The sequence below is a fragment of the Grampus griseus genome (genome assembly GCF_964374135.1).
Source record: "Grampus griseus genome assembly, chromosome: 7".
In the NCBI taxonomy this organism is placed as follows: domain Eukaryota; kingdom Metazoa; phylum Chordata; class Mammalia; order Artiodactyla; family Delphinidae; genus Grampus; species Grampus griseus.
The window spans coordinates 54,542,040-54,824,257 of NC_139001.1; the positions used below are offsets into that span (position 1 = coordinate 54,542,040).

At 39.3% G+C, this 282,218-nt stretch overlaps 3 protein-coding genes across 7 annotated transcripts in view; 1 reads left to right on the forward strand and 2 right to left on the reverse strand.

The window, feature by feature from the left end:
- Window positions 1-569: 569 nt before the first annotated feature.
- Window positions 570-172,173, reverse strand: OSBPL6 (oxysterol binding protein like 6). 3 transcript variants are annotated; one of them, XM_082658191.1, is made up of 25 exons: window positions 172,108-172,173; window positions 88,797-89,054; window positions 64,477-64,563; window positions 57,949-58,071; window positions 55,368-55,421; window positions 54,201-54,314; window positions 53,914-54,084; window positions 51,221-51,353; window positions 44,695-44,798; window positions 44,039-44,131; window positions 39,556-39,630; window positions 33,977-34,142; window positions 30,115-30,248; window positions 21,930-22,037; window positions 20,116-20,253; window positions 13,963-14,050; window positions 12,901-13,154; window positions 12,006-12,143; window positions 11,599-11,662; window positions 10,002-10,080; window positions 8,137-8,281; window positions 6,021-6,165; window positions 3,840-3,966; window positions 2,104-2,226; window positions 570-721 (listed from the first exon to the last, which is right to left on the reverse strand). In XM_082658191.1, the coding sequence occupies exons 2-25, from the start codon at window positions 88,896-88,898 to the stop codon at window positions 613-615; spliced, it is 2,874 nt and encodes a 957-aa protein (XP_082514317.1). In that variant the 5' UTR covers window positions 88,899-89,054; window positions 172,108-172,173; the 3' UTR covers window positions 570-612. The 3 variants fall into 3 exon arrangements, with proteins under 3 accessions (XP_082514317.1, XP_082514315.1, XP_082514316.1); XM_082658189.1 differs by lacking the exon at window positions 44,039-44,131; XM_082658190.1 differs by lacking the exons at window positions 21,930-22,037; window positions 44,039-44,131.
- Window positions 172,174-251,352: 79,179 nt separating this feature from the next.
- RBM45 (RNA binding motif protein 45) lies at window positions 251,353-270,201 on the reverse strand. 3 transcript variants are annotated; one of them, XR_014296953.1, is made up of 12 exons: window positions 269,784-270,201; window positions 265,828-265,950; window positions 263,837-263,963; window positions 261,558-261,680; window positions 260,571-260,750; window positions 257,435-257,564; window positions 257,180-257,264; window positions 256,818-256,981; window positions 255,059-255,259; window positions 252,503-252,581; window positions 251,766-251,797; window positions 251,353-251,600 (listed from the first exon to the last, which is right to left on the reverse strand). XR_014296953.1 is itself a non-coding variant. In XM_082657656.1 (11 exons), the coding sequence occupies exons 1-9, from the start codon at window positions 270,081-270,083 to the stop codon at window positions 255,067-255,069; spliced, it is 1,425 nt and encodes a 474-aa protein (XP_082513782.1). In that variant the 5' UTR covers window positions 270,084-270,201; the 3' UTR covers window positions 251,353-251,600; window positions 251,766-251,797; window positions 255,059-255,066. The 3 variants fall into 3 exon arrangements, 2 of the variants coding, with proteins under 2 accessions (XP_082513782.1, XP_082513781.1); XM_082657656.1 differs by lacking the exon at window positions 252,503-252,581; XM_082657655.1 differs by lacking the exons at window positions 251,766-251,797; window positions 252,503-252,581.
- Window positions 270,202-276,241: 6,040 nt separating this feature from the next.
- LOC309825315 (cytochrome c 2) overlaps window positions 276,242-282,218 on the forward strand; it is a gene marked incomplete at both ends in the record, with an annotated part of 22,362 nt that continues 16,385 nt past the window's right edge. The window contains one exon of the mRNA XM_082658859.1: window positions 276,242-276,410. Within this exon, the coding sequence (XP_082514985.1) occupies window positions 276,242-276,410 (169 nt within the window). The remainder of the gene's footprint in view (window positions 276,411-282,218) is intronic.

Here is a 282,218-nt window from a genome sequence, read left to right on the forward strand (position 1 = left end):
CCGTCACATAAACCTAGGGGCACACATTTAAAAAATGACTTATTGTACATCTTTGCATTTCTTAAGGCATGAACAATGGCGTACAGATGGAACAGGTTCTGAGAAGCATCACGATGTCAAAAAAGCATCGTCTTTTTTGACAAGGCCAGCACAAGTACACCACATCAAACAGACACACTCGACATCTGAGCTGACTGCTGTGGCCCAGGAGCTCCTGCAATGAGGGGATGGCGCTTCCAGAAAAGGACCGAATGCGTGGTTCATATGTCATGTTGCTTTAAACTCTCTGGATCAGCTTTAAGCACCAGTTACAGTTTGTTTTTCTTTATAGACTCTTCAGACCTCGGATTTTATATTCTGCTCCTTTTATGCTTTTCGAGGAGGGTGTGGATGTTTTTTAAGGAATATGGTTGCAGCAAAACAGAAAGGATCTGAAAGTGGTTAGGGGCCTTGTCTAATGCACTTCTGAAAGTCTATTATAAAGATGAATAGAAAAGCAAATGGTCAGTTTTCAGTTGACCCAGAAACCACGCGGAGCTCTAAGAAACATAATTGTGCATAGTTATTCATTCATTCAGAGCGTGTTATGTTGGCTAGCTCTATATTCCCAGTTTACCAAAGAACAGGGCTGTCTACTTTGCTAAACCCAGGGTCCTTTCGCAGCTCCCAGTAGGTGTCGTTAGAAACCCAGGCTTCTCTTTGATTGGCATCAATCACTTTTCTGTGAAAGTATAAAAATCAACATTAGACACAAATCTCATTCAGGTGACCTGATAATTGGACCCTCTCCTGTAGATAAGACGTGTACATATAAGCAGTACTTGGTAAGCCAGTGAGCATCCTATCTGCTGATTGATGATCTGACTATTTTGACTAGAAATAAACCCACTTTTGTTGTGAAATGTTTGAAATGGAAGTGGGTAGGGTCATGAGGAGAGGGGCTAAGAGCGGGAATAAATCACCTCAAGGCAGGACTAGAAAGTGAAGTGGCCCAAACAGGGACTTCCCTGGTGGTCCAGTGATTAAGACTCCATGTTTCCAATGCAGAGGGTGCAGGTTCAATCTCTGGTTGGGGAAACAAAGATCCTACATGCTGTGCAGCATGGCCAAAAAAAAAAAATAAAATAAAAATAAAAAAGTGAAGTGGCCCAGACAAAGCATGTACAAACCTTGTAACTAGAACTTCAGACCCCAGACCCACAAGAATTTTCTCTGCTTCACTTGTGGGGAAAGTATGCAACCTCATTAGCTGTAAGAGCCTCCTCAGGGTCCACGCGAGGGCACTTTCAACATCTAAAGGGCAAGACTGCATTTCTGCTCCAGCGCAGCCAGGAGATGGCAACTAGAAAGGGTATGAGGTTATTCTGAGCTGATCTGTCCTGGCTCTGAAGGGCAACAGATGGATCTGGAAACTACAGCTTAGTCTGTGTGATGTATCCTGCAAATAATCCTGTAATAATCACCCACGATCACACCACAGAAGGATCAAATCTGAACGGATATAAGCTCCATGTGATAGAAATAAAATTAAATACTAAGGAAGCCAGGATGACCTTGTGGGCAGTGGGGTCCCACCTTATCTCTGGGTGAGGGAGTGGGAACAAGTTTCTACCATTCGAAAGGGGGTAGTTGGAGGACAAAGAACCTCTGGGCAAGACCCTCACTCTCTATTGCTGTCCATGAAAGGAAAAGAGATGTCGAGGAAAATTTATTTTTATGGTTACAAACTTTTTTTTTTTTTTCTGCAGTACGCGGGCCTCTCACTGTTGTGGCCTCTCCCATTGCTAAGCACAGGCTCCGGACGCACAGGCTCACGGGCCTAGCTGCTCCGCGGCATGTGGGATCTTCCCGGACCAGGGCACAAACCCATGTCCCCTGCATCTGCAGGCGGACTCTCAACCACTGCGTCACCAGGGAAGCCCTACAAACTTTTCACAAGACCAAAATCTGATTCAGTATTTTCACTGGCAAAACCAGTGATGAAAATCAGTTTAATTTTCCACCTTGAAGTTTCCTGGACATAAAACTATCCCTCATTTTCTTTTTACCTAGAGTTTTTCATTGCTTGTGGCAACCATTTGCAAAACATGAAAACTGACTTACTTAAAAAATTTTGGTATATGTTCAAGGTTGTTTTCTTCCATGTATCGTCTTCGAGATCTCTGGAGTTCCTCTACTCTTTGCTTCTCTGCTGCTGCAGCTTCTAAATTTCCTTCTTCCAAAAATCTAAGGAGAAAGCAGTTTATCTTTTAATACGTTACCTTCTTCTCTGAGAACAAAATAATCTCATTTGCATAAACTTAAATTCTGGTTGCTGTGAACATAACACAGTGAACAGTAATGCTCTGATTATGTCCCTTCGCCCCTTCCCCGGGCCACACTCTCTCTGTCTGCCACCAGCTAACATACTTTCTGTGTATGTGAACTGAATTATTGAATTCAGCAATAAAATGGGAGGAGTGAAAAGTAAGTGGTTGGCTTTGAAGACTTTTCTGTGCTGTCTAGGGTTCCACAACTTGAGATTTTCAGGTTGACTAGAGAGTCTGGGGTTAGGACATCATGAAGTCCCCGGCTGTGCTCCTTTTCCACGTTATCACAAAGCACTTGTTAAAGGCCACAGCATGGAGGATGGTACCTGAGTGTTCTTCAGCTACTTTTAGAACAGATTGAGAGGGAAGGAGTTTTCCTGTTTTATTGGAGAGAGTAAAACTGATGAAAAAGGATAAAGTAACAGTTGGGGGAAATTACAAAAGGCTACGGAAAGGAAATGAACAGTAAATGAAATTCAGAAAGGGAATACCAAAATAGAATTGAGAAGAAAAAAGCAGACCCAATGGTGATTTGCAAATATTTAAATTCTAAAATGAGAGCAAAGAACAGGTATACAGTATGATACACACTGTACAGGAAGCTTACTGATAAGTTTGAATGTCAAATAGTGAGACTGCATGTTCTAGAGAAAGAGGGGGGAATATGAGGGAACTAAATAGTAGAACATTCAATACTGGGAACATTTTGGTGGAAGACAGATAAAGCCACAAAGACACTAGGAACAGAAAATGACCTTGGATACAATTTGTATGACATGTAGAATTCTCGTAAGAAGTAAAACTAATTCTGTAGGAATGGACATGAGTACAGAACAATGTAAGAATAATTTAAAAAAAAAAGAATCAGAAGGTATTAAAGGTACTGCATTTTGAGTATATCTCACACCCCAGGGGATCAAAAACATGTTGGGAAAACTCCACACTTTGACTCAAAGTATTTCTAGGTACCCCTGTATCTTATCCTCTTATTCTTCACTGAAATGGTTAAAGGGGATCAACTGTATGGTGATGGAGAGAAACAAAATTTTTGGTATACACAGGTATACAGAAGTAGAAATAATGTTGCATACATGAAAATTATATAATGTTACTATATATGTAATGTTACAATTATATAATGTAACACCAATGTTACTTCAATAAAAATTTTTTAAAAAAAGATAGTCCACGTTATAGAGTAATAGAACTATAGAAATACAAACACTGAGGTGAGGAGTGATTGTGTGAAGAGTTCAATAATTTGCAGACCTTTGGTAAATTGGTGGGGGGGGCACTTTTTGTTAAAAAACGTCTGTGTTACCTTCTGCGGGGAACTTTTGTTGAGCTAATTTCTATTATGATCATCCTCTGAATGCTCTTTACCTAGGTAGAAGACTCAGCTATTACTGAGTGAATAAGGGAATGAATGATTCAATGAATAAATAAATGATGGTGGCGAAAGTCTTGATGACTTCTGTAAGCACCATGCCATGACCTAGTGTTCATTTTAAATACCACTGCCCTGCTCACCTCTGATCTGGCCGGAATCGGGCATCTGTTGGTGGAAGGAGATCTTTTAGTACAGGATCTAACTCATTAAGCTCAATAGCGAACCTTGTGAAGCCATAGTAGAGCTCATAGTTGGTCGGCATGGAACCTGGAATGAGGCCAAGGAACCACTGTGAGAGGCAAAGAGGCTTACAGAACATGCAGGAGCTGACTTAACTCGGGTGCTTAATTAATACTCACATTAACATCAAATTTATAGTCATAAACATTAGATTGCAATTTTTTTAAAAGGATTAATGATTATTTGCACACTTAATTTAAGACACTGGGTAGGTAATCAGTATCTTCACCCTCCTCTCAAATAACTTGAAGATCACCACTTTCTAATGTAAGTGCTATTCTTATTCCCTGACGAGTTAGGTATTACTGTTAATTTTGCAGTCATTGTTTGTTTAGATATACCCACATACACACAGTATGGTTGCTCACTGTTCCTTCTTGTATCTCTGACCTTTTATGTGGGATGATAAAGGTGCATCTTTTGGAAATTCATTTAGTGAGGATCTGTTCGTGGTAAATATTGTTTTCTTTCTCTATAAATGTTGATATTTAATCATAGTTTTGAAAGAGGCCTCTTATTTCTTGAAATATCAAGTGCTCTTATTTTCAGAGTGTGGTAAGTCTTACTCTGCCTGGGTTCTTTTTGTGTTTTGTGATTTTTGACTGTGAGCTCTTGTTTCTTGGATCTTCATCTGTGGGAATTCTTAAGGCCTGGGATCAAGTTGTTTGTTTGTTTGTTTGTTTGTTTTTGGCCATGCTGCGTGCCATGCAGGATCTTAGTTCCCCAACCAGGGATCGAACCTGCTCCCCCTGCACTGAAAGTGTAGAGTCTTAACCACTGGACCTCCAGGGAAGTCCCTACAAATTTTTTAAGTGAACTAAATTGGTTTTATTTTGCTAAATGGGAAACTTTATGTTGATTATCAGAACTGATAGATTCATATATTTAATAAAATCCAGCTTTTAAAATAAAACTTTGTACATACAGTAGTCTTCACTGGTTAATTTTTCTCTCAAATACCCAACTGGGTAACTAAATGCTTGGGTGACTAACTATAAGCATTAAGATTTCACCAAAAAACACTTACAATTTACTTCCATTTAGAAAAGAAAAAGATTCAGATCTAAATTAACGTTTACTGGCACTTTCAAACTAAATTCGACAGCAGGATCTTTGTAGGCTCTGCTCATTAATGTGCTCCAAGCTCCTAGAACAAAGCCTGATGCTCAGTCAGTACTCAATACATAATTGCCAAGTGAATGAACAAACCACTCTACTAGCAGGGAATTTAAATACTCATTGAGGAAACCAACAACTAATATTAAAGTTAGGGATTAACTGACAAAATTCCAATGAAAATAAATGTCATGTGGAGCCTTGTTCCATTTGTACTTGATAGTCAATTATATGCTAGTGTATTACCAGAACTCTCTTGATGTCTTTTATTAAATGTCAGCATATTGCAGCTCTTTGATGCTCAAGTAAAAAGATCACTTATTCTGGTTAAATTATTGAATTTGTGGATTATGGATGTTTGCAGGCTTTCCTTTGTTTTACTAAAACAGAGAATAAATAACACGAGTAGGGATTTGAGTTTGTATATTTCAATTATTCAAATGGTTTAATAAGTATACCTAGTTTTTGAAATGCAGTTATTACATTTAGAGAGATTTTACATGAAGCCCAATCTCTGACCACACGTCAGATTTGGTCTCAATTCTACAACTCCTTACTATCAAATATTGGAATTTATTTAACTTGTGGATTGAGTATAGATGTAAATATTATTGTCTTAAGCATCTATGTTTTTAATCTATTAAAAGAAAACATAAGGGGCTTCCCTGGTGGCACAGTGGTTGAGAGTCTGCCTGACGATGCAGGGGACACGGATTCGTGCCCCGGTCCAGGAAGATCCCACATGCCGCGGAGCGGCTGGGCCCGTGAGCCATGGCCGCTGAGCCTGCACGTCCAGAGCCTGTGCTCTGCAACAGGAGAGGCCACAACAGTGAGAGGCCCGCATACCGCAAAAAAAATAAAAAGAAAAAGAAAACATAAGGTGTACCGCATGGGATGATCTGACCTTCCCTGCCTTCTGCCACTCATGGCGCCCCCCTGAGGCAGGACACTCATGCCGGTCTCACCTGGTCTCCAGATGCACTTGGCGGAAGGGGCCACACCGCAGTACAGCCCTTCATGCCACTTCCCAAACAGCCGGTGCACCACCTTCCCTTCCTGATCCATCACAACCCCCTGGACTTCATTCACATTAGAATTCCAATAATTCACCTGGAGAAACCAAACTCCAGTTAAAACACTCAATCTCTTTAATAACACCAATCCCTGTAACTTCCACATGGAAAATTTTCTTAACCTTGAAGTTTCTCACGCAAACCATTTCCAGGCATTTATCTCAAAATGTTTTGCATGGAAGGGTGGCTATCTAAGTGTTAGCTGACTTAACTTTTAAGAAAGGGATGACCCCATTCCATGTTAGAGCATGAGACCACAGCCCAGAGAAGGCTCAGTTTCTATCTTAACTGAATATTAATTTACAGGTTAAGCAACTTCTTCCTCCCATTGTCCTGTCTTGAACTACCCTTGGCTCATGGATTTTAATGATTTTCAATTGGCAACAGGAGAAATAGTTTGTAAAATCATTTTCATAGTAGCTGTAAATGACTAAATTTAATCAGGAACACCTTGTTCTAGCTCTCTTCCAGCCATGCTCCTCCCCAAGGGGTCAGAAGTCGGCAGGAATTTACCCATCTGGATCCCTTGGCCCCTATTCTAGATCAGGCCCCAAGTACGCAAGACCCTAGAATTCCTTGTCCAAATGGCTCTAAGCGGGACTTCCCTGGTGGCGCAGTGGTTAAGAATCCACCTGCCAATGCAGGGGACATGGGTTTGAGCCCTGGTCTGGGAAGATCCCACATGCCATGGAGCAACTAAGTCTGTGTGCCATAACTACTGAGCCAGCGTTCTAGAGCCCGTGAGCCACAACTACTGAGCCCACGTGCCACAACTATTGAAGCCCACGCGCCTAGAGCCTGTGATCTGCAACAAGAGAAGCCACCGCAATGAGTAGCCCATGCACCGCAACGAAGAGTAGCCCCCTCTTGCCACAACTAGAGGAAGCCCGCATGCAGCAACGAAGACCGAACACAGCCAAAACCAAAAAACCCACAAATGGTTCTAAGCTTATTCCACAGCCTGCACAGGCCTTTCCTTGGATTTATCGTTAGGCCTGAGGGGTGGCCAAGGGTGGCTGTTTGTGGGGGTGTGGACTGGACTGCCTACACACGTGTTTGCGGCCCCTTGCAGCGCAGGGCAGAGCTGGGGGTGGGAAGCAAGTGGGGAAGGCCGTGGGCCAGACTGGTTCTCCTGCGCTGCCAGGTTTCCAGCTCGGTGTTCCCAAGTGTCCAACCTGGACTTGCAGGTTTTGTCAAAAAAGGTACTTTTGTCAGCGTGAAAGGATAGAACATATTTTATTTGACAGCTTGTGGGCTTGATTTACATACTTTAAATATTTACACATACGGTATGGGGACTGCCATTTGTACTCTTGCCCTGAGCTCTGCAAATATTAGGGGCAGGCCTAAATCTAAGTTTCCCCTAGCCTAAAAAACTAAGTGCGCACAGTTACTGTCACGCACGACCCAGTCAGCGCAAATGGTGATCCTGGCTCCTCAGTTCTGAACCACTTAATCAGTCTATTAAGAAAAAAAGGAAAAAAGAAAAATATCTAACATCTTCTCTTGTTAATAAAGGTACTGCTTTTTGTTGAACTTATTTAAGATTATATATAATAATGGCAGAGTTGGATAAGCTTATAGGGACTGGAAGCTATCATCTCTATGCATCTTCAGAAAATGACAAGTGCGATATATTTAGTTCCCTAAAATAAGATCACTTGAATATGTTGTAATCAAGCAGGAATATAAATGGAATATAAACCAGGAGACTTGTTATAGGCAAGAAGTACTCTCTGGAATTTTACTTAATGAACTGGCTGCTTAAAAAGAAAATTCTTTAACAAGAATTTTTTTTTTCTCTTTCAAGATGGTGCCTTTGTTGACCTCTACACCGTCAGACGTCTGCATGCCCGGAGCAACTCCACCAGCTGGTCCTGCTTTTTTATCTAAAATGTCCATAAGGATCAATGATACAGAACTAACTCACTTGCTGCGGCTTAAGGTAATTGTTTTATTTCTTCCCTAGGAAGCATTTTATGTCCTTTGCTATTGTAAGATTATTTACCTTGACAAATGTGAGTTTGCAAATGCAAACACTGCTTTTGGTATTTCTAATGGTTACTTCTCCATAATGCTCTATCCACCTCCTCCCACTCAGGATGTTGTGTATGCACGTGGTGACCTTATTCCACACATAGCAATCTCCATACCTAGTGAAGAATACAGCACTGATTAAAAACAGTGAAGGTAACAAATAAATATTACTGTTTCTACCAATGAGAATATTTTTTAGCCATAGCTTCCTTTCCCCTCATCTTTCTCTTATTTCTTTCTTGGAAGTTTCTATGTGGTCAAGGCCATTTATGACATGATTCATTCATTTAAGGAACATTTCAGTGCTTTCTATGGGCCAGGTGCTGAAGCTACCAAGTTGAATAGGGTCTGTTTCCTGCTCTCCTGGAGCCAATAGTACGGTAGGGATAGATGGACGCTTATAAGAGCACAGAGGAGTGTCCTTAGATCTGCCCGGAACGTGGGGCGAGTGGCAAGGAAGATTTTCTAGAAGAGGCTGCGTCTGGTCTAAGCTTGGAGGGTGGAGAGGAAGGTACTACAGGCTGGGAAAGGCAGAGACAAAGCCACAGAGGCCAGAAGGGCACAATGCATCCGGGGACCTGTGTGTGGCATGCTTCAGGTGAGTGGGTGTGACGGGAGGTAAGGCTGGAAAGGTGGGACAGGGCAGAGCAGACAAAGCCCTCAATGACCCACCAGTGAGTCTGGACTTACCCTATAGGCAATGGGCCATCACAGTAGGGTCCCAGGGAGGAGAGAGTAGGGTGTACATTCAAGAAAGGCTACTCTGAGGACATTGTTTCATGCTGTGAGTTAAGGCCAAATATGTGAATAATTCTTTGGGAAAAGACTGATGAGCATAGATGGCATGAATCTAATACAAATTCTGGAGAGTAAGGTTACCGAGTTTCTGCCAAGGAAGGCGATGACAGTTCCTACTCACCTTTAAATTTGCGCATTACATATATGTTCAAATAAAACACTGTTTCAAAATGAAATGCTTCTGGGTTTCTAAAAAATTTATGAATTGGTATGATGTAGGCACTATGGAAAACTCTCTTCCTCATGAGTTTGTAAATATTGAAAGTTTATTTTGTGGCCGTGGGAATTCCTCCCTCTCCCCACCGTCCTCTATATTGAATCTACCAGCAAATTCTGTCATTCAAATAGACAATAACAAAACAGAACAAAAATCAACCAAATGAAGAAAGAAAGAAAAACAATCAAGCCTTTGGCCTCAATGAAAACTTCAATTAATTTTAAGATGTATAGGCTATATCCTCTAGAAAACAACCATAAAAGGATTCTATCACTTCCTTAATTAACTATACATTAAAAATAGTGCTACGGTAGGGAGGGTGGGAGGGAGGGAGACGCAAGAGGGAAGAGATACGGGAACATATGTATATGTATAACTGATTCACTTTGTTATAAAGCAGAAACTAACACACCATTGTAAAGCAATTATACCCCAATAAAGATGTTAAAAAAAAAAAATAGTGCCTGGATCTAAGATGAACTCAAAAGTGAAAGTATAGATTATATAAAAAAGAAATGGCTAAAAAGAGCCATTTTAGTTTGCATTTTATTTTCATATAAAATGCAAACTAATGTGGTGACTGGGACAGGTAGGCTCTGACTGATGAATGCAGGGTGTGAAGAGATAAAAAGGAAGCTTCGACACACTTGCTAAAGTTCTCATTTGCTTTTGTCGGGGCCCAGTCTCAAAACTTCGGTGAAGTTAACAGAAACATTGGCCATACAGGAAAATGGCCCCTTGGTACCTTCTAGAGTTTCAAATACCCATTTATGATTTAAAAAAGCAGATAAGAGACCAAAAGGAAGATGAGCGCAACCTACTTTGGAAGCATGGCGTTCAGGGTTCCCACAGGCAGGATTTCCATCGACTTCCCCCAGAACTTGTTTTTCCATCTGATATCTAAACGACATAAGGCAGAGGACAAGAATATACACTCCATATCTAATCATTTGCTCTAGAAAAATGAACTTTTGTATTACACTTTATATTTTACAAAGGAAACTTTTGTAATCCCAACTGATTCTATAGTGTTGCTTTAATAAGACAAGTGCCTGAGGATGGCCCAAGGTGAGAAGATTAATTGTGAACCCCCCCCGCAAATATCTATGTATATTTTTCCATAATATATGCTCTATATGTGTTTTCAACAAATAAAACTGGTAAAGTCTTGGAATAACCTGTGTGTGTGTGTGTGCATAGTCACATACACACATACATAGACTCTACTCTGCCTTAATGTCTCCATAAATGTTGTTTCAAGTTTTAACTAAATGGTGGAAATATTATATATATATGTATATATATGTGTATGTGTATATGTGTGTGTGTATGATGTATAGAAAAAGTAATTGCAGATTGTGGTATTGCAGTACGACTGATTTATATACATATTTAAAGAGTACATGACTTGGGAGAACAGTAAAAAAATAATGCCTCTAAACACAGATAGGTAAGATTTATGAGAAAGTGGGATTAACTTAATGAACATGTTCCTGTGCTGGCTGTTAAGATACTACCCAGGGCCCAGCACTTCATCTCACATGATGGCTTTATGTTTTACCTGTGGTCACTCAGGTGTATCTGTGTATTTGTAATAACTGCCCGGTCTCATTCTGATGAAATAAGGGAGCTTAGTGCTATCTCCACAAAATTTCTGACTCTCTTGTTCTGATGAACAAGAAATGATTTACTTTCTTAATCTGAAATAAAGTACAGTCACAGTGCTGCTCTATCATTTTATATCCTTTTTAGGTTGAGGAAGTACATGTAAGAAGAGTCATACTGCGATCAGTGAAGTACCCTTTGGACCTCCCCTGAATGTGAGGGAACTATTCACACTTAGTGGTAAATTTATATATATATATTTTTCTTTCTAGAGGGGTTTTGAAACTTTTTATTCTAGGCGAGTTTGCAATATTCTAATCGAACAATGGGTATTGATTTAGTAGAGACTTCATTCCAAACCCCCAAGCCTCAGTGAGTTAAAAGACCAGAAATCACTGCAATGTATATATACCTAAATAGACTGTGACCACATACAACGTGTTCTAGAGCCTTCTTTGAGGATTAAGATCTCTTTGCACACCCTCAAGAAGCAAGAAGCCAGCAGATACAACCTCCGTGCTAAAGATGCAGACAATGAGTTGAATGAGGTAAGGAAATAGCCCTGAGCTGGCATAGTCAGCATAGAGCTCTGCTGTCCCATAGGGCTTTGCTTCCTAAATAAATAATCCCATCTCCTAGATGACATGGTTCCATCTTTACATCAAGAAATCTAATTTCTCAAACTGAACTCCACACCAACTACCAATATTCTCTGAGTTCTAAAAGCAGAAATCTAAACTGAGTACTTTGGAAACTAGAAACTTTCTCATAGGCTCATCAATTGGATTTTGAAGTGATAATTGAAATACAAACCTTGCCAAAACACAAAATTCTTGGATTCACAGTGACAGGCAGAAATGGGTGGATGATGGCTAACCTGGGAATTAAAAACAAAAAATGACATCAGTGTTAAAACTTCCATAAATGATAATTTTTTACAACGTATATTGGCTACCCCCAAATAAAAACTACTCAACTCATCCATCTCTATTAGTGAATTATTCTCAAAATGTATAAGTAAATTACTGAATCTTTAACTTTTACAACTTCATGCTTAAACACACTTAGAAGTTGTAGTTATATAGATAGGCTAAGTGAATTTTCTGTTAATTAGTATTATAACCCATCTCAATCAGATGTTTATCAAAAAGCTATTTTCATCATCAAACAGCACTCCTACAGTTTCTATACAGAAACTCACTGAGTCCAGTGGGACTTACCTGTTCTGAGAAAAAACGGAATCCTTTGTCCTCTCTAATGCATTCATAAGTCTCCCCAAGGACAGGGTTGAATGGCTTACTTCCTGCTCTGAAATAGGTGGAGCAATATCCTGAAACTGCAAATGCAGCAATAAGAACCTGTTAAAACATTTAAGAAAGGAAAATAATATAGGAGAGACTACTTCCAGGTCTGCTTGTCTCTTATTCCTCTAGATTTTATACATCCCCATCAGTGGGTGCTCATTTGACGGCATCTGCATTTTCTATTTTTTGCACACACTCTTCATATACTCATAGGGAAAAAAAGATAATTGAAAATGAGGTTAAACTCTCTTCATGGGAACCAGCAGACAACTGAAGCCAAATATTCTTCATTTATCTGTCTGTCCAACTTCCTGAGTATCACAGAGTTCAAAGGTTCTGAAAGCCAGTGTATAGGTTATGCCATTTGCACAATCTTAGCAGGAGGGTTGTGGCTGGTGGTGCTTTTCAGAGGGCAGGTCAAGTTTTCCACAATCACATGGAGTAGAGGCCAGGGCAAAGAACAAACAGGAGGTTACTTTCTCAGACCTAAGTTCCTGAACAAATGGGCTCCCCTGGCATTCAGGAAAAGCTGATAAAGCAAGGCTAGGCATGTCTTAAACCTGTGAGGAGGGTGATACCTTTACATTCTAACTTTAGAACCACCCAGAACCAAGAATAAGTCACAAGGTGTGTATCTTTCAGTAGAGGTATCTGGATCTTTTTGGCCCTGCCTGGTTTATGCAATGGATTCCTCTTACCTATGTGGTGAGAGTATTAGGCAACAACCAAATATGCTATCATAATGAATTCTGCCTTAGCCCAGGTCTAGGGTTGGCAAATCTCCAAAGGGTGCTGCTCTGTTATTTATTACCATGCGCTCATAGGGACTGTCCGTTTCCGAAGCCTTGTCCAGAAGCTCACTATACTCCATTTCCTCGCAGAGATGCTGCAGAGTGTTGAGTGGCTCGTTTAGCTCCACAGGCATGGAGACTTTAGACAGGTCTTTACCAATGTTGTTCCTCAAGATATTCCATAGGTTAATGTTACTGGTGTCGGGACAGGGAGCTGGCAGGCGTGCTCGACGTCCGTTTCGGAAGGCTCCTCCTGTAAGCTCCCCGTTCAAGACTGGAAGAGGGAGAAAGAGGAGAATCACAGTGCAAGAGATCTTGCTTTTCTTATTTCCCAGAACCTGGGAGGGTAGGAACCCTTTCAAATAATTCTGATTGTGATACATTTCTTAAGGCTTCATTATACTCTCTCAAGAGGGAAGAGAATTATTTCAATACAAGGTTGCTGATAAATGCACAAAACATCAACGTACAGTTTTTTAAACAAAGTGTTAAATATACTTAAGTATTACACAATAAAAGACAAGTCAAACTTCTAAAAATTAAATATATTTAATACGAAGGACATAAAATTTTGGTTTGCCCAAGAACTAAACTTTTTCTTTTTTTCTGTATGTCTTTTATTATTATTATTATTTAATTTTTGAATTTTATTTTATTTATATTTTTATACAGCAGGTTCTTATTAGTCATCCATTTTATACACATTAGTGTATACATGTCAATCCCAACCTCCCAATTCATCACACCCCCACCCCGACCCCCCCGCCGCTTTCCCCCCTTGGTGTCCATACGTTTGTTCTCTACATCTGTGTCTCAACTTCTGCCCTGCAAACCGGTTCATCTGTACCATTTTTCTAGGTTCCATATATATGCGTTAATATACGATATTTAAACTTTTTCTTTTAACCATCTACCTAACAAAATTTTCAACCATTTACCTCACCAGATTATATGAGTAACAATTTATTGATCAGCTGCAAAAGGAAAAATTAGCTATGGGGTCAAAATGATTGTTCATTGACTCATCAGCATTGTAACTTGGCATGTAGATAGAACCACCTGGAAGCTCAAAGGATGCATACTTTGCCGAGAAATGTTGTCTGCAACACTGGTGTTGTCTTCAGATATATTATCACTCACATCACTGATGTAAGACTCATCATCTGAAGCCTAAGGAAGGGAAGAAAGTAGAAAGGATCAGAACTCTCATTCAGTCTTGAAAGTTCAGAAAAATCAAACAATGAAAAACAACAGGATATTGCCCAAATGAGAAGCAGAGGTCACAGTGCGAACTGTATGTGGCATATGTGCAATGAACACCTGAGGGTCCCCCGTGAGCCAGAATGTAGGATTGCCAGAAAGCAGCCCTGTCTTTAAGTAGCTTTCTGTCTTAGTTGGGCTGAGACGCTGGGGGAGGCCAGCGCATAACCAGAAATGTTTCAATTCAACACAGTAAGAATGTGCAAAAAAAGGAGGCCCTATGGATCCCCCTAGAGGAGTCAGGACAGGCTGCCCGGAGGAAGTAGTATTTGAACTGGGTGTTGGAGGATGCAGGAGTTGCCCAGTTGTTAGAAGGGGGAGAAGCACAAGAAGAAGGGATAGTGTGCAACAGCAAGGACCATGAGAGAAACATTTATTCTAGGAGTGCTAAGAAGTCGAGTGGCTGTAACAGAGGACAGGGTGAACGAGATGAGGTCCGACTGTGAAGGGTTTTTCATGTCAACATAAAGGGTTCACAATATAATCATATGAGTTATTAAATGCAAGGAAATGACAGAGTCATATTTAATTCTCAGGAAGATACTCAGCAGCTTTCCCTAGGGAGGCCAGACAATAGGATCCTACATAGATCTGGGTAAGAAATACTGACCAGTAACACTAAGATGGCCACAGTAAGGATCAAGTAGTAAAACTGCATTTGGGAACCACATCTGAAGTATACGGACAAAATCTGGCAGATTATCTGGGGGCAGGGGAGAAAGATTTAGGGACAGGGAGAAATCGAGAATTAAGCCATTCTCTACGTGAGAGAAACATGGAACTAAAATGAAACCAAAATTCACATAAGAATAAAATTAAGGGGCAGGGACTTCCTTGGTGGTCCAGTGGTTAAGACTCCGTGCTCCCAGTGCAGGCGGCCTGGGTCTGATCTCTGGTCAGGGAACTAAGATCCCACATACTGTAACTAAGCACGCGCACTGCAACTACCGAGCCCATGTGCTCTAGAGACCGCGTGCTGCCACTAGAGAAGCCCGCACACCACAACGAAGGCCCAGCACAGGCAAAAAAAAAAAAAAAAAAAAGAATAAAATTAAGGGGCAACATATGTACTAAGGGGATTTAGAGACAGAGCAGATAAGAAAACAGAGAAGTACTGTAGAGCCATTCAGAGGAATGGGAAAACCAATGTTTCTACTATAGGCAAGAAAGCTGTTGATACTTATTTACTAGCTTCAAAATGGAAATATGCTGTTAATTTTTCTGAACATAAAAACAAAACATTCTTATCGTAAAAAGTTAGAAATTACATGAAGCTAAACAGATGATATGAAAATCATCCATTCTATGACCTAAAAGAAATCACTTTCAACATTTCATAGGTACTACCCCCAATTTCAAAATGCCTATGTAAACACACTGATACGTTTATCTTTAGATACTGAAAAAGGGGATTGTTTTACATACTATTTTATAGTGTTCTGAATATACTTCCATTCTTATAAATATAGCTCTTCATCCTTACTTGGAATGGCAACGTATTTCATTAGACAGTTATATAACACAAGGAACTTAACCAGCATTCACGTGGCTTCCAATTTTTTATTACTTACAGACAATACTTGGATGAACATCCTTGTAAACATATTTCTGTGAATCTGTCTGGCAATTTCATTAAGATTTATTCCCAGAAGCGAAATTGCTGGGTCAAATGAGTCTCTTTTAGGCTTTAGCTGTATGTTGCCAAATTGCTCTCCTAGAAGACTGTACTGTATTACATCGTTCTCATCATCAGTATATGAGAGCATCCATCTCTCACACCCACTTAAACACTATACATTATCAATCTATATTAGTATGTATCTACCTAACACACATAAAAGATCTCTAGTTTGAATTTCATCTTTAGTGAAACTGCTGTCTTATCTTTCACACATTTTTCAGCTTGTCATATACACTGCATTTTTTTCTAGTTTGCAATTTATTTTTTAATTTGTTTATGCCACTCTTTTTGGCCATGTAAAAGTTTTAAATTTGTATGTAATAAAAACCATCAGCCTTTGCCTTTAAGGTTTCTGGATTTATTGCTGATGTTTTTAATAGAGTTGGGGAGAATTCATATATTTAGGGAGATAGAGTTATACTCAGAATGATTTTGCGTAAATGAATAATGATAGTTTTGCTTTTGCGCCCTGAGCAATGCTATAAAGATAGCAAATTGAGAATAAAGTCTTTTTCTCATTTGTATTTTCCCACTGCAGCTGGCTTCCAGTTCTCATTGACTGCAACTAAATGGAAGGCTAAGCCTTTAGGCCCATGAAAGCCACATTCTAAACCTTGATAGAAATAAAAGGTAAATCAAACTCTTCCATGTGATTTCTCTGAAAAAAGCTAATCACATCCAATTATGTTAAGAGAAGACAAAGGCCTGCCTGAACCTAATTCATGTTGCATGCATGTTTATTACATGAACATTTAGAAGCTATAAACAGTCTAGTCCTCCTCAATTTCTAATTTCACCCAAACTAATATATGATAGAAATAGTCCAATATCCATGCCCATGTAGAAAGTTCCGTGTAGAATATAAAAGAGCTCTACAACGACAGTGGGCCCTGAATAAGATCTATATTATCGTATGTGTGAGCAGTAGCTAAGGCCGGGCAGTCTGGCTATGGTCCACTCACGTTGTCCTGTATTTACAGTTAAGGCTCTGCCATATTATAATGAAACAGTTAATATATATTAGTTTTCTCTCCCATGCTCAAGAAGTCTTGGAGCCAAATATTTCTCTTTAAGAGGTTTGGGATTCAAGAGAGTTCAGGAAATATTTTTTTCTAACTGCGACCAGGCATGCAGCATTGCAGAAACAAGTTTAAAAGGCAAGGAAGTAGATCATTCTGGAAGTGAGAAGAACATTTTTTTTAAAGAGGTTGCGCATTCATTAAGTGAAGCACATAAAGATTTTTCTCTCAGTTATGGAAAATGTTAATGTAAGACAGCTAAGGCCCAGATGGTTCTCCGATTAATCATATGTAATGAGCTATAAGCATACTTTCCTTCATTCAGTTAGCAAATATTTACTGAGTTCCTGGTTCACCAGAATGTTCTAGTGCTGGGGACAGAGTGGTGAAATCTCTGCCCTCGCTCTAGTGGGGGGAGACACACAATAAACATACGAAATATATATTTTGTTGGATAGTGATGAGCATTATGGAAAAAAAATCAGAAGGGAAGAGGCATGTGAAAGGTCAGGGGTGAGGAGGAAATGGTAGCTCTACATTGTAGGTAGGGCATCCAGGGTAGGCTTCTCAGAAGGTGACTTTTGAGTAGACTGAAGTGAGTGAGCGATTTGACCGCGTGGCGCTGGAAGTGTTCAGCCAGGGTGGGCGGCAATGCAGAGGCCCAAGAGCCTTTGGCAGCTGTCATGCAGAATATGCAGTTGAGCCCATCCTGCAGCGGCTACTAGGATTCTCACATGTACAGTAAACCAACCAGGTGGGCTTGCCAAGTCTGTTGTCCAGAGACTCAAGGAGCCTTCTGGGGGCATCTCATCACAAGGGAACTTGGAAACTTGGGCAGATGAGGTTGCCTCAGGAACAAAGTCTTAGCCTAAGGGGAAGAGCAACCTTGAGAACATGGAGGTGCCTGTCACTTGGGTTTATCTCCTGGTCTAGCTTCTTCAAATACTTAAGACTGAGTGTTGTGATAAAGGGGAAAGATTTAAGTAAAACACAGACATTTTATGAAAACCTGTAAGATCCAGTCACAAAGAATAGATGTATAGCTTAGTTCTTTCCAGTGTGGGTTGTAGGAGAGAGTCACTTTTCTTGTTTCAGCAACAGACAAGGGGTGTCTGGAGCAAACTGACAACTGCAGGAAGCACTCCATTGGCCTCTGGAAGGCACCAGAAGAGAGGCTGCAAGAAGCTGCAGCTGAGAGCAGAGACCAGATTATGAGTCTTTGTACGATAGCTAAGGAGTTTATGTTGGACACTGGGGAATAGGGACATCATCAGATTTGCATTTTGGAAAGATTAGCCAGGCTGCCCAGTGGAAAATGGATTCGAGGAGGCAATAAAGTAGGCAGGAAAACTAGTTATGGAGACTGACAGGGTAATTTAGGTGGGGAGCTGATGAAGGATTGAATTGCAGTAGCAGCAGTGAAGCTTTAGGAAATTATATGTATCTGAGAGTATTTAGGTGACAGAAGTTACAGAACCCGATGAGTAAATCAACATGGGTGATGGGTGGTAGTGAAGGGAAATACTGAGGCAACTCAGGTATTTGATGTGAACAACTGGGGAGAAAAGCACTTAGAAAAGCAATATGAGAAGTATGGGTTAAGTTTGAGTTTTTCCCCTTGGGGTGTGTGTGTGTGCATGTGTGTAAGGGGGCTGCTGATTAATTCACTTGGACATGCTGAATTAGACAGTCTGTGGAGCACCCAGGTGGCAATGTCTCACAGGCAGGTGGTTGGGTGGATCCTGAGCTGACTCTTGCTCTCTCTTTAGACCTGCTTTCTCCCTGAGCTGTAGACCTGAATATCCAACAGGTTGCCAGATAACTCCACTGGGAGGTCTGATAAACTCACAATGCCTTAAAGTGAGTATATCAACTCCACACGCCTCTGTCATCTACTACCTTGCCCCTCTATCGGCCACTTGGTCCACTCTTTCACGGGGGTAGCACCACCCTCTTGCTTGGACTCATGCATGTAACCTGCTTCACATCCTCTTCATTTCAGCATTGCCAGTGGCTGGTGCAAGTGGCAACTGGGTGCCCAGTTGAATGTGACCCCAAGAACTAGAAACAGGGAAATTAGGTTGCTCTCATAGGGCTATGCTATAAACTTATCAGATGATGGGTCAAAGCCCAGATAATGTATAGTTAAGTTTGTCTGCTTGAATAAGGACAAAGAACTGGGTCAGCAATGGAAGCCCAGAAAAGGGAGAGTCAGAGAAAAAAATGCTGGTAGCATGTAGAACTAGCATTAAACTAGTTCTCTGTCTTGTGAATGGGAGTTTCTGTGAATCTTTTAATGTATGACTTGGAATCTGAGAGGCAAGTGCCTAGCTTGATGTGGTAACAAATTCAGTACCTGATACAAGAATTCTGTTTTAGCTTTTCTCCATTAGAAAAGTGATGTGTTCACTCCTTCTTTCTATTTTCCACTTATTTTTGTTTCTAAAATCACTCATACTTCCAAACATCCAAAAAGAACTACTACTAATTGTCAGGATTTTTCCTTTCAATCTATTTTCCATGCATATGGAAATAACACTGAGCAACTATTTCATCTCCTTTTTGTAAAAATGCAGTACAGATTTGCAATCTCAAATAGCAAAATTCTTAAACAACTGTGTGGGAAACAGTTTTGGCTGCTTCTCCCATGCCAAAAAAGAAAAAAAAAAAATTCTAAGTGTACTTGACTAAATTTCAGTAAAAGAATTTCTGCAACCTGACCAAGGAAGAGATTTCTTGTTTCCAAGACCTTGTCAAGATTCACGGGCATGACAAGCAATCCAATAACGCTTTTATGGTAGCCAGTGGTAACCTCCAAAAATGATAATTAGCCAACTAGATATCTGCTAGACATTATCCTTCTAAGTTCAAATTCTTGTCTCTGGTAAAGATGTGTATGGATGTGTGTGTGTGTCTGTACAAACATGAATGGTAATTTTCTTATTTTCTCACGCTTAATGTATTTATTAGCTAGTCTCCTTCTATAAAGGAGTCTGTTATCAACTATTTGTTTACCCTGAAATATGAACTGTACAGGTAAGTCAGAATAAATCTTGATTCTTTCTTTTCATTCATCAAATTTGTGACTATTGAGTTGGTGCCCAGTGTTAAGGGCTCAGTAAATGGAAACCATATAGTTTGCATGCTTTTGGCTTTGCTACTATTTGGACATCTTACTATAATATTTTTTTTTAAAAAAAGTTCCACAGTCTTACTTTCTTTAACCGAAACTCATGGCCAGAAGCAGTTAGGGTTGATGCATCAAGGAACCTTACCTCATTCTCTGATGAGCTTGCAGAGAGGAGCACTTCTTGGGCATCGAAGAACTCAGAGACAGACTCCGACATGGAGAGGCGGCTCTCATTGGCTACTTGCTGTGACAGGGGGAGACTGACATGGATTTGCTCACCAGCCTACAGAAGAGAAAAGCAGATGGTGTAATCCTTTTCTTCCCTGTAAGAATGGCTATTTGTTCAAATGAGACCATGACGTACTAGCCAGATTTCTAGAAAAATTCATACTATATGTTAAAAAAGTGGTGATCACAGCTAATTTTCACTTGCAACTGAGTAATGACCACTGCATAAGTTTCCTTCCGATATGCCTAAAGAATCCAAAAGGTGCACCTGAAAGGTGAGTTGATTTTAAATCTATGCTCAATTAATATTAAGTGGAATGTAACAGGTTGAGCCCCTATCAATACTCTGAATTGACTGTGGAGACAAGTTCCTTGTCACATGCTTAGGCTTGTCATTAACTAGCCATATTCTAACCAGTATACTACACCTCAAGCAGTATCTGTAGAAACCACTAGAGATATGCTAAGAAAACAGTCTAGAAGACTAATTTTTGAGACGGAATATATAAAAGTCATTTTCCAGTTTGATCATGAATTTTATCCAATGAAACATATGATTAGAGTATTGAATCTTATTTCAAATTGCATTTTTATTCAGTAAGAAATAAATATTGTTTTCAAGGATACAATTTAAGTTTCAATCAGAAAAATATGTAAGAGAACTAAAATATATATATTCTAGTACACATTTCAAGTTGCAAAGAAGATTCAAACTGAGATGGTTGACTAATTTTTGAATGACAAAATTTTAGAAATACCTCTAGATTCTGGGCAGTTGAGTAGGCATAAGTGTCATCAGAGATCACAGGACCCATGGAGGTGGATGGACGCGGGGTGGGTAACTTACATCAAAGAGAAGCTGTCTGGGGATGGTATTTCCTAAGCAGTTAGATGGCAGAACACTTGCACCCACAGATTTCTAGAAAAATGTACATTTTTGGTGCAAATATGGCCTCAGTATTAGTTAAAACTCTCACCTTGTTACATGTATTACTGTTGAAAAGTATAAATTCTCATGGCTAAAAATAATAATTTTATAAAGGGTTATAAACAGAATTATACACTCAAGTTTAGCCCAAATACTGAATGTTCTCCTATCCTCTAACCATTTCTTCAAAAATTCTTCTGAAAAATGGAGTAATAGCACCTACCTCAGAGAGTTGTTGGGGGTGTGAAATGAGATAACATGTATAAACTGGGTTAGCACAATGCCAAGCACATAGTAAGCATTCACTTGACACGCGTTAACCATTAATTATTAGCATCATCATCAGTAGGAACTGTAGCAGCACTAACAGTAGTATCTTAGCAAGGTCAGGTGACTTCTCTTCTTAGATAGGACTTTTAAAACAAACCTTAAGCAAACTTTTATTTAGCACCTTCTCAGCTGAAAGAGTTTGTTTTCAACATTTCATGGGCCACTGATGATAAGAAATATTTCAAATGAAGAGTGAGAGAAAATTCACAAGCTGGAGTATATACAAACTAAATATTCAGTAGCATGAGATGAACACAGGAATAAATAAAAACAGACAACGGATCACCAATAATCAATGATGTCAAGCTCATGTACATCCTTCACTCCAAAGAACACTGAACTGAAAGCAACACAATATTTATGCAGGGAATCATATCAGCAGTGAAAGAACTGTATAAAAAATAAATAAAAATAGGCAGTAGATTTAGGTGCTATAAAATAAGTATTCTACATCTATTAAAAATGAGTCTTACCTCATCAGGGCTAGGAATAATATTTACACTGACAACCTGATCACAAATAATAGATTCTGAATGTATTCTGTTCAACCGACTCCTTAGTTCAGCGTTCTGGTTGAGTGCCTTAAAATAACAAAAACCGCATATGTAATTTCAAGTTGTGACGCAAGCATAAAGCAGAACAAGCACACAGGTACACTTCAGACGACAAAGTCTTATGATGTTCTTAGCTGAAACTTTTGGAGCCACCATAGGCCAGATCCCCCTGGTAAGAAGGAAATAAATGGCTCAGAATTGAGGCACTCATTTTTTTGCAACATAAGACCACTACTTAGTAGGTTAGTGGGTTGAAAGAGTTCATGGATTTCATAAAAATGATTCATGGGATTTTCTCTCCCTTACAGTCAGGTCCATTACACCCAAGCCCAGTCTACCACCACATATATATCACATTTTACACCCTAGGATAAAAATTATTGATTCTTTCCTTTTTTTTTTTTTTTTGGTTTTAGTTTCTAAAATTTGGGAGTTGTTTCAAAACCAGATATCTTAAAAATTATTTGGAAATGTAGTGAACAATGAACTGGCTTTATTTTATATCTAGAGCTATATTTTAGAGCTATATTTTAGTCTGGTGAAAGAAAATAGTTGTCTTTCCACTTTCTAGGAGCACATAATTAATACCTATGACAGTACCGCAGAACTAACTCAAGCGTAGACCAAAGATGCCTTCCTTGAACAGTGTAAACATCGACAAGTATAATAAAGAACATATCACAAAAAGGAAACTAACTCCAAGCTACCTGCATCTCATGACTTTTAACACATCCTAAGTCAGCATCAGTGAAACACCATCTGCTACAACCCAGTTTAGAGGGTGGGGCAGAAAGAGAACAGCTTTACATAAGCATGGGCTCCCTAACAGGGGCCCTGTGGACAGAGGCACATGGAGCACATTAGTGCATGGGAACCTGTTCCATATACAGAAGACACATGTAGCTGACTGGATTACACCAAGTCTCAAGTAAAAGACCTTTGTGAGGACAAAGCCCAGTGAAAAGCTGGACAGCTCCTTTCCTTTCCATTAAAACCAGCAATTAGAAGATGGAAGTGAATGTTTCAGAGCGAAAGATAAATGTCAGGACTTACTGAAGAGCACATCTGCCCCAGGGAGTGAGGATTCTGCTTTTCTTTGTAAAGAGTCGATGACTACGGGAAACCAATACATAGACAAATATAACAGCATAACTATAACTCTGTACCTATTAAATCACCCAGGATAAATTACACAGTGGCTAAACTTCACACTTGCATTGAGTGGTGCAGAATCCTTGGGCATGGAGCACAGAACAGCTCCTCTCCCTTCATCCCAGCTTTTGCTTTTTAAGAAGAAAACTGTTCACTCACAGCTTTTGGCTTTTGTTTAAAGTCTTTAGAACCAGTTCATAAAATATGTGTAAAATAGAACACACTTGGTCTTGTGGGCTGTCAAGTATTGATGGATTAAAGGTGGACACAGATCCTACAGTCATATTGCAGACAGGAGGAAATATGTGTCCAGTTATCTGAGAAAACAGGGATGTGTTAGTGAGAAAAAAGGTGATTACTTTTTTAGTAAATAAACCATGTGCTTCCTAATACCTTCATATTCTGCAAAAGTGCTCAGGATCATTTTTCTTGGAGCAAAATCTCGAACACTTGAAATTTGAAAAAAAAATACTGTATCATTCATATTCTTTGTGACTACATATGCTTATTTGTTCTTTCATTATTTTTCTGTCCACAAGTGTACTGAAAGCTGTCTTAGTTATTGAAATAATTAGAACCAGATATATTTTGTTGTCTTGGAAGTAGGAGGCCTTGTTGTAGGTTGTTTGATGGTTTTAATTGCAGAATCACATTCACGGCTTCAGGGTTTCACACAAACCTCAACTAAGGGTTCCTCCAGAGTAACTGCACCTTCTGTTGCCCCTGGAACAGAGTTAACAAAACAAACCCCACAAAAACTCAAGGGCAAGGATAAGTAATGTTTTTTTCAGAGGGTGGGAGTTTTACACACAAGTTTCCCATTTATAAGGAAACTTGGAGAATTGTTTGCTCTGGATGTCTAAGAACGTTAAATTCCCATTTAAGCGCTCATCTCATCCAGTATTCATTAAATGTAATCTTGCCTACAGGTGTGTGTGAAGGCACACAAGGTGGCCTCTAGCTGATAATATCAATAGGAAATGAGATGAAAATTAAAGGAATATTGTATTAATAATATATATGCAGTGGTAGAAAAACGTTACGTGGCACAAAAAAGCGTGGAAATAAATAACTATTCCAACTCTGGCAACCCCAAGGGCAGAGGGTGTAAGCAGATGCGGAGCATGCAACAGCCCATTTCTGTGTGTCTTGCCAGGACGGCTCCTCCTTTTGCCTCAATCACACAGACTGTTTTGAAGTTGGCTACAACCAAGCGCCATGAGCGCTCTTAGGGAGTGCTCAGGACCACATTTGTTACCTCCCTCCCTGAAGCTCACCTATTTTCTCTACAACGATATTATGGAAACATCCTTGGGAACATCGAGGTATACAGATATTTTCAGTGAAATGACACTATTAGTGATAATTAACATAGAAGAGCCCAGTTGATGGCAGAAACAATATACAGAATGCACCCGAGGAGTCTGTACCGTGGTGAAGCGAGGGAAAAGGAGGCACGTCGCCAGCCACTTGCACCAGCTCATGAGCAAGAAAAGCCATGGGAACTTGTGAGTAATAACATTGCTCCAGGAGTGGCAGGCGGGGCCAAGGCCTAGCAGGCAGGAAGCAGCCTCGGGCTCAGGAACTGTGCCTAGATTCTTTAGGAAGTCTCACTACTTGCTTCCATAAGTGAGTTCAGACCGCACTACAAACTCGGCAAAGTATACTCATTTTCCCACACCTCATGTCCCTCATACACACTCAAGCGTAATATATCCAAGAAACACATAATTCCCGACCCATCTATAAAAGAAGTTACCATCTTGAAGTTCTGAGCCAGAGTTAATTGCCCAAATCCTCACCTCCTTGGCTATTAACTACCATTCACCCTCCTAGGCAGACAATGGGTGAGAATTTACCCTAGACTGGGTGAGACTCTGGCATAGCATATGCATTTTACTGAATGGAACTGTGGGTTCTGGGAAGGACACATAGAAGCCTGAAGGCTGGAGAAGGATATGAAACAGGGCAATATGGGATCACCAGAAGACTTACACCCCTCAGATAAAAGCAAAACTGGTTGAAAAGGAGTGAGAATATGAGTATGGAAACTGTCAAAGCTAGAGCTATCAAGAACCTGGGTATCTCTTAAAAATCACCTTGTTTTTTATTAAAAAAAATACTATTATAGTGTATTTGGAAAACACAAAAAAGTAGAAAAATATTTTTAAAAATTCATACCTTACTACCCAATCAACCAATTTCTGGTAGCTTGGTATATTTCTTTCTTTCTTTCTTTTTTTAAATTTATTTATTTAATTAATTTATTTTTGGCTGCATTGGGACTTCGTTGCTGCACGTGGGCTTTCTCTCTAGTTGCAGTGAGCGGAGGCTACTCTTCGTTGCGGTGTGTGCACTTCTCATTGTGGTGGCTTCTCTTGTTGGGAAGCACGAGCTCTAGGCGTGCAGACTTCAGTAGTTGTGGCATGTGTGTTCAGTAGTTGTGGCTCGTGGGCTCTAGAGCACAGGTTCAGTAGTTGTGGCACACGGGCTTAGTTGCTCCGCGGCATGTGGGATCTTCCCGGACCAGGGCTTGAACCAGTGTCCCCTGCATTGGCAGGCGGATTCTTAACCACTGCGCCACCAGGGAAGCCTGGTAGCTTGGTATAGTTCTTTCTAGCTTTTTTTCTTATGCATTTTCCACATTATTTAATGGGAACATACTCTACATCCTGTGTCTGCCACTTATTCTTTGTACACAGATATTTATTTTATGTTTCAAACTCTTCACAAATGTGGTTTTAATAACTGCAGAACAAGTGATTATTTTCTACTCTTGGGCACTTACGTTGTTACTGATTGTTATTAGGATAAATAATGCTGCCATGAACGTTTATGTGCATATAGGTTTTCTACATTCAGCATTAACCCCTTAGGTTATACATATCAGCCATGGACCAAAGGGTCAAAGGGTAAAATATTTTTAAGGCTTTTAATAAATATTGCCAAATTATGTCCAAAATGACATCAATTTAAAGTTACTGGATAGCTAAAAAAAAGATGTAAAGGATTCTATGAAGAATATCTTCATATACAACAAATTTGGCCAAGTCTCAGGGAACTCTGAAATTCAGGAACAAATCCACTTAAAACATTTATCCCAACACAGAATACTTATTTTGGATGTATAAAATGTTGTAGACAGGAAGGATGGTAAACACTATGACTGGGATCTTAATTATGCTGCTATGTGCCTTAAGCCAATGCTTTTGCTTACATTCCCAAACATACCACGTTTCACCGATTCTAATACGCACAATTCCTCAAACATTAACACCTCTGAAGCACTGGTCAGTTTAACTGACAGTTTTTTCCTTCTTAGTAATGCACAGAATGATAGCACATCTAACGGTGGACGCCGTACTGATTTAATGAAATTCAGTTACTCTAGACTGAGTACTGGGTCATATTCTGCTGCTCACATTTGTATGGACCCAATACCCAATGCATTTAGCAAAAGCTGTGTACAAACTCCGGGGCCAGAAATCAAACTGGTAATAGTGACGGAGTGTAATGTATTGAGGACAGACTCAAGGCAAGTTGAATCTTTCCTTATAGTAATCTAGGGTGCTGAGTTTACCATAGGCTTACTATATACTATTTGATTTTGGTGTTCAGTACTTAAAATTATAGCTGCTGTGAAATAAGGTCATTTACAAAGGGATACATGCCACACAAAATACCTTGTCCTACAGGTGTAAATCCAACATCTATGCTGCCTTTCAGGTGTAAAAGTTTACTTTTAAAGTTTCATGGGGTAAAATAACAGAATTATGTACATTTTTGTATATGTATAGATCAGGGATGAAATACTACTTTAGAAGAGAAATTCATTATACTGTTCAGCCTTGCAAATTATTACATGCCCAAGGCAGGTAAAAATTTATGCTGAGCATGTAGTGAAGAATGCTAATTTTACTTATCTTCTTATGCTATGTACCTTCTAAAAGGATGATGGAATTTGCCAAGTTGATATATTTAGAAGCTTTATTGAAAAGCTGCATTTTAATCATCAGACCTATATCAAATCAGACTTATGTCAAATAAAAAATAAGCTTTAAAAACGTAAGACTAATCTAAGAAGTTATTTAAACAGTCTCTCTCTCTCCTTCCCTTTCTGGGGGGAGACTTGGATTGGTAACTGTTCATTAAAAAAATATCTGGGTTTTAACTGATGATACCTGAATAAGGATCAAAGATGTCTTTAGGCTACCTAAAATCACACTATAATGTGAAGTTATATTAACATAGAAACATACGTAGAACAGCTGTCTCAATGTACTCAAGCTATTTCATATCTTGTTCAATCCTTAGGGCTATATTTAAAGAGGCACAATGAAAACAATAGAATTGGCCAATCAGGATGGCTACTTCAGTTAATTGTTTCCCATCTTCAATGTCTCCTTATCTGCTAGTTCCTTCCCTTCATGACACAAACAAACTTAGATGACTGCCAAATTCAAGGTTGACTTTCAGCCCATATATCATTTGCTGCTAAGTCAGACCCTGTTAACCTTTTCGTTCTTGAAATTATCAAAACTGTTTACCCTTGATCTCAATGATCATAGCTATCTAAATTTGTCAGCTGTTTACCCTGGGTTTCCATCAAAGGATCCTCGTTTTTTCAGCTTGTCCTTTAAATTCTAATGTTCTCTATGGCAGCTCCATTGGCCTCTTTTATTCTGACTGAAAACACAATTTATCAACATCTATAAATTCACCGATATACGGGGGTATCCACATCTTCCTGCCAGGGCCTCTCTCCTGAGCCCTAGAGCTCAGGAGGAAACGACCCACCCAATGGGAAGGTATGTACAGAACACAAGGATGTGAACACAGCCAAGATGCTGTGATAACACAGAACTGGAAGCACTGAATTCGCTAGTGGACAGGGTATAACTATCTTTATAGTCCCAAATTATTTTCAAATTTTTTGAGTTCAAGAAAATGAAGTAAATATAACACGCCCTGCCCCTTGCAAATAATCCAACAAAAATCTATTGAGGTTCTAAGTCTAGATGCAAATAAATGTTTAGACAAGAGAAGGAAACATTTAACCCAAAGCACGCAGTCGATGTAATTTCATTTTATTTTACTTTTATTAGGTTGGTAACAGCTGCTGCTGTCTCCTGAGGTCCATCAAGGACCAATTCTTCCACGAACCTGATCTCTGGGTCTGCTCACAGCTCAGGCATCTCTCATTTCTCTGAACACGCAGAGGCCTGGAAATCTGCACTGCTCATGTGCCACTGGGAATGGACTACAGCATGGTCCATTTAACTGTTTCCTGAGTAAATACTGCTCATCTCAGTAGTCAGATCATGAACTTCCTGGGAACATGGCCAGGGCTACTTTTAACTTGGTGTCCTATACCTTGCACTGTACCTGAGGTACAGTAGTTGAATGAAACACAATGAATGAATGAACAAATGAATGACTGCTTTAAAATTTCTCTTCATCACCATTTCTAATCTCACCTGACCTCCCAAACTTAGATGTGTTTACTATTCTCTGTCTTACCAACAAGCAAATAAAAGCAAGCAGGCGGGAAACAAGCATATTTTCTTATTTTTCTTAGTACAAGCTTATCTCATACCACTAAGACTTCAATCCTTAATACATCTGAAGAAAAACACTGCAACATGTAGGGGGACAACAGTGTATTTGACACATTTACAAGATGACATACAAGATGTTTACTGATCTTTTTTCTGATCTTTCTGATTCATGATCCTTTCAGGATCACGATTCAGAAGATCGATTAACATGGACTAGGTGTTCAACAGATACATGACATGAGATCAGTACAGGGAAACCGTTCAAGTGTGCATGTGAAGGAAGCCCTCTGAAGACTGGAACACAGTTGCCGCTTTGAATGCTCAGGCTCTCGAGTTCCCTAGTTTTGCACTGGAAGCAGCATATGCACCTCAACTGACAGTGTTTGATGGCAAACAGCAGAACGTGTGGCCCAGAAAACAGCATTCAATAACGTGAAACTTAACGCTGAAAAGAAGCTGACAGGTCAGGTACATAAAACATGGTGAGACCAGTTTAAGTCTAATTTTCAGGAACTGAGGCAAACTCTTCAAGCAGGAGCTGATCCACATGGAAAACCACTTACCCAGGATTTGCTTGCTCCTTCGCTCTGATCCAAGGCACCAGGAAGTGAACAATATTTTATATAAACACTGAGTTCTCACACAAAATCAATAACAACATTGAAGTCTCAAAGGAAGTTTTAAAGGTTAATTTATAGACTAAATGAAAATATTTCAGAGGAAGTGCTCAGTGTAAGAAAGCATAAGGGCAGTTTTAAAGGATTTTTAACAGAGATTTCAACCTTGAAATACACAGGGACTTGATTAGTATTAATAAGATCAATATAATATATATTGAGTAATATTTATTATAGTGTAAAATATATACTGAAATATATATAAGAGTCTAGCCTCAGGGAGCATAACTTAGGAAGAAAATCCTAAGAGTGCAAATCAGAATAGAAAAAATAGGTAATAGTTATCAGTAATTTTCAACAGATTAAAATGTAAGTGGGAAAAAATAGTAAGTGTGGAAGATCTGGTAGATTTTGTCTATTTGACATTGGATCAAACATATTCTGGAACATAACTGTTTAAATGTGTATGTAAATCATGTATAAATGCACGATTTTTTTTTTTTTTAAACCAGGAACTGCCTTATAATGACTACAGAGAGGCATTAAAAGTATTCAATCAACCAAAATAGCAATTATGTTTGCAAGCAAGTTTGGTTGATTTTCACTCTTACCTTGATATTGTTTGGAAGAAAAGTAATAAAACATGATATTGACACTGCAATGTCTTGGGAGAATTTCAGATGATGTGCCATCCCCATGATGGATTGCCTCCACCCCCATCTTTGGCTTATAGGGTTAGGAATGTATTATGAGAGTGAAACAAACACTCTCATTTACCTGAGACAGTGACTGTCGGAGCCGTGCCATCTGCGTGCTGTGGCCTGTATTGTGATCCTGCTCAGAAACCATCTGCTTAAGCTTCTCCTTCTCTATAGCTATGCTATTAAACGCTGACTTCAAAAGAGAATGCACTGCGTGGGGAGAAAAGTAAGAAACAAAGATCAAATGGATCCAGAAAGAATATACAAAATTATAAACTTCTCAGTACTTTAACTCATGCACAGATATTTTCTGGAAAGTTTATGTTACAGTCTAATTGAAAGTCAGCCATAAAATGGAATCTACCAGAATATCTATACACAAAACAAATATAGGAATGGTAATTAATCAGGATGAAAGTTTTAGCATTTCAAACCAGATAAACCAACAAAGACCTGGAAGCAGCATAAAAAATTATCAATTTTTAAATTTCAATATTTAGAAACTAAACTATAATTCCTAGAAAGAAAAGGGAACAAGTTTTACTCTGCTATATTTGAAGGCAATATTTGAGCAGTTCTGTGTACAATGAAGCCTCATGCAAATCATTTAGAACTATCAAAAGTTATTTCCCCAAAGTGTGCACCCAAACAAGAGCATTTTATGAGTCCTGCCAATATAAATAAGACAGCTGTTTTAGAAGTTCTAACTAGTTCTCTTTCGGGTAGGAAATGATTTGGTCTTAAGAACAGCACTTGCATTACTTTCTCAGCCAAGAACATCATGATATCAGAAGTGTTTTTAAAGAGTACAAATTTCCAGTTATAAGATGAATAAGTTCTCGGGATCTAATGTATAGTGTTATAGTTAATAGTACTGTATTATTTACATGACAGTTGCTAAGAGAGTAGATCTTAAATGTTCTCACCACAAAAAAGAAATGGTGGGACTTCCCTGGTGGCGCAGTGGTGAAGACTCTGCACTCCCAATGCAGGGGGCCCGAGTTCAATCCCTAGTCAGGGAACTAGATCCCACATGCATGCCGCAACTTAGGAGCCCACCTGCTGCAACTAAGGAGCCAGCAAGCCATAACTAAGGAGCCCACGTGCTGCAACTAAGCAGCCAGTGAGTCACAACTAAGGAGCCTGCGGGCTGCAACTAAGGAACCCGCCTGCTGCAACAAAGACCCAGCACAACCAAAGAAATATTTAAAAAAAAAAGAAATGGTATGGTGTTAGCTATCACAATTATTTTCAGTATATAAGTGTATCAAATCAACATGTATACCTTGAACTTATACAATATTACATGTCAATTATATCTCAATAGAGCTGGAAATAAAATAAAACAAAATAAAAGCAACAATAAAAACAACCTCCACCACCATTTCTGCATACCTAACAACATACATTGGTAAAAATTCAAGGCAGTCTTTAATTCTGAAACACAAAAAGGTTGAATTTCCAACTCCTATCTTTACAATAACAGTTTCTATAAAATGCAAAGTCTTCTAAAATAGGGATTTCCTTATAAGAGAAAGGATTTTTTTAAAGAAGTGGAAAAATTTAGCATAAAACAGTGGCCTGAATTAAAGGGGATAAATGGTGAGATCATAAGGGATTCACAATCTATTGATTTATGTGCTACATTCTAGTTATCAATTTTAAGGTAATAACTTGATAGCTGAAATATGTTAACCCAACTGGCAGCTCTAAAAGTGGACTCTCACTCATTTCAAAATCCATAATTCTTCCTAAAGAGTTCATTCAATAGTCATAGAAAAGCACCCCCCTTTTTTTTCTAGCACAACTGAAAAGAAAACATGTTGTTTCAACAAAGGCTTTAAAATTCTGTTGAAACTTGGATTTCCTGAAAGCCTCTGGATTGCAACCAAATACACAAAGCTTTCCCAGGGCTACCTTCAAATTTACCCATCTTCCTTTAGAAGCTGTGCTATAGTTAATTCACACATTTGCTGTCTCATTTTACCTGCTGCTATAACCTCACATTAGAAGTAAAAGCTACTGGTTTCCTGGCCATAAATCTATGCTGTTACATAAACAAAATAACATTGCTCTAGTCTAATGACATGATCAGCATCCAGCTAAGACATGCAATAAAAATGTGAAAGGAGTAAAACAGGAGGTGAAAGAGAGGTGGCCTTACAGAATCTCAACTGAAAAATCTATAGAAAAAAAAGGTGGGGGAGATGAGATAGTTTAATTGCTTCAGGATTGTGGAATTAAAGAAATCTCTGCTAGCATATCTTTGCTGATGGTTTAAGACTATAGGGCTTCCCTGGTGGCACAGTGGTTGGGAGTCCGCCTGCCAATGCAGGGGACACGGGTTCGTGCCCTGGTCCGGGAAGATCCTGCATGCCGCAGAGCGGCTGGGCCCGTGAGCCATGGCCGCTGAGCCTGCACGTCCAGAGCCTGTACTCTGCAATGGGAGAGGCCACAACAGTGAGAGGTACCCCCCCCCCCAAAAAAAAAAGGAGACTATACATTTTTGCTGACTTCAGCATTCCCAGAGATGTCCTCAGTGTGTGCCCCTTCTTTCCTGAGTCACTAGGCTCTTGAGTATTACGGGGGTTACTTGAGATGTTCCATTTAACACACATTTTCAAGAATATTTTATAACCTATTACCAGCGGGCCCAGAGGAAATAAATGTGATTGATTCATAATAAGATGTTAGTGACAGAAAACAACATAATGTGTATCTTTCTCCAAGAGACTGGGAAGGTACTATCATAAGGCACACGCGCGCACACACACACACACACACACACACACACACACACAAACTTTCAGTGGCTGAAATTTAAATACTACAGCAATAAGGGGAGGGAGTTAATTTGGGAGCTGAGGCTCTTCTTGGTAAACACAGACAAGACTGCCCAATCCACCTACACTCCACTCTCCTGCTTCTTATTTATTATACTCTTACTCTCTGTGCCTGATGACAGCAATTGAACTTCTGCAACATGCCTATTGAAAACTTAACATCAAAAAGGAGACTCCAAGGTGGGGTGGACTTCTGCTCCCCTCAAATCTGGACTGGCCTGGGAAGCTCTGACCAGTAGAGTGCAGTGAAGGGACAGTGCTTCAGGTCCAGAGCTGGCTGCTTCCATTCCAATCCACTCCATTCTTTTGGAGCCCTGAGCTGCCATGGAGAGGGAGAAGGAGAGGGACAGAGTTGTGTGCAGCCTCCCAGCGGTCCAACCAAAGTGCTAGTGAAGACACCTTGAACAATTCAGCCCAGCTTCCAGCTGAATACTGTTGAGGGAGCCCAACCAATGCCACGTGGCACAGAAGAACTGCTTAGCTGAGCCTTCCTGAATTCCTTACCCACAAACTGTAAAGTAAAACTTATTATGTCATTTAATAAAAAAAGAGTTTCAAACAGAATGTTTTTCTTTTTTTCCCTTACTAAGGCTAACTCACAAGTATGTATTAAGTGATGAAAAACAGATGTTGAGTAGTAGCGTCTGCTGACCTGCCTAGGATAATGCCTTGTTTTCCCCCTAAGTGTTTGATTCCGCAAATTTCAGAGAATAAATAGATAATCCCATTATCCTAATATTCTCTGAGTGAAGCAAATCAAATTTTAATTTATGATGACCTACAATCCTAGTGCCAGGCCTGAAGGCAATAGGAAGAAGTCATCAAAGGTTAACACCCTTTTTGTCTTTCTGCCTTTCTGCCTTTTCTCACCCTCAATGCTACTTTCTTTACTCAGTCAAAACTGTAACCCTATGATGTGTGTTCTCCCAGGAGGCGGGCATCATATCCCACTGCATTTTGTTTATAGAACTGCAATAAATACATAAACCATTTGACCTTTCTACCATGACTACCTAAACAAGGATAAGAGAATAAATGGCAACTTCCCATCAAGAAAGAGAGCTTCTCTCAAGGGCACATTATATTTATTGTTACCTTTCTGTGCAATTAGACAAAATTCTTCTTGAAGCTTTGTATAATCCATTGAACTTTCCAGAGGGTCTGTGAGGTGGCTAGGGGGAGTCTGAAATTCAATATCTGCACAAAGGTTGGGGTTGGAGGAATGCAAGCGAACCGGGGACATGGTAGCACTGAAAGGAACCTGAAAGGGGAGGACACAAATTATTAGAGAGCAACAGCACATTGTTCCACCCTCTCTTACATAGAAAAGATCTCTTCCAGTCTCCAGAATAATAGATTCCTCTCTGAGGACACACTCGGAGACAGTACTCATTTATTTTGCAGGTGGCTGGGTAGGGAGTCTCATTTCCCATAGTTGATTTAGTACTGCCACTGACTCACTGGCTTTTCACTGTCACAGGGAGAGATGATTACACAATGACAGGAAGAACAGGCACAATCCCAGATAAACTTCAGCTCTGAACCCACAGAAACAGTGCTGGCAGAAAGCAGTCTGAACTGTGACGTAGCTGACCTTCTCTCACAAAGTCTGGATACTCAAATCAGAGCACTTTTTATGCCTACTTCTTTCTGAGCCTGGAGCAGGAATTTACTGAACAGGTGAAAATTCAAGAGGTGCGTATACAGAAAGATTCACTTGCTCCATTGCCATTAGATAAAACATAAGTAAGTTTAATACTAAATATAATAATGGCTTAAAGGGACTCACAATTAAATTTGAAATTGATTTATCAAGATGTATTTGTAAATGAAATGTAAGTTACTGTAGTTTACCTTTGTATGTTACATAAACATGGCTTATGAACTGGCCAATATTGAAAAGCATTAAGTAAAAAAAGTCATATTCCTATAGATTTTCCCAAATGGCTAGAGGTACTTTCTTGCCCAGGCTGGATCTGGGCTAGGCTTCTGATGGGTGGAGGCAAAGCACCTTTCCCTCTCCTTCTAGAAGGTTCTACCTAACCATTACAAATGCTGTCAGCCAAACACTCTTGGAAAATGAGAATACCAATTCCTCTTATAAATCAGATTACCAGTAACCTCCCCTAATTCTTACCACACAGATATGCATTCAATTATCTTCAAGAATCAGACTCTCAGACTCCTCCACAAGCTGAATTTTGTATGAATTAAAAGATAATTCACACCCTCTACCTAAGAGAAAATATGCTGTAGAGGAAGGAACCAATATCTTGTCTGATGTACATGTATGTCAGAACCACTTCCTTTTTTCATTGTTTTATTTAGCTTTAAACCTCATGATAGAAAAAGAGGGGAGGGAGGGACCCTGCAAGCATGTGCCTGTGCACGGAGGATACAGGGATGGAGGAGATGGAGAGACCCCAAAAATCTAGCCTGAGCTGCAGTTGGTGGGTCTGGGTGAGGGCAGTTGAGACTGGAGAGGGTCCTTAGGATGTAGCTTTGTCTTGGCAAGGAGTTATTTATCTCAAAAGATATCCAAGGCTTACTGGGAAAGAAAGTGGGCATGAAGCTTTCTCCCCAGTTCTGCTAAGCTAAGCATGTTAATATATGATCTGTGAAGAATCTGGTATCTGGAGTCATCAAAGTAACTCTTCCTCATCCCCCATGGGGACCTTGGCTACACTGGGCTGGGAGGTGTCAACAGCTTGTTTATCTCATCAGGATCTGAATTCCTGGCTATTCCAGAGAAGAGACACAAAAGTGGCAGATAAGCCATTTGAGAAAATGGAGTCCTTGGGTTCAGTAGTTTGCTGGAATCCTATCCAGGCAACTTTGTGACAGTAATGACTGAGGTTTTTTAGGATATCCATAAGGGAATGGGGTTTATGTGAAAGAATATTTAAAGACAGATAAAGAAAATTTCTGTCCTTGCCTGTGGTGATGCTAAATCTAGAAAGGGCAGTCAGCCCAAGGCCCTCTAGGAGGGACAGAGAGAATCCATGGAAAGGTTGGTGATGAGAAGGTCATGGGCAGAGACTGTGACTTGAGGAAATGGATAGACCAAGGAGTTTGCAGATTTAAGGATATGGTTTCAGGATGCAATGAACTAGAAGAGCACTTGAGAAAAAGGAATGTGCATGTTCGGTGGTGGGGAATGAAATGTGTTGAGGATCAACAAAAGGGTTTTATCTGCACTCAGGTGCCCTCAACGCTCCGAGGAGGGGCATGGCGTAGGAGAGGGGTCTCCTCCCTTGAGTGGATAGGGAGGCTGGGGGAGCAGTAGTGATGGGAGGCCAGGGTGTAGTGGAGGCCCAGAGAGTCCAGTGAGGACCCAGACTTGTTCCTGAGATAATGGGCTCTTTATTAAAAGTTGGAATCAGACACTGAGAAGAAAAACATGTTACAAATTTATATTTTGAACATAATGGAAGTTTAAATTGGCAATTAAAATGGTAAAAATGATTTTGCATATAACCCACAGGGAAAGGGACTTGGAATGCTCTATTCAAACTGCAGTCAAACAGTTCCCTGGGACACTGAAAACTAATATTTATATACTTCTGACTGAAAATGTTTACATTGATTTTTTTTTTTTTTTTGGTTAAAATAAGTATGTGGAATGGATCATTTTAATTGAAAAATTCATGAAATGAAATTGAAAATACAAATTGAGATGTATTAATCTAACTCTAACTGAATATCTCTTCAGCCTGGGGGCTTATTTACTCAGTTTTTTATTCATCAATGTGAGTATTATGGGATTTGAAAATTTAAACGGTAACTAGGTTCTCTGTCAGTGATGACTGGAGTGGGGCTGTCTACAGCTCTCAATGTTTGTATGTGAGAAACCTCAATGCTGGAAATGCAACTTCACATCCTCCTTAGGAAAGAAATCCAAGGCTTCCTTGAAATCCTGTGACAGGGAGGAAGCCTGATCCTGGAATATTCTGGTACCAGTAACTGCAGTTTGGAAGGGGGCTGTTAGGAGACGCTTTTATCACCTGTCTATAAAGAAGCCAAAAGAGAAACAGAACAGTGGACTGGCACTGAAATTTAGCAGCGGTAAACATGAACAAAAAAGAGAACACACAACAGCAAGTCTAAGGAAGATATTGAGCATACACAACTCACGGAGCCAATATGAAAAGTCACCTGCTACTGGTACTCTGCATCACACGTACAGGGATGCTAGTGTGGGGTACTGATTGCACTGGGACTCTTGGGGTCTTTCCATGGGGAGGGGCCAGCGTTTCTCCTTTCCAACCCCCTATTCTGTTGGGCCTGCCTGATGGTGCAAGTGGACCATTATGGATGCTAGTGCTAAGAATCAACAAGACTAAATCTCTGGAACATCCTGGGTGTACTTGTGTTTGGGAGCAATCTCAGCTGCCCTACACACCTAAGTGGGCAAGGAGAACAAGTAGCTGGAGTCATTTGGAAGAATTCCAGACAAAAGGCAACTAGCAGGACAGGACAGACTCCAAATGTGTGGGCTAACTTTACTGTTGGCAAGAGGAAAGGCAGGGAATTAAGGGGAACCACTGCACTAAAAGAAACAGGAGGGCTGAGTCACCAGCAACAGGTCACTGCGATGTGGGCAAGGGGGCTGAGGGAGCCAGCGGAAGGTCCTGCTAGATGTTGTCCTGCTCTGGTATGGAGTTAAAAGCTATAGATCCTAGAGGGTTTAGGGTAACCACTCCCTCTAGTTATTCCCGAATACATGACTAAATGCTGCCAGCTTCATTCATTAGATGCTCTAAGTTATTCTTAACCTCTGTGGTCACAGCTACCCTGGAGGAGGTGAGCATTAATACCTCCATCTTTCAAAAGCTTTTTCTCTTGTACTCCCAACTAAAAAAAAAAAAAAATCAACCTATTCAAATAGGTTCTAATCTCAGTTTTATTATATTCACTATATTTATCTGCAATCAAAAAATGAACACAGTAGAAACACAATCACTTCCCTGCATGCCATCTTAGAAGTACATTATTTAAGGAAACATTTGTATTTTCATAAAATGACTGACCCTCCCTTTCCAGACTGAGATATTGTTCTCTCTCTAATAATCATTTGGATTTCTGAATTTTGTAAATGAAAGGTTACATTTAAGAATTTAAAAATTGACTTTACATGAATTTATTGTCAGAATCTGTTACCATGTCAGTATGAGACACTTTTTTCATCTGTATTTGAATACATGCATAAGATAGACATTAACCATGAAATCAATTTCAAAAATTCGTTTGTTCAAGTGTTCACAAAACTGTGAGTTTAAGAGTCAGTCCCTGGGGCTTCCCTGGTGGCGCAGTGGTTAAGAGTCCGCCTGCCAATGCAGGGGACGCGGGTTCATGCCCAAGTCCGGGAAGATCCCACATGCCACGGAGCAGCTGGGCCCGTGAGCCATGGCCGCTGAGCCTGCGTGTCCGGAGCCTGTGCTCCGCAACGGGAGAGGCCACAACAGTGAGAGGTCTGCGTACCGCAAAAAAAAAAGTCAGTCCGTAATAAATTCCATGTCACTTGTTCATTTCATAATCAAAATTATTTCTGTCTCTCAAACAAACCAGCTGAGTACCCAGATATAAATCAAGAGTCAGTCATGAGTTATAAAGTAGAAAACCAACAATCCATACACCAGTATCCATTCTCCTACAATGCAACCAAAATCTTTTCATATTTTTCAGCAATTCTAGTCTTAAAATACATTCCACCAGCAGCAAGAGCAACACTATGATAATTCAGGAAATCTTACGTAATAGCCAAAAAATTAATGTTTGCCATGAACTCAGTATTCTGTATATAAAAAGTTGATAGGATGTCATGATTAAACAAATATTATGATTTATTTTTATCCAGCATAAGGTTCTTGGTTTACATATTCTATTTTATATTCCGCGTGGCAGTTCACTATTCTAAGCACCTTCTTTTCAATTTTAAGTTATTTGCCTTATATATCTCAATATTCCCTCTATCCTCCTAACATCCACCCTATCTTCTCTTTAAAAAAAAAAAAGCCAAACCAACATCTAGATGTGAATTAAACACCATTTAACTCTGTGGTTCTCTCCTTTCCACACTATATTTTCTGATTTCCAGTTGAATATTCTTTCCAGAAAACAACTTTCCTTTGCTAAGTGTAAGTTTGGGTAGCTGCTGAGAGATGATATCAAAATTCACCTTTTCTCACCCTCTCATTTCATTATTCTCACATCCTTTTCAAACAGTCACACTGCTACCAAAAAAGCACAATTTACATCTGTAGTAACATGGCTTTTCTTAGAAAAACAGAAATCAGTTAGCAACGGTTCCAATATCAGTATGGCAAAAAAAACAAATAAAAAACCAAAAAGAAAAACCCCCAAACCCACACCGTTTCAGGAAATCGCCCACACACTCCGTTTTGCATCCTTGAATTTAAACTGTTTCTCACACCGAGAGTAGAAGTAGAGATCTGGATCCCATGATAGTTTTCCATTGCAAACCCAAACACCTGTGTGCGAGGCCGGCAGTGCAAAGACAGCCAGAGAACATGCGAGGACCCCGCCAACACAGGAGAGGGCTGTGCTTGATGCCATCCCACACGAGTGACACCATTAGAACGCGGGGCAGGGTGACACTAGTACACAGTTTCTCATTCTCATTAAACATCCACTTGAGATTGAAATCCACTCACTGTTGTAGCCACTGCTGCTGCTAGCCTCTGCCGGCGCCGAGTTGTGCTGAACTGGCCCTTCGAAGATGGCCCTTCCTGACAGTGAATGAGAGAAGAGGAGGGAGGAGAAAACATGGGATGGGGGAGGGAGAAGACAGGATATGGGAGGATGAAAGATAATCAGACAAGGGAGAGGGAGAATTTTTAACTGAAAGTTGACTTTTGCTAAATCTTAGCATTGAAAATAGCTTGGAGGGGCATTCATACTGTGAGAAAAGTTTATTGTTCTCATGGTAGAACACCCAAACACTTAAATCTATTTGCTGAATATAACCCCTACCCCAAAAGGAGATGGAAAGTTATGAAGTGATGAAGAGCTTACGATTTCAAGGTAAAATAAATGTACGTCGTTTTATTCATGCAATGTCATGTTCTACGAAGCCAAAAGGCATTCAGTAGATTGAAGCAAAAAAAAAAAAAAAAAATGAGTTCAGGGAAAAGTGACTAAATAAATAATGTGCAAAGGCTAAAGCAAACAGGTTGTAATGAGAGCCTCCTGTTGGTCAGGAAGAATTTTTTGTTTCTTGCTGGGAGGAAAAAGTAAGGGGAAGGATACCAGGAATCCTCAACTCCCTATGTTTTCTCCTACTATAAAGGTCTCTGGGATTCAATATTAAGAATTATATTGATTTTTGGGTTGAAAAATTTTCCAAGGAGGAAGCCAGTCCCCATAATATAGGAAAGTAATCTCAATGTCCTCAGTGTGCTGGGATAACACCTATAAAAATCGGCTATGAAAATCGGAAAGTATAGGCTTCATTTAGTGATGTGCAACTATGCATAAACCAGTAGAAGAATCTTAGAGCTTGCTTTCTTTCCTTCTTTCTTTTCTTTCTTCTCTTTTTGGTGGACACGATAAAGGGTAATAACACTGCCTTCTAATCAACTCAGCTTTGCTGCATTTGACAGACCCTGACTCTTCAAGGTTGTGAGCAATAAATTCAGTTCTAAGTAGCTGAAATGTTCTCAGAGTCACCTAACAGTCAGACTGAGAAAAAAACCAGCATGGCTGTGTTAGTCTTTTTGGAATAACAGAAAAATATTTTAAATTCTTATATCTCCAATTCTCTTTAATTTTGCAAATTATATTCACATTTCTCTCAATCGTCATAAATTTTCTGTGTACGTATATGTATGTTTATTAAACACAAACACACACACATAATCTGCTCTAGACAAAACATTTCCTATACAAAATTCCTTTATGCCTACTGTAATAAAAAAAAAAGGAGAAAGAATATATTTTTACTCTTCAGTGTAATTTGAGCATCTGTGAGATCTAGGATAGCTGCACATGAATGACATAAGATCATTTATCTGCTACCTCATACCTCCTACTATTCCTGATTCTCTGCAATATCTACGGATCTAGTATTTAATGCATGCTATTAGCAACACAGGAAATGTAACAGCAATCTCTTCTACAGCAACCCTTATAAAATCATTCTCTTCTTGCCCTCCTCCACCTCATTTAAAACACAACCAAACTGTTTTACTGCATGATGATGATACTGAGATTTTTATGAGAATGAGAAATTTGAGCTTTGGGACACAGGAAGTATTTTTTCTAAAAAGGTAATTCCACAGAGACGTCTAGGACAACTATTGCCTCCAATGAATTACACAATGGATTCTTGAGCTAGCTTCCCAGTGGCTTCAAGGAGAAATATGGTCCAAATTTTAACATTCACATTCGCATCGACAGTACAATCTAACTTACCTAAGAATAAGCAATCAAACATCCAGTTTAACATGTTCTTCATTTTTACTTTCCTAAGGTCAATTTTTTAAATGACCTATTTTATAATTATTTCAAAAATTACAACTACTACAGAACGCTGCATACAAACTTCAGTAAAACAAGATCCATGACAACAATAGCAGGAACAATAACCACCACCACCACCAGGCAGTCTAGGTTCCTGCATAAATGTCTGGTGGACTAGAAGTTGATGATAGAGGGGATGAAAAATGAGCCACTCACTACAAAAAATCTCTCAAGTTGGCCACAACAATGAAGAAAGTGGTTCAAGTAGTGAGATGATTAAGGGCTCAAAACAACTACCTGGTATCATGAGATGGGATTCTGATGGTCAAGAAACATTTAAAACAGGAGGGAAAAACCTGTGTATTAGGGTGGGAGAAAGTGGTGGGTATGTTTAATCCACTACAGTAAAAATAAATGCTATGACTTTCTGTAGGTAAAATACTGATGAGTAATGACAGTCATATTAGTCATAGTCATCCCTGGCTGATTTTAAGATTCCCCAGTCAGGTGTGCATGGTGAAGAAACTTCCAAGTAACTTCTCAGTGATAGAGAATGAGCATCCTGAGGGATCCTGGAAGGCCCGTTGGTTTGGGTGAGCAGAAAATGTCTAGGGATGGTACCAAATTCTGCAGCATTCACCCTACGATCCTTTGTTTTACCAGATCAAGTGGAAGTGAGGTTTCTCTTGGAAGGATTGATAGCTTACCGCCACCTCTCAGTCTATTTATTTCCACTGGAGTTGGAGCTAAATCTACTTTCGAAAGTTTAACTTTGAGTATGGGATGAGATGGTTTCAATTTCCCCCCAAAATAATTAAACTAGAATCACAAGGGCCATTTTGTTACTCTTTGGCAAAACAGAAACAAGGCAAAAGAGCATAAATGAAAATTTAAGAACAAACCACCCCAAAATGTGACAGGAATATGAAATGGAGAATATTCTCCTGCTTTTTGAACAACTTCTTTTGATGACTCAGAAAAAAATCTCCATAAACTCTCCACACATTGAAAAGCACAGCCTGTGAATAGGAGGGCTATACAGAATTACACTCTGTTTCCTCCAGAAAACACTGAGTGATATGGGGACCATGGTGGGCCTCGTAACCACAGTAGGACAGCCAGTGGCATTGCACTCATACACATTGAGAACCAACCTATTGCAGACCACAACTGTGAATGGGAATTTGTTCAGTGCGATACCTCATAAAAACAAGATTGAAATGCTATCTATCCACAAATATATATGTTCTTATGATGCTGGCCTTCTTCAATTATTTTATTTATAATTAAGGTTCTTTTTTCCTGGCTATGATAACCATAGATACCATGTTTAAAAAACAACAACAACAACAAAAAACGACCACCACAAAACTAGACAATCATATGCTCAAAAGCAATTTTAGGCAATTTTCTTGTGAAGTCATTTGGCACATTTGTCTCTATAGTATTAATTTTCTGAAAAGAAGGGAAAACGCACAGAAACATACTGAACAAAAGACCACAGAAAATTGTGTTCATAGAATATGGACATTCTAACAAAAAAACACACCGATCATTAGTGCTTGTGAAAATTTATTTTCAAATATATCAGATTAGCAAGCAAAGCAACAAAGAGTTTGTTATTCATACATTCAGAATTAAAACACAAAGAATGTTATCAATAAAACTAGAATTAAGGAAGAATTATTGTACTTATTTAAAAGACTGAAGAATTCTAAAAGGCAGTCCCTTTTACCTCTGTGTTAGAATATAGATTGATTTTAGTGCAATAAAAAGAAAAACAAAATCATAAGTCTAATTTTGATTGTGCAGGGCAAGAGTCCTTTATAATATATAGCTAGAATTGGAGTAGCAGAAATTCAAGCTTAAAGCTCTGAAAGTAACATGAATTTTGACGTAAGAGATTTTAGGCATTTGTCATATTTTGTATCACTGCCATGCAATGACATAAAAGGATCTTACTTTAAAAATTTTAAACTATTCATTTCAACTAAATAACTTATTTACAATGAATTTCAAGTAAATTTATCACAAGCCATGAAGACTTTAGTTCAAATTTTAAAAGTGAATGTTGATGGCCAATAATATTTTTGTAGAATCATAGCATTTTAGAGTTGAAAAGGAATTCAGAGATCATCAAGTAAACTCGATCACTTTACCCAGGAGTTAATGGAAGCCCCGAAACTTTAACAGAAATGCATGAGATTATGCTGCCAGGAAATCACAGTGATTAGATTAGAACCCAGGTTTGTTACTTTCTAACCTATTGCAGTCCTCATCTCATTTATTGATAGATACAAGTTTGGACAGGGTTAACACATAAAAGCCTCTTTTAAGATCTAGTATATATAAGTGAATTTTCATTACAACCCATTTGATTTTCAGTCTAGATTTTTAAGGTGACTTTTTGTTAAAATATGTTTTAATGGTTCCAAGGCCATAATTGAGGATGAAAATGCCACTTTACAGCCATATTACATAATTTTAGCCTTAAATTCTTTTTACTTATGCCAGAATAAGAATAGATTTCTCACTACTTTAGATAATATAACTCAGTCTGAAAAGCACTAGCTTTAAAGCAGCTTTAAACTTTTCAACTTCTATGAATTGATATATACAGACTAATATTTTAAAATATATATATAAGTATAAATGAAGGAAAAGTAAAGTCTGTACCTGCAGTTGTATTTTTGTATCTTTGCTGACACTTTTTGTTCTCCATCGTCTTGTGACCCGCTTGTCTTTCTTTGAAATATCTACACAGTTAGCCTACATTACACAAATAGTTAAAAGCAACAAAGCATTATTAAGTTAACACAGATGATACAGGTATAGACAAAGAGAGCACAGCAAGTTAGTACAGAATCATTGTTAGACACCTAAAGCAAACCAGCCAGGAGATAAAGGTATATCTGATGCACAGTGGGCATTAAAAGCAGAGATAAAAACTTAACCATAAAACATATTTTTCTGCTACACCAAATGAAAACAGGATTAGCGTTTTTGCTACATGAAAAGACAGTAATAATTCTGAGAGTATCTAAGTTATGTCTTCATAACTATCATTTCTAATGCAACACAAAAATGAAAGAATGATTCAGATATTTACTTCTTCCAGTTAGTTTGTATTTAAATGTAAAACATTTCAAAACATATATCTTAACACAATGACACCAAGATTCAAAAGTATTAAGAATAAATCCAGAATATAAACCAATCCTTATTGTAGTTATTTCCCTTTAAATGTTATCTTGTATATTCATAGAACAATCCAGTAAAAATTCTGAGTGAATATCTTAAGGTCCTTTGACCAACAGCAGTAAAATGTTTACCTGCATGTCAGTAAAGTTAGGCGCTGACTGAGTTCTCTGAAGTATTTCCAAATTCTGCAGGAGTTTGCTAAGTTCCACAAGGTTTGACTGGCAGTGTGCAAGGTCTAATACAAATCAGAAATTAAAATATGTTACAACTGGGCAGGGAGTGGTGGTGATGATAATAAAAGGCACTCTATCCAAATTATGGCAAATATGATGAGGCAGATCTATGTTTATAGAATGATGATACTGGCAAATGAAAGAAAACAGAACTGGTCTCTGGTTTAGAACCATACAACCGCTGATTATTTATTGGATGACCTCAAAACCCACTCTTACAAATGCACAGTTATTAGTGTAGAAAGCCATTAAAATCCCAGTGAAATTGGGTGTGCTCATTTTCTTGCTGAGGTGGGCTTCGTCACATCAGAAGCACACTCAAGGGAACTTCAGCAGTTGTACAGTTCTGTTGTTAGGAATGTGTCTACCTGCTCTGAAGGTCTTCATATAGGACTCAGAATCTCTGCACACTCTACAGAGAGCAGGGCAGCAGCAATACATCGGGGGCCAGGTCCCACCCAGGTCCCATCTCTCAGCAGCATCTGCCCTAGGGTGGAGCCCTAGGTGAGCTGTTCAAGTGCTGTTGTGGTTCTTCCAGGGAACTCTTGGCCATCAGTGGCCTTTAAATTCCTCAAGAAAGGAAATCACCCAACGCAGGTGACGGAAGAGAGTACTGAGGGGGCTAGGACCCTTCCACCACCCCCTCCCCATTTCAGGGGAGGCAGCACCATTGTACTCCTCCCACGCGCCCCACGAAGAAAATAAAGTGAGTGACTTGGAAGGGTAGGAAATACCGAAGATAAACGGGAAGGAATGAGGGAGAAAATTAGTACAAAGAAAGAAGGCAGGGGTTAGAAGGAAGAGGAGAAAGGAGTTGGCTAGAAGAGATCTATTTTTTTTTTTTTTTTGGTACACAGGCCTCTAACTGTTGTGGCCTCTCCCATTGCGGAGCACAGGCTCTGGACACGCAGGCTCAGCGGCCATAGCTCACGGGCCCAGCCGCACCACGGCATGTGGGATCTTCCCGGAACAGGGCACGAACCTGTGTCCCCTGCATCAGCAAGCGGACTCTCAACCACTGTGCCACCAGGGAAGCCCAAGAGACCTACATTTTAACTTGCCTTTTAAAGAACAAAACGACATCACAAGCACCATGCTGGTACGGACATTATCTAACACTACCTATCCATTAAAGCTTCTATCCAGTAAATATTACATTAATTCTCCTAAATAACTGTGATTATTCTACACAAATGGTGTACGTAAGTAGCGTAGAGATATAGAAATGAGGCTTAAAATCCTTTCTAACAGAATGGAAAGAGAACTTGGTGAATGAATTCGATTCAAGGCAAAAGGATCCAAAACTAAGGGTCGGGAGACACTGATTTACTTTACACTTCTCAGCTGCAGTTTTCTTACCTGTCAAGTGGTGACGGTACTATTTACTCTCTTACCTTCCTAATGAAAGTAGCAACTGAGATGGGAGGTGAGAAAATTCTATGAAAACCAGAAATGGTCTTTATGGAGCATTAACTGCACTATGTTTAATCATTCTTCTAGGGCCTTAACTTGGAACAAGCACACCATTCCTTGACACTTCTATCATGGAAGAAATGAAACCCCTGGCAGAATTTTGCTCCTTGCTTAAGTGTCTGGTTGTATGTAAGGATTATAAGGACTTGCCCAAGACAATAAAAATACCTTTAAAAAGAAATCTCTAGAATTACATTAAATTAGATCTAATTTTAGAATCTGGGAAAAAGGAAATATTATGCCAAGAAAGGACTGTTGAGACAGTTTATAACAGTAAAAAATTTAAAACTTAAATATCTAGCAGTTTACTTACTTTCTCATCTTCCCTACCTTGTTCTAAAAAGAACTCTACTCAATATTCTGTAATAACCTACATGAGAAAAGAATCTGAAAAAAGAATAGATATATGTATATGTATAACTGAATCATTTTACTGTACGCCTGAAACTGACACAGCATTGTAAATCAACTATATTCCAAAATAAAATTTAAAATTAAATAAAATAAAAAGAAACATCCAATTGCAGAATAGTTAAATAAATTAAGGTATATCCAAAGTTATCCATTTACTATTTCATTTAGGAATCACTGACTTGGAAGACACTATGCACCCAGCACAGTTCTAAGCACAGGGAATATAGCAATAAAATAAGATTCATGGAATTTACATTCTGGTTTAAAGAAAATGTACACAATAAATAATCTGTACGTTGAACTATTACATACCATTTTAGTGATGGCATATACTGGTACATAAGGATGGCATATAAAATACTAATTTATGGGGCTTCCCTGGTGGTGCAGTGGTTGAGAATCTGCCTGCCGATGCAGGGGACCCGGGTTCGTGCCCCGGTTTGGGAGGATCCCACATGCCGCGGAGCGGCTGGGCCTGTGAGCCATGGTCCCTGAGCCTGCGCGACTGGAGCCTGTGCTCTGCAGCGGGAGAGGCCACAGCGGTGAGAAGCCCGCGTACCGCAAAAAAAAAAACAAAAAAACAGAAAAACTAATTTAATATTTTGTTTCTATGGGAAAAAATGCTCTCCAAGCACCAAGAAATTCCCTTACATACTTGAGATCTGGACTGACGGAAGTCCAGACCTATGAATAGCTAACCTCTTTAAGTACTGGAACTATAAATGTGCTATGTTATGGGTTCAAGAAGATGTTACTTGATGAACTTCTGAAATGCAACCAACCTCAATATTGCGATGCTATGAAATGATCAAAATAGACCACCCCCCCAAAAAAAAGTGCTGTGGTAGTTCAGGAAAGGGACAGTTACTGTGGTTTGAGGTCGTCAGAGTAGACTTATAAGAGCCAGTAAAACCTTTTGTGGGTCTGGAGGATTGATAAAAAGGCTTCAGCAAAACAGGAAGGTGGAGGAGGGCAGAGAGGGCACTGCAGGTTGGGAAGACAGCCTGTGCAAAGGCATGGAGGCAGGAACATGCAAGCACGTTTAGGAAATAGCAAATAAGTTTAATTAGGCCTATGGAAGGCAAGGTTGAAAGGGTAGGCAGGGCCAGAAAGCTGAAAGCTGGATGTTAAACCCTGGGCTAAGTAGTTTGGACTAAAGCCCAAGAGCTCACGGAGAACCACCTGAAGAGATTTTTGCAAAAAGTTATTTTATGAAATAGTGGTCTTGAGGGACTATTATATGTAGTGAACAAAGAATGGCTTTGGGATTAGTCAAATGTGGGTTGGCTGGAGTCCCAGCCTCTCTATCGGCGCAGCTGTGTAATCTTGGGCAGGCTCCTTAACCTCCGTGCATTTCACTTTCCTCATCTGTGAAGCGGGGACAGTAGCAATACCTACGTCTCATAGCTGAGGGCAACGGGATAACGGCTGCTAAGTGCCGGCACTGGATGCAAACATGTCCAAACACAGTAATTTCCCAGGAGCCTCTGAGAGCGACGGACCCACAGAGCAAGAGACTGAGGGTGCGGGTACCAGTCAGAGACTGGGCAAAGGGTGAGCCTGAGTTAGGACAGCAGAAATGGAATTCCAGAGGAAGGGTAGATGAGGGGGAGGGGAGATGGGAGAAGTTTGCAAAGAAATAACAGAACTCAGTTTCAGCTGGATGAACAGGGTGGGTGAGTCAGAGATGACAGAGGTTTCAGGAGTGGTTATGAGAGCAGCACTGACAAAAACAGGGGAGCCCAGGAACTGGGACCATTTCCACAGAGGAGACAGAGAATTTGGTTTTAGACAGGCTGAGGAGAAGGCGTGACCGAGTGTACAGGCAGAGAGAGTCCACAGCAAGGGAGGGGGTGGGAATGTAGCACGGGCTGGATACAGAGGTCTGAAATTTAAAGAGAGTTTTCAGCCCTTTTGAGAGAAATATGGTGCAGTGATTAAGAGCACATGCTCTGGAGTCAGACTGCCTGAGTTTGAATCCCAGCTCCACCATTACTAGCTGTGTGAACTGGGTCCAAGTGAGTTAACTTCTCTGTACCTAAGTTTTCTCATCTAGTGGAGTAAAGTGGAGTTGAGAGGATTAAATGAGCTGACGCACTTAGAACACCTAGAACAGTGCCTGTGGCACCCCATACCTATCAGCTGCCGCCACTACCACTACCATCATCAAAACAGAGACTGCAAGGCTCCCCTGGTGGTGCAGTGGTTGGGAGCCCACCTGCCAATGCAGGGGACGCGGGTTCGTGCCCCAGTCCGGGAAGATCCCACGTGCTGCGGAGTGGCTGGGCCCGTGAGCCATGGCCACTGAGCCTGCGCGTCCGGAGCCCGTGCTCTGCAACAGGAGAGGCCACAACAGTGAGAGGCCCGCGTACAGCAAAAAAAACCCCCAAAAAAACAAAAACAAAAAAAGCCCAGAGACTGCAGTTGAAACTAGAAGCATGCCTGTCATCTCCAAAGCACAGAGCACAGTCGTTAGGATCAAGTTGGCCTGGGTTAGCCCTTCAGCTCTGTCAAGTACTTGCTGTGTAACTTGGACAAATTACTTCATCTCTCTGAGCTGTAGTTTCTCTACCTATAAAAATATGGTTCAAAATTCCTGCTTGGTACTATTGTGAAAATCTATAAAATACCACATATGTAAAGTGCTTAGTTCAGTGCCTGGCCCATAGGAGCACTCAACAAGCTATAGTTACTATTATTGAAGCTAAAAGCAGAATACTTTATCTTGATCATCCCTGCAACCAAGGTTGGCCAGAGGAGAATCCCAATGAAACAGAGAAGAAGCAGCTGGAAAAAAAGGAAAACTTCACGGGGCCTAAAAGAGGAGGCTCATTAAAGAAGGTCTTGCAGGGCGGGCCAGAGGATGAGGCTTGAGAACAAAGCAGAAAGCAGATGGTGTCCTGCTGCCAAGAATGCTTCTTCTATAGAGCAAAAAGGGCAAAGTCAAATTATGGGAGAGAAGCTGAAGTCTATGGGTAGGAATGACTGAAGTGGGAAAGGCTGAGGCTGTTCTCAAGACAGGAGATCATTACTACACTAAATCCTGAAAGAGAACAGAATGGCAGGATGAGGACACAGGTAGAGAGATCAGGATGGGGGGAAGCAGGGTCACCCCCGAGACTGGAGAGAGGGCACAGGGATGGGCCACAGAGTATCTGAAGCATACAGGGAGACAAAGACATCCCCCCACCAGCCAGGGGCTTCTTGGCATCAAGGTCAATGTCAATTTATTTTGGTCACATGAATGGACTTTGTCCCAGTAGACAGTCTCAATCTTTTCAGCAATGTCGGTGGCCAGGTTAAACTCCAAAAGCGTGTGCAAAGTGGCAGAAATTAGAGGAGAGGCTGACTGTCTAGAACCGCCGCAGAGGCAAGCCTGCAGTGTCTAGGACAGTGAGGTCAGCTTCTTCCCCAACCTGAAGTTCATAAAGGCAAAGTAATGTCTGTGTGTTTTGTGAATATACTCAAGTAAAACCCTTTTAATGGAATGTTAGCTGGACACACTTTATGAATATAACATCCCCCTTAAAGCCATATTTTCACATAAAGATTAAGTTTGGAATGTGGAGAGGGCTAATAAAAATGCTGCAGACTTTGAGTTCACACATGTGTAAAGCAAAAAAAAAAAAAAAAAAAAAAGAATTGGTTGGGGCATGAACACAGGTTGCCAAATCTCAATTTTTCTAAGTGAGGACATAAAATAATGTAACATCTCCTTTCACCATAACTTCATAAAAGAAAAAAATTTAATATCAAAAAACTTAGGCCCAACATCATCTCAAGATAATTAAATCAATTTAGATATATTAAATACTTGTTATGTTGTTTTTGTGTTGTTTTGTTTTGTTCATTTTTGAAGGTCAAATGAAAGCTGTCTCACAGACTGGAAATGGTCTGTGGATCCAGTTTGGACCAACGTGCTAAGGCTCATTTCAAGGAAGGAGAAAGTTTCTGCAGATTAAGAGGCTGAGAGATGGTACAGTGAAGAATCATGTATTAGCTCGGAGTATTTAATAACTGATCCATAGTGGAACACCACTACCAGGTAACTGTGGATCTAAGATCAGTATAATTTTGCTGTTTATTGTTGGTTGTTGGGAAACATACACTGTTCCGTGGGCCAGATGGAGCAGCAGAGAAGGCAGCTGTGTAAGTGACCTAGTAGACTGTCAGCAGCGAGGCTGGAGGGTGCTCCCAAGGCAGCACTCAGCTGGGTGATCGCCCCCAGGGTCCGGGGTGTGGGAGGCTAATGAAGCCAGAGGGAACTGCTAACGCAATGAAGTGAGAGGGTTGAAGTGGGTGGGAGTACGGGTAAGGGAAAAACCAGATTCAGGAGCTGTGAGGGCGCAGGAGAACGGACAGGTAAGAAGCCCGAGACATGGCAAAGAGGAGATCTGGGATATAAAAATAAGAAAAAAAAAAAAAGCTGGAGGCATTAAGGGGGGTTGGGGGGTGAAAGGTACAGCACCCACAATTTGCCCCTTTTGCGTCTGTTTCTTTGGCTCATCCTGAGAGCCCACAATGGGCAAGAACTAACCTTCTGCACACCTGTCCATTTCTTCCGAGTCTTGTAGCCAGGCTGCCACTTTGCTCTGCCCGGTCGTGCAGGTTGCAGGGAGGCTGCTACCGCAGGGTAAAGGGGACTGCCATGGAAAGCTGTTTGGCTGCGCCTACGATGAATAAAAAAACGCGTATGGTTAGGCAGAAATAGTACATTTAGGTTACTAAAAAGAACACAAGTATACTCAAAGCGACATTAGAAAAAAGAGGAACAAAAGGCACGCTCAAAATATGGAAGAAGCCTCTTGGCTAAATGTGGTATGAGCTCAGTACAGCCAAAATTTCTAAGCAATAACGACACGACACTTGTTAAGCTGCCATCTCCACCAAAAAACAAAGGGGACAACGTTCAAGTATGTTATATCTCATACTCGCAAGGACACGCCAACTCAAATTTTCAATAGTTTTGCATTACTCAGTAAGTTACAGCTGATACAGTGTCCTTGTTGCAGTACTCAACTCATGAGCGAAGGCCTTTCCTTTCCAAAAGCTCTCTGTACCCTTATGATCAACTCATGGTCTCATCAGCTACCTGTGATTCTTAAATACATTACCCACCAGCAAGCAACCTTGTCATGCTGTGAATGCATATTGAAAACTGTAACATCTAAAATGGCAGTCTTGCCAAGTTATTAGTATCTATAGCTGATAGACTTTCCATTAAAGGGATTTTATGTGAAATAAAAGTTGTATGAAGTATGTAGATACTAAAGTGAGTACAGTAAACGCTGTGAAAAAAGCAGAAACTTATTTCCCCCAAAGCTGAAACAACTTTAAAACTCCATATTTGACTTTAATATTCAGTTACAACTGACTGTGTCTCTTCTAAATCATTATGAAGAGAAGGATGCACATACTTAGCAAACCCAGACTTATTTACTACCCTCACAGGGCCACAAACCAATTAACATTTGAGAGTCTCATAATTTGATGCTTAGAATTCAAGCAAAGTGATAAAAAGCTCTTTTCACTCTTTACTGCATTTTGATAAATGTAACAGAAATCTTTCACTGAGTTAGATCTCAGAGGTATGTCATTTGTAGCTAGAGCAACAGATCTATGAAAACCAGAGTTGAAGAGCTTTCTTATTCCAAGGCAAACAGGGGGGAGGATCTGGTTTCAGTTCTCCATTCTCGGATGTCACCCAAGTTATTTAACAAATAACACAAGGGATGAAAATAATATGTCTTTTATCAACACTCTGTGCCGAAGACACAGGCAGAAGCTGGAAGAACCAAAGGATCAAACATTTATATTTTTTAAATATCCATCGGGGATACATTTCTTGTTTAATTTGGACTAACTCTGGGATTCCTTCTATTCTGTGATGAGAACACAGGAGGCCCAGAGAAACTTGGGGACTATCTTGCACATCTTGTGTTGGGTCATTCACTAAGTGCCCTACTTCCTAATAACCCCGACCTGCTGGTTCATTTCCTTTGATTTCAGAAGCAGTTAGTACTAGGGTTAACCCAATACCCTGTTCCTAGGAGAGAGATATTCCATAATGAAATAAGGTTTGAGAGCCTTGTGAAATACAATTTACGGGATTTAACAAAAATTAGGTAAGTAATTTCCATCAAAATAGCAAAAACTAAATACAGCTGTGTTTCATTTAATCTGATTTGATGAGTCTTGCAGTTGCTCCATGAGGTTTTTCAATGCTTTGCAGAGGAAACTTGGATATGTTATTCCATATATCCCTATGTAGGAAAACAGAGAAAAGCAGAATCTTCGCTGAAACACATTTGAACTCCACTCCTTGTGGCAGCTAGTTATTCACAGATGTCTCTATTCTCAATCTCAGGTGCCAAGTGAGAAACCGAAAGACCCCTGGGCGGTGCAATGTGGCTATGGTTCAGAAAACTTAATTATTGAGGCAAAGGCAGAAATAGCTGTCTCCCTGTCTATTGTCTTAACCTTGGTTTTTAACAGGCAACACCTCTAGCTTTTCAGCAACACAGAAAAAGAACTCTTAATACGGCCGAAAGAATAGCTTCAGCCTCCCTTAATCTGGTACCTGGTATAATGAAAAAGGCACTGATTTTGGAAACAAAGATGAAGATTCTGACCTTGGCTTAGCTGTTTAATGTCTATTTAACTTCTGGAAAAATTCTTTACTGTCTCTGAGCTTTGGGTATATTTAAGACTAGAGATGAATGAATGTCCAATGCTTAAACACAGTGCCTAGTCATTCAAATATATTATATTCAAATATATTATATTACTGTCACAATCTCTAGCCCACTTGCATTAACCTCATGGGGAAATTCACTGGTCTCTCTCACGGTCATGTATATATTACAGCTCAAGGCAAAAAAACAAGCTTCACTTTAAAAGCTTTGTGGTCTTCCTATTACCACCCAGGAAGACATCAATTTCTAGGTGCTGATTAACCAAATGTTCACTCTACTTCTTAATATTCCCACAAAGCCACATATAATTTAGATGTACTCCATTCACAGAAAGGAAAACTTAATTCTCTTGGTCCACATTTCCACCTAATCTATACTTGTAATTAACTTTGATGGTAAATATCACTATTGTCTTCTGAGGGTTAGTTTACAAAGCACACCTTCTCTTTCTGGTTTGTAAAATGAGACACAGTTAACATGTCTGCATAATTTTCCAAGCAATTTCTGGGCTGACTTTCATATAACAATGTCATACCTTTCCATCCCCAACAGAAACATTAGCAGCTGGTGAGGATTCAGCTGTGGAGGTTGAAGGAAATATGTGAAAACTAGCATCTCGTGGTGATCTCACAATTTCATTCTGCCGATACAATCGATGATGGCGCAGTTTGGAGACCCATGCATCAAACCAGTCCTGGGATTTCACCTAAAAGAATAAACAAGAGGAGTAGGTAATGGTGAAACCAATCTCCTGTTTACCACTGATATAGGCAAGTGATTTCCCCAGATATTGGCAGAGAAACTGTTGAAAGGCAATTTTACCTTCAAATGATAGATGTGTTCTTCTGTGTCAAGGTCTATTCTCCGAGCTTTCTTTTTAATTGACATGACAGAGAGTCCGACATCGATGCTTCCGTGGACCTTCCCTTTTTGAATCTGAAATCAAAAGACTGGTAAAAAGGCTGGAAGGACATGTGATTTGACATGCTTTTGTACGGAAGTGAGCTTAATGTAATCTTTAACTTATCTATAGGAGATGGAACATCACACCACCTCTACAAAGAGGAAATGGCTAAGGTTCTGAAGTTAAGGTCCTGAATCTGAGGACAGCTGAAGTTGCAGTGACTTCATACCAATTTCAATAAGTAAGACTATTCATCTCATTCCTGTTTTTGGCATAACTTCATAATTCTAGATTGCACAGTTTATATCCTAAAAAAGATACCTTTACTGGTTCCTAAAATAACTATGGTCAATCTCTGACCTACAACCCAGAAGACCCCCAAGTAATCAGCTAGAAGACTGCTGCTGGGGCAAAACTGGGCAGCTAGTACAGAGTGCACGGAGCAGCCAGCTCTTCCTTCTGGCTGCCCTCATCTGGTCAAGGACACACAGCTGATTCAATGAAGGAGCTGGGGACAGAACTGAAATCTGAGCCCTCTGTTACTTACCCTATATACAATGATAAGAAGGAGAGCATTTCCCAGTTTTGCATGCAAACAATGACTTTTTATATTAAAGAAAAATAATTTCGAATAATTTTAGAGTTGGGATGGCCAAGATAAAAGAATGTATGAAACAGAAATGAAGTTCATAAGATAGGTCTTAAAAAGACTTCAGTAAGAACAAATGTTGCTTTAAACCTCAAAAAAAGCACATATAGCATAGTTTATTGAGAGATGCAGGAAAAAAGCCTACTTGGGTTTTCTCTCTAAGACAGAAAGGGTGATTTTTATTAGTTGGTGACTTTTAGGTTTAAGCTTCTGTTTTTAACAACACACATCACAATAGTTAAGTCAAATCTTCATGCACCAGTTTGAGATTTTATGCTAGCTTGAGCATAAGCGTAAAACACACCTTCCACGCAACATTTGTTAAATCTTACAGGCACAGCAATGCACAGAGCTGGTAACTATGGCACAACACTTGTACACTGTGGTGGTTACTCACTTCAAGCAGAATTCTAAACCAATCTTTGTGTCTACTTACATCAAGTGGTGCCTTTGAATACTTTAACATTCCATTATCCAGGACAAAAAAACGCTGCAAGAACCAAACAATCCCCAGTTATTGTCAGTATTTTGAATTATATAAAACATTCACAAGTGTGGGTCTAACATTGCTTGGTATTTTGTAATCAGTATGTTTGATCATTTTCATGTATTTGAATTCAGTGCACCTGGCCACGGTCAGTCACATGAAATGGTAAGGAAATCTTAGCTGAGTTCCATACTATTTACCTAGTAGGGTCCTTTTATACATAATCCAATGGGGATGAAATCTCTCACCACAGTTTTTCTTTTCTTTTCTTTTCTGTTTTTCTTTCTTTCTTTTCTTTCTTGGCTGTACCGCACAGCTTGTGGAATCTGTTTCCTGACCAGGGATTGAACCCAGGCCACGGCAGTGAAAGCCCTGAATCCTAACCACTAGACCACCAGGGAACTCCCCCATCACCACGGTTTTTCTTAATGGGGGTGTCAGGGGTTGGGGGGGAAGGGAGGAATCCAGTGGACTGGAGCTATGAATAATGAATTATCTTCAAAGTTTAAAAAGTAGCCTTATCAATATGCTTGCATCTCCACTTAGCAAAATACTTGCAGTTCACTCTTAGTAAAAGAGATTAAAAATTATTTCTGAACTATATTAAGGGGAAAATATATATATTTGGGGCAGTTTTTGTCTCTTTCAAGACACTCATGGTCCAGTCCAAATGAATCTAGCCATTTTTGCTCCACAAACCTCAGGAACTCTCTGCTGTTGACTTCCTTTCCATGGACAATTGACTAGAGAAAAAATTGCATTCAAGGACCCAATCAAACAATGGGTCCAGTGTCCTCCTCTAGTCTCTACAGATGCAGGGAGTCTTTCTGTGGCTGGTAAATTACTCTGCCGGGAAGTTTTTATGTGACTCAGGAACTCTTAGCTGCTGAGGTGACAGGCAGTCAGGCCTGGAGACACCCTACACAGAACTCACAGAAGGTCACTGTAACCCCTTTGTTATAGGTTCTGGGGTTGCGGGGGGCGGGGGGAGAAGTAAGCACTGGAAGAAGGAATCTCTATAGCTGAAAAACACTTGACTGCCTATGACTTGGGCAATCAAATGGGCTGATGCTTGAATAAATATCTGATGGTATTAGAGACCAAGAGAAAAGGCAATGCAAGGGAGAACCTCCTATTGCTTATGTAGCAAAATGTCTAAGGGAAGGTCCAGAAAGAGTTGCTGTTGAACCACAGCCAGTTTTGCTGAAACATGGACTGAGAGTGTTTAATTAAAGTTAGCCATTTATATAAAATGTGTTTCTTTGACCCCTTTCTTCTGTTTGTCCATTCCTATCTATCAAAGAATTCTAGCAGGGATAACCTATAGGATGGTCACAGGGAAAGAGATTAGCAAGGCCACTGATTTGAGGAATTGCAAAGTGGTAAGGTCAGGATGAAAGGCAAAGGTGATTCCAGGAAGGAGTGTGGCCAGTTGGCCAAAATCCAAGAAAGAACAAGGGTGGGGAGAGATTCCTGGCACTGGTATAACATTATGGGTGCAGGGGCGACTGCCAAGGTTTCTGACAAGTGAGAGGGAAGAAGACTCTTTGACCGGTTTTTATTCCACCCTCAGAGATAGGGGATTGGGGCAACATTTCCCAACTGTTAATTTTTAAATCATTCTCTTAAATTGCAAAAAATATATTTCCTCAAGGATGTTATAATCCATAACTTCCCCTTTTGGGTCAGTGGGCAGCCACCAGCCTGCCATTTGTGCCCACAAATCTATCTGCCTTGAGATGAAATCCATCAGCAGATGTGGCAGGTAATGAACCTGTTTTTTCAGTGATTTCAGACAAGATACTGGTGGTCTACCAAAAGGCTTATATTGAAAATAGAGGACAACTTTCTTCTCCTAAGCATCCAGAATTCCTGCTACTCACGTAACTGCAACAATACAGTGTAAAATATTTTCTCCATAATTAAAACTGTAAGATGGAAAAAGAATGTGGAGTTGGGTAGAGAGGAATAAACCATATACGTTAAAGGGCAGTAAACAAACTTCCAAGATCAGTGACATTCCATCTTTAGTTTGCACTGGTAACAATAATTCTAGGAATCTACCCCGAGGACTTAAATGGAAATTCATGTATAAGAATGTTCATCACAACTTCATACAATAAAAAATTAGACATATGCTACATATTCAGCAATAGGGAACTGGTTCAATAATGGAATTAGTATAAATCCATCCAATGGAAGCCATGCCTGCATTTTATAAAATCTCATATTTAGAAGAGTATTTAATAAGAACATATTTATACTAATTTAAGTTAAAAAAAAAGCAGAGTAAACAAAAATATGTCCAAACTGGATTTTAAATATCGTGTAAAATATTTTTTCCCTGCATACAGACATTACAGATCTCAGACTTAAATAGGTATGATAGGTTGCAGCCTGTACAGTTAAAACAAGGCCTTGAAGACTAGCTTTACACATACAACTGTACTCTTGGTTTCCCACCTAATGACACCAAATAAGAGCCTCTATTTACGAAGATGATCTGAAGATAATATGATGAAAATGTTACCTTGTGCCAGCCCTTTAAAGGCCATTTTCTCTTCTTTAGCATAAAGCCTTCATGTTTGTCTGGTCTCTGGACATTGGTTTGGCCTATTTTCAGCCCTTCTACAATCTCCCAGCTGTCAGCTTCCTGAGAGAAAAGAAGAAAAACAAATCACATGTTTCTCAGTGTTTGATGACACACTTAAAGCAGATTCTTAAGTAGAAATTGCTTTTAAAGCGATACTCAACCCACCAGAAGTCTGAACAACATTCTGGAGCAAATTCTAGCCTCAGACCCAGCTATGCACTTATAATTGAAGTGAGAACGAGTTTCCGGGTACCCCTGGAGGTATGAGGGTCCATCAGAGATGAGCTGGATGGAGGCGGAGTCTGGGGTAGAATGGACTTCTGATTGCCTGCATTCACAAGGTTTAAAATGCATTTTTCCAGACAGTTCATCTCTGGGCACAGAGGCACTTTAAAGTTTTAAAATAAGATCATTTTGGTGAAACATGTTCAATGCGTGTGTGGGCCTGGTTTTCTGTAGAAATGAAAAGGCTGCAGCAGCTTAAGTGGCTCATGACTTCTCATGCTGAAGAGCAGCGCTGTGGGCATCTGTTTCCTCTCAGTGAGGCTGCGTGCATTTCAGAGTGAGCATAAAATGCCCCGCTTGCCAAACACCCACCAAGAAGTCCGTGCTTGGAAGACATACATCGTGAGATACACATACCCTTAGGAGCCCATGAAAGAGCCAGAAATCTGGGATTCTAGAGTCCATATCACCCTCCTCTGTTAAAAACAGACTAAATCATGGTTTCCTCTTCCATGAGACGTGTTTTGTTCGTCTATGGTGTTAAAAAAAAGTTTTAAAAATGAATTGTCAACATTTTAAACATCAGAGGATTGCAGGCTTTAAAAATCCAAATTTCTAGTGTTTTGTGAAAGCCTAAGATCTGGCAACGCTGGGCCTGCCCTGAAGGACGGCTGCCCGTCTTCAGTTTACCACAGTCCCCCTTGGGTCTGCTTCCATGTTAGATACCAGCCCCTTAGCGACATCCTGGGTTTTAAAATCCCTGGACCAGGTGATTTCTAAGGGCTCACGCAGCTCTAACGTAACCGCTGATCTGGCAAACACTCCTATTCTAGATCTCAGGCTTGGGGCACAATCCAGCAAAGTAGAGGCAGAAACAACGAGGTCACATCCCATGCACGACCGCTGCAATCCTGCCCACAGTGCAAGGAAGCAAACTCCCTCAGCATAACCTGCTTGGCTGCCTCAGCTCTGGAAAGACGGATGCAGCTCTACGGATCAGGGCAGGCCCCTCTGCAGAACGCCCCAACCCAAACTGACTCAGGAAGCTGCCTTCTGACATGTTCTATCAGAAATCATCTTTAGACCACAGCACAAAGACTTCAACGGGAATGGCAGTGGGTTCCATTTCAGGGCCGCTGGACTTGCTGGCCCAATGTCTGGGTGGTGGCTGCCCAGAACCTGCTGCAGGACTGTGACGCTATGACAGGACCCAGGGGTGAAGGGGCCGTAATCGGTTACCGATGTCGGCCACAGGAGCAGGGGGGGAGAGGGCTGAGTATTTGCCATCCACGCCTCTTTCCCCTGTCTTCTCCTTTCATCTCAGAAGCTGCTTGCCCTATGGCCGAGTCAAATCTAAGCCCAAATATGTGTAAATAGAGGGGGATTTTCACCAAAAATTGTTTCCAGGAGATGTGGCTGAACATTGCTTCATGCAAAACATCATGAAGGCTAGGAGATACTCCTGGCTTCTGAAGAGCCCTCTAAAGCCAGCGTCGTGCTTCTACCCCATCTAAGCCCAACCCTACAACCACCACTGCCCTGAGAACTAATGTGAGATCAGTGCTATTTCTCCATCTGCTTGGTCATCCCTGAGGGGTGCCTAGTGAAGGAACTACAGCCCTTACAGAAACGCACCTACCAGTGTTCATTTGGCAACATTAAGAACCCTTTGAAGGAGCTGTAAATTTCCCCTTAACATAAGAAAACAACCCCCAAACTGATTTTCTACTTGAATACTGTCAGAAACTGTGATTGGTGTGAACTGTTAATTAGATACAGTAATTTTAAAATGTACATTTCTCTATGGAATGTGTATCTCTCTAAATAAATCCACTTCTTACCTAAAAAAAAAAATATATACATATATATATTTCTGATGAGACAGTTTAAGGCTCTAAACCATGTTTTTTGGACAATAAAAGGGATTATCATCAGGAGTACAAAGCAGAGCGTTTTGGAATTTTCAGTTTTTAATAATGAATTGCAATTGAATTCAGGTGAGCATTGCTTATAAATAATGTTAGAATAATAGAAGAAAATAGTAGGTTCTCATAAAAAGTCCAGTATCTTTGGCTTTCTACTCTCATCAGCAAAGTAGATAAAAATGATGGATTTTTATTCATAAAAGTGATGGATTTCTATAGATTTCTTTTAGAAAGCCTTGGTATAATCAAGAAATTAAAAGAATAACTCTCTATACATGTGTACATATATTCATTAGTGCTCTCTCTGTTCTTAGAGACATATCAGCTGTATTTAATGATATTTCTATTTTTAGTAGCCCCATCCATAGATACCATCTCCAGAAGAATAGCATTTTTATTTTTGGCTAGATCTTATCTTATCTGAAGGCTAGTGTTCATCTTTGATTTATTGTGTGTGTGTATGTGTATTTATTGTGTGTGTGTACTAATGAAAATGGAAACATTTAATAATAAGTACAAATGCTTTTTGAATTTTTTTCTAATTAAAATCAGAAGGTAGTAGTAGCTTGTCCCTGTGGAGCTATGACTACTGATCTCTATCACAGCAGTTTTTTTCTTCTTTGGGAATTTAACCACAGAGGGAAAAAAAATGGGGGTGGGGTATAGATAAGTAAGATAGGAAAAGCAAGAAGTTAAAATGTATTTTTTAAACATAAATGCAGCAGCTCTGATGCAGAATTACTAAACCCAGCAAAAGAAATTAGGAAGAATCCTAACATAGTTCTTAGAGTTAAGCAAACTGTCAAACAGACAAAAAGGCAAAAGATAAAGCCAGAACAAACAACTCTCTCTACTTCAATTATAAATACTGGGGACTTCCCTGGTGGCGCAATGCTTAAGAATCCACCTCCCAATGCAGGAGACATGGGTTCGAGCCCTGGTCCAGGAAGATCCCACATGCTGCAGAGCAACTAAGCCCATGCGCCACAACTACTGAGCCCGCGTGCCACAACTACTGAAGCCCGCACCTAGAGCCTGTGCTCTGCAACAATAGAAGCCACTGCAATAAGCCTGTGCACCGCAATGAGGAGGAGCCCCTGCTCGCTGCAACTAGAGGAAGCCCGCGCACAGCAACAAAGACCCAATGCAGCCAAAAATAATAAATAAATAAATAAATACTGATGATAATGTTACAGATAAGGTGTGTAAGAAATGAAATATCCCATCCCAGGACTTAGTACAATCCATCTCTATACTTAGTAGACCAGGTCTATCTTGAGAAAGCTAAAATTACTTTCTGAATATTGAATAATTTTTTCATAATTTCAATTGATATTAATTTTCTGCTTAAAAGCCACCAACTTTCATAGGTTTACTTAGAAACAGAGTCAAAAGCCCTAATGTGATCACATCAGTACTTGAATCAGATTATACAAACATTTTTGTTCTTACAGAGGCTTTAAAAAGACCTTTGATGTAATAACAATACCTAAAAACAGAAAGTAACCTAATTATAGCCCCAGTCTGCTCATTTGAAAAAGCCAGAGACACTTCCTTTCTCAAGGGTATATTCTCTGTGCATGTGTGAGTGGGCAGGGGATATATGGAATGCTTTAGGAGGTGAAAGCACCAAACAAAGAAACTGGAAAAATCCTGAGACAGGAGTATGTGTACTTCAAACAATGTTCTTCCACCACCAACCAGTGCCCAGGAAGCCCATCTTCTCTCAAAGGGGCTGAGAGATGGTGAGATGCTATGGTGTCTGGATTGGATGGGATTCTCTGATTTCATCAGGTCCCAAGAGATGTGTTATCTATTAACAGAAAAACACAAGAGTATTAGTTGTACAGCAAGGTCCAAGCGGGCAGCTGCACGGAGGAGTAATGGGAAGTGGATACTGTTGGTGCCCTACCCAGATCCCTGTTATCAGGCCAGTGGACCCATGTCCCAGCTGCTGTGAGCACTGTGAACTGCTAAGGCTAACAGCTTCCTTCTTCTACCAGGAATTGCTGTTTGGCCAAGCTGGGGCCTTCACCTGGGAAATTATGCTGTAGCATGACCCTCCCCCACGGCTCTCAAGGACTGAAGGACACAAGGGTACAAACATCTGAGGGAATGAAAAGTCCTTCTTGCCTCAGGGTGAGTCCAACTCTGTGAGGTAAACTTATGCTCCAGAGCTCACCATGGGATCAGGCTGAGGGTGGACTCCAGCTGGAACCCCCTATTGCTTAGCATCGACACCTGTCCTAACCTCTTCGCTCACCCATTTCCTCCTAAGGGTTCTTCCTCCATAAATCACAGGCACCTTAAGCTCAGTCTCAGGTTGTCCTAGGGAATCTGACATAAAGGAAGAATGTGAAATAAAGTAATGAGTGTGGTAGGTACAGAGACGGGCTACATAAGACAGCCTGGGGCTGAGGGAGTCAATGACCAGCACTTGAGAAAGGGTTTCTGTGGGCCTAATTTAAAAGAAGTTGGAGTTTATTTCAGTGAAGAAAGGGGAAGGGAGCAGGACAGCATTCCTGCAGGCCTGGTGGAAGAAACAGATGCCCAACAGTGGAAGAGAGAGAGGCATGGCCGGAGGGAACTGCATGCAGGTGGCTGCAGCTGGAGTATGAAGTGAAATGCCCAAGAAGCTGGAGATGTAGCTGGTGGGCCAGGAGTGGCCAGAGCAAGTCATGTGTATGTGTCGCTCCCTACTTGTTGTTTTAATACCAGCACCTCTCCTTTCCATTTCTGTGTCTCATTCTACAAGTCTTCCTTTCTCTGTTTCCACTGCTCTAAATGTCACATACTTCACAGCTATCTGGCTCTGGACAACTTACTTATACATACCCCAGGTCTCAGTTTCCTTATCACCAAAATGAGAATGGTATCGGTACTCACTTCATCGAGTTGGGGACTGACTGAGAGGATGTATGTATTAATCCAGTGCCTGGCTCAAAGTGGGTGCTCAGTCAATGTTAGCTGCCTTCTCCATCACCCCTAAATCAATATTTATTCTCTCTGTCCTTTAGCTGTGTATAAGAGAGGACTGAGGTTTCAAAGAGATTAGTCGTCACATTTACCAAGTAGACATTCTCTGTTTGCCATTCAAATAGAAATAAGATCATTTTTCATTTCTAAGTTTTTTAAAAATAGTTTAATAACTCCCCCTTTTTTAGTTTAGCAGTCTACTCCTGTCTGATGGAATAAACTTTATAGTTTGTAATGCCTTCAAAGTGTAAAGAGGTACAAATGTCTGTATTCTACAATATAGTAGTGTGGTAGAGCATTCTTTTCCTAAAGGATTCTGTTTAATATAGGAAAAGCAATGTGGATGGATCACTTATACATACTTAGAAGTTAATCTTTCCGGGAGATTAAAGTGCTGTTTTTATATTTGGATTCAAAATCCCCATGCGTTCTATTTTCTGAGTTTCTCAGTAGGAGAGCCAACCCACCGAAAATCTCAGGGAATCGAGCAAGGGGTGGGGGTGAGTAGGATGGTGTCTCCTTGACTTTTCTTTGTGATTTTTGCATTTTAGACAGAAATGAGTTTAGATATTCTCCTAGTCCGAGGAAGAGAAAGTTGAAGGGGAGGGGACACTGGCTTCCATGAAACAGAAAAGGTCTTCATTAGTAGTCCGCAGGGTTCTCCTCAGAGCTCACTGCTAGGAAGGCCAGATGTGAGAAGGGGACTGGAACTCTGAATGTACAACAGCCCCTCTGGCTAGGGACTGTTTTACTCTGCAGGTGGGGTAGAGCTTAAACAAGTCTGAGTTTGAATTCCTGCTCTGCTACTTAGCAGCTTTTTTGACTTTGGGCAAGTTACTAACTCTCGGTTTCCATACTTGTAAAATGTAATAAAAACCTACACTGCATGGAACTGCTCATAAGGATTATAGTAAATGGGATCATGTATCTAAGCACTTAGTATAGCACCTGGTGTGCAGTGCATGGGCAACAATTGTACCTGTTGTTGTGTTGTTACTGCTGGACCCAGTGATTTTTTTCTATAACCTCGATATAGAAATATTAGCTCATCTTACCAACAGGGAATGACAAAGAGTTTCTCTTGCCCTTTTCCCTTAAAATAAAGAGAATTCTGGACGTTTCTATGTAACCCTGCACATCCCAGCAAATACACTTTCATCTCTTTCCTCCTTACGCAGGGCAAAGAAACCCTACATACTGGAGATGGAAAGAAGTGAAAGAGCAGCTCTACAATGGGTGTCACAGCTACCTTAGGGGAGTCAGGTGTAAGAGGTATTGTTCAACTGGCCACAGGCCAGGCATCCTACCATGTGAGAAAGCAACACATTCTGTCACTGACCTTGGAGAGGGGGACCGGTTCCAGCAGTTGCCGACTTACAGAAGGTTCAGTGCTAGAGGAAGAAGTCCTCTCCAGTATGTGGATACTCTGAAAATACATGGAAATACAGCCTAGGGTTAGAGGACCCATTTCTCATGTTGATGGACATGGGGATGAGATCACACAGATCACAGTAAGAACAGTGAGCTATATTAAAAACCGCAAGTTCCTGAGGGGACCAAAGGTAGCAACAACTGTAAGAAAAATGCGAGGATAAGGATTTTGTTTTCTCCCCTTATGGACTTGCTGGTGAATTTCTGCTGCAACGCTGGTTTCAGTCTTAGAGAAAGAGTCAGAGAACACATACATTAAAAAAAAAACAACATGGATTATGTCTCAACATTTTTATAACTGAGAGAATGGTGGCACACCTACTACTTCGACAATTAGCCTTACATAGAAATATTTGCTCATCTCTCCAATGGCAGGAGACAAAGAGAAAGGTCGACATCAAAAAGCCCAGAGCCTTAATACCATTCAGTCTCTAGAGTTTCTTATAATCCTTATAGGATAATTATATATTATAATTATTATAATTATAATAATATGACAATTCTTAAATGCACAGAGAAGAAAACAATACATCACATATAATAAGCAGTAGATGTCTTTCAAAGACTATAAAGAGCATTCACAGATCAGTGAGATGACATTCCAACAGGAAAAGAGGCAAAGCACATGAACAGGCAACTTGTGCAGAACATTTGAAAAGATGTTCAACTTCAACCACAAAGATTTTCAAAGAAGTGAAAACCAAAATAATAATGATTTTTTAAAAACCCATTACATTCAAGAATAGATCAGCGTTGGGGGAAAGGGACTATAAACTGGGTACAGTCTTTCTAAAGAGGAATTTTGCAATTGTATTAAAAAGTCTTTGGGAAAAAAAGTACCTGCCGCAATGACCCAGCAATCCCACAGCTAAGTCTTTACCCTAAGGAAATGATCAGACTGGTATGGAAAGATATAGGAACAGACGTGCTTACTAAAGCATTATTTTATTATAGTAAAAAAAAAATCTAGGGCTTCCCTGGTGGCGCAGTGGTTAAGAATCTGCCTGCCAAGGCAGGGGACAAGGGTTCCAGCCCTGGTCCAGAAGATCCCACAGGCCACGGAGCAACTAAGCCCGTGCGCCACAACTACTGAGCCTGCACTCTAGAGCCCGTGAGCCACAACTAGTGAGCCTGCGTGCCACAACTACTGAAGCCCGTGCGCCTAGAGCCCATGCTCTGCAACAAAAGAAGTCACCGCAGTGAGAAGCCCATGCACCGCAACGAAGAGTAGCCCCCGCTCGCCGCAACTAGAGAAAGCCCGCATGCAGCAACGAAGACCCAACGCAGCCAAAAATAAATAAATAAAAATTTTAAAAAAATCTAATACATATGAGAATAGTACAGACTTATAAGGATATAACATGCAGTGAATCAAAGTGACAACATGAATTTCTGTTTATTGGTATGGAAAAAATAGCCATGATGTTCTGTCAACTAAAAAATCAGGCTATAAGGAGTATGTAGAATATGATGATGTTAAACATATAATCAAAATATATTTCAAAATGTTAACAGTAGCTGTATAGAGGTGGTGGGATTATAGATGATTTTTAATTTTTTCTTAATTTTTTTTCTAATTTTTTAGTGCAAAAAATATACATTACTTTATATTTGGAAAAAATTAAGCACTTTATATGAAGGGATAAATCTGAAAGACGTTAAAGGAATAATTCAATGGAGTTAATATTTAGATATAGGCTGAAAATGTAACATTTTTCCTCTAGTTATAACATTTCATTGTTTCAATAGACAAAGTTGGATTTTATTACTTATTAAGGTCTCTTTTTAGTATCTCACTGGAAAACTATCAGATTAATGTTTGCTTTTTTCATAAAGAAAATTACACTTTGACCTGAGCCAAATTATTCTAATTTCTTTAGGTTTTCAAGCTTTTGGTTATTTCTGTTACCTTGAAAACAAGAAGTCTGATCATAAATTTTTAAAATCCTACCTGAATGCTTTTTTAAGTCATTTATTAGAAAGAGGATAACTGAAGTGAAAGATTTAGGAATTGCTCCTATTTCTCCAACTTGTGAGGAAGCAGAAGAAATAAGAACAGATATTTTGGGGCCAAATACAAAGTTGGGCAGGGAAAGCGAGAATTCCTAATCTGACAGCTGAAGTGTCCAAGGACGATTTAAGCATTAAATGGGCCTCTGCTCTTTCCATTCCCAGGTTCACTTGAATTAACAGGGAAAAATGATACAAGGGACTGAGCATCGACATACTCAGCGCCAGCGCCTTTTGTGGGAGAGTCAGAAGCAAAGGCATACTACAGAGAGAAAAACAGGGAGTGTGTGTTCAGATCTTTAACAGACAACGGGACCCCTATCATTTGAATGTTGGTGCATTTAATGTTGTCTCAGAGGTCTCTGAGACTGTCCTCAATTCTTTTCTTTTTAAAAATATTTATTTTATGTATTTATTTAGCTCTGCTGGGTCCTAGTTGAGGCACACGGGAACTTTGTTGCGGCATGTGGGATCCTTCATTGTGGCTCTGGGCTCAGCAGTTGTGGCGCACAGGCTTAGCTGCCCCGTGGCATGTGGGATCTTAGTTCCCTGACCAGGGACTGAACCCTAGTCCCCTGCACTGGAAGGTGGATTCTTAACCACTGGACCACCAGGGAAGTCCCCTGTCCTCAACTCTTTTCATTCTTTTTTCTTTATTCTGCTCTGCGGCAGTTATTTCCACCATTCTATCTTCCAGATCACTTATCCGTTCTTCTGCCTCAGTTATTCTGCTACTGATTCCTTCTAGTGTATTTTTAATTTCAGTTATTGTGTTGTTCATCACTGTTTGTTCTTTAGTTCTTCTAGGTTCTTGTTAAATGTTTCTTGTATTTTCTCCATTCTGAGATTTTGGATCATCTTTACTATTATTACTCTGAATGATGTGGTACATATATACAATGGAATATTACTCAGCCATAAAAAGGAACAAAATTGGGTCATTTGTAGAAATGGGGATGGACCTCGAGACTGTCATACAGAGTGAAGTAAGTCAGAAAGAGAAAAACAAATATCATATATTAACACATCTATGTGGAATCTAAAAAAATTGGTATAGATGATCTTATTTACAAAGCAGAAACAGAGACACAGACATAGAGAACAAACGTATGGATACCAAGGGGGAAAGGAGGGGGTGGGATGAATTGGGAGATTGGGATTGACATATATACACTATCGATACTATGTATAAAATAGATAACTAATAAGAATCTACTGTATAGCACAGGGAACTCTACTCAGTGCTCTGTGGTGACCTAAATGGGAAGGAAATCCAAAAAAGACGGGATATATGTATACGTATAGCTGATTCACTTTGCTGTACAGTAGAACCTAACACAACATTGTAAAGCAATTATACTCCAATAAAAAAAAAAAAGACAATGGGAACAAATGACCTGGGACTTGCATTATTTACTTGTTCATGTTAATATTCTGTATGGGATCCTATTTAAAACATAGCAGCTGAATATGAAATTTAGATTTATTCTGAGATCATATAATTAGGAACTAAAATGAGAATTGTTGTTGAAGCAAAAATTGTATTACTTTCTAGGATGTAATCATCTCCCCTCACACCCCTTCACTTTCTTTTTTGTGTTTAAAAATGACAAAAGTAATATATGCTCATTATAAAAAATTCAAGTACAGCATAGAAATATATAAAAGAAGTTAAAGTTCCCACCCCACTGTTACTCTCCCCACCCCTCTAGCTTCTGCAGCAGTGCTTCTCAAAAGGTTGTCCATGAACCCTGGAGGTCCCCAGGGCCCTTTCAGGGCATGTGCAAGGTGAAAATTGTTTTTATAACAATACCAAGATGTTATCTGCCTTTTTTACTCTCATTCTCTCACTAATGTATAGTGGAGTTTTTCAGAGGGTACATAACATAAGTATCCTTCTCTATCTTCACACTTGCAGATGGCTAGGCAATAAAATACACATAACATTGCCTCCGGCTTCCCCCTCCCCCCAACAAATAAACATGGTAAGAAATGCAAAACTTGGAAAGAAACTTGACCTTAGCAACTATGCAGGCAAGAAATAAAGGATTAACTCAGGAACTTAGCCAGGTGAAAGAAAGTAAATCGCCTAATTTACAAATCAAGCCACAGAAACAGAAATCAATTTAGGGTATTTAAAGTGTGATAAAAAATGAGTTTTGTCTCTATATAGAGACCTGGGGATACTTAAAATGTTGCTGGGATTTTGTGGGTCAGAAGGGTTAGTGACCAAACAAACCAGGACAGCATCTGTAAAATACCTACTGCAGTACCTGTCACAAGAAACACAACATTAGTCTTTTCTCCACCCGATTTTACAAAAGTTCATATTAGGGAAGAAAAGTAAGAGGTTCATTCATTTCAAACATTTATAATATAGTACACACGTAAACTGAATGAACAATCCAAACCCCAAATTTTGTTGATTTTCCAAGGAACAGAGAATTATAAAAATGTTTCCTAAGATACAGTAAGTACATGAATATTTTTATTACCACAAATATATATATATATATATTACTGAAAAAGTAAAGCATGATTTATAAAACTACCAGCTGATACCTATTATTATAAATGTAACTAGCTTCAAAAAATAAGCTATTTCATTTAATTTTCATAATGATAAGAAGCCAAAAGCTCTTACACAAACTTGTGCAGTATATTGTATATTTGTATATTATTCGAACGTATCATCTAGCCAATAATAAAAAATTAATCCACTACCTTAAGAATTGGCTTCAAACTCATGGTTTTTAAATAAGAGCCAAAAGTATATCCCTGAAGTTTTGTAATTACATACACAACCACTCATTATTTTTAATGAAATATACAAGTACTTGAATGCTACTTTTTAAAATTGCAGATATGAAGAAGACAGTTTCCAAATCTGTCATACTCAGTCTTGGATTCTAGTTCAACTGGATGCTCCATGAAAGTAAGAACCAGCCCATCTTCACCTTGGTATCCCACTCCCTTTACCTCTAGCACAAGGCCCTGCATACCATAGCCAGTCAATTTCTAGAATTTTTCAGTGCTCTCTGATTAATTTGTAGAGAACAGTCCCTCAGCAATCATTAACACAAGATCAGGTATAAAACTGCCTTCTAGCTTCATCTTGGAAATATCAAAATCACAGCTCCAATAGAATAGAACTTTTGAAAACATTTTAAAATAAGGACTTTTAAAATAGGAACATCTGGTGAATTAATCACAGAGCTCTTGTTTATTAGATTTGAAGCTGTGACTGGTCAATGGAGAACACAAAAAAATATAATGTGGCAACATCTTCAGTTACAAATTAAATCTTCATAACGTTTCCTTTAATATCAAAATTTGTGCTGTACTTCTTTGGACTTTTGTTCACAAGCTGGCTATTTTCATATTCTTTCATGGTGACTTGGAAACACATGCCACGTACCTTCAAGGTGTTATACATATTATATAAGCAGGTTAACTAAAGGGTTACATAAACCTGTTAATTATTCTTTTAAAATCAAGTTTTCTTTCAAATACTAAAGTTACAACTTAATTTCCAGGTCAGTGTTTTTTCTTTAAGACTTTTTTTTTTCCCTTGAGCAGTTTTAACTCCACAACAAAACTAAGAGAAGGTACAGAGATGTTCCATATACCCTTTGCCCCCACGCATGCATAGCTCTCCGCCATTATCAACACCTCCGACCAGAGTGGTACCATTTGTGACAACTGATGAACTTAGGTTCATTCCAGATCAGTTTTTTAAGGACCTAAGAACACACAGAGAAGGTGGAAGTACTCACCCATCCTTTGTTCCCCCTGCTCAGAGAGAACTGATGCACACTTAGCTTAAAACCAGGAGTCTAGCACACATACTTCACTGCAGCTCTTTAATTTGGTAAAAGTTTCTTCCCCAGGTAGCATCCACTGATCTCAATACCTCCTCGGCAGCAAGCGGAAATCTGCCAACATGACTAAAGTCTGGTTTACCTGGTGTCAAAGATGTGGGTAAACAGACAATGAGGCATTTAACAATAGCTGAACGGTTTAGTTGCGACTCCCGCAGAGAGAAACGTGACTCTCAAAATTAAAGTCCACAGAACTGCTGAATGAGTCTCTTGGTTTGTCCAGCCTGTCGTTTACTTTAATTTCATTTTAAAGATGTAAGAGAACTGCTGGAAATATTTTAGGTTGTGGCTACCAACCTCTGTACAGTCTCACTTTTCGTACAAATTTAAGACGTAATAAGGAGAACTGGACCATTACTCTCTGAATGTTAACTCCATTGAAATTGTTCGTCTCATTATTTTATCTAAGCTATTTTTCTATTCATGAATTACATAAAATGTTTTCAAAGAAAAATATCCAAAATGATTTATAAACTTCTAAAGTATTTTCTTATTCAAGCTTCTGGCTGTTAGGCTTGTCTCTCTTCTAGTTCTACCTAATTCTGACATAGCAACACTATTTCAGTGATACTAGTAACCTTTATAGTGTTGATGATGATGACAGTGGTGAGAGTTAATATTTAGTGCTTCCTATATCCCTGTCTCTATGCTTTCCATGGATTATTTCATTCTGTCTTCATAAAAAGCCTTTAACTAATTACTATTAAATTTATTTTATGGCTGACTGAACAGAGAGAGGCACAGTAAGGTTAATGACACAGAGTCAATAAGTATTGGAGTTGGAATGGAAATCAAGATTCTCCTCTGGACTCCAAGCTTTTAAATACTGCCCTCTACTAAAGTTAAAGCTAATGTTAGACGACAAAAAATCACAGCAATTTCAAGTAGTGTTTAACCTCAAGACTAACTGAACACATCTACCACAACCTTTCATGGAAACAGAGGGGCAGAAATGAGTAAAACAAACAAACAAAAAAGGCTACAGTACTCTTAAATATGGTACAACCTTGAGGTTTGTTTCCAAGTTTCAAAAACTAAGAGCAAGCCAGCTAGCTTTTACTTCAGGAATGCAGTGTCTGACGCAAAGAAAACAACATGAGTTTTGCAGTCACACAGACAAGCATACCAACCCCCATGCTGCTATTTACCATGTGCCTTGGGCAGATCATGAACCTTTCTCAGCCTCCATGTTTTCCATCTGTAAAATGGGGATGTTAATGTCTAGCTTGGAAAACATTGCAAGTCACTGAGTTGGCACCCAGTGTATGGACAGTGCTGCCTACATGCTGGCACACAGCAGGCATTCCATAAATGGTAGCTAACAGCTCAGTTATAAATGCTGTAAGAATAAATGTTCAGGAATACTGTGCATTCTTATTTCCACAGAAAGATGTGTTCAAACACCCTGCAGGTGTACCACACCTGAGTACCCTTTTGAAAGCAAAGAATCCGTACCTGACATGGCCATTATGTTACTTGGTCAATCTAGCAACCATAGTTAGCACCACGTCATGACCAGAGCATCGGAATTTACAGAGAAAGCTGACAAAGTGAGTAGAGACAGATGCCCTAGATACCTGCCAGTGGGAAAGCAACAGCAGCGGATGGCAATGCACATTCTGCATCCCTCTGAATGTCTACAGCAAAAGTGGTGCACGGACTTGCCTGCTGCCTTCTTAATAATGTCCTTCAAGGAATTACTTTTATTATTTTTAGAATAGCATAAAATATTAAAATCACCGAAGCCAGAAGGCCATGACTGAAGAAGTAGTAATTCTACTACTTTCTCTATAGTAACAGTTATCTTACTCTCACTGAAAGACGGCAGAATTGCATTAATAATAACTCTCGGGCTTCCCTGGTGGCACAGTGGTTGGGAGTCCGCCTGCCGATGCAGGGGACATGGGTTCGTGCCCTGGTCCAGGAAGATCCCACGTGCCGCGGAGCGGCTGGGCCCGTGAGCCATAGCCGCTGCGCCTGCGCGTCTGGAGCCTGTGCTCCGCAACGGGAGAGGCCACAACAGTGAGAGGCCCGCGTACTGCAAATAAATAAATAAATAAATAAAGCAGTTTTGTAAACTTATGGTCCTTTGGGATGATGTTTTTATAGTCCTAATGAAACACCTGAAAATGTACTCTGTAAGAGCAATGATGTCCAAACCTGGGTGAATAACAGTCTCCTGCGGAAGCTTCTATAAACAACAGATTCCCAGACCTCGTCAACAACCTACGAATGAGACCCTCTGGGGTTCACAACCTTGCTGCTATAAACATGCTGACCCAAACCAGCCAGCTCAAGGTAATAAGATAACTTCTTCTTTTTTTTTTTTTTTTTTTTTGCGGTACGCGGGCCTCTCACTGCTGTGGCCTCTCTCATTGCGGAGCACAGGCTCCGGACGCGCAGGCTCAGCGGCCATGGCTCACGGGCCCAGCCGCTCCGCGGCATGTGGGATCTTCCCGGACCGGGGCACGAACCTGTGTCCCCTGCATCGGCAGGCGGACTCTCAACCACTGCGCCACCAGGGAAGCCCAAGATAACTTCTTAAGTGAGAAACTAAGGCAGGCCAAGAGAGCCAAAGTGTTCTGGCAAACATACCAGGGCAAGCAGTGAACAGATTCTTTCTCAGATAATGTTGAGTTCTAAATCACTTGTGGGTAATGAGCGTGAGTGCCAGGTGGCAAATTTCCTTCCAGTGGTCTCAATTGCAGCACATTTAACATGGACTGAACACATACTGTAAACACCAAGCAGAAGGGGCAGCAATATCCAAATGGTGGGGAGAGCAAGAAATCTGTGGGGCTGCTCATTTTGTTTCATGGAAAAGGTTAATTGCAGTTTTCAGTAAACAAATAAATGATCAGAATTTCTCATTCCAAAAGCAATACATGTAGTGAAAGTACAGAAAATGTAAAATTCAGGAATGCACAAAGAACATAAAATTCACCTTTGATACCAGTACTTCACAATAATTATTAACATTTTCGTCTACGTACCTTCTGGTCTATTGCTTCCCAGGCCAATGAGGATGTGAAAAATCACTGTTATTGCTGAGTGAAAAAAAAAAATGAGGAGGAAATGCGTAACTCAAAAATAACTGACAAATGCTGCCTTACGAAGTTCACTTAGACAAGTACAGAAGGCCTTTCCCCTAGACATTCCAGCTTGTCAAGCCCTACCACAGAGCAAAGAGTGAAGTGGTCAAGAAAAGGGGTCCAGAATCAGGCTTCCAGGGAGCAAACCCTGTCTTAGCTGTTCATTAGCTGTGGCCAAGATATTTCACCACTTTATGCCAGTTTAGTTTTCTGAAAAAGGTGATGGTAGCTCAACCTTCCACAGTGAGAACTCATGAGATGTCAGCTGTTGCTGGTGTTGCTCTATTATTCATGAACTTTTCCTAATATTTAGGCTTTTCAGAACACCCAATTTACAAAATGTACCTAAGTCACAAAAGTTGGTCATAGTGTGAGTTTCTGCAAGCGGATATTATTTTCCTATCGACACTGGTCGTCAGTCCTAAAAGTTAGGTTCCTTGGGATGAGTGGAATCCCCAAAAGCCTAAATTGGAAGCAAGTCAGGAATTTAAACATACCTAGCACCACGGGCTTTATTTACCAGCATCACTATGGTGAGGACACTGCACATTTTCATGTTAGGTTAGTATTTCTCCCTGAACTTAGAGCTAGGTCCCAGGGTCACCCGGCAAATCCCTGGATCCACTGATTTCTACGATTTTTCTATTTAGATACTGGCAGATTTCAAATCATATTCCTCTTCACTGATAAGACTGAAGATGATTTAATTTGGAGGTTAGGTATAAATCAAGAATGCTTGAATTCTTCTCTCTGGAAATGAGAGAATTTTTGTTTGAGGATCATTATATTTTTCACAACCCAAAGATGGAAATAGGTTTCATATTCAGAAAATAAAGATACTGTATTTCAAAGCAGTTAATTTGGTTATTTCATTTAGCAAAGCTATTTGAAGAAGATGCTTCAGAGGTTCAATTGGAAGAAAAATATTCCAAGTCAGTTCACACATATGCTGGGGATATTTTTATATCTGTTTGTCTGTTTGCCCAAGAAGAAAACTTGTTATGAAAACCCTGTACATAAAGTATAGTCACTGATGAGGAACATTTTTACTTTCTGGTTTTCTAGATACCTTCTTCACTAATAATGAACACTGCAAAAATAGCAGATGCTGCTGATATCAGAACTGGGTGGTTATATGGTGGTAAACCAGCCCATGGTTACATGAGTCTCACTGAATCACCGCTTGGGACAGCCTTCACATGTTACCAGCCTTCACATGTTACCAGTCAGGACATTAACTGAATGAGCCAAGGTTGGTTTTGTTAATTACTGTTGATTATGTATAGGAAACATTTTTAGATACCCATGTAATTGATATCTTCTATTAGGTTGGAATGACTGACCATAATACTGAATATATATTTTATTAACAACTGGCAAGAAGATTAACTACCAGCTTCTTATGACTGATTAATAATATTTTTTCCCTTAAAAAGTTCTTTATTTTATGATCTCTGAGCTCCTGTAAACTTTAAATCATTATAAGGAATAGCTGGTATTTTTTTTCTTTGATTTTTCATTAAACAAAAAGATTGAGTCACTTGAGCATTTACAATGTCTAACCCGGTAGAGCTATAACAATTCACTCTAGTAATGGATACTATCACCTGGTAATTATGTGTTCCAAATCCCAAGTTCTTAGAGGAATAGTATCTGATTTTCTGAAATGACTTGATAGTGACACAAATAAAAATAATCACTGGTTCTAAGCAGGGGCCTTACTTTAAAAAATGTAGATCCTTGGCTGATCCCAAACTACTGAAACTGTCTCTACAGGGTGGTCCCAGTCTTGTATATTGTAAAAATTCTCTAAAATATGTAATCATAAGGGTAATTATCAAAACAAACAAACAAACAAAATCCAGTCAGCCAGCCATAAACTTAGCCAATTACATAACATTACTGTAAAATAAGTACTATGAGAGACTGGAAACAACTCTTGTTTTAAAATAGAGTTATCTCCCACCCCACCAATATTTTTAACATCTGTGCAGAATGCTCCCAATGCTTTGCTTCTGTTTGATATCACTGCCTTCATAAGCCTCAAGCCATTTATTCTACCACACAATCACTGTCAGCAGCAAGCAGGAGGGTCTGTGCTCTCCTGGTACCTTCTGCCACCTCTGGACCATCCCCTCTTCTACTCTCAAAATCCACCGTTCTTGAGAGACTCAGAATTCCCAACTATACTACCTTCTGTCCTACTAATCATCTCCCAACTGCATGATTATTCCTTCACAGCTACCAAGGCCTCTGGAACCTGGTCCACAATCTTCCTCTCCATGCCAAGTCCTCATTCATTTGTTCATTCAAATATATTCTGAGCCATATCATATGCCAGGAACTGTAGGAGGTGCTAGGGATACATTATTAACAAAAGAAAACCCTTGTTTCCAGGGAGTTTACACGGCAGTGATATGGAATAGAGGAAGAGGATACAAATAAAAACAGATAAATATGTAACGTGTCAGGTGGTGGTTAATGCTCTGAAGACAAATAAAAGCAGGTAAGTGTACAGTGAGTGATGTGGATACACAGGGGAGAGCAGGAGAAGGCTACCCAAAAAGGGTACATTTGGAGAATGATTCAAATGTGTGAGCACACATGGGGATACTTGGAAGAAAAGCGAGCTGGTCTGAGGGGGGCCAAAAATGCAAAGGCCCTGAGGTGGCACCCTGCTTGGCACATCGAAGGAAAATGCTGGGGAGAACTAACTGAAGTGGAACGTGGTAGGAGATGGGACCAGAGAGCTATATGCAGATCCAGATTATGAGTAACATTGTAGACAAAGGTCAGCAATTCAAATATTTCAGGAGAGATGGGAAACCACTGGAGACCTTGGAGCAGGTGAGAGGCTTGACCTGACTTAGGTTTTTAAGGGATCACTCTAACTACTTTGTAAAAAATGACCTGTACGTTGGTCAAAGGTAGAAGCACAGAGAGCAGTTAGAAGACTATGGCCATAGTTTGGGTGAGAAATAAGGTGGCTCAGACCAGGGTGGAGGGCGAGGAGGAGGGAAGCAGAGGTCAGATTCCAAGCACATCCTGAAGGCAGAACCAACAGGATTTGCTGAGGGTCTGGAAGTGGGGTGTGAGGAAAAGAGAGGAGTCGAGGATGGCTCCTGGTAAGGGTTTTGGCCTTTACCAAATGAAAGGACAGAGTTGCTGTTTACTGAGATAAGGGGGACTGGGAAGGAGTAGATTTGAGAGTGAGATTAAGAGTTCCGTTTTGGACAGTTAAAGTTTTGTTGTTTTTGTTGCTGTTTGTTTGTTTTTATTTTTGGCCATGCTGGGTCTTCATTGCTGCGCACGGGCTTTCTCTAGTTGCAGTGAGCGGGGGGCTACTCTTCGTCGCGGTGCGCGGGCTTCTCGTTGCGGTGGCGTCTCTTGTTGTGGAGCATGGGCTCTAGGCGCATGTGCTCTAGTTGCAGCACGCAAGCTCAGTAGTTGCGGCACGCAGGCCCTAGAGTGCACGGGCTTCAGTAGTTGTGGTGCACGGGCTTAGTTGCTCCGCGGCATGTGGGATCTTCCTGGACCAGGGATTGAACCCATGTCCCCTGCACTGGCAGGTGGATTCTTAACCACTGCACCACAGGGAAGTCTGGATATGTTAAGCTTGAGATGCCTTTTTAACATTCAAGGGGAGATCACCCCTAGTCACCCCTAGTTTATGCAAAAGTCCTAGATGTCTAATCAACCTATTTCCTCTTTGAAAATTGTAGGGAGTATATACCTTGCAGTTTAAGAGTCACTTAAGTCACTTAAGTGGCTGACTTCCTGACACCCCGGATCAGGGTTTGTCAATTCAAATGCTTTCAAGGGCCAGGCAGGAAGCATGAAGTATTGAAATACAATAAGGAGAAGTAGAGACTGTGGCTGATGAGAAAGTAAATGCCCCATCTAAAGGGGAAGCTGCTCCTGAGCCCAGTCTAGTTGCCATTTGGAATCTGGGCCCCGTGTTCCTTTACCTTCCCATTTTGAAATAGAAAGAAGAATCTGGATTTTCAACAACCAAACCTTAGGGAAATAAAAAAGTTCCATGATCTATCAAATTCAAGAAGTGCTCAGTTAAATCAAGTTCTGACTGCAGGATTTATCGGTGTCCTTAAGTTATTAATTTAAAAAATTGCAAAAAAAGATTGTGTTCAGCATTTCTCCCATCTACTTGACAGCAGACCCTCTTTTCAGGCAGCATCTCAAGGGACAAGCGTTCCTTGGCACATACTTTGGGAAATGCTGGTTCATGCAAAAGTCCTAGATGTCTAATCAACCTATTTCCTCTTTGAAAATTGTAGGGAGTATATACCTTGCAGTTTAAGAGTCATAGTTGATCACACACACACACACACACCACACACAGCCAATTTTGTTAGATATTCTAACATCTAATACCAGACTTCAATAAAGTGTGAATGGAGCAATTAATAAAGTCTTCCAACTTGTTAAATACTAAGTGGGACCTTGACCTCTCCTTGGTGAAAAAACAGTGAAATCACAGGGGCACCGAATCACTTCATTTCCCATCTCCCCTCCCTCCTTCACGTGTCGGGCTACATAATTTAGTGACTGGAAGGGCTGCCAATTACTACTACGCACTTGACAGATGTTCTTTGTTTTACTTATCTATGAGGAAGGAAGAAGGGAGAGGACAAATAAACCTGGAATGTAAATCTGTAATAAAAAGACAAGACTAATATTGTTGCAGGTCTTTAAAAATAACCTCTAGGATACATTAAAATATTGAAGGGGCAAGGCTTGTCTCTGAAGAATTAAGAGTGCGTAGTCTGTTTAAAAGAGCTCACAATACAGTTGAGGAGATCAGTACATAACAAGATAATGAATGTCAAATATTGTCAAGAAGTTCTATAAAGTTTAGAGCAGGGAAAGTTCAACTTTCCCTGGCCGCTTGAGCGGCCAGTTGAGAGTGTCACATGAGCTGGTCTTTGAAGCATAGGGAGGTATCAGGTTGAGAGGAGGGTGGTGGGAATTCAGTGCAGGAAAGACAAGGGCAGAGATGGAGATAAGGCAGTTTTGGGAACCATTAAGCAGACAAGACTGTACAGGTTGGGAGGAAAATGGGACACTGAGGCTGGATCCGATCCTGGTGGTCTCTGAATACTAGGTAAAGAAATCTGGCCTTAATCATGTAGGTAACTGAAAGTCTTTCAAGGATTTTTTTTTTCTTTGCGGTACGCGGGCCTCTCACTGTTGTGGCCTCTCCCGTTGCGGAGCACAGGCTCCGGACGCACAGGCTCAGTAGCCATGGCTCACGGGCCCAGCCGCTCCGCGGCATGTAGGATCCTCCCGGACCAGGGCACGAACCCGTGGCCCCTGCATCGGCAGGCGGACACTCAACCACTGCGCCACCAGGGAAGCCCTCTTTGAAGGATTTTGAGCGTGAATCTGCCAGATTCAGGAAATTCGATCTCAGGAGGCCATAAGGAGCCAGTGAGGCAAGAGCACCCTGCAGGATCCCAGGTTGAGGTGATGAGAGTCTGGTCTGGGGAGCCGACAGTGGGACTAGAAAGAAATTACGATATTATGAAGGAGGAAATAATCAATAGGACTTGTTAACCTATTGAGTGTGGGAGAGGCAAAGAAGAAAGGAATGGCTTTGACCCTGGGTCCATGAGAGAATGATGACCCTCATAGCAAACTGGTTTAAGCATACCGATTTAAGGTGAAAATGATACAACTAAGGAGAGATGCCCAATCAAGTAATCAGTGATCTAGGACTAGAACGTGGGAAGGACAGGCAAGAAAGGTGCAGTAAGGTACCACTGTACGGTATATGCTGTGTGCTAGACCCTTTACCAATATGATCAACTTAGGAGAGAAATAGGGATGGACTTTGCAATTTGACACCATCTACACAGGTATCAGTCAAATCAGAACTGTAACATTCAATGAAGACTACTTCATCACTTTCTCTATGTCCCTTCACTACGAAAACAGCCATCACACAAAAATAGATGCATTAAAATACACTACATCATATTATATCCCAAGATCACTCAGAGTTTCTGATTTCCGTAAGTTAATACTGGATTTTAAGAAGTGATGAGACAGGGAGAGAAAAGAACTGTAATTGTTCTTTATTCTTCTCTCCCTTGAGGGGGATTAACAGACACAAAAGAGGAGGCAGGAAGGAACCAGAGGAGAAAGTATTTGGGACAGTTTCCACCGGCTGAGATAAACAAGAATGAAAGTAAACTCCTTCCTTAAAGAATAATAACCATTTGAACAGTGTCTCTTACTTTTCCAGAATTCATTATCAATTTGCAGACGTGCTCCTTTATTCCCATAATAAAACTTTCCATCCACAAGCCAGCCAGGAGTCACCCATTCCACCTTTACATGTCCTCTGGCAGACCAGGATCTCAGTTCCTCCCTGTTGTTTAGCACGCTCACCCCAGAGCTCAGATGCAACAGCAGCTCAACAGTGCGTGACAGATGTTTCTGCAGCAGTCAGCAGTCTTTTCCATTTGCTATAATTCTCCAGGGTGAATGGGGTCCATCCCTTCCTTCCCTCAGCAGCCAGAAAGGCCATGCTGCTTAAAATGTCTCTCAATTTAAATGCCCAGGGCAAGGGAAAAATGAAGAAGCCATAATGAGTAAGGACAGAGAGCCAAGTAAAGGGTAGATTAAAACTGCAAACTTAGAAAGCATCTCAGCATGCAGTAGGAATTTAACATAAATGTGTTTTCATTCATGGTACTCTTAATTTTTTTAAACTCTAAAAATGTAATGCAATAAACATTATAGCTGTGTGTAATCACAGATTTAGTTAACAGTGTAACTGCTTCTAATGAACAGAATGTAGATATCCTCTTTGATTTCTATAACAAAAACACCAATGTCAAAAATTCCCAAGGATAGAAATATCTGCTTTAGAATCTGTGAAAGATATACACACAAGGAAACCCTGATTCTTACAGATTCCCCTGCAATCTCTTGCTAGAAATAGGAGAGGGAGTTCTGAAAGGGTTTGTAGACTGAGGGTTCCTTAAGGAACATCCCCAGAAATGCATTCCCACCATCTAAAAGAATGAATTCTCACGTGGAACTGGCTGTCTCAAGACCCAAGTCTGTACTATGGAATATCAGATAACTGATGTGTGTACTTCTAGAAACTTGGCAATATACTTTCAACATATAAAATGGGGGGAAAGAGAGGGGGACCTTCAAGATGGTGGAGGAGTAAGATGTGGAGATCACCTTCCTCCCCACAAGTACATCAAAAATACATCTACATGTGGAACAACTCCTACAGAACACCTACTGAACACTGGCAGAAGACCTCAGACTTCCCAAAAGGCAAGAAACTCCCCATGTACCTGGGTAGGGCAAAAGAAAAAACAGAGACAAAAGAATAGGGACGGGACCTGCACCAGTGGGAGGGAGCTGAGAAGGAGGAAGTTTCTGCACGCTAGGAAGCCCCCTCACTGGCGGAGACCGGGGTAAGTGGGGGGAAGCTTCGGAGCCACGGAGGAGAGCACAGCAGGGGTGCAGAGGGCAAAGTGGAGAGATTCCCGCACAGAGGATCGGTGCCAACCAGCACTCACCAGCCTAAGAGGCTTGTCTGCTCACCCGCCGGGGCAGGTGGGGGCTGGGAGCTGAGGCTCAGGCTCCGGAGGTTGGATCCCAGGGAGAGGACTGGGGTTGGCTGTGTGAATACAGCCTGAAGGGGGCTAGTGCACCACAGCTAGCCAGGAGGGAGTCCGGGAAAAAGTCTGGACCTGCCTAAGAGACAAAAGGCCATTGTTTCAGGGTGCACGAGGAGAGGGGATTTCTTCCCTGTTTGCCCACAGAAGGCAGAGTGCCACCTAAACGAGCTCCAGAGATGGGCGCAAGCTACGGCTATCAGCTCGGACACCAGAGACGGGCATGAAACACTAACGCTGCTGCTACAACCACCAAGAAGCCTGTGTGCAAGCACAGGACACTATCCACACCTCCCCTCCCGGGAGCCTGTGTAGCCCGCCACTGCCAGGGTCCTGTGATCCAGGGACAACTTCCCCAGTAAAACACGTGGCGCACCTCAGGCTGTTGCAACATTATGCTGGCCTCTGCCGCTGCAGGCTTGCCCCGCATTCCGTACCCCTCCTTTCCACCAGCCTGAGTGAGCCAGAGCCCCTAATCAACTGCTCCTTTAACCCCGTCCTGTCTGAGCGGGAACAGACGCCCTCAGGCAACCTACACGCAGAGGCGGGGCCCAATCCAACGCTGAGCCCCAGGAGCTGTGCGAACAAAGCAGAGAAAGGGAAATCTCTCCCAGCAGCCTCAGGAGCAGCAGATTAAATCTCCACAGTCAACTTGATGTACCTACATTTGTGGAATATCTGACAGAGAACAAATCATCCCAAAATTGAGGTGGTGGACTTTGGGAGCAACTGTAGACTTGGGGTTTGCTATCTGTGACTGATTTTTTTCTGACGTTTACGTTTATCTTAGTATAGTTTTTACACTTGTTATCATTAGTGGATTTGTTTATTGGTTTGGTTGCTCTCTTCTTTTTTTTAATTATTTTTCAATTTTTTTATTTTAATAATTTAATTTTTTAATTTTTATTTATTTTTCTTTTTTTTCTCCCTTTTCTTCTGAGCTGTGTGGCTGACAGGGTCTTGATGCTCCGGTCTGGCGTCAAGCCTGAGCCTCTGAGGTGGGAAAGCCGAGTTCAGAATATTGGACCAACAGAGACCTCCCGGCCCCACATAATGTCAATCGGCAAGAGCTCTCCCACAGATCTCCATCTCAGCGCTAAGACCCAGCTCCACCCAACGGCCAGCAAGCTCCAGTAATGGACGCCCCATGCCAAACAACTAGCAAGACAGGAATACAACACCACCCATTAGCAGAGAGGCTGCCTAAAATCATACTAAGTTCACAGACACCCCAAAACACACCACCGGACGTGGCCCTGCACACCGTAAAGACAAGATCCAGCCCCACCCACCAGAACACAGGCACCAGTCCCCTCCACTAGGAAGCCTACACAAGCCACTGAACCAACCTCACCCACTGGGGGTGGACACCAAAAACAACAGGAACTACGAACCTGCAGCCTGCGAAAAGGAGACCCCAAACACAGTAAGCTAAACAAAATGAGAAATATGCAGCAGATGAAGAAGCAAGGTAAAAACCCACCAGACCAAACAAATGAAGAGGAAATAGGCAGTCTACCTGACAAAGAATTCACAGTAATGACAGTAAAGATGATCCAAAACCTTGGAAACAGAATGGAGAAAATACGAGAAACGTTTAACAGGGACCTAGAAGAACTAAAGAGCAAACAAACTATGAAGAACAACACAATAAATGAAATTAATAATTCTCTAGAAGGAATCAATAGCAGAATACCTGAGGCAGAAGAACGGATAAGTGACCTGGAAGATGAAAGAGTGGAAATAACTACCACACAGCAGAATAAAGAAAAATGAATGAAAAGAATTGGGACAGTCTCAGAGAACTCTGGGACAACATTAAATGTACCAACATTAGAATTATAGGGGTCCCAGAAGAAGAGGAGAAAAAGAAAGGGACTGAGAAAATATTTGAAGAGATTATAGTTGAAAACTTCCCTAATATGGGAAAGGAAATAGTCAATCAAATCCAGGAAGCGCAGAGAGTCCCATACAGGATAAATCCAAGGAGAAACATGCCAAGACACATACTAATCAAACTATCAAAAGTTAAATACAAAGACAAAATATTAAAAGCAGCAAAGGAAAAGCAACAAATAACATACAAGGGAATCCCCATAAGGTTAACAGCTGATCTTTCAGCAGAAACTCTGCAAGCCAGAAGGGACTGGCAGGACGTATTGAAAGTGATGAAAGGGAAAAACCTACAACCAAGATTACTCTACCCAGCAAGGATCTCATTCAGATTCAACAGAGAAATTAAAACCTTTACAGACAATCAAAAACTAAGAGAATTCAGCACCACCAAACCAGCTTTACAACAAATGCTAAAGGAACTTCTCTAGGCAGGAAACTCAAGAGAAGGAAAAGACCTACAAAAAAACCCCCAAAACAATTAAGAAAATGGTAACAGGAACATACATATTGATAATCACCTTAAATGTAGATGGATTAAATGCTACAACTGAAAGACACAGGCTGGTTGAATGGATACAAAAACAATACCCAGACATAAGCTGTCTACAAGAGACCCAATTCAGACCTAGGGACATATACAGATTGAAAGTGAGGGTATGGAAAAAGATATTCCATGCAAATGGAAATCAAACGAAAACTGGAGTAGCAATTCTCATATCAGACAAAATAGACTTTAAAATAAAGAGTATTAGAAGAGACAAAGGACACTACATAATGATCAAAGGACCAATCCAAGAAGAAGATATAACAATTATAATTACTTATGCACCCAACATGGGAGCACCTCAGTACATAAGGCAAATGCTACAGCCATAAAAGGGGAAATCGACAGTAACACAATAATAGTAGGGGACTTTAACACCCCACTTTCACCAATGGACAGATCATCCAAAATGAAAAGAAGGAAACACAAGCTTTAAATGACACATTAAACAAGATGGACTTAATTGATATTTATAGGACATTCCATCCAAAAACAACAGAAAACACTTTCTTCTCAAGTGCTTATGGAACATTCTCCAGGATAGATCATATCTTGGGTCACAAATCAAGCCTTGGTAAATTTAAGAAAATTGAAATCGTATCAAGCATCTTTTCTGATCACACGCTATGAAACTAGATATCAATTACAGGAAAAAAAAACTGTAAAAAATACAAACACATGGAGTCTAAATAACTACTAAATAACCAAGAGTTCACTGAAGAAATCCAAGAGGAAATCAAAAAATACCTACACACAAATGACAATGAAAACACAATGGCCCAAAACCTATGGGCTGCAGAAAAAGCAGTTCTAAGAGGAAAGTTTATAGCAATAAAATCCTACCTCAAGAAACAAGAAACATCTCAAATAAACAACCTAACCTTACACCTAAAGCAATTAGAGAAAGAAGAAGAAAAAAACCCAAGAGTTAGCAGAAGGAAAGAAATCATAAAGATCAGATCAGAAATAAATGAAAAAGAAAGGAAACAATAGCAAAGATCAATAAAAGTAAAAGCTGGTTCTTTGAGAAGATAAACAAAATTGATAAACCATTAGCCAGACTCATCAAGAAAACAAGGGCGAGGACTCAAATCAATAAAATTAGAAATGAAAAAGGAGAAGTTACAACTGACACTGCAGAAAAACAAAGTATCATGAGAGATTAGTACAAGCACCTATATGCCAATAAAATGGACAACCTGGAAGAAATGGACAAATTCTTAGAAAATCACAACCTTTCAACACTGAACCAGGAAGAAATAGAAAATATAAACAGACCAATCACAAGCACTGAAATTGAAACTGTGATTAAAAATCTTCCAACAGGGGGCTTCCCTGGTGGCGCAGTGGTTGGGAGTCCGCCTGCCGATGCAGGGGACGTGGGTTCGTGCCCCGGTCCGGGAGGATCCCACATGCCGCGGAGCGGCTTGGCCCGTGCGCCATGGACGCTGGGCCTGCGCGTCTGGAGCCTGTGCTCCGCAACGGGAGAGGCCACAACAGTGGGAGGCCCGCACACCGTAAAAAAAAAAAAAAAAAAAAAAAATCTTCCAACAAACAAAAGCCCAGGACCAGATAGCTTCAGCGGCGAATTCTATCATACATTTAGAGAAGAGCTGACACCTACCCTTCTCAAACTCTTCTAAAATCTAGCAGAGGGAGGAACACTCCCAAACTCATTCTACGAGGCCACCATCACGCTGATACCAAAACCAGACAAAGATGTCACAAAAAAAGAAAACTAAAGGTCACTATCACAGATGAACATAGACGCAAAAATCCTCAACAAAATACCAGCAAACAGAATCCAACAGCACATTAAAAGGACCATACACCATGATCAAGTGGAGTTTATCCCAGGAATGCAAGGATACGCAAATCAATCAATGTGATACACCATATTAACAAACTGAAGGATAAAAACCATAGGATAATCTCAACAGACCCAGAAAAAGCTTTTGACAAAATTCAACACCCATTTATGATAAAAACTCTCCAGAAAGTAGGCATAGAGGGAACCTAAGTCAACATAATAAAGGCCCTATATGACAAACGCACAGCCAACATCGTTTTCAATGGTGAAAATCTGAAACCATTTCCTCTAAGATCAGGAACAAGACAAGGTTGCCCACTCTCACCGCTATCATTCAACATAGTTTTGAAAGTTTCAGCCACAGCAATCAGAAAAGAAAAAGAAATAAAAGGAATACAAATCAGAAAAGAAGTAAAACTGTCATTGTTTGCAGATGACATGATACTATACACAGAGAATCCTAAAGATACCAGCAGAAAACTACTAGAGCTAAACAATGAATCTGGTAAAGTAGCAGGATACAACTTTAATGCACAGAAATCTCTTACATTCCTATATACTAATGGTAAAAAATCTGAAAGAGAAATTAAGGAAACACTCCCATTTACCACTGCAACAAAAAGAATAAAATACCTAGGAATAAACCTGCCTAAGGAGACAAAAGACCTGTATGCAGAAAACTATAAGACACTGATGAAAGAAATTAAAGATGATACAAACTGATGGAGAGATATACCATGTTCTTGGATTGGAAGAATCAACATTGTGAAAATGACTATACTATCCAAAGCAATCTACAGATTCAATGCAATCCCTGTGTGACTACCAATGGCATTTTTCACAGAATTAGAACAAAAAATTTCACAATTTGTATGGAAACACAGAAGACCCTGAAAAGCCAAAGCATCTTGAGAAAGAAAAACAGAGGTGGAGGAATCAGGCTTCCTGACTTCCAACTATACTACAAAGCTACTGTAATCAAGACAGTATGGTATGGGCACAAAAACAGAAATATAGATCAATGGAACAGGAGAGAAAGCCCAGAGATAAACCCACGCACATATGGTCACTCAATGTTTGATAAAGGAGGCAAGAATATACAATGGAGAAAAGACAGCCTCTTCAATAAGTGGTGCTGTGAAAACTGGACAGCTACATCGAAAAGAATGAAATTAGAACACTCCCTAACACCATCCACACAAATAAACTCAAAATGGATTAAAGACCTAAATGTAAGGCCAGGCACTATAAAACTCTTAGAGGAAAACATAGGCAGAACAGTCTATTACATAAATCACAGCAAGATCCTTTTTGACCCACCTCCTAGAGAAATGGAAATAAGCCCAAAAATAAACAAATGGGACCTAATGAAACTTAAAAGTTTAGCACAGGAAACCATAAACAAGACAAATAGAAAACCCTTAGAATGGGAGAAAATATTTGCAAATGAAGCAACTGACAAAGGATTAACCTGTAAAATATAAAAGCAGCTCATGCAGCTCAATATCAAAAAAACAAACAAACCAATCCAAAAATGGGCAGAAGACCTAAACAGACATTTCTCCAAAGAAGATATACAGATTGCCAGCAAACACATGAAAGGATGCTCAACATCACTAATCATTAGAGAAATGCAAATCAAAACTGCAATGAGGTTTCACCTCACACACGTCAGAATGGCCATCATCAAAAAATCTACAAACAATAAATGCTGGAGAGGGTGTGGAGAAAAGGGTAACCTCTTGCACTGTTGGTGGGAATGTAAATTGATACAGCCACTATGGAGAACATAAAAAACTAAAATAGAACTACCATATGACCCAGCAATCCCACTACTGGGCATATACCCCGAGATAACAATAATTCAAAAAGAGACATGTACCACAATGTTCACTGCAGCACTATTTACAATAGCCAGGACGTGGAAGCAACATAAGTGTCCATCGACAGATGAATGGATAAAGAAGATGTGGCACATATATACAATGGAATATTACTCAGCTATAAAAAGAAACAAAATTGAGTTATTTGTAGTGAGGTGGATGGACCTAGAGTCTATCATACAGAGTGAAGTAAGTCAGAAAGAGAGAAACAAATACCGGATGCTAACACATATACGGAATCAAAAAAAAAAAAAAAAAAAAGGTTCTGACGAACCTAGGGGCAGGACAGGAATAAAGATGCACATGTAGAGAATGGAGTTGAGGAAATGGGGAGGGGGAAGGGTAAGGTAAGCTGGGATGAAGTGAGAGAGTAGCATGGACATATATACACTACCAAATGTAAAATAGATAGCTAGTGGGAAGCAACTGCATAGCACAGGGAGATTAGCTCGGTGCTTTGTGACCACCTAGAGGGGTGGGATAGGGAGGGTGGGAGGGAGATGCAAGAGGGAGGGGATGTGGGGATATATGTATATATATAACTGACTCACTTTGTTGTACAGCAGAAACTAACACACCATTGTAAAGCAATTATACTCCAATAAAGATGTTAAAAATAAATAATAAAATAAAATAAAATGGGGGGGAAAACTCTTCAAGAATGTTCACTAATTAAATGTCCCCCAAAAGGAAAGTTTTCATAAAAAGTTAACCTCTGCTTATTGTGCATTTCCAGTTACACAAGAAATTCTACTCAATATTACAATAGCAAATGATAATATTCAGACAAGTGCTGGGCAAAACAATCACCTGTTTTGACAATGAAGAGAATTCACATGCCTAATCCCCATACAACCTTGCCTGTAGAATAGGCACTGAAGTAGTAATAAAGTAACTGTGTAAACAAAAATAATTTACAGAATGGGCTCAATTGGATAATTAAGCACCAATAATTTATTTCCTCTATTGATTTTAATTCTCTTAATTCCCTGATTCTACAATTTTATTTGTAACCTGATTCCTGAATCTGACTGTTACCAGATTCCATGAAACTCCAAACAGAAGTTAGGGCTTGGCAGACCAGTGAGAGACTTGGAGGAAGACTGTTCAGATCCCTTTCCACCTCCATGAATGAGGAAGGAAGAACAGAACATTCATGTTCCAGAAGCTGCCTCTTGCCTCCAGGTACAGATGTGAGGAGAACACTGCAGGGCTTCACTTAGCTACCCTTCCTGTAGTTTGTACTCTGAAAAAAGATTCTAAATCACAGAAAAGCTAGAGCAGGATCTTCACGACATCATCAGGTAGACCTACAGAAAACAGAGAGTTTTCCTGTGGAATAAAAATCTTCGCAGCAAAAATTTCAGACTTAATTAGCAATCCCATCATATCCTAATGGTACTATAGTTGCATAAAATAACAAAATGCACTTTACACTGTTATCTTACCTGCCTACTGTCCCTTTGAGAGGATGCCGAAGAGGAGGCACTTCTATGGGTGGGGGTGGATGTTCTATGAGCAGGGGATATGCCCTTCTCATCTGAACTCATAGCTGCAGTTTGAATCTAGTTGTATGCACTGAAGACCATCCCAATCGTGTCTCCAATTCACAGACAAAGAAGCAGATGATTTTTCAGCTTTAGTCCATTTCATGAATCAGGTTTGACTAGAAAAGCTGAGGCAAATACTGAGGGTGTCCAAAACACCTAAAAGCAAAATGAACAAACAATAAAACCTCATGTGAATGATTTAAAAATCCTTAAATTAAAAATCATTTTTTCTAGGCAACAGTACTAAAGGTGAGAGGGAGAACTCTGACACATTACAAAATACTATTTCTTCTTCTAGATTTTAAGGTAGAGGATAAAAGCATTAGTATGTAACAAAAGTTTGTCAACATGGAAAACAGGAAGAAACCACACGTTAAAGTGATATTCTTCCCTTGTATTGTTGTTTTAAAGCAGATTACAATGCTATGTTCTGGACCCTCATGCCAAAGTATATCAGTTTCTTCCCTTGAAATTTAATTTGCCCTGCTCAGTGGATTATAATAAGAGCTCCATCCATGTTTGTCATCAGTTTAGTTCAGTCATGTCATGCATGTGATGGTTAAATCTGACAAAAAGCAGTCAGTGACAAACGGCAAAAGCGTTGATGTACTTTATGCATCGTATGATCCGGCATTTGGGAAGGATCAAGGAATACACATATGTACTGTTATCTGCACTTCAAGACCACAGCATACCTACATATGACTCACAGCAACCAGCAGGCTCACAAGTATCTACAGACTGACAGGCATGTCCCGGGACTGGGGTAATGATGGAGTTGCTTCACTTATCCACAGCCAAGAACCATTTCATTTTTCATTTGGATTTATATAAGGAAAGTCTGCATTGTAACTAATAGAGCTAAAAACTTGTCCCCAAGAGAAGCATTGTTCAATTGGCAACACAGGTTGCTAGAAAAAAAATTTTTTTAAAGGTAAGCATGACAGTGTAAGATGAAAAGCTTACACAACAAACAATCTGTGTCCCAAAACACTGACAACTAAAGTGAACTTGTCCTCTTCTAAGAAGGTGGAAGGCTAAGTTCCAGGCCCAATCTTGATCATAATACCTTGAAGGAAGCATAGAACCCTTGGGTAAGTACTTTAGCACAAATTAGAAAAGAAAGCTGCTGGTGATGAAGAGAAATCAATCTTTAGGCCAAAGAAAAGTGAGACCTAAACTTTTCAGTCCAGAGGGAGAGACAGTCAATGAAAAAAATCAAAAAGGATGAAGATGCATGGAGTATTAGGAGGACACATGGCGAGGGCAACTCACTAGGTCTGGAGGTCAGAGGTATCCCTGTGCAAGTGGGCTTGAGCTGAGATCTGAAGGATACGAAAGAGTTAACCAGGTGTCTGGTTGTCCAGCTGGGTGTGATCAATGAATTCACGCTGGTCAATATGATCAGAGCACACAGAGACAGTGCCATGATGGTCAAAGAAAGGCACAGGTCAATTCCTGCAGGGCCTTGTAGTCCATGTTCAGCATTTTGATTTTTATCATGAGCATAGGAGGCCATACAGAGGTGAGGTATAACCAGATTTGTGTGTTTAAAAGATCACTTTGGCAGCCATGAGGAGAACCAAACTGGGGAAGTAAAGAAGATGAGGGAGGCCTGATGATCAGGAAACAAGAGATAGTGAACTAGAGAGGTGGCAGGAAACTCAGCACCTAGTCCTGTCAGTTGTGAGTAGATATGGAGGAGGAAAAGCGGTGTTGAGGATGGTTCCCAGGTTTCTGGTATTCCTAGCGAGGGCTGGCCAAAGGAAATCCACAACTGACAGCAGGTCATGAGTATGGTTTCAGACGTGTTAACTTTAAGGTACAAAGGAGGCATTCAAGTGGGGACAAACACATGGAAAGGTAGGTCTGGAGCTCTGAGGGATTTAGGCTGGAGACAAATGTTTAATAGACTATGTTAACAGTACAAATGTATCGAATGACTTATGTATAGATCATGTAAACTCTGCAAGTGCAAGCAAATTAAATTTTATACAGGCCTATAGTTATATTTTTTAAATCTGCAACATTATGTTAACGGAGTATGTGACCCTGAATATAATCAGGATTTTAATGGTTAATAGGTTATAGAAAATATTCAAAAGAACAATCCCAATAATTAAAAGGCAAATGACTATAAATCGGAAAAACCTGGGACTTTCTAGTGAATAGAAGTTGTGCAGCTCCTTTCACAAGATTTTGACATCACCTGTCACCACAGGGAAAATAAAAGCTACTTACTGCCAAATTCGAAGACTTTCTCTTGAAACAAAACTAGTGTTTGGGCTAATAGAAATGTAAAGAACTGTGGAGCTCTTTCTTTGGCTTGAGATCAGGTTTTGTTTAGTACTGGCAAGAGACAGTAATAAGCTGACAATTGCTAGGTGGTCAGCTAATCCTTCTGTTTTATGAAGGTAGCCTAATAAGCGTAAGTAAAGTTTCTCAAGCCAAACTCTGGTGCCAGCAAACAGAAAGCAAGAACACTGCTCAAATTCTTGATGTGAAGTACTTTGCTTTCTGGTTCAAGATGCTTTACAAGTATATGCTGATACTTGAGCTAAAAGTACGGAAGCTAAAAGTTCTGTGATGTGCTCAAGTGCCCCAAGGGATGAGGCCGAGACAACCAAACTCATCAAACTCTCATCCATTTGGAAGTAAATTTAATCCAAGCTACATCAAGGGCCAGCATTTCTTCTGATGTACTTTTTCTTTTCCCTAACAGCAACCAACTGCACTTTCCTCATTAACATCAATGTCAACACCTTGGTTTTAATTTAAAATGATATTTTCAGGGTAATCTGTCTTTGAAGAAAGGGCAGCATTTTGGTTGAATTATAATTATGAATATCTTGAATAATGTCAGGAATGTGGAAAAGGTGAGTGAGAGAATTTAATTCATTGCAAGAATTGTTTTTGAGGTTACTGTTTTTGTTTCTATTATTTTTAAAAATCTCTTTTAACAAGAAGAGTTTCAGGTACCTAATATAAGGTTGAATGAAATGACCTTTAAAGATCATTCCAATTTGATTATAAATCAAGTGTCTGATCACTGCTCTATTTCAAAATGCATTACAAAAGTAAGTCTAAACTCTGTTAGTAGGTTGCAACTATTTATTCATTATTCCTAGAATGTAAGAATTGCTGTGACATTTTAAAAAAAGACTTATTTCATCTCTGTCAAAGCACATTTTCAGAAATCACTGAAACAAAATTCTAAACCTATTTTAGACCATAGTTTTTTTTTTCTTTTTTTGCAGTACGTGGGCCTCCCACCATTGTGGCCTCTCCCTTTGCTGAGTACAGGCTCCGGACGCGCAGGCTCAGCGGCCATGGCTCATGGGCCCAGCCGCTCCGCAGCATGTGGGATCTTCCCAGACCGGGACACGAACCCGCGTCCCCTGCATCAGCAGGCGGACTCTCAACCACTGCGCCACCAGGGAAGCCCTGGACCATACATTTTAATGTCAACACCAACATAATTCCTCTACTCAATGAGAAAAGTATTGTGGCTGAAAACAGCAATATGAGAGCCTAACATCTAATTTCGTTGTTTCATTCCTCCTTCACATCAGTGGGATCACTACAATTGTTTCTAAGTACTGTAACATTTGCATTTACACTGAGTGACATAAAATTCAGATTTATGACCTAGGGACCTAACTAAAGCAAAAAGTGGCAGGAAAGACTTCTACAACTTGTTGTTTACAGGCATCATACATTGTGTGTGTTCAGAAAAACATCTGAAACTGGGGTCTACTTAGCCTGGGCTAAGTTGTGATGTGGTAACACACAACTCCAGAATCTCAAGGGCTTAAAAGAAAGGTTTATTTCTTACCCATTTACATGTCCTTAGGAGGTCGGCTGCTGCCCTGCTTTATATCCTCTTCCTTCCAGGCCAAAGGAGAAACCCCCATGTGAAGGAGGAAAAGAGCCATGGCAGGACCACTCGACAGTTCTTAGAGCTTTTGCTTGTAGGCGGCACATGCCACTTACACTCACGTTTTATTGGCCAAAGCAAGTCACATGGGCAAATTGAAGTCCATGAGGCATGAAAGTATAATCCTCCCAGAAGAAGAGGTAGTGATTACTTGGGCACAATAATATGATGTACTACATTTACCACAAGAAAAGATTAAAAGTACAGATGAAAATATTTAAATTGACTCTAGTTTCGTCACCTAGAAATAATCCTGGTTAACATTTTGGTTATACTTTAACCAAAGTAGAAGAAAAATGTCCATACTCTCTGCAATATGCTTTCTTCAATCAACAATACATTGGTAACAGCCTTCCTTGTGAACAAAAGAACTTTAGTATCACCATTCTTAATCACTATATATAAGGCCACCACACAGATGTAACACAATACATTTGACTATTCTTCTAGTGGGACATTTAGATTGTATTCAGTTTATTCTGAAACAATGAGATTTATTACAGAAGAGTTCATTATGATTATTCACTTTTGATTATTATAAAATGACCTGCTTTATTTTACTGTTTTGCTTTATTTGATATCATCTGCTTTCTTTCTGTTGTAATTAATGAAATTTGTCCATGCTTTTACATTTAAACTTTCTATTTCTATTCTTTTGTATTATGTGTTCCTCTAGTAATGATCATGTTGGGTTGTTTTAAAAAAATCTAATTTTAGTAAAGTTTTCCCCATTTCCATTTACTGTTTCACTAATAGTTGGCCTTACTCCTGTCATACCATTTTACACTTTCTATTTTTTGGTTCTTCTTCGTTTCCTTTAATGGGTGATGGCTTTTCCTATATAATCTGCCTTTCCTTGTAATACTGTTTTTTACATGGTTTTAATTGACTTTTATATTTCCCATTAATTTGGAAGACACAATTCCCCCTTTAAAGTTCTATTAATGTTCTCCTTTAAGTCTCTCTAAATCATGCCGGAACCTGGAGTCTGTAAGTGACAAAGTCAAGAGTAAAATGGTATCTTTCGAGTCTTCACTTGCAATATAAGCCTCCCTTCCCCCGGCCCCCCCAAAAAATCAAAAATTTCTCCTCAGCCTTCATCTCAACTTGGTGATTTAATCTGGAGTTTTGCAGAATCACGCTTAGGATTCTAGAGCAATAGCGAGGAGCTGATATGACTTTTTCTGTTTGGGGCCAACTGAGACCTCTAAGTACGAGGACAGACTAAGAAAAGCAAAGCCTTTTTTTGCCCTTTTCAAGCAGTCGCCTTCTCCTCAAGTGCAGCTGAGGTTTGTCATAATCAGGACCTGGCTAGACTCTCCTCAATTTGAGATATCATAGAATTGGGGTCTAGTCCTCCACAGTTTTGAAATTAGATTCTGTTTTACGTCAGTGTTCGGGTTAGAGATAGTTTGCCTTTTCCAGTATTTGCATCACTTATTTACAGAGAATTAGGAGGAGCCACATTAGATAATCCTAGACACCAGTCACCTGGAGCAGGACATTCCCATCAACTGACCTTATCAACACAAATGTCTTTGTACTGCTAGGTGGAATAAACTGGTTTTCTATCAAGATCATCACCAGAACAACAAATGCCTACTGTCATTATATATTATAGTCATTACAATGTCATTATATAATAAAGTTTTTTTCCTTAAATAGAAAGGGTAGGAAATCTTTTTTATTTCTAAAGTCATTAAGCCACAGATGAGAAAAAGAAAATTAAGGACTGATTTCAAGAAGGTAAGCTGGAGACTGCCAGGAAAGATGGCAGGGTAAGATCTGATAAGGATATTCCTAGAAAATGACTAAACAGCAGTGACTAAAAGGATTAAAAAAAAAAAAAAAAGACCATTAGTACTTACTCTAGGGAACCGTGGCCACCACATGCCATAAAGTCTAAGGAATCACTTCATTCAGGACCAAACCAAGATGTATGAAACCAACATATGACTCCCCTTCTCAAGACAGTGAAGTGGTATAGGAAGAAAGTCTGGGAAGCTCCACCAGTTTCCTCAAAACTGGAAAGACAGGTGGCAAGAGGCACAGGGAAAAGGGTGGCCACAGATTAATAGCTTTCAGAGGCCATGGAGGCACACCTCTCCTGGCATGGCAAGTCCACAGGTACCTTGATTGCCCTTTGCTGCTTTCCTCAATCTTGCCTTTGGACAAGCATCATGGACATGTCCCAATGCACCCTCAAAATACAGCCTCCAATCCCCAAGCTGGCCTCTGGTGGAGTCGTTTGCAAAACTAAGGAGGAAAATGTATACAGGCACAAGTTCTCTGATTGTGACCAACCAAGACTCTAATCCCTCCCCACAACTCCTAAGGCTCTTTACACTAAGTAAATGACTAAAGACAAACCTGTGTTCTATATCACCCAGCCCTTCAAGGTGAATTTTAAGAGGATTTGAATGCTAACCAAGTAAACATGAAGGGAGCCAAGGATACTTGGCACAAATAACCTTTTGACAAAGAGCAGCTTTTATACAAAGTATAAAAAAAAAAGTATGTGTATAAAGCACTATGAAAAGTTATTCCCCGGATAGAGAAAATTATTTTGTGCAAGAGATAGATAGAGGGTTTATTTGGAATGTTAATTCTAGCAAAAAAAGAGAGGTAGCTTTAGAGCACAACTGCTTTACACTTTCACAACATCTTTTTAGAAAAATGGAGTCTCTGAATAAGAGATAAGACAGGCTCAGATGCAATGGGAACTGGCAAAGGTAGGAAATTAAGGAAACACATAATGACACCATAATTTAAATGCAGTAATTAAAATATTAATGAAGGACAGAAAGATTCTGCAGAAAAAAAAGCCAGTCAATAAATAAATGAGAGGAAATTCCCTGGTGGTCCAGTGGTTAGGACTCAGCGCTTTCACTGTGGGGGCCTGGGTTCGATCCCTGATCAGGGAACTAAGATCCCACGTGCCTTGCAGTGTGGCCAAAAAAAACAAATTACAAAAAATAGATTAGAAAGATAAAGCTGAGGAAATCAGCTTGCAAACAGAAAGAAGGGCAGGGAAAAGTTAACGGATAATGCAGCCTGGATCTACAGATACTAATGACCCTGAAAACAATAAGCAAAAAGAAAAGAAATAACATTAAAAAATATTCCTGAACATAAGGAAGACTTCAACTTGGAAAATGAAATCTTTATCAATAAAAATAAATATCTTTATCTGGCAAATTTAAAAAAGGCTTCATCAGGTAAAATTAGTAAAAAGCAAATCAAAATAAGATAGATCCTACTGAAATTGCTGAATTTAGATCACATTCTCTGAAGCAATTCAATAAATTAAATATTAATGAAAAAGAAGAAGCGAGTAGGGGTTAATTCTAGAAAATTTTTGAAAAATACACTTTCCTAAATATGTCTTGGGTTGAAGAAAAATAAAACTGATATCGTAGAATATTTGAAAATAGACAAAAGTAGAAGCCAAAAGTACTCGATCCTGTCCCTCTCCCTCTCTCCCCTCTCTTTCTCTCTGAGCGGTAGAGTGGATTCTCCAATTAACTCAAGGGTGAAAAACTAAAGATAAAGGCAATTGAAGAACATTCAAAATATTGTAATGAAAATATTACACATTTAGAAATGTAGAACATAGCTAAAGCTATAATAAAAGGAAAATTCATGGTCTTAATCATTTCTATTACTAAATATGAAAGAATAAAAACAAATGCATTAACATTTATAAACTTATAAAATTAGTAAAGATAAATATAGGGAAAGTAACTATAATTACTCTTGGATTTACAAACTTAACTGTTTTACTTTATGTATTTACTTATATTTTCATTTTTAAATATGTAAGAAAACAGGAATCATAAATATAGAAATAAGGTTACAAAAAGTATATAGCCGGGCTTCCCTGGTGGCGCAGTGGTTGAGAGTCCGCCTGCCGATGCAGGGGACACAAGTTCGTGCCCCGATCTGGGAAGATACCACATGCCGCAGAGCGGCTGGGCCCATGAGCCATGGCCGCTGAGCCTGGGCATCCGGAGCCGGTGCTCCGCAACGGGAGAGGCCACAACAATGAGAGGCCCGTGTACCGCAAAAAAAAAAAAAAAAAAAAGTATATAGCCAAGGAAGAGAAGATACTAAATTACGAGATAATTGTTGCAATCCATAATAAACAACTAAAGCTAATAAGAAGTCAGAATATTCTACAATCATCCTGACTTAAAAAGTACGCCATCCATTTAATATCCATTCCCAAATATTTATGAACACCTAACAAATATTGGAACACCTGTCTTTACATGTTTGTGCTGTTCTGTACGTACACACACACACACACACACACCCATCAATCCAGCATCAAGCTTAATGGTGAAAGATTATTACCATTTCTATTGATGTCAGCAACAAAATAATAACACTGGTTATCGTCCTATTGACACTATGTTCACAGAGTGCTAACTAATGAACAATAACATTGTCCAACTGAAATGCACGTGAGACTCAAATGAAAATCAAACAGGAAAAAAAAAAAGATTTCATTACAGTACCTGGTTACAGTATATATGTATATGTATGTACGTGTATATATATATATATCTTCATTTTTAAGATAAAGAAGCCAATCTGTAAAGGCTACATACTACATAATTCCAGCTATATGACATTTTGGAAAAGGCAAAACTATGGAGACAGAAAAAAGATTGGCTAGACTGGGTGCACTAGGTGGAGCATGGAGGATTTTTAGGGCAGTGACACTATTCCGTATGACGCTATAATGGTGAACATAAGTCACACGTTTGTCAAAACGCATAGGATGTACAACACCAAGAGTGACTTCTAAAGTAAACTATGGACTTGTCAGTGTGGATCCATCAGTTATACTACTCTGGTGTGGGATGTTGATAATGGGGGAGGCTATGTGTGTGTGGTGGGAGGAGGGGGGATGGGGGAACTCTCTGTGCTTTCTCCACAATTTTGCTGTGAACCTAACTGCTCTTAAAAGAGTGGGGCTTCCCTGGTGGCGCAGTGGTTGAGAGTCCGCCTGCCGATGCAGGGGACACGAGTTCGTGCCCCGATCTGGGAAGATCCCACATGCCGCGGAGCGGCTGGGCCCATGAGCCATGGCCGCTGAGCCTGTGCATCCAGAGCCTGTGCTCCGCAACGGGAGAGGCCACAACAGTGAGAGGCCCGCGCACCGCCAAAAAAAAAAAAAAAAAAGTAAAGAGTGGTTTTAAATTTTAAAATATATTTTATAAATTTCAAATAAAAAAATAAAATTTTTAACTTAAAAAACCCTAAATATGTTTATATCAGTAAGAAGATTATTTAACAAAAGGATTATTTAACAACTTCGAAAAATAAAAATAAAAACGTTGAATCTCTTACATCATACTTCAGATCACAATATATTCCAAATGGCTTAAATTTTAAATGTAAAATGAAAACCATAAAAAGCAGTAGAAAATATTTTAGGTAAATATTTAATTAACTTGGGATGCAGAATAATGTACTAATCATGGCAACAAAATCAGTATCCATGAAGAAAAAAAACTAGGAAAAAAATCTATGACAAAGTGTTAATATTTTTAATATATGAAGAGTTATTGCAAATCAATGAGATAAATTAAAACATTATCAGAAAAATGGATAGAGAACATGCATTGGCAATTCACAAAGGAAGAAACATAATGAACAATACATTGGTGATGGTAGTTTAGGTTGGTTTAACCTTTCTGGAAGAGTTTAATTTGATTAGGCAATTCTACTTCTAAGAATGTGTCCTAAGGAAATAATCAGGTGTGTAAAGATGTATGTATCTTTGTGATAAAATAAAAACAATCCAATAGGGGGAATTCCCTGGTGGCCTAGTGGTTAGGATTCCAGGCTTTCACTCCCGTGGCCCAGGGTTCAATCCCTGGTCAGGCAACTGAGATCCCACAAGCCCTCAGTGCAGCCAGAAGACAAAAAAAACCCAAAACAAAACACAAAAACAATTCAAGGTCCCTAAAATTGGTGAAATAAATTATGGTACAAATATCAACAATTTAGGTGATGAAACCTGAGATGATTTTTCCCCCCAAATTCTAAATATTCATTCTTTTTTTTATACTGGGTATATATTAATTAAAGGAGACATAATAAAGCAATTTCCATTTTGAAAATATTTTTTTTCTTTTGAGATAAAGCATATGATTCAACTTTTAAATCTGCTTTTAAAGGCATATAAACTTTATGGATAAATATGAATAAAACATGCTAAAATATTCTATTTTATGTCTATTTAAAGCAGAGAATCAAAGAAGAGGATTGTGAGAGGAGAAAGAAAGGTAGACACACACATTCTCTATTACACGCACACACCTAACGGAACACAAAGTCACTGGACCAACACGAGAAATCTGAAACACTATCCACGTTCTCATACATACATTTTTTAAATGAGAGCATAAGGAAGAAAGATATGGGTTTTCTAAACCATCAAGTAACGTCCAAGTCTTGTGGCCTTTAAAATTACATTAAAAAGGCAATGCAATTAAAGTATTTCTACAATTCAAATGATATGTGGGGAAATCACTTTTTTTTTACATTATTGATTATATTATTATTATTTTTAACATCTTTATTGGAGTATAATTGCTTTACAATGCTGTGTTAGTTTCTGCTGTATAACAAAGTGAATCAGCTATATGTATACATGTTTCCCCATATCCCCTCCCTCTTGCTTCTCCCTCCCACCCTCCCTATCCTGCCCCTCTAGGTGGTCGCAAAGCACTGAGCTGATCTCCCTGTGCTATGTGGCTGCTTCCCACTAGGGGAAATCACTTCTTACTGGACAAATTACATAAAATGACTCCAAAGGCATGATCTGACTACAGAGGGAGAAATAGTTCCTCAGTATACTTTAAACATTTATATTTCCGGTCTAAGTAAAAGTCTTGTATACCAAAGGTATACAAAAAGCCTCTAGCTTTTTGAACCAGTCTAAATTTTCTTCAGTGATTTAAGGATTATTGTTCCACTTATTTGTTACTATTCATATGGAAGTTTCCCTGAAAGTCAGCTTAAATTAGCCATTTTCTAATATAACACTAATCTCTGTTAAATTATAATGTAATAATGTATTTATCTGAGAAACGTAATTTGAGTTGATGTATTCTCTAATTGGGACATATGCCCCTAGATTTAATAATTATATATTCTTCCAAATCTAGCTTTAATTTTGTACTTGGTATGAAATTTATATTCTAAGAACATGGAAAGCTCTTTTTTCCTATTTTAGGTTTTGTTGGTTTGGGGCATTATGCATTGACTTATTCTCAGAACTTCCAAAAATTGCTAATCATAAAGAGATTAGGGAATACTTCCTTCTCCTGAAGAACTAAACTACCTCTTATATCTTTCCCCAAGCAATCCTTTTCGTTGGACATCTGCTAATTTTATAATTAATAAAACATTAACAGCCTTTCAAAAAATTATCAATGAGTAAACAACAGCACATCAAAAATATTATTTGAGGTTGGAGCCCTGTAAAAAGATCACCTACCTCCTTCCTAGCTTTCTCTATCATAATGTCGGGGGAAAAGATACCAATAAAAATAGCAGGCTCTTACCACGTGATAGGCCTGGATACCAAGCACTTTCCATGCATTCTCAGGAACTCTCTTGTTATTCATAGTGCACAGATGAGGAAAGTAGGGCTTAGGAAGTTTATTAAACAGAGTCCTCATGCTGGTTTACAAATCTATGTGAGATCAAAGCCCATGCAACAAATTCTTTCATCGCTGTTTACGCTTAACTTACTAATAAATCAAAATGAATAACCTAAGCAACAAATCAAGTTTTTTTTTTGGTACACGGGTCTCTCACTGTTGTGGCCTCTCCTGTTGCAGAGCACAGGCTCCGGACGTGCAGGCTCAGCGGCCACGGCTCATGGGCCTAGCTGCTCTGCGGCATGTGGGATCTTCCTGGACTGGGGCACGAACTCGTGTCCCCTGCATCGGCAGGCGGACTCTCAACCACTGCGCCACCAGGGAAGTCCTCAAGTTTTTTACGGTATTATTGATGGCATACAATACGCATTTATAGAGGTTCTTAGCTTGGGTTCATGACAGGTTTAGCGTATTCTTTAAACCCCAGAAACAATATGAAAAGTGTTGGCTATACATACATTTTATATTCCTAGGGAGATATTCAATAGCTTTCAGTAGATTATCAAATGGCTAAAACGTACATCCTTGGGAGTTCATATTTCTAAAAGGATTGATACTAGCACAGGTTTAAAAAAAAAACCCATGGGCACAAAAGCTGTACAACATATTTAATATAATGAGATCGCAGGACATTTGATTTTGATGGTAGCACATGCCATGGACATTCCTGACAAGGCCATTTCGATACCATCATTTGACAATTTTACCAGTGCTAATTTTCTAAGAATTGTCAGCCACTCTTTCCTTCATCATTTGGTTTCTGGCCCTTGCTAACCTGTTTTGAAAGGACGCTTGGTAATGTCATAATTTATATTTTAACAGAAAAAACAGCATTAGGAAATAAGGTTCCCATGACTGCTAATAGGTACTGATTGCCAGCAGAGTGAGGACTTTTTGGCAATAACAGGAAACATCAAAGATTTTTGCCTCTGCTTTGTGACCTTGAATAATGATTCATAAATCCATGCTGAGTGTGTGTAAACTCTTACTGAGGCACCAAGTGAGGTAACAACAATGTCCCATTCTCCAGCGGAATTTCCTGTCAAAACAACCGTTTCTGTACTGAGTTGAGGTATGCTGAACAGTTGGCTAAGGCAGATGAAAGGGCTTAGGTTAAAAATGTTCATGAATTAATGCTGGTGCATTGCTACTGGGAATGAAACACGGTGTAACTGCTTTTGAAAATGGTATGGTGGTTCCCCAGAAAATTAAAAATAGAAATTCAGCAATTCCAATTCTGGGTGTATACCAAAAGAATTGAAAGCAGTAACTTGAACAGATATATGTATACACATATTCGTAGCATAATTATTCATAATAGCTAGAAGGTAAAAGCAATTCAAGTATCCATCAATAAATGGATAAACAAAATATGGTATATTCATACAGGCATAACTCAGAGATATTGCAGGTTCAGTTCTAGACCACCGCAATAAAGCAAATATTGCGATATAGCAAGTCACATGAATTTTTGGTTTCCCAGTGCACATAAAAGTTATGTTTACATTATACTGTAGTCTATTAAGTGTGCAATAGCACTATGTCTAAAAAAAAGTGCAGGGGCTTCCCTGGTGGCGCAGTGGTTGAGAGTCCACCTGCCGATGCAGGGGACACAGGCTCGTGCCCCGGTCCGGGAAGATCCCACATGCCACGGCGCGGCTGGGCCCGTGAGCCATGGCCGCTAAGCCTGCGCGTCCAGAGCCTGTGCTCCGCAACAGGAGAGGCCAAAACAGTGAGAGGCCCACGTACCGCAAAAAAAAAAAAAAAAAAAAGTGCATACCTTAATTTAAAAACAAAAAACAATTAGAATAGTAACATTAAAGATCATTGATCACAGATCACCATAACAAATCTAATAATAATGAAAAAGTTTGAAATCTTGTGGGAATTACCAAAATGTGACACAGAGACATGAAGTGAGCAAATGCTGTTGGAAAAACGGCACCAATAGCCTTGCTCCATGCAGGACTGCCACAAACCTTCCATTTGTAAAAAACGCAGTATCTGTGAAGCACAATAAAAAGCCAAGTGCAATAAAATGAGGCGTGCCTGTAGAATAAAATATTATTCAGCCTTCAAAAGGATGGAAATTCTGACACATGCTACAACATGGATGAAACCTGAAGCATTATGCTAGGTGATATAAACCAGACACAAAAGGACAAACATTGTATGATTCTACTTGGTAGAGTACTATATGAAGTAGTTAGGGTAGTCAAGTTTATAGAGAGACAGAAAGTAGAAGAGTGGTCGCCAGGGTCTATGAGAAGGGGGAAATGGAGTTAGTATTTAATAGGTACAGAGTTTCAGTTTGGAAGATGAAAAAGTTCTCGAGATAGGAAAAGGTTGTCTAAATCCCTTTGGGCTACTATAGCAAAATACTGGGTGGCTTAAGAACAAAAGCATTTATTTCTCACAGATCTGAAGGCTGGGAAGTCCAGGATCATGGCACTGGAAGATTTGCTGTCTGGTAAGGACCCACTTCCTAGTTCATGGATGGCTGTCTTCTCCCTGTGTCCTCAGATGGCAGAAGGAGGAAAGGGATCTCTGTGGGGTCTCTTTTATAAGGGCACTAATTCCCTTCATGACTTAATCACTCTCAAAGGCCCCACCTCCTAATACCATCACCTTAGGGGTTAGGATTTCAACATGAATTTTAGGGAGGACACAAACATCCAGACTATAGCGGTGGTGACGGCTACAGAACAATGCGAATGCATTTAATGCCACTGAAATGCACACTTAAAAAGGGTTAAAATGGTAAATATTATGTATATTTTACAATAAAAAATCTTCTTGTGTCATCAATTATAATGTCTTTCATAATATGCAGGCATTAATTATATTACTCTGTGCTCAGGTTTCATCTTCTTTATAAATTTTTTCCTAATCTATTAGAGAAAATTGCCGTTTCAACCTGTATTACGTCTATACTTATGCATACATATTGAACATACACTGCACTGACTTTATCTGTAGTGATCTTGTATGATCTTTGAGGGTGGGGACTATGTCACATTCAACATTACAGTCTAATGTCATGGGCCACAAAAACCACTCAGATTGTTTACTGGGCTTATCATTTTACAGTTAAGACTTAAGGCCTCCATTCTATACATTAAGTACAGTTGACTGTGTACACAGTCTGCCTGTAGATAACCATCATCATGTCAGTTATTTGATTTTATTATATTTGCACAAAGATAATCCAATATAACCCAAGTGTTGTGCAGATTGGAGTTCCCTATCTGTTCAGTAGTCAGCTAGAGAGAAAGACTGTACAAAGTTCAACATTCCCAAGAGAAAACCTCCTGGTTGTCCTAAAAAAGGACCCATCAGGCTGCTAATGGTGCTCTAGAGGCCTGGAGCATTATTATTAGGTCCTATTCTCCCAGGTGCTGAGTTGTACATTAGGAATAGGAATAGAGCCAGCAGTGTAATTCTTTCAAAACACTGCTGATAGACTTAATTGATATTTATAAGACATTCCATCCAAAAACAACAGAATACACTTTCTTCTCAAGTGCTCATAGAACATTCTCCAGGATAGATCATATCTTGGGTCACAAATCAAGCCTTGGTAAATTTAAGAAAACTGAAATCGTATCAAGTATCTTTTCTGACCACAACACTATGAGACTAGATATGAATTACACAAAAAACACTGTAAAAAATACAAACGCATGGAGGCTAAACAATACGCCACTAAATAATCAATAGATCACTGAAGAAATCCAAAAGGAAATAAAAAAATACCTAGAAAGAAATTACAATGAAAACAAGATGGCTCAAAACCTATGGGATACAACAAAAGCAGTTCTAAGAGGGAAGTTTATAGCAATATAATCCTACCCCAAGAAACAAGAAAAATCTCAAATAAACAACCTAACCTTATACCTAAATCAATGAGAGAAAGAAGAACAAAAAAAAAAAAACCCAGAGTTAGCAGAAGGAAAGAAATCATAAAGATCAGAGCAGAAATAAATGAAATAGAAACAAAGAAAACAATAGCAAAGATCAATAAAACTAAAAGCTGGTTCTTTGAGAAGATAAACAAAATTGATAAACCATTAGCCAGACTCATCAAGAAAAAAAGGGAGAAGACTCAAATCAACAGAATTAGAAATGAAAAGGAGAAGTTACAACAGACACCGCAGAAATACAAAGCATCCTAAGAGATTACTAAAAGCAACTCTATGCCAATAAAATGGACAACCTGGAAGAAATGGACAAATTCTTAGAAAGGTATAACCTTCCAAGAATGAACCAGGAAGAAATAGAAAATATGAACAGACCAATCACAAGTAATGAAATTGAAACTGTGATTAAAAATCTCCCAACAAACAAAAGTCCAGGACCAGATGGCTTCACAGGTGAATTCTATCTAACATTTAGAGAAGAGCTAACATCCATCCTTCTCAAACTCTTCCAAAAAATTGCAGAGGAAGGAACACTCCCAAACTCATTCTATGAGGCCACCATCACCCTGATAGCAAAACAAGACAAAGATAGTACAAAAAAAGAAAATTACAGACCAATATCACTGATGAATATAGATGCAAAAATCCTCAACAAAATACTAGCAAACGGAATCCAACAACACATTAAGAGGATCATACACCATGATCAAGTGGGATTTATCCCAGGGATGCAAGGATTCTTCAATATACGCAAATCAATCAATGTGATACACCATATTAACAAATTGAAGAATAAAAACCATATGATCATTTCAATAGATGCAGAAAAAGCGTTTGACAAAATTCAACACCAATTTATGCTAAAAACTCTTCAAAAAGTGGGCAAAGAGGGAACCTACCTCAACATAATAAAGGCCATATACGACAAACCCACAGCAAACATAATTCTCAATCGTGAAAAACTGAAAGCATTTCCTCTAAGATCAGGAACAAGACAAGGATGTCCACTCTCGCCACTATTATTCAACAGAGTTTTGGAAGTCCTGGTGGCGGCAATCAGAGAAGAAAAAGAAAAAAAAAGGAATACAAATTGGAAAAGAAGAAGTAAAGCTGTCACTGTTTGCAGATGACATGATACTACACATAGAGAATCCTAAAGATGCCACCAGAAAACTACTAGAGCTAATCAATGAATTTGGTAAAGTAGCAGGATACAAAATTAATGCACAGAAATCTCTTGCATTCCTATATACTAATGATGAAAAATCTGAAAGAGAACTTAAGGAAACACTTAATTTCCATTTACCATTGCAACAAAAAGAATAAAGTACCTAGGAATAAACCTACCTAGGGAGACAAAAGACCTGTATGCAGAAAACTATAAGACACTGATGAAAGAAATTAAAGATGGTACAAACAGATGGAGAGATATATCATGTTCTTGGATTGGAAGAATCAATATTGTGAAAATGACTATACTACCCAAGCAATCTACAGATTCAATGCAATCCCTATCAAATTACCAATAGCATTTTTTACAGAACTAGAACAAAGAATCTTAAAATTTATATGGAGACACAAAAGACCCCAAATAGCCAAAGCAGCCCAGAGGGAAAAAAACAGAGCTGGAGGGCTTCCCTGGTGGCGCAGTGGTTGAGAGTCTGCCTGCCGATGCAGGGGACATGGGTTCATGCCCCAGTCCGGGAAGATCCCACATGCCGCGGAGCGGCTAGGCCCGTGAGCCGTGGCCGCCGAGCCTGCGCGTCCAGAGCCTGTGCTCCGCTAAGGGAGAGGCTACAACAGTGAGAGGTCCGCGTGCCGCAAAAAAAAAAAACAAAAAAAACAGAGCTGGAGGAATCAGACTCCCTGACTTCAGACTATACTACCAAGCTACAGTACTCAAGACAATATGGTGCTGGGACAAAAACAGAAATATAGATCAATGGAACAGGAGAGAAAGCCCAGCGATAAACCCACACACCTATGGTCAACTAACCTATGACAAAGGAGGCAAGGATATACAATAGAGAAAAGCACCACTTCAATAAGTGGTGCTGCAAAAACTGGACAGCTATATGTTAAAGAATGAAATTAGAACACTCCCTTAACACCACACACAAAAATAAACTCAAAATGGATTAGAGACCTAAATGTAAGACTGGACACGATAAAACTCTTAGAGGAAAACATAGGAAGAACACTCTTTGACATAAATCACAGAAAGATCTTTTTAGATCCACCTCCTAGAGTAATGGAAATAAAAACAAAAACAAACAAATGGGACCTAATGAAACTTAAAAGTTTTTGCAAAGCAAAGGAAACTACACACAAGACAAAAAGATAACCCTCAGAATGGGAGAAAATTTGCAAATGAATCATCGGACAAAGGATTAATCTCCAAAATATATAAACGGTTCACGCAGCTCAATATTAAAGAAACAAACAACCCAATCCAAAAATGGGCAGAAGACCTAAATAGACATTTCTCCAAAGAAGACATACAGATGGTCAAGAAGCACATGAAAAGCTGCTCAACATCACTAATTATTAGAGAAATGCAAATCAAAACTACAATGAGGTATCACCTCACACCAGTTAGAATGGGCATCATCAGAAAATCTACAAACAACAAATGCTGGAGAGGGTGTGGAGAAAAGGGAACCCTCTTGCACTGTTGGTGGGAATGTAAATTGATACAGTCACTATGGAGAACAGTATGGAGGTTCCTTAAAAACCTAAAAATAGAATTACCATACGACCCAGCAATCCCATTACTGGGAATACACCCAGAAAAACCATAATTCAAAAAGACACATGCACCCCAATATTCATTGCAGTGCTATTTACAATAGCCAGGTCATGGAAGCAACCTAAATGCACATCGACAGACGAATGAATGGATAAAGATGTGGTACATATACACAATGGAATAACACTCAGCCATAAAAAGCAACAAAACTGGGTCATTTGTAGAGACGTGGATGGATCTAGAGTCTGTCATACAGAGTGAAGTAAGTCAGAAAGAGAAAAACAAATATCGTATATTAATGCATATATGTGGAACCTAGAAAAATGGTACAGATGAACTGGTTTGCAGGGCAGAAACAGGCACAGATGTAGAGAACAAACGTTGGACACTAAGGGGGGAAAGTGGCGGCAGGGTGGAAGTGGGGGTGTGATGAATTGGAGGATTGGGATTGACATGTATATACTGATGTGTATAAAATTGATGACTAATAAGAACCTGCTGTATAAAAAAATAAAATCTTAAAATTAAAAAAAATACTTGAGATACTGATATAAAGTGAAGGAATAGGATTCCTGATGGTTTGAGGTCCAGATAATGTCAAACTCATGCTACATTATAATTAACAAAGAAATGGATGACAAAAGGCCTGACCTCGAGCATTCCTTTTTTATCAGATCATGCGATCTCTTATCTCAGGGTCTTTTCTTCCTCTGCACAGAGAAGATACTTTTGTGCCCAACCTACCTCATGGGATTTTATGAGAATCAAGAAAGAATTACTTTAAAATACACACACACATCTTGGAGTAAAGCTGGCAGATTGAATACAGGATCTATTTCACTCCAAAATGTCACTGAAAACAACAGTGACTTTATTTTTTCTTTAAGTAAAACCCCACAAGAGTGGTGAGGACAGGGGACAGTAGCAACAGAATTTGGGGACTGGAAAACAGATAAAAGTGGAAAAATGGTATCTGGGTCATTAGTGAATCTAGTCAAAAAGACAGTGAGTGGAAGTTTAAGAAATATAAAGGAAGGTCTAAAATGTCACTTGATATTGAATTGTGATGAAAAAAGCTACTGTTCCCCAAATTCCAAGCTTGGGAAATGCCAGCACTGTCTACTACAGAGGTTTTGAAAGGTGGTATTAGGAACAACGTGTCACCTGGAAACTTATTCCAAATGCAAAGTCATTTTTTTTTTAATTGAAGTACAGCTGATTTACAATATTGTGTTACTTTCAGGTGTACGGCATAGTGATTCAGTAGTTTTGCAGATTGTATTCCATTATAGGTTATTACAATATAATGGATATAATTCTCTGTTCTATGCAGTAAATCCTTGTTGCTTATCTGTTTTATATATAGTAGTTTGTATCAGTTAATCCCATACCTCTAATTTGTTCCTCTCCCTCTTCCCTCTCCCCTCTGGTAACCCATGTTTACTTTCCATATCTGTGAGTCTGCTTTTGTTTTGTATATACATTCATTTGTATTATTTTTTAGATGTCACATAGAAGTGATATCATACAGTATTTGTCTTTCCGTATGACATTTCACTAAGCATAATATTCTCTAGGTCTATCCATGTTGCTGCAAATGGCAACATTTCATTTTTTTTATGGCTGAGTACTACTCCAGTGTGTGTGTGTGTGTGTGTGTATTTTATATATATATATATATATATATATATATATATAAAAAATACACACACCACACCTTCTTAATCCAGTTTTCCGTTGATGGGCATCTGGGTTGCTTCTATGTCTTGGCTATTATAAACAGTGCTGCTATGAACACTGGGGTGCATGCTTTGAATTAGTGGGGGTTTTTTTCCCAGATATATACCTAAGAGTAGAATTTCCAAATGCAAATTTTTGAGCTCATCCATACCAGCAAATCAAACACTCTGAGGCCCAACACTCTGTGTTTTAACAAGCCTGTTAACTATGTAGCAGGTGTCGATGATTGCCAAAGGGGCCCTGCTCTTCACAGGGAATAATTACAATATATAGTATTAGACACAGATTCACTCCCAAGTAATAGGCCTAAAGCCTCAAAAATAAAAGGATTTTTAAGACTTTTCCTGAGAAATTAAAAAAATAGTAAGAAGAATTTCAAGTGATAACTAAAGCATTTATCTTTTAACATTTACAGAAATGAACTTTATATTACAAAATTATTTCTAAAAACTTCAGAAAGCTCATGGAAAACTTTTACTAAAAAAACAGTACCTCCATTTAGGAATTTAAAAAAATAAAGCAGAAAGCTCTACCATGAACCAACAGGACTTTGTTGTCTACTAATCCTTGGGATTGCAAAATTTCTTGGATCCCAGATTCAGAAACAGAAGGAGATAACCCAGTCACTGCTTTTGTCTAGACCAGAAGTCAGCAAACTTTTTACATAAGGGGCCTGGCAGAAACCCTTCTAGGCTTTGTGAGCCATACCATCTCACTGCAGCTACTCAACACTACCGTTCTATAGTAGTTTCCCCTTATCCGTGGTTTTGATTTCCAAGGTTTCAGTTACCTACATCAACCGTGGTCTGAAAAATATTAAATGGAAAATTCCAGAAATAAACAATTCATACATCTTAAATTGCATGCCATTCTGAGTACCGTGACGAAATTTTCTGCCATCCTGCTGTGTCCTGCCCAGGTCGTGAATCATGTCTTTGTCCAGCACATCTCACCCGTTAGGCACGTAATAGTAGTCTGGGTTACCAGATCATCTGCTGCAATATCACAGTGCTTGTGTTCAAGTAACCCTTACTTTACTTAATAAAGGCCCCAAAACACAAGAGTAGTGATGCTGGCAATTCAGATCTGTGAAAGAGAAGCCATAAAGTCTTTCCTTTAAGTGAAAAGGTGAAAGTTCTCAACTCAATAAGGAAAGAAAAAATCATATCCTGAGGTTGGTAAGATCTACAATAAGAATGAATCTACCTGTGCAATTGTAAAGAAGGAAAAAGAAATTTTGCTATCACTCCTCAAACTGCAAGTTAGGGCCACAGTGCATAATAAGTGCTTACTGAAGATGGAAAAGGCATTAAATTTGTCTGAATAAGATATTTTGAGAGAAAGACCCCATTCACAGAACTTTTATTACAGTATATTGTTATAACTGTTCTATGTTATTATTAGTTATTGTTAATCTCTTACTGTGCCTAGTTTATAAGTTAAACTTTATCATAGGTATGTATGTATAGGAAAAACACAGCATATAGTGGGTTCGGTCCTATCTGCAGTTTCAGGCATCCACTGAGAGTCTTGGAACGTATCCCCCACGGATAAAGGGGAACTACTGTAGTGGAAAAGGAGCCATAGACAATACGCACATGAATAAGCATAGCTATGTTCCAATAAAACTTTATTTACAAAGCAAGACTGCAAGCTTGTAGTCTATCATTTGCTGACTCCTAAACTAGATAATGAAAGATTAGGAAGCATTCTTGGAACCAGATACTGGAGAGTACTTTCAAAGATTATAGATTACCAAAGAGCTTCCCATGGCAGGTCTGTTAATCTGTGCTACAGTTGGCAAAGCATTTACAAAGGAGATTCTGAATTTACTGGCTCCTTGCCAACTTCAGGTTTCTCTGTTTCTTCTAATGTGTGAAAGAAGGTACTTTATGCTTAGAAATACATGAATTGAAAAATACTAATAAAACAAAGGGTAGAGAAGATTGTTCTGATGAGAGAAAACTTTTATTTATGATGCCAGTTTTATTAAAAGCCACATGTGAAAAAGATTTGCTAATTTCCACTTGAAGGATAACATCCTAAGTAGTCCAAGAATATTTTAAGAAAATGAATAAACTTTTTTAACAAAAGGAAAAATGTAAACTAACTCTATTGTAAGGTTTTCTAAGTTTATAAAATTTAAGAAGATGAAAAGAAGCACCAAAGGGGGCAAAATTTATTTAGTCCAAAAATGAGTGATGAGACAAAAGTCTATATAAGAGCATCCAAGTAACGAATTCTCAACACCCACCATTCTCCCTGCAGACCCCTCCTACATAGTCTGGATTCCTCATCTTTGCCACACTGTATTTGATTTAGTATAAATTTTGGTATTTCTTCGCCAGTTTTTCCTTTTAAATGTTTTATTCTAGAATAATTTTAGATTTTTAGAGAAGTTACAAATCTACTACAGAGAGTTCCCGTATACCCCTCACCCAGAACTTCCTTCAGTTTCCAGAAGCTGACAAAACAAGAGATTTTAAACTTAAAGTTCAACAATTTATAATGCCAGTTGAAAAAAAAATTAGATATTTGAAAATAAATTCAAATGCCAAACATGTATTTATTGTTTATGTTTTTTGGGGTTTTTTTTGCGGTACGCAGGCCTTTCACTGTTGTGGCCTCTCCCGTTGCAGAGCACAGGCTCCGGACGCGCAGGCTCAGCGGCCATGGCTCACGGTCCTAGCCACTCCACAGCATGTGGGATCTTCCCAGACCGGGGCACGAGCCCGTGTACCCTGCATCGGCAGGCGGACTCTCAACCACTGCGCCACCAGGGAAGCCCAATTGTTTAAATAAACTGTACAGTACTTTCAAATTTAGTTTTCTACACACGAAAATTCAGTCAGCAAACCACCCTTCAGTTCTCAGCTTCTGTCGCCTCAAAATAGGCACATGCCCTGCCACTTTTCTGCACAATATTCTTTTCATTTCCTTCACAGCACTTACTTCACTCAATAGTTACATTATTTGTTTATTGGCTTATTGTCTATCCCTAGAGACATCATCTGTTTTCTGCTCTCCTTGTTATAATCTCTGCACCCAGAATAGTGCCTGGTACACACTGAGTAGAGACATTCAATACACTTTGCTGGATGAATCAATGAGCAAACACCTTAGATATGACAGGGGTGATATAAGGCACATGATAAAAGACATCTATTTAAACTGTCATTGTTTCTGAAATTTCAAACATTTAACACCAGCCATACACAGTTGAAGTTTTGGGGAACCTATGTGTTAGTCTACCATCTTTGTAATCACTTCTTACTGAGACAAAGTCTAGAATTGTTACTCCTAATAAACCCTTGCACTCTGAAAGCCAAATCTTTCAAAGTAGATCTGTATTGTTCATTTATTGCACTCAGTACTTCCTGGCATTATTCATTTGATGTGAAAAGTCAACAAAGAAACATTTTTTTTTAAATAAAATTTTTATTTATTTTTGGCTGCACTGGGTCTTCGTTGCTGCACACGGGCTTTCTCTAGTTGTGGCAACAGGGGACTACCCTTCGTTGAGGTGTGTGGGCTTCTCTTTGCGGTACCTTCTCTTGTTGTGGAGCACAGGCTCTAGGTGCACGGGCTTCAGTAGTTGTGGCAAGTGGGCTCAGTAGTTGTGACTCACAGGCTTTAGAGCACAGGATCAGTAGTTGTGGCGCACGGGCTTAGTTGCTCTGTGGCATGTGGGATCTTCCCAGACCAGGGCTCGAACCCGTGTCCCCTGCATTGGCAGGCAGATTCTTAACCACTGCATTACCAGAGAAGTCCAAAGAAACATTTAAATCACCCTTAAAGTTAGACTAATTAAAGTCTAATTAATCATCTTTCTGTACTTAAAAATATATTTGGAAAAGACAAAAATACTGGATTCCAACCTTATGGAGGCTTGGAAATGAGACATTTTGAGAAGACAGGTGAAAAGCTTAAAAGACTAAAGCAGGGGAGATGCAGCTCTCCTTCTTCCCTCCCACTGCCTACCCCTCAGCTTCAAGTTCAAGGAATCACCTGGTTGTAGGAAAAAGAAAGGAAGGATAGAAGGAAGGAAGGAAGGAAGGAAGGAAGGAATGGAGGGAGGGAGGGAGGGAGGGAGGGAGGAAGGGACAGACGGACGGAGGGAAAAGTACCTATTCCTATATTCTCTATGAACACTTACATTTTTCCCAAGGTCAAATATTACAAAATATATCCAAAAATCAAAGCACTTGATCCCTTGACTCACCAAGGGAAAAGAAATCATTCCAAGGTAAGCATCCATAAAATATCCATTTATCAGATAAAAAGAAGCAAGAAGGACAAAACCATTGGGGCACTTTCAGGCTCTGTGTTTCATTTAGAACATTTATCTTTCTTCTATTTCTGGACCTGCACTGTGATGAAGGGTGGACACTAATAAATGCATTCAGTGCAGCACAAACTGATCCACCATCCAAACAGTACAATAATCCCACTGTTACTTCTGGAACATCTCCTGCTTATGATGTAATGAATTGCAAATAACTCAAATTATTTGGTGAACTAAAGATTTAATAGAAATATATCAACACTAAATACTAAAAATGGAGGTGAGGGAAATTCATTTTTGACCACATACATAAAATTTGAAAGACCAAAAATAATGATAGTAATAAAAGGTAAATAAAACTCTACATTTTTTCTCTATATAAAAATAGAACAATTAGTAGTAGTAATGCTGAGATTATTCATTTGAAGAGAAATGAGATACAAATATAAAATCAAATAATAGTAAAACTCCATAAAGTTAACTTTGAAAATTCAATGTGAACTCATAATTTTTTACTTTAAATATATAATTATTTCCAACTTTGTTCCCTGAAAAAGTCTGGAAACACTGATGACCGATAAGAATGAACACCCATGGGCTTCCCTGGTGGCGCAGTGGTTGGGAGTCCGCCTGCCGATGCAGGGGACGCGGGTTCGTGCCGCCCTCCGGGAGGATTCCGCGTGCTGCGGAGCGGCTGGGCCCGTGAGCCATGGCCGCTGAGCCTGCGCGTCTGGAGCCTGTGCTCCGTGGCGGGAGGGGCCACAGCAGTGAGAAGCCCGCGTACCGCAAAAAAAAAAAAAAAAAAAAAAAAAGAATGAGCACCCTTAATGCCCAGACTGTGGCTTCTAAATTCCATTTTCTACTAAAAGGAACCGGAGCTCCTTGTAATAACTGATTCTTAGACTGGACTGTGAAATGAACAAGAGGAGCTTAAAGTATCCTGTTGAACTAAAAAGCAGTGTCAAAAAAACTAATGGGACATGGATGCTTCTGGGATGTTCTGTATCTTGATCTGGGTGCTGATTATATGGGAATGTTCAGTTTGTGAAAATTCATTATGATTCACTTCTGATAGGTTCTCTTTTCTGTATGTATATACAGGAACCAATCTCAAGGGGCTCCCAAGGAACAAAGAAGGTTTTATTTGAGCATCCAGAAAAAAAAGTCACTGCAACTAATCAAATCATAAAGATCTTTAAAATCCATGAATTTACAATGATCCTCAAGAAATAAAGGAACTGTCCCCCTAAAAGAACAAAGAAATATATTTGATCACCTTTTGAAGAAAGAGGTTAAGTAAAATGGTCTCAGCACTGCCAATTCTCATTGGATATTCTCTCCGTTTCTACTACTGAGGGAGAAGTCTCATGATCTTCATAAGAGGTAAAAGGAAGCAAACGTCAGCTTTCATGCCATGCCAGGGGTGAATACTCTTTCTCTTCTTCCAGTTTTTGCCAATGTCATATTTGCTGACTGGCTAGCTGATTTACTGGGTTTACCTTTTTCACCACATTTCAACCCGTTTTATATGTCAATAATGGCCCTCATTGGTTTCATTTTTTCAGTCCTAGGTGTCCTTTCCTCAGGAAGTTAAGGGAAGTGGAATGTGGAGCCAATAACAGGAATGCCAAGGAAAAAAGAGATAAAGGGCTTCCTGGAAGCATTTCTGAGTATACATGCATACACACTAATTCCTATGACAAAACAGGAATGAAAATAAACACATTTCCTTAAGGAAATGAGGTGCCAATCACCTGCTTTTTCCTTTTCATAAGAGTTTAATTTCTTTCTCATACAGTCAAGTCACAACTCCTCGAATGTGTGGAGACAAATTTCTAGTTACTTCATTTCCATGAACGTAAACCTGATAGTCAAAGGGACTCAAGTACGTTTCTTTTTTTTTTTTTTTTTGGTTCGCGGGCCTCTCACTGTTGTGGCCTCTCCTGTTGCGGAGCACAGGCTCCAGACGTGCAGGCTCAGCAGCCATGGCTCACAGGCCCAGCTGCTCCGCGGCATGTGGGATCTTCCCAGACCGGGGCACGAACCCCCGCATCCCCTGCATCGGAAGGCGTACTCTCAACCACTGCACCACCAGGGGAAGCCCTGTACATTTCACCTTTACCTGTGGTTAAGTATCAAGAGATCCTAGGCAATACTGACCTAAGAGATCCCATGAGACAGAGCAAAAGTAATGCAGCCAGAGGACAGTAAACTACCAGAAGTCAACATCCAATCCTGTTGGGCTTCTTTCTTGTTTGCTTCAACATTAAAAATGAATATCCTGAGGCCTAAAATCTGCTTGAGTAACAGGCACTATCCGTTTGAAAAATGGGTTGTTGGGATAAGAACCACTGTTTTGGGATCAAGTCAGCTTCTCCCTATTTGTAAACTATGATCAAATAATTAATGGCTGAGTTTAGCTGATGTAGACAGAGAAGTGCTATGCCCATAGGGCCCTATGATTTAAAATGCTTTCATGGTTAAGGCTCTTTATTATTATATAAAAGTGTGGTTCAATATCAAATTAAAAGGAACATTACTGCAAGTAGTTCAGTCCCCAACAATATATAGTGATCAAAGATGGGGCAAGAGAAGTTTTTTTTTTGTTTTTTTTTTTTTGCTGTACGCGGGCCTCTCACTGTTGTGGCCTCTCCCCTCTCCCGTTGCGGAGCACAGGCTCCGGACGCACAGGCTCAGCGGCCATGGCTCACGGGCCCAGCCGCTCTGGGGCATGTGGGATCTTCCCGGACCGGGGCACGAACCCTCATCCCCTGCATCGGCAGGCGGACCCCCAACCACTGTGCCACCAGGGAAGCCGGAAAGAGAAGTTTTGTGATTAACTACAACCCACTGTGCTTGAAGGTATATCTGATTCTGATGGTGAGATTTCTCAGTGTCAAAAGTTCTGCGCATGTAGCACACAGCTCACTGAATCACTCTGGTGTCCAGAATGAATAAGGGGATAAAAGATGGACTCTAAATGCCTATAGGTGTCATTCAAAAAGAAGCCAACCCAATGAATCACTTTACCTCCCTGGGACCAAAACAGTCAGATCAGGCAATGGAACCCTTAGGTTGTGACATATTAAACTCTGAGATGACGACCTCAGGTCTGGAAAAAATGATTCAGACCATATCACTCCGCCAATCAGATTTCCAAACTAAGAACCATGGGCCACCTGGCTTTGGAAAAGTTTTCCTTCTTCATAGGCAAGCCTGGCAGGTGTTAGTTTAACCTCAGAAAGCCACCATTCTCACAGTGCACACATTTTATATAAAATAATAAAATGCCAAAAGAGAATAAAGACTAAGAGAGTGTTATGTGTAAACTACAGGGGACTGACTTCATGTAAGGAGAGACAAAATTGATGCTTAAAGCATGAATCTTGGCCTCAAAAGCCTACAGATGCCAGGTAGGTAACACAAATCTGTATAGCTGGTTGGGTTAAAGACTTAGGGAATGGTAACGACTAGCAAACTTCAGGTCTTGAAATAGTAACAAGACCAGATTTTTAACCTTCCAAGAGAAGCCAGGTATCTGTTTTGCTGGGTTTTTTTTTTTCTTTTTTTTATGTGAAGTTTCCTTTTTGAGATGTTGGCAATTAACTCAATATTAAAAAAGAAAACTTTCACATATTAAAAAAATTATAGTCTAAAATCTGGCCTGTAGGCCACCAGTCTGCAAGCTGTGCTTTAAAATTTAACTTTAAGGGACTTCCCTGGTGGTCCAGTGGTAAAGAAATTTGCCTTCTAATGCAGGGGACGCAGGTTCGATCCCTGGTCGGGGAACTAAGATCCCACATGCTGCGGGGCAACTAAGCCTGCGCGCCACAACTACTGAGCTCACGCGCCTCAACGAGAGAGCCTGCGTGCCACGAACCACAGAGCCCACACACCCTGGAGCCCATGCGCCCAACTAGAGAAGAGAAAACCCACACGCCACAACTAGAGAGAAGCCCAGGAGCTGCAACGAAAGATCCCACATGCCGCAACGAGGATCCCGCATGCCACAGTTAAGACCCGACGCAGCCAAAAAAATAAATAAATAAAATTTAACTTTAAATGATGCAGTAATAAGCAGAAATCTTCTGACATAACAGTGATTACACTAAATTAGTAAGCCATGGTTTCTGTCCTACCAAGAGGGAGCAGTCCATGCAAGGAAAAGGTCGAAGTGGTATCAGAACACCTGTGAGTATTTTCCAAATTACAGATGTCTGAACTATCACCACCACCACCACCACTGCTGCCCTTGTGCTCCAGAGAAAATAAGTAGAGTTGAGTAGAGGACACACGTTGCAAAAGATCCCCAAGAGCTCTGATGGCACATCCTCCCACTCTGGGGGTCACTGACCTCAGAAGGTAGAAAGCTTCGTATAACTGGGAGGGATGTGTCCAAACAGTGAAGACCAAACCCACTGGGCCTAAGATGTCAAACAGCATATCTGAAGTGGTTCTGAAAATAATAACTGCAAATATCAAAGATGACAAGGACCCCAAAGTGAGCACTGCTGTTATCATATTTATTTCAGCCTCATGTGCAAAAATATCACAATCAATCGTCTACCTGTTTACTATGAAAGACTATAAAAACTGTATGCATTTTAAGAGTGTGTGTGTCATGCATATATAATGAAAGCGAGGATAACCTTTCAGCCATTTTCAGGCGCAGGTTTATTATTCCAGAAGGGAAGGGGAGCACTTTATTTTCACATGATGCCAAACTGTAGACAGAAAAACGTTCAATATTTCGGCTTTTTTTTTTTTTACTTCCTATCCTTAAAAAAAATATTGCAGAACTTTTTATTAAGATGGCTAAACATAACCAGAATCACCAAGTCTTATTTTTCCATCTGATATATACATAAAAAATAGAAACGTGTTCCTGTGATTTGGTAATATCTCAGTAATCTTTTGCTATCATTAAGCATTGCCTAATCTAACCCTGCTTTTGATTTTAAACTTGCATTCTCCTAACTCACCTTGTAATTGGGAGTCAAAGCCTTCCAGGTCAGCTTTAAGCTAAAAGCTGTTGGAAGCAGTTTATCCTCAAGTGCCTGTAGCTTTTTTCCTGGGAACTTGGTCTGTCTACTGAGCCTGCTGGGGTTATCTGGTAAGTTATAAGAGTGGCTCCTTGATTTCCTTCTCTTGATCTTTTGCAGGAAGGCACAGAGGCTGAAAAAGAGAGATTACAGTTGTATAGATACATCTCCATAGACCTTTCACGAGCATCTGTGGCTAACAGAAAATTCCTTCCACTTTATCTTCTGAGGAGAAAGTTCGTAAGAGATGGCCCCCCTGCTTTCCACCTCCTTTGCTCAATCTACGTAATCTCAAAGACAACCACTGAGCTCCTCAGCAATCAGTAGCATGTATCATTTACATCTTACCCAGAGCTGCGAGTAAGAAAACTCTCCATTTATAAAGCAAATATTTTCTAAAAGGAGACGAAGTATATTTTTCAGAAACATGTTTAAACCTCTAATTAAATGTAAACCTCAAAAAGTTTTTTAAAACAGTCACTATGAAGTGGTTCCATCACACATGCATATCAATGTACAATACCAATACCCAGATAAAGACCCATTACTAGTCTCTAATTTGTCTTAACAGAGCAGAATTACTGCCAAACACCTAGAACGATCCTCTAGCACAAAGAGCTGACTATACTGGCAAAGCATAGTGTTCAACCTGACATAATTTCTCAGAAGGCAAAGAAACAATATTTTACAGGAAGATAAAACATGTTCACTTTAAGTTAAAAAAAAACAAAGAGAGAAAGGAAAAAAAAATCTGACCCTGCAATGTGGCAGCAGTTTTTTCCTTCAAGCCATAGACCTTTCTTTAGCAGCCTTGTTTATTCACAAGGCAGCTTTAAAACTTACTCCCCAGGTTTGATTATTTTTCAAGCCTACTGCTTCATTCTGTTTTCGTTTTTTCTTTCTACTTACAGAGAAGAAAAAGCACACACACATTCTGAAAAATTATGACTTAATAAAAGTACAAAAGATTTATGTCTACTGGGTATTTTATGCTGTGATTGATCTTTAAGTGCCATTTTTCTGCAAAAAAAAAAAAAAAGTTTGTTCTAAATGCCCCTCTACCTCTACAAAAAAAGCTTTTAAGATCTCTACTGTGTTGTAAGAAAATTCTGTGCATCTTACAATTCCTAAATAAAACTGATGATTACGATGATGACATAGAAAACTAGGCTTAGGGTCCACCAAGATTATTTCCGTATGCTCAGCATTATATGTTTATTTTCTGCAAACACTACTCAATGCATGCTCTTTAATCTCATAGAATTATAGGCAGACTGAATATGAATAGCCAGCTACAGAAACTGCCCTATCCACCTTCTCTTTGCTCTTCCCTATGATGAATTCTGCCAAGCTTAGGAAAAGGAAGAACACTGAAAGAGGAGGGGAAAAAAAGAATACGGTAAAGAGCCCCCTGTGCTCTACTGCAGTTGTTTGTGCACACTCCCACCCCCATTCCTCTTCCCTAGTCTTATTCTTCATAACTTCTTACCATCCTGTAATAGCAAATGGGAAGGTGAGGGAGAATAGAGGACCACGGGGTAATGGTTTCCTCCAATCCAGCAGCAGAGGGGAGGGAGGAGGGAGGGTGAATCTTGCTAATCACACCTAAGGACCCCTTCCCCTCCCACAGGACACACGCTGTGTGCGTGTCCTGTCTCCAGCCTGTGTAAATCAGACCTTGGCCTGGGGATCATTTTCCCCTTCACTCATCTCTTTCCCCACAGTCTTTGCCTAATACATCCTTCAAAGCCCAGCTCAAAACCACAACTTCCAACTCTTTCATCCATTTTCCCAGCTAGAAAGAAGGAGCTTCTCATCACATCTGGTACTTGGGTCAATTCTAACTAATGTGAGATTGTCCTGGTCTTTCTTGCTGCTTACACCTCTTATCTCCCCTAACAGACTGTGTTGACTCTGGAAACAGGGACCAGACCTTAGTTCCTTGCACAGCGTAAGTGTGAGAGTTAAAAAGTGAATTTTACAAGGTTTCTATTTATATGTACTTTGTAAAGGGTTTTGGCTGGTTCTAAGACTATAATTGATGTTTATATGGACATTCTGCGAAATTTTCAGAAGGACAACAACCATGATTATAAAGTCTGGTGCCTTCTATAACCTTCAGGGGGGCTGACCGCTCTGCATTAAAAATTACCTATCTATCAATACATGGTTCACATGTAATCAATCATCTCTGATAGTTACTGAAGCCAGAAATATGAGGAATATTCATTTCAGTACAGCTACAAAAACTTGACTAGGACAGAAAGATTTCTATTGTCGCATTCAAATTCCAAATTTCCAGGTGACTAATATATTAAGTTTTATTCAAAAACCAGGAAGTTAACCAAGTGGCAACTAAACTTTATTTTAATTAGAAACTGTAAAAGACCTTGTTTTACCTTGCACATAAACTGCATACGGGGCAGAAGTCCAAAGGTGCTAAGCTTATAAAGTTCAAGTCTGATTATTCCTTGTGACAATACACATTGAAGATTAATTCTTTTTTTTTTTTTTTTTTTTTGCGGTACGCGGGCCTCTCACTGTTGTGGCCTCTCCCGTTGCGGAGCACAGGCTCCAGACGCGCAGGCTCAGCGGCCATGGCTCACGGGCCCAGCCGCTCCGCGGCACGTGGGATCTTCCCGGACCGGGGCACGAACCCGTGTCCCCTGCATCGGCAGGCGGACTCCCAACCACTGCGCCACCAGGGAAGCCCTGAAGAGCAGACTTTTAACCTGGAAATCTATCTAATCTCATTAGTCCTATCATATATCACAGAGGTTAAAGGACATTTCAAACAGTGAGGAAATGTGTATGAAAATCAAGAGATGGGAAAGTGCAGACTGTAGTCACAGTCCTCAGAGTTCAGGGTACAGAAAAGGACAGCGGGGGAAGAAAAGGCAGAGAGTAGGTTTGAAACAGCGTGGAAGGTCTCCAATGCTGGTGAAAGACCAGATTTTGCTGGGTGGGCTATGGAGAACAGGAGCGGAGTTTAGAGCAGGGGAGTCATGTGATCATGCTCCAGGGAGGCAGATCCTGGAGAACAAATTGCAGGAAAGAGAACCCAGATGCAAGAGAGGACCTCAGAAGCCACAGCAGCCAAAAAGGGATGGGAGAACTACTGAGGAGAGTGGCCATTCACGAGGGACAAGTGAAGAACTTGTATCTGACAGAGCAGAATGTGATCCCATTTGCCCTCACATACTTCTTGGCTTAACAAAAAGAATGGCAAAGCACATCTGGAAACATAGCCAATATTTTATAACTATAAATGAAATATAACCTTTAAAAATTGTGAAGCGCTATGCTGTACACCTGAAACTTACATAATACTGTATGTCGACTATACCTCAATTAAAAAAAAGAAAAGAAAGCACATTCATTTTCTCAGAAATGTGATTGAAGTATAACATAAGATATGGTCAACATGCTACTAAACTAAAATAATGTACTCAGCACAAAACATATTTTTATCATTCTGTTACATATCTATGATCTAGGTCAATTTTTCCAGATTTTTTTTGGTTTGTATTTAACTTGGTTCCAATTGAGACATATTTCTCTGAGGGTAGGGAAATGTAATATTTCTGCAAATCCCAAAAGCTGAGCACAAGGAAAGACCTGGCATCTACTGAGCATTCAAAGAAAAAGAAATTCTTCCAAATTAAACAGTTCTGTTAAAACTGACAAAAACTCACATGACTGATTATACAGTTAAGAATTCTGATTCTAGATTGCTTAAAGGAGTCTTCAGTTTCATTATTCCCTTGACTGTATCTGTTTTAGACCCAAAGAACAAATATTACAGAAACCACTCAATGGTTCTGTTATTCAGCTGAGTAAAATTTTCTTTAAAGTTTTATTTAAAAGAGAACTGTCTTAACTCTAAAGTACTATAAATATGCTTTGGACAATTCCTAATCTTCCAAAAGTAGTATGCTACAGAGAAAGAGTCAGCACTTTTCTCTGTGAAGGTCCAAATCAGTAAACATTTTAGGTTATGTGGGTCATGCACTGCACCACTTAATGCAACTACTCAACTCTGCCCTTGTAGCAGGAAAGCAGCCACAGATAATATGTAAATGATTGAGCATGGCTGTGTTCCAATAAAACTTTATTTACAAAAATGTGAAGGGTCACATTTGGCCCGTGGACTGTAGTCTGCTGACCCCAGTCTAGCAGATAGTCCAGCTGTGTCAACCTGGTGTGGCTTCATCGTTCTTTCCTCCTTGGTGTGCATAACTCTGATGAAGTAATAAAAAAATCACTGAGAAAATGGGCTCCAAGAAAAATCTCCACTGCTGGTGTACTGATAAAAGGGAAAATATAATGAAGATATTCTAAGGAAGGGATGAATTCAAGGAGACAAGAGAAGTTTTGGGTAAATTAAAATAAGAATGTAGAGTTTGATGATGTCTCAGATCACTGCTAAGAGAGTCCAACGTATATTCTAAGTGGAAATATGAAAATATGACTCATGAAACCATTTCAGGAAGTGCTCCAATTAATGCCAAAAATTCTTATTAATTGGGAGAAAACTTCAGGGAAAACTTAACCTATTAAATAAAAATGTTTAAGAAATGCATGTATCTTGACAGAATACTCATGTGAGAAAAAGCCAAGGAATTTGGAAATTTATGAAAGTCTCAGATCATACTTTCTTCATGAATTCTGATGATCATACTATATTTACTTGATAGAGCTGGGGGAAAATTAAGGAAATACTATCATCAAAGCTTACCAATCTATATTTAAATCTGTAAAAAGTTATGACAAAAACTATCTTAATTCAATCACATCAACTTAATGAGGCTACCACTAATTTACCATTGAAAGCGACTTACCAGCTCTGTGCCCTTGTGCGAATTACTTTACTTCTCTGTGCCTCGGGGTCCTCATGTGTAAAATGTAGCCCTTTCACAGAGGTATCTGAGGATCAGGCCAGTTAATGTATGCGGTGTTCAGAACAGGAAGCTCTCAAACGCTATAATGCTGCTGCTGCTCCCAAGTCTTGTCTCCGCAGCCAGCTTTACCGGATATTCCTCCTCTGCCCTTGTCTTCTCAGTCTGGGCTCTCCTGGGTGGCCCTGACCCACCCAGAGCGCTTCAACCTACCATTTGCTAGAGACAGCTGAATCTCTCTCTATCCAATGCTAACTTCTTTTCCAGACTGCATTTCCAACTGTCTACCAGACATTTCCATTGGAATATATCATGGGCACCTGAAACTCAGTGGGTCTAAAAATCAAGCCCATAATCTTTCTGCTCTTGCCCCTTTCCTCTCCTTTAGTTTTTGTTAATGACATGACTATCTATCCTAAACCAAGCTAGAAACAACAGTTACTTTTAACTATTTTATGTGCAACTTTCCCATTTAACTCAGCCCAGATCCTCTCACTTCCATCTCCTAAGTATCTTTCAGAGACATCGCTCTCTTTTTGTCATCTCAGCTAGATTTTTTATATCTGTCCCTGCGATCTCTCTGCTTCCAATCATTCTCTCCTCCCAGGCCATCTTTCATTGGCACCAGAGTCATCTTTCTTAAAACATATACTGGACCGTATTATTCTCTACTGCTTGGGGGGAAGGACTCTACAGACCTACAGGTGAGTTTCAGAGCACCTGGGAACCTTTTGAAATTGGATACAAAAATTTGTGAGCCCTTGATTTAAAAAAAGGTCACTGCCTGATAGGACAATTTTTAAACTGTTCATCAGGGTACAATCTGCAACCTTAAACTGCATCTTAGTCACTCTCTTCATGTTCCACCCTGTTTTAGATAGAGTGAACATCATACTTTCCTTCAAACATGCACATCAAATGCCATTTCACCTCCTCAAGCCTTTTGCACGTGCTATTCCCTCTACCTGTGATGCTCTTCTCTGCCTGTTGAGCACTTGAGCATCCTTTAAGTCCTGGCTCAGGTCTCAAATGTCACCTCTGTGAAGCCTTGCTCACGTGCACAACACTGCATGGACAACAAACGAGATGCTAAATAGATTTCTGGTGTCTGTATATCATACACTGGTCTGAAATTTCTTAAATTCAAAGCTTCATACTATACAAAATAAATAGCCTTAAATATTTAGACACACATTATGTTTCCTTAAGTCTAGGGACATCCTTGGATTTTAATGAGGTCAAGAGTAAAGACGTTGGAACCCAAGTGCCTAGGTTCAAAATCCTGGCTCAGTCAATTACCAGTAATGGGGCCCCAGGCAAGTGACATAGCTTCTCAATGCCTCAGTTTCATGATCTGTAATGATGGAGAGAATAACAGTACCTACCCTTCAGGATTATTCTGAAGATTAAATGAGTCCATGTGTATAGTACTATGCAAGTGCTTGTTGTTATTATAATTATTTTCTAAATCAACGGCCAGGACCAGTGGCTCTAAGAGATAATCAGAGAGCAAAACTAATGGACCTTGCCACATAAGCCTCAAGCTTTAGTCAACCGAGTTAATTAGCCAGAGAATACTAACAATAATGGCCCTTTTCACTAATGTTTTTATGAACTGAAGTGTTCCAAGTCTACCCGATAAAATTCAGATGTTTCTCCTTTTGCCTCCACTAGCTAAAATTATCAGCTCAGAATATTTCCAAGGCACACCACAAGTAGACTAAAATAATTCCTTTGAATAGGAAAAGAGAAAAACAGGGTTGCTGTTTCCTGGGCAGCAAACTAATGAGCCACCTCATTGCTTATGAAGTGCCCAATATGAAGGGAAAATGCTAAGTAGGAAATTGAGAAGAAAGATAAAGGAGCTTAATGACTCAGCTTTCAAACAAACCAGCTTACTTGCCAGACATATGGGGTATTAGGCATTTTAGCACCACCCACCTGGTCAAAAAAAAAAAAAAAAAGGTGTGAAATGTAAATCCTAACATCATTGAACCCAGGGAGGAATCAAAATAAGCGCATGCTGTAGCGATGGAGCTGACTTTCATCTGAGTGATAGGATTATGTGACATATTTGGCACAGCCTCTGTGGAAAATTTTCAGCAAAAAAAAGCCATTTGACCCAGACACATACTGCAGTTGCGTAACAGTATTTTTTGTTCTCCAGCAAACTGCCAAAAGGATCATTGTACTCTTTATGAATAATCATACTTGATAATCAGACCTAAGGTAAAACACTTGAGTTAATATCTGAAACTAAGGAAGGAGAGAATAAAGCCCAATTTCCTTATCCTAGTATTAAAGGTCCTCCATGATCTAACTCCAACCAACTTTCCAACTTCATCTTCCATGATAGGCTCCTTGAAATCTTCTACTAAACACAAATCCTTGCAGTTCCCCCAAACATACCCACTCTTTGCCTATTCTATGTGTTTCCTCTAAAGAAAATAGTTTTCCTTACATTTCCAAAGTCTAAAGCCCATCCTTCCTTTAAACCCTGTGTGGATGACATGAAGCCACTTCCTATGGCTCAGCTAGAAGCAATTCTCCAGGTTCTTAACTTTCATAATCCTTGCTCAGCACCTCCTGGACTTTCCTCAGTCCATCTTGATCAGAGTTTTTGACACACATGTCTTTCATTCCCCAGAATGGATGGCCTCTGCAGGCAACACCCACACCTGCTCCATCTCTGTAAGCACAAGTGCACCTGGCACACCTGCATATGGCAGTGTGCCCATACTTTTCGCTAATGTATACCAGAAGTATGCTAAAGTGTGCTAAAGCTCGCTGTGACTGATCATTGAAACCAGATGGACAGAACATGCATTCACACAAATTTTGCTGAAGAAAGGCTTCAGTTAAAAAGATATGCAATAAGATTTGTTTTCTTGTGAAGCAAGTTGAGATGAGAATTTTTTTTTTTCAGTCTTTATTGAGTTTTGTTACAATACTGCTTCTGTTTCATGTTTTGGTTTTTTGGCCATGTGGGATCTTAGGATGTGACTCCCCAACTAGGGATCGAACCCGCACCCCCTGCACTGGAAGGCGAAGTCTTAACCACTGGACCGCCAGGGTAGCCCCGGGAGATGAGAATTTTAATGTTGCTCCCAGGGCAAAGAAACCACCATTAACATTTACCAACTGGTGATTTGTCAACAACTACTAACAGTGGTGCTTAAAAAGCTTCCCTCCCATTTATATAAGTGATAATACACTTCCAAAGTTAGAGAAAGCATAAGATAGCTGGTCCTGTATTTCCCCTACTATAGACTCAAAACACTACTTGCCTCTGGGCTTTGGAAAAGAGCCCTAGAGACCTGTGTACATAGTGATAATTTCAATCATCACATCTAATGCGCCTTAAACTCTAAATATTCAAGGACCAAAATCAGAGAATCTGATAAATAACAGAACCCACAAGTGCCAAGAGAGGGAAAGATTAACAAAAGAACCCCTAAACCCTGGCAGTCTGATATAGCTTGGGCAGAAGTTCACTAGTCCTAATAGGTCACTTGAATGGTGCTAACTGAAACACTTATTTGGATCACAAAAGAGAGGCTGACTTCACTCTGGGGTGATGCTCCAGGGCTGTGCTGCTTGGTATGTTCTTGCCAGACCACTGAACAGCTGCCCACTGTCCTATATTCACAGACGACACTTCTCTGCCGACTCAGTTCACAAACTGTTACATACATGAGTTTTAATATGCACTCCTAAATATAAGTAATTTTCCAAAACCCCAAATCCTGAAAGAACAGATGACTTAAGTCCTAAACCCAGATGAAGAACATTTTTATAGGGACGTCTGGATTCAGAGTCATGCTAATAGGAAGTTTTCTGTTGAGTGTGCTCCCTGAGATGGTTTTCATATCAATGACGTTTGGAACATTCAGTCTCCAAGATCACGTTGCTGGTGTCTCTCAGATTACTGGAAAGGCAATTGAATCCTTCGGGCAGGTAGCAGGAGACTCTTTTTTAACTTAAGCACTTTTACAATAACTATAAAATCACTATATGTTCTTTTACAGTACAAATATGTCCACCACATACACACTGAGGTCAAAATAATATTAAAATCTGTTAACAAATTAGGTATACATTGTCAGTGGCATCACCATAAATTATACAGTGGTTCGAAATGATAAAATAGACCCTAAACAAGTGTAAGTTTTGTATATGTAATCTGTGTTTTTTTCCATACACGGCTTAACTGAATCACCTTGGCCTAATTTCTCTTTGAGCCAGTCTCTTTTACCTCCTATGCTACTTTGATGGAATTACTTCAAGCTGCCCATTTCTTAGGCCTCTTGCTGTATCAATTCATCTAGATTTCTGTTTGGTTTCCACAGCGACTTACTTGTTTGCTCATCAGACCACAAAAAACTTTGACAACTAAATCAGGCCTATTAACATTCTTATGACTAAAGCTTCCTGTATTTAGATAGATGATACTGGCAGTAAAAGCAGAATAAATTTTAAAATGCTGAGACAGTGAACAATGCCATCCATTACAATTCAAAATTGTTCTGGGAATTTGATTTGATGTCATAGATGGATTAAAAAAAATGGATGGAGAAAGCAGGGTAGACTATGATATCACATAAACAGCAATTTTCTTTGAAATTGAGTGCTTCCTTTGGGCTCAAGTGGAAATCTGTGGCATCGTGGAAAGAGCACGGGGCTTGGAGTTAAACAGGCTTACTTTAAATGCCAGTTCTAACTATGATGTTTTTTAGCTATGAAACTGGGCAGGTTACTCAGCCTATCTGATCTTCAATTTCCTCATCTGAGAAATGGGGATTTGGGCTCAAACAAAACCTAGTTCGAGTTGCTTTGGGGATTACAGATGATATATATTCAGGATCTAGTACTGCACATACCCTATGAGAGATGTCCAAATGTTAATTATGTAGAGATTTTTTAACTCATAAATTTTCAGACTTCAGATATTCTTTAGTTCTCGTGACATACACACATAATTTACATAAAAATACACAGACATTATTGAGTAGTATATTTGGCTGCCAGTTTACATACCTTCTGATTCAGATCTACTGATATTAGATTAAAAATTTTTCTTTTTAAAAATTGAGATCTATGGGGCTTCCCTGGTGGCGCAGTGGTTGAGAGTCCGCCTGCCGATGCAGGGGACACGGGTTTGTGCCCCGGTCTGGGAAGATCCCACATGCCGTGGAGTGGCTGGGCCCATAAGCCATGGCCACTGAGCCTGCGCGTCCGGAGCCTGTGCTCCGCTAAGGGAGAGGCGAGAACAGTGAGAGGCCCGCGTACCGCAAAAAAAAAAAAAAAAACAACTGAGATCTATGGATTATTCTAATACCTCTATAGGTCATACAGTCATCCGTCCATATCTGTGGGGCGCTGGTTCCACTCCCTGCGAATACCAAAATCCTAAAATGCTCAAGTCCCTTATATAAAATGGTGTAGTATTTGCATATAATTTATGCACACTCTCCTATACAGTTTAAATCATCTCTAGATTACTTATAATATCTAACACAATGTAAATGCTACATAAATACAAGCAGACTTCCCTCGTTTTACTGCTCTTCACTTTATTGCACTTCGAAGATGCTGCATTTTTTGCAAATTGAAGGTTTGTGGCAACCCTGTGTCAAGCAAGTCTATGGGTGCCATTTTTCCAACAACATTTGCTCACCTCGTGTCTCTGTGTCACATTTTGGTAATTCTCACAATATTTCAAACATTTTCATTATTATTATAATATTTGTTATGGTGATCTGTGATTAGCAATCTTTGATGTTACTATTGCGAAAAAGATTGACTCACTGAAGGCTCAGGTGATGGTTATGAGTCTTTAGCAATAAAGTACTTTTAAATTAAGGTATGTACATCGTTTTTTAAAACATAATGCTGTTACACACTTAATAGACTACAGTAGTGTAAACATAATCTCTATATGCACTGGGAAGCCAAAAAAATTTGTGTGACTCACTTTATTGCAGTGCTCTGGAACCAAATCCTCAATACCTCCAAGGTATGCCTGTAGTTGCTGGCACGCCACAAATTCAAGTTTTGCTTTTGAAACCTTCCGAAAAATTTTTTCCTTGAACATTTTCGATCTGTGGTTGGTCAAATCTGCAGATGCAGAACCTGCGGATATGAGGGCTGACTGTACTTTCTTCAGACTACAAATTTGCCATCCCAGTGAGAAATTACATGCAAAAATCATTGAAATGTTCATGTCAAATATCCAACTTCTATGAGGCTCTTAGAAATAAAGACTATGAATTTAAGAGTTCAAAGAACCACAACTAATAGGTAACTGTCAGGCAGTAAGTGGCTAAGAGCCCAGTTTCTGGAACCATCTAGGTTCAAATTCCTCTCTGCCCCTCTCTAGCTGTGTGACCTTGGGAGAGTTATGTCTTTTCTCTGTTTTTTGGTTTCCTTATCTGTGAAATGGAGTGACTAAGAGTACGCATTTCATAGGGTTGAGGACTGAACAGGAATAGCTGGTACGTAGGAGCTGCCCGATGTCAGTTTTTATTATTAAAGCAGGTCTGTCCAACAGTCACACTACATATATATCCAGACTCAAATTTAACTCATGGTCATGCTTTGTGGTTTTCCTTGTTCATCCCCTTCCCCACAAAAAGAAAACAAGGGATCTTCCTTGATAAGAGAGACAAACTGAGGAATTTATTGGAAAGCATTCATGCTTAATTCCTGTCTTACTTGGTGCAGACCTGACCTGAGCCCACCCCCGACCTTGCTGCAGGGCCCTATCAGAGATTCCTCTCATGGTGCAGTCCACAACCTGTCCTAAGGAAGGAGTGGAGGGAAGCTCTGGTCATGAATCCATCCCAGCACCAGCCCCTGTGTTATTACGGGCCTTGCCCGACACTCTTAATTTTATTCAGCCGCAACAGAAGGACAAGAGTTCTTGGCATAGAGCAGACTCTCAATTAGGATTGTGGAATGAATGGCATCATGAAACTGACCAGGGATAAAGCTGGGAGCCTTGATAACTATAAAAGTCAGAATTAAATAATTGGTTGCCACAATGCTCTGCTGTTATATTTGTCTTCTTTCCTGAGCTATGGACGTATCTCAGGACCCACTCAGATACTGACTGAATGCCTACATTGTGTGGCCATGAGGGTTCATAATCTGGAAATATAAGCAATACTAACATTGGGAAAAACTCATTCCCTCTCTCAAGTTAGAATGACCAGAGTCTTTATACGTTTTGAATACACTTTACTGAAACCTATAAAACAGTTCAGAATCTGTATTTAAATTCTCTTACATTGCCGGTGGGAATGTAAATTGATATGACCACTTCAGAAAAAATGTCTGCTAAAGGTAATAATACTCTGTGACACAGAAATTCCACTCATGGATATATGTTCAAGAGAAGTGAGTGCTTATGTCTATCAAAAGGCAAATCTGAGAATGTTCACAGCAGCTTTATTCATAATAGCCCCAAACTTGAAACCCAAGTGTCCATTAAGAACAATACACAGAAATGAAAAAAAATCAACTACAGATGAAAGCTATTGCAACTACTAAAGCAACAACATGGGTGAAACTCAGCCCAAAGAGAACCACTGTACGATTCCATCTCTATGAAGTTCAAGGACAGGCTGAATTAATGCACAGTGACAGCAGTCAGTACGGTGCTTACTGTTGGGTGGTACAGACCGGGAGAGGCATGAAAGAAACTTCCAGTGTGCCAAAAATGTTCTATATCTTCATCTGGAGATAGTTTTGCGCATAGACATAGATATAGAAAATTAATTGAGTCTACTTTCAGAATCTGTATACTTTGCTATACATAAGTTATAACCTTTTTAACAAATAAGCAAAAACACCACTCATTTGTTCATTCCAATGAACGCCTACCACGATGCCAAGCACTGCAAGCATGGTTCTCATTGTTACAGAGTTTGGATGCTACTGCAGAAAGTCTCTTCACTGGTAGTACTAATCATTTGGCAATAAATCATATACCAGCTTCTGACATCTCATCTGTACTTTTCTTCAGTTACTTGACATTTTATATTTTGCTTAGGTTTACAGCTAATCTAACTTAGTATGTAAATTCCTTGGTTGTTTTTTAATCTTGCTATGCTCTTGAATGCCAAGCACAGTCTTATACAGCGCAAGTGTTTGATAATTTATTAGCCTATCACATCATAGAACCTCTCTCTGACTCAGGTTTCCTGCCAAATGTTCTTTTCTCCAGGTTTTCACTTTTTCCACCACCTATGAAGCCTGAAGAGCTGTAAAACACTTAAGAGAGTATTGTTTATACTTACATATACTATATCTACCAGTAGAGTGGAGGATAGGGCTTCTTTTATTCTAAGTTTTCTTTCATTGACCCTTTCAACCTATAATAGATTGAAATTCATCCTATATAATTTCATCCTATTATAGGATCTTATAATAAGAATATGTAAGAGGTAAAGTGGGAAAAGTACAGACATAATCAATAAACTCATGTCATTGGGGAGAAAATGATAAGCCTTGCCCTGATAGCTTGCGATGCACTGGCAAAAACAAAAATAGCCATGCCTCTCTCTAGCTTCCCTTTTCTAGAGTGTTCACGGCCCTGCCGATGCCATATCTACCAACGTACCCAGAAAATACCCTTGAGAATGACATGCTGATTCATTTCCCTAGGATCTTTTTCTAAAGGTGACTTTTCGAAGGATCACTAATTTAAAAGAGCCAGGAAAAAGCATGAGCCCCACAACTGAATGTAGTTAACAATAGTTATCATTGTTCTCACAAAAAGGGCAAGAACAGTGGATTACTTTAGTTTCATAGTTTTCTCCTCTGTGGTCTTGTTAAATATAGCAGGTCTCACATGATTCTTGAAGCTAACTGTTATCACCTGAAGTCACAAGACTGAGGGTTGCATCTAGAAGTCTCAGCCTCTCTCTGTGTGTTAAGGTTTCATGTTGACTTTCCTGCCGACCTGCAGCATCGCAGCGACTGAGCACCATCTGTCCCCCAACAAGAGCTATGCCCACTTTAGAGACGCAGCAAGGTGATCAACCCCCAGCTTCGTGGCTTCCATGGGGCTTCTGTGATGGAGCATGGTGACTTGACAGAATCTGTTTCTGTTTGGTTCTTTCACTGGTATTCAAAGGGAGAAGCTCAAATGCTGCAGAGCTTTAAGGTCTGTCCTCTTCTAAGACACCTGCCCACTGTAAATCATGAGGTATGGTCCTGGGAACAATCATCACAAGTCACACTCCAGATTGTGATAGGTCGGTGTTATGTGCTGAATTGTGTCTCCCCTGCTCCCCTCTCCCCCAGTTCATACATTGAAGCTCTAACCCCCAGTGTAACTGTATTTGGAGATAGGGCCTTTAGGATGGTAAATAAGGTTAAATGAGGTCAAAGAGTGGGCTGTAATTTGATAGGACTAGTGTCCTTATAAGGAGAAGAGATACCAGAGATCAATCACCCCCACCCCAGCACACACAGAAGCCATGTAAGGATACAGTGAGAAGGTAGCTGTCTACAAGCTGGAAAGCGTCCTCACAAGAAAGCAGCCCCGATGGCACCTTGATCTTGAACTTGTAGCCTCCAGAACTGTGAGAACATAAATTTCTGTTGTTTAAGCCATCCAGTCTGTGGTATTCTGTTATGGCAGCCCTGGTAGACTAATAGAAGCAGTAAAGAGCTGTGGGGTTAGCACCGTCCCGTGAAAATCAGAGAACATGTATACAGTGGTTCATTGGGCTCAATGTGGTCCTTGAATCGCTTGGGCATACAAAAGCATTTCACGTAAGACCCACTCTTAGGATTGAAACCAGAATTCTGAACAGGCAGGCCCTACAAACCTTGGTGTGACTTGCCCTTGCCTCATCCCACAGCATGTCTATCGCTCTTCCATTTAATTGTTTAAGCACATTCTGTTTTCTCTGCCTGGAAAACACATCTTTCCCTTTCTTTATCATCTAGTTAATCCCAAATCAGCCCAACTGTCAGCTCCCCAGGGAAGTGTTCTCTGATCCTGCAGGCAGGGCTGCCTCTCTCTGTCACAGTCTCACAGCACCCACATTTTTGCTTCAGCATTTTATCACAGTTTGCAATTAGAGATTTCTGTGATTTCTTTTGAAGCACATGTTTTAACCACTAATCTGTAAGCTTCCCAAGACTACACGGTGCTCAAGGATCTGTAGAACAAAGTGGGGAAGGAAGGGAAAAAAGAAGGGAGACAGAGGAGGAAAAGAATAAAGGAGGGAAGAAGAGCAAGAGACAAAGAAAAGGGAAGAGAAAGGTTTGAGAATACAGAGCATCGTCCACGTCTGTCGGGCTGCTGTAACAAAATACCGGACTGCGGGTCTTGGACAAAAAACATTTATTCCTCGTGGTTCTTCTGAAGGCTGCAAAGGCCACGATCAAGGTGCGGGCAGATTCAGTGTCTGGTGAAACCCCCCCATCCTGATTCATGGACCACCATCTTCTCCCTGTGTCCTCACAAGGTCGAAGGGTGAGGGGCTCTCTGGGGTTCCTTTTATAAGGAAACTTAATCCCTTTCATGAGGGCTCTAAGCATTTCCCAGAGGCCCCACCTTCCAATCACCTTGGAGGTTAGGATTTCAACACGGATTTCGGGGGGGACACATGCAGTCTACTGCATACGTGCTTCAGTCCTGTCAGATTTAGGTCAATGGTAGGGGAAAGAATGCTGACCTAGGTCACGCTAGCCACTAAAATGTTGCTATGCTTACAAAAGCTGGCCTAAATTTTCTAAGTCAAAGCCACCAGAAAAGAGTCCATGACCACTAATACAGCTGTGGGACAATTATTCAATCCTGGAACTTGAAAAACGGCATGAACTACATTAAAGTGTCCTGTACAAACTTTTGGGGCTGTATTTAGTTATTTTACATATACACACACACTTTTTTAAAGGAAACAAATAATCAGTATAAAACTCTAAAAAGTAAAATATAAAACAAAAACAAAACACTGTGCCCCACTGATAACGGTCTTCACACTCCCTGGAGGTCTACACCAATGATTCCCAACCGAAGGCCCAGGGACCCCTTGGAGATTATGAGATTATTTCGGGGCGGGGAGGGCCTCACAAATGCACCTACGAGCAAGTATTGCCTGTAGACTGAATACATTAAACCCAATTATTACCATGTTGAAAGCCATGAAATTCTGTGTGTTTAAAGAGTCCTCAACATCCACATAGTTCAAAGTCACACAGTTCAGAAATTACGTATAATCGGTCCTGTTCCCCATGGCACTGATGGAAAAAGTACACCTGTGAAATGTGCCCTTATTACTCTGAGCCAAAACTGTTTCCAATCTCCTTACAGAATTCACAAGGCATGCAAGGAGGTATATGGTCAGTACTCACTAATCAACATTTGTGAATTGCTATAAGGTCTTAAAAGGAGATGATGGGGCTTCCCTGGTGGCGCAGTGGTTCAGAGTCCGCCTGCCGATGCAGGGGACACGGGTTCGTGCCCCGGTCCGGGAAGATCCCACATGCCGCGGAGCGGCTGGGCCCGTGAGCCATGGCTGCTGAGCCTGTGCGTCCGGAGCCTGTGCCCCGCAATGGGAGAGGCCACAACAGTGAGAGGCCCGCGTACCGCAAAAAAAAAAAAAAAAAAAAAAAAAAAAAGAGATGATGTCCTATAAATCCACAGAGTTGATGTGATGGTCAGTTTGGACATTTACATGACAGAATGATCAAGTAATTTCAAGGACTTAATTTACTTTTTTTCATGTTTAGGGATTTTACTTTCCCCTGGTTCGATAATTTCCAAAACTCAAGAATAACTGGAAGATCTTATGGAACAAAGCAACTGGCATTCATGAGTTAGAAGAGTACAAAAGTAGTCCCCTGGAGGTCCAGTGGTTAGGACTCGGCACTTTCACTGCCATGGCCTGGTTGAATCCGTGGTCGGAAAACTAAGATCCCACAAGCCATGCGGTGTGGCCAAAAAAAAAAAAAAAGAAGAAGAGTGTGTGAATTGTGTCCCAACACAACTGTTGGTCATAAGGAAAGGAGGCCCTGCACCTGTACCGGAGAGCTCCCTGAGCATCATGTTACCATGTCACAGTCCCCCTTTTTATTCTAAATATGGGCTTAGTGTGACTCTGGCCAGCAAAAGAGGTAAAAGTGCTTGCCAAAAGGCTACACTGTCAGAGGCTTCCTGATATCCTGAAGCCAAGTTTAAATTTATCATCATCATTTTAGAAGATACTGAGAATTTTCGGTGCCTCTTCTGAATAATGCATACACATATATATTTCAGTATCTCTGCAAGCCCTTAAGCTTTCCAACCAAGATGTGGAAGACAGAGAGAAAGACGCAATCACCAAGCATCCCAATACAGCTGAAAACACATTGACCAGGGATTGAATGTCTGGGTGCCTAGTCACAGCTCTGCTGCTTCACAGCGTGTCACTCTGTGCAAGTCACTGAGAAGCATTGCTGAGGCTTGGTCTCTTTATTTATAAACTGAGGATGTGAGGCAACCAGATGATGGCAAAGCTCCTTCCAGCTCTGACAGACTATTCTATGTGTACTTTTGTCCAGGATCACACTAACACTTTGCTTTTGGAGAAACCCATTATAGAACTAGTTCTCATTTCATAACAGCTTTGAAAAAAAAGGTTAAAAAATAAATCTAATTTTTTAAATCCATTTCCATTATAAGTTTGGAACTATATCTACAAAATACTGAATCTTGAACTTCTGATAAAACAAGGGATAATCAAGTACCAGGTGCTGGGTATATTGGGTGTTGTATGGGATGCAGACATACTTTCTCCAACTCCGAATTTCAGCTGTATTTGATTCACCACCTCTATTTTATATTTTCCCAATTCATTAATCCCAAGAAACAGTGAGAGATACAGAAACTCAAAAGTTCTAATTTCTTTGTACCACTTTTTCCACGAACTTTTAAAAATTAAGACTTTATTTTTTAGAGCAGTTTTAGGTTCGCAACAAAACTGAGGAAAAAATACAGAGATTTCCTATATACCCCCTGCAGCTACACAGGCAGAGCTTCCCCATTATCAACATCCGCCCCCCCGCCCCAGACTGGTACCTTTGTTACAACTCATGAACCTACGCTGACACTTCATAATCACCCGAAGTCCATAGTTTACATTATGGTTCACTCTTGCTGTCCATACTATGGGTTTGGGCAAATGTATGACACGTATCCACCATTATAGTATCTTACAGAGTATTTTCACTGCCCTAAAAATCCTCTGTGTCCACCCATTCATTCCTCTTCACCTCCCAACCCCTGGCAACTACTGTTCTTTTTACTGTCATCATAATTTTGCTTTCTCCAGAATGTCATATGATTGGACTCATACAGTATGTAACCTTTTCAAATTGGCTTCTTTCACTTAATAATATGCATTTAAGGTTCCTCCATGTCTTTTCATGCCTTGATAGCCCATTCTTTTTTAGTGCTGAGTGATATGCCATGGTCTGGATATACCAGTTTATTTATCCATTCACCTACTGAAGGACATCCTGGTTGCTTCCAGGCGTTCGCAATTATGAACAAAGCTGCTATAAACATCCCTGTGCAGGCTTTTCTGTGAACATACGTTTTCAAGTCCTTTGGGTAAATACTAAGGAGTGTGATTGCTGGGTTGTATGGTAAGAGTATGTTTAGTTTTGTAAGAAACTGCCAATCTGTCTTCCAAAGTGGCAGATACCAGTTCTGTATTCCCACCAGCAATGAATCAGAGTTCCTGTTGTTCTACATCCTCACCAGCATTTGGTGTTATCAGTGTTTTGGATTTTGGCCCTTCTAATTGGTGTGTAGAGGAATCTCATTGTTGTCTTAATTTGCACTCCCCTGAGGACATATGATGTGAAGCATCTTTTTTTTTTTTTTTTTTTTTTGTGGTACGCGGGCCTCTCACTGCTGTGGTCTCTCCCGCTACGGACCACAGGCTCCGGACGCGCAGGCCCAGCGGCCATGGCTCACGGGCCCAGCCGCTCCGCGGCATGTGGGATCTTCCTGGACCGGGGCACGAACCCGTGTCCCCTGCATCGGCAGGCGGACTCTCAACCACTGCGCCACCAGGGAAGCCCAATGGAGCATCTTTTTGTATCTTATTTGCCATCTGTATATCTTCTTTGGTGAGCTGTTATAGTCTTTGGCCCACTTGTTAATCAGGTTGTTTGTTTTCTTATTGCTGAGTTTGTAAAGAATTCTTTGTATATTTTGGATAACAATACTTTATCATAAGCGTTTCTTACAAATATTTTCTCCCTATCTGTGGTTTGTCTTCTCATTCTCTGGGCATTGTCTTCCACAGAGTAGAAGGTTTTAATTTTAAGGAAGGCCAGTCTCTTCCATCTTTAGTCCATTGGATCCCATAGCCCTAGAGAGGGAGGCTATTACGTTATTTTTTGTTGAAAATATTGAAAGGAAACCCGTCCTTATAACGTTGCATTCCACTGATGTCTACTTCAAAATATTAACATTTCTTCTTTAAAAATGAATACTAAGTTTAAAGAAACACAATAACACTTCATTTATGTATCCTGATTCATGAAATGCTCCCCTTGGAGACAGATTCTAAATAATAATAATGAAATGGAGTTTTGCTAACATTTTGATACTAACCTTAAAAGCCGATAACATTTGCATTTTTTTCCCATCCAAAACAATTCTCTTTTGCAACATGCATTAAGGAAAATTTAATGCTCAAAGAACTGGGGATATTTAACATATTTATTTCATTTACTGTAGATATTCAATTTGAAAACAGACATACTTTCAAGAATGGCGGTTTTCTTTTGTTTTGTTTTGTTTTGTTTTGCGGTACGCGGGCCTCTCACTGTTGTGGCCTCTCCCGTTGCGGAGCACAGGCTCCGGACACGCAGGCTCAGGGGCCATGGCTCACGGGCCCAGCCGCTCCGCGGCACATGGGATCCTGCCGGACCGGGGCACGAACCCGTGTCCCCTGCATCGGCAGGTGGACTTTCAACCACTGCGACACCAGGGAAGCCCAAGAATGGCGTTTTAAACATGTATGGGCAGAGTTTTTCTAGCAAAGCAAAAAAAGAAATTTACCTCTGCATTTAATTCTGAATCTCCCTATGGAGTAAGTAAAGTAATTCAAGTTTCTCTAATTATGATAACATGCATACATGCAATGTTTTGCCTTAGATATTGACTGTATACATGAACACATACGCCTTCCAGACTAAACTGGGGATGCTAAAGCCTGGGCTTCTTGCCTCCACCCTGTATAATACAAAATACTAGTCAAAATGTCCTACATATTGCCTCTCATTAAATAAAAATAACAGCAACATTAAAGTTAAGATCAGTAGGAGAAATCTGACAAAAATGATGACCAACAGCTCTTTTGACCAAAAAGGAAAACCAGAACCACCATGCGTGTAAGGGGCTTGTCGGCAGTTAACTTTGCCCTGTTTTCACATACCAAATTTCTCACTGCTAGAGATAAAAGCCTTTTTCCAAGAAAAAGTTCAAAGTGAGAAAACAGTTGCAGGAGGGTCAACTAAAGTTGAAACTTGCTCTATACAAAATTCTCCGTTTGAACTGCTGTAATCTGTTTTCTGATCTCTTCATTTCACACAAATCACTTCACATCGAGGCCTCCAGACATTTCTGTACTGCTGAGGCCAGTTAACTAATATTTGAGATTCACCTTCCTGAACCTCTTCTCTACTCAGACAGGTTCAAACTTAGCTTTTATGAAAGGGCAAAGGAATAGGTAGAAAAAAGACCAATGAAACTTCAAAGCTTCATTTCTATTTTAAGATCCCTCTGCAGTTCTATTTTCCATAATTTCATTAATTATTTCGTTAGCACCTTTTACATTGTCTTACAAGCCCTTGCTTATTCACCCCATTCTTTTCCACCTAATCATCATTTTTTCATAATCTTCAATCTGAATTAGAATTATCAGTATGAACTCACCAAGCAGTTTACGTAAAGGTAAAATTTCCTAACTTTATCCTCTGAAAAGGCCTATAAATAATGACAAACCAAGTAGTGATCTCTACCGCTAGTGTTAATACTGTGTCTTGAAATACAATTTCCGTTAAAAGGAACCAGAATCCCTTGGAGAAGCAGCTGATTTCAGGTCTGGAAACAAAAGGTACAATGAGCTAGGAACATCTTGTTATCAAAGACCAGCAGGACCATATTATAAATAAATAGAAATATAGATAAATGGATGATTGATTGATGCATACATGCATAGGTACATACATACATACCATATATGCAGCTCAGAAGCCAACTGGAAGAGGCTCCCCTGGCCAAAACTGGACAATTTGATCATCAAAATAATTACTGCAAATGGATTGAAACATATCAAATGTGTTTAAATCCCAAAGTTCATTATGATCTTTTTTTTTTTACATCTTTATTGGAGTATAATTGCTTTACAATGGTGTGTTAGTTTCTGCTTTATAACAAAGTGAATCAGTTATACATATACATATGTTCCCATATCTCTTCCCGCTTGCGTCTCCCTCCCTCCCACCCCTCCAGGCAGTCACAAATCACCGAGCTGATCTCCCTGTGCTATGCAGCTGCTTCCCACTAGCTATCTACCTTACGTTTGGTAGTGTATATATGTCCATGCCTCTCTCTCGCTTTGTCACAGCTTACCCTTCCCCCTCCCCATATCCTCAAGTCCATTCTCCAGTAGGTCTGTGTCTTTATTCCTGTCTTACCCCTAGGTTCTTCATGACATTTTTATTTTAATTCCATATATATGTGTTAGCATACGGTATTTGTCTTTCTCTTTCTGACTTGCTTCACTCTGTATGACAGACTCTAGGTCTATCCACCTCATTACAAATAGCTCAATTTCGTTCCTTTTTATGGCTGAGTATTCCATTGTATATATGTGCCACATCTTCTTTATCCATTCATCCAATGATGGACACTTAGGTTGTTTCCATCTCTGGGCTATTGTAAATAGAGCTGCAATAAACATTTTGGTACATGACTCCTTTTGAATTATGGTTTTCTCAGGGTATATGCCCAGTAGTAGGATTGCTGGGTCATATGGTAGTTGTATTTGTAGTTTTTTAAGGAACCTCCATACTGTTCTCCATAGTGGCTGTACCAATTCACATTCCCACCAGCAGTGCAAGAGTGTTCCCTTTTCGCCACACCGTCTCCAGCATTTATTGTTTCTAGATTTTTTGATGATGGCCATTCTGACTGGTGTGAGATGATATCTCATTGTAGTTTTGATGTGCATTTCTCTAATGATTAATGATGTTGAGCATTCTTTCATGTGTCTGTTGGCAGTCTGTATATCTTCTTTGGAGAGATGTCTATTTAGGTCTTCTGCCCATTTTTGGATTGGGTTGTTTGTTTTCTTGTTATTGAGCTGCATGAGCTGCTTCTAAATTTTGGAGATTAATCCTTTGTCAGTTGCTTCATTTGCAAATATTTTCTCCCGTTCTGAGGGATGTCTTTTGGTCTTGTTTATGGTTTCCTTTGTTGTGTAAAAGCTTTGAAGCTTCATTAGGTCCCATTTGTTTATTTTTATTTTTATTTCCATTTCTCTAGGAGGTGGGTCAAAAAAGATCTTGCTGTGATTTATGTCATAGTGTTTTGCCTATGTTTTCCTCTAAGAGTTTGATAGTGTCTGGCCTTACATTTAGGTCTTTAATCCATTTTGAGCTTATTTTTGTGTATGGTGTTAGGGAGTGATATAATCTCATACTTTTACATGTACCTTTCCAGTTTTCCCAGCACCACTTATTGAAGAGGCTGTCCTTTCTCCACTGTACATTCCTGCCTCCTTTATCAAAGATAAGGTGACCATATCTTAAAAAAAAAAAATTATTGGTCACCTTTAGAGGAGGCCAGCAACCAACTCATTTTGAAACTGGTAAATATAGGGAAAGAATCAGCATTTACCCTGCTTTTCTATTACAAGCCATACCTCAGGATATTGAGGCCTCGATACAAAACAGTTTCTCTTTATAGAAGCTAATAATTTATTCCAGCTAATAATTGAAGAAAAATGTTAGAATTAGAAGAATGCCATTCTCTACCTCCTAGTGAATGAATGGGACCTCAGCAATGATCATCAATGGCTGCTATGATTACCAGAAGCCAGTTACATCCTTCAAAAGTTTAATATGGGGAAACGAGTCATCGAGTATTGACTCAAACTTAAAACACACAGCGAAGGGAATAAAGTCAAAGTTATTCTGACCTTTCAGGCTCTCTTCTTTCCAATCAATTAAAGAAACTATGAATCATTCAGCAACATCAGTGTGTAAACTTTCTTTGGGAAAGAAACTGCTGCCTGTCAAAGGAGCCAGAGGCATCTGTAAATTAGTCCTTCCTTGAGCTCACTGCTCTACTTATGAGCCTTCCCTATATAAATTCTTAAACATTTCTTCCCTAAAAGCTAAGAGTCATTCTGCCTTTTTAAAATTTTTTGGGTCTATGTTGGCCTTTTCTAACCTAAAACAGAGATAACTGAGTTAAAGAATTCAAAGAAAATTCCCTACAGAAGAAAAACACATTTGGATCTAATTCTACTACTGAGTCCTCACTGATTTCTTATAAATAAAATGAAATGAAAAGCAAGATCTGGATAGAGTAATTGAAACACTATTTTGATCATTTCTCTTCTACTTAATTTGCAAAACTGAACCATTAAGTAATCTAATTATAAATGACGAGACAGGTAAATGACTTTCTGGATCTTACAATTATCAGTACTTGACTGTAAAAACTCAGCACAGCCTCAAAGGGAGTTTGATCAAGAGGGCGCCAAGAAGATATAGGCAGATACATTAGGAGAAATTAGTTGAGGACCTGAGGGGTGAGGATGCATGCCTTAGAAGCAAATGACTAAGTTAGCAAACTATTTCATGGTAAGCACCTCCTCCAACACCAACCCTCAGAACAGAATCAGCTGTCATTGAAGAGAATGATGGATCCTCCATATGTAAAGAAAAATTGTTCATGTCTCTACGTGAGCTCAAACAATAATGAGATGAGGCCAGAGCCTGGGTTTTCTCAGGGTATCATTCAGGGAATCGCCTTTCTGTAACTATGAGATGAAGATATAGCTCCCATCTGAACCAACAGCACTGAACTCTAGGTCATGAGACTAGAGCTTCACAGCCATGATGCTGAACAAAAGAAGCCAGACTGAGAGATTCTACTCCTATGAAGAGTTCAAGAACAAGCAAACTAATATCAGGTGAAAAAAAAAATCAGAACAGTGGTTACCTAAGATGGATGGGGAGTTGACTGAGAAGGGGCATGAAGGAACCTTCTGGGAGATGGAATTATCATCATAGGGCTGTAAATTACACAGGTATATCCATTTGTCAAAACTATACAGCTAATTGTTGAGGTTGGGTGATGGGTACGTGGGGCTTCACCATACTATTATTCTGTTTACTTTGTACACGTTTGAAACGTTCCAATGTTTTTTTTAAAGACTACAGGTCTTTAAAAAAAAATTCGAACTTAAATCCCCTCTCCACTACTTAGTAGCTATTGGGTCTCTGGACCTTTTCTGAACCTCATTTTACACATCTATAAGCTGGAGATAACAAGCCCTGCACACCTCACTCAAAACAGCCCTGGGTTGTTGCTATAAGTATCAAGCAAGCAATGGATATAAAAGTAACTTCTAAACTGTAAGGTAATAAATAAATATAGAAAATTAATAACAATGAAGATTTGTAATTACTAACAGACCACATTCCATCCCGAATGTTTGAAGAGAACATTAACATATTTCTTTCAACAGAAACATGAGGTGTAGACACTCGTTTTTCAATAATTCCTGTCTGAAAAAAACAGTAATAGAACTGATAAGTCAAAAATATGGATAGCACAAATCCTATTTATATTTGGTTACAAAATATACTGTATGATTTATTTTGCATCATAATGCAAAAATTTAGGCCTTTAGGAAAAGTTTGAGTGTCTTGCGCACATATTAACTTGATGGCTGAGAGAAGATGCCTAAAACCACACCGCAGAAGGAAGATGGTTTCGGATTTTAAATGATGTCGATAATTCACAAATTCAAAATTGAGAATGAACCCTTATGAAATCCACTGAAGCCTGCCCATCCAAAACAATGCTCATTAGTTCATATAAAAAATCACAGCATTAGGAATAAGAAACATTAAATTCTTAATGCAAATTGATTACACTTAGAAAGCTAGATGTTAAACTTCTGGCTCTCCAATGTTAAGGCACATATATATTCAACTCAAGGAAGCCCAGTGGACATCTCAGCTTCATTTATTTATTTTTTTAAACCTGTCTATTAGGCTAACCTTACAACTAGTACAAAATAGAACTCAAAGAGAGGGGGCAGGGGAGAGAGGGAGTGTGTTTGTTTTCCCGGTGTGATTCTATTCTAACATCCCAGGCTAATCTCCAAGAGCCAAGATGTACCCTGAGAAGACAAACAGGCTGGCCTGGTGTGCTGTTGTAGGACCAAGTTTCAAAGTAAATAAGCATGTCAAAGCGATGTTTTAAATAAGCACATTCTCGTTCAAAATATATTTAAAAGAAAATCACTTAGATAAATTCTTTTGCATTAATCTTATCTTCAAATAATAGATGTATGTACCAAGTGCCAATTTGCAGTGTGCCACTATCTTCTAAGATCTGGTTTAGGGGAACATGTTCCTTTCAGTTCAGCTCTCCATCATGGCCTTTAGTTCTGCATGAAGTGACCTGGTGAGCTCCTCAGGTGGCCTCAAACACCACAGCCGTTTTTTTCCATGACTTCCTTAAAAAGTGATGGCTAGGGACTTCCCTGGTGGTCCAGTGGTTAATTAAGACTTTACCTTCCAATGCAGGGGATGCAGGTTCAATCGCTGGTTGGGGAGCTAAGATCCCATGTGCCTCGCCACCAAAAACCAAAACATAAAACAGAAGCAATATTGTAACAAATTCAGTAAAGACTCTCAAAATTGGTCCACATCAAAAAAAATCTTAAAAAAAAAAGTGCCTGTTAACCCTGCCAACCGCTGGATTTCAGGATGGCCCTAGGAAGACCCTGTGAACTGCTGCTGAATATGAAATTACTTAACAAAATCATGATTGAAACTGTCCACTTCTTATTCCTTTGTTATGGTAAAGAACATTGCACAACACCTCTGTTAAAGGGCTGGTCGATTCAAGAAAAACCAAGGCTTGAAGCTAAACCCCCGCCCCCTCCAGCTATCATCCTGTTAGCAAAACCTTCACATTCTAGTTAAAGTTAGGTTCTAAGTTTATATTTCCCCTTACAGTTTAACATCTCCTATCCATAGAAAGGATCTTTTCTCTAAGAGGCTATGTTGTTTTCTCTAAACACCAGCTCTTTGCTTTTTTTTTTTTTCTCTAAAACATCACAGGGTTGTACAGCTTTTCTGCCAAAGAGAAAAGCCTCCCAGTGTCCATAAAACCATGTAACTACCCGTGTGGTCCACCAAGTCAAGGAGCTTCGCTTCTCAACTGCTTACCCAATTCCTGATTGCCACCTCTTGTAGCAGAGAAACCAGACATCAAGGTCAAACCTCAGGATGATGTGAACACCAATAGATTCATCCCAAGATTTTGGACCAGATGACTTCTTCAAAGGTCATTTTTAACAATTAAGTCCTATCATATAGGAGGAAACACTGACAAGTGGGAGGACAGAGGAATTTAGTGAGAACAGGGTGTTTGAAAAGGAAGCTCTACAGGACTTTAGACTGAACCATTCCTCTGTCATCCCCCTCCTCCAAATTAGTTCACTTTATCGAATCTGTTCCCACTTTTCCCCTAAACCCAGGCCCAGATATCACACTGTGAATGAAGGAAATGAAGGTGAGGGGCTGAGTAATTTGGTAAGCAAGCCTCAAGACAACCTCCGTAGTGCTAACTACCCAATCGATGGAACAAAACTCTGTATTACAGAGTCTCAGCCAGTGGAAAGTAATGGTGTCCAGACCAAAGAGTTACCTCCTTGAAAACTTCTGTTTCAGAGAACACCAGCGAGTGCACATTACAAAACAGCAGCTTTGCACAATCACCTGGGGACACCGTTTAGAAATACTAATACCTGAACCCCACCCCCCGAACCCCAGTCCTACTGATTCAGACTCTCTGGTATGGGCCTGGAAATTAGAATTTTTAATAAGCTCTCCAGGTGGGTGCTAGGATTTGCAAGCTAGCCAATTCTGGTAGCCATCATGGCTAGTCTTTCTCAATTTTCATCTTGTGTTCTCTCAGTAGAGTTGCCAAATAAAATACAGGACATCTAGATAAATCTGAATGTCAAACATGGAATTGTATAGTATAAGTATGTCTCAAATACTGCATTTAATACTACAATTTTATACTAAAAAATCATCCCTTGTTTGTCTGAAGTTCAAATTTAACTTGGTATCCTATATTTTTATTTGTTAAATATGGCAACTGGTAGCCCCACCTCCACTACAATGATGGATAAAATAAACATGCACATGGGCTTCCCTGGCGGCGCAGTGGTTGAGAGTCCGCCTGCCGATGCAGAGGACACGGGTTCGTGCCCCGGTCCGGGAAGATCCTACATGACGCGGAGCGGCTGGGCCAGTGAGCCATGGCCACTGAGCCTGCGCGTCCGGAGCCTGTGCTCCGCAACGGGAGAGGCCACAACAGTAAGAGGCCCACGTACAGCAAAATAAATAAATAAATAAATAAACATGCACATAAAAAAAATAACACTAACTGTTATATCCACTTCTGATTTGCTAGCTCTGAATTTATCCCTTCAGAATATATAGCATGTAGATAATACAGAAAAATAAGAAAATGAGTATGGTGATATTAATCAAATAGCCTCAATTTCCCCAACTGTGAAAGAGTTGGAACAGATCTAAAATTCCTTTAAACCACTGAATTATTAACAAACCTTTACCCATATCAAATTTTGTCATCAATGTCTGAAATTCTCATGAATCCTGGAAGAAGTTTCTTTACAAAAGCAAATAACCAACGAACTCAATTTGTCATCCATTTCTACTTCTCCCTCAAAAGCAATTCCTGAAACCTATTTTTGCACAACTCATCAGTGGTGACAACTTCTCTTTTTCGGTGTTTTGAATGTTCTCTAATATGTGCTACCTTCTACAGATTCTGTCTACAGTCCCTATATCAGAAATGCTCAGGACTTACAGAGAAACTAGTGCTCCCTCATACTGATCTCACCAGGGGCCATGATTACACATGGTAATCCCTGATGTACTGTTTACCGAAAGCTCATATTATTTTAGCAAAGATCAAAAATTATTCTAAGATAGAGTTGTGCCATGAATTCATCAGGTCAGGAAGGAATGAATAGTAGACATCTAATTCATGCTGACTAAACACAGTCTACAGTATTAGCACTAATCATAAGGAATGGGGTAGGAACTATGCCTCCCTGCATATCTCATTTTAGTTCTATTCAAATGGCCTCAAGTAACCAATGTTTATCTGTGACGCAGATGGCATCTAACTTGGTCATAGTTAACAAAGACTCCCGAGCTCCTCTCTAAAATCTGAGTTTAGGCACTGACCATATGAGAGCAAGTCTCCTATTTTTTGTTTCACTCAAATCATCTCCCCTGCTTTAACTGTTTTGGTTTGGGCAATCATGCTAATTATGTCAACACACTATGGTCCATGGGTCAAATCTTGCCCTCTGCTTATTTTGTAATAAAAGTTTTATTGGCCTACAGCCATGCCCATTTACTTGTGTAGCGTCTATGGCTGCTTTCACACTACAAAGGCAGAGTTGAGTGGTTGGCAACAGACTGTATGGCTCATGAAACTCCTAATATTTACTATCTGGCCCTGCTGTAAATTTTGCCAATCCCTGTTGCAGATGACTAACGTTAACCCCATATTTAAAAAGGAGAAATGAAGTGATAACATTTAAGGCTCTACACCTTTTGGGCAACAATTTTCTGAAAATGCATAGTAGCTTTCCAGTGCACGAGTTATTTCCAACGCAATCAAGAACTCAGTCTTTGCAATCTCTCAAGTGTCCAGCGAACATTTTTGGTGTTAGTAGCTCATATGGTTAAGTGCAGTTTCAACAGAACACTGCTCTTTGGTCTCAGATATTCTTAAGAATCCAAAGGATAAACATGCAGGCGCGGAAATATGAGAAAGCACATTTCTTTCTGCTCAGAGTCCAGCATTTCAAAGGGTGAGATTACACAATGACAACCACATGTGTAGGATGGCTGCTGCCACCATTATTTGTAGTCTGATGAGGGAAATGCGGTAGAACAGGAATACAGAAATCGTCTCCATGTGGCGCCAGTGCCTATGAGGGGACTGTCATTAAATTTAGAATTTAAATCAACACAGTTCTTCTGTGGCTTCACCGCTTTAGGCAGGAAGAGCGCGTGATCAGAAAAAACTGCCTTCAAAACCGAAACTACTGCGAGCCTTAAAAGGTCCCCACACAGGTGCCTTGTAGGACAGACTGGATTGCCAGAAGGACATACTATGGTTTCTGAACGCCCCCTCCTCCGCAGTAATCAACCCTGAAGGCCCCTTGTAACCTCCTTTCTGCTCCCACGGCAAGCCCTTGTAAGCAGACACGGCACACCCACAGTTAATGAAATTTTATGCCACAGAAAATTAAACACAGATATTCCAATAGTTGAGAGGAGCAGGAAGAAGAAGAAGAAAAGAAACCCATAGTAACTGTTGCTAAGTTCAGCTTTACAATATTGACAGAGTAGAGGGCTTACCAAATAAAAACTTTAAGAACCGGTTCTAATTCAATCCTTCAACCCCTATGAGGGATCACAATGGGCTCTCCCACTGGGACAGAAGCAGAGCTGTGGCTCTTTCTACCCTCCTTTGATTCTTACTCCCCCACTATGGACCATCTTTCACTCCCTGAGCCCACCACTCCCTTGTTTGCCTAAACGTGAGTCCCAGGCCTTCAGTCCTTAGGCTCCGCCTGGACAAACAGAGAATCAAATACACATCCTCACCCCTGTACGGAGAAAGAGACATCTCAGCTCATCTCGCTTCCAGGCACGGCCTGGAAGGAGCTCAATATATTTATACTTTCTTTTTTCACTCAAATATTTGTTGAATGTCTCCTATCTGCCAGAGATTGTACTTAGGGTTGAGGTTCAAAGGTGAACAAAATAGACACAGCCCCAGCCTTCTCAGAGCACTGACAGGTGGGGCGGCACAGGGAGGAAGGTATCAGATAAATAATTCCTCAGAGTCCAAGATTATATTATAAATGAGTCTAAGTCTAAGATTATGAGTCTATAAATCGTATTCGGTACGTGAGGGTGAGGAGGAGAAGTCTGAGAACATAAGGGAGAATCCTCATTTATATCAGGGGCCTGAGAAGGCTTCTGCTCAGTGGAAGTACATTTAAAATGAATTCAGAGGGGCTTCCCTGGTGATGCAGTGGTTGAGAGTCCGCCTGCCGATGCAGGGGACACGGGTTCATGCCCCGGTCTGGGAAGATCCCACATGCCACGGAGCGGCTGGGCCTGTGAGCCATGGCCGCTGAGCCTGCATGTCTGGAGCCTGTGCTCCGCAACGGGAGAGGCCACAACAGTGAGAGGCCCGCGTACCGCAAAATAATAATAATAATAATAAATAATAAATAAAATGAAATCAGAAAAAGGAACGGGAGTTGTTCGGGTGAAGGAAGGAGCTGAGGGGTATTTCAGACAGAAGGAATAGCCAAGTACAGAAGCCCTAAGGAAGAGAAGGTGTGGCCTGGTCAAGGGAGATGTGAGTGAGGCAGGGAAGAGAAGCAGCACCTTCTAAAACAGAGCGGTGATTTTTATTCATTCTAAATACAATGGGAGGCTATGAACAGGGCAGTGAAGGATTAGATCTGCATTTGTAAAAGACCATCCGGTGTGTGAGGACGAGCCCTGAGGGGGTAAGAGCAGAGGCATGGGCTAGCAGTTGTTGAGGCAGGAGATGACAGTGGCCTGCTTTGGGGGGGTTGCAGCAGGTGTGCAGAACAGTGGCATTATTCAAGATATATTTGGAAGGTAGGATCAACAGGGGATACTGACAAAGGAGGGAGAAATAGGTACCAAGGATGTCTCCCAATTTGCTAGTCTGAGCTCCTAAGTAGCGCACCATTTCCCAAGATAACAAATACTTTGGGAAGACACTATAGGGTGAAGTTCATCAAGAACTCCATTTTGTAAACCACACAGCATTATCTGTAAGAGCACAGTGAGATTTACTAGCTTCTATGTAAGCTTCTGTGCCTCCGTTTTCATCATCTGTAAAATGGGAATTATGGTACCACCTATATGGCTGTTGGGATAAAATAAACTAATGCACGTAAAGCGAAACACTTAGCATGGCACACAATAATCTCAATAAAATATTAGCAGCTATACTTATTATTTTGCACTTGAAGTTTGAAATGTCTTATCGGTGACCTTAGTGAAATGTCCAACAGGCAGTTAGAAAACTCGGCTCTGTAGCCCAGAACTCTCCTGCTGGGAGATAGTGGGGAGTATCATGCATGTTCAGGGTTAGAGTATGCTGCTGTCAGATTATGAATCAAACATCTAGTTAGAGCTTTTATAATAGCAATTGAAGATTTACTTATAAATTGGCTACAAGGTCAGCGTCTGGGTGTCAACAGCATAGAGATGGCACCCGAAGTTGTAGAAAATAGAATAATTTGATGTAGAGTGAGCCCGGAGGAAGAAAAACTGAGGATCAAGGAATGAGCCTGCAGGGGGTTCCTTAAACTCAAACACAAAACAAAGACTGAAAAGTTGAAGCAAAGGAAACAGACGTAAAAAGGTTCTGTACATTTCATTCTATTTCTCCAAACCAAAAACGGACAATCAATCTTAGCAGGAGAATCAGTAACTCCTTACATATCAGAAGTGTTTGCAAAGATACATTTGCAAGAACACTCACTATAATGCTATAACAGCAAAAATGACCTAAAGCAACCTAAATCAACAATAGCAGACTGATTAGGTAAAGTATGGCACATCTATGTAAGGGACTAAATGTATAGCTATTAAACATCATGTCATAGATGATTTATTGGAAAAATGTTCACATTTTATTGGTACATCAAAAAAGTAGGCTACAAACTAGCACGCACAATATAGTATTTTATTTTTTTAAAAAATACACAATAAAACAAAACAAAACAAAAAAACTACCAGCAGGGCAAACAATACCAGAAAATTAACAAAAGTGAATTCCGGATAATAAGATTTTAGGTGATTTTTTTAGTACTCCTTTATTTTTCAAATATCAGCATAAGTAAATGTTACTCATATAGAGAGAAAATGAACAAGCCAGAGAATTCTCATCTCTTCCTCGAAAATACCCGACACTCTTAGTCCTCAAATCCCCAAACCAAAGCGCAGGAGAAACACTGAGACTGAAGACACGACACAAACGTCTCCATCCTCCTCCTTGCAGAGAAAGGAACCAGACGCTGTTGCAGGCACAGACAGCAGTATTTCCTGATCCTTCCTTAACGAAATAGAACCATGTTTTCCACCAGTGGCTGTCCTTTTCTAACCCTAACACAACTGACATCAGGGTCCCAAACTGGACCTCATTCTTTGTTGATCTTCAACAATATGCACTGAGAGAAAATGACAGAAAAAATTTCATTTCGTTGCGAAAAGAGAAAGTCACACAAACTTTCAGTTTGTACACATTTACATACCCTCACACCCCCAACCAAACCTGAAATTTCTTTTAGAGAAACACTAAACATTTTCAGAGGACCTTCACTTCCCCATAGCACTCTTAAAATTTATCAAGAAAGTTTACAATGACCCTCTGCCAAACCATAAATAAGCTTCACAACAGGAGATTAAACGTTTTCTGATGTAAGGGAAAGAAGAAGGTCCCCTTTTCTCCCAGTACATAGTATCTGTGCAATCTTGGCCAAGTCATTTAGCGTTTCTTACGTTTTCTCATCTAAAAGTGGGGAGAATATAACTTTCCTTGCAGGAACTTTCAGGTTTGGAGGACAATGACAGCTGCACGGACCCAAATCACTCTACACATCCTCCCCCAAAGACCACAAAATCAACAAGAGGGCAAATACGATCAAGAGACCCAAGCCATTCAGCATTATTAGGGACAGAGAATACCACAGACTTCAAATTACCTGTGCGTGGAGAAATAAACACCAATTTCCAGTGCAGCTCCTGCTACTGCTTTGATACTGCTGGAAACCAGTGAGCGCAAAGAGTGGGGAAGCTCTGTGAAAAGGAGAACAGGGCCACGGAGATGAAGTACAAACAAAATCACCCGCAAAGGGGGAAGAAGCTCCGGCACCAAGAGCTCACACACCACACACAGGCCTGAGAGCTGGTAGTTCTCAGTACCAGCTACATGTCGAGAAAGGGCTTGGATGTGAGAGAGAGACCCAGGCCTCAGAGAAGGACTGCTTCTGGATGAGAAATAAAGAAAGGAAGGAGTAGTGCCATCACAGTGAGGGACCTTAGAAGGAGCAATTAAGGATACTGCAACACCTCAGACCCTCACGATCCATCACCACCACCATCATCATCCCTTAAAGAAACTGCCCCTCTGACAGAAATGAGAGTTCCTGAACCAGGAAACACACCCACGAAACGCCTAGCGATAGAAAACTTTCAGCCTAAGATCAAACAGCTGCTGAAAATTCTCCCCACCAAAAACCATGAAGCAGAAGAAAACCGTTAACACCACATTCCAAACTGAATTAAATATCCTCACACAAGCACTTGGAGAATTTTTTTAAAAATCACCTAGAATCAGAAATACAAAAATTAACAACAGAAATAGACAAGAACAAAAAAGGAAGAGATGCAATGAAAGCTGATTGAATTCAACAAAGAAATGAAGAAAAAGACCAAAGGATGCTTTCTTCAGAACTGAAAAATAATTTATAAGGTGCCCAAGAGAAAACAGGTTTGAGTTGAAATTTAATAAGAGACACAGAAGTATAAAACCAACAAAAGCAGGAAACAGTTAAGAACTGGAGATGTTTGGGAAATGGTGAGAAGTCGGGTACACAACAGCATGGGGGCAGGTCACAGGGAGGTAAAGTTGACACGCGAGATTGGAACCAGATTTATTCACTCAACAAATATTTTTGAGTGTTTACTTCATTCAGGGCCCAGTTGCTAGTCACTGTGAATGGAATTGGCTCTTGCCCTCTAGGGAAGACAAATGGGAGTCAGGGACCTTTAATCAGGAGAGTGATATAATGAGACTAAACTCAGAGTAAGGTAACTGTAGAAGTGGAATGGAAGACTTTCTGGAGTGGGGTGAGACTGAAAGGGAGGCTAATTAGGAGGCCAACATAAATAATTCTAAGAGAAAAGCATCAAGGTTTCCTGATGACCCCATATGAAGATGACACCAAGGCTTCTATTTTGGGAAACTGGAGAATGATTCCATAATAGATGGAAAGAACTTCTGTTCCATTTTGGGCACAGTGTGATATCATATGTAGAGATCAGAACCTCGGGAGAGCACAGGAACTGGTGGCCATCTTTTGGTGACAAGGTAGCCACTGGACATGAAGAGATGGCCATGGATAATTCAGTTCTCATGCCTCAGAAGACCATGGAACTCTAGAGGTGTCAATACTTAAGGGGTAGAGTGGAGGTAGAGCACTGGAAGACAGAGCAGCAGCAGGAATGAAGCCAAAAGAGAAGGTGCCCAGAATCCAACCCGCAAGCGGAGACATTCAAGAAATGATGGCTGGTCCACAGAGGCAGGTTGCATGGAGACCAAGGAGAGGAAGGGCCAAGATGGGAACTCAGACACCACTGGGGATCTTACTGATAAGTAAGTTTCAGGTTGAGGGGTGAATTGCATTCATACAGGAGATTCAGGAAATGCTCTCGTGGCGAAGGGAAGAAGGGAGACAGAGGATGGTGACATGAAAGGGAAGTTGGATCAAGGGGAAAACTGGGAGCAGAGAGACAGGAGAGAACCAGTGGTAAGGTCAGAAGTGCAGAAACACCAAAAAGAGGATAGAACTGATGGAGCAAGAAAGGAAGGGGCCAGCATCTGGTTGGAGGCTAAGAGGTCAGCTTTCAGGGTCTCTTCCAAAACCATGACAGCAAGGAGTGCAGGGGCTGTGTAGGGTGCCCCAAGCCACCACCCCAACGGCACATGAACATCCTCCCCTTCTTTGAATTCCTATAGCATGTACTATGGAGTTTTAGGCTGGGAGCTTAGAGTCTAAGACACAGGTCTGTGTGCCAGTTCTGCCACTTACCACTTATATACCCATGAACACGTCATAAGTCATCCGAAGCTCAGTTTTGTCATCAGTAAATTAGGTAGAACAGTAACAGTCACACACGCTCCCACCTACTTCATAGGGTTGCTTTGAGGCCCCAAAACACAGTGTATATGTGGATGCACCTTGAAGACAGAACACCCTTGTGCATAAATCATTGGCTCTAGTTATTCCACGTACACTTGTTTCCCACTAGAGGAGGATCAGTTCAATCCGTGTGCATTCCACACAGGGTCTAACAGTATTTTGTACCCAGGTGTTTACCACGCACCGACTTGGACTAAGAACCAGTCTCCTCTTCATGAAAGCGTGAGGCTGCATTGTTTTCTATGTCCCACACCACTACACAGGGACACCACCATACTTAAACCTGGTTCCCAACCTGAGTTTTTAGTAAGACTCCTAGCAAACAACAGAAAATGCTTTGTAACAGCATTTTCAAATTAGCAGAAGTGCAATTATGAAAAGGTTTCCATATATTACAGTCAGTGACTTTTTAAAATTAAGCAGAAAACGGTAAGCAATCATACTCCAAGCATACTCAGCCACTGGATCTAGAAAAGGCATCTAGAGAAAAATCAACCACCACATCCCAGCTGAGCAAGGAGAAAGGCACTCCCCACACAGCCCTCCTGCGGTAGAAACCCACTGGAAGCGGAAGACACACTGCCGAATCACCAAGTAAGAAGTTGCTGCAGTCAAATCCATCATGTCATTTCATATTTGCATCCCCGTTACCCCTGAAACAAAGCATACTCTGGAAAAGTACGTTTTAATTATGGCTGCTAGAGCCTTACCTACTAGTCAATCAAAATCTTCTTATTACAGAGATAATACCGGATCTGTTACTTGGCACTTTGTAGGGGGAAAAAATAACACACGTGGAGAAAATACATTTTTTTCACGACCAAAGCAGCAAATTACTTTTGCTGTTCTACACAGTACAGTAAGGCTCATACATTTTAATTAATTTATTTATTTTTGCTGTGTTGCGTCTTTGTTTCTGTGCGAGGGTTTTCTCTAGTTGTGGCAAATGGGGGCCACTCTTCATCGCGGTGCGCAGGCCTCTCACTATCGCGGCCTCTCTTGTTGCGGAGCACAGGCTCCAGACGCGCAGACTCAGTAGTTGTGGCTCACGGGCCTAGTTGCTCCGTGGCATGTGGGATCCTCCCAGACCAGGGCTCGAACCCGTGTCTCCTGCATTAGCAGGCAGATTCTCAACCACTGCGCCACCAGGGCAGCCCAAGGCTCATACATTTTAAACAACCTAGATAAAATTCTTTTTTTGCATTCGAGGCAAATCTCAGTAGTGATTTAAAATTAAATTGTTAACCAAGCGTCAGGAACCATGAAATAAGCATAAGCGGTAGTCTCCCTCTGAATAGAAACACCAGGATATTCAGGATCACGTGAAACTCTAAAAGCACAGAGAGTAGTAGCACCAGCTATTGAATACCTTCAATTCAAGACAGCCATCTACTTACTACCTTTAACACTACGGGGGAAATGTTAGGAATGTGATATTATTATTATTCTCTTTTTATAAAAGACATTCATTTGTTCACTCATGCAGTATATTATGACTCTTTTATGTGGCAGACAGTGCTAGGAATTGAGGATATGGTGTTACACCAAACAGACCTGCCCTTGCTCTCCTGGACTTATGGTCTGATGGGAAAGACAGATTAAAAAATTAAACAGCTAAGCATATGATTACAAATATTAAATGCTAGAAGGAAAGATACGGTACTATGGGGAAAAATAATAACAGGGACCGAGTTTAACTTGAGAGTAGGAGAAGGCTTCTCAGAGGAATCAGCATTTAAGCTAAAAACTGAAGGTCAAAGTGGGAGGAGAAACTCCAGCCAGAAGGAACAGCATGTGCAAAGGTTCTGAGGCAAGGAAGAGCTGGGCATACTATGGACCTGAAAAGAGACCCGTGGAGTTTAAGCAGAGTGAGCAAGGGGAGGAAGGAGTGAAATGAAGTGATGCTTGTAGGTCAGAACCAAATAACTCAGCGCCAAATAAAGGATTTGAATTTGCTTTGTTGTTTTTGTTTCCTAGTGCAATGGGAGGTGGTGAAAGGCTTCAAACAGGGTACAGACAGAATGGGACTTGTAGTTTTAAAAGAATGAATGGAGGAGGACAAGAAATGAGGAAGCTATGGCAATGGAAATGAGAGAAGAGGATGTGTCTGGGATATATCTTGGAGATGACTGGATAGGATTGTTCAATATGGGGGGAGAGCAGTGAGCGAAGAGAGGCATCAAACGAGATCCCAGGTTTCTGGCTGGAGCAACTAACTGAATGAGGAGATATCTCACACAAAGACAGGAGGCACAGGCTTAGTTGGTAAGTAGGGGATGATCTAAAGGTTGGTTTTGACCAAAATGTTAAATAGTTAAAGATACCTGTGAGATCTCCATGTGGAAATGTTAAGTAAATGCTGGGATTAAATGAAACAGAAATGTAATGCATGTGCCACTTCACTCTTATGATCTAGATTAGTAGCTCAACCAGGTAAAGGTTGTCCAGTCTTCTTTGAAGGAGTCACTCCCACCCTCTCACTCACCTCCAGATACAGTTCATTCCCTGCCAAGGAGCAGGCCAATGAGAGGGGAACACAGGTCCTCTCGAAGAACTGTGAACAGTGCTCAGTCTCAAGTAGAGCAATTTATATCCTGAGAAAGCAGTCTTTGTAATATACCAGCTACATGGGGTTACAGATTTTATAAATTTTTATATAGGTTAACAATTTTATATAGCTTATAAATTATATACTTATATAAATATATTAATAAAATATATGAAATATAATTTAAATAATATTATATAAATAAATTTTATATCTGAAAATACAAGGACATTTTTGAAGGCTTTATGCGTACATATATTTATTGTTTCGCAGCTGTATTATAAAAAAAACAAAATGATAGTTTTTTAATGTTTAAGACAGGGCTTAGATGATTAAGTGAGCTCATCGGACATTTCTTTGATAAAAACTTAAGGCATTACTATCCTACTCCCATTTTGGCCAGCTAGTAGCATTTTGCAAAGCACCACAGGATGGTATGAAATCAATGATCGGCACCCATCACTGATTCATGGTTTCAGGTTACAGGAACTCCTAACCCATATCTGATCCCTGGGTTGCTTTTTGGTTTTTTAACCAAATTTCCATGATTCAAATGCTCTGTTCATTCAAAATTTCCACCAATTTAAATAAGAGCAAAAACTGCTGAAGCACGCTTGCCACACTTGACTTCTGGCAGGGCGATGATTAACACCGGCCCGACTGCCAAACGAAAAGATGATGTCATCCACAGCTGCTGATTCACGGAGAGGGAGGAAATAGGAGGAGGAGACAGTGAAGCCGAGAGAGATGTGGGAACTGTGACTACGTTTTACTGGAATGTGGCTGCTGAGGTAGACAACTGCTCAAAACGGTTACCGGTAGCCAGTGAGGAAAGAAAGAAAAGGCAGGTACTTTGTCAAATGAGATAGGAAGACTCAAATACTGGTTAAGCAGGCAAGTAAAACACAGAGTTTTAGCTGTGAAAGATTAAGACTGAAGTGTTCCCTTTTCTTCTTCTGAGTGCACAATTTCCATATCTAACCTACTTAAAAACATAGCTTCTCACTCTTTCACAAGATATATGTTAAAATCATCTTAAAGCCACCCTTGTCCAAGGCAATCATGTTAATTTGGCATAACTTTATAAGACATCTTTTTTAAAGTCACAAAATAAAACTTTTTAAATGACCAATACACAATATGAAGCAACATAATTTCTGGAGTAAAAAAGTCTATCTGTGCTATATGTGCTTAACTGCCTTAAATATAAACTTCTGCCATGAGTATGTAACCGTGCAGAATGCCATTAGTACATTTAAGGTATCAGATCAAAATAAACATTTAATCATAAGCCATGCCCATGGTCATAGAACTAAGTCCCTCAAGTTAAAAAAAAAAAAAAAAGGAAGAAGTGATTGTAATCCATTGTTGTCACATCATTTATTCAAGAATTGTTTCTTAAGTGCCTACTATGTATTATAAGGAACTATGTGATTAATTATTGAACCAATGGGCAAGGTGATCAATTACTGAATCAAAATTAGGACACTGAGAAGTATGAATGGGCCTGTGGAAACAATTAGCAAGGACAGTGGTACAGAAATAATAATAGCAATTATTAACATTAACTTTTATTAAGTGATTATTATATGACTGGTTCTCAGTTGAGCACTTTTTAAATTATTGTTTTTAATTGTGGTAAAATACACATAACATAAAATTTACCATCTAAACTATTTTTAAGTGTACAGTGGCATTCAGGACATTTACACTGTTGTGCAACCATCTACCTCTAGCCTCTTTTCATGTTGCAAAACTGAAACTCTGTACCTCTTAAATAGTAACCCCCATTCCCTCCTCCCCAGCCCCTGACAACCATTCTACTTAAGAATTACAATTTCACAAGCATAGCTAAAAATATACTTCTTCTATTTGAATTCACGTGTGTTTGTAGGGTACCTTTTTCAACTAAAACACTAAAATCAAGAATCAAAATAAACTGTACTCAATACAGGGTATTAAATCCAGATTTTAAAAAATGAAGCATATTAAATTATTGATAATATTTTAGAGAGAACAAAAATTTTACTGTTAAAATTTTAAGTACTAATTTCATTTTCCTTTATCTTTGTAAAATTTCTACTTCCTATGTTTTATAACAATACCACCATATACATAATATTTATTAATAAATATCATGTTTTGGATATAACATGCACAAAACTTTTTACTGTTGTGGTATACAACTAAAAACATTTGAGAACCATTGAAATAAAGGACTGTGAGCCCATTAACAGGAATCAATGAAAGAAGGGAAGGGAAGGAGTTTGTTTTTAAATATGTAAAAACATATTGTGTTTCATGTGTCATATAGAAGATCAAGCAGAGATAGTCAAAAGGCAAAAGGACACATAAGCCTAGAGTTCAGCTGAGATGGAATCTATATTTAGATGTCATCTATACAGCAATGACCAGAAGAGAAATGGGAAGGCATGAGAACTGTGGAAAAGAACACAGCTGAGGGCTACACAGAGGACAGTGCCCATATTTACAAAGTATAGGAGAAAGGAGATCTAAAGGAAACAGGGAGATAGGAGTAGACACAAAAGAATACATAAGATAGATACCATAGAAATGAGGCTGCAGTGTCAAAAGTTGCAAAAAATTAAGGAACTGAGAAAAGGCCACTCACTGGATTTGGCTGCCAGAAGGGCACTTTGGTCCTCTCAGAATATTTGCCGTAATGGGTGGTGTCAGAAGCCTGATTCACGACTGACTGAATGGTGAGGAAAGGGAGATAAGGAGTGTGAGTAAGCCACAAGGGAAACTTGGTGATAATGGAAATTAAAAGAAAAGGAGAATGGTAATGGATGGAATGGTGTGGTTGGAGGAAGACTTTCTAAGGTAGTGGTTCTCAGCTGGGGGCAATTTTGTCCCTCAAGGGGCATTTGGCAACCTCTGGAATCATTGTCGGTTGTCACAACTCCAGAGTACTACCGGCATCTGGTGAGTAAAGCGTTGTTGTTAAACATCTTGCAATACACAGCACAGACCCTACGACGCAAGGTTGATACTGCCCAAGTATCAATATGTCGATAGTTCAGAAATCCTATTCTAAAGAACAAGAAAGATACAAACATTTTCATATGGTGAGGAGTTACCAAATTTAAGTTACAAAAAAGGAAGGAGATAATGACAAAATAGGGTCCCACAAGAATGGGACGGTATATGATTAAGGGTAGAAGCAGGTGGCTGAGAACTGGAAAAGACCTTTCAAGTTGTTTGAAACAGGAGGAATAGAAGCAAGACAAAAAATTCAGAGAACTGGAGATCAAAATGAAAGTTGGGGGAACTCATATCTGATGACGTTGATCTCCTTAGAAAAGTAAGCAGCAAGAATTCTGCAGAGATATGGGGATGGAACTAGGGTCTTGAGAGAAGAAAACACCTGGAACAGCCCATGTGGAAGTGGAATCAATTAGAGGGACATGAAAGGTTTACCAAGTATCCATGAGGGCCCAGCAGGAGGAAAAAAAAAAATCAACTCAGTTCCCTGAATATCTACAACAAAAAAAGTTATTTATCCTAGGAGCCAAAGATAAGAGAATGACAGAGCTTTCTCAAGGTCAGGATTGGCCAGGTGGATCAGTGAAGGACAAGAGGTAAGAAAAACTAGGCAGTCCTGCTGAGTCAGCTTACGTGATGTCCAAGCTATGGAAATGATGCCAAGACCAGATGAACTGAGAAGACACAAAGGAGGCTGCGTTCCATGGGAGGGACAGATACTATGTTGGGTAGGAGGAAGAATGAGGGGAGAAAAAGTGATAGGAAGCCAAGGTCAAAGACAGTAACTCTTTGGGGTCTCAAATGTTAGAGGATAAATTGTTTCAAATTATGGTGAGGTCCAAGACAAAGCCATGGCTGTAGACTAATTCTAACATTCATTGCGGGGGTGGGGGGGGACTCCATCCTAGACTGCACCATCCTTAATATATTCCTACCAGCATCAGTCTTTAGAGATCACTTACTTACCAATATGCCTCTGTTTAGGTACACCAATCACACTATCACTAGATCTTGTATATCCCACAGCACACATCAGTGACATGGCCACCTGAAGTTAGTCGAGATTGTGTCACCAGGGCTAGCTAGCCCACGTGGAACTCGAACCTCTCTGACATCAAACTCTCCTGAGAGTTGCACATGTAGAAAGATGGTATCATGATAGAATAGCACATAATATTCCTTATTACAGGATGGACATCATGACCCACAGCTATCGCTATTCTCTACTGTGGTAATGAGTGGATCCAACTTTACAAACAAGACAAAATTAGCTCTCCTTTCTTGCCTTTTGGACTCTAACCGATTGTACTGTCTGAAGACACAAACAACATTAAGCACTATTCCCTAAATGTATCATTTTCTTCCAAGGTGAAGATATAAGAAACACAGTTTTATTGCATCATAATTTTAGCTGCTATCTTTTAGCACAAGGCCTGTTCCAGCATGCCCTATCATCTTAAAGGCACAATTTAATTTTTAAGGGACTGCAGCAGCTAGAAACATGGATTGAACAGAGCAAATGACTCAGGAGAAAACAAAAAATGAGAATTTAATTTGTAAAAATAAATAAATTTTAAAAAGTAGTCTAACTAGTTCAAACAAATGATATAAAATTAAGACATTCTAAAATCGGCATTTTAATAATATTCTGATTACGTTCCAAAATCAAATAAAACATCCAGATATGAAACTGTCATTTTTCAGAGGGCTATTAAAGACATGCAAGGAATTCTTTATGCATGTCTTTATATTCTTTATTTTAAAAATACTTTAAATTTTTTAAAAGAGCAATCAAACATCTAAATATTAGATTGTTAAGCCACAGGAAAACTGATATTCATCAAGTGCTGTAAATTCTTCTCCAAATACAGATTCCATGAAATTATCTGCTCCAATAAAGGGAAGAAGAGGTACAAGTGTTAGACCAAAAAAGATACAAATAACGCCAAGACTATATAATGTATATTTGCAGATATTTTATATAACTAAACACCCTCCCCCCAAATATTATGTAATTAAGTAATTTCAAGCATCAGGACCAATGTCTAGGCTTTCTGACAATCTATAAATAATAATTAGGATGGTTTTTATTCTACTACATCTTATATATAGGGGTCCAGAAAAGTAACATCTAACCAATAATCTATTTATTAAGACCTTCTACGTACAGTAGCAGAAAGTATCCAGCAACACAGCTATTCCGGAGCTCATCAGAGGTTACACATATTTGATAATACAAGGGGCAGAAATGAATGGGACAACCCATAGACAAAGAAGAGCAAGAAGGAAAAAACCCAAAGCCAAACTGTGAATCAGTGGTTCTCAGGTTTTAAGAAGCTTCTTAAATTAAACAGTCTACCAGACTCCATCCCTGAGAATCTGATTCAGAATATTTGGGGTGGGGCCCAAGCAAATGGGCTTTGTAACAAGCACTTCAGATGATTCCAAAGCAGGTGCTGTGTGGACCAGCTTTTGAGAAACATGACCCAGTAATTAAAAAAAAGGAAAAATTGATACATTGGACCTTACCAAAATTAAAAACGTTTGCTCTATGAAAGACTCCATGAAGAGGATGAAAAGACAAGCTATAGACTGAAAAAAGTATCTGCATATCTGAATAAACTCTGTGGACTGTACCAATGTCAATTTTCTGGTTTTGCCTTATACTATAGTTATGTAAGATGGTCCCTTTGGGGAAAACTGAGTGAAGGGTACATGGGACCTCTCCGTACATTTTTTGGCAATGTCCTGTAAGTCCACAATCAACTCAAAACAAAAAATTTTTTCAAAAATGACTACCTGTCTGTCTAGCTATCTATCACATTGATAACAAGTTGGTGGGTTATATTACAGCCGGAAATGTTATTTATTTTAAAGAACTGTAGTCCAGCAAAGCTTGTAATTTACAACTGTGAAATCTTCAACAATGTTAACCTGAATGGCACAGGCATTCTCTCCTTATTAATTCAGATGTAAGTGCAAAAGTTATTATTGCTGTTGTCATTATTATTAACATTTCACTTTCTGAAGTAGTGTTATAACATGTACCATAGAAACTGAGTAAATTATATGACTTCAGATGTACATGGTAATTAACATGAAGAACTGTTATGAAAATATTCTTATTTTCTCCTATTAATGTAATACTGAGTGAACATTAGTTTTTAAGACTTTATGATTTTAAGACTTTATGATTAGTATTATAATCTATAATCTATAATACTATAATCTGGCACTAGAGAACTGTTACTGTCTCAATATATAAAACTGTGTCAGCAAGAGTATTTTCAGTGTCTCTAGAATTCAGTGTCTCTATTATTGTAAATAATAATACTAACTAATTACTAGTAATCATAAGGGAATTACTATGTGCCAGATACTGTGCTACTAATCTCATCACAAGTGGATCATCTTTCTTAATACACACAACAACCCATGAGGTAGGTACTGTTATGAAAGATGGGCAAAGAGGGAGATTAAATAGCTTGTCCATGGCCAGATCTCCCATGATGTTAGAACTCATGCTACAACTACTGAACATCCACCTGAAATCCCTGTCACTGCCCCCACCACGTCATCACCACCCTACATTCCCAGAGGATGAGGGATCCCCCCCAGGTCTGCTCTGAAAATGTCAGAGAAATTAAGGGCTCTGGCTTCTGATAAGGTTTTAATTTGACACCAAATATTTTAACAACCAACTAGAGTAAATAATAATGCCAACAGTAATTCCAGTTACTGTGAGTGGATTAACAGTGAAAACAGAATTGCCAGAAATGAAGGTGTCCTGCTCGCAGCCCACTGAGAAGCCTCGACCTATGCAGAGGAAGCAGCCATGGTAAAATAAGGCCAAGCAAAACCGACAGGCCAAGCTTCAGGAGAGCAAGGCCATTTAACAGGAATTAGAAATTCATCAACAAAGTGGCTGTTATCTGATTTCTAATTTCACTTTTACTGCGCATTTTGTTTCTGAAGCCGATTCAAGGATTCCCGTTGAGTATTTTCTCAATTTTTTATTTCCTGAAAGGCGAGGCCCTGATTCCAAACTTAAAGACTGAAGAAGTAAATCTTGCTACTCTTACACTCAGAATATTAAACATGTTTCTTCAATCAGCTGTTTTGAAAGTGCTTGAAGAATTGTAAGATGTGAAAAATATTAATTTACAGTTCCCAATATTATGAAAACGAATACATTCCAGGCAGCACACCATGGACAGTTTCTAGTCAAGCCATTAGGAAATCTTTTTTATATAATGATTTGTTATCCAATGTCAGTAGCATTTTCAAATTATCTGATCGTTAAAAAAAAATCAGATGGGGTGAGTCACTGTGAAATGTTTCTCACAGCAGTTTAACAAGAAGACCATAGGCCCAGGAGGAGGTCCTACCACCACTACACTGAATGGAAAGGTTCTAAGGAAGGGTATTGCTGGGGCTATTTTTGCAAGACCAGTTTGGAGCTGTTAATCCAGAAAAAAGTATTGGGCTGAATGGAAACTCAGTGTTCTGGAAATAAAGAACAATACCTCATGTGATTTTAAGACAATAGAAACAAAGGCAGATGTAACATGCTATTCAAACCCTGAGAGTAACGAGCTAGGTAACTCAGTTTCCTCCTCTATAAGAAAATCATAAGAGTGGCTAATAATTAGTGAGCTGAGGCAAGGGTACTACTAACCTTCATACTTAACCATGACAACCGCCTTATAACATAGGTACTATATCCCATTTTACATATGAGGAAACTGAGGCTCTGATAGGTTCAGTAACTTCCAAGATCATACAGCTGGGAGTGCCAAATCTAGAATTCAAATCCAAGCACTTTGAATCCAGAGCCTTCCCCTGCCCTTAGCCATAGTGCCCTATGCCTCTTGGATTAGAGGTGTCCGAACTTACCTCTTTCAAGTGAAGGCACTCGTGAGAAAGCACCATAAATTACTGATTTTGTAAATTTAAACGTAATAGATATCTTTATGTGATATCAAGTTATCTTAGGTAGATTTTAGAATAGGCAAACAGCAAAACATGGTAAACATTTAAGGAAAACATACAAGAAAAACTTCAAATAGAGGAAAGCTATACTGTAATTTATTTTGTCTGTGAAGTGAGAAAAGTTACTATTGTTTTACCCAGTTTATGGCTCTGAACCCCAGAACACCTGCGTCCAGTCGTAGGTGGTGGGAGCACAGTTCAAGAAACCCTAAAATGGATGTCAAAGACGTAAATTTGAACAAAGATTAACCTCTTATTTGTTTAAATTTATGAATATGTTTAATCGATTTGCAGGGATTTAAGAGGATGTTATAGATGGTGAGGATGTGGGCAAAGGACCACTCATGAATTGTTGTGGGTGGAAATGTACATAGATATTCACTGTGGTGCTAATTATAAAACAAAGTAGAAGCAATGGAAATATCCCCACAACAGGAACTGATTAACTTACAGGTAACTTACAGGATGCTATGTAGTCTTTAACAATGCAGATCTATATTACTGACATGAAATGTATTTGTGCTGTAAGTTAGACAGGAAAGGCAGACTACAAAAGAGCAAGAAAGTATAATTTCATTAAAAAATATTTATAGTCTAGGTAGTAGACACATCAAAGTGTTAATGGCAATTATCTACGTAGAATGGAATTGGGACAGTTATATACTCATTCTTTGAACAATCTTACCTAAGGCTAAGTCCTGCCTTCCACAAATGTGCCACACAAAGCCTTCTTCACTTCAAAGAAGGATGGTCAGGGCTGATCTTAGTAACTCGAATTCACTCTGGCACCTTTCAAGTTTAGACATACTTCATAACATCTTTAATACTTCCTTAGGCATTATATGATTCCATATTTCACCTATTCGACTTTTCCAAGGAACCCAATATGCCAATGAAATACTAAAACCAAGCCTAAGCCATGGGTTGCAAAATAAATCAAACTGCACCCATCTTTTGTGGTGAGATTGCAAATTGTCCTCAGTGTCCATTCTCCCCTTCTTCCTTTCAGGAACAGAACTTCCTCCACCACCCCACCTCCACAAATTTTAGCTTGGCACAGGATCAGCCAGCCAGTCTACAGTGCCCAGCCTCCCTTGCAGCTAGGTATGGCCACTCAGCTCTCTCTACTCAATGGGATCTGAGCAGAAGGATGTGTGCAATTCAGCCTTTAAAAAAGGAAATTGCTTGCCCACTATACTCCTCTCTCCCCAGCTCTAAACCTTCCTACAGGTAGGATGCAAAAGTGGTCCTAATCAGCTAGCTTCTACTCTGTAGATGAAGTCAATACTACAAGTGATTGGAGAGCAACAAGGTAATAGACAGTTGTCTCTGAATGGCCTCTATATCTGTGGTTTTCAAACTTCAGTGTATATTACAATCACCTGCATGACTTGTTAAACCCAGAGTGTTGGGCCCATCTCCAATTTCTGACTTACACTTTGCATTTCTATCAAGTCCAAGGTGATATTAAGGCTGCCAATCTGGTGGGAGAGGCTGGGGGAGCACTTCTTGCTAACTAATGAACTAGAACTGCTCTTTCATTAGGATGGCCACTAGCCACATGTGGTTACCGAGCCCTTGAAAGATGGCTAGTGAGACTGAGGAACTGAATCTTTAATATTATTTAATATTAATTATCTTAAATACCAATGCTTGATTCAGTTAATGAAAACTTTTAACTGTGTTTAGAACATCTTGGGTATGTGAAACTACTTTTTCAACTGTATATTTTATGAACTCTCAGATCAAGTACTTCTGATGAAAATTTAGTGTCTGAGTTGATATGTGCTATAAGTATAAAATACATATAAGACTTTGAAGACTTACTAAAATGAAAATATAAAATATTTCATTAATAATTTTTATATTGATTATGTGCTGGAATAATATTTGATTATATTAAGCTAAGTAAAATATATTATTAAAATTAATTTCACTTTTTTCTTTTTTAATGTGGCTACCAGGAAATTTAATATTGTAACATAAGTGGCTCACATTATATTTTTATTGAATGGCGATGATCTAAATTATTATGTGAATGAGGGAAAGAAAGTGAGAGAGAGACCTTCTATCTTGTATGAACAGTTGGTTTTGTTTGCAGTCTCTTTGTAATAGTTACTTAGCCTGAAGCCTGTTATCCTCCTACGAAAAATATACAATTTCCAAATTTCTGGTGGTAAATGTGCTCTGCTACTGTTCCCTTTCTACTCATCCTAATCCTTTTTCTTGTTTTATTCAACCTCAATTGCACAGAATTGGATTAATCACCATCTTTGATATGAACACATTCACATCCCTGGGCCACACATGCTGCCCTCATTCACTCATTCTTCATATCTAATATTGTAATATGCAACCATGAACAATAACTGTGACAATGACTTATCTACCCAAATAGCCCTCACAGTCTCATCCTCCTGGTTCCCACTACTTGAGGTAACAACCATCCTGAATTCCGCACTCAATATTCTACTGCTTTCCTTTCTATACATTATCATCTCATCTACATGTATTCCTAAAAACTATGGTTATGATTTTAAATTTCGAGAAAAGAGCACTATATGTAATATTTTTAGAATTTTTTCATTTTATATTGTTAAAACATCTATGCTGCAACTCTTTCATTATACTTTATTTTGACTGGCATATCTCCCACTGGGTGAATAGACTACAGTTTACTCATCCACTCTCTTGCCCACAGACATCGGGGGTCTCCCAGGTTTCTGATGTTGTGTTCAGTGCTTTCTGTACATATGTGCAAGAATTTCTTTTACATATATACTTAGAAGCAAAATGTTGGAAATGTGGTAAACTTTATGAGACAATGCCAGAACCATTTTCTAAGGTAGCTGTACCAATTTATTAGCAGGGTATGAGATGCTCCAGATCCCCATCCACCCTAGCACTTGATATTAACACACCTTTCAATTTTTCCAATTGAATGGGTATAAAATGGTACCTCACTGTGGCCCTGAGTTGTATTTCCCTCCAAATCACGAACGATATTGAACATATTGGGAATATTTCTTGGCCATATGTACTTCCTTGTCTGTATCTATAAAATACCCATTCATATCCTTTGTCCATTTTTCTAGTGGGCTATTCATGTCTTTCTCCTTGATTGGTTGGACTTCTTTGTATATTCTACTAATCCTTTCATCTTTTGTATGTCTAGTATACTGAACCCCATGTACCCATCACCCAATTTCAAAAATGATCAATTCATGGTCAGTCTTGTTTCATCTATACCCCTATTTCCCCTCCATTCCAACAAATTATATTGAAGCAAATAACAGGCATCGTATAATTTCAATAATGCTTGTTTAGATTTTAAAAACTCTTAATTTTAATATAGTCCAATTTGTCAATCTTTCTTTTATAGAAAATGTTTTTTGTGTCTGAAGAAATCTCCTTTGAAGACTAGAAGTCTAAAAAGAATACAACCTTAGGAAATCCTTTCCTATGACCAAGTTTAAAGTCTTAATGTTTTGTGGGTTTTTTTCTGGCATTTAAGACTTTGATCCTTCTGGAGTTTATTTATTTATTTTTTTTTTGGTATAGGGTATGAAGTAAGGATCTGTTTTCATCTTTTCTCCTAAGGATAACCATTTATTCTCTGCTCTATTTACTGAATAGTCCTTCCTTTTCCTACTGATCTGAAATATACCAAATTTCTAAACCTGTGTGTAGGCATGTGTTATGGTCTGAACTGTGTTCTCTCAAAATTCATATGTTGACACACTAACCCCCAACGTGACTGTAATTAGACATACAGCCTTTAAGGAGGTAAAATTAAATGAGGTCATAAGGGTGTGGCCCTAATCCAATAGGACTGGTGTCCTTATAAGAAGAAGAAAAGACACCAGGAGAGTACATGCACAGAGAAAAAGCCATGTGAGGACACAGCATGAAGGCAGTCATCTGCAAGCCAAGGACACAGTCCTCGCCAGAAACCAACCCCGGCATTACCTCAATCTTGAACTTTCAGCCTCCACATCTGTGAGAAAATAAATTTCTAATGTTTAAGCCACTCAGTCTGTGGTGTTCTGTATGGCAGCCCTAACAGACTAATACAGCATGTTTCTGGGCTTTTTATTTTATTCCACCAGTCAATTACCTGTCCTAGTGCCAGTACCACATTAAATTTCTATAACTTCAGGGCTTCCCTGGTGGCGCAGTGGTTGAGAGTCCGCCTGCCAATGCAGGGGACGGGGGTTCGTGCCCCGGTCCGGGAGGATCCCACGTGCCGCAGAGCGGCTGGGCCCGTGGGCCATGGCCGCTAAGCCTGCGCATCTGGAGCCTGTGCTCCGCGACGGGAGGGGCCACAGCAGTGGGGGGCCTGCGTACCGCAAAAAAAAAAAAAAAAAAAAAAATTTCTATAACTTCATAACAGGTCTTGATATATGGTAGGGCAAGTTCATTCTCCTTCCTCTAACCTTATACATATTTTTAAGGTCAAACTCAGAATTAACTTAGTCTACAACAGAGTATCACTGATCCCTCTTCTCTTTAAACCTTTTGCATTTGACTGGCACCACCACGCTCAAGCCTCATTGAGTTTTAGATTGTTCCCCATACATGTTCTATGGGTAATGGTCTCATACCTAGTATAAGGATCAGTAAACGTGTTGGTCACACAGGAGATGCTCAATGAAACTGTTATTTTATGGTTCACAATGAGAGCAGAAGTATTTCTACTGCGGCCACTAACAATGCCAGAGCTTCAGCTGGTAGGGAGCTGAGATTCCTGAATTCTTCCTACTTTTCACTGAAAAAGAATAGTGCAGAAGACCCAGCACTGGAGAAAGAGGATTAACTGTTTAACTATGAAAAACACTATAGAAGGGCTTCCCTGGTGGCGCAGTGGTTGGGAGTCCACCTGCCAATGCAGGGGACACGGGTTCGTGCCCCAGTCCGGGAAGATCCCACATGCCACGGAGCAGCTGGGCCCATGAGCCATGGCCGCTGAACCTGCGCATCCGGAGCCTGTGCTCCGCAACGGGAGAGGCCACAACAGTGAGAGGCCTGCATACTGCAAAAAAAAACAAAAAAAACAACAACAAAAAAACACTATAGAAGTCAAATTTATCTTGAAAGAGGCTAGGAGCAGTCATTCCATCATTTACTCAAGACATAATTCCCTACTACATGCCAGACACCTGGCTAGATGCTAGGGAGACCAAGTTAAATGAAAGGAAGTTCATAATCCAAAGGACCTGAAGTTTAGAGGGGGAGAGACGCGCCTAAAGAAATGACAGCAACTGTAGAATATGCACTAGACTGGATGTAGCACAAACAAGGGAGTAGTCAACTGGGAAAATCATAAGACTGATTGGTGTTCCTGTTCTACTGCCAGTTCCTACAAATGGCATTCTTTTATAAATAACTTCTCTTCTAAATGCTTACGCTCTCAAAGGGTAAAAGAGATCCTTAGAGAACAGAGGAAAGTTGCACACCATACTAGTTCTTCTCCATTTGCCACCCACTTCCAGAACCATTATCCAACCTTCTCTTGCCCTTCCCTGTGCTCCAGGAAGCTGACCTCTACAGACTGCATCACCCAAGATCCCTTACCTCTAGCTTCCAGATGGATGTGGCTAACAGAAGACACCAGCAGGAGATCAGAGAAGAGAGGAGAGGAGAGGAGAGTCAAGGTATTTACACTCATCCCCATCTCCCTGCCTGTTTCTGTCCTGGCTATAGCTGTTTCTACACTTATAGCTCCATGGCCAGAGCTTTCACTCACTAGGTCCCAGGAACAATGCTTCCTTCCTTCCTTGTTCCTTCTGACCTAGAGACAGTCAACAGTTTCCACAGTTGCTAGCTCCAGGGTACTTGGGGGTTCGCTGGATCCTGTCTTTACCTCTTTCAATCATTCCTTCACTAAATGCTCCTCAGTTAAACCTTTAGAATATGCCATCCTTTACCCGCCAGTTCTCTGACTGAAACCATGATTACCTGCAACTGCAAAATCCAATCTCTAGAAAATATCTGAGCAAAGCTTAAGTTTTCCAAGGGCCTGAAATCTGGACAACACTGTCACTGTCCAACACTGACTGAAGGACTACCTTGGACAGCACATTTTATCAAGTGTTAAATGTGCCAGTTTCAACTGGAGTAAAATTTGCATCTCTCTTGCACCTGGTTTGAGATCTGAAAAAGGGGGGCTCTTAAGAGCAGTTCTGGGTATTTCAGGAGTGAGTCACAGACTTTTTTTTAATAGGACGAATTAAGCACCTGACTGAGGGTTCTGAGAGTAGAGAATGGTCAGCTCACTGGTATCCCCAGCTAGGCTTTCTTCCCAGGATCACGCAATGCCTTTCTACCTGAGCCTGCGTTCCGCTTATTTGAGCAGCTAAAACACTGCTTCCTGTGATAATAACCATCCTGGAATATTGTAGATGTTTTGTTTAAAAAAAAAAAAAGGACTTTAACTACACTAGTTTCAAATCTATAATGGTTTTGATTTATGAAAGTAACGAGTAAAAGTGTGTCCTATGATTTTGAGTGGCGTCATTCTGATTCCAGAAAAATCATTCATGATTTATTCAGGCTACAATGGAGAGTACTGGAAAGAAAACAACATTAGTTCCTTAAAGCAGAGTTGATCAAATACATCATATACACAAGTCTGTTTCAGTGAAAAAAATATTTTTATTGTATACTTCTCAGAAGTCTCCACTATTCTTTTTTTATTAAAAAAAATTTTTTTTTTGGCTGCATTGGGTCTTCGTTGCTGCACGCAGGCTTTCTCAAGTTGCGGCAAGCGGGGGCTACTCTTTGTCGCTGCGTGCGGGCTTCTCATTGTGGTGGCTTCTCTTGTTGCGGAGCACGGGCTCTAGGTGCGCGGGCTTCAGTAGTTGTGGCACACAGGCCCAGTAGTTGTGGCTCGTGGGCTCTAGAGTGCAGGCTCAGTAGTTGTGGCACACGGGCTTAGTTGCTCCACGGCATGTGGGATCTTCCTGGACCAGGGCTCGAATCCCTGCCCCCTGCATTGGCAGGCAGATTCTTAACCACCGGCGCCACCAGGGAACTCCACTATTCTTTTTGTTTCCCCAGATATTCATTTATTGACCACGGATCGTCTTCCTAAGCATAACTTTTCAGTCTTCATTCTCAATGCCTTTCTGCTCACTCTGGGCTATAGTGTTTTCTTATGCATGAACCATTTGCTCGTATTTATTATTTGATTTCTACCACTGACTTCAATGCAACCTTCTCCTTCTGGCCTCTCTTCTTCCCTGTTCTCTTGATTCCCTTTTTTCTTTCCTTCATTCTCTCCCTTCCCTGAGTTCATCATCAGATCATAGCATAAACCTCCCCTGCCCTCAATGTTAGTAGAGTGTCCTAAAACAGACAAATGTACTTCTGTTGCTACTCTAAGGACAGAGTTCCTCCCTTCAGATGTGGCATTCCCACTGGGACTTGGGGCGTTCAATTAGAAGCAAGTGAGGTTACCCAGGCAACCGCTCCAAATTGTCCTAGGATGCCTGGCAAGCATGTTTTACGCAGCCCGATATGAAGGTCACACTAGCCAACCCTGTGACAGTTAAAGGCTCAGTCTCTGTGCAGTCAGCCAAGGGCTCAGGGAGCATCCATCAAGATAATCTCATAACATTTGCATAATCGTAAAACTGTCAGGCTCCCAAAGCCACAAGGACCCACGCAAACAGACTATTTCGAAGAGCCAAAGATATTAGCTTAGAGAAGGAACACAATAGGTGAGTGTGCTAAAATCATGAAAAAGAACACTTTACAAACCAACCAGATGGAATCCAATCACTCAGCTGGTGAAAACACTTTACTCAGTTTCTCAAATGATTCAGGAAGAGTTCTACCCCGAGGCAAGGCAATAAATGGAAGGGCCTGGAAAAAGTCACTCTGTGTCCTTTTACTTTTCATAATTCCCTTAGATCAGAAGTGTTTAAAACATTATTCTCAAATAGCAAGACTCAACATTGAAAAACATGCTCATACCCACCAAATTAATGTTATACTTGACTAAGTCTCAATCAAAATTCCAATTTAGTAGGGAAAATACCTACAATGCAGAGAAGAAATCCATGTCCCTCACACATGAAGTGCTCTCACAAAACAGCAGCCAAGACAGGAATATTCCTATAGAAAAATGGGAAAAGCGAACTAGCCAATTGACCACAAAATTCAAATGGCCAATACAATACAGAGAAATGCTCAGTCTGAAAAACAAAGATGCAATTTAAAACAATGAGAAACCACCTTTCACGTAACAGATGAATAAGGAATCAGAATAAACTTTTGGGAAAGCACTCTAGTAACAAGTCTCCTAAGCCTTCAACATAGGCTCTGCTTTGATCTAATAAATTCTATACTTAAGAGTTTATCTTAAGTGTATAATCAGGCAAGTGCCCAATCATGTGTACAAAAATGTTGATCGCAGTATTGCTTATTATAGCAAAAATAAGGACACAACCAGCGCAGGCTTCACAGCCATTCTAAGTGATGATGTAAATATAGTCACCAATATGGAACAGTAGTTCAAATACTTTCTCTGGTTGCAGCAAGGGGTAAGGAAAGGGAGAGGTTTATAAAGTAGCATGTGTCCATTTTTTTAGAAAATAAGTAAATGATATATAGGAAAATAAATCCTAGGGAAGAAAATATGGGTATTTAACACCAAATGTTATCTGGGTATTTAACACCAAATCTGGAGAGTGGGATTATGAGTGATTTTTATTTCCTGGGGGAGGTTCTACCTTAATTTTTTTTTCTGGCATGAAAGATACTACCTCCCATAACATTTAGTTTGAAGTGTTAAAAAGAAATTGTAACTACCTATCATGCATACCAAGACTGTTTTATTTTTTTCAGCAAATTTGCTTTAGGTCAGCATTATTAAACCTCTTCGTAAAATGTGAGTCTCTACGAATTAGAATATAGAAGGTCCTTAACCATCTATGGATTTTAGGTAGATGGATGGACAAGAGACTAAAATGACATCACCAGCATCAATTCCTAGAAGCCAAGATGGTACCTGGGAAAGCTGCAGCCTAGGGTTGCTCCCTGACATAACCACAGAATCAGAACTTCGTGGGGTTAGAAGGGAACATGCTACAAACCATCACTGGTTACAGGCTCCATAAGGGTGATTTTCTTAGCAAATGTCTTCCTTCCTTCCCCTCCAATCCCAATGCACACCACAGAAAAACAGAAAAAAGCCAACATTGTAACAGAGAACGTGGGATCTGCAAGTGGGATCTAACAGAGGATTTTTCAACCAGGGCCCTGTGGAGGTTTACTCTAGTGGGGACAGTTTAAATGCTGTGCCTATGAGGGGTCACTTGACAGTATAGATCTGGGCTCAGGAAAGCAAAACCATTCATTTTCACCTGTTCTGCCAAGTAAAATTATCTCAAGTTTGCTACTTCATGCATCATCAATTGTGAGACCAGCTCCCTTCCACCCCCCAAAACATGGCTGGCTGACTGAATCAATCATCCTATGAGTATCACTCACTAATCAAAGCCACACCTTTGCAAACTCAACCCACGTCTCTGTAAGAATACACTGTACTTGACTGATAGACAGTATTAACTTTTATCCTTAAACTGAAGATCAGCTAATGTCATTACGGGGCTATTTAGAAGTTTATTACTTGGAAAAGGAGAGTGAAAATTTTATAACACACACACACACACACACACACACACACCCCCAACAAACAGGTTTAGGACTAAACCATCTTAGAATTTACATTTCCAAGAAAGCACACTCATAGCTTCATCTACCCTTGCAGGGCAGATGCAGGGTGCATCCTTCAGTTTCACTCAATAATGACAGACTCATTTATTAACAGGCTATGTATTCAGTTTACAATGCATTCCTTCAAATAGTACTGTGTGCTTATTAGGTATTCCCTAGGGATGCTTCTACCCCACACTAAGATAGCTGACAATACTCCATGCCCACCCATATTGAACCGATGCCCCTCAAATTCTTTATTTTTATTCAGGTTTATATTTCTTCTTTTCTTTTTCTTTTCTCTCTTGTTTTCTTAGGCATTTGCTAAGTGGCAATCTCTCAGCTGTGCATAATCGGGACTTCCAGAGGCCTGTTTTGTGGTGGTTAGAATTTACAGTCAATGTGAATAGTCTAGTTGAAATAGCCAAGCCCCAGAATGGAGGGGAGACAAAAAGGTTCTTTACCACAGGGATTCCTTGCCCTGCCTCCGTGGGCTGAAGAGTCAATTACCGCTGATCTAAACCCATAAGGGAGCCAGCATTCTGGGGCAGAACCTGGCTTAATGGATACAGTCCAGTTATCCCACAAGAGCAATTTTTTTTTTCAGATGCTTTCACTGCTCAGCCACACACTAGCAACTTCCTGTAACTGCATTGTCCCATGGAGTGTCTCAGCAGCATGCAAAAATCCAAAATCAACAGGAAAATCCCACCTCAGGAGATAATCCTACTGTCAGCAAAAGAAGCAGAACCACAAGCGACAGTAAGGCTATGTATACAACTCAACTGATGATGCTTCTGCAGCATCACATTTTACTTCTAAAAAAATATGTTTTAATTTCTTCATTTTTCTCTATAAAATAGAACAAGAATATGAAATATATTTTATAAACAAAGGTATCAAATTCCAGTTAGAAGTTTGCTCATTTTTCAACTTAAATACTTCCCATTAATCCAAGATAGTCAATTAGCACAACAGAACTTCGTTTCTTGGCCAAGTCTTGGCCAAGCCTGTTCATCCGAGCTTTCGGTTATGTGTACACCCAGATTTCATCGGCACACGGCAGTCATTCTATTGGAGCTGCGTGGGAGCAGTGTCCCCATGATCAGCTCGTAGACCATATCGCGTGACTTCATCCTCTGCCAATATCTCTGTCCCCTTTCCTAGGCACTCAAAATCTGAAAACTTTCAGAATTAACTATATTCCCACATTTCTGAAATCTTCATAATACTAGTTAGGAGAATGTCCTGCATTTGCGCCTTGAAATAGCATTGCTCAGATGGCACTAGGGTGATGGTGGAGGTAGTTATTTAAATCCATCCATCCTGCTAGGATTTATTGTTCACAGTTCGGCATATTGAAGATGACATGTCACAAGGTCACTAATTGCTCCTGACATGTGAGGTTTACCACTGGAACCTCTGAATATGAAATGGGTCTTGGATTTAATAGTGCATAATTAGTTCCTGTTCCACTCCAAACGGAGAATCTTGCGGAAAGGGGTCCGATGGGATGGCTTTCAGCAGCAACATGTGCTCATTATAGATAACGACTCACTAAGAACCAGCCATTCAGATGCTGACATAAAACTCAGCTTTCCCTCCCCCCACTACTAGTGTAATAAGCAATACAAGACTCATTATCTGTGGCTCCCTACTGATACTCATCTAAATGTCACCCTTGGACCCTAAGGCACTATCTGTAGAATCTAATTGTTAATGGAACTAACACCCATGGGCTTTATAGTAGGACTGAAACACCACAAGTTTAGAAATTCACCTTGGATTTTGAAACTTGGCTTTGCCACTTACCATTTTTGATTTTAGGTAAATTGTTCAACTTCTGTGCTTCAATTTCCTATTCTGTAATATGGAGATTAAAAACACCTGCTCCAAAACACTGTGAGGATTCAATGTGACTATGGATTCAGGCCATGTATTCCTTGCAAGAAGACCACTGAAATGATGCTGTGCTCTTTTCAGTACATCACATCAGGAGGCACAGGATGTCGGATCACCCCAACACTGATGGTGTTAACCTTGACCACCTGGACAACTATGTGTCTGCCAGTCTTCACCATTTCCTTCTTTGTAATTAATGAGTATTTTGTGGAAAATACTATGAGACTATGCCAATATCTGTTCTTCATCAAACCTCCACCCATCCATTGACAATTCCTGCCTTCATCAATCATCACTGTGATGTTTTTTGCCAAATGATGATTTTCCTGTTTTCTACCCATCTACATATATTGGTTGGCATTCTCCTGTAAGTAAGAGCTTACCCTCCCCCATTCCCATTCATTTACTGATCAATATAGATTCATTAAATCTTATTTCAGTTCATGGTTTATATTACCACATTATTTATTTTAATGCTCCAATTTTTCCAGATTTGATCCGTGACAGCCCCTTGCACTTGCCTTTTTGGAAAGCAGATTTAGTGAATACAATTTCACATACCCAGAGGTATGTTCAGTGCCAGAAAAAACTCTGCTTTTTCAATTTGATTTGGGAGGTGTAAGACAACACAGAAATCATTCATGACTGTTAGCTTTTTTTTCTTTTCCAATATCTACTAGCTGACATTCATCTTTAATTATAGGGTTTCCCTGGTGGCGCAGTGGTTGAGAGTCCGCCTGCCAATGCAGGGGACACGGCTTCGTGCCCCGGTCTGGGAGGATTCCACATGCCGCGGAGCGGCTGGGTCCGTGAGCCATGGCCGCTGAGCCTGTGCATCTGGAGCCTGTGCTCCGCAACCGGAGAGGCCACAACAGTGAGAAGCCCACGTACCGCAAAAAAAAAAAAAAATTTATAAGCAGACCTCTTAGAATCCACTGTCAGGTAACTTTCAAAATGGAGTACCTATATTATCCTCTATAAAAAGACAGAAGACCTAAAAAAGAATCTTAGACACCAAGCATCTTCTTCAAACATCTTCCTTTGTTCAGGACACTCCTTAGGTGATCTCATACAGGCTAGAAGTCACACTGGCATCTCAACTGACATGAGATAATGGGTGTAACTCACCAGACCTAGTACAGAAGCTCAGTCGGTGGTAGGTGTTACCTTTCATCTTTTTACCTGCCTCAGCACTAAATATCCATTCCTCCTCTGGTACCATCCACCCCCATTACTCATCTTGTCATAGCCCCCATCTTTAGAGCAATAAACCTCAACGTCACCTTCAAATCTTCTCTCTCCTTCACTCAGTTGATAAACACTGCTAGTGCTAGAATCTAGCTTCTAGCTTAGACTCCTGCCCTTAACATTCTCTCCTTCCCTCACTTCCACACCAGATTCCTCTTCCTAAATAATATGAACGTGCCCCTCCTCAACAGAGAGGATCCAGCCAAATAAAGATGGATCCCCAAGCTTGGCACTCAGGGCACTTCACGCTCTGGCACCAAACCACATCTACATAGCATTCCATACTGCAACCCCACTGAACTCCAGGCCTGCCATTATTTGATTACCTATTTGTCTACTTAAATTCACTACAAGGCTTCCAAATATAAGGCGGTATTCTGCCTCTTCTTGTATCTCCACTGCCCAGCTCTGTGCTCAGTAAATGTTGGCTGTGTTAATAAATAAAAAGTCACCTGAGAAGACACAGCTGTTCACCTGTTAGAAGCACTACACACAAAAGGGCCAATTTTCCTAGAATTTTATTATTGATTCACACTTGAGGTAGTAACAAATTTGTTTTGCATAGTAGAGTAATGAGGTTATTTGGAATACTTCAGCAGAACAGGTAAAAATCTCTTTAAAATAGGCATTATTTCCATAGCAAATAAGAAGCCCACTGAATAAATATTTAATTACCATTCTCCATCCCAGAAGTGTCAAGTTTGGTGGGGTTTTTTGTTTTTTAAGTTAATTATGTTTTTAAACTGGTGCTTTGCATCAAAGTTTTCTTTGATGGTCAACTTTATGTGTCAAGTTGGCTACAGGCTACAGTTTCCAGTTATTCAATTTAATCTAGGTGCATTGCTCTGAAGGTATTTTGTAGATGTAATTGAAGTCCATAATCAGTTGACGTTAAGTATGGAAGATATCCTAAATAATCTGGGTGGTCCTGCTTCAATCACTTGAAAGGCCTGAAGAGTGGAGCTGGGGCTTCCCTGAAGAAGAAATTCTGCTTGTGAACAGCAGCCTTCCTGTGCCCCATGCCCAAGAATTCCAGCCTGCCCTTCCTGACCTCCTGCCTTACGGATGTCACACTTGTCTAGCTGGCCCCTTCAATCACGAGAAGGCGGATTCCTGCAATAAATCTCTTCTCTCCTACTGGTTCTGTTTCTCTGGTAGAACCCTGACAGATACAATCTACTTCTAGAATAGAGGGCGACAGAGTGCAACAGCTGAACAGTTAACAAGATCTAAATAAGGCTTTCACAGTATTGCTTCATTATGGAGTGGGAAGTGTTCAAGTCCTAGAACATCAGATACCCCATATTCAAACCTAAGTGCAAATACACATAACATATGCCACGGCTTCTGTCCAACCGTATTCATTATACATTCATTTGACAAATATTTGTAATGAGAGGCACTGGGGAGTGAATGGTGAGCCAGACAGGCATGGTCCCTGCTCTCAGGGAGTTTACAGGCTAGTAGGAGAATCAGGCATCAAAACAGTAATTATACAAATGCTCATTCAATTATAATTATGATGAGTGCTAGGAAGTACAGGATACTGTTGGCATATTTACTAGCGGAATCTAATCAGTTGGGGAGGGCTTTTGGAAATGTTGCTGAGGAATGACACTGCAGCTAAGACTAGAACGGTAGGTAGGCAGTAGCCAGGCAGAGCATAAGAGGAAGTGCATCCCAGGTCCAGGGAACTATCTGCCCAGGGAACTATCTGTACAAAGGCCTTGTGCAGGGAAGGACCTAGATGATTTCAAGCACCTGAAAGATGGCCAGTGAGTCTGAGCTGTCGTGAATTAGGGATAAGAGCATACAAGATCAAATGGCCTGAGGGCTTGCCTGGTGGCGCAGTGGTTGAGAGTCCGCCTGCCGATGAGTCCGCAGAACCTGATGAGGTCAAATAGGGAAGGAGTACAGGGAGGGAAGAAGACCTAAGACAGGGCCCTGGGAGCACAGACATTTTAAGTGGGTGGAAGAAAATCCTGAAGAGGAGCAGTCAAGAAGACCCACGTTCACAGCGTGCACATTCACTTACACAAGAAACTTTTCCAGGAGCCATTTTAGTTCAGCCTCCACATTCAAAAAGGTGTACATTGGGCTTCCCTGGTGGCGCAGTGGTTGAGAGTCCGCCTGCCGATGCAGGGGACACAGGTTCGTGCCCCGGTCCGGGAAGATCCCACATGCCGCGGAGCGGCTGGGCCCGTGAGCCATGGCCGCTGAGCCTGTGCGTCCGGAGCCTGTGCTCCGCAACGGGAGAAGCCATAGCAGTGAGAGGCCTGCGTACCGCCAAAAAAAAAAAGGTGTACATTTTTCACTGAAGAGGAAATAGTAACCAAGGGAGGAGATATGGGGATATATGTATATGTATAGCTGACTCACTTTGTTATAAAGCAGAAACTAACACACCATTGTAAAGCAATTATACTCCAATAAAGATGTTAAAATAATAATAATAAAATAAAATTTTTTAAAAAAATGGTAACAACTTAGGGAAAACCTAATTTGAACGGACATGAATAATTTCCAGCTAAGGTGTTTTCTACAATGGATATCACCTCACTGATTACTGTTTGCAATAGTTATTCAGTCTTTGGGTCAAACTGTACTTTCCGAAGTCACTTCTTATTAACACTAATGACTTGGTCCTTTATGTATACTTAGTTGAGGCAATTAGTTGCAAGGCGCACATTAGAACACATTGCTTTAATCTTTTGAAAATCACTATGGGCCACATAATTCTAAGAGTGCCTCACGTGAAAGAAAACATTGAACCAATAGGAAGTACTAATTTGATAAGGCTCTAAGAAGAGTGCCCCAGCCCCCAAAAGAATCACACGAATTAGTGCAGGCTCAGTGACTAAAAGAACTTAGGCTCCAGGAAAGGACGCATTTAAATTAAAATTGCACTTTCTCAGACTAGGAATCCTCCCCATTAGTACAATACAAGATATGTCAGAGAAAGCTCTACAGTGTGTTGAGGTTCAGAGGGCAATCTGTAAGGTGCCTTATTGTGGCTTATAAAAACAGGCCCAGCGGGGAGGCCCACAGATCCAGCAGTTACAACAGCAGGATGCACAGCGGGAGCTTAATGAATATTTGATGATGACATTTTTCCTCCTTTGCATGCTGTTACAAGGCAGCCCCCATCTTACCAATGGGAACTTGTGCCGAGTCTACTACCCATTTTTCCTTAAAAACCCATTTTTCCTTAAAAGTTGTGTTATAAATGGTGGAGCCCAGGCCATATGCTAAACCATAAGAGTTTAACTAGAGCTGCTGACCACCATTTATAACAAGGCTTTTGTGAATTAAATACATTGGGCACAACTTAGTATTCCAAAGGTGTATCTTTCCTCATCAGCAGTCCCAGAGTGGCCAAAGATGCCACTCCCACTAGCAGCAGGAAAAGGACTCACCTGGCTCCAGGCTGGGAATGTGGGCAGAGGGGTAATGATAGGGTGGCAGCTGGGAGTCGGGGCCAGTGGCTACCACGTGACAGATCCAAACCCCAAGATAAGGATGTGGGGGACACATCAGAGGGGGGTAGAGCAAAGACTCAGCCCTAGCAGGGCTGTAGGGATAGAGAAGGGTTAGGGATTCCCTACCAAAGATGACGAGAGGCCGTGGTCAGAAGGAAGCAGCAAGCGCTGGAAGCAACCATGTTCTGGCAGGAGCCCTGAGGGAAAAGGTGGTTCTGAGGCCAGCAACAACCTGAGAGGCAAGGTCAGATATCAGTCGAAGACTGCGAGCCCTTGGCCCTTCAGGACATACTATTATCCAAAGTCTCTGGAACCACATCAAAAGCCATGCAGCTACTCCCCTATTTGTACACAGACAGGTTCTCTGCCTGAACTTCCCAGGATTTTCCAGGTGGCTCAGGACCTCCCTGGCTTTATCTCGGGGGCTATCCATGTAGTCACCCCATCTGGACTTGGCAGCTTGGCTTCAGATGACCACCTTCACCCCAGTCCTTGTCTGGGCCTCTGCTCCATCCCAGGAGAGAGTGGTCATTTATATGTCCAGTGTACAAGACTACATTAGTCTTCCAAAATTGATATCCAAACCTGAAAAGCCATCAAGGCACAATATTCAAAGGATGGCCATCAAATAGGGTGAATCATCTAATGGTAAAGTATCTGGTCTATCCTAATTGCAGAGGAAGATGAATTTTAGAGTCTTTGTTGACTTAAAAACAATTTTAATGTAGCTACAGCTTTTATGTTTAATATAGTCTTATTTTTTTCAGAATATATAGCAATAATATGAACAAAAGAGGAAAAGACATTTTCTTAAAAAGCCTTTTAAGTTACTTAGTAGGTAAGAAAAATGGCAGCCAGGCCTGTAGCCTTCAGGGAGACGCTTGAGAGATTGTTCTCTGTGAAATCTTTCCTAACCAATGGAAAAAAACCCTAAAGATATTGTTGTGGCAATGAGGGTGGACCTCCTCATGGAACTGGCTCTGTCTGTGAAGTCCTCAGCTTAGAAGCCCCCTTGCATGCTGGGAGCTTCCCAATCAGCTCCCTGGTGCCTCACTCTTAAATAGAAGTAAACAATCAGGGATCACCAGATATCTAAGGAAAAGCTCTAACATGAAAGACAGACCAAAACAACCAAACATAAGGGAAGCAACATGGAGGAAACAGAGGTTATACAGGAAACAGAAAACATTAATATCCTTAAAGGAGTAGGAGAAGACACTGTATCCATAAAAGAAAGAAATGTTTAAAAAAAAAAGGAAATTCAGACATGAAAAAATCAAGAGAAGGGCTGGAAAATAAGGCTTAAGGAAATTTCTCAGAAAGTAGGGGAAGAAGATTAAAAATGAAGAAATACAAGAAGAGATAAGAAAATTAGAGAACTAGTGAATCCTGGAAGTCTAATATTAAATAAGAAGATTCCAGAAAAAAGAATACAGTAAGAGGAGAAAATCATCAACAAAACTAAAGATGTTTCAGATCTTAAGGACCTGAATTTTCCAGACTGAACTGGCCCAAGTTCCTAGAAAAATTTGGATTTAAAAAGAGAAAATAATATTAACTACCAGACAGGCCAAACCTGACCCACTGCCACTGTTTTGTAACAGAGTTTTTCTGGAACACTGCCACATCCATTCATTTACATGTTACCTATGGCTGCTTCACTACTATAACAGCAGAGTTGAGTGGCTTCAACAGAGACATTATGGCCTGCAAAGCCTAAAGTAATTACCATCCAGCTCTTTATATAAGAAGCTTGCCAAATCCTGACATACAATTAAGGGTATAGACACTGAGTTCAAATCCTGTAATACACTACTAACTGTGTGACCACGAGCAAGTTACTTAACTTCTCAGTACCTCAGTTTCTTTACAGATGAGTCTGTAAGGAGATCATTATTGATCTCCTAGAGTTATTATAAATTTTTAAATGTAAATAAATAAATAAAAGAAAGTACAATACATGTAAAGTTAATTAATAATATAAAAAGTGCTTAGAACGAAGCCCGCACATTTTTTAAAGAGTGTGGTAAAAACAAAAAGGTTTAAGACCAAATGGTGAGCAATAATAGTGAAAGTATTCTATTGGACAATGCTTCATTTCTAATAAAACCTTACTAATCATCACTTTGGTATACAAGTTCTCCAAAATCAATCTCCACAATTTGGTTAATATTTGTTAATCATCAAATAGCTGAGAAGGAAAAACATTTTCTCAATATTAGCTGAAAGTCACTACCTCTTAGACTTTCTCAAACCATTTACTACTTAGCTTTAGAAAGGCCTCTGAACGTTTGATATTTTCCTCAAGATTCTTTCACAATACTCACTCCACCTCCATCTCTCCCCCTCCTCACACACCCAGGAGCTGGAACTCCAGCCCAACACACCCGGGGTTCTTACAGGTGACTTTCCCTGCATGCTCATGGCATCCAGATGTTCACTAATGTACCTCTGCAGGCATCTCCTGATGGCAGGTGTACTCACAGTTGGAAAAACCAACTGTGGTAGGCTGAAAAATGACCCCCCAAAGATATATTCACTTCCTAATCCCCAGAACTTGTGAATATTACCTTTATTATGGCCAAGGAAAAACTATTGCCTTATATGGCAAAAATATATAAATATAGATGATTAAGTTAAGGATATTAAGAAGAAGTGCTTATCCTGGATTATCTAGGTGGGCCCTAAATGCAATTACGTGTATCCTTATAAGAGAGCGGCTGAGGGAGTTTTGAAACAAACAGAAAAGACAGACAGAGAAGAGAGGGCAATGTAGAGATGAAATAGAGATTTGGAGAGATGAGGCCACAAGCCAAGGAACACCAAAGAATGCTGGCAGACTGGAAGCTGGAAGAGACAAGGAATGGATTCTCCCCTGGGGCCTCTGGAGGAGCAGTTGCCCTACTGACCGCATGATTTCAGCCCAGACTGCTGGTCTTCAGAACTATAAGAGAATAAATTTGTGTTGTTTTCAGCCACCAAGTTTGTGGTAATTTGTTATAGCAGCCATGGGAAACTAATATACCACCTCATTACACCCACACACACAGAGGCACTCACTCAGCACCACCTTTTTAAGCAGGGACCCACCAGTTAGAAGACTTTCTCATTTAAAAAACCCAATTCTTACAAAGGAGAGTTGGTAAAGAGTTTACTAAAGCCTTTGATAACTGAATTAAATCCTTCTGAGAGTGATTCAACATGAATCAAAATTTCTAACTCTCTCCTCACCTTGAAAACCAGAGGAGAAATAATAATATCACTAAGTATATAGGTTATACTACTGTGGCCTCATGGTTTTGTGTTCTGACTTTGTGTCCCATTGGTCTACTGTAAAACTGTTAAGCAGTGACACTGACTTTCACATGCAGCTGTGGACTCAGTCTCCTTGCTACGTCTTACTTGGTAATCCCTGACCACAAAATATTACATAATCTGTGAGTTCTCACATTCCTTTGTGTTGACATAATGTGCAATAGCCTTTTAACCCAAACAAGAATCCAAGAATCCTATTTCGTCTCATTCTACCTATTGGAAAACTCTTTAATTCTTCATACAAGACAAAAAATAGATGCTAACTTTCTTAAAATAGCCAATAAGATAAACCCTAATCACATGGCCTTCATATATTACATTGTGGAAAAATTAGATGCATAATCTGATTAACCAGCATACCGAACAGGCTTGAATAGTTGAAGGTTATATACTGACTCAGGTGTGACTAGTTTTAACAGTTTGAAATGTAACCTTAAAAGATGGCAGAATTAATACTTCTCTGCCCAGCCTTGATACTTCCATAGTCAAGAGCCAAATGCTTCTAAAGTGTGACAAATGGTCATTCTAATTAAAACTGGTCAAACACTTAGCTGTGCTGCTTAGTAGTATAATGCCCTTAAGAGGATTAGACAAATAATTCTGGAAATATACAAAGCCATGGTGTTTGTTAATGAATTTCTGATAGAAAGAATAAAACATTTTAGTGTTTCAATAAATGAGTACATGGAACTTCTCATTTGTCCAAGTGACTGACCTAAAAAGGATTTGGATATATGAACTGAAAATATCTTCTACTCTATTGCTTGCTTTTTTGCTCTCTGTCAGTGTTTTTGATGAAAAGAACTTTAATACAGTGTTTTCTTTATGGTGAGTATTCTTTACATCTTGTTTAAAAAATCTTTGCTTACTTTTTCTAGAATATTTCTGTTTTACCTTTCTCAGGTCTATAATCTATCTGGAACTATTATTAGAGGTCCAGGATTAACTAGAAGATCAGGTAAAATTCTGGGGACCTTCCTTCTCCCACCTCACTGTCATTGTCATCATCCAGGACTAAGTACATGCTCCCTTATTTCTTTAAGGCCATTACAGCCATTGTGAACACAATGGAGACCTTAAGGCCTCTGCAACTTTTCTTCTTCCCATACATCAGCCTTCATCTTTGACCCCCTCCTTTCCTGATCTAGTTAATCATAAGCTGTCCCTTCCACCTCTCCCTTTCTAGCACTCTCAACTCCCCACTCACTCAGCACAAATCTCAATCTTGGCAAGAAGAAAGTACTATGGACCAACTGGTTCTGAAGGTCCAAGGATCTGGGTTTGAAATAGGATTATACAATTTATAAGCTGCAGGACTTCAGCACTCACTTGACAATCCTACTTCCCCTTCTAATATTGAGAAGGGCTGGGGCTGAGGTTAGGGTAGAGAAGGATTATCAATAACAATACCTTTTGGACCTATTGTAGGGGTGAGATATAATGTATGTCAAGACCTTGGCACAGAATAGGCACTTAACAAACAAACAAACAGTATCTAAAAAAGAACAATAAATAATAAATCAATAAAACCACTAGCCAACTCACTCAGTTGCTTTGAACACTGCTGAAGAAACTCTTACCACCTCAGCTAGGCTTTCCTATTCACCACATTGACCATGTAAACTTCTACCACAACCCCTGAAGTTCTCTATTTTACTCCTTTGTCAGTCTCCTCACTTTCAACAGATCCCAGGAAAACTTCCACTCCTAGCCAAGATAAAATAACAAGGACAGGATTTACCTTCCTATCTGAAACAACCATAAAGTGGACAAACACAGGAAGAAACAGTTTTCAAGACATTATCAGACAACAAAAATAGTGATCTGAAAGATGGGAAAGTGAGGTGAGTCCCCAAGTTGTACCAGCCTATGCCTTGAGAGTTTCCAGCTGTGGCAAAGGGAGGGGAATCCAGGAAGGGATCAGCAGACTTACTGAGTTGAGAGTCTGAGAAGACCAAGGCAGCTATAGTTCGAAGGAAAGGACAGAGCTTCACAGAGTGAGAATTCTGGAGATGTGCAGAGAGTCCCCCTCAAGAATGCAGTTGATTCCTTCTCACAGCTGTAAGGAAACTAAGGTAGCTGGAGAAAGAACCAGCAGAAAGGCTCAGAGGTTACAGCGTAGTGCCTGAAGTCATGCAGAATCAAAAACAGTATCTGGTCCCATCTCCCAGACTGGAAAACCTCATGATTCAGAGGACACTGGACAGAGTAAACACAAGTGTCTTGTCCAGTCCTGTGGAATACTTAGCCCTAAATTAAGCACTGTTTTAGTCCCATCTAAAAAACCTTAAAGCAAGACCTGAAAGAATCAAACTATTTCCAAGTAAATTAACTGCATTACAGAGTAAAGTTCAAGAATATTTACAGAAATTCAAAAATATCCAGTACCCAACAAGGTAAAATTCACAATATTTGGCATCCAATAAAAAATTACCAGGTACACAAAGAAGCAGGAAAATATGACTCATAACGAGGAGAGAAATCAATCAATCCCCTCAACTCAGAGCTGATTCAAATATTAGAATTAGCAGACAAGGACTTTAAAACAGTTATAATAACTGTATGCTCAAAAAGTTAAATAGAGAGACGGAAGACATTTCATCTCCACTTCTAGAGATGAAAACAACAAAATCTGAGATGAAAAATACACTGGATGGGATTAATGTTTTAGACACTGCCAAAGAAAAGATTACTAAATGTGAAGACATAGCAGTAGTAACTATCCAAAGTAAGATAGCAAGAAAAGAGAAATTTTTTAATTGAACAGAGTATCAGTAAGACAACTTCAAATGGTCTAATATACAGGCAAATACAGTACCTCAAAAGAAGGGAAAGTGAAGAAGGAATAGAAAAAAACTTTTGAATAATGGCAGAAAATTTTCAAACTTTCTTGAAAATGAAAACCCCACAGATCTAAGAAGCTCAATGAATTCCAAGCACAAGATACATGAAGAAAACCACATCAGTGCACATCATAATCAGATTGCTCAAAACCCTAATGATAAAGAAAATCTGTAAAACAGCCAAAGGGGAAAAAAAGATACCATGTGTACCAAAATATGGATAACAACAGATTTTCCATTAGAAACTCTTCAAGTGGGAAGCAACATCTTTAAAGTACTGAAAGAAAATAATACTGCCTACTCAGATTTTCATATTCAGTGAAAATAACTTTCAAAACAGAAGGCAAAGTAAAGATATTTTCAGAAACACAAAAGCTAAAAGAATTAATCACCATCAGACACAAGAAATGTTAAAGGAAGTCCTTTGAGCTGAAGGCAACTGATTCCAGATAAAAATATGGGTCTACAAAAAGGCATGAAAGGAACATAAATGGTAAATACATGGTTAGGCATATAAGATTTTTTTAAATTATTATTTAATTAGTTGCAGCATGCGGGCCCTAGAGCGTGCAGGCTTCAGTAGTTACAGAGCGTGGGCTTGGCAGTTGTGGCTCGTGGGCTCTAGAGTGCAGGCTCAGTAGTTGTGGCGCACAGGCTTAGTTGCTCCACGGCATGTGGGATCTTCCCAGACCAGGGCTCGAACTCTTGTCCCCTGCATTGGCAGGCGGATTCTTAACCAGTGCGCCACCAGGGAAGTGCCTTGCTTCTGTTTTTAATGTCTTAGGTTTTGGAGGGCAAGGCATGTGGGATCCTAGCTCCCCGACCGGGGATCAAACCCACACCCCTTGCATTGGAAGGCGAAGTCTTAACCACTGGACTGCTAGGGAAATCACCTAAAGCAATTTTAGATGTAATATTATCATCTGAGTTGCACATTTAAACTAAAACCTAGGAGCAGATATACGAGCTAATTTGTCAGGGATAACATTCTACCATCACCCTCAAAAAGAGATTACTAATTTCCTGTTTTAAGTACAGTCATCACACCTATGCCAGCAGAGGAGAAATGAAGAAAGTTACCTTATGATTTGTGGGTAGCTGTTAAAGTGTCTGAAGAAACAGAACCTTGCTTGTGTTTAATTCATAAGTTATTGCTTTGCAGAGAAATGTCAAATGGTCTGTTTTAAACCAAAAAGAATCAACTAAAAATCTCTAGTATCTCCAACTTAAAGAAATTCATTTTAGCCTTTGTTTACTTTATTCCTGGCTTTGAAAAATGTAATCCCTAAACCTCGTTATTTCATTATGTGACCTGCTCATAAAAAATAATTAGGCATTCTTCTCAAGATATTTTTTAAAAATATTTCTTCTACAGGGAAACAAATAATTGTCGGTTAGCTACCCTATAATGGACATTTAAGAATAGAAGTACAGCAGTGCTTTATCCAAATACGTGTTGTGTTTCCTTTTAAAGTTTAAAGGAAAAACTACAGGTTTTTTCTTCAGTTCTCCGGAAGATTAGAGTGTAAATACAAACTAAACAAACCTATAATTAGCATTTATAATAGCAAACAATGTACAGTGTAATTTTATATGAATCAATTAACAAAAATTACATATTCAACAACTTACTGAATGCCCACTACGTATAAGGCTATATGACGTGGGAGTTAAAAAGATAAACAGAAAGCGCCTTCTAGTTCTATTGAAAGCCCTTTAATAGCATTAGTTTGGGGGATTTAACAAGTGAAAATAAAAAACAACCCTTGACAGTTATCAGTCCCACTGAGGTTCCCATGACATCTGAACAGTCACTCAAAGGCAGCTAAAGGTTGAAGACTCGATAGCTCTGCAACCCAGGGAACCATAGGATGGAGCCCCAAACCTAGGCAGTAAAATCAGTCCGTCCTCTAAAAAGACCCAGAAAACTTAGCAGCAAATATGCAAGCATCCTCAGGAGCAAATTAACAGAAATATTAAGTGTGTGGAAGGGGTAATGGTTGGGGCTTGGGGGAAATAGCAGAGAGAAGGGAAAAGAATGTTGATTTGTATTTGTTTAAAGCAGAATTTCCACAGTAAAGTCAAAAACTGAAATGCTGCCTTTACATACTGACACATGGAAGCTCTCATTTGAATTTAGAAAACTGGATTTTAAGTTTATATTTCTTTTAATCACCAATTGGGATTAATAATTTTAGTCCTATTTTACTATGTGCCAGATAGTATTTATACACTGAAGTCAGCAAAACCAGAGTTAAGAATACAAAGTGTCCAATACATATATGATACAGCCAATTTCCTCTCAGAAAAGAAAAAAATTCGTAAGCTCTCATTAAATAATAGTCACTAAACACCAATGACGTACTAAATGTTGAGTGAGTTAGATAAAGTTGAATTTGAGGGAAACTTTCTGTTTGAATATTTATTCATTAACTGAAAAACTAAGAGCTAATAAATTCTCTATGGTCATTTTAGTTGTCATGTCTTTGATGCTACCACTTCTATAACAGTGATGATTCCCTAACACTACTGGTGATAACTGGTTAGTTTTTACTGGTGATAATGGGCCAGAAGAGCACAGAACACTCAACACAACATAACGACTCAAGACTTAGGTCCCAATAGTAATCCCATGATTACAGTTAAGGAAATTACTTGGCCAAATTACTTAACCTTTTGTGCCTCAGTTTTCTCATCTCTAAAATGGAGCTGATAACAGCAGTAATCAATAGCATTACTGTGACTATTAAATGAGTTAATTCAAATAAAGTGCTTAAAACAATGTCTGACACATAGTAAACTGCATATATATCAGCTATTATTAGTGTGTCTACGTTTTCACCATGCTTGAACAATTTTTTTTACTAAGCCCTCTCATACATTCTTAGCAAAAAATGGTTTTTTTAAAAAATCTGGAGGCCTAGACTGCTAGAGGATATGTAACGAAGGCCTTAAAATGTTCACATCCCTTAATCCTTAATCTAGCCATTCTAAGGAATAACCAGAGTTGTACACAAAGATCTTTACACAAGGCCATTTATCAGGTTACTTATAATGCCAAAAAGCTACCTAACTGCCTAACTAGAATTAAGTATGGTATGTGCATAAAATGCAATATTCTGCATGTATTAAAAATTAAATTTAGCTATGGAGATAGTAAAAAGATGAGTGGTTGCCAGGGGCTGTGGGGAGGGAGGGATGAACAGGCAGAGCACAGATGATTTTTAAGGCAGTGAAACTACTTTGTATGATACTATAATGGTGGATACATGTCATTATATATTTGTCAAAACCCATGGAATGTACACCATGGGCAAACCATAATGTAAATTATGGACTTTGGGTAATAATGATGTGGCAATGTAGGTTTGCCGATTGTGACAAATGTACCGCTCTGGAATGGGGTATTGATAGGGGAGGCTGGGCTTGTTTGGGGGAAGTGGGCATTTGGGAAATCTCTGTACTTTCTGCTCAGTTTTGCTGTGAAGCTAAAATTGCTCTAAAAAAGAAATTCTATTTTAAAAATGAAGTTTAGGAGAATAATGAATGACACAAGAAATACTCATGATACATTGTTGAGTAACAGAAAGCAATTTGTAAAGAATTAAAGGAACATACCCAAATATTACAATTCAGCTTCTAGAAGCAATATTATAGCTGATTTTAAAATATACTTTTCTGGATTTCCCTGGTGGCTCAGAGGTTAAGAATCCACCTGCCAATACAGGGGACACGGGTTCGAGCCCTGGTCCGGGAAGATCCCACGTGCCGCAGAGCAACTAAGCCCGTGCGCCACAACTACTGTGCCCGTGTGCCACAACCACTGAAGCCCACGCACCTAGAACCCATGCTCCGCAACAAGAAAAGCCACCACAATGAGAAGCCCGCGCACCACAACAAAGAGTAGCCCCTGCTCACTGCAACTAGAGAAAAGCCCAGGCACAGCAACAAAGACCCAATGCAGCCATATATAAATAAATAAATTTTAAAAATAAATAAATAAAATATACTTCTCTCAGTTTGCAAATTTTACTACAATGAACTTGTATCACTTTCAATACATAAGGAATTTTTAGGACTTTCCTTTAAAATATCATGCAGTTTTCAATTCAAAGTTATTGAAAAAAGGCATGTACAGTTAAATAAGAAAGAAATAATCAGAGATGAACTGATACTTCTAACATTTCCTTCAACCAAAAAATCTCACCAAGTTCTTAAAATCCAATAGCTCTGAGATATTATGCATTCATTCATTCCACAAATATTTACTGAAATACGAACTAGGTCCTGGGAATAAAGCAGCACCTAAGCTAGACATTGAATATTGGGAGGCAAACAACAACAAATAAACACCTAAGGAGGTGAGGGTGTGATGAAAAGGGAACCCTCTTGCACTGTTGGTAGGAATGTAAATTGATACAGCCACTATGGAGAACAGTATGGAGACTGCTTACAAAACTAAAAATAGAACTACCATATGACCCAGCAACCCCACTACTGGGCATGTACCCTGAGAAAACCATAATTCAAAAAGAGTCATGTACCACAATGTTCATTGCAGCACTATTTACAATAGCCAGGACATGGAAGCAACCTAAGTGTCCATCGACACACGAACGGATAAAGAAGATGTGGCACATATATATACAATGGAATATTACTCAGCCCTACAAAGAAACTAAATTGAGTTATTTGTAATGAGGTGGATGAACCTAGAGTCTGCCACACAGAGTGAAGTAAGTCAGAAAGAGAAAAACAAATACCATATGCTAACACATATATATGGAATCTAAAAAAAAAAAAAGGTTCTGAAGAACCTAGGGGCAGGACAGGAATAAAGATGCAGACGTAGAGAATGGACCTGAGGACACTGGGAGGGGGAAGGGTAAGCTGGGGAGAAGTGAGAGAGTGGCATGGACATATATACACTACCAAATGTGAAATAGATAGCTAGTGGGAAGCAGCAGCATAGCACAGGGAGATCAGCTCGGTGCTTTGTGACCACCTAGAGGGGTGGGGTAGGGAGTGGGGGAGGAAGATGCAAGAGGGAGGGGATACGGGGATATATGTATAAGTATAGCTGATCCACTTTGTTATATGGCAGAAACTAACACAACAATGTAAAGCAATTATACTCCAATAAAGATGTTTAAAAAAAAAAAACACCTAAGGAGGGAGCTGTTCTCAGGTTGGGATGCACCAGTTGTGATGGACGGACTTCAGTGGGGTGCTGGGGAAGCCCCTCTGCCATTCAAGCTGACACATGAAAGCTGAGGAGGAGCCCATCAGGCAAAGCTGGGGGGAAAGAGTCCTAAAGAAAGAAAAGAACAAGTGCCAAGGCCCTGAAGTGGGAATAATCCAGGTTTATTTAAAGAACAGCAAGGAGGCCAGTGTGGCTGGTCATCAGTAAATGTTGGTCTTAACAGCTCTCCCTCTAAAATGCCTGAGGTTACTAAACAATTATTATCTAACAGACAGGCTGGGTTCGATTCCAGCTTGTTCACTTATTATAGATGCAAGGATTGAGAGCTGGTCACCTCCCCTCTGGACCATGGCCTCCATATCTGTAAAATGGAAGTAACAATATCTACTGCAAAAGCAGCTGCAAGGCTTTACATGAGAGGATGATCATCGCAAATGTTTAGGACAATGTATGGCAGACAAAAACAAAAAAATGCTAAACGAATGGTAGGTAGTCTTAAAAGTGCTCTGTGAGGAATTTAAAAACAAAACCAAACAGAAACATCCTAGAAATTTCACTGTGTTTGAATCACATCAGTATAAACAGACTCTACCTTAACTGACCTGATGCTTTTTCAGTTATATGTCATGTCCCAGAAATTCTGCTACTACATGCTATTTTGTCAAGAAAAGCCAATGAATCCCCAACAAAGTCTCTCTGGCCCAAAGGAAGATGAGGAGGGAATGTTTTTCATGGTCTTTTTTCGATCCTTACTCCCCTTACATTTTCTATAGTCTTTGTGATAGCCCATTTCTCTTCCTAGAAATTCCTTCCTCTCTTGACTTGGGGACAAGACGCTCAGTCTTTTGCCTATTTATCTAACTGTTCCTTCTCTACCTCAGATCTCTCCTATTCTTCCTATTCCTCAAAAATGTCATCAGTTCCTACATTTTTACCCATGCCCCTCTTACCCACAAAACCTTCTCAGATGCTTCCCAACCTCCAGAGATACTTGCAGCACGAAATCACATTTCTTGGCATGACACTTACCTCATTACACTTCGTGTTATACTAAATTATGTCTTATCTGCCCTATTGGGTAGGCAGGTTCTTAAAAGCATGATCAACAGCTTAATCATCTTTCCTTCTCCCTTACGACCTAACAAAGTCTCTTGAACATAGTCATTGCTATAAGTAAATGAGTAAGCGTATAAAATACTTTTAACAGATTATTAACATTAAAACAGAGCAAATTCTGTTGACACGTTTCTTATCTCAAATTAGCTTTTGATTTGTAAGAAGGCATAAGAGACATTGACTATATTTACATTTTACATAATAAGTTTTCCAACTAATGAATATTAATATGTCTAATTTTCAATTAACATGCTAAAAATAATAACAGCTAGCACTTACTATCTGCCCTTTCCAGGAAATATATACGCATCAACTCACTGTATCCTCCCAACAATGCTTTGAGTTAGGTATTAATTTTATATTTCCCTTTTTACAAACGAGTTAACTAGGGCAGAATGACTTATTCAAGGTCACACATCTGCAGGAAGCAAAGTCAGGATTTGAACCCAGACAGCCTTGGCTCCAGTCTGGTCTTGTAATCCTAAACCCTACCTAAATAGTCATTCACCATAAAAATCTAGTTTTACATAAGCATTTTTTAACTCACAACTTTTTATAGAAACTTGTTATTCGTAAGTAATATATTTTCTCTGTAATATAAACAAATATATCTGTATTAATGACACCAGGCTTCTGGCTAAATGTACACGTATACAATGTACTACTGCATATTTCATAATGTCAACTTTGCATTAAATATTACAATGTTTTAAGTTACTTTATCCTACTTCTGAATGCTTAACGGTATTGCCAGTCTAATGTGGCATCTTCTTGACTATCTTAGGAAATTTTTATTTCCATATAGATTTTTCTAGATTCTTATCTATTTTTAAATTCAAAAAAACTAAGATTTTTTCATAAATATGTAACAAAAATCACACTAATGCTACTTTGCATAGGTGTCACATAGGACAACAACAATAAAGTTACAATCTTGTTGAAAAATGACACTTTAATATATGACGTCAGGTTTTTAAAGAGTATACTTAGCCTTAATTAATTTCCTACCACTAGAAAATAACCTTCACTATTACAAAGTCTGCTTAATTCTCGGTTGTTGTTATATTTAAAGCTTTTAGGTAAATAAACCCAAATACAGTGATGGAGAATTCTACTATTAAAATGCAAACTGAACTTCTAATCAACAAAATTCTTAATATGTGATTAGCTACTGCTGGAAGGCCTGATTTCTCAGCATTTAATGTTTTAAAGAAAAATTTTTTCGGTCTTTGCCTGACCAAAAGCAAAAAGTGTTCAAGAGCGCTCAAAAGTAAAATTCCTTTGTCTTAAAAGTAACCTGCCTGAACCAGACATATTTTTGCCCCTTTTAAGAGTGTAAAACCTAAGGTACATACGTTCCACTCCAACAGGCTCACTCTCCAGGTCCTTGAACTTGCTGTTCCCTCTGCCGGGAAAGGATCTGCTCCCAGACTTTTTTCACAACCTGCCCCTTCCCATCATTCAGGCTCAGCTCAAATGTCTTTACCTAGCAAGGCCTTGCCTGGTCAGTCCACCCAAAGAAGCCCACTGCAATGGGCTGAATCATGTTCCCAAAAAAGATATGTTGAAATCCTAACCCCCCAATACCTAAGACTGTGACCTTAGATGGAAATAGGGTTGTTGCAATGTAGTTAGTTAAGATGAGGTCATACTGGTGTAGGGGTGGCCCTTAATCCATTATGACTGGTGTCCTTATATAAAGGAGAGACAGAGACAGAGACACAGGGAAGAAGGCCATGTGAAGAAGGAGGCTTAAAAGCTTTAAGTATAAACACAAGCGAAGAAATTCCTGGGGCTGCCAGAAGGGAGACAAGGAAGGATCCATCTTGATTTTGGACTTCTAGCCTCCAGCGCTCTGAGAATGTGTCTCTATTGTTTTAAGCCACCCAGTTCATGGTACTGTGTTATGGCAGCCCTAGGAAAGTAATACTCCCACCACCACCAACAACTGCTGTTGCCCCATCAGTCACTTTTATTGTCCTTATAGTTCTCAATAGAATTTAAAAGAGCAATGTACTTTTACTGACTGTCTCCCTTCATTATCATGTCAGTTCCAGGAGAGCAGGGGCCTTTTCTGACTTCTAAGCACAAATATTTTGTCAAATAAATTAATGATCCTGTTAGAAACATGATAGGATTAGAGAATGTCAGAATGATAATTCATTGCCAATATTCAGAGAAACTATAAACCCTCCCATAATCTAATAACAAAGTCTAATACCAGATCTATCTAGCACTGAGAGAGACTTCATACCATCTTAACTATCATGTACTATCTGGAAAATGAACCTCTGAGCTAAAGAAAAACAGCTTCAGAAAAATGAGGGGTAAGAAGTATTCCTTACTTACTACTTCAAAGATGTGGCTGAAGAAGAATTACTTCAGTACTTCCTGTATGTCATCTTGTGGAAGGGCAGCATGCACAGGTGTCAGAAGGCTGACTGCTAATGGAAGGAGAAAGCAAAAAAATCTTCCGGGGGAAAAAAAAAGTCAGTTGAAAGTCAAAGAATTCTAGGGTTATTTGGTAAAGGAGCAATTCGTGCTGCCCCACAACCAAAGCCCTCTGTATTACAGGCGTGAACAAAAATGGACACTCTTAGTCTAGAGTTACTAGTGTCACTTTAACGGGCTCTGTTGTTGCATTCTCTATGTGCAATTTTTTTATCTGAAGCATATAAAACATTCTAGAGAGACTTCTATTTTTTTTTAAAGGTTTAAAATTAAGGGGAGGGGGATGTTCATGTTTAATGGAGGTGTCATTTTTGGGAAACACTTCTTTTACTGATGATGTCAGAAAAATGAAGAGTCGCAGAGCAGGGAAGCGTGCTCAGAGGGAAGCAACCAAATGTCCCAGAGAGTGGACATCTAAGGAGCTTGAAAGACAGAAAGGAATGGTAACGAGACCTGGTCCTAAAAAAAAGGAGCCTCCTTCTGCTTGGGAAAGCAAAACATACAAGGAGGCAACCAAAGGAAGTCGCACAGTGGAACAGGGGGAATGGAGAAGCCGCAGGGCTGCAGGGAATAGTGACTGCCCAGGGGTTTCAGGAAAAATGAGTTAAGGGGTGGCTGGCATGACGTAAGGGGAAAGAGAGCCCCGGGCGTGGAAAGGGAACTGAGGCTGCGAGGGGACAAAAAGCTGCTGGTGGAGTGGGGGAAGGGCAGCACCCTTGGAAGGAGCCAGAGGTGGACTGACCTTTGTGACTGATGCCTGCTTTCCCCAAAATTGGTCAGAAATTGGGATTTTCTACTTTGATTTCCCACATATAATCAACTAATTTTCAAAGAACCAGACTGCTGACCACTTAAAAAACAAACAAAACTACTGAATGTAATTGTAATTGGTATTTGATTTCCAAGTAACTTCTGAGTTTATAGTGCCACTGGGCAGTTTAGCATTAAATCAGTTGTCACTGGACAAGTCTACAGAAAAAATGTAGTTATTTTGGTTTTCTGGTTATCTGGATTCTAGGTAAATGGGAATTTAAGGTACTGATTAATAACTGCACTTTCATAGGACTTAATAGTTCTCTAAGTGTTTTCACATGCTAATTGGAAATGTGGTCACTCCAACAACCACAGATTTACCCTCAGATGAGGCTCCCGGAGGTTACTGGCCCAGGGTCAGGTGCGTAACGAGAGGAGAAGCTGGGAACAGAACCTGGGTAGCCGTGATACCTGCTCCAGAGCTCTTCCTGTCAAAAACATACTGCTTCTCCAAAGTGCGTATTGTGATAAAAAGCACCACAAGATAGCAGGCTATTTTCAAAGAGGGATATAGTGAAAAAAAAGAAGCTAATGCCTGGCAAGAAGAAGCAGTTTAGCACAATACCATGTTCACATGTATTTAACATATGCTACCGAATCTCTTAAAGAAATATACATGTTCATTCATGTCAGATTAAACTTACCCCTAAAATTCCATTAGGAATTAAGACACATTAGATACACCGATTAAGGATCAAATGCATCCTGAAATTTCAACAGCCCTGGTAAGTTATGGAAAGGGTCTCCTAGATACTGGCACACATGACCCACAGGGCCTGCCAGTGCTTCCTCTTCTGTGATAAAGAGCTTCTCTGACCTCTCCCCATCCACCTCTATCATTCTTTGCTCTTCAAATCATCCCACTTTCACACCCAAAGCTTCCCATGGTATGCCACTATGAGGCTGCTGCTTATTCCTCCTAGTTTCTAAACAAACTTAAAAAGAACATAGCTACTCCTGTGGTTTATCCACAAGCACCCCAGGGACTGGGTTGCAGGCCATCCCTGGGCAGCCAAATACTGCTCTAGTGTTTCACTCCTCCTATATTCTCTCTCAAGTATGAGTCAGAACAAGACAATTCTCAGATCCCTTGCTTCTGTGAGTGAGGCTGAGGCACTCTGTCAGGGCACCACATATAGCTTGATGTCCCTGAAGAGGTAACTGACCAAATGGGACCTAAAAATCCTAAAGTAATGGAAGAATTATTTACTTTTATCATGTTTATGTAAGCACTTTGTTTCCGAGAAGTTTACTCATTTTGGCTTATGATGAATAGTTTGCGTCTTTATAAAAGCTAAATATGTAAAATGGGCACATTTTAGTATTACAGGTAGTGTGGGTATCCTGACAATGCTTAAGTTTAGAGAATGGAGATCTTCGGAAATCAAAATCCAAGTCACCTTGTCGGTCTGTGCCTTTCACCTACTGACTGCCCATCGGACTTGCCTGAAGCTGGGATGCTGAGAAATCATCAGTGGAAAATCGGGCAAATGCCTTGTCAGGACACTTTGAAGAAATGGCTTTACTGGTAATTAACAGGGCTATCAGGCACCCACATAATATATTTCACTTTCTGTATCATTTTAAATTAAAATTAAAAATTTCATCAAGAAAAAAAAGAACATACCTACTATAATATCAGAGCTTCCACAGAGAAAAGGAATATATTATTTACTTGATTCATTTATTAGGATACATACTTAATCCTAACTTCATGTCTAGAGGTTAAAAGAAAGAGACTGATGTAACATTTCCCCACTGTGTAACTGGTGAGTGTCCTTCCTGATTTAAAGTGACCAATTCCAAATGAAGGCCATGTCTATTAACTTTGCATAAATATATATTAATGATGATAATTAAACTATTTTTATTTCTTTTTAGGAAAATTATTTTGCAGTACAATACCTTTCATTGTTACCAAGTTTTTCCTTTTCTTCAGTATAACTCATAATTATTCATATTATTGCTTTTAAAATTCATATCAGCACATACTTCCCAAAGCTATGACCCACTAACCATTCAGTTGTTTCCTCAGCTTTCTCCTTCTTACTATTCTGTAGCTTAGTATTAGATATCCTTTTGTGGGCTCTAGGAGGGCAAAGGCATGATGAAACTATCACTCTATGAGTGTATGCATTTAAGAGCAGAATATATAAATGGTTTCAGAACTAATTAGAAAAATACTCCATGGAATGGATATTTCAAGGGATGAAGGGGATCATCTTAGCTACAAAACAAGGAGGGTGAAAGAGATAGTGTGATTCCCAGAACGGGGAGATTCCTAGACACCATACCAAACCTCAGGGGCAGCAGAGGACCTCAAGACCGTGGCCCATAAAATAACATTTCTCTCTATTTTAGCACTGTAAGCTGCCTCTGTTGGAGTCGGGGTAGCAATTACTACCATCTCGCTCTCTGTGCTCTCCCAGCCTCAGGCTTCTGCCACCACCTTCTTCGATGTCTGTTCTCCCTGAACTGTCATCTGTACCCTGGTCCTAATCAACTCCCTTGAGTCTCCTTTCCAGTAAAACCAGTTAGCTGGGGGCACAGTGGCAAAGGCAGGGCAACTGCAGAGAAGCAATGTGCGCCAACACTGTCCCAAAGGGCAACCGCTTCCAGCTTCCCTCCTCTTTGAACTTTAGCCTGTCAGGGTAGTAGTGAGGGTGAGTCTTTATGGCAACTACCACATTCTTTTATCAACACAGAATGGGACCGAAAGTTGCAAAGGAATGCTACTGGTTACAACTACTCAACATTCTTGATCAATACAAGTGATCCTCAAGAAATTTTAAAATTATATTGGTTTGAATACATAATATGTTCAGGTATTTAAGAATTCAAATAGTAGTAAAAGGTGCACTAGATTAGTGTGCTAAATAAGTGTCCTTCCCATTCTCATCCCAAACCCAGCTCTCTTCCCCAGAGCCAGTCACTGTTACCAGTTTATTGGGTCACCTTCAAGAGACAGTCTCCACAGTCACAAGCATAAACATATTTATAAACTCATATTTAACATCAATGGCCACCTACTTCTCTGCACCTTGATCTGTTCCCTTCTTACATCTGAAAGATCATGCCACAACAGCAAATATAGAATGATCTCATTCTTTTTAACAGCTGCCTAGTTTCGTTTCTGCTCCTTATTTAACCAGTCCCATATTGATGGATCTTTAGCTCGCTCTAAATCTTTGTCATTACAGACAATGCCATGGTGGATGTCTTGATGCAAACTCATTTTGCGATGTACAAATATATATCTGTGGAAAAATTTCTTAGATTTCCTGGCATGAAAAGGCAGGTGGATTTTTCATTTTGGCCATATTGCCAAATTGCTATCCATAGATGCTGTGCTCCACCAACAATGCATGAGCCTGTCAGTTTCCCCAAAGCCTTGCCACCCCAAGGAATTAACAAACGTTAAGATCTTTGCCAATTTAACAGGTTAAAATAGTTAAAAACTGCATTTCTCTTATAAGTTGAGCATAATTTCATATTTGTAAGTGCCACTAGTAATTCCTTTTCTGTGAATTGTTTGTTCATTTCCTCTGCCCCTTTTTCTGTTAGATTAACAGTCATTTTTTCTCATTGATACATAGGAGTACTTTGGATATTAAGAAGTTACCAGTAGTCTACAACGTGTTATAAACAGTTTCTTCCTGGTGTGATGTTTATCTCCTGTCTGTTACACATACTATCTTTTCTTAAATGAAGTTTAATTTATCAATCTTTTATCTTATGCCTTCTGTATTCTTTAAGATGTTTAAAAGGTTTTTTTAAGTGTAGAAATAGACATCTTCTATAATATCTGATCTCCAAAAGCCTTTAGATTCACACTTTTATTTCCTCTGTTGGCCCTTTTTGAAATAAAACTGGAAAACAAGCTGGGATATATCCATCTACTTCCTTCCCTGACCTTCCTGTTCCATCATTCTGAGTTCCTGTGGATTTTGATCTCTTCCTTTCCCTTGCTATCTTCCTGAAGTTTCACATGGATCCTACATTCGCTTGGCCTACCTTGGAGATCACACTCTTTTTATAGTTCTTGCTGCAACTGGAGGTTTACTGAGATCAAAAAGAATTTCATTGATGTCTTTTCATAATCAACATGCCATTCAAATTGTGCTACTTTTTCTATTCTAGGGAAATTATACAACAAAAACTGTTCAGATTGTTGCCTGATGGGGTGCGAATATGCAAAAGCTTGTCTAGCTGCTACAGTCAAACAGAAAGCAAAAATGTTATCTTAATTTAAAATAGAATCAGACTTTCCACTTTATCTATAGAAATGACATGTAACAAAAAAATTTTTTAATTGTAAGGTTCTTTTAGATACTTTATTCTTTAAACTTTAGTAGTTGATCACAGTATGTTACTTGTAGCAACATTGTATTATGTATAAAAAACATTAAGGTAACTTCTTCAAATTTATGGTAAAACTTAAGCACTGGTTTAGGAGCTGTGAAATAAAGCTATTGCTGGAAATTGAGGCCAGGTTTATTTTAGATTTGACTTTTGAAAAAAAGATTCTGAAAATATACTGCTGTGTTCTCCCTTCTACTTCCACACTCTTTTCAAAAGGTGGATAGGTCTGTCTCAAGAGCTACAGTGAGAATTGCCTCAATAAGATGCAAGATAAAAAAATAAAAGTTGATGTTCTATTCCTGACTCAATTCCCTCTACACTTTGATTTTGTCTCATATTAGCTTATGGAAAGAGAATGACAAAGGAAAAGAAGCACAGGATAATTTAATTTTCTCTATCCTTTCCCGTCCATTGAGTTAAAAGACAAAGCTATGGGTATCAAAATAGCAAACATGAAAAAATTTTAAATAATCATATTTGTAGCATTTATTCCTCTCATCATACCCTCAAAAACAAAGCCTTCTCTCTAAAAATCTAAGAAAATTTTAAAAGATATGCTTGACTTCACTTCCTACACCAACCACTCAAAGAGAATGACAGAAAGGAAGCTTAAAATCCACTGCAGAGGTTGCTATTGGTTCATCTTCTTATTCATATACTCATAATTTAGGAAAGAGCTTTATTTCCTGTTACGACCAGAAGAAGTAAATTATTTGACACATTATCTGCTAATGGTGCTAGCACATCACTGGGCAAGTCTCTGGGCCTCAGTTTTTCCACCTGGGAAATGGGAGAGGTTGGAATTGGAATAAAAGATTTTTTAAAGTCCTTTCACCTCTAACACCTCATGAATCTAATATAAAGGTCATTCAAGCATCAGCACATCAAGCAAATATAAGTATCTCCAGTGTCTGGGTCCTTTCTTCATATATTTTACAAACTGACATCTAGCTTTTCTTGAACAGAAAAATATATAATCCATCATCTCTAAGGAGAAGGTAACTTTTGTGTATTAATCATGAATTCTTTGTACTCAGTCTCATAACACTGGTGAAACATATTAAATGATACTCTGGCAATATTTTACTTAAATGTTTTTTACCTATTTAAACTTATTGTTATGTACTTAAGCTTATTTATTTATTTACTTACTTAAGCTTATTTTCAGAGTGAAGTTACATACTTAATGCTCCCTCTAACCCAGTTATCCCTTAGATAGTCCTGGCTATCAGACTACTTGGAGTGACCTCCTTTCAAGCTCTGCCTTTTGTCAGCTTACTATATAGATTTTCTGAGACACTGGCCCCAGCAGATGGAATTCCCTCACACAGGGTAGTTTTTACTTTCAAGTAACCTGCCAAACCACTGTAAGAAAGAGTCCTTGGACGTTTCTGCTTCCCATAATTCACCACTCTATTAACATAATCCTTTTACAAATATTTAACATTTGCATTATGATGTATTTTAATATAAAAACTACATTCATACATACACAAAGTAAGTGAATACAAACTTTCAAGAAAATGGGTTCATATAACCCACCAGGAAATTCGTCTTGAGACCATCGTGACTCAATATACTCAGTTCCCTGTAATACCCAAGTTGTATCTCTTAATAACCATTCATCTTTGTCTATTTTCTATTTTTCCCTTTAAAAATCAATTCGATACTAAGTCATGGTCCATTCCCAGCAAATCTGAATTCACCTATCCAGATATCTCTTCCCTGACCTCTGTCTTTCTCCTATTTGATAACATGACAAAAGGACTTACCATGAGTAAGTCCTTCTAAAGCTTCTGCTTTTAAAAAGCCAATAAAATAAAACTATATTTAAGCACTCCCAACTCAAGGAGGTCTAAACATAAATCTGGAAAAAGTTTAGGGAACAAAAGAAAAAATAGATACTTCATGCAAATTCTAAAACCAAAGCCAGATCCACCCCACACACACGTATACATATTCAACAGTGATTTGTTTTTGGTAGAGTCTGTTTTGGGTAGATCCTTGAGGGCAGACATGTTTATGACCCAGCACCTAATATGGTGTTTGACACATACCAGGTGTTCAATAAACGCCAGCTGAATGAAGAAGAATGACACTCAATGTGCCCATGTCACTGCCACATGAGACCCACAGAAGTGACCGGACAAGGGGTTGGTGATCGAATGGATGGACGTAGAACTGCCTCCAAAGTTCATGGAAACTCAGAACCACTAGAAAGGCAGACTACTAAGTTCAGTAACTGAGATGGACATCATGTCAGTTACCCCTAAAATTAATTTTAGTTCATTTTCTTGATCAAAACTACTAAGTTCACTCTGGATTTCAAATCATATAAACACACATCTCTGCAGGGGATGTAAGGAATGTATAGCTGAAGCAAGGGATGTAGATAATCATCCTTGAATAACAGAGGCTTTATTATTAATAATAATAATAAAAAAGAGAGTCCTTTACTTTCTTATGAGCTTTTTTGATAAATTCTGACTTTATTGGTAAGCAACAAGCTTTTTTCCTGGGGAGGTCTTTTTTTTTTTTTTGTATTAAAGATGCTGCCACATTGTCATTCAACTGCTTTTGGAATTACCAGCAATGTGTTCTCCAAATCACTACGCCAAGGGAAGGCAATCCGACACACACGCACACACGCACACACTTATGCTTGTTTGTATTTGATTATTCATGTTTGCTTTTTCCCCTGGCTTGTGTAAATTAGTACAATTTTAGAAAATAATTTGGCAATATCTATCAGTTGCATATTCACACATCCTACACAATCAACAATTCTATACCTTGGTATTTACCCAAGAGAAACACTTGCCCATGTGCCCCAGGAAACATGAATGATCAAAGCATCACTCTTTGCAATCTTCTTAAAAATGAGGAAAAAAAAAAAGGCCATTGGTAAGAGAGCAGGGAAACATATTGTGTTACAGACAAATGATGGAATATTGTACAGCAGTGTAAATCAGTGAACTACAGCTGCATACAATACGGACGAGTGACATAACGTTGAGTGGGAAAAAAAAAGTCTCAGACATCAACAGATAGTATGAGACCTTTTTTTCAAAATTAAAAACAAACTTTAAAAAGTATTAGAATTATTACTTAACCTTTGAAGTAAAAAAAGAAAAAAAAGTCCCTATTTTGAGAATTCATGTCTTATCCTTCCAAACAAGACAACAAACTCTTGAGGACAGAGGGGCATCTTTTCACTCTTATTTGTATCTCCCACATGCCTAGACCAATGTCCTAAACAGACAGGTGCTCAATAAGTTAAGTATCCACTGAATGATTACTGCATGTTACTTAACCAAGACATTTTAATAAAAATTATACCTTCTCCCTAGTCCAACAGTTTTATGAGTAAAGTCACATAAAACTTTTATCTAGGACTTCCCTGGTGGCATGGTGGTTAAGAATCCATCTGCCTGCCAATGCAGGGGACACGGGTTGGATCCCTGGTCCGGGAGGATCCCACATGCCGCGGAGCAACTAAGCCCATGCACCACAACTACTGAGCCTGCGCTCTAGAGCCCGCGAGCCACAACTACTGAGCCCACGTGCCACAACTACTGAAGCCCGCGTGCCTAGAGCCCGTGCTCTGCATCGAGAGAAGCCACCGCGATGAGAAGCCCGCACATCGCAATGAAGAGTAGCCCCCGCTCGCTGCAACCAGAGAAAGCCCGCGCGCAGCAACGAAGACCCAACGCAGCCAAAAATAATTTTTAAAAACAATTTTATCTACTTAGGCATTAACCTAATTCTACTTCTGCAGTGATGCTACAGATCTCCAAAAATAAATATTTCTTCTTGAAAGGACTTTACCTTTTTTCTTGGAATAAAGTTAACTAACGTAAAGTTAAAGCCAGCTAAGGACAAGAAAACTTAAATATATTAAGTGATCCTGTAAAAGTCTAACAGAATCACATTATATTATAACCAAGAGACATCTGATAAACCATCACAATTTGAAACTGAGATATCCCAAAAGGAATCCATCCGCTGAATGTAAAATGGCGTTATCAACATGAAAACTGAAAATATGAGCAAACCCTGGATTTTTAGGCTTTCTAAAAGCAAAGATTTTAATTTCAAAATATTGTGTTTCCACTTGGAGAAAAAAAATTAGTTTTAGGGGGAAACACACGAAATCCAGGGGTAAAATAATAATAGGAATAATATTCCACCAATCAGGGCTTTCCTTATAACCCAAGGAGGGCTATGCGTATTCTCTGTAGGTGATTATAGCCCGGTTACACTGCAGCTTCCCTTCGACCTTGGGAACCCTGATCACTCTGAGTTACTGTGAGGTCTTCTGTTTCATTTATTATTAGTCTTTGTATCTGCAATGCTGTAGCATTGGATAGGAATATCAACTTTGTGAGCTCGCAGTACCTAAAACTGTAGAAATGCTTCCAAAAAACAAAAAGGGGAGGAGGGAGGGAGAAAAAATACAACCAAGAGGAAAACAAAGTTAATGATATTGAGCAGGAATATTAAAAATTTTTACCTCTGGAGAAAGACCACATATACTAATCAGCTCTATGATATACAACTATCCATTAGCATGCAATTTTTAAATTTAAGAAAAGATAGTCAAGAAAAATTATTTTGTTATTTGGGGAAAAAAAGCACAGTTTGCTAAAACTAATCCAGCGATTTAAAAATGGAAATTCTTATAGAGAAAAAGCCTATAGGACTTTGCATCCAGGAGGAAGAAATAATCTGGCAACCCAATGGGTTCACTTAGTTTCGTGTCAATTGCTTCACGTCCATTATGTAATGCTTTCCCCAGCTTTAGGTCTCTGTTTAAGCTACCTTCAGGTATATAACAGATTGCCACAAAATCAGTATCTGGTCATAACTTTCAAAAACAGCTTTAAAGATGTCATGCACATGTGTCTGTATACAGCAGAGGCTTTTTTAAAAAATGTGCTGGTGTCATTACTTCTTCCCGGCTTCCTCCCTAGGTCTCCCATCCCCTCCTCGCCCAGCATCCCCGGCCCCACATTTTGCAGGCAGCTCCCGCTGGATGCAGGGGAAGCACGTCTTGACTGCAATGAAAACCCTGTCCCGGTCTGAACCGGAGAAGGCAGGCTCGGCCCTGGCCGGGGGTGTGGACGAAGGCTGCAGGAAAGGCTGCAGAGGCGCCAGCAGCTTGTGGGCAGGGGTGCCCCGAGAGGGCAGTCCGCAGTGCACGCGCACAATAAAACCCAATGCACAACTTCCCCAGCCGCTCCTCTCCGCTCCCCAGCTTCCCTGAAAGGTGAGGCGTAGGCGTTAGCTGGAGAGGGCGCGGGCGCGCCGGTCGGGTTCTCCGCAGACAATTATATCAGTCCCTGTCCCTGTCCCTGCCCCAGCTTCCATCCCAGCAGCCGGGGCGCGGGGCTGGGCGGGGGGGATGCAGGAACTAGAGCCGGGCGGCCGGAATTCCCCACTACGAGGGGGAGGGGAGGGCGGCGAGCGCGTACCGGGACCCAGACGCCCCCTCCCACCTCGGCCGCGGGGAGGGACTGGCACCGCCGCCCCGGGCTCTCTGGCCAGGGGAACCCCCGGAGGGCTCGATGCCTCAGAGGCCCAAGCCGGGCTGCCCGGCCGTGCGTCCCTCAGGGTCCTCGGCCCTCCGGCCGCGCACAATGCTCGCGGGCCGGGGTGCGGGCACCGTCGCGCCGCTCCAGAGGTCCCCTCCGCAGCTAGGACACCTACCTGGAAGACGAGCAGCGGCGCCGCCGACCTTGCGGCGGCAGCGGCGGGAGGCTGCAGACGGCCCCGGCGGTCGGGAGGGCGCGAGGGCCGGCCGGGGAGCGGAGGCGCGGGCGCCGCCTGCGTGGATCCGCGGTCTCCGGCGCCCACAGCTGCGGTGACGGCGGTGCTGCGCCTCCAGTGGTCCGCGGCGCCGCAGCCCCTCCTCTCCCACGGGCGGGGCGCGCTGGAGGGGCGGTGCTCCGGACTCCCCGCCCCCGGCTGCCGCTGGCTGGCTGGCTGGCTGGGCTGGAGTAGAACGGCGGCGGTCGGAGCTCCAGCTGCGTGCGGGACCTGCTGGACACCCTCGCCGCGCTGCCCGGAGAGCCACGGACTGGGCGCGCCGAGCCTCCGAGGCGCGGGGTCTCACTGCCTGGGCTCACTCCCGGCCCGGCCCCCGTGGGAACACCCCTGGTGCCCAGAGATCACAGCTGTGGAGCCCCTGACCGGACATCCCTGGGCCTGAGCGCCGTAGAAACGACCCAGTTCGCCCTAGCTCCAGCCGTCGGAGGTGGGCCAGCCCTGGTTCGCACGGGGTGGCCCCAGATGGTCTCAGCGGTCGGGGCCTGGAGCGCAGCCGCTCCCAGCACCGTTGGAGAGCAGATTCAGAAGGGAACAGCAGCCCGGCCACCTCCCTGGAGGCGCCGCCCGGCCCCTGTCTCAGGCCGTCGCTCAGGCTGATCAATAAACAAACGGGACTGTGTGTGCCTGCTCCCCGCCGGCCCTGACGCTCCCCAGCAAAAACTTCCCCGGCCCAGAGACACACCTCACTACGACCCTTCCCAGCCTCTTAAACTCTTCTACCCTTAAACCGTTCCCAGCCTATACCCAAGGGCAGATTAATCTAAAGGCAAATTTGCTGGGAAAGACGGGGTAATTTTGCACAGACGTTTCTTCTGTAAAGGGATGATTGGGGAAATGTCGGAAGTATCTCAAGACATTTCTGTCATCACCACCTTCAGGAGAAAAAAATCCAGAGAGCACGGATAGTAACAGGAACTACTAGAGAAACAGCGCTGGAGTGCTCTGTGGGCTCTAGGGGTCCAGGTTGGATGAGTCGGGGGGTAGGTGCCCTCAAAATTTGAAGATATTGGTACCCACAGAGGCAACTGTGATGGCATTTCACTGTTCTCTGTACTGATAAAAACCCTGCTTCGCTATGAAACATAGTCATTCCCACACACAATTTCTCTTGAATCTCCAGTCTCACTTTTTGGATTAGCTACTTCCACCCTCACTAACAACGTTCTCATATCGTCCTGTCATAAAATAATAGATGCTGAACCCTGTGACATGTCACAGTTTCACCTTAACTCCTTCCCTGTGGAGAAAGTCTCCTCAAGGGAACGACTGGGGCTCTGACCTTCACTTGACTATCACCATCTTTTCACCCCTTCCATCTGGGTTCCACTGAGAGAAACTCTACTGAAACTGCTCTCTCTGTCCAAAAAGAAAGAAAAAAAATCCAAATCCCATATACAAGAAAATACGAGTGTGAAAGGAGATGAGAGAGCACACACAGAGTCTTTAACCTAAAGAATTGTTTCTCAAAATTTTTCACTAAACCTCTAATAGCAGAGAACCATAAATTAGTAGAGAGAGGAAAGGAACTATCACAACCTAAATCTCATGCTTTACCTTAAGAATGCTTGTATGCTTTCCCTCTATTCCATAGTATCTCTGTCTGTTTTATTATTTTATTTTTGTAATTAATTAACTAATTTGGGGGGGCGGGGTGTGGCACGCTGCATGGCTTGCGGGATCTTAGTTCCCCGACCAGGGATTGAACCTGGGCCCTCAGCAGTGAAAGCGCCGAGTCCTAATCACAAGACTACCAGGGAATTCCCTGTTTTATTATTTTAAAAATAGGTTCTAAAGATCAGGGGGAAGTCTCCTACATGCCTCATTGATTAATGATCATAGAAGATGTGATGGCACTACACCCATCCATTTGAGGAAATGGGTGGAATAAAGTGAGCTGACATGGAACATCAAGGCAGTTTTTCTACTCTGTATATCACAATATTTTGAAAACAGACTGGCGTACATATGTAAAATGAATAACAGGCTTTTCACTGCTTTTTGAGCTATGGCAGGGTTATTGCTCAGAGGTTGCCAGAAAGCAATGTTTTCATTAAGCATATTCTTGCTGAGAGTTTAGGTCACAAGTCATATGTTGGCTAAAAGGGTCTCTGTTTCCTGATTCAGTCCTTCAGTTTGTCTCAGAAATACTTGTTCATAGGCCTTTTCAGTGAAGGAAGATAATGATATTCTTAAATACTACTACTAATGCTATAATTTTATCATATGGAAATAAACTGAGCCTCACAGGAATCATAGCTCTCACCATCAATTCTTTTCATATAACTCTCACACTTCATTTTCATTGCAATTTTTCTATGGGTACAATTTTAGCTGGGATTTCTTAGGAAGGCTGAAATGCTAATGCTTCGTTGAATGATGCAGTCTCAGGGCATCAAGAGTGAGGAAAAAAGACGTGCAACAGGGAAGAATGGGAAGCAAATGCATGGCAATATATTACCAACCTGGTCTTTGCTTCATGACCCTGAGGAGACGCAGCCAATTGCTTGGCCATGTGCCGTGTCTATGGACAGGCTCTATAGAAAACATGCCCAGCAACAGTCTATTAAAGCGAGGACCAAAGAAGAAATTTACCTGCAAGCTCCCTCCCATCTCGTATCTCCCACTGGTCAAAATTTACCGCACTGGTGGTTAACTCCCCCAACTTCCAGGTTCAGTCATCTGATCCCTCTGGCAAAGAGAAATAAACCCCATACCCTGCAGACATGGTATTGTTCTATAGGCAACTTGGTTATGTTGGAAACTATGTTTTCCAGAATCCCCTTTCTTATATGCTTAAAGGTCTGTATTTGTCTCGGTGGATAAAACTGAGGTTACCTGAGATTTGAGTTTCATTTCAACAAAAATGAAGCAGCAGCCATTAAACTCTGAAGGTCATCATTGGTTAGATGTGGCAAGAGACAAATGTCTGGATGTAAGAGAGTTCTTGTTCTCACTCTTCTCTGCCCTGCGTTCCCCCGGTTGAATAACTGTGACCACAGTCAGGCTAACAGACTCTTCACAGAGTCTCAGAGGTAGTAGTCACAAAGAGCCCACCACCTTCCATAGGCATCTCCACCAGCCCTCCTTGTGGTGCCACAACAGCAGCTGGATGTGCCTAGCTTCCAGATTTCCCTGCAAGCTTGGACTCCTTCGCTTATGTCAGGACTGGCCTCTGATCTTTCAACAACCACTTTTTAGACTCAATTCCCCAGCTCCTCCAGCAAATGTGGAAGTCTAATTCCTTTAATAAGTTCCTTGTTTAACATACTCAGAATGCTTCTCCTTCCCTGACTGAACCTCACTGGCCAGGGGCATAAGCTTGCGGCTGATCTGCTCCAGGAGGCCTGCACTGGGTCAGTCACCTGTAGAGCAATTGAGGCAGGGTAAGCAGCTCAGAGACCAAGAGAAACGTGAGGCCAAGAGAAGCGGAGGAGGTACTGTAGCTGTGTCCTATACAAGCAAGAAAAATATTCATAATTTGCTTAGTATTTTTTCATTAAGAGTCTTCAGGCTTGAAAATATTTTTATTATTACTTAATTATTCACTACTTTATTACTAAATTAATCTACTTTAGTGAATCACTCCCATATTATCAAAATGAACAATGGCTCATTTTACCTTTGTTGAAACATCATTTTGGCTCCTTGCGTGGAAAACAATAAATCAAATCTCAGCTGGAAAATTATAACTAGTATCTTTCCCTAGCTACGGAAACATCCTATCCGCGTTTCTCATTTTGTTGTAAAGTTGAGTATAAAGATGAGCATTCCCTTTGTAATTTACTTTTTGTAGAGTAAGGGGTTTTTGTTTGTTTGTTTCTTTGTTTTTGTTTTTTACAAATTTACCATTTTCACAATACCAAAGGAACACAGGGAGAAAATCAAAAGGCAAACTCTTTGAAACAATGAGTCCTTGCAGGAAGGGTACAATATTACCTAGTGCTTCTAGGGTGAGGGGTCTTGATCTATCCTTATCTGCAGCTTGTTTGTCTGTCAGACTTGGTGCTGTTTTTGAATGTGTGCATACATCCCCCCCATAATTCCTACAATGTTTCATAAAAATCACACATATTTTTGAATCTTTTCTTACCAAGAATATTGCCATCAAGAACTCCTGTGTGGGAAAAAAATAAAAAAGAACTCCTGTGTGGAAAATAGTCAATATTTTATAATAACTACAAATGGACAATAACATTTAAAAATTGTGAATCACTCTATTGTACATCTGTAACTTATGTATTATTGTACATCAGCTGTACTTCAATTAAAAAAAAAAATGTGTAAACACCTGACAAATTCAGAAGCCTAACCTCCATGTCCCAAACTCCATTTAGTCCCATACGCTTATTCCCCACATTGTCATGATCTGCTCAGATGACTTGCTGATCCAGCCCACAGAATATTATCTCCGTTTCAGAGTGAACCTTTCATTCAGAATGCTTATCAGAGTGCCTACAAGGATTGAGAATTAGGATTTTGTTGAGGTTATAAATTGTGGAAGTTGAGGTGGTTTGGGTACCTGCTTCGTTCATTTGATTCAATAAATATTTATTGAGCCTTAGGCATTATTGTGTTAGGCATTATTCTGGGTGATTGAAATAGGAGTGAGCAAAACATAGAGTCTGCCCTCGTAAAGCTTACATTCCAGCAGGGGGAGACAGACAATCCACAATAAACCTAACAGGTAAGTATATTACACGGTGTATTAGAAAGTCGTAAGTGATATGAGCACATTAAGTTGAGCACATTAAGATAAATGGAAGTGGGTAGCCAAGCTGCAATACAGTTAGTCCTCTACATACGAACCTTCAAGTGCGAACTTTCCAAGATGCAAAGGTGCTTTCCATCAGTGTCAGGTGTGAGTGAAATTGCAGCTTGCCCTCCGTCTCCTGTTGCTAACGATCCTTCAGCTCTACCATCTCCCACCTCCTCTCCCTCCTCCAGTCAGTAGGTCTTCTTGCCTGTTCACTCGATGCCAGCCCCTGTATGCCAGCTGTTGTACTGTACTACTGCACTTTTCAGGGTACTGTACTGTAAGATTAAAAATGTTCTCTTTATTTTTTGTGTTTGTTTTTTATGTATTATTTGTGTGAAATGTATTACAAACCTATTACAGTACAGTACTATATAGCCAACTGTATTATTTGGGTACCTAGGCTAACTTTGTTGGACTTATGAACAAATTGGGCTTATGAACACGCTCTCAGAATGAAACTTGTTTGTGTGTAGGGGACTTACTGTATTAAATAAAGCGGTCAAGCTGGGCCTCGTTGAGCAGATGACATTTGAGGAAAGACTTGAAGGGGATGAGGAAGTTAGTCAAGCAGATGTATGGGGATGGGAGATTCCCATCCCAGTCAGAGAGACCAGTCACTGCAAAACCTTGGGAGTGAGCATGACTGGTGTATTCCAGGAAGGGCAAAGGAGGCCAGAGTGCCTGGAACAGAATGAGCTTGGAAGGGAGTATGAGGAGAGAGAGGGAATGGGGCCCAAATCATGTACGGCCTGTAGGCCATTGTGAGGACTTTGGTTTTATTCTGAGTGAGATGGGCATCAATCACAGGTCTATGCAGTGGAGTGAAATGATCTGACCTGTTTTAAAAGAGCTACTCTGGCTGCTGTGTCAAGAATAGGCTATAGAGGGTCAAGGGTGGAAGCAGGTAAGAGGCTGGGCCATCGTTCAGGTGTGTGATAAAGTTGGAACAGGCCAGAAGGTAAGCAGCTGTTGAATTTAATCTGTGTTTGAAAGGTAGAGCCAACTGGATTTTTGATGTACTCAGCAATAAGTGTTTGCTTGAGTTATGATTGAGACTTATTTCCATTGTACACTCACTTGCTGCTAAGGTTGTGGGAGGGAACATGGGCCTTGCTGCCTCCGGACATCCAGGCATTAGGGTTTCAGATCCTAAGGCCTGAGGGTGACCGTCACCATGCTCATACCATTTGCTGACCAGCAACTCAACCGTGCTCCATTCTCTGGGTTTTTATAAAACACACACAAACCCACACACTCAAACACAGGATTAGCCCACATGGAAAAACAGACTCTTTGGGCACAGACACGACCAGCCCCTTAGTTCCACAAAAATTGAAAATGAAGTCTCCCCCCAAAATTGTTGAATAAAATCAGCAAAACGGAATGCACTCTGTGCTTCATAGCCTAGGGCCTAATTTGAAAAACAACTTTCCTGTAAGTGAACTCAGACCCAGAACATACCTTCTCAGCCTACAGGCCCTTTGGGAGGACTAGATCCTTAAAGTGCCCTTGTTATTATTACTTGAGTCCTCCGTGTACAGGCCTCCCTCCAGAGGGGCTAAGGGAACAAACCCAACTTTCCTGATGGACAAAGATGCTAAGGGAGTTGAAAGCTCTTGAAGGATAATTAGCATAATGATGGATGCTGCTGAACTGGGGCACTTGATATCTTTCTTCCAATTCTGTGAAAGGGTCATTTCTCTCTGTTTATCTCTAGACTTTCTTCTACTACAAAGAATAGGGCATGTAACAAAAGTGTGGTGAGATGATTTAGGTGGTGCCCAGACATGTATTTTAAAGCCATTGAATTACAGAGTTAGTCTTTTCAGATTTTTCTTTCTTTCTTTTCCTTTTTTTTTTTGGTTTTGATTTACCTCAAGAAGCAAGGCTCAATTTGGTGCTTATATGTTTTTAATATCTCCCTTTAACACTTGAAAATGTCCCATTTTAACAAAGAGCAAGCAGACCCCAGGCTCAGAGCCTTTGATCCTAGTAGGATGGTTCCAGAATTTAACGACATTCTATGTTTGTTGGTTTTCACTACACTTAGTTTTATTTTGTTTGTAGCTTGTGGTATACATTTGTTTATAAAATGCATTCATTTAAGAATATTTTTTAAAAAAGAGAGTCTACTTAAAAACATACAAGGTAAAAAATACTGTAGATGGTACATAGATATCCCCCTCCCAAAAGTCAGAAAAGTAGTAAGAAAACAACTGAAAATTGAGAAAAAACCAGTAAATTGGAAAGAGAAAAGTCAGAAAGACAGCTTATAAGCTCAACCTTTCCTAGCTGTTTGACTTTGAATGTGTTTCTGAACCTCTGTCTGAGCCCCAGGCTCTTTTTTTTTTTTTTTTAATTTCCCAAACCTAGTAAGGTGGTTGTAAGGATTATTACAGTAACATGTTACAAGAGTCTCCTATGTAGACGCCTCGAGACAAATATTACTTGGGTTACCTCTGCTTTCCAAAAATCTTCCTTGGAGATGAAACACAAATGTCATGATTTTCATGAAACTTTTGCTGATCTCTGCCAGATTGGAATATGACTGTAACTCCCGCAGACTGCTTCCTGTATTTTTCCTAGATTCTGTTGGACTTGCCTTGTTCCCTCTGTTTGATTATAAGCTTCAATCTGCTGACAACCACTAGGAGGCCTCCGACTCATCAACACATGGTCTGAGAATCTGTACACACAGAAGGTACCGCCCTAAACAGAATCACCACCTCACACGTAATACGACCTACGCTTTTGCAAATGTACATGGTTGCTCTTGTGATTACTAAAGTACAATTCATTTAAAAGTATGACTAAGATCATAGTAGGGTTTAGTTATGATTTTCTTCTCAGGGAATTCTCTTATGAATTAGCCCACTATTTATTTGTTTGTTTGCTTTTAATATTATGAGTCTTTACACTGAAAGTGGCTAGGAAACACTAGATTAAATGGTCCTCAAAAGCATTATAAATAAATAAATAAATAAATAAATAAATAAGCATTCTATTGCTCTTGGCTTATGCTCTCAAAGCTGGTGTCAGGATAGGTTTAGGTTGGTAAGATTCTTAAGATTGTACCATAATATCAAACTAGCTCATGAGATGTAAGTATGTCTTAATGTGATATACAATATAGAAAAGAAGAGCTATGTACTAGTGTTAGGTGTATGGGCAATACCAAAAGCAGCAGCAGTATGTATTGCTACACAAATTACATGACATTATTTAGATATAACATTTCAAGTTCATTTTCTCATTTTATCACGTGGCCACTTTGTGAAATACACAGGTAAGATTTTCATTTGACATAAGAGGAAACTGAGGCACTGATTGTGACTTGCCCACCGTCACATAGATTCATGGAAGCTCTAGAACTCTGTTCTCGGCCTCAAGCACCTTCCCATTCCCTGGACAAGGTACATTGCCCTGGAGACCAGGGCAGGTATACAGATGGAGGCCCACACATCATATGTATAAATAATCAAAAGTTGTAAATCAAACAAACAGTTTAATGAAATATTTTCTAGTCTACCTTGACAATTGTTTCTTTGTAATGACCTGGAATGTATTCAGAATATTCAAATTCCTTATAGTCTAACCGGATGACTTGGCAGTGCAGGAAGATACGCCCAGGCTCATGCCTGTGTCCTACATCTCTTCTCTCCCCGCTTCCAGCTCTCACCCATCCCAGGAGGGTCTTCGTGCTCACACAGGAGGACAATCCAGCCCCCACATCTAAGCTCCATCCATACTTTTCTCAAACAGCTGCCCCTTGGCACCAGGGTCCTTGGTGTAGAAGAGGAGCAAAGGCTCTGGTGGGCAGGCCAGCTGGGTCCTGCACATCTATGCCTGAAGAAGAGTGCATGGCTGGAGGAGGACCACAAAGGACCTCTGAAGCACAAGGTCCAGAGCTATGGCTCCCTCATCTAACACAAGGACAGTTCTGATCTTTACATATATTTACCTTTTTAACATCAGCATTTCCTGGTGAAAACAATCTGTCAAACCAGTTGCCTCATAGATATGAAACCTCGCAATCGTCTTTATTATTAAGCTCCATTCCATAATCACAGAACTGTAGAAATATTCAAGTCACTGTATATGTCTCAACTTCCAAAACAAACAAACAAAAGCTGTTGTTTTAAATTACTTTGGAGATGTTAATAAACAGTGGTAGTCAAATTCATCAACATAATATACAGAGAGGAAATTGCCAAAAGTAATTCATAAGATCTAGATTTCTTTTTTCTTTTTTCAAAACCTAATTCACAAACTAAAAAGATGGAGACCAATGTCCCTAAAGGGATGTGAGCCTTGACAGAGGAAGGCTAAATGTATATAGATGAATGAAAAAATATACCCTACCCTCCGAGCTTTCATTAAAGGGTAGGTCCAGAATTAAGTGTCAAGATAGGGGAGGGCACTGGATCTGTCTCACTGAGACACTTCTTTAGGTGTCCTCATTTGGATTCTCCTAACCTATCCACACCTGACTCCCAGGAATTCTGGCCCAAACACAAAGTTCTTTTCTTTGGTTCCATTTAGCAGAGCTGATACCCACTGACATTTCCAAAATATGTTCACTAAAGAGTAAAGGCAAAGTAAATAACTAGACAAAAATACAAGTAACTTTATGGCTTTATTTCTAAGATGAGGTATCTGGTTCTGAATTAATTAACTACATTTTAACACCATGGGTTCTAATTTTCCAGGTAGCTTTCCCCAAGGGCTTCCTGCCTCTCTCTTGGCTAGCGGCGGGGGTGGGGTTGTGGGTGGAGGTTCTGCCTACCATCTCATCTTCCCAGCTCACCAGGAATAATTTAATCATCCATTTGGCTCTGTCCTGCGGATGAGCAACACATACCCAGATGCATATTCACAGATTCCTTTTTATCCCCTCCCAGAGGCCCTGTTTTCAGTTGGAAAGAAAAGTTTCTTGAAAAACTGAGGATTCTGTTGATTTATAAATAGATAAACTTCAGTGTTCAGCTCTCTCCACAGCTGAAGAACTCAGAAGAGACCTTTCTCCCTTCCGCAATAACAGGGCGATGAACTCATCCATTATCAGCCCCCATGGGGATATATTGACCACAGAACCATGTACAAGCATCAGCGTAACCATAATGTAGCCCAAATGAGCGTTGGCTTAAAATAGTAGAAAAGGAAATTCTCTCAATCGCTGTAGCCATTCAATAATATTATGAAGAAAATGTAATAACCCTCTCTTTTTTGACCAATCAGGATCACCTTTTAAAATGGAATACAATTTAGAACTGCACTAATCAATATAGTAGCCATGAGTCACACGCAGCTATTTAAATTTTTATCGATATTAATTAAAATTAAATAAAATTTTAAAATTGAATTCAGCAGTTGCACCAGCCACATTTCAAAGGTTCAATAGCCACATGTGGCTTGTGGTTACTCTATTGGCCAGCACAGAATGGAACATTTCCACCATCACAGCAAGTTCTATAGGACAATGGTGATTCACAAGGTGTTCCTACCACTAAAAAGGAATAGAATTTAAAATGTTTTTCCTGTGACCACAGTCTTGGGCAGAACATGAAACACTCAGGAGTAAGATTAAACTACAGGCCTCACAGATAGAAAAGGAAGATTTTTTTGTTTCCTACGTGCCAAGTTTTAGGACATTTTGGAACATTTTGGAAGGAAGCACCACAATCGATGGATAGGAAAAATATCTATGCTGAAAGTGAATTTTAAGGTGCATAGACAAGGAGTAAGAATAAATATCCTGAGTCTGAAGTGGAGTCCCAACGCAGACCAATTTATGTGGAACAGAAAAGAGAGAACTGGCAGAACCAGGAAAAAGAGACTGAGACTAGACCAAAAAAGATATTATTGTCTCAGTAGCCATATCTGACTAAGAGATCTGGCCAGTTCATTAGCGAGAAAGAATTCTAAATTAATATCAGAACTCCAGTACATGTCTTTTTGGCTACATATGATTTTGCTTAATTACTCAGTAAGATTGAATATAGTAAAAAAATGACATGTGATATCAGAGAGCATTCTAGGATGGTAAAAAAACAGATGAAGAATTTTTCTTTATGAAAACTAAAGGTATGAAAAAGCAAATAGAAAATATAAAGACATATTAGAAAGCAGATAGACCTACATTTGATGCTACCTGCCTCTATTTTAATTTACATTACCTTTAAATATATATCCCCTATGTTGTATTGTTCAGATATATAGGATTCGGTTAATTCAGTCATCTTTCTAAAGGTTTCTGTCTGGGAAATTGATTCTTTTGAGGACTGGCTATCACTAGTCATATTTTGGTTGCTGTTAACCATTTACCTCCTGTGTATTTGATAAGCCTGTTGCTGCAGGATGATGAACAGGTACAAGTATGCTCCAGAACTAGACTGCTCTTGATGAAGTACCCAGAATTTGATTCAGTGTAAGAAGCAGGAGAGTATATATTTTCTTTTCTTAAATAATGAAATCACGAATTATACAGAGACATACACAAACACAATTAATTTTGAAGGCTCACCTACTCCCACCCCATGACTTAGCAAGTTTATTTTTGTTTTTGCGGTACGCGGCCCTCTCACTGTTGTGGCCTCTCCCGTTGCGGAGCACAGGCTCGGGACGCGGCTCTGGACGCGCTCACGGGCCTAGCCGCTCCGTGGCATGTGGGATCTTCCCGGACCGGGGCACAAACCCGTGTCCCCTGCATCGGCAGGCAGACTCTCAACCACTGCGCCACCAGGGAAGCCCGACTTAGCAAGTTTTATAACATATTTCGAATGTTCATGTGACTTACACTCCTTCACCCTCAATTATAAGTAGAATTCAGCAAAATCATTTTAGGCCTACGGTGAAGTGAAAATACAAAGTTCAGTTTACAGTGGCCTAGCTGCCAAAGGGAGATAAGCAGAGTTTAAGAGAAGAAAAAAAATAAATGTGTGCCCAACTGCTGGCGAAGGATGCCTCGCCAACAAAGCCAACACAAGCTACCAGTTCCATCCATCCCACAACTTTCTCACTATCCATTAGTGCTCTACTGTTCTTCATAACCCTTTTTGTCCAGTTTTGATTCCAGGGTCCACCACTATAATTCTCCAATAAAATAACTTTCATTTCTGCACTGCTTTCTCTGATCGGCTAAATTCCAAACCTGTAGAAACCCAGTTACCCCACCTTCCCTTGTCCTACATCTGAGTAGCTGAACATTGATGGAGAATATGACACATTGGCTTAAACTCTACCTTTGGAATCTTAGTCCTCAAAAGTGCCCTTTCAACAACACAGCCATCACACTACTTTCCCAATAGCTTTCTTTTTTCAGCTCTCGAAAATACTATTTCATGCTTTCTTCTCCATCCTCAAATCTGCTACCTTACGCCACTTCGAAACTCTCAGCTGAAAATCTTGCAAGAGTCTTTGCTGAGAAAATAGACACCATCAAACAGGAACCTGTGCTTTCCATTATTACCCATCTACAAATGTTGATTCCCCCTCCTATCAGAGCCAATGCCCCAACATGTGCTCTGGATCCCAGCTGCTCTAGTGACCTCAAGGACTTTGCTCCTTGAGTTATCCCCTCCCTCTCCTGAGTTAGCCCCTCCACTCCTTCTCCCTGGAATCATTTCCAACAATATAAAAACATGCCCTAGTGTTGTCCATTCTAAAACACCTCCCTTGATCTTATCGTCATCTCTCCAGCTACTGTACATTTCTCTGTTCCCTTTTCTAGCAAAATTTCTCCAACTCCTCACTTCCTCTTCCCTCCACAGGACTCTTCAATCTGGCTTCAGCCCTACAGTCCACTAAAACTGCTCTTATTAAGTACCATAGGTTGTTCTTAGTGACCTCCATGTGGTGAAATCCAATGCACACCTTTCTATCCACATCTTACTGGACCTTTTAGCTGCATCTCTATCAGTTTCTTCATGGATCCCCTTCTACCAACTTCTAAATGCTGGGGTTTTTGGAGCTGTCATTCAGGGCCTCAAATGCTTCTCTTCTCTAGGTAATTCCTCCAGTCCAAACCTATGCTCTGAGTTATGGACATTGTTTTCCAACTTGCTACTAAACATTTCCATTTAATGGTTCACAGGCATTTCAAGCTTAACATGTATAAGACTGAAGTAAATGATTTTGGTCCTACCAAACCTCTAGGGTTTCCCATCTTGGTGAATGATACCACATTTCACTTAATTGCTCAAGTCAGAAACCTCACTTCTCATATCTAATCAATCATCAAGTCCTGTTTGTTTTAGCTTTGAAATACATGTAAGATGTCAGTGTGAAGATGCCATTTCTCTCTTCTCTCACTGGAAATCATACAAAAGCAACAAGAAGAAAGAAAAGGAAAGGAAGAAAGAAAGAAAGAAAGAAAGAAAGAAAGAAAGAAAGAAAGAAAGAAAGAAAGAAAGAAAGAAAGAAAGAAAGAAAGAAAGAAAGAAAAGAAAGAAAGAAAGAAAGAAAGAAAAGAAAGAAAGAAATAAAGAAAGAAAGAAAGGAAGAAAGGAAGGAAGGAAAGAAGGAAGGAAGAAAGAAAGAAAGGAAGGAAGGAAGAAAGGGAGGGAGGGAGGAAGGAAGGAAGAGAAAGAAAAAGAAAGAAAGAAAGAAAAAAGGAAGAAGGAAAGAAAGAAAGAAGGGAGAGAGAGAGGGGAAAGAAGGGAAAAGGAAGAAGAAGAAAAACGGAAGGCCAGAAAAAACTCACAAGCCATATTTTCCATTATACTAAGGAAACAGCTGAAATCCCAAACCACAAGAAAAGTGGAATAGTTCCCCCAAAGCATGGGAGATCATGCAGGGGTGCACTTATAGAAAGCAGAGAGAGGGTTCATGGATGTAAATCTTAGAGGCAGCAAAGAACGCCTCTTACCACAGGGTATCAACATTTTATTCCGCAGCGTTTTTACTAAATGCCTTATTGTTCAGTTTTATAATTTTACCTTTACACTTGTGATTAACTTTGAGCTAATATTTGTACAGGTATGAAGTTTAAATGGAATTTTTTCCCCCATTGTGAACATGTTATTAATTACTACCAGTTTTTGAAAATCCTTCGTTCATTGAATTGCCTTGGTACCTTAATCAAAAATCTGTTGGAAGTACAGTGACCCTTGAACAGTACAGGGAGTTAGGGATGTTGACTCCTGAGTAGTCAAAAATCCACATATAACTTAATGTTGGCCTTCCATATCCATGGATCTACATGCTTGGATTCAACCAATTTCTGACCTCGTAGTACTGTGGTAGTGTTTTTTGGAAAACATGCACATATAAGTGAATCCGCACAGCTTAAACCCGTGTTGTTCAAGGGTTAACTGTATTCCTTTAGGGCTGTTTCTGGTTTCCTCATTCTGTTCTGTTGGTCTGTGTGTCTGTCACTCGACTAATCCCATACAGTCTTGATTACTGTCACTGTATTATAAATCTTGTTATCATGTGGAGTGATTCCAACCACTTCAGTATTGTTCAGATATATCAGCTCTTCTATTTCTTTTGCCTTTCCATATTCATTTTAGAAAAATCTTGTTTGCATCTTCAAAAATTTTGATTGGAAATGCATTAAACCTGTATGTCAATTTGAAAAAAAAAGAAAATCTCTTAAAGGAGACAAGTACACCTATATTTCCCAAATTGAAATCCCTTGTTTATAACAGTAGGGACAAGGTACACATGCTGGCCACGGGAGTAACCAGGACCTGTTTGGTTCTGAGTAGTAGGGAAAGAGGATCTGAACGAGGAAATATAGCGACAAGCTACATCTACAGGAAGCAGTCTGTCTCTATGGCACAGCAGGAAAATGCATTGTGAAAATCCACTGCCTGAGACCACTGGCTGAGGAGAAGTAAAAGCTAAACCAATTACACAAAATCGAGGTTATAAAAACATTTAAGCTAGCCTATGACTGGCCCTACTCTTTCTACTACACGAACCTCTTGCAAATAGTGGTATAGGAAAAACTCAGCTACTTCAGAGATAAGTAATCGAAAAGGAATATGCACAGTATCCATACATAGGTGCTACACAAAGAAAAGAAAAAAAACCCAAAGGATTAATAAAGCACACTTACCAGAAAAATGTTTCCATAGAGCTGCTGAAAATTATGATCAAACATTTTACCATGAATCTTAAGAACAGAATGAATGAATCTCCTTTATGAGGAAAAACCATAAAGCAGAGATAGAAGAGCTCATGTAACAGATGTTAACACAACAGGAAGAAACAAGATGTGAACTGATAGAGCACATGGAAGAGTGGAAGAAAGAAGTAACCACCGGGAAAGCAAAATGGGAAGAATATGTGGGCCAATAGGTTCTGCTGAAAATGCAAAAAGAGACATATTGGATGGAAATGAGGAAGTGAGCAACATGAAATGGAAATGAAGAAAAATTTTAAAGGATTAGAAAGTAATGATAGATATAAAAGGCAAGCAAAGGAGAGCCAAATGCATCATTGAAGTGTGAGGAAAACAAACAAAAATAATGAAATAATACTTAACAATATCATTACAGAATTTTTTCCTCAAATGGAAGAATACTTGAACCTACATCTTGAAAGGGCCCAATATGTCCAAGGAGAAAGTCACCCAGATGTAGCCTACTAAAGTTGCTGAATTTCAAAGATAAGGAAAAAACAGAGCTAGCTACAGACTTCTCCATAGCAATATTCAACACTAGAAAATCTTTAAGAAAAAAAAAGATGTAAACCAAAGATGCTATCTAATTATTGCTCAAGTGTAAATGCATAAAACAATGTTTTGAGCATGCATATCATTCCCTTGAGCCTACTTAATGATTCATTCAGATGACAAACAGGCTAAACAAGAGATGACCTGAGAAACTGCTACAGAAGACTGGCAGGGAACAATGAATACATTTATTGAATAATAAAACAGTTACAGGAATCAGGGTGACAGAACAAAATGTAAATCTTATATGCTTGGCAATGCAAAAATGAAAAACTAACAAGGGTTACCAGGGGCAAGGGGAAAGACAGTAAATTGTACATAAATATGTTAATTTCCTTATTTTTAATAGCTAAAAGTCAATGAATAAATATAATTTTAAAAGTATGTGGTAGAAAAGAGGTAGGAGGTAAAAGACAAAATATTAATTTAATCAATGCTTACGGTAGGAAAATAGAAATGTCTGAAAAATAGAGGATTGGGGCATTCTATAAAGTTGTAATTGCAAAGAGACCAACTAGAATAATATAAGACTTCCTATTTAGCATAAAGAATACACAAGGAAGTAAATCAAAGGAAACTACTAGTGATATCATTTATAAAATATAAAACAAGTATAAAATAACATGAAAAAATGGAAACCAAATATGTCTGTCCAATCAATGAATAGAAGTGGGCTAAACTCTCCTATTTTTTAAAAAGTATATTTTGCTTGTATCACAAAGTGAATTCAGTGCTGAATTCGAGAGATATACCTAAAACAAAGTAATTCAGTAGGGGTAAAAATAAAAAGATGAGCCAAAGTAAGTTGGGCAAATGCAAAGAAAAAGCAGAGATTGTAATCTTATACCAGGCAAGGTTGGATTCTATTTCCAAGCCAAAAACTATTAAATGAAAAGAGTAGGGCCCTTTATAGCATTCAAGAGTACAATTCACTAGAAAATATGAATAATTTATATCTATTATTAAATAAAATAGCATTAACATTCATAAAGCAAAAATACAAGGTGGTGCAATAAGAAATAGAAAGACATCAATGGTGGGAGATTAATCACTTCAGCCCACAATAGATCATGATGACAAAAAATAAGTAAAATTATAATAAATAATATAGTGAATAAGATAGTCCTTATTGTTAAAACAGAGAATGTATCTTCAAGTGTCCAAAGGAAATTTATAAAAATTGACCATGGAGAGGGAGACGCAAGAGGGAAGAGATATGGGAACATATGTATATGTATAACTGATTCACTTTGTTATAAAGCAGAAACTAACACACCATTGTAAAGCAATTATACCCCAATAAAGATGTTAAAAAAAAATTGACCATGGATTAAGCCATAAAGAAAATATCGGCAAATTGAAGAAAGGAAAAAGGTAGGCAATATTCTCCGATCACAATGCAGTAAGAGTAGAAATTAGTAGCAAAACCAGATTACACCAAGCTTCTACCATTATTACCTAGAAATTTGAAAAGTAGGCACTCTCTTAACTCTTGGGTGATGCATGAGATTCAACTAAAATTGGAGACTATAATAGGAAATAAGAACAATGAAAAACTATATCAGAACTAATGAGATACAGGTAAAGTACTGCACAGAGGTAACTTGTAGCACTTCTACTAATAAAAAGAATAAAAATATGTGAGTTAATAAGTTATAAAATAAATCACAAATTACTCTTAAGGAAAGAGAAGGAAAGAGTTAATAGAGATAAATCAGAAATGAATAATTTAGAAAATTTAAAAATAGTGAAACTAATAAATATATGTAAAAACTACTTTTTAAGAAAAACACAGTAATAATATAATATAAACTTAAGTAATCACAACAGCAAAGAGATAAAGCACAAATGCACAGAATAAGAAACAAAAAGGGAGAAATAATCACTTATGCCAAAGAAATCAAAGGAATCATGAGACTCTGCTTAACTCTCTCATAGATAATTATATCTATGAAAATGAAGTTGGAAACAGGGATGCAGAGATGAATGGACACTTGAAAATAGCTATAGTCCTTGTTTTAACAATACCTTATTTATGATACCATTTAGGTGTACTATAAGGAGGTAAATATAATTTGCCCAAAATTGACTGCAGAAGAGACAGAAAATCTGAATAGATCTACTGCCACAGAAGAAACAATGCCATGAAAAACCTAATCCCTTTTCCCTTCTCTTGATAAAAAACATCAGGCCCAGAGGTTTCACAGAAAATCCATAGGGGAACAGATAATTCTAATGCTATTTAAAGTGCTTCAGAGCATATTAAAAGAAGAAAACCCCTTAAATTATTTTAATGAAACCCAATGACAGCATTAAAAAAAATGTGCAAACCAAATTCACTTATGACTATGGGTGTAAAATTCCTTAAAAAAAATTGTAAGTAGAATTCAGTAGCACGCTAAGATTACAGTATACCAGACCAAGTAAAATTTATTTTAAAAATACAAGAATAATTCAGTATTAGGAATTCTAATATAGAATAATTGATTGTATCAGTAGATCTAATGAGAAAATAATAAAATAATTTGTATATATGCCATTAAGTTATTTGATAATGTTCAATATCTATTATTGGTTTAAGAAAATAAACCCCCAACAAAACAGGAATAGGAGGAAACCTCCTTGACGTGATAAGATGTTGTTACCTAAACCCTAAAATCTAGCCTTATGCTGAATAGATAAATACTAGAAACATCCTTGTTAAAGTCAGGAACAAGTCAAGGATGTTCTAGAAGTTAAAACTAAACATAATATTTAACACTATTTTTGAGGTCCTAGCTAATACATTGAAAAAAAGGAGATAAAACGGGGTACAATTATTATAATTTGCAGATGATTGTATATTTGAAAAATCCAAGGAAACTGGAAAAGATGATGTGATTGTATATTTGGAAGCTCCAAGAAAATCTTACAAAAACAGTAAGAGAATACAATAAAGTTGTTAGTTACAAAATTAGTATACAGCAATGAATATATAAATCACTCTCCCTACACCAATCAGAGTGGCAAAGGGATGGAGTTACACTGATTGTCATGGGCCAATCAGGTCCAAAGACCTGGGGTTAGGGGTGAGATAAATCACATTCAAACAGCAAGGAGTAGTTTTCCCCCAAAGAAAATCTAAATGCTGTTTGAACGGAGAAGGAGGAATGGATGTTGGGTAACCAATAAACAAATGTTTACCCAACCAAAGAAGGATTAGATATTTTAGTTCTTAACATTAGTAGCTGCTGATAATCTCCTCTCATAAGATGGGACAATAACAAATAATATCATGGTTACTAAACAAAGATGTTTAATGAGAACCTAGCAAAAATGGTAATAGTACTGGGTATTTTATTTTCTCCAGCAATATTTAAAATGAGGTAGTGGTGTCTCAAATCTTGATAAATCATAAAATGCTGTGTTACCACTTACATCTTCTTGCTTTCCCTCTCCTGTTCTTTATTTTCTTTTTTGGCACATAAAATTATCCAGATGAGTTGTCTAAGAAGGGGACATTAATTCATCTGGTCATATGTGTATTAAGGGCTTCTGGTACATGCTGTTATATAAAGAATGCTGGATATCTGTATACTGTAATCTATGTATGAGTTCAACAAGTTTTTAAATATACATCACTTGGTTTATTGTAGATTATTGGGTCCCAAATGCCTTACTCATTAACGGAATACTCATATATTTCAATTACTCTCATTTTCCTTGGATAGTTTAAAAGAATTTTTTTATGCCTAAGCTACCTCTTGTCTTTTCATCCCAGATGGCTTGCACAATAACGATAATTATATTGAATTGGGTATATATTCATGACTTTTAAATATAAAAATGTCACTATTGCCTTTAGAAGTATACTTTGGAGAAGACTTAAAAAAAAAGTTACTTTGGGTATCTGAGAGATGATTGGGGATTTCTTTTTCAGAATGGATTATTCTTCACTAGACTAAATTTCAATAACTGTTTAAGTTAGATAAAAAATAGAACATTCATGATCCACAACCAACTTGACTGAATTACAGTAATACAGCAGTGGAAAGATGACAGGTATCGTTTGTGTGTGGGAAGAGCATGGCAGCAAGTTTTGATGGATTTTATTGTGACATTTGTCTTTAGCAAGTATTACTAGAGTTGGGATGAGAATCTTAAAGTTCTCCCCTGCCCACCCCCTAATTTAGCTTTATTGAGATATACTGGACATATAATATTGTGTAAGTTTAAGGTGTCTGATGTTACAATTTCGTATATATATGTAAATGATTACCACAATAAGGTTAGTTAACACATCTATCACCTCACACAGTTACAATTTGTGTGTGTATGCTCACTTTTAAGATCTACTCTCTTGGTAGTTTTCAAATATATGATACAGTATTGTTGACTACAGTTACTATTTAGATGTTCTATTAAGCATTTTTTAAAGATAAAAGGGCTAAAAGAAATCTTGCATTTATAATAATTAGGGAAATGAAATAAACACATTAAGAATTTGTGAAAGCATATAACTGTTGCTTGCATTTTAATGACTCAAACTGTAAACTACAAATATGTAAGTTTCATAGAAAAATGCATTTGTATCATATATTTATAATGTAGCTAATGCACATACCAATTTAATAATTAAAATTATTATAATACTATTTCAAATGCAGAATATAAGAAATCTTGCATACCATAACACATACTGATATGACTCAAACTCAGATTAAATAGCTGGAGACCCAGGTAAGAGCTAATGCTGTAGTTTTAGTCCAAAGGCCATCAGGCTGATGACTAGGGCTGCTAAGCTGCATTTCAAGTCCAAAAGCCATCTACTGGTAAAATTCCTTCTTATATGAGGGAGAGCAGTCTTTTGTTCCATTCAGGTCTTGAGTGATTGGATGAGGTTCACCCACATTAGGGAGGACAATCTGCTTTTTCTAAGTCCACTGATTTAATGTTAATCTTATCCAAAGACACGATCAAAGAAACATCCAGAATAATGTTTAACCAAATACCTGGGCACTATGGTCCAGGCAAACTGACATATAAAATGAACTATCCCAGTTCCTTAATGATGGCTGTTTAGTTTGTTTATAATTCTTGGCTAATATAATATGTGTCCTAATATATAAATCATTTCATAGACATGCAAGTATATCTATAAAATAAATTCCCATAGTGGAATTGCTGTCTATGGGTGCATGATATAGTTTTTAAATTTATTTCATTTATTTATTTATTTGGCTGGGTCAGGTCTTAGTTGCAGCATGAGGGGTCTTCATTGAGGCACGTGGGATTTTTCGTTGTGGCGCACGGGCTTCTCTCTAGTTGTGGCGTGGGGGTTTTCTCTCTCTAGTTGAGGCACGCGAACTCAGTAGTTGTGGTGCGCGGGCTTAGTTGCCCCTCGGCGTGTGGGATCTTTGTTCTCTGACCAGGGATCAAACCCGCATCCCCCACATTGGAAGGCGGATTCTTTACCACTGGACCACCAGGGAAGTCCCTATGGGTGCATGCTTTTAAAATTTTGATAAATATTACCAAATTGTCTTCCAAAGTATTTGTACCAATTTGTATTTACAAAGGATGAGAGTGTTTGTTTCCCCAACACTTTACAACACAATGTGTTAGGAAACTTTTTGATTTTTGCTATTTGGATGGATGCGATATGAGTCAGATAACTAATGAGAAGGTATTGCATGCATGTTAGTGAGAACAGCATTCCCCATTACGTACACAGATTCAGGATGGACATGGTAGTGTTATCACAATAATGATAGAATGGAATGTAGAATACAATTTATCTGAGTACTAGAATTAATGCTGAGGTTAGAAATGAACCTTAATCCTGCATTTATTATTAAGACTCTGATGGGGCACTTAAAAATTTCAGTTATACGTTACAGGGGAATTTACCTACTCGAGGAGTACTTATAAATTTGGAGATTCAGTAAAGTTCTCAGAATATTATGTCCTGTTTTAACATCAAAGATTCAAGATTAAAATTGAAAGAGGTGGGCTTCCCTGGTGGCGCAGTGGTTGAGAGTCCGCCTGCCGATGCAGGGGACACGAGTTCGTGCCCCGGTCCGGGAAGATCCCACATGCCGCGGAGCGGCTGGGCCCGTGAGCCATGGCCGCTGAGCCTACGCGTCCGGAGCCTGTGCTCCGCAACGGGACAGGCCACGGCAGTGAGAGGCCCGCGTACCAAAAAAAAAAAAAAAAAATAGAAAGAAAAATTGAAAGAGGTTTGATAGGCATTTGGAAAGTAAATTCAATAGTGAATGATCAGATCTGGAGGTGATGGGGGTAGGAATTGAGAACGGTGCCCTCCATTCTCTCATGTTTCTGGCTTTGAAGATCTGTGAGAATCCAATATATGAAGGAGTCATTTCAAAGAAAGACCAAGTTGTGGACAGATTTAGACTCCTCAGACTGTCCTGTCAGTAGTTACTTACACTGTTGTCTTCAGTGGAGATGCAGAGACTAGGAGGTCCCAGTAGCAGAATCACGGTGCTTTCTGGTGTCCAGTGCTCTAGAGCTCCCCTTTCCCCTGCCTCTGCCTTAAGGGACTCTGATGCTCATCTTTAATCGATGACATTAGACCCACAATGAAAGTGAAAACAAAAAGTTTAAAATCTTCTCCCCTCCAACCTTTCCCTCCCCACTTGTCTTTCTGTCCTCTCTTCCCATCTTTTTCACTCCTTTTTTCTTTTTCTTATTGTTATTTTCATTCTTCCCTTCATTCAACACACATTTACTGAGGGCCTTCATAAGCCAAGTCCTGACCATACTGAGATGAATAAGATACAAAAGTCACAGTTCTTTGAGGAACTGAGAGTTTCCAAAACAAAGTGTAAATTGATCATTTCTCAACTCCTTTCACTTTCATTACGTGCTTTGTTATAGCTGCTGAAATATTTTATTTTAGTAGTCTAAATTTGTTTTTGAAATATAGAAGTATAAATCATAAACACAATTAACATAGTTGCAATAACAACAACCACAAATGCTCAAAGCTGGCCCTACCACTAATCAATTATTTTATTACATATTATTTTAGGCATTTCAACCCAGTTTCACCAGAGGTCTGGTTTGTTATTAATACAGTATCTTAAGCAAAGCATATGACAGTTACGAAATTTATTATTTCAATGATCATTCGTAATGTATTTATAATTAAATAATAAATGTTGATTACTATACTGATTGTTTATCATCCTAAATTAGTTATCTTTCCTTTATCTGGGAAAGCATTGTTATATTATTATGCTGTCCTATAGTTTAATATATTGCTCATTTAAAATCTCATGTTAATTTTGCTTAATATTTAGAGGAAGTACAATTTCTAACAATACTATAACCAAACTGATCCAGAGCAGAATGGAGACATCAAGAAAATCTGACTTTATTCTCCTGTTCCATTATTGGTACTCTGTGAGACACTGGAGTAGATTTTTTTCCGGTACCTCTTTTCCCACAAGTTAATTTGGATGAATCATTATCACTGTTTCATGGCTTTGAAGGTCTAGGGCCTCAGAATCAGGAGTTAAATAATTTTATGTATTTCAAAAAAAGAATTTTAAAAAGTTTATTTCTGATATATAGAAAAGTATTAACATCAAATTATTTTTTAAATTACGATAGTGGGGGCTCCCCTGGTGGCACAGTGGTTGAGAGTCCGCCTGCCGATGCAGGGGACACGAGTTCGTGCCCCAGTCCGGGAAGATCCCACATGCCGCGGAGCGGCTAGGCCCGTGAGCCATGGCCGCTGAGCCTGTGCGTCCGGAGCCTGTGCTCCGCAACCGGAGAGGCCACAACAGTGAGAGGCCCGCGTACCGCAAAAAAATAAATAAATAAATTACGATAGTGGTTAACAAGATAATAGAAATTTCCTTGACATAAAATTAAATTTGGTTTCATTTTTTAAGGAAGTAAAATATATTAATGCGTTAAACTTAGATATAACTTTTATAGAGCAATAGCAATAGATGAACCTCCATTTCATTTAGCAGTAAATTATATAACTTGGTTTCTTACCATAGTGGTTTAATATCATGATACTTAAAAAACATAGTTTCATTTTCTTAGTTACAAAAAAGCTCTGTTCATCAGAAAACACACTTTTTGTTCACAGAAACAGATGGTATGTAATAGCTGAACTTCTCAGAGATGATAGAATTGAAAAGTACATGAACAAGAGTATAAACATGAGTTTTGAAATGCTGCAGGTGAATATATAATTCCTAGTTAAAAACTCTCAATATAGAATACACCTCTCATCAAATACTAGGCTTTGTCTTTAGACAATGAAACTGAAAGAAGATAGGTAGCTTGGAATGAAGGAAATCATTCATCAGAGTAGTCTGCTTCTCTTTCATATCTCTTTTGCTAAAGAGGAGAAACATAAGATAGCAGGGAATGAAGAATTCAAACTCTAGTAGTCAAGGCTTCTTTGTGTAATAGACACATATTGGGTTGGCTACCCAGCTCACAATGATTCTCGAAATGGCCATAATTGCCCCAGTCATGCCATCCCTCATCTGGGGAAGTTGTTCATCCTCTCTATGCTCTGAATGGGAGGTGCCATCTAGTTACAGAGTAACCCGCACCTCCCAAAATGTTATGCATATGGCTCAAGAAGAGTTAATCATACTACACCCCTTTGGCCATTGTGATTGGTCCAAGGGATGAGTGTATGATTTAGTCTATGCCAGTCAGTGTCCTTCCCTGAGATTTTCCAAGTTGAGGTTAAAAGGAAGCACTATTTCTGTTTGGTTAAGCTATGAGGCTGAGCTTGGATCCATCAGAGATCATGTTTCTAGTCTTATGTGGATAGCAGGCCCCAAATCATAAAGCTAATGATCAAAGAGAAGCAGATTCAAGATGTGGAGTGAGGAAGAGAGGAAGAGGGAGACAGAGAAAAAAAATTTATCACCTCACACCCATCAGGATTGCTACCATAAAAAACAAACAAGAGGGCTTCCCTGGTGGCGCAGTGGTTGAGAGTCCGCCTGCCGATGCAGGGGACACGGGTTCGTGCTCCGGTCCGGGAAGATCCCACATGCCGCGGAGCGGCTAGGCCCGTGAGCCATGGCCGCTGTGCCTGCGCGTTCGGAGCCTGTGCTCAGCAACGGGAGAGGCCACAGCAGTGAGAGGCCCACGTACCGCAAAAAAAAAAATTAAAAAAATAAAAAAATAAATAAGGGCACTAATGGAAAAACTGAAAAATGACCAATAAAGGGCCAATTTAAAAATTAGAAAAGACATAATTGGACAATCACAAATCAACAAGTTTAATGTCTCTGTTTAGACAGTACCTTGAAGAATTAAGTAGCGACATTCAAATAATATTTTATCTTAGTAAAGAAAAAATGGAAACAAGGGTATTTGGTAAAACAGATAGCATGCCACATTTATTTAACTTGAATGGTTTAAAAAATATTTAGAGATATCTCAAACTACCTAATTTGGCAGAATGTTAAATCTCACAGCTCTAAACATCGATTGTTTTCTTAACCTAAACATTGACTTGTATTTCTCATGGTCTACTAAAAATAGATGTTAACAAATGAAATAGAGCTAATTTATGTCTCTAAGAATTAAACCTCATTCTGTTTCTGCAAAAAATGGTTTAATCTGCTAATGCTTGTGGTAAAGAATTTATAGCAATTTTTCAAATAGGAGTGGCTCCAAATACTATTTTTCCCAAGATATTTCCCCAAGGACTTGTTATATGAGGACTTCAGTTGATGTGTAAATGGAGAAGAGGATTGCCTGTGTGAATGATTCAGTACGGTACCAAAAACATCCATCTTACTAATGCCAACAGATCAGTTACCTTCCTGCTGCCATTCTGTGGGAAGTGCTCTGAGCCATAGTAAGCCTCAAGAAACAATAGGTTCTTTCAAACTCTTTAAGGAGCATGACACATTAAGTCCTAACACGTCAGTGAGAATGAGTTAGTCTTTTGAGAAAGGAGGAGCCATGTGATAGGAATATACTGGACACAGATCCCTGGGAGGCCAGGGTTGAAAGGGAAAGAAACAGCAAAGAAAAGGGAGGTAGAGGCAAAAACAAACTTGTCCTACATCTCAATCTTGCCTTCCCAAGACAGATTGTGGCTTCTGTGTATGTTCTTTCTGTTCACATCCTTAGTCCCTGTATCTCATTTTATGCCAGCTGATCAAGAAACAGAGAGTGGATAAGGCAAGAGGGCAAGTCATAAGATTTTAATGTTAAAAAATATAGCCTTGTTTAATAGTTAAAAAATTGAAAAGTAATGATTCTTCTTGGCTCCAGAGAGAAATCATTGAGAGAGGATGTCACAGGTTAGCTTCCCTGAGAAGCAGACTCTGAGCAGGAGATTAGCAGGCAGGAGGTTCATGAAGAGCATTCTAGGGATCGTCACCTATGTAAGGGAAGGCAAGGGAAGGGAAAAGGACTGGCAGAGGGGGAAGCTGGGCTGTGATGGGTTCTCAATGAAAACCTTAGCCCTTTGGGACCCTCCTTAGATGAGATGACCCTTTGGAGATGCTTGAATTGGGGTGAGAGGGCCAGGCCTTTATACCACTCCATTGGCCAGTGATTGGATGCAAAGCACCCTGGGAAGGGCATGTGACCTTAGGTAAGGAAACTCTCTTCAGTTAGAGCAATCCCTGCACGGGGGCTAACAGCTGAGGGCTGTCTTGTCCACACCACTCCTAGCAGGTGGGGGAATAAGGCCTTCAGTCCTGAAGGGGGATTTTGGTAGTGTATCACAGTGTCCACCAAAGAGGAAATTAGTACCTATCACGGAGCTTGATATGTGTAGTCACTCAACAAACATTTGTTGAATAGATGAATATTCTTGTTTTGTCTTTCAGTTGCTCACCCCTTCCCAACAGAAAAACAAATGTGACGTTATCAAAGCTTTTACAGACAAAAAATTGCCTTCAGATACTAGTTTTTGTCATGCATAACAGGGGTCCTCTTTTTGGCACCAGGGACAGGTTTCGTGGAAGACAGTTTTTCCACAGATGGGGGGTGGGTGGGGATGTGACGTTTCAGGCGGTAATGCGAGCGACGGGAAGCGGCAGATGGAGTTTCCCTCACTTGCCCGCTGCTCACCTCCTGCTGTGCGGCCCGGTTCCTAATAGGCTGCGGGCTGATACAGCTCCACGGCCCGGGGGTTGGGGACCCCTAATGTAGAAAGCTTGGCAAGAAATCTTTGTAATAAAGAATGTGACAGATATCTGTGAGTATGTGCTGTAACTTAATGTGCATTTTTGTAAAAAAACTTTTCATTTTGAATCAATGTGAAACATACAGAATGCTTGCAAAGAGAGTAGTAAGAACTTTTGTTATTTGAACAATTTGGGAGTAAGTTCGTGACCTAACTTCCCATTACCCCTAAATACTTTTGTGTGTATTTCCTATGTATAAGGACATTCTCCTATCTCACCATAATACAACCAGTCAAGATCAGGAAACTAGCATTGATACATTACTACCATCTAATCCTTAGACCCTGTTCAAGTTTTGCCAAATGTTCCAATGCCATTTATACCGAAAGGATCTAGTCGAGAATTAAGTGTTGTGGTAACTTCCATGTCCCTTTAGAAATCTTCAGTCTGGAACAGTTCCTCAGTCTTCCTTGATTTTCATGACTTTGACACTTTTGAAGATTATAGGTAATTAATTTTTAGAGTGTTCCCATTTTAGCTCTAATGTCACCTTAGAAGGTTATGCCCCTTTCTCAGGAATCTCATAGAAATGATAAAGTGTTATTACCTTCTACTGGGGGAAGGGATGTTCCACATTTTCAATTTGTCCAATTACTGGTGTATTGACTTTGATCATTTGATTAAAATGATGTCTTCCAGGCTCCTTTATTATAAAGTAACCCAATTTTCCCTTTTAATCCATAAGTATTTTGTAGGTGGGTGCTTTGAGGCTATGTAAATATCTCCTTCTCATCGAACTTACAACTTCTTCATTTATTTATTTATATCAGTATGGACTTGTGGATTCATATTTCACTCAATGAGTTATAACTTATTACTATTATTAGTTATTTTGATGCTCAAATTGTTCCAGATTTATCTAGCGGCATTCACTTCAAGATGATTTCTGTGTCCTTTTGACATGGTCCCCTTCATCATTTTGAAGGGCATTTCCTATTTTCAAGCACAAAAAGATGTTCTGGGTTTACTTTGTATTTCCTGTGTCCTAACCCTGTAATCAGCCATTTTTCTGAGCCTCTACTTAAGACCACCTCTCCATTAGTGCTCTGGACCCATCACAAGCATGTGCAAGAAATGCTAAAGAGGAATTTATGGAAACTATGTAATGGATTACTTCTTGCTCTTTGAATTTGAAATATACATGCTCTGTGCTTGAAATCCTAAGTTCCAAACGTACAAGTTTTCATAAGAGTTTATTGTAATATCTTCACTGTACAGATATGTATCTTTAGCATATCTATGAAGTAATATAGTTAATAATACTTTGCATAGCATAGTGCATTTATATAACCCAGGTCTGTGAAAGGTGATAAAACCTATTTAAAACTGCTCCATGGTAAGATTTGTGACTGCCACTTCAGCAGCATTGTTGGTAGACTTTAAGCAGACCACATGGGTTTGCGTCTCAGTGGAATCATTTAGTATGAAAATAATCTCTACCCCACTAGGTTGCTGTAAATATTAAATGAGATAGCTCCTGTAAAATTGCCATATAAATTGTAAAAAGCTATTCTAATATAAAATGTTACATAGATTTCTATGTAAATGCTAATAATCACTTACTTATTATTAAACCTTTTAAAAGTGAACTCCTTGGTCTCAAGAAAAGAAAAACCAGTGTGGCAAAAAAACTAACACTCTTAGCCTTTTAAAAATGTGAGATCGTCTTTATATGCCATATTTTTACATAGGACGTTTAAAGTCTGTAGCTCTTTCAAAGGTAAGAAAATGGCTTGTTAAACTGTGGGTGGACCTGAATAATGAGTTAGGAAGAAAAAGAAATATTAAAGAATTACCACTTGTTATTCAGTGAGAGTTTTGTGGAAGAGATAAAACTAATGAATTACTAATTTTTTAGTGTAAGAGTGGTATTGTTTGTTAGAGTCCTTATCTTTTATAACACATACTGACATATATATATATATATATATTTTTTTTTTGCAGTCCTCTCACTGTTGTGACCTCTCCCGTTGTGGAGCACAGGCTCCGGACGCGCAGGCTCAGCGGCCATGGCTCATGGGCCTAACCGCTCCGCGGCACGTGGGATCTTCCCAGACCGGGGCATGAACCCGTGTCCCCTGCATCGGCAGGTGGACTCTCAACCACTGCGCCACAAGGGAAGCCCTGACATATTTTAAAATGAAATGTGAAAGATATTTTTGCTGAGGGAAGTGGATGAGAGTACAGTTCAGGGGTCAGCAAACTTTTTTTTTTTTTTTTTTTGTAAATTGCTAGATAATAAATATTTTAGGCTTTGCAGGCCATACAACCTCTGCTGTAACTACTCATCTCTGCTATTGTAGCATGAAAGCAGGCATAGACAACATGTACACAAAAGAGCATGGCTGTGTTCTAATAAAACTTTACTCATAAGAATAGCTGGTAAGCTGGATTTAATATGTAGGTCATAGTTTCCCAACCCCTGCTATAAATGAAACAAGATTTACCATGATTAATAATTATGAAGCTCAGTTACGGGTACATAGAGATTATTATACTATTTTGTATATATTATATATTTGAAATTTTCCATAATGTTCTACATAATAAAAAGTCAAAAAACAAGAGATGAAAGTTTGGATAAGAGGAGAATGGGATTACCAGGTTGTGATAAAATATATTAATACTTAATATATACATTTGAAAGTAGTTTGTTTTAATAATCAGAGTTATTGGCAAGAATAGAGGACTATTTTCTATCTTTGTTTTGTATAATTTGCCTGATCATTTTTTTAAATGTACTGAATTTGAATATTTATGTCTATCTTTCAAGAAACTGGTTATTTTTTTTGTAATGTACTAAATTTAGGCATACTTAAGTTCCAAGAGGTGTTAAAACAAATTTTACGTTTAAAGACCACCACAGAAAATAAAAGAGAACCTTCATATATGATCTAGGGCTTTGGGTAGCAATGCTGTTTAAAGTTCAAGGTTCAAGATATCCCCCTGCTCTAAATCCATGGCTATGATACATATGAAAGAAAAACAAACAAACAAACACAAGCTTAGAAAAGAAAAAGACACAACTTTGTTCAGTAAGACAAACATTTCTGTGAACCAAGAAAAGAAAAGAAATGCAATTAAGAAAGTAGGAGGGGGGCTTCCCTGGTGGCGCAGTGGTTGAGAGTCCGCCTGCTGATGCAGGAAACACGGGTTCGTGCCCCGGTCCGGGAAGATTCCACATGCCGCGGAGCGGCTGGGCCCGTGAGCCATGGCCGCTGGGCCTGCGTTTCCGGAGCCAGTGCTCCACAGCGGGAGAGGCCACGGCAGGGAGAGGCCCGCGTACCACCAAAAAAAAAAAAAAAAGAAAAGAAAGAAAGTAGGAGGTATTGTCATGGGCTTGCTGGCCCCTGGGTGGTGAAGTAGGTAGAAACAGTTGAGAGTCCATATCCTATTGGGGAATAGAGAATAAAAGTGCCCTAGATGAGAATGGAGATTAGCGACAGGTTCACTGCCTAAATCTAGGTGCTGGGCTGGTGACCCTCACTTACCCCGACCCCCTCAAGAGGAATCTTTAAAAAGCTGCTGCTGAGGGCTTCCCTGGTGGCGCAGTGGTTGAGAGTCCGCCTGCCGATGCAGGGCACACGGGTTCGTGCCCCGGTCCGGGAAGATCCCACATTCCGTGGAGCGGCTGGGCCCGTGAGCCATGGCCGCTGAGCCTGCGCGTCCGGAGCCTGTGCTCCGCAACGGGAGAGGCCACAACAGTGAGAGGCCCGCGTACCGCAAAAAAAAAAAAAAAAAAAGAATGAGAAAATTAGTGACACAGATTGAGAGACTCTAACTATCTAGTGGAACTTCCAAAAGAAGGAAATAGAGAAATTACAAAGAAGCAATATTTGAAGAGATTCAATTTCCAAAATTGAAGAATAACCCCTTAGATTAAAGGTACACTCTGTACCAAGCAGGATAAATATAAATTCCTACCTAGACACATCATGGTAAATTTCAGGATATCAAAAATAAAGCAAATCAAACCATCATGCAGGACATATTAAACTTACACGGTGATGTATGCCAATTTTTTCTCAATAAAACTGGGAAAATATAGAGAAAAATCTTAAAAGTAGTTAGTAAAGAGGAAAAAAATAATTCTACACTCAACCAAAAGCTATTATCCAAAGAGTAAAAGCAAAAATAAAGACATTTGCAGACAAAAACAAAACCAAACCCCTTATCACATCTCATGGAATAACCACTAAAGGTTGCAAGAAAAGTAAATCCAAGGGAAAGAAGTTAGAGGCACGAAACAATGGTGACTTTATAGTATGTGAATTATAGCTCAATAAAATTGTTACAAAAAAATGGTAAGCACAAAATACTTTGGCATATTTGAATATATATTTTTTAAATTTAGGATAAGAAAGTTGATGCTAAGTTCTTAGACAACAATAAAAGTGAAGACAAAAATCTGCTAATGGGTAAATAAAATGAACTAATGTTTCCTGTTTGGAAAAAAGATAGAAGTACTGAATAACTTTAAACTTTGGTTAAAATTTTATAGATGTATATGTAGAAAACTTAAGGGTGGCCACTAAGGTAGAGAAATATAACTTCCAAATAAGGAAAACATAAAGGGGTAGGGAAATAGAGAAAATCTTCTCAATCTAGCAGAAGACCAGAACTAAAGATGCTTATGGAAATAGTGGTAAACAGAATGCAAAATGGTAAAAATTAAGTCCAAATGTCATTAATCACAATAAATGTAATTGGATTAAACTGACATACTGCATAGCAAACAGAATCAGATTCCCTAAAAAAAAAAATCTAGCTACATGTTGCTTATAAGAGACACATCCAAAGTAAAATGACACAGAAGTTTTGAAATAGAGGGATAAAGATAGACTAGGCAGAGTTCTCCTAGAAATGGTAGGGAAGCTCTTATCAGACTAAGTGTCCTGTAATAATTATAAACTCTGGGCAACATATTAAAAAAACAACTATTTGAAGGCACTGGAGAATGACCAAAAGCAGGCAGAAACTGAGGGGAGTAAACATTTTGAAGGGAGGAAACCATAGATTTGTTTTGTTTTGTTTTTTTGCGGTACGTGGGCCTCTCACTGTTGTGGCCTCTCCCATTGCGAGGCACAGGCTCTGGACACGCAGGCCCAGTGGCCATGGCTCACGGGCCCAGCCGCTCTGCAGCATGTGGGATCTTCCTGGACCGGGGCACGAACCCGTGTCCCCTGCATTGGCAGGCGGACTCTCAACCACTGCGCCACCAGGGAAGCCCCATAGATTTGTTTATAAAGCTTTTTGCCTGAGGGTACTCTCATGTCCTCCTGAGTGCAGGGATGCTAGTACTCAGAAAAGGGCAGTCCTACTGGCTTGAAGCATCAATGGGCAGAGTTTAAGGATGACCAAGCAACTTTGAAGTGAGGGAAGACACCCAAGAAAGGAAACAGCTACAAAACAGAGAGTCTCAAAATCCGTGATAAACCTCACCCAAATTTTTGGCTGACTCCTTTGGCTATGCTTGTGCAGGGGAGACCATAACGTGCCTGGTGGGAAACAACAGCTGGAAGGCTGAAAGCTGTGACAGAAACATCAGCTGCTGTCCACTGCAAAAGAGCTGGAAATTTGAGCCTAGACAAATTCAGTGCCTGTTATAACAAAAACAAACACTCTTCAGAAGAAGATAGTAGAATTCAGAGTCTCTACAATGACTTATTCTTAATGTCCTGTATACAAGAAAATGTTCCTAAATATGTGAATGTTTACAACAAATTTATTCTCCAAACTGAAAACAACCCAAATACCCATCGACAGGAGAATGGATAAATTGAGGGCTAGTCTTATAATGGAAAGCTACTTGGCCATGAAAAGGAATGAATCACTGATATACACAAAAGCATGGATGAATCTCACAGATGTTATGCTGAGTGAAGCAGATAAACACAAAAGCAGATATATTATGATTCCATGAACGTGATGCTCCAGAAAAGGCAAAACTATCTATTGTGGTAACAATCAGAAAGAGGATCACCTCTTGTGAGACTGATTGGAAAGTGGCATGTGGGAACATGCTGCTCCAATGGAAACGACCTGTATTTTGGAGGAGTGTGGTTGTTAAGAACTCTGAAGGGTCTGAGGTTTTACCCTGTCTGCAAGATAACAAGTTAACCTGCCACAGACTCACAGATGTTGGCAAAAACACAAAGATCCTGGGTTACAGGCAAAGGACTTAATTATCCCCAGCACAATAAGCAGTCTGAGCTCCATGTCTGCACTGGTTCCTCTTGCCTCCTAAGCCTTACAGGGGGTGACAATGAGGGGCCCAGAGGGATGCTGTACACATAGTTAAGTTTCTGACAGAACTGAGGAACCTCAAGCTTAGGGAACCTAAATCTTTTATAAAGGGCAATAAGTCTGCCTGTCCCTTGCCCTGGAAGGAGACATTATCTTTACTAGACCAGACAGTAAACAAACCTGCCTTCTGCTCTAGGAGACACTGTCTTCCAAGCCTGTTCACTATATAAACATTCCTGAAAAGAGAGACTGTATCTCTGCTTGCAAGAAATGGAAACTTGTAGGGGACCCATGGAAACAGTCTCTAACAGTGGGTTATAAGAATGTATGCATTTGTCAAAATTTATTGAATCTTACATTTATGATTTGTGCACTACACTGTAATTTTAACCTCCAAAACTAAACAAACTGATCCAGTAAAACAAAAAAAAAAAAAAAGAATTAAGTGTGGACAAATTAAGGGGGAGAGAAAAGGCGAATTCTGTTGTTCTGGCAAATCCTTTGAAAGTGGTAGGTTTGGAAGGAACCAGCCTGCCTTTCCCAAATGGCAGCTGACCCCACGTTACATCACTTTTTCAAAATACATCATAATTAGACTGAGCTACATAAGTGCAAGGAAACTTTCTTCTTCTCCTCACCATTGTGTCCCTTGACATTCATCAGTATATATTACTCAATATATTTTAAGATAAACTTATACAACCAAGGTGAAAAAGGAACAAAGTCTTTGACCCCCAAACCCCTGAGTCATTCTCTTTATCCTACTATCTCTAATCCTTTACTCTCTTGCTTTCTTCATGTCTGTTAGGCTTTTCTCTTTTTTTTCCACCCCACTCTCTCAAGGGGTCATTCAATGGAATAAAATTCTCTATTACATGCTCTATTTATATGATAAAAATTTTATACTTCGTTCTTAAACAAAGAACAGTGGTTGAATTAAGTAGTATGTAAACTTAAATGAGACCACGGAGTTGTACTTCCTGAGTGTGAATCCCAGCTCCATTATTTACTTGCTGTGTGCTGGCAGAAGTCATTTAACCTCCCTATGCCTCACAGTATTAATTTTATAGAATTCTTATGATATTTAAATGTGAAAATGTTTACAGTGCTTAGAACAGTAGTGATGTAGAGTTCAATATATGCTATTATTTTTCAATACCACTGAGATTTGTACGTAGACTATGATTTAGTCTTTAATAGGATTGTAAAAAAACAACAAAAACATAAAATTGAAATTAAAATTAGCAGAACCTTTTAAAATGAGCCTAATAAGTAGGGCTCCAGTTTGTAAAGAGGCATCTGAACAGTTGATTAGAATATTTATAGAGAATAGGAACTTGTTTACAGAATCTCTGTAGTAGGAGACATACACAGGAATCCTTTATGTTGTATTCCAGCTGGATAAAAATTTTGTGCCCATTATGTCTAAAGAGGATAGCTGGGTTTGAAGTTACAAAGATAGAGATTTGCTTACAAAAGCTTATGATCTTATAGGGGATACAGTACAGTATACGTTTTAGATTAAAAAAGGGGGGGCAATAGTGAAAAGCAAACATACACGTTGGGTTCTTTTCAAACTCATTCTAGCTAAAAAAAATTTTAAACCACACTATATATACAATTTTGTTTCCTGCTGCTTTCACTAAATAGTAAGCATATTCCCATGCTCTCCCATAGTTTTGGAAGGATTTGCTGTTGCTGCATAATATTCCATTTGTGTGTGTGGTAGTTTCTGAATTCTTTGTTATAGCCATTGATACTTAAGTGTAGAGGTTAAGAGCATGGGTTTCAATTATGACTGTTTGTATATGAAGCCCAGCTTCCCCACTTGCTGGCTCTGTGTTCTTGGGCAAGTTACTTCATCTCTTTGAATGTACTTTAGCTTCCTTTCTGTAAAACAGGAATAATAGTACCTACTTCACAGGTTTTGAGATGTGTGTAAAACAATTAACCTGGAAAACAGTAAGGGCTCAATAAATTTAGCTGTTTTTCTAAGAAACAGTCTTAGACATTTTCATTGCTTCACCAATATCCATTCTGTGCCACCCCATTATACAGGAATCATGTAGTTAGGGATGAGGGTTAGGCACAGATTTATTTAAATAATTCAGGCTAATCCCACGCCTCCAGCCAGTGACTGTTTCAAGTAAACCATGCGTACTCTAAAATCTATGGCATTTGTATGATCACAAGAACGGACAAGCAGCCAGTTGATCAAACAGATCTCATTATGGCCCTGTTAAAATGTGTATTATAGTAACAGTTTTTTCTTAATGTGAGCTACTTTTTCATCAAAGGATAAACCCTACTTGGCAATGGTGAATTGTTCTTTGGACATATTATTTGTACTTTCTAAAATTTTTAGGTTTGCATCCATATTCCTGGGCGAACTCAGAATCTACAGCTTTGATATTAAACTGTCTTTAAGTTTTGGTGTCAGGGTAAGGTTAATCCTATCTTTACGTTACTTTTGTTTCTAGTGCTGCATGTTTCATTCATTCATTCTCTCTATGCAATGGCTATTGTTTTTCAGCATTGCTTTAAACACATCATCTCTATTTTTGCCATTTTGTTTTCACTGTATTTTACTGCCTTTTTCTTGACCAAAAAAAAGCTGCTTAGAATAGCTTTTAAAAATTATTTTCCAGGTAATTGTGCTTTTATCATTTTCTGGGTTTATTATCTTGTGGTCAAAGAACAAGACCTGTATAACGTCTGCTCTTTAACACGCACTTCAGGGGAATTTTCAGGCTCCAAGGATTGCTTTCAGCTTTTACACTCCACTCATGCTGATGTAAAGTCCAGCATGTGGGCACCAAATGCGGACCCATTTCATTCCTCCAGGAAATTCAAGTTAGTTTAAAGGATCTAGGTTTAGGGCAGAAAAGGGTAAGTGATTTCCTTGCAGTTTGTCTTTAGGACAAAGAGGCTGAAAAGAACAAGTTTGAGGATTTCTTCCTGTTTTGTTTTTAATCCTGCTGCCTTTGTCATTCAATATCACTATCTGATCGAATTGTAAACTATTTGAGAAAAAGTTAGATTCTCTTTTCCATACATATTAATTTTGCTTTTTTTCTCTGCCTCACTTTTTAAGGGTAATTTCTCCCTTCTATTTGATTCATGTTACAATTCACAGACCATTGCGCTAAAGCCTTCAACACAAATCTCTACACCATTTTAAAGGCCTTTGTACTTCTAAATTTTAATCCTATATTATCCTGCATATAAACGTTAAGGTTTGTTGTCTTCACTACTGATCCTAATTTTATTAGTGAATGTGCTACTGTTATATAGCCTTATACTTTCTCCCGTAAATTGCACTGAGATACTTTTTGTGTTAAGTGTGTGTGACAGAATTTGATTTAAAGGTAAGTCTCTTGGAAGAGGCTAATTATTTCATTTTGTTTTTAGAATTTAAACAAGCTAAACAGTTTTAATCTTAAGTGCTTTCCCTTTTTCTTTTGACTTTCATATAGTTTCACTTATGTCTTTTTCAAGGATTTGGACAGGAGACATTCTGTTATTAATTTTATTGTTATCCATCTTGACAGATTTCACAAGATTGTTAAACTTACACTTAACTTTCCAAGTAAAAAAGTTTTAATTTTTCTTTACAAAAGATAAGAATTTTACTTTTCATTTCATCCCCCCAAAAAGAAATTGCCATCCCTTCTTAGCCTTCATTAACTTAATCTGAGGTAATAAACCTCACTTAAAGATTTTGAGATAATTTAATAAATCTCTTGCTTTAAGCATTACATTTACAATAATTATCTGTATTACTCTAACAGTTGCACTGATTTCAATACTCACCGACTGGTCTTTCTTTCCTCATTCTTCTACTCTGAATTTTGATTCATTCTGGTAGCGTACTGATTATATTCAAGTAGTTTTTTTCTGTAAAGGGAAAATGAGTAGTACGCTGCACATCACAGAATCCTTTTCTGTTACCTTCACATCTGGATGAGTAGAGAAATCCTGAACTACACAACTCTGTAGACACTGCTCCATTCCAGCTGGCATCTAATGTACAGAAGAGGATCTTCAGACTTGAGCACTTTTTAAAATCAAGGTTTCTTCTATTAAAGCTATTTATTGTTTAATTTGTCTTGTCGTCTTCTTTGGGAACATCTATTATTCAGAGGATGAACCTTCATAGTCAGCCTTTTAAATCTCCACCTTTTCTCTCACTATATTCATCTGAGGGTGCTTTTGATTCATTGTAACTTATTTAAGTTGCAGAATCCCTTAAAGGAGAGCTTATTAAGCACAGTAGATAACACTGATGAAGGTAGCTTTAATTCTGGTTGATGAACAAGTTGGGGGAACCCTTCTGTCTTCCCTTTGTTGGTTCATGAGAGCCCATAGCGCTCTGAAAGCAGTTTGATATTCATCGTTCTTCATTATGGGTTAGATTTTCTTTAATCTGTGACTATTTGCTATTTCTGACACAACTTTTAATTTAGCTCCTCTCTTTCCTTTCCTCTCTTACTCTTCTCATGTCCTTGTCCTTGTCATGCCCTGTTGTACCAGAGCAGGAGCTGAAGCAGATATTTTCTAATACTTCCTTGCTTTAAATGAATTGGATGCATACAGAAAGCCCTTCCTTTTAAATGCCTTAGGATTATTGCTCTTCTCTCACACTGCAGGAGTGTCTGTCCCATTAGCCTCATGTTGATACTGCTTAATGCATTAAGAAACCAAAACTTTAAATGAATTATAAGACAAATACAAAAAAATGCATAAACTATAGAAAGCACAATTCAAAAAGTTATCACCACACTGGTCAGGAAAGACAAGATTACCAGTACATCATAAGCCCCCTTCACCCCTTTGTGACTCTTCCCCATTCAATTCTGCCTAGGTTTTATTTCTGAACCCTTTCATAAGTGGGAATCATACAGCATTTTCTTTTGTTGGCTGGTCTGTCAACACAGTTATGATATTCATCCAAATTGTTACATGTAGCAAGAGTTAGCTCATTTCCTGTACTTCACTGTATCCATTCTGTTGATGGACACTGGGGTTGTTTCCACTTTGAGGCTATTACCGGTAATGCTTGTATGTTTTTTTGGTACACATATTTTCTTATCTCTTTTGGATACATGCTTAGAAGTGGAACTGCTGAGCTGAGCGTAGATGCACGTTTTAACATTAACAGGTATTTGTCAAATATTTCCAAAGCAGTTTATGAGAGATCCTGTTGCTCCACACTCTCACCAACACCTGGTATTGTTGATATCTTAATTTTTGCTGGTTTTACCAGTGTAAGCGTATCTTACTGTAGTTTTAATGTGCATTTCCTTGATGACTAATATTATTGAGCATTTAACAGATTTTAAAAAGATTCTTCAACTTACATTAACAGTCAAAGTAAAAAACATGTTTTAATGTTCCTTTATAAAAGCTAAGGAATTTACCCAATCCTCTCTTCCTCTGCCAAAAGAAAAAAAAGAAAAAAGAAAGGAAAAAAAAAAGAAAGAAATTGCAATCGCTTCTTGGTCTTCTTTTGTGAAGTGCCAGGAGGTCAAATCTCTTGCCCATTTCTCAATGAGGACAGATTTAGCTAGGCTGATTTCAGAATTGGCAGACTCTGAGGATTGCTTTCAGCTCTTTTACAGTCCACTCAAGTGCTGATATAATATCAAGCACACGGTCAGAAATGTCAGACACATTTCATTCCTCCAGGAAATCCGAGGATGTCCATCAGATCTAGCCTTAGGGTGGAAGAGGGTAAGGGATTTCCTGGCAATAAGACCAAAGTTCTTAGGGCAGAGGCTGGAAAGAATACTTAAAAACAATCCTGCTGTAAGTATTCTAAATCTGCCTATGGGCAGAAGCTAAAAGATCTTTTTGGGTTGCTAATGCTGCCTTTGTCATTCAGCATTTCTCTTGTGGTCATAGGTGGGATCTCTTTTATGACCCTACCCACCCCAAGGTGAATGCCAGTTGTGGTTCTCTTGGAACCACAACTCCAAGATAGTGCAGTTTCAGTGTCACTAGTTAAGAAATGCAGAATGAAAGCCTTTTCTGATGGGACTCTCAATAGCTGTCTCAAATTATTAGTCCAGCCTTCTTATACATACGTTAATTGTGTTAAAAGGGGGGAAGCTAAGGTATCATCTTGTTTTACATGACAAGTTGTTTCCATGTGGAATTTGAGTCAGCCATTTTAAAAAAAATCCACACCTTCCTGCTTTATTTAGTAAAAATTTTTTCTAGTATCTACTATTCTTATCTAAGTTTCTATGAATGATACCAATTTTTTTTTTTTTTTACTTAAATGTTTTCATGGGTATTTTTACAGAAAACTGGGAGAAGGGGGTTGCAAGTGTTTGTTTACACAGCCTTTATTATCTTCTACTTTCTAGATGAGAAAACAGGTCCAAAAAGGCAATGTTGATACCATATGTGAAATATGCTCTTAGGAGAACTGAAGAATAACAATATTAACAAGACCTAGAAGACGTGATACATTCCTACATTACAAGTAACTGAAAGCTATTAAAGAGAAGCTGGGTATTGCAGGCACACTACTAATCTTGCAGGATGATGTAAGATCTACTTCCATTCTTTTTTATGAAATACTTTCTTTGAGTTACTGCAGTGAAATAAGACTGGGCTGGTGAAAGATGGGACTACATTACAGTGCTTACAGTTCCCAGATTTAGGGTAAAAGTGGTAGAAAATGAGCCCTGCTAGGAGTTTCTGATGAAGGGATTAAGCCAAGATGGTACTAATGGGAGATGAACCCACACAGGAGTTTGTGATGGTAAAGAAAAGGTGGGTGCTCTCTCCAAGTGTACTTTTTCTTTGCCATTGTTGGTCCAATTTTGACACTGCCGAAGCAGGTCAGTCCGTCCCAGTGCTCTCATCAACTACTATAGACTCTTCCTAAAGTCAGTCCTACAAGTAACAAACTGCGAGCCTTTTTGTACCTTCCCCCAATGTCACACGGACACTTAAATTTCTTAAGTTACTAATGTACTAATGGGGAAGAGGAAGAAAGTTTTTTGTGCTAATGGATCAATAATAAAAGAATGCAAAAACTAACTTCTAGGGCCCAAAACCAATACAACAGACAGATTTGTCGATGATGAAAGGAAAATTATGTACTTTTATATATCAGATCTTCCAGTAAATCAGTAGATAACTTTAATTAGATGACTTTAAATCTCTTCTTTTAGAGTTAAAAAACCCCACAAAAATAACAGAAGAAACAAAATCCCTAAGAACTCTGTGCTAATGAATGCTGTGACCTGTGTATTACTGACATTGGAAAATGATAATATATGAGCAAGAAAATTAGTAGTACCACCATTTACCTACAAAATCAGAAATGGAAAGGTAGGACAACTCAGAATGTAGATTCATAGGAGTATCTGTGAGTAAGCACTTTGATTATCCTACTGTGCTCAATATTTTCCCAGTGTTTGTGGAAAACAGTACTTGCCTTTTCACACATTCCTGATTTTTGTATCTCCAATACAAATAACTTTGCTTAAACAGCCTCCTGAGGCCTTCCTTCTACCACTTCTGCAGCAGTGTGGTCAGAAAGGCAGTCTCTAGGGTGCCACAGTAGTTGTAGTCTTGGTCAGCTAGCTCACATGGACCCGGACGTCTAGATACTGGCTGCAATTCATATACGACAGTCATTGGACTCCCTTTCCTGTGATAACCACTCAAATGGATTTTCGCAGGGCCTGGTAACTTTCTCAAACTTTAGTGGGAACTGCATATTCTCCTGAGGACAAGTCTCTTCTAATTAAATAAAGCATGTTCATTGTAATGAATGAACTGCAATTTCATATTTTAACTAAATATTTCTGTTTGACCCCCTAGCAATACCATACCTTTGGTTCCCAGGATCCATTGTTCTTGAGTTACTGTTTCTAGAAAAGGAAATAATGCAATCCATTTATTAGAATTCAGATATTAAAATGGAACTTCTTATCTAATAAGGATGACCTTTATGTTTTCTCTCTTTACTGAAATCGTATGTAAAAATTAACTGCCACGATTTTTAATAGAGCTTACCATCCACATACAGAAGAAATAAAACTTGCATGTGGCTGTACTGCTGGGTGAAAAGGCTATATAAACATTTCATTTGTTTTTGCCTTTACTGATTTTTAGTTTACTCACTCATAACAAGTACTGACAGGTAAACTGCACTTACAAATCAACAGAATTTTTGGGTGCACCAAAAAAGCATTCATTTTATAAGAAGATTCACTTTAGGACTGCAAGAATACTCACTTACACATTCAAGATTTCTGTACCCTTGTGAATATTCCATTTCAGTTTTTTAGACACTGATGATAATTATATCACCTTCATGCTCTTTTGTCATTTAAAAAGAATGACATGTACCTATGCACTTCTTTAGAGACAAAATCTGAAAACTTATTAACATAATTCACTTCAAAATAAATGTAAATAAAAAATAAAATTAGGTAGGAGCTTTGAATGGCATAAAGCAAATAATTACCATCCTTTATAAACATCAAAAAACATTTGCCAACACGAAAAAGTTGGCCTGACATTTTGCTATTTGTAAGACTGCTTGTGTTTTTCAATTTCTTATTGTAATTAATACCTACTGATATTAAATTGAGGGAAAGCAGATGCTTAATTCTATTAAATAATGCTCAAGGTAAACGACTTGGAAACTTCTCAGTGTCTTACTTTTACAACAGTCGAACCTAAGGTCCAACACATAGAATCTCTTTAGGTCAGTGAACCACAAAGTCAATGCCAATGACTACCATATTAGAATCACTTAGGGAGCTTGTTGAAAAACTCACCCCAAACCTATAGAATCAGTGCATTTCAAACAAACACCTGAGGTGACTCTTATAGACACTGAAGTTTAAGAACCACTGCTCTAGACAATACAAATTCTATCATTTCAGGCTCAGTGCCTTAGATAACATTGGAATGTTGCACTTTGTTTTTGAGTGGCAATGTTTATCACCACCTAGTGGTAAAGTCTCTTATTTCTATTCTCTGTCCATTAATACTGAGTAGGTTGAGAACTAATTTCTGAGAAAGCTACAATTTTAGAGTAATAATTTCCTTAGTATTTTGCATTAACTTTTTATCCCATTAAAAAAAGGGATAAAAAAGTTAAAAAAAAGGGATAAAAAAGTTAAAAAAAACTAAACTTGTAGGGCTTCCCTGGTGGCACAGTGGTTGAGAGTCTACCTGCCAATGCAGGGGACACGGGTTCGTGCCCCGGTCCGGGAAGATCCCACGTGCCGCAGAGCGGCTGGGCCCGTGAGCCATGGCTGCTGAGCCTGCACGTCCGGAGCCTGTGCTCCGCAACGGGAGAGGCCACAACAGAAAAAAAACAACTTGTAAATAAAACTGCACCACACCATATGAATAAAAAACAGTCTATATTTCAGAAGGATCTTTACTAAAATCTACTCCTTGTAACACTAGTGCCTCTAAAAACATACTATTTCACAGTGCAAACTATGGTCCTCTTTTAGAGATACAGGGATGGGGTACATTAGCATATTAAAGGCCCCGGAAGCTTCATGGTCAAAAAACCTGTGAACTAATAAATAACTGAACATTTCCTAAACATACTGGACCATGAAAATTTCTTTCCTAAAGAATACGTATTGACTTCTCTCAAGAGAACACTATTTCAAGGAACATAGTTAGGGACATGGTGCTCTAGAAGAGCAAATCTGATAGCTGCTTTCAGCATCTGTGATCTACCGTAAAAGACCTGACAATAAATTTACAAGCAAGTTTGACTGGGCTTTATTTTAAATGTTAGTTATTATGCGAACCACTTATTTGAAAGAGAATTTTATTGATCTGTATTGCTTAGCATTTTCTTTTAAGTAAAAAAAACCCATACCTAATAAAAACCCCACTATATTGGCAATTTTATTAACTGACGTATGCATGGTATCGAAATATCTATACATTATATTCATATACCAAAAGTGCATTTGAGAAGTAAACATTTAGGTGAAGACATAAGCACTAGATTATTAAATGCTATTTCTTAGGTTCTAGAATTTCCTCATTTTAAGAAAAATGTGAGATTCTGGCTTTTAAAGTTTTAGGGATCAACTGCAAGCAAGAGACAGGAAAGCAGGAATAAGGCTAAACGATTAAGATTAAGTGCAACACTGAAGCCAAAGTAACCATTATTTACTGAGGCATGCAATTGGGAGAGAAAACACAAGAGAAACTTACACTGTAAAAGCCAAGAACTGTTTTGTAGACAGAGTATACATGTATACATGTTTTTTTCAGAACTTATATGAAGGACTCAAGGAAATAAACATAGACAAGGCACTTCACTGAAACCACGACGGTTTGCTGCAACTGGCTACCTGAACTTAAATGCAGAATAGAAAATTTGGGGTCATTTAATCTGCACTAGAAAATCAGTGGATGGCAGGAGGGCATATGACAGCTATCATGTGAAATAGCTAACGTCAACAGGGTCCAGTGAAAAACTTTAAGACTAACAAGTAAAATAGCAGGGAATCAGGTTTTATGTCAATTATGGGGATTAACCAAAGATGTAATGGACTTAGGCAGGCAGTAGGGAGCTTCCCATTTTTACATGTTTAGATTAACCACCTGGCGGGAATATTTTCGGGGGAATTCAAGCATTACTTGAGTGTTAGAGCCAAATAACCTACAAGGGACAATTTAATTCCAATCTGTGAAAATGGAACTATGTGTGCAGTAAATGAGTTTGGGATGAATAAATCTATCTATTGGTAATTAATCCTCAACTCTCCTCAGTTAAGTTTTTCATTTCTAAAGACCCATTTGCTTCCTTTTTAAAATATGGCCTTTGGCTCACAGAAAGATACTTGGTTCAATCCTTGTTCAGTAAGTCTTGCCTGGGAAGATAAGACAGGATATTTTCTTATCTAAATTTATTAAAATTACTGATTCAAAAAAAAAAGGATTTTAATTTTTCAGCAGAGAAATGTCCAAGCATGAAATATGCTATTATGCTCAGTGAATTTAATCTTTTCACTATTTTTAATTTAACTCAGGATGTGAAAGGCATAATGCGGAGGTAATTAAGTGATGTTTTAACAACTGCATGCCATTTAATGTCTATTTTTTTTAAGGTGCCAAACTCTTGACTTAGATATACCTTTTCTGATACATATCATTCACCTCAAGAGCAGATAAAATTTTTTTTCTTGGATTTTCAAAATACAAGCAGAGTAGGCTCCTCATTTTTAATCTTTTATGAAATGACTATTCTTCCTATCATAGTCTGTTCTGAAAATTGCTTATATATCATATTTTTGGAGTGGCCATTATGTTCTGTACTTATAAAGGGAAAATGTACACCTACCAAAGCCATTGATATTTATTTAAACATATTATCAGTGATAACTTAAATTTTTTTTCCCTTAGCACCACTGCTCTAAAATCTTGAAAGGGACTTCCCTGGAGGCATAGTGGTTAAGAATCTGCCTGCCAATGCAGGGGACATGGGTACGAGCCCTGGTGTGGGAAGATCCTACATGCCGTGGAGCAACTAAGCCCGTGCACCACAACTACTGAGCCTGCGCTCTAGAGCCCACGAGCCACAACTACTGAAGCCCGCACCTAGCGCCCCTGCTCCACAACAAGAGAAGCCACCACAATGAGAAGCCCGCGCACTGCAATGAAGAATAGCCTCTGCTCGCCGCAACTAGAGAATGCCCGCTTGCAGCAGCGAAGATCCACAGCAGCCAAAACTTAAAAAAAAAAAAAAATCTTGAACGATCTGTACAAGATTACCAACAAACTGTTGTATCTTGGTATAAAAAAATCATTTCTAATGATATGTCTTTTGGCTCTTGCTTTAGAGTAAGTGTAAGGAGCCAATCTATATGTGTAGGTTGAGTAGCAATTATATTTTATTGAATCTAAGATGCAACTGATTGAAAACAGCATCTTTATGTTCCACTAAGAAAGAAAAAAAGAGGTTGTCAATTACAGTAATGGATATCAAAATATTTCCAATGTCAGAAGTGTAAAAATGTGCATCTCAAAATCAATGAAATATGTCATTTAGTCAAATTCTAAACACTGACTTTCAAGTTTTTTCATTTCTGATCTTTTACATAAATAAGGCATGATTTAGTTAAGCAAAGAAAACTTTATTTCTGCCACACATAACAACATATTGCTCTAAGAAACAACTACTATATTAGTTTTAGCATTAACGTGTGGTTTAAAAATACATGTCAACAATCCCTGCTCCCCAAGACAAAACAATGCTGTGCAGAGACTATCAGGTATGTGAAAAAAAAAAGCCGTCAACTGTCCACAAGGAGTGCGTCCAGTCACATTTTCAGTCAGTCAGCTGAGGATTATGTCATTAGTCTTTGTTCTGTAGAAAGAACACAACACAAGTATGAAAATCATCACCTGAAAGGAAATAGCTGTTGTATATAGTATATCTAAAAATGTTAGGAGTTATTCCTTTATTTCGTATACCCAATGTTACCTGCTTACTCAATCATAGATGCCCCCAAATAAGCAAAACTTAACTTACTCAGAAGGATGATGCAAGCGGGTACTGAATTTCTGGAGGGAAAATATTGTAAATTAATACAAAAATCATGCATGTGAGGATGACAGCTTTGGGTTTTATCCCTACACACCAGGCTGATGAGTGGGTGTTCGTAACTGTCTTCTTAACCATGAGTCCAACTAGAGCATGTACGCTGAAATATTTTGTTCTTTTGGGTAGCTAAACTCAACTAACCATAATTGTTCAATCATAATTGAGGGACAAGGATAAAATTCAGAGGGATTTCCTCAAAACAATATGTCAAGATAGAAAACATAGGAAGTGAAAAAAGTGACAGTTGTACAAACCGTTTTATGTGATTAAAAAAGAAGGAAATGGACCTATAAAAAACACACACACACAAAAATCAGGATGTTCTAAAATACTAAAATTTCTGTTTTCCTCAAATAGAAGAAGAAACATATTTTGCACATCAGATCCACCTCAAAATAGAACTCAGCTATTTTCAAAGTGATATTCTTAGACCAGTTTCTTCTCCTATTTCCTAGTCATGGCTCAGTTAATCCTAGGCTTACTCCTCAGAGACAAAAGGAACTAGCCTTCATGAGTAGTGTTCGTGTTCTCTTAAAATTAAAGAAACAAATGAAAAAGTGGCCCCCATCTCCCCTAAAATCTTCAATGGTTACAATCATGTAAAACTTAGAAAAGTCTTTCATACTACCTTATTGAACCTTAAAATAATATATTATTTAACGTACCAACAAAAGAGGTGAATCTCATTATGAAGTCCATGGTAAATGGGGATTCGAAGCAAAAATAAAAAAAGCCGTGCTGCAACTAGAAGACATTCGAAACCAATATAGCTCATTATGTCCTACCATTTTCAACTAATCTGACCCTACTTTACCTTTGCCTTGAATATGTATAACAGCTCACTCAATAAAGGGAAAAAGGATAGATTTATATTTCATGACTAGTCATGCTGAAGAATATGCACTTCCTCTAATGTAGGGAATTGGATGAATGCATATCACTTAAATGTGATATTATAAAGCTTCATTCTCACACACTTGCTGGCCAGAAGGTAGTTTTGTATCATTAATCTTAGTTTCTCATTGTTTTGATGAGATGACATAAAGGTTTCACTGAAGTCATCAATGCACGAGTTTAGCTCACACTTTCAAAGCAAATTAAAATTTTATTTTATAAGGAATTTTGCTGACTCATTTTTTCTCAATAACCCTATGGAAAAACTCGGCCTCAGAAAGGTGAAAAGATCTGCCAAATCATAGTTAAGTGTCAGAGCTGGAACTCCAACTCAGATCTTCTGATTTTAAGTCTAATATTTTCTATACTATATAAATAATTATTTTAAAAAAGGCTCAATCACAGGAGTAATTTATATATTTTCCCCTTACTAAGAAGTTAGTATTATTGTCCTTTTTTAAGGACAAAGATTCTTCGAGTAAGAGTAAGAATTGTTATCTATATTTTGAAAGACTCACAGACATGAATAAGCAGTTTTGTATGCTATTTTAGAAGACAGCTTGTGTAAAGAGAATTCAGTTCTTAACGTTTTATTTGCAAACACAAAAAACTGCTTTGTTATAAGAAAGACTTGCTAATTCTTTTTCACTGGCAAATTTAATATTTCTGAATTGTATGAAGTAACGGGAGTGGATTTTGTAATTAAATAAAACATTTGAGAACATTTCTAAATTGAGATTATTCATAATGGGCCCAAAAGGCACTTCGTATTGACAACTGCCTTCTGTAAGGAGGAACTAATCACTTGACTTGCTCTATCAGAGGAAAGGTCATCAGCAGTTAGAATTCAGACAATTCATTTTGATACTTCCTAGTTCTCATAATTGGTCAGAAAGAAAACCTGGTGAAAAGAAAATTGCTTTCAAGTAAGTAACTTCAAACTGACTCTAAAGTACTTGCCAACTGCTATTATTTGACCAGCAGTGGACTTGGGAAGCTGGTGTGTGTGTGGGAACGGGGAAGCTCTCAGCTTCCCCTGAAACTCAGGATTCATTTCCAGAATGAAAAAGTGAAAGAATCAAACATTTCTAACTTTCAATAATGTTTCTCCAAACCGTGGAGATGTGAGCTGTCCTAGATATAGAAATTTAGGTTTGATTTCTTAAAACTAAAAGAAAAAGGAATTCATAAGGCTGTATGTAGCATTATTTATAATTGACAAGAGTTTCTGGAAATTGTCAAGGTTATTTTTGAAAATATATATATGCACGAGAGTATTTTCTGAACGTGCAGTTTTAATGTACAAACTCACAAATATGAGTGCAGAAAAACACCAACGTTTAGGTTCAAAAGGTTCAAAAAGATGCATTACAATTGACCCTTGAACAATGTGGGGGTTAGGGGTGGCTACCCTCCACCCAGTTGAAAATCTGAGGATCACTTATCATGGGCCCTCCATACACGCAGATACTCCTTACCCACGGTTCTGCATCCACAGATTCAATCAACCTCGGACCCAACCAAGCTCAGATCATGTGGTACTGCAGTATTTACTACTGAAAAACATCCACATGTCCACAGTGGACCCATGCAGCTCAAACTTGTGCTGTTCAAGGGTTAACTGTATTTGGTATTGCTTTTTAGGCATTTCACTAGTGAATGTCAAGACATTCTTTATAAAGACTGTCATAAATTACCTCAATTCATAACTCAAAACATTAACTGTTCAAGTTAAAAATCTTTAGAAGTATTCCAATTTTAAAGTTTATGTAACCATATAGTAAAGTCCAATTCTTAATAGCAAAGACATTCACACACACACAGACACACACACAAATACCATTTAATTTTCTAAACTGAAATCTGATTTTATTTTATAGGATAGACATTCTCCCAGTAAACATCAAAAACATTTTTTAAGTTTAAAAAGTTCAAGTTTAGGGCTTCCCTGGTGGCGCAGTGGTTGAGAGTCTGCCTGCCAATGCAGGGGACATGGGTTCGTGCCCCAGTCTGGGAAGATCCCACATGCCGTGGAGCGGCTAGGCCCATGAGCCATGGCCGCTGAGCCTGCGCGTCCAGAGCCTGTGCTCTGCAACGGGAGAGGCCACAACAGTGAGAGGCCCGCATACCCAAAAAAAAAAAAAAAAAAAAAAAAAAAAAAAAGTTCAAGTTTAAAAAATATACTGTAAAATTATCAGCACAGTGCTTTTAAGCCACAGTGCTTTTAACCAACAACTTGTAAATCCTTAAAAAGAAACTCTATACATATTCCTTTCGTTACACTATTTAGCCAATGTGTTTCAGAATTTAGATTAAAAAGAGCATACCTCAAGAATCAGTAAGTTCTTTGTCGTTTGTTAGATTCTTCTCTTGGGGAGTCTGCCAGCATAACTTTAAGTCTGACTCCATTCAGGATCTTTCCATGTAAAGTAGTAATGGCATCATTAGCACTTACTCTATCTGCATACTTGGCATACCCCACATTTTTTCCTGACACAAGGTAAACTTCGATCAGGTTACCAAAACGACTGAAACAAAGTAAAAAAAAAAGATCAACTGAAATTGATAAGTAAAGATGCTCAGGTCTAAAAGTTGGGGTCCATTCTGGACTCCTTTTTTCACTCCTTTTCCCACATCCAATCTCTAATAATGTCAATCTTCCTTCTTAAACATTTCCTCTATCAGTCAATTTCTCCCATTATCACTCAGATCTCTTTCCTCATTCTGACCATCATTATCTTTTTCTTAGTTTACTCTAATACCTTCTTCACTAGTTTACCTGCCCCCTGGGTTTATCCTTCTCCAATCTATTCTCTATCCTGTCAGAATTCTGAGTGATCTTTCTAAAACACAAATATGATCATTTCCTCCCTAAAAGTCCCTTCAGCTGCTCTTCATGCGTCCAGGGTAAGGACAAGCTCCCCAATATAGCTTGTGGGGCTTTCTTGACTTGGGTCCTTGTCCTCTGCAGCTTCATCTTCCCTCAGTCTCTCAAATCCCATATTCCAACAACCTCCTTCCACGTTCTCTCCCGCAGGTATAACCACCCACACGCCCAGCTTTCTTCCCTGGTTAAATTATTTGTATCCTCCAGGCCTCCACTATACCTTGCTTCTTTCAATAAGTCTTCTCTGAGTTTCTAAGGCAGGTGCCCCTCCTATGTATTTCACAGACTGAATATTCCTTTTCACCACACAACCTCTCTAGGTTGTAATTTCCTATTCACTTATCTGTCTCCTACATGTGATTAGTTCTAAGAGGACAAGAACTATTACATCTTGTTTACGTAATATAATGTTTGTTTACACAATGTCTCTGGCACTTAGCACAGTGACTGCCTGGTACAGAGGAGAGGTTAAAAAAATAAACGAAATAAATTGGTTAAATAAAAATCAAAATACTTGAACCACATCACTGATATTTTGTGAAGTTCTTTAACAAGCTTTCTATCTTTTAAATAAATTTGCTAACATTGTAAAGCAAATAGGAAAAAGACCAAAAAGAAAAAGTTAAGGTTAAAGAAGTTACATTAAAAACAAACAAGAGTCTTCCCCCTTTTTACACTTATTTTATATACGTATGTACACACACACACACACACACACACACACACACACACACACACACACACACTCTTCCCTACAATCAAGTAATTGTTTACTCAATGTAGTTATATAATCTTTAAGGGTCCAATAGAGTGCTGACAAAATAGAAGATGCTTAATAAGCACTGTTCAGCTGAATTCTAGAGGACAGGTCTATACAGATGTATCTTCTATTAAGAAACAAATGATTTGTTCATTCTATGTATGCAACTTTTCAAAACAATACTCCATGTTTTATGTCTTCAAAATAAAATAAAAGGAAATTCTGTGTGGAGACTTATGACATGTAAGTAACAAAGAAGAGAAGGAAATAATTATATATTTTAAAAGGTGATATAAATAAGAACTTTTTTAAACCACAGAACGAATCAGCTGTACCTGAAAAGTACCACACACAGGAAGCTTCAAGAGTGCAAGGCTGCTTAAATGACTGGTTTAAATATATTATTTAAAAATGTAACTCTGTGGAATTGAAATCTTACCAGAATATATCCTCTAGTACATCTAAAGGTAAAGGATGTGGATTAAACACGATAAAAAGTCTTTCTTTCACCGGAGTTTCAGGAGGGGCTTTTTTTTTGCATGACGGAAGTACAACATCTGTCTGGATTTGAGGCAGCTGTGATCCAGAACTTCCTCCAAATTGCTGTTGAAGAATTAGGTTCAAAACAAAAAAGAAGAAAAACTGCACTTTAGGGATTCTTAAGTCAAGAGCTAAAGAGATGTGTATCATGGCACCTATGTGGTCTTTTACTATATCTCTGAAAATTTTCTTAACACAGGTAATAAACAAAGGCCACATTTATTTTATACTACTGTGAAGGTTAAATTCTTACCTACTTACCAGAAATTGCTGCTGACTTGGGTTATTCCACACCATTGATGCAAGCTGTGCAGCTACCATCTGCGTTGCCATTTTTCTAAGGAGACTGGAGATAAGAACTGGTAATACACAGAAAACTAGAAATATTCAGTCTCTAAACAGTAACTTCTTTTGTGTGACTTCCTCACCTGAGAGGTCAATTCTATTTTTATTCTCCAAGTCATATCACGTATATCCAAAGCTTGGCTTTAGGCTAGCTCCTGGAATGGTACTTACTCTGATGCATTACTCCCATCATCAATGAAGGAAACACCTATCCGATTCCCAGGAGGATACTGAAATCCATGTAACTTGTATTTTGCATAAATAGCAGATGCTACATTAAAATACTGAACCACTCCATGACCTAAAATAAAGCAGAGAATATACGGGAATTAGAAAAAAAGCAGATTCAGTAACTAAAGTTTGTGTTGCCATAAGAATGAAACAATAGAGAAAAACACTAATATCACACAATTAGTAAATATATAATCAAATGTGTCAGAAAACCAAGTTCTGTTATACATGTGTTCAATAGCTGTGTTCCTATAAAGCAAAGTATAAACCAGATGTTGGTAAAAATATGAATATGATATTTTTTAAAAAAATGGTATCATTAGCTTAAGTTCTGTCCAATGAATTTAATTTTAAGATCTTGGCTTTTCTTATATGACAGAGAAACAGCTAAAAGCCAACCAGTTTTTCTTAAAATTTTCATTCTTTGAAATATACTTTGAAATTCTAAAATTTTCCCTATCATAGTAAGAAATGAAATGAGAAGTGATATATGAAAAGAATATATAGTCATCTTGGCTAGCTGAAGTGGTAGACAGAGAAAAAGTGATATATGTAGTAAAACCAAAAAGCAGGGTAACAGAGGGTTTCGGATCAAAAGTCACATATTTCACATTCCTTTGAAGAGCTTTTAGCTAAGGGGGTAGATTTCAATTCAGGAAGGTGATGCTACAGGGGGGGAAAATTTTATACAGGAGCCCTTACATGGCAAGCCCAGGAGCTTGTAACACAACCAAAAGGTTTTCACAATACGTTTATACTATAACTCACTTTGGGAAAAACAACGTTTTAATTTAATGTTCCTCTCTAAATCTAAGCATCTCAACATTTTAATGAAATTGAAACTCAGGAGCAAATGAACATATAAAACTAATTCAAATAGGATTCTAACTATATAATACCTCTATTAATAAAAAGGTGTTCCAATGATACACATATTTATCAGACACATCCAATCAGAGAAACAATAGAGAAGGTAAAGGAACAAATACATTTCAAAGTACCAGATAAAAAGGAAAGAAAATACAAAACAAATAGAATTACATATGAATATAATAACAGATATGCCAAAACCCACAAAATGTGCGCCTTAGAGTCACAAAAAAGAATGACAGCAGGGACTTCCCTAGTGGCCCAGTGGGTAAGGCTCTGGGCTCCCAATGCAGGGGGCCTGGGTTCGATCCCTGGTCTGGGAACCAGATCCTGCATGCATGCTACAGCTAAGAGTCTGCATGCCACAACTAAGAAGTCCACAAGCTGCAACTAAAAAGGATCCTGCATGCCCCAATTAAAAAAGATCCCACATGCTGCAACAAAGATCCTGCATGGGGCTTCCCTGGTGGCGCAGTGGTTGAGAGTCCGCCTGTCGATGCAGGGGACACGGGTTCGTGCCCTGGTCTGGGAAGATTCCACATGCCGCGGAGCGGCTGGGCCCGTGAGCCATGGCCACTGAGCCTGCGCGTCCGGAGCCTGTGCTCCGCAACGGGAGAGGCCACAACAGTGAGAGGCCTGCGTACTGCAAAAAAAAAAGATACTGCATGCCACAACTAAGACCCAGAGCAGGCAAAATAAAAATAAATAAATTAATAGTAAAAAAAAAAAAAAAAAAAGACTGATAGCATAAGACTGGGTTAAAGTTGGAGATGGTACAAAGTAGGTCAATGACTTTTTAGTAGGTCCTGCTAAAAGACCAGTGCTGGGTAGAGTAATATTGATTATGTGGGAGTGTCTGTATGAAGGGTGTGGACACTCTAGGTCAGTCAGTCTATATAATCTGACTCATCTATTTCCCCTCAACATCCATAAAAAGACACCCTAAAATGACTAAATCAAGTATATCTATAGTACTGGAAGAGATGCCAAGTATGATTTCTCTATACCACCCCTCACCTCCAATTCTTTAAAAACCAACAAACTGAGTGCCTATTATGTGCCAGGACTTGCAGTAGATATCTTATATATATTATTTCTAATTCTTATCTAACCCTGGCATAGAAGGTACTAATAATCCCATTTTACAGATGAGGAAAGAGAGGCTAGATAGAATAAGCAATCTGCTAAGGTCTTACAACTACGTGTCATTGTTGGGATTTGCACCTGAGTTGGCTGCAAAATGGAATGCCAACCTTTTCCCATTACACCACTAGGGCATTTTAAAAAAGCCTTAAAAAAATCAAAAGGCTTACAAGAATACAAAGATGGATTAACCTAACACTAGATAATAGGTTTAATCAATGAACCAGTTACCAAGTTCAAATGGCTGACATTAGAGTCTTGCTTCTATTAAGAGTGGGGAGAAGCAGAGAGAGAAGTAGGGCAATTAAAATGCTTGAAATGGGAAAATGCTTGAAAAGGGAAGGAGCTCCATTTTGAGGTATAAAGTTTAAGAAAAAGAGACTTAGGGAAGAGGAGAAAACTTTAAGGGTTTTATCACTTTGCCTAGCATTAATGAGAAGTACAGAAAGAGACCCTATTCTAAAGTATTTTTGTTGTACAACTGGAAACAGAGAATGCTCTATTTTATGGGCGTTAAAACAGTTTTAAAAAAATACATGACTATAAAGTAGATGTATTCCCAGGGATTTGTTTATTGAGGTATCACTATATTTGAAAGTTTAAGGTAGAGAAAAAAGAAACAAAAAACTGTCATAAAAACAGTATGTGACATAAAAAGTGCCATCGGAACAAACGAACTTATTTACAAAACAGAAGTAGAGTCACAGATGTAGAAAACAAACTTATGGTTACCAGGGGGAAAAGGTGGGGGGAGGGATAAATTGGGAGATTGGGATTGACATATATACACTGCTATCTATAAAAAAGATAACTGATAAGGACCTACTGTATAGCACAGGGAACTGTACTCAATATTCTGTAACGACGTATATGGGAAAAGAATCTAGGAAAGAGTGGATATATGTATATATATAACTGATTCATTTTACTGTACAGCAGAGAGTAACACAACATTGTAAATCAACTATACTCCAATAAAAATTAAAAAGAAAAAGTGCCACTGGAGGAAAGCCAGTTTAACAAAACACAGTATATTAAAAAATAATACAGACATTATTTTTACCATAATTAGAATACGGATCTCGTTGAACTTCACAGTATTCCAACCCTGGTACTATATCAAAAATGCTGAAAAGCTGCTCTTCAGTGAAAGGAACTCTTGATACAACTGACAGGCGTTTGGAGATGGATTCCTGGCCTCTGTTGTCATTCTTGTCAAAACTTGAAAATTCAGATTGTTGTTCTCCAATGATATAAAAAAAAAAAGCAAATCTTTAAATTTCTATACATTCAGAGATTCATTTAACATTTTAGATACTAGAAAATAAAATGAAGTGTCATTAAGTCCTCTGCATTGAACAAAGGCACTGTCTTTTGTAATATGCTCTTGGTCATCAGCACTATCAGGAGAGACAAGGACAAGAAAACAGACAACTCTCCCCATTTCCCTGCCTTGATACAGAAATATAAGCAGAAATGTGTAGTGTAATTTCACAGGAATGCGTTTACTATGCAAAACTGCAAAATATGGCAAGTGTTTCACCTAAAGGGAAGTTTATGCCGAATAACATTTACAGGTCTTACTTTCATCACTCATGTTCCCCCTTTTCTAACTTCTACTTTTGTCATTCCTCTCCTTTCTCTAGCCCTAATTTTAAAGCAGCAGTAATTTAGGGATAAAATTTTAGGATCCATACTGAGGGGATAACTGTATATGTCTTTCATATTTCTTGGTCAGCTGCCTACAAGCAGCAGCTCACCCCCCCAAAATGGCAGTGTAACACTGCCACTGACAGTGACATAGTGTAACACTTAGATAATCCATAACTAACCACAAAAAACTATAATTGGAAATAAGTTAAACAAAATAAGCATTAAATAATGACATTAGGTGTCATGACCAACTTCTTGAAAGAAAAAAAAAAACCCTATAAATTCTTTTATTCACTACGTGAACTTCAGACTGCTGATAAAAGAGTATTAAAAAAAACCCCTCCAAATCAGATTGCATACACTACTTATGCCATTAAAGTAAAGATAGCCCACTTACCAAATGGAAACATATTCACTCTAGGTTCATGTCCCAAAGTCTCCTGCCTCATATTACTATAATAATCTTGTTCTGAGGATTCAGATGCTTTATTTTTAGGTTCAGCCAAGATTGCCCTAAAACCTGAAAAAGAGAATCCATAAATTTCAAACTTTATAGCAAATTTAACACACCTACAAATATACTTGATTGCTAGTGCTTGACTTAGTTTTATAATTGTATAAAACAAAATCTACACAAACAACCATCTCCACCAGACCTACTTCTTTGCTTTTTGAAAGATGGCAAGGAGTAAATGAGAAACAGCAAGAATCCCAAATTATGGGTCAATGTAGACATGAAAGATCAGCAATTCTATTCTATCCTTTCCAGTCTCCCTCTACGACAGATGACATCATCATTCATTCTCTCAGGCTTTCCAACATCAAAATCCAATAGTGCTTCTTCACACCCAACTGTCATCAAGATTCTTCCTTTGAAATATACTTAGATGTTATCTTTCACTCCAACTTCCCTGCCTCTGTTTTAAAATTAGATTCTCGTCAATTAATTACAACCCTTCAACTGATAGCTTTGCCTCTGGATCAAGAGTTTTAACTATGTACACCAGCAACGATGAGCTTCAAAAGGTGGGAAGGTTCATGAACCCTCTGAACTTTAAACATAATGCTTATTCATATGTGCACATGGGCATATTTCAAGGGAGAAGGTTCACAGCTTTCATCATATTATTCAGTGGTTCCAAAAAGGATAAAATGAGCCTCTTTGAATTCTTCCTCTGTAAATCCACTCTTGATACTGTGGTTAGATCAACTGTGCTGAAACAGTTTTTGTTATTTTTCTCCTTTTAAAACAATCTACAAGGAATTTTCTAATGTGGACTAAGCTTGAACTCTTCATCACCTCCCGTGTACGGTTCCAATGTACCTAGATTACTCTGTCCCTGTTTCTCAACAGGAACACCAAGCTTTATTCAGATTGTTGCCTTCATGCTATTAAGCAAAGACGTTTATTTCTAGCTCTGTGTCTTTACTAACATTGCTCTCATCTTCTGCCCTGCCTACTCTACACCAGTTGCAAATCCTACCTCCAGATGTATTCCCATGCTCATTTGGTGCACTTGTTTTTCACCATTGATAGGCTATATCACATAGTTCTGAACATTTTCTCATTTGGCAAATTTTTTTGAGTCTACTATAAATGGCAGTATCTTTGCTAGAGATCTCAATAAATCTTAATTGAGTACTACTCAACTGAGTACACTACTATATCGAGTACTACTAACAGCAGTACTAGGTACTTGGGGTGACAGCAACAGATAAATAAGACACAGAGCTTTAAAAAATCTATTATTCCTTAACTATTTTTTGCCTATTAGATCTCGGCTACCCAATATAGCTGTCAATTCCTTAAATGCCAGCGTTGCTATATATTCCATTTGTATCCCTCTACTTATATTGGTGAGTATACCATAGGTACTCAGTTAATGTTGGTTGACTGAGAAATTGAGAAGGATCTGAGAGAAAATTTTGGTGTATACCTTAGGGTTATCTAAGAGTTCTACTGATTAACAATAATCATTTTCAGTATGTATCTATTTTTATAATATCCTGAAACCCACTAATTGAATTATTCTACATGTCATTTCTAAGGGTCAATATAACTAGAAGTATGACAACAAAGAATATTTTCCTTGGCCTCTTTAGAATTCTTATTCTTCAGAATGTACACCAGCAATAGCAGAAGATCCGAATAATGTCACTCTACCTTGAAATTAACCCAATGTGTATTTACTTCACAATGCTAGCAAAACTTAAAAATCCTATCCTTATTATTTATATGTTTATTAGTATACCTAACTCTATTTAGGGTTTAGGTCAAATATAAACAAATATTACAGAATACTTGAATTTCTTTAAAATATAAAGAATAAATATTAAAAAAAACCCCAACCTGAAAGGGTTGGTAAATTTTTTAATACTTAAAATTCTAAATAATTTAATAAACCCCAAAAACCTGTAGAAATAATAACCAAAGTAGGACAACAGCACTTTCACTGAGTTAATGCAGTTGCTCATATTTTTTAAGATAGTGCCTCAATGAAAGCCTAATCACAGACCCCAAATTATTTTCATCCTAGGACTATATATATTTAAACTCCCATTGCTGAGATTAAATTAGCAGGTATGGCTATTAGCACAAACCAGTATTAGATTATAATTAGAATAATTCGAATTTTTTCAAATGTCTATTACAATGATAAATGAACACATCCTTACTTCGATCACAGTTTTCTATTGCTTGGGCAGCCTGTGATGGTTTTAAGTATCGAACATAGCCCAAGCCTTTACTTTCTCCAGTTACTTTATTCTTAATAATGCTGCAATACTCGATATCTCCATACACCTATGAGAGTTAAAAGAAATGATCTTAGAGGAGTCAAAATTAATAACTGAACAGATTTCAGAACTAACTTAAAATTTACTTGTTCTTCTTGCTTACAAAAAAAGAAATCAGAATTTATAGCTACTTTTAATAATGGAATAAAAATGTCACAAACTAATGAGGCACTAGAAAAATAACCATAATGATGATAAAACCAAATAATAACATAACCAAAATAAAGACACTTTCTATTTACTGAGCATTTGCTTTACATATATCACTTTATTGTTATAACAGCACTTCAAGGATATATATATATCACACTGCTTATTTCACAGACCAGGAAGCTGGGCCTTAGAGAAATCAAATAACTTGCCAAAGTCATGGAGGGAGAGCAAAAACTTGTACATGGTCTGGAAAGCTCCAAAGTCTTGCTCAGTGTTGGTTAAGAGCAGAGGCTCTGGAATTGAACCTTCTTTATTTTAATCTTGGTTCAGCCACTTATTAACTGGGCAGTTGCCTATCTCCTTAGCTGTTAAATGGGGCTAATAGCTGTACCTACCTCATAGGGTTGTTTTAAGGGTTAAAAGAGCAAGTACACCTAAAGCGCATATAGAGGGTCTGGGACATAGTCAGCCCTCAGTAAATATTAGCTATAATTATTTATCTGCCTTCTAACACGAACATAAATGATTGTGTATACTTTTGAAGGAGTGCCTCTTGAAGTACATTTTAAAAATACATTGGTTCACGCAGAAAGTTAATACTCCATGTGAGAAATATGTGGTAAATGTTTACTTTTAATGTTGGAAGAAATACGGGATATAAATTCTTACTGTTTATTATTAATTTAAAAAATTTTCATGTAACCGTTAGTAACTTAACTACTATATATGTGTTTAAAAATGCCACATTTGTTCACTCAGAGAAAGATAAAAGTTTATAAGTATATAAGGTAAAAACTTTATTCTTACTATTGGAGGAAGTATGGAATATATATATATTTGGTATTTGTTATTTTTGAAGTATTTTATTCAATCCTCGGTTGGGGTAGGATAGAGGAAGTTTGAAAATTACTTTTTACTACTTGTTTTCTTTCTTGCTTGTTGTCCACATGATTCAGTACTGGGAAGATTAGTAGAAAAAGAATAAAAAATTACAACTCAAGGCAATTTAAAAATTGCTTTTTAATAGCTTTTGTGAAAGTGTGTCACTGCTTATAAAAGTCAATGGCTAAAAAGAAATTTTAAATTGTCTCCAAATTTCATTGACTACAATCTAGCTATAGTTCAGAGTTGTAGGTAGTTTTTTTTTTTTTCTTTAAATATAATTCCTTCAGAGGTCTAATTTTAAAACAAAAACTATAGAGGATAAGTCTTTCTGTGAACAAGTTCATCAACATGCCACAGACTTGTAACAAATGTGAGATAATACAGTTCACACACTCAGGCTTGCCTGCCCCACCTCTCCATGAGAGGCAATAGAGAGGAGTGCTAAGAGGGTGCTTTGAAAATTTCAAGACCAAGAGCAGGCTCTGGATTCAGACACCCTGGGCATAAATCTTGGCTCCATCACCTACTAGGTATGAGACCTTACTTAAAACTCTGAGCTTTATACTTCATTTTCCTGAATCTGTATTTTCATTAAATGGGGGGAAAAACACCATCATCAATATTTTCCAGGTTTTATATATTTTTAAAAAGTTAACTTATTTTAGTTTTAATATTTAATAACTAGATTGAAATAGATGACTTAAAAATAGTTATTTAATTCTCCACCACCAATCTAATGATCTAACTCAAACAAAACAAGATTTAGTAATTGTACAACCAATGTAAGACTGTAAGTTATCAAGAACCCTAGCTGATTAGAAAATGTTAAGTACCTTAAATTTTTCCCGTAGATCTTCTTCTGTGTAGGACTTTGGTATCATAACAAATATTCTTGTAAGTTCTTCATCTTCAACATCTCGGTGACTTCCAGATGATCTGGACTGAGCAATGAAAACCTAAGAAACAAACAAAACCCAAAGAATAATGCGGAAATATCAGTCAACTGTTTTCCTACTCCTTAAGAATACTTACTTCATTATTAGTATGGGATTCATGTTAGGTTAAATGCAATGTAATAGCGTCTTATCAAAAAACATTTTGCTAAAGCAATCTTTATTGCAATGACTTTTTATGAGATAACACCGATCTTTGCACTTTTTTTCCGAATTCTTTTTTCCTTTGTATTTTTTTTACCAAGAGCAATAGTCAGTGCACTGAAAGAGAGCAACAGTCAGTGCAATAGTCAGTGCACTGAAAGAGAACGTGTACTCTGCGCTTGTTGGGTAGTGTTCAATAAATGTCAATTATATAGTTGATTAATAGTGTTATTAACATGTCATATCCTTACTGATTTTGTCTACTTTTTCTGTCAGAGACTAAGAGGAGTGTAAAAATCTGAATATGAATTTCTCTCTCCTTTTAGTTCTATTAATAATGCTTCATGTATTTTGAAGCTCTATTATTGGTTACATAAACATCTGGAATTGTTATGTACTTTTTGATTGATATTTTTATTTTTAGGAAATTATTCTCTGTTAATACCCTTCCTGTTGAAGAGCATTTTGTCTGATATCACACCAGCTTTTTCTATCCTTTTACTTTCAACCTCTTTGTATCTTTATACTTAAAAGTGCATCTCTTGCAAACAGCATTTAGTTTGGCCTTTTAAAAAAAAATCCTGACAATCCCTGCTTTTTAATAGGAGTGTTTAGCCAATTTATGTTTAATTTAATATTGATACAGTTGGGTTTAAGTCTAGATGGTCATATTTTTAATTGTTTGCTTTCTAATATTAATCCTTAAAAAAAGGTAACATGACCATATTCTGGATCATCTCAGTTACCACCTGAATGACTTATGTGAGCAAGAAAATGCACAGAATGGACTGAGGCTCTATTTTTCTATTAGTAATTTAGTTTTATTGAAATATTATCTGTGACACTAGATTATTACCTGGAATTTAATTTGCTTTGTGGTATTGCTTTAATTTAATTCATAAAATTGCTTTGGTTTTATATTATTCCAGAGGAATGTAAAATCTTTAACTATGATTCTGGATTTGTTTCAAGAGCTACAAGCATAAGAATTTTAATGGCTACTCTTATTTTTTATAACTTGTAGAAATGTAATAAAAATAATGTAAATCACCAGACAGGGCCCTTGAGTATTTTTTTCCTTTCTTCTTCTTCTTTGTCTTTAAAGGGGGGCGGTATACCATTCAGTATGAGAAAACGTGAACCTATGGAATTCCAGAGGAGAAGGGAGCAACTAAAAGGACAAAGAATTTACAGAGCCACGGGATTTTAGAAATATTGAAAAATAGGGTCATTATGTTTGCTTGGAAAACAGGTGTCACAGAGGTGTAGAACCTTGCTTACAAGATACAGCTGGAGATACACCCCTAGATAGCATCTACTTCCAGTTATTCCTTTGATAAATTATACCACATGCCAAGCACTGTATAAGGTATTAGTAGTAGAGTATTAAGTAACACAGAAATGGCCCACTAGAAAGTTAGTCCAGTGCATGTATCAGTAATGGATGGTCAATAGGGAAATACAAATAGGGAACCTTCAAGTACAGGAAGACACTAGGAGAAAAAAAGAGTTTCAAGTAAGACTTGTGATTGGAGGTGCCATCAGATCACAAATTTTTAAATTTTAGAAGATTGGAGCATTTCAAATTTCTGATAAAGATGACAATATCTAAGTAGAAAACATGTATAATAATCAACCACCTACTGGATGATTTCTCCTGAGACTTTACGTTCACAGACTATGGCTCTAAATTCTCGCAAAGCTAAGAACTAAGATTTTTCTCTTGTTTTCTAGGTTTACCCTTTTCCTCAAGATAATGTAGCTGATCACTCACAGAATGAGTTTGATTTGGACAATCTTTTCTGGCTGTAGGCCTGGTATTAAAATTTTCTTATTTGTCTTGTAGGGCCTTTGGAACTTTGCAAAAGCAAAGTACATGAGAAACACTGAAGGTAAATTAATTTAACTGGAAATACTGAAAAACAAAACAAAAAACCCCACTACATTCCAGCAGAAGACAGCCCAAGTTGAAGCTGCTGAAGAATGAATTTAGACTGTCTAGCTAAGGCACTAGTGCAACAACCCTCTGGCTGAAACTGAGTGGACAAAAAATGTGAAAAACAAAACTTAAGCTTTAATTATCTTTGGGAATCATTTAATTTCTCTGTGGTGAAAAGAGGGGGATACATTTTAGTGCTGGAACTTTTACTTCTCTTGTAGGAATTTAATGAAGGCAAGGGGGGGTCTATAGGTTTAAATTTGGGGCATTTTGGGGAGTTTCCAAGAAGATCTCTGTGGTTATACTATATTCAAAGTAAAAAAATCCTCCCTGCTAAGATCATAATTGGAAGGAGATGAAAATTATCAACCTAGTGCAGGAGTCAACAAACTTCAGCTTCCTGTTTTTCTACAGCCCATGATCTAAGAATTGCTTTTACATTTTTAGAGGGTTGTTAAAAAACAAAAAGAATGTGTGACAGACTGTGCATGACTCACAAAGCCTAAAATATTTACTGACCCTTTACAGACAGAGCTTGCCACCCCCTGATCTAGTATATACTGTGGCCTTACACTTAATTTCATTGATGATCTGTCCTGACTCAGAGGGTCTGGGAGGTGGGAGGAGAGGGAATGTCTATTGTCTAATGTGTTGTTGGTGTATTCCTAGGCTCCTCTCTTTTTTGCAAGAAAGGCCTACAGAGACTGCTACTATGGACAAAAAGATGTACTGAGGGTTCACCTTGTACTGGCTCTGTGCTAAAAGGAAAGATTAAGTCAAATACCCTCAAAATCACCCTTCCTGCCCTGTGTCAGTATATTAATTTTACAGAGAAGTTAAGTGTGGAAACTTAATATAAATACCACCATTGTTAATTAAGAGTATTCAAAGAGGCATTTAATATTAATACAATTACACTGCCATCACAATGATTTGCCTCTTTTTTTTTTTTTAAATTATATACATGCACGGCTTCCCTGGTGGTGCAGTGGTTGAGAATCCGCCTGCCAATGCAGGGGACACGGGTTCGAGCTCTGGTCTGGGAAGATCCCACATGCCTCGGAGCAACTAGGCCCGTGCGCCACAACTACTGAGCCTGCGCGTCTGGAGCCTGTGCTCCGCAACAAGAGAGGCCGCGACAGTGAGAGGCCCGCGCACCGCGATGAAGAGTGGCCCCGCTCGCCGCACCTAGAGAAAGCCCTCGCACAGAAACGAAGACCCAACACAGCCAAAAATAAATAAATAAATATATAAAAAAATTATATACATGCATACTTTGGTACTGGGAAAATGGCTAACGGGAGGGCCACAGTTACATGTACTTTTATCAAGTCTTTAAGCACCTTACCTACCTGAGAAAAGCAAAGTTACTTGTTTTTATACACGGTAAACCGCGAGGTCTGAGGAGGATCAGAGAAGTCCTCAAAGTAGGTCAGGGTCGGAGCTGGGCGGTGGATTAGCGACGGCGGGGGCGCGGGGCTGTCCGGGCACCGCAGCTCTGCAGCCGGAGTAGCCGCAGACGCCTGGTCCGACCCGGGAGCGGACGTTCTCTCTGCATCCCCCATCCCCCCGCACCCCAGTGCAGCCCTGCCGGCAGGGTGTCCGCAAGAACACTCTCTGCAACGCCGTCCTCCCCTCCCCGACCCCCACCCCGGAATGCCAGGTGCTGCCCAGTCCGCCCCCGCGAGCGGATGTACCACCCCTACCGCAGCCTGACACCGCCCCCGGGGGCACCCCGACCCGGCCCCCGCACCTTGATGGGCTTGGTGTCGCTGGGGCTGAGGCACTGGCCGTGCATCTCCTCCATGGCCCTGCAGGCCTGCGAGCTGCGGGCAAACTTGACGAATGCAATGCCCTTGGACTCTTTGGTGTGCTTGTCCCGCACCACCCAGATGTCTTGGATCTCCCCGAAGGGCGAGAAGCGCTCCCTCAGCACCGACTCGGGCGTGTACTTGCTGATCACCAAGAAGATGCGGCTGTTGGGCGGCTCGTCCAGGCTGTCCACGCCCGGGCGGAAGCCTCCGCCGCTCGCACAGCTCCCAGCTTCGTCCATGGTGCTCCACTCCGGCGCGGGAGCCAGGCCCGCACCCCTTTACTCCTCCTCGCTCCCGCCGTGCCCGCCACTGCAGTAGCTGCCCACCCAGTCGCAGCCAGCCTCGCGTCCGCTTCCGGAAGACGGAAGGGTCTGGGGCCCGGCGCAGGCCGGCCACGCAGGGTGCCGGCTTTGGGGTCGGGGAGCTGCTGCGCCCCTAGCGGCCCGGGGGAGCCTGACGCAGTCTACGGCGCCAATCCCGCGGAGCCAAGGCCCACGCACCAGGTGTGTGATCCTGGTTCCCTGTTGCTGTAAGTCTCTGGTGCGCGGGCTTTCCCGTCGCTGGCTCTGCCCCACTCCCAAAGCCCATGGTGTCTTCCCCCAACCTTGCCACTTTGGTCGTAAGCTCACTAGAACAGCTCTATAGGACTGAGTTAAAACGTTCAGCCTTAGAGCTGATCAACCAACTCCAGCCTCATTGTTGAGAAAACTGAGATGAGGAATTGGGGCCCATGGAGTAGCAAAAGGTAATAGAAAAACGAACAACAGAGCCCAAACCAGAAACAACTCCATTTTCTGATCTACTCAACTCCCAGAAGCAACCGTGGGAGGTTTAAGGGCAGAAAGAATGCAGCGCACAGCTGTGGAACTAGGAGAAATCCTAAGGTGCAAGCAAAGTGGGAAATCTACTGACTTCTAAGGCTTGTTGTTAATGGGCCTTGAGGAGAGGTCAGCATAAAACTGGCAGAAATCCAGAAACAAGGCAGTGGCACTGGAATGAACTGAAAGGAACAAACCAGAAAATGGTTCAGGAGCAGAGCTTCTTAAATGTTCAAGTCCAGGGTTACTATGAATGAAAATAGGTAAATACTGTTCATCGGGTGCCAACCGTAAGCCAGGCTCTGTGCAAGGAGATAGACATACAATGCAGAAATGGAAGAACATGATGCCTGCCCTAAGAGAGCTTTTTTTCTATTGTGTAATTCTTACATGAAAATATATAATGCACAGTAATATCAGATTGTGTTAAATGCTTTTGTCACTGAATTGTGTGAGCTTGGACAAATTACCTCATGCTTCCAGCTTCAGTTTCCTCAACTGTAAAGTAGAAATAATATTACCTACTAAATAGCATAGTTGTCAAGCTTAATTAATTCATCCATTCTATTAAGCCAGAAATGTTTTTGACTGTCTAGTATGTGTTGGGAACTGTGCAATACCCAAGTGATATGTCTTAAACAAAATGATCACTCTCCTTGCCTCATGAAGTTAATAGATTGGGCTTGTCTAGTTAGGATTATTTGAGATAATATATATGGAGCTAATAGCTTAGTGATCAAATAAGATAATATGCGTACAATGCACAATGGAGATTTTCTTATTCCATTTCACTATGGTGTCCACTCCCCCACTCTTGATATTGTACCGTTGTATGATGGCAACCGAAAGTTAGGGATTCTGGGTTCCCACTCAGGCTTTAGCACAAAATTGTGACAATTTCTCCTCGCATTACAGTCCACATCTGTAAAATGAGGGCTCTGTTTACCCTGGAGCTTAGCAAGTTAAGGAAGTATCTTATCTTAACTTTCCACTTCTCTTTATCTTACCCAGACCAATCAAAGTGAATGAAAACAATGTGGTAATGTAATAATTTTATTGATGTGATGAATGTGTGGATTCTAGCAACACTATTTTCCACCAGTGCCATCTAGTGGAAAATGTATAATTTTCTTAAACTGCACTTACTGGGAAATTTCTATTAGTAGAACAAGATTACTGATTGGTATACTGAAAATTTTAGAGCAGTTAATTTTATTTTAGAAGGGATAAAAGATTGGATAAAACAAAACCAGAATCAGAAATATTGGGTAATGCTGAGAAAGCAAAATTTCTTTACCATTTAATCATGTGAAATACCACATATTCAATGAAAATAAGAAATTTACTTATAAGTTACTAAATTATAGTAAATATATCTTTCTTTGACTTGTCTATTTATTTTAAACAGATTTATTGAGATATAATTCAAATATCACACAATTCACCCATTTAAAGTGTTCACTTAAATGGTTTTTAGTATTCACAGAGTTGTGCAACCATCACCACAATTGTAGAACATTTTCATCACTCAATAATGACAGATTTGTCATGTTTCAAATCATATAAAATCACATTTGAACATGAATCACATGTAACTAAAACAGCTGAAAATTCTGAGATTTGAAAGGACGATTATTAATTTGTCTTATATTAGAGAAAAGATATGCTGGGCCTTTGCAGATTAAATTAAATAAAACACATAGCCTATAATGCACAATTATTAGAATAATAAACACATTAGAATGATAGACACTGAATTTCACATGAAATTCAGATTTCCCTTGAAATTTTTTCTTCTGAAGTTCTCACTAATTTTTTTTTAAAAATGAGAGATTATATTGTAACTTATTTTTGAAATGCAAGGATAAAATAGTAAATTCTTGTCATTGTTTTACAAAATTTCTCCAAACTATGATATATTTACAATGAGGCTTATTGGTTATTGAGATTAGTCATCATACATTATATTTAAGTAAAAATGTTTTGCCTGATTTGCACATTTTTACTAGATTTTACCACTGATATTTGTTGGTGATCGATTAGTAACTTTGAGATTGTTCTGTAGGAATATGGTCCAGAGTATCCATTTTTTTCCCATCCTGTAAGGCTACTGGCTACTGATAATATATGCAAGCACATAGCCTGGCTTGTGGTAGCTACTCAATAAATAATAGTCTCCTTTTATTTCTTGAGTTTGAATGCTTTGTTTGAGTTTGAGAATAATATTTAACACCAGATTTTTTCCCCCCTTTTGATTCAATTTGATGAAATACATCTTTTAAATATGTAGCTCACAGGACAGAACACATAGGTATCACTTGGAGTAGTTTCATTCAACCATCTGGTAATTGTGGCTATTAAAATTAATTAAAATAAAAAAAAATCAGTCGCATTAGTCACACCTCAAGGGCTCAAAGTTACTTGCGGCTAGTAGACAGTGTCCATGCTGAATATTTCCATCATGGCAGAAAGTTGTATTGGACAGAGCTCCAGAGAACAAGAATATGGGTAAATCTCACACTTACCTATTACACAAAATTTAATAAATTATTTTAATATTCCTATTTCTCTGCTACAGCCTTACCACTCACATCTCACTGAATTAATTATGTAACCACAGGTAAACTACTTTTCCTTCTCACGTTTTCCTAAACACGACTTTGACTTTCTTACGTTTCTGCCTTCAATACCCTCGTCTTCTTATAGCTTTCCCAGTCCTCTCCTTTATATCTTCCTCCCTCGCTCATTCTCTCTCTGTTTCTATTCATACTCTATTCTGCTCTTTTGGCGTTTAACGAGCAGCTTGCAACCTCGCTGTCCGTTCTTGTATTATTGCACTTTTTATGTAGCTCATTTATAATGATTTAACTTTTAATGTACTTAAATCTTGCCCCAGCTGGATTATAACTCATAGAAAATTGGCGCTTCAGGTCAGTGTTTGTCCTTACGAGTTGCTTGGCACCGTGTCTTGCCCACAGAATAAGTAGTTGCCTTATTCATTTATTGACGTGATTTGACTCCCGCAATCAAATACTAACGGACCATTCATAAAACATTGGATTCCTACTTCAAGCAAGAGCTGGTACATATTGTGAATATACATAGATAATTTAACTCTTCAGTTAGGTAAAAGTGAAACAAACAAAGCCGGACCCTTACTCTGTCACGTTTACACTCAGTCACTGACGGCTCGGCAGCGCGAAGCTTTAGGCCCCTGCGAGAATTGCGATTCCGTGGGATTTGGGAGCCAATCAGCAGTGCCGATGGAGCCCCGCCTACCACTGGCTGGCGTCCACCAGAAGCACATGCAGGCCCGGCGTTTCAGTGCGGCCTTACCAGGCGCTGCAGCCGCCGGGCAGCCAGACTTGAACTTGGGGCGCACGCTTTGGCCGAGCCGCCGCACAGTTGACGTTAAAGGTTCTCTGGGGAAGCGGAGGACGGAGCAGCTGGCCCTGTGGTAAGTATGGGACTAGGTAGGAGGGGTGGGCCGGGCCCTCATGTGATCTGAGCACTGGTTATGGGCCATGATGCAATTTGGGCCTGGGTTCACTCAGAGAGGAGGATCCAACCGTTTGGTTAGTAAGAAGCTCGCCTTAGCCCCAGCGAGGTGGGGCCTGGGTACCCCTGAAAGTGCTACAGAAGACAGTTTCTAGAGAGGGACCTCTCTGCAGCAGCCTTTCTTTCTTTTTTTTTTTTTTTTTGCGATACGCGGGCCTCTCACAGCTGTGGCCTCTCCCGTTGCGGAGCACAGGCTCCAGACGCGCAGGCTCAGCGGCCATGGCTCACGGGCCCAGCCGCTCCGCGGCATGTGGGATCTTCCCGGACCCGGGCACGAACCCGTGTCCCCTGCATCGGCAGGCGGACTCCCAACCACTGCACCACCAGAGAAACCCCTCGGTTGAGTTTTGAAGGTAAAAATGTGCTTAGAACTGTACTGTCAAGAATTAGGTATTTTAGTTATTTATGTAACAGTAACCCTTATGTGGAATCCATTCCCATTCCCACCTCCCCCGCAACCGTTCTTTAAAGAATACAAACTGCAGGAAAACAAAACCCAGGTACTGCATTTTAAACTAAATTTTTTTCAATAAGTTAAAATTATTTTAGTTTTTATATCATTTTGGATGGAAGAGGCATTTATTTAGGTACATAACAGAGTTTTTGGCAGTCTTTTTTTTTTTTTGCGATACGTGGGCCTCTCACAGCTGTGGCCTCTCACGTTGCGCAGCATAGGCTCCAGACGCGCAGGCTCAGCGGACATGGCTCACGGGCCCAGCTGCTCCGCGGCATGCGGGATCTTCCCGGACCGGGGCATGAACCCGTTTCTCCTGCATCAGCAGGCGGATTCTCAACCACTGCGCCACCAGGGAAGCCCTGGCAGTCTCTTTTTAAAATTGTTTTTTATTATTTGTAAGAATTCTTTATTTTATTTATTTAAATTTATTTTTGGCCGCATTGGGTCTTCATTGCTGTGCGTGGGCTTTCTCCAGTTGCAGCGAGTGGGGTCTACTCCTCGTTGTGGTACTAGGGCGTCTCTTTGTGGTGGCTTCCCTTGTTGCGGATCCTGGGCTCTAGGCGCGTGGGCTTCAGTAGTTGTGGCGTGTGGGCTCAGTAGTTGAGGCACGCAGGCTCCAGGGCACACAGGCTTCAGTTGTTGTGGTGTGCGTGCTCAGTAGTTGTGGCTCGCGGGCTCTAGAGTGCGGTCTCAGTAGTTGTGGTGCACGGACTTAGTTGCTTCGCAGCATGTGGGATCTTCCGGACCAGGAATCAAACCTGTGTCCCCTGCGTTGGCAGGCGGATTCTTAACCACTGTGCCACCAGGGAAACCCCGAGTTTTTGGCAGTCTTACCGAAATATCTTTAGGCAGAATTTATTGTGTATGTCTATCACTGTGTAACAAACCCCTCCTTACTTAGAACTGTATATTTTCTACTACATGTACTAATGCTGACTGAACTCAGTAATGTTTGATTGTTTTTAGGTAGTGCTTGATTTAGTCTGGTAGATTTGTTTACAGCTGAGAGTGTAAGGTAAATAGGAAATTATGTATTACATGTAGCTTGCTGTGGCCTCATTTCTATATGGTTTTTTATAGTTTTGTTTATTATTGCAGGCATGTTAATAATCATAATAAATATCATATTTAATCACCTTTCCAATTTGTTATGTGATTATTTTTAAGTAAGGGAATACCAATTTAGACATATATGCTTCACGTCATTGTTTGCACCTCTACTTTTTGGAAGTGAAAAGAAAAATAGAATATTGTTGTCTTAGGTAAATTACTGTAATTGTTTGAAGGCTGAAGGAAAACCAGGCTTATACCAACAGCAATTTCTGAAGTAGCAATGGCTAGAAATTCAAAATAAACCTGATAAGTGAGATGATTCTTTATAAAATTGGATGCTATGTTTGTGTTTTTGAGCACTCAGAATTTAAAGCATGTCTGCTTTAAATTATATTTTGGTTTAATATCATTAGTATTCACTTCAGTCAAAGTGATGAAATTCCTTTTTATCCAGCCTTGCAAATCAGATATTTTCTTTGGTTTGTGGTTTAATGTTTCATTGCAGAACAAAATGGCAAATGCTGAGGCAGGCAAGAAGATCTTTGTTCAAAAATATGCTCAGTGCCACACAGTGGAAAAAGGTGGAAAACACAAAACTGGTCCAAACCTCTGGGGCGTTTTTGGCAGAAAAACAGGACAAGCACCAGGATTTTCTTATACCGTTGCAAACAAAAACAAAGGTAAAAACTAGGCAGTTGTTGGAGAGAACCAGAAACTTTGTAGCAAAGAAGAAGCCACAGGATTTGATATAATAATTTCCCAATTTGCAGAATTAAAAATGAAATCCACATGTTTATATCATGGAAATATTGATTTATGTCATAAGATCTGTGTTTGGATAACTGGTCATCTTTATGATCAGAGAAATTAGTAATCCTCTGTGGCATAAGTTTTTTTGCCTATACAAGGAACTTCATTTTATGCAATACATATATCTTGAAAAAGCATGAGCTAAATTAAAAAAAATCAAATTATGTTTTAATGGCATAATGGCAATTTTTTATTTGTAGTAGTGATTCTTAGCAGGGTGTGGGGAATGTTATATAGTTTGAAAAAGTATATTCAATCATTTCTTTGTTGGTGGAAAGCGTGTAGATGACAGTTAATTTTAGGATTGAAATTCAAAATGGTTGCAAAAGACTAATATCTTTGCAAAGCAATTTATTACTCTTGGAGATATCTATATCTCTATATACTTACGTATATAATTAGCATTCACTTAAAAATAGGGTACAACTCTAGTTTTTAAGCTGTTCTTGGTGTACAGAATGGACTTGAGGACAAGGTGGGTGGGGAAGGGGAAGCTGGGATGAAGTGAGAGAGTGGCATGGACATATAGATACACTACCAAATGTAAAATAGATAGCTAATGGGAAGCAGCTGCATAGCACAGGGAGATCAGCTCGGTGCTTTGTGACCACCTAGAGGGGTGGGATAGGGAGGGTGGGAGGGAGACGCAAGAGGGAGGAGATATGGGAATATATGCATACATATAGCTGATTCACTTTGTTGTACAGCAGTAACTAGCACAACATTGTAAAGCAATTATACTCCAATAAAGATGTAAAATTAAAAAAAATTTGTTCTTGGTATCTCACCATTTCTTACAGGCCCAAATTTCAGATCACTACTACACAACTGTTTGGAAAGGTTTTTATTGTATTTTGTTTTGTGTTATTTTACTTTATTTATTTTTCTTTCTATTTTTCTAATTGAGATGAAATTCACATAACATACAATTAGCCATTTTAAAGTGTAAAATTCAGTAACATTTAGTGTATTCACAGTGTTGTACAATCACCACCTCTCTTTAGTTTCAAAACTTTTTCATTATCCCAGAAGTATCCCTGTACCCATTAACTAATCACTTTCCATATCCCCCTACCCCCATCCTTTGGTAACCACTTATCTGCTGTCTCTATGGATTTGTCTACTCCAGATATTTCATATAAAAGGAATCATGTAATACATGATCTTTTATGTCTAGCTTCTTTTGCTTAGAATATTTTCAAGATTCATTGAAGTTGAAGCATGTATCAATATTTCATTCTTTTTTTATGGCTGAATACTATTCCATTGTATGTATATATCACAATTTGTTTATCCGTTCATCAGTTGATAGACATTTGGATTGTTTCCACCTTTTACCTGTTGTGAATAGTGCTACTATGAACATTTGTGAAAAAGTGTTTAAGTCCCTGTTTTCAGTTACTTTAGATCTATACCTAGGAGTGGAATTGCTGAGTCAGTTAACTACGTTCAACTTTTTGAGGAAAGGTCAGATTGTTTTCCACAGTGGCTGTACCATTTTACTTTTCCATCAGCAGTGTAGGAGGATTCTTATTTCTCTATATAGTCACCAACACTTGTTCTTTTCTTTTCTTTTCTTTCTTTTTCTTTTTTAATTGCCGTCCTAGTGGGTATGAAGTGGTGCCTGGTGAGTTTGCTTTGTATTTCCTTAATGATCCATAATACTGAGCATTGTTTCATGTGCTTGTTGGCCATTTGTATATTTTCTTTGGAAAAATGTCTGTTTATATTCTCTCCCCATTTTTTATTTGGGTTGTTTGCCTCTGTTGTTGAGTTATAAGATTTTTTATGTATTCTGGACACTAAACCCTTATCCAATAAGTGACTTGCAAATATTTTCTCTTATTCTGTAGATTGTCTTCATTTTTTAAAATAATGTCTTTTGATGAACAGTGATTTTTAATTTGTATGAATGCCATTTATCTATTTTTGTTGTTGATGTTGCTTGTGTTTGGGTGTAAAATCTGAGAATCTATCATGAAATCTAAGGTCATAAAGATTTACCCTATGTTTTCTTCTAATAGTTTTATAGTTTTATCTCATATTGATATTTAGGTTACTGACCTACTTTTAATTAACCAAAATTAATTATCATTAATTTTTTATATAGAGTGAGGTAGTGGTCCAACTTCATTCTTTTGCATGTGGTTATCTAGTGTTCCTAGCACCATTTGTTGAAGAGATTCTTTTACGGTTGAATTGTTAAAAATCATTTTACAGCCTTGTTGAAAATCAGTTGGCCATATATGTTAGGGTTTACTTCTGGACTTTCAATTCTCTTTCATTTGTCTGTACATCTATTCTTATACTAGTGCTACACTGTTTTGATTGCTGTAGCTTTGTAGTAAATTTTGAAATTGAGAAGGGTGAGCCCTCCAACTGTGTTTTTATTTTTCAGTATTGTTTTGGCTATTCAGGGCCCTTTGCAATTCCATGAGTTTGAAGATCACCTTTTCCATTTCTGCAAAAAAGGCCTATGGAATTTTGATAGAGCTTGTATTGTATCTGAAGATTGCTTTGGGGAGTATTGCCATTTTAACACTATTAATGTTACATTCTGTGAACGTGGGATGCCTTTCCTATTATTTAGGTCTTCTTAAATTTATCAGTATTTCGTAATTTGTAGTGTGCAAGTCTTTCACCTTCTTGATTAAATTTATTTCTACCTATTTTATTCTTTTAGGTACTATTATTAATAGAATTGTTTTTAAAATTTCCTTTTCAGATTGTTCACTGCTTGTGTGTAGAAACAGCTGATCTTTGTATGTTGATCTTGTGCTGTGCAACTTTGCTAAATTCATTTATTAGCTCTAGTAGATTTTCTGTGGATTCTTTACAATTTTCTATATAGAGAATTATGTCACCTGTGAATAGAGATAGTTTTAGTTCTTCCTTTCCAATCTGAGTAGCTTTTATTTCTTATTCTTCCCTAATTGCTCTGGCTAGGACTTACGGTAGAATTCTGAATAGCTCTGGGGAGAGTGAGCATCTTTGTTTTGTCTTGTTTGTTTTTTGGTTTCTTTTTAAATTAATTTATTTAATTTATTTATTTTTGGCTGTGTTCAGTCTTTGTTGCTGTGCATGGGCTTTCTCTAGTTGAGGCAAGCGGGGGTTACTCTTTGTTGCGGTGTGCGGGCTTCTTGTTGCAGTAGCTTCTCGTGTTGTGGAGCATGGGCTCTAGGCATGTGGGCTTCATTAGTTGTGGCACATGGGCTCAGTAGTTGTGGCCTACAGGCTGTAGAGCGCAGGCTCAGTAATTGTGGTGCATGGACTTAGTTGCTCTGTGGCACATGGGATCTTCCCGGACCAGGGATCAAACCCGTGTCCCCTGCATTGTCAGGCGGATTCTTAACCACTGTGCCACCAGGGAAGTCCTTTGTCTTGTTCTTGATCTTAGGGGGAGAGCTTTCAGTTTTTTACCTTGAATAAGGTGCTAGCTGTGGGTTTTCCATAAATCCTGTTTATCATGTTAAGCAAGGTCCCTTCTATTGCTGAATGTTTTTATCATGAATAGGTGTTGGATTTTGTTAAATGCTTTTTCTGCATCTGTTGAGATAATCATGTGTTTTTTTTTTCCTTTTGCTCTGTTAATGTGGTATATTATGTTGATTTTCTTATGTTGAACCATTCTTGCATTCCTGGGATAAATATCACTTGGTCATAGTGTGTTATTCTTTTAACAGTGCAGTTGGATTTAGCTTGCCAGTATTTTGTTGAGGATTTTTGCATTAGAGATATTGGTTTTTTAATTTTCTTGTGATGTCTTTATCTGGGTTTGGTGTTTGGAGAAGTTTTAAATATAAATTATTGGCAGCTGTAAGTTCTCTTCATAAGTGATTTGAATTTAGTATTTAAAAATTCCTTAATTGGTTTTTTAGTGCTTGTATAGACTAAAGTACCTCATTTGATTGAGCTTTGTAGACCATGTTGCAGGAGAAAGGCTTTCATAAGGTGAGTTGGCATCTTGTGCATTATTTTTTGAGTGCACATATAGTAGCTTACACTTTGTCAAAAGAGGGATTCTACTTATTTCAACCTGTGTTAATGTTTCTAGTAAGATAGTGTTTGCAGTTCGTTTCAGCCTGTTGCGGTTTTTGTTTGTTTGCTTGTTTTTGTGAAACTTGTACAGGCATACCTTTATTAGACTTCTCAGATGTTGCAGGTTTGTGGCAACCCTGCACCAAGCAAGTCTCTCAATACTATTTTTCCAACAGCATTTGCTCACTTCGTGTCTCTGTCACATTTTGGTAATTCTCACAATATTTTAAACTTTTAAATTATTATTTTACTTGCTTTGATGATGTGATCAGCAGTCTTTTTTTTTTAAACATCTTTATTGGAGTATAATTGATATGGTTCTTATTATGATTGCAAGACACACTTTACTTTAGCAACAGCCATCAGGAAACTTTGAAAAAAAACAAAGTTTATTACTCACATGTCCTGGAGGGTACACAGCATGTGTGGGGCTACCCAGTGTGGTATCAGGTAGAAAGAGAGCGTGGGCTTGGGGTTTTGCTTTTATTGGGGCTGAGAGTGGGGTGCCTAGGGTTTTGTGGGTTCACTCTTTATTGGTGAATTTAAAATATAAAAGCAGGAATTAAAGCATGGGAAGGGAAAAAGCAAGGCAGTCAATCAAATGGTCAGTTATATGGGTCTGCCTTTCTGAAAAAAGGGAACTTCATGGGTGGGCATCCTTGCTCTTTATCTACTTTTATAGCTGGCAGTGCATTTATTCAAGATGGATGTATTTGAAGGGGATGCCTCAGCAATTAAAAGCTTAATGTCCAGCACTTACATTACAATCAAAAAGGCTAATTGTCAGTTACTTACACTACAGATAGATAAGATGTAAAGAAATTTTTGTTACCTGGAATTTTTGGGAAAGAAACCTTATAGATAGTCAAATGATTTGGTTAAAACAAAGTTCACACATGTCTAGATTGTCAGTTTTTTTGTGTATGTGAAAATAAGATACTTTGCATTTTCTCAAAGCCTTGAGAGCAATACAGTTTAGTAGGATGGAGGGCTGGCAAAGCCATTTGTTCCTAGACTTGGGTGTCCAAGCAAACTAGGTTGGTGTGGGGAGTATATGGTAAGTCTGTTTTAGAGCACTACTACTACATCTTAGCATTTGAGGATGGTAATAGTTTCCTAGGGCTCCTGTAACCAAGTACTATAAATTAGGTGGCTTAAAATAGTGAAAATTTATGGTTTCATAGTTCTGGAGGCTAGAAGTGCAAAATCAAGTTGTTGGCAGGGCCATACTCTTTCTGAAACCTGAGGGCAATCTTCCCTTGCTTCTTCCTAGCTTCTGCTGGTTTGCCAGTAAACTTTGTGTTTTGGGCCTACAGCTGCATAACTCTAGTCTCTACCTTCATTGTCATATTGTCTTTACATGGCCTTCTTACAAGGATAATAGTAAAATTGGATTGAGAGACCTATCTTACTCAGTGTGACCTCTTTTCAACTTAACTAAACACACCTGCAATGACCTTATTTCCAAATAAAGCCACATTCTGAGGTACCAGGGGTTAGGGTCTCAACATAACTTTATTCAGGGGGCACCCACAGTAAAGGACCACATATATATCAAATAAATACATAGATAATTTATAAAAATACTTATATTAAAACAACATAGAATAAAATTTAATCTTTGTCAAGTCAAGCATGTT

What these genes read in the sequence shown, in the direction of transcription:
- OSBPL6 (XM_082658191.1), bottom strand. Translation starts at nt 88,898, where the DNA reads ATGAGTTCAGATGAGAAGGGCATATCCCCTGCTCATAGAACATCCACC. An exon ending in CAGCAGCAGTGGCTACAACA is followed by an intron (nt 34,143 to 39,555) that starts GTGAGTGGATTT and finishes CTCCCCTTTCAG; the next exon opens with GTTCCTTTCAGTGCTACCAT. An exon ending in CATATACCAAAATTTTTTAA is followed by an intron (nt 722 to 2,103) that starts GTAAGTCAGTTT and finishes ATACTTTCACAG; the next exon opens with AAAAGTGATTGATGCCAATC.
- RBM45 (XM_082657655.1), bottom strand. Translation starts at nt 270,083, where the DNA reads ATGGACGAAGCTGGGAGCTGTGCGAGCGGCGGAGGCTTCCGCCCGGGC. An exon ending in GCGACACCAAGCCCATCAAG is followed by an intron (nt 265,951 to 269,783) that starts GTGCGGGGGCCG and finishes TTTGTTTCTTAG; the next exon opens with GTTTTCATTGCTCAGTCCAG. An exon ending in GATGGGAGTAATGCATCAGA is followed by an intron (nt 257,265 to 257,434) that starts GTAAGTACCATT and finishes TCTTATCTCCAG; the next exon opens with TCTCCTTAGAAAAATGGCAA.